The sequence below is a fragment of the Phodopus roborovskii genome, unplaced genomic scaffold, assembly GCF_943737965.1.
Source record: "Phodopus roborovskii unplaced genomic scaffold, PHOROB, whole genome shotgun sequence".
Classification (NCBI taxonomy): Eukaryota; Metazoa; Chordata; class Mammalia; order Rodentia; family Cricetidae; genus Phodopus; species Phodopus roborovskii.
This window is the reverse complement of record NW_026126578.1, coordinates 8,118,841-8,400,467: the sequence shown is the minus strand read 5'-3', so window position 1 is coordinate 8,400,467 and position 281,627 is coordinate 8,118,841. Positions and strand designations below refer to the sequence as shown.

Genomic DNA, 281,627 nt, shown 5'->3' with positions numbered 1-281,627 from the left:
GGCACCGTGCCCCTGCTTCAACCCTGTTTTCTACAGACCCGTGGATGTGGATAGAGCCAGGCAAGCTGGCAGGCCTGAAGTGAGGTCACATACAGGCCAGAAACTAGGGGCAACACTTGGTCCCCCCATCTCACCCAGGGTGAGCTGGCCCGGCCACTGGGCAGCCTCCTGGGCAAGCCTAGTGCTTTGCCAGAGAAAACCTCCCCAGCTGCAGCTTGAGTTTGTTTTTGTTTTTCCAGGAGGATCTGGGAGCAGAGACAATGGGATTAATGTTTTTTTTTTTTTTTTTTTTTTTTCCTTGCAAGCAGTTTCTCCTCATCTGGGAACTGCGGGGCTGGATTCCCACCTCGGCTTCCTTCCGGCCTGGGGAGGAGGTTAGGACAAGGCAGCAGGGAGCTCCAGGCAGTATGAGGTGAAGGAGTCTGGGGGCTCACACTGATCTCCCTCCCCTTGGCTCGTCATGTGCTGTTTGCTCCCCTGATCTCACCCCGGACAGTACCCGTATGCTTTGAGATGACCGCCTCTGCCAGGAAGCCCTCCCAAACTGACCTACAAAGGCCAAGCAGATGTCAGCATCTCCCCTCACTGTCCCAAAGCTCTCCCCTACCTTGCACTGTGGACTGGCTTTCTGACACCTGGCTCTGTCCTCAGTGTGAGCACCAGACCCAGCACTAGCCTAAAGATGGATCCGTGGAAAGCAAAGCGGGGAGACAGGGCCCAGTGGGGCTCCCTGGTCTTCAGTCTGCACATGCTTGCTACAGTGCACATGTGTGGAGGTCAGAGGGCAAGCTGTGGAAGCTGCCATATGGGTCCCAGAGATCAAATGCAGGTCTCCAGGTTTGGCAAGAAGTACCTTTTATGCTAGGAACCATCTTGTTGGTCCTGTGTGTGGAGGGGGGAGTTGTTTTGTGTTGTCTTGAGATAGGGTTTCTCTGTGTCGCTGTGACTGTCCTGGAACTCACACTGTAGATCAGGCTGGCCTGGAACTCACAGTGATCCACCTGCCTCTGCCTCCTGAGTGCCGGGACTAAAAGCATGTGCCACCACCACCTGGCTTATTTTTAACACAAATAATGCATATGATATGAAGAAAACAGGAAAATTCAGACACAACTTCCAAACTCCCTTTTGGGATGTCACATCACACTATAACATGTCTGGGAGCCATTGGAGAGCTATCCAGGACCCTCTGTCTAGAGTGCCCGCCTTTGGGGACTTAAACACAGCTGAAGCGGCACAGTTGTCCCTGCCCAAGTCCTGGGACCACTTCCTTTAGAGCAAGGGTTCCAGCTCACAGCCAGGGGGAACTGAGATTGGAGGGCCAGGGGTGGGGTGATCTGAGTCCTATGGAGAAGTGAAAGCACCCACGCCCTTCCTACCGCTCGCTGTCAGGCTGCCGCAGCTGGCCCACACTGCCCACCACCTAGGCTGTGAACTGCTGGCAGCCCCCTCCCTCCACACCCAGCCAAGCTGACACAGAAAGAAGACAGAGATGGTCTCCATAAGGGGGTAACTTGACAGCGGCAGCCTCTGACGTTGGTCCCAGACTGGCCAGCTAAGGCTCAGGAGGGAGGAAGGGGAAACTGAGACATTGAATTGGCTGTTTCCAGCTAGAAGCTGAGCTGGAACGGGAACAGCTTTTGCCTGGCCCCACGCTTTGTAGGGAAGGGTGAGGCCTGGAAGACGCAGCCACTCACTTGTCCACATGGCCTTGCAGGGACTTCCTTTCCGCTCTCTAAAGTGGGGCCAGTGACACACTCTGTGGTGACCCAAGCTCACAGCAGGTCCAGGACAGAGTAAATTGGGTTGAAGGTTGAGGCTAGTAACTACCCTTGTCCTCCCTGTGGACCCCAGGTGTGGGCAGATGGTGGACCTTGTGGCACATCTGGGCTGATGTCACCGGTTTCTGGGGGCTGCAAGCCTCCTGTTTTGCTGGGGAGAGGGTCTCCTCCTTTCCTCTTCCCCAAGGCCTCCTTCCTGTCTCCTGGGGAGGGGGGGGCTGCCTTTCCATCCAGGCGCATCCATTGCACCTGGAGTGCCTACTGGCCTGCTCTGACCATGACTCACTTCCTGCTTGTGGGAGCTGAAAATAACTCCACTGGATGGTCAAGTCCTGTGGGGGCTTCCATATGGGACAGATGCCCCATACTGTACTCTGCTCAGTGCCAGCCAGGGCAGGCGTGATGTGGCCACTGCCCACTTAGAGACCCAGGACTCCTTATAGCACACCAGGTCTTGGGTCTCTGCCCTCTGATCTCTGCAGACCAACTGCCACCTAATCACATGCAGAGTTAGTGTGAAGGGCAGCTCGCAGGCGTGTGGCAGAACCCATGTGAGGCCACCCTGCAGGCTGGGCCATGTGGAAGGTGAGGGTCCACAGCAAAGGCCACTCCTGTGACTGGAGGGGTACAGGGGCCACCAACAGAACTGCAGGCAGGAAACCTGGGACCTGGCTTTAACATAACTGCTTTTACAGGGGTTGAAGTTGGAGGAAAATAACAAGGACAGATCTGACGCCCCAGGAAGAGGGATTGGGTGGGGAGGGGAGGGGAGGGTTTGAACAGATGTAGTTGTTTCAGGGCAGGAGGTGGCTGACTGATGAGGGTGACAAGGAGACACTGGGAGAGTCCCTAGAAGTCACAGGACGACCTGCTTCCTCCCCAGTTCTGCAAGATAGGTGGGTGAGCTGGGGGGTCTGGGGGTGGACCCTGCTGTGGGAGATCCAAGTCTCAGGTCAGGCCACCAGAGTTTGAGCTTCTGGCCTGGCTATATTTGTAACTCCCCCAGGGAGACATAGAATACTATTCCTAGGCAGGAAGCAGTCAGGGGCCAGGCAGAGCCATGCGTGCCTGTAATCACAGCACCCAGGAGGTCCAGAACCTGATGCAAAAAGAAAACCAAGTGCTCAAGAAAGACAGATGCCCTAGCTCTGCAGGCAGCGCGGGGTCTCCAGAAGCCACTGCCGCCAAGGCACAGAGACTAGGCGCTGCCCTTTGCCTCCTCCAGCTTCCCCTGCCTTCTCCATGGCAGCAGAGGGGGGGTCTCCTTTGCTCACTGCCTCCCACAGCTCCTTCCTCACTGGCCCGGTGACCAGGAGGCTCGGCAGGATCTGTCTCTGCTGCGCTCAGGTCCCGCCACCCTCTCCCCACAGTTCAGGGTTTCACAGCATTAGCCTTGGCTGAACTCTTCCCAGGCTGAGCCGCTTGCTCGCTTGCTCGCTCTTGCTCTTCTGGCTCTTCCCTTCCTGTAGGTCTAGCTGGCTCCCCCTGCCTTCCATCTTTCACCTACAGCTAAGATTCCTCCCTCCCTCACACCTGCCCTCACACAGCCCTACCCCTCCAGGCTCCCAGCATAGTTCATCTTCTGAGTTCCAAATGTAATGTGAACCTGGGGCCGAGATGTCTGTTCACTGCTGTATCTGTGCTGAAGGAAGAGGGTCTGGGCTGCTCCCGATGTTGTCCTTCCTTGGGGTCCCAGCCACTGAGCCTGCAGAGAGCCCAGCTTCTTTCTAGTATAGGGAATGCAGATATCCCTTGAAAGACCTTGTCCTCCAAATGCCCCAAGGTGACATTAAGAGCCAGTAGCAGGCACAGGTACCTTAGGGGTCCCACCCAGTTTAGGGGTCTAAGTGCAGGGGACCCAAAGGACCAACAGAGACAATTGTGACAGTTCATGGCAAAGGGAAGTAACAGGCCTTTGGGACTGATATTCTGGAGGAGGGATGGGGAAGCCTTGAGAAGTACAAGCAAAATATATGTCTCATCCTGAGACAGCAAGCTGTGATCAGAGATTACTCTCAAGCGAGAAGGGATGGTGTCACCTAAAAGTCCCTAAAGGCCTTCCTGGAGTTCCTTAGTAGGGGTGACATTTAAGCCAGAAACATGTAGGTTGAACTGCTTAAGATTAAGTGCTGTGCCACTCAAGGTCTAAAGCTAGACCATCCAAGGCTAGTGGCTGGACTATATAAGATCAGAGACTAGGTCATCCAAGGTCAGAGGCTAGACCATTCAAGTCAGAGGCTGGACCATCCAAAGCCACACGGAACTCTGTAAATCTGAGTTCATAAAAAGGGACAAGTGAGGCCAGGCTGTACAGCCTCCATAGGCAAGGCCTTCATGGCCTTCATGGCCTCCAAGGCCTGAGAGCTTCTCAGCACCAGACTCTGGGCCCCTAGCAGCCAAAGGCCGCAGCCACATTCCCTCCCACTGCACTTTTCCTGTTCCCCTGGAGCTTCTGGGAAGTCCTTTTGTCCACCTCCCTAACTTTACAGATTTCAGTTTATGAGTTCCTGAAGATCAAACCAACTCATGAAAATCATCCAGAAGCATCCATCCCCTCCTCCTCCCCATGCAGTAATAAAAGAGTTCTGTGAGGCAAGGTGGGGCTGAGGAGTGGCCAGTGCTTGTGGTACCTGACAGCTTAGGGCCTGGTGCTCAAGCTCTGCTGAATTGGGGTGAGGTGGGGCCCTGGCTCTGTGATGGACTCTGCCTGCAGTTTTGCCTGGATGTGGAAGTTAGGACAGGGCCCTTAGAGCCCTCCAGAAATCAGCCATAGAGGCCAGGGTCCCAGGCTGAAACAGGAGGCCTACTGTGTCTTGACAGAGTGAAGATGGGTTATCTGGGTGGCCACACGAACAAAATGAGGTCAGGAGACATGCAGGCAGAGCTCATGCGTGTCCTAGAGAGGGTCTCCAGCTGGTAACAAGGCCATCCCTGTGTACAGGGCAGAAACCCTGGGGTAGCATCCATCTATGTCCATTTATTGGTAATGACCTGTGTCTGTCTCACTGAGGACATATGCCAGCCCACTGTGGAGTCACATCCTGCTGTAAGGTTAGCAATTTTATGACAGATGTTTGAAGAGGATGGAAGAGGCCCTAACATTGCTTTAGGACTCTAGAAAATCTCAGGCGGGTCATTTGATAAGGCCCTGAGGGAGATCTATGAATTCACAAGGACTTTGCAGAGGACGTAACATTTTGGCTGGCTCTTGAATGGTAAAGTTCACCAAGAAAGGAAACATCTTTTCCGGGAACTGGGGTCTCCTTAGGGACTCCTGCAAGCCACTAGGGTGGAGATCAAGGCACTCTCCTGAGTCCAGGTCTCTCCTCTATAGCTCAGGGTAAGGGGAGCACATGCCTCACGGCTCTCCTGACAAGGTGACTATTACCCCAGCTGGTGTATGAGCTCCGTGGGATCTTGGCATCTGGCTGTTGAGTCTGACACTGGGCCTTGCTGGCCCCCTCTGGAGAGCCCCTTGTGTGCACCCCACGGTGCCTCTCCCTGGCCGGCAGCCCTTCTCTTGGCAGACTCAGTAGTCCCTACAGATGTGTGGGCCAGCAGGTCCCCGGTGACTGAGAGCAGGTGGTGGAAGTGGAGGCAGCTGGAAGGTGAGGGCCTCAGGACCCACAGCTGCTCACCTGGGTTCCAGCCCTCAGCTACCTGGCCTATCCTCACAGACATGATGCTCCCAGGGGTGGGTGACAGTACCCACCCCTGCAGCCTCTTAGAGAGCAGCAGCATGGGAACATCTCTTTCAGCTCACCAGGGAACATTACTGGAGCACTAATGGACTTCAAGCCAGGTGAGCAGCTGAGGCTTGGTGAAGCCCCTGGGCCCATTGACATGGGCGCCTTAGAGATTCATGTTCATTAAGAACACAGTTCCCCAATGCCAGCTGCAGATGCACGCACACACCAGCTTCCCCACCCACAAATGGACATAATGTCACCTTCTTTGTAGGTTTTGGTAGGTTTAATGTAGTTGAGAAAAGGTGCCTAACACCAGGCCCATCTCAGAGTTTTGTTTCTTGTTTGTGTTTTTTGTTTTTTGAAACTGGGTCTCACTCTGTAGCCTAGGCCTGCCTCAAACTCACAGTAGTCCTTTTACCCCCTCCAAAATACTGAGATTGCAGGATGAGCCACCATGTCCAGCTTATTTCTTTAGGGTTTTGAGACCGTGGCTCACTGGCTATGTAGCCCAGGGTGGCCAGGGAGTTGCAGTGACCTCCATGCCTCAGTGCCTTCATTGCATGCGCCCCACTGTGAGGAGGCCAAGGGTCTGCCCTCACGAGGACACAGGACTCTGAGGTGTCAAAGGAATGCTTCCTGATGGTCAGATTCCAAGGTCAGAACTGGGTAGGCCCCACATGGACATAACTAGTGTCAATGAATGTGTTTGTTTCCTCCCTGGCCCAGAGGCTGCCTGTGCATCCTGTAAGTCATTCTGTACCCAAAGCCTGGGAATGAGGAGATTCTAATGCCTGGGGCCAAGAGAGGTGAGGAATTCTCCCAAGACAGACAGAAGCCCAGAGTGATGGCCCCATGGCCTGATGGGGATCCACTGTTCCCCACCATCACCTTGGAGGACTCACGCTGCCAGAGAATTTATGTGAGACCCCCAGCTCTACCTAGAGCAGCCACATGGTCCCATGCTGGCAACCTCCCCTCTGAACCTTGGTTCCCCCCCCCTCTGTAAACAGACTTCCTAACCCTGTGGAGGGTAAAGTTCTGGCTGGGGCTGTCCAGTGAACCAGGCCCAAAGCACCCTGCCGTGGGAAGCCTGTGTGTGTGGCATGAGCTGATCAGCCTGCCTCTCAGGGTGTGGTCATCAGTGTCCCTGGTGTCAATGCAGCACAGCACTCCTGGAACAGGCATATTCAGACAGGCCAGCCCTTGACCTGAGCCTCAGTTTACATACCCATCGGTGGGGACCTAACAGAGACTATGATGGTCTAGGACCCATCAGGCACACAGCGGGCATTTAACTTACAGTCTCAGCACTGCCTGCTTGCTAACCCAGCTAAGCAACTGACACTTGGTGGTGGCCAGCGAATGTGGGTGGGGACCCCTGGGGCAGCTCTGCCCTTACAGCTGCCACTGGACAGAGGCCTCAGTGTAAGCAGACCAGGGCCTTTCACAAGCCCAGACCCATGACAGGGTGTCTGAGAATGCTGTCCATTATCTGACCCGCAGAGCACAAAGAGGCCACGTGGGGACTCATATAGGCCAGGCGCCTGCCTTGAACCCACCCATAAGGGCTCAGGGCCTGCACTCTGCCTGGCAAGTCCCCTGACCACGGAGGTCAAGAGCGTGCCCAGAGTCAGCAAAGGGCTCTGACACACAGGAATGAGAACCATTTCCTCCAACCCCACAGGGCAACAAAGAAAGAACAACCCTGGGGCAGGGTGCCCAAGGGATAGGGTCCCCAGCTGGCAAGGGAAGGACCCTCCAGAGGAAGGGGCCTGAAACATGGCAAGCCCCTGTAGGACAGTAGCAGCAGCTGTTGGGCATGCCTCCTGACAGTGTCACTACTCTATCCCTTCTGGGCATACTAGGAGATGCTGTGAGGAGGCAGGAGTTGGGCTCTGTGGCATCAGGAGGCCATCTGAGCCTTGGCATCTATGGATGGTGACTGACATCCAGGCCCTTGGTGGCATCTGGCAAATATGTTTGCTGGGTCCTAGAGGCTCTCCTGAAGGACCCACAGGAGTAGGGAGAGGAAGACACCCTGCTCACAATAAACCAGCTGCTCCAACACATGGCTGTTTTCTTCTGGCCCAGCAGCCCTGTGGCTTGGATTCCATGGCCCTCTTCAGATCTGAATCTGAAGCCCATGTCCCTGTGGTCACCAGGAGGTTAGGGACAAAGCTGAGGCTGGGGCTCCAAGGTGAAAAGGGCAGGGCACAGTGGCTAAGAGCCTGAGTTGGGACTCTGAGCAGGCTGTGCAGCCGCTTGCATGTGGCCCCATCTCTGACCCTCAGTGTCCCCACTCAGAACTCACTGAGGAGCAGCTGGAAAGGCTGCAGTGCCACTCCTGACTGCCCTCCTACAGTCTGCTTCCTTTCCGTCCTTAGCTTGTGGTATGTCAGAAGCACTTCCTGCAGGGGACCTTCTCCAGTCCCCAGGCAGAGCCCCTCTTCTCAGCACAGCCAAAGCCCCCAATGTTATTGTTTCCAATTGAAGAAGAAAAACATTTCCTCCTCTCCCTCTTCCTTCCCCTCCCCCCAGCTCTGCCTTGCATCACCAGAGATTTGTAGGAGGGGGTAGGGAAGCCCTGGCCTAAGGGACATGCCACCCTCCACATCCTCAGCAGCAAGGGAAAGCTTCCCCACACTTCCCGAATTCCACACCTGGGCAATGGGCTTGGCCAGTGCCTAGGGATTACTTTTAAGGCCAGGGACAACTGTACATGCCATGTTGGAAGCCGGCTCCACTAGCTAGAAGCAGGCAGGAACTTAAATGCAAAGAGACATCGGGAGTAAATTCTAGAAAGCTCATGGTGCTGGCTGAGCTTGAAACCCTGTTTCTATTAGACAGGGACAGTGACAAATGCTAGATGCTAGCGAGTCATTAAAGATGCGTTAGCCCCAGACCGAGACTTCTCCTTGATCTAATCAGGAGCCAGGAGCAGGAGGGGAAGGGCCCAGTCATCAGTTGCTGGCAGCAGGGTAGCTGTCTGGGGGTGTAACTACTTCAGTCAGTGTGCTGGGTGCCATCTGTCTCCCAGTGGATCCCCAAACCTATCCTGGGAGGACCCCCATAGTCTCAGCAAGGACTTCCCTCCTCCCTCCCTCCCACATCTCTGCCCACTCAGGAGTGATCTTGCGGCTGCTGCCCAGTTTACCCATCTGTGAAATGGGCTCAGTGACCCCTGTTTTGTCTTCTGGTGCAAGGATGGTGTGGGGTGTTGGTGGTGGAACTAAGCACAGGGTTTACCTCCAAGTAACTCAGTGTGTACCATTGGAGTCAGGGTATAAAGTGGGCTGGGGCCCTGATCTACTGCAGCCCACCTGCCTGGGCTCCCAGCTGTAACAGGGACTGTGGGACCATGACCCAGCCTTGTGGTAGTGTGCTTTATAATGAGCCACATGAGGAAACAGGCTCAGGGAGGCCAAGGGGCTTGCTGGAGGCCACACAGCACTTCCTACTTCAGTTGATGTGAGGGTATTCAGACCCTAGAATCTGACCAGGCCCCGATGCTGGAGCTGGGGTGATTCCAGAGTTCCACCAGCTTGGCAGGAAGTTTGCCCACAGTACCCAAACAATCCATCGGGCCAGCTAAGCCATGATGTCAAAAAGCATTATCCTTTAGGCTCAGTGGGGGGAGCTGCAGGATGAGGCAAGAAAGCAAGAGGAGAGGGACAGGAAGGAAGCTTGGAGGGGGAGGGGAGAGCTTGAGGGACTGGGAGAGGGAGCCGGAGACCAGAGATAGCGGCAGTGGGGAGGGGGGGGGAGGGAGAGACACAAAGACGGGGAGAGGGGAAGACAACAGGTGGGCAGGAGGCTAGAGAAAGGTAAATAAGCCTGTGGCTGTGCCTGGCTGTCCGTGAGGGGAGGCCCTCCCTGTGTGGTCTGTTTGGCTCTCCAGTTGCTCACACTGACAGTATGGCATGGACCCCCTACAGAGGTGGAGGCAGGTCCCCTGAGTGCTCAGGTTGGAGGTTGCCAGGACAGAAGCCTCCAATTTCCTGTCAAGGAACACTCCAGACCATCAAAGCCAAGGATATGAATGGGCTGGGACATGGCAGGCAGGCAGAGTTAACAGGAAGGCTGGGGTGGGGACCGGGGAAATGGGGGTAGCTGTAGCTGGGCCCTTTCTGCTGACCCCTCAGGCACAGGGGAAACCCCCTCCCTACCCTTCCTTCCTATCAAGTGGGAGCAAGGCAGGAGAGGTCACCCTCTGTGTCAAGGGCCACCAGGCCTTAAGTGACAGCTAGCTGTAAGCTGATAGGAGATCCTGATTGAGAACCTGTAGCTGAGGGACTGTGCCTTCCAACAATGGAACTGTGCCCCACCTCCCCCCTTAGTTATGGATCTTGGGTTTCACTTCTGGGGCCTCAGTTTCCATGTATGTAAAATGGGTTGAGTTATTTCTGAGGGGGTTCACCCTTGGCATTGTCCTACGTGGGCACCACCATGCTGTGGAAGGCATCACATGGGGCTGTGACCTGCATCTATCCCAGGGACTACCTATTCCTTTGTGGGTCAAAGGAGACCCGTGCCAGTTCATATGTGGGACGATGTAAGGTCTTCTCAGAACCCTGGACTGAGGGCAGGGGCCTGGGGGTCCACGGAGTCTGGCTGCATACAGAGATGTCCTCCTGCTCAGCCCAGCCTGCCCCATGGTATAGCGAGAGGGACATACTTTCTCCTGATACAGTTTTCTACTTTTGCTGTGGGATTGATTGCTGCCAAGCTCGTGCCGCGGTGCCTGCAGCTTGCAAACTCCCTTTACAGGACAGTTTTGGGGGACAGATCATGGGGTCTCAGGGATTTGATGTCCCTTAGTCTGGCTGGCCTTTAGAGTGAGACTTGGGGAACATGTGAGGAGGGGCTGTAACCAGAAGCAGCAGGCGGTGGAGGAGAAATGGAGGGCTTTAGGGGACAAGGAAAAGAAGAGAGTGGGGAGGGAGAGCTGCGGGGACAGAAAAACGCAGATGAGGGAGAGGGAATGACGCGGGAGAGGCACGGGGCGGAGTTGACAGGAGCGAAGTAGGGGAGTCGGGAAGACTGAAAGAGAGAAACTCTGCGCGGCGGTGGAAGACAAACCAGCGATCAGAAACAGAAGGGTAAAGGACCAGGAAGAGGAGAAAGAGGAAAGATAACAAACAAATGTGAGCAAGACCTTCCAGGTGGCCAGGAACCAGGAAAAAGGCAGGGAACTTGCGACCGCTGGACCGCTGGGAGGGAGCATCGGCCGGCGGCGACCCTAGACCGCCAGCCGCGGATGGGGCGGGGCTCAGGGGCGTGGCCCGGGGCGAAAGGGTGTGGGCCTGGGGACTGGGGCGGGGAACTGGGCTGGGGGCGTGGTCTCCGCGGAGCCGCCCCCGGGTTGTGCGGCGCGCCAGAGTCGGGCCGGGGCGCCGGGGCCGGGGGCGGCAGGCGCGGGCAGGAAGCGCCTCGCGGTCCGGGCCCGCCCCCCGCCTCTCGCCGCCTCCGAGCTCCCGGCTCCCGGCTGCGCCGCGCCCCATGCACTCGCCGCTCCGCGCAGTCCGCGCTCGCCTGGATGGCTCGTCGCGCCGCGGGCGGCGCACCCCCTAGCGCCCGGGCCGCTGCGGCCGACCCCTTGCCTCCGCGCCCGCACTCGCGGGGCCCGGGTCTGCCGCCGCTGTCTCTGCTGCTGCTGCTCGGAGCGGCGCGGGCCGGCGCCTTGGAGATCCAGCGCCGCTTCCCTTCGCCCACGCCCACCAACAACTTCGCCCTGGACGGCGCGGCGGGCACGGTGTACCTGGCGGCTGTGAACCGCCTGTACCAGCTGTCGAGCTCCAACCTGAGCTTGGAAGCAGAGGCGACCGTGGGGCCGGTGCCGGACAGCCCGCTGTGTCACGCCCCGCAGCTCCCGCAGGCCTCGTGCGAGCACCCGCGGCGTCTCACCGACAACTACAACAAAATCCTGCAGCTGGATCCGGGCCAGGGTCTGGTGGTCGCGTGCGGCTCCATCTACCAGGGTTTGTGCCAGCTGCGGCGCCGGGGCAACATCTCCGCCCTGGCTGTGCGCTTCCCGCCTACCGCGCCGCCGGCCGAACCGGTCGCCGTGTTCCCCAGTATGCTCAACGTGGCCGCCAACCACCCCAATGCATCCACCGTGGGGCTGGTGCTGCCGCCGGCCACGGGCACGGGGGGCAGCCGTCTGCTCGTAGGCGCCACGTACACGGGCTACGGCAGCGCCTTCTTCCCGCGCAACCGTAGCCTGGAAGATCACCGCTTCGAGAACACGCCCGAGATCGCCATCCGCTCCCTGGACGCTCGTGGAAACTTGGCCAAGCTCTTCACCTTCGACCTCAACCCGTCCGACGACAACATCCTGAAGATCAAGCAGGGCGCCAAGGAGCAGTACAAGCTGGGCTTCGTGAGCGCCTTTTTGCACCCGGCTGCACCTCCGCCGGGCGCGCAGCCCTATGCGTACCTGGCGCTCAACAGCGAGGCGCGTGCGGGCGACAAGGACAGTCAGGCGCGCAGCCTGCTGGCGCGCATCTGCCTGCCCCGCGGCGCGGGCGGAGACGCCAAGAAGCTTACCGAGTCCTACATCCAGCTGGGCTTGCAGTGTGCGGGCGGCGCGGGCCGCGGCGACCTCTACAGCCGCCTCGTTTCTGTCTTCTCCGCGCGCGACCTGCTCTTTGCCGTCTTCGAGCGGCCCCAAGGCGCCCCAGGTGCCCGCAACGCCCCGGCAGCGCTCTGCGTCTTCCACTTCGCCGACGTGGAGGCTGCCATCCGCGCGGCGCGCACTGCCTGCTTCGTGGAGCCCGCGCCCGACGTGGTGGCTGTTCTGGATAGCATTGTGCAGGGCACCGGGCCGGCCTGCGAGAACAAACGTAACATACAGGTATGCCTAGGTCTGGGCAGCCTGTGTGGGGATCTGTTGTCTATGCAGGGATGTAGACGTCCCGGGGGGGGGTTGCTTGCTGGCAGAGGTGCTGGCGCTGGAGTGTGTGCTAGGTCACAGGTGTGCACACTTACGTGGGGGCGGGGAGGGGGAGTTCTGCGTCGTCAAGGTACCCAGGTGTTCCCACCTATAGCTGAGATCTGCAGGTGGGGGCCACAGGTGCATGCTGAGCCGAGAGAGGGAGTGTCACCAGGAGTGTGCTTAGGGAGACTGTGGGTGCCCTTAGGACATACCGCGGTACCCTGGCAGATGTGTGAATGGGTGTGGCAGCAGAGACCTGAAGATAGGGGAGGGTGGAATAGAAGGGCTAAGTATGTAACAGAGGCTCCAAGAACATCGACAAACAGGGATATAGATTACTGATAGGAAACTGTGTCAGGAGACACTGAAATTTGGGAAGTGATTGCTTCCCCAGAGAGGTCACCTGGGTGGCAAACAGGTGTGCGCTCAAGGCCAGCTTTCACTCCAGAGAGCAGCTGAGCACCTATTAGGTGGCATGGCAGACCTGGAGTGACCAGTGCTGTCTTCAGCAAATGTCTGCTCTTAATTCCATTGCGCATACAGACAAGAAGCAGGTATAAAAGTTTGAAGGGACACTCAGAGTCACACAGCTGAGAAGTAGCAGAGGTGGGGCTTGAACTCAAGCTGTCTGTCCCCCTCCCGCCCCCTGCCTGTGTTCATGGTGCTGGGGCTTTGCTGCCTAACAGACAGCCCAGCCGGACAGATGGGGCCACCAAAGATGGAGAGGAGTCTTTGGCAGGGGGGTCTCGGTTGGAACAGAGAAGTATGGGGCTAAGGATGAGGTGAGGCCTGCGGGCAGGCAGTGGCAAGAGGGCCAGGTCAGGGGTCAGTCACCATGTGGGTTGGATTTCACTGCGGAACTCTTTTTATTGGCTTTAGAAGTTAGGCATGTGGGTCCTCATTTTCCACTCACAAATGACACTGACTTTGCAAAGGGCTAAGCAGGGCCTTCTGTACTCACTGAGGCCCCCTGTCTTGTCCCTTTCTCTGTGGTGCCCTGTAGTCCCAAGGCTGTCATGGGCGTGCCCAGCACTGGGGCTTTGAGCAAGCCTAGAACCCTTCCTTCTCCTGGCCAAGATTCCCACAGCCGCCTACCACCCTGCCAGTCCACCCTTCACAAGAAAGGTCATAGAGGGCGAGAGGCAAATGGACTGTCTGAAGCTTACAGCCCTGCCACCCGGCAGTGTCAGGCCCCCGGTACAGTGCTGGAGTGAGGGCAGCCACAGCTTTGCCTGACTGCCTGGCTGGATCTGGAGGCTGGGAGAGAAGGAAGGGGGAAGCTCTGTGGGCAGGGAAGGGAGCCCTCTGTGGGCCCCTAGCTGATGAAGGGTTCTGTGGGATTCCTCAGGCTGCCCCTCCCCTCCCCCTCCAGTAAGATCTGCCCTGATTCCCACGGTCCCTGGTGCCCCCTGGGCCGGCACAGTGACTCACCAGGCTGAAGGCAGCTGGATTGTCCTCCTCCCTGTGGGGGCAGGGCCTTTGCAGGGAAAGTAGCCCCAGGGCAATACAGTGAGACTCTCACCTCATGGCCACATAGTGTCCCTGCTGGGGCCCTTTCAGATTAGTCTGTTGCTTTCTCCCTACCCAATGCCGAGCTGTGGACACAGGTTAGGGCCCCTGGCAGGGCCCCCAGATAGTCCCTTCCCCACACTCTGGGTCTGGACCTGCAGCAGGACACAGTGCTCATTATCCTTGCCAAGCCATTGCCAGCTCCCCTGTCTGTCATTGCCTAGATGGCTGTGTGACCTTGATCTGGCAACAGAGTCTTTCTAAGCCTCAGTTTCCTTCTTTCCTAAGTTGAGAAGGTAATGCTCACAGTCTTCCTATAGAGAGACCATTAGGGCCATGCACAGAAGCATTAGGACCAAATGAGCAAGTTAACCACAAAGTCAAGTGCTTGGTGCCTAGTGCACAGCCGCCATTGGTGGGTTTTGCTGTTCTCATCCCTGGGGAATGTCCTGGAAAACAGTGTCCTCATCAGGCCTGCTCTGGAGCTGTAAGACCCCCACCATCTGCACCTGAGCCCCAGGTGGGTCCCCTGAACATTTACTAAACCCCCAATGTTACAAGGCCACTGCTTTCTGGGAACTCCCATGTTACTTTCCGGGTTTCTGGCATCCTGGACAATACAGGGATCTAAGGATGGCCTGGGTCTCATGTAGCTCAGTTTTAGGCTCACTGAATGATAGGATTAGAGGCATGTGTCACCACTCCATTTATGTGCCCTTGAGTCTTAAACCTAGGATCTAGGTGCATGCTGGGCAAGTATTGTACCTACTGAACTACATCCCAGGCCCAAATGGGGTCATCTTAAGCGCACCCAGGATAGCTCTGGGGACCTGAGGAGATATACACACACTGCTTGCCCATCGCCAGGAACAGGAGTTAGCAAGCCCACGATGGCCAGCAAGGAGGGACCCAGAAGGAACAGCAGTCAAGATGCTGTGGGTGAGACACTCTCTGAACACCTGCCCTGTGCTGGGCCTGTACTCTGTGCTGAAGCCACTGGGTAGGTCTATGCCTTGGGTGTGGCCAGCTGGGACCCTCAAAGCCTGTCCTGTCCAGCACCAGGTGGAAGGGAAGAAGGCAGTTAGGTAGGATTCCCTTCCTCACACCACAGTGTGTTTGAAGGGAAAGCATGTTGGGCAGTTGTATGCTATTGGTGGTGAAACTGAGTCAGGGAGTGGCAAGGTGGGCTGCGACTCCTTTCTCTGAATATTTCTCCTCTAAATGACTATGACGTGTGTGTACTTGAGCTGCAGGACAGCACAGCAAATGCCAGGTCTGCTTTTTCAGGTCTTTTTATAGTAATGGCAGAAAAAAAAAAATCCCCAGGCGTTTTTAAAGCAGGCGTGTGGTGGGTGGCACACTGCTCAGGAAGGTATTCGCTATACCAGTTTCAGGGCTGAGATGGCAGGTGGTGGCGGAGGGAGAGGAGAGAGCTTCCAAGACAGTCTTTAGGTTTGGGAGGGGGTTTGAAGTCAATACCCTGTGTCAAGGAGGCAAGCAGAGACCCCTGTGGGATTTAGGGGAGGGCCTGGCTAGGGAGACTTCCCCTGGAAAGACAGGTGGGCTTGGACTGCAGGTACTCTAGCCTGGGACAATGCTGATGGTTTCTGTCTGCCACCCAGGGCCAGTCCATCACCCTCTCTGTGCTCCATGCTTTCTTGTTCTAAAGGAAAGTCTCTTTCAAAGATGTGAGTCAAAAACTCATGTGGAAATGGCAGGTACAGGTACTGTGTGTGTGTGTGTGTGTGTGTGTGTGTGTGTGTGTGCATCTGAGCACAGCATGCTGGTGTGTGGAGCAGAGAGCAGGTGCTCAGAGGAGGGTGGGCCCTTGCAGCTGATGAGCTCACACCAGGCTCTGAGGGAGCCAGGATGAGGCAGAGAAGTCTGGTGAGAGGGTAAGCAGGCTCTGTCCCCAGTGGACCTGGCAGATTAAAGCAAGCCAGGAGCCAGACCGATGCCTGCTGTGCATCAACTCAGGAGGTTGGGACAACTGAGGAAGCTGAGGGCCTCTTTGTTTGTTTGTTTGTTGGTTTATTTTGGGCGGGAGGTTGGGCAGAACAAAGACTGGGAAGTGCTTATCACTGCAACAGCCCTCAGACAGTGAGTATTACAGAGGGGAAACTGGGACCCAGAGGGGGCAAGGGACTTGCCCAGGGTCATACTACTCTGCAGTTCTGGATCACCAGACTATTGGCTGGCTTTGGACTCCTTGGGACCAGTCTTTACTAAGGGGTGGCTGGTCAGCTGAGAGCTCTGAGCTCCCAGCGCCTGGGTTCCCCTATGGTTGGAATGAGGTCATTTGGGCAATTCCCTGGGGGGGGGGGAGGCTGGGTGGCATAGCTCCTGGTAGATAGATAGGTGAGCATGTGCAGAAGGGCTGGGTACTGAAGCCTCCTGAGCACAGAGGCCACACTCTGAAAACACAAACATGGCCAAGTCCGGAGTTGCATAACTGCATCCCAGCACTTGGGAGGTTGAAACTGGAGGACTGTGAGTTCAAGGCCAGCCTGAACTGCAAAGTGAGACCTAAAACAAAACCACAACAAAAAAAAAAATAAAGGAATGTCTTATCCCTGGAAGGGGTGGGGGCCCCAGCCCTTGGGAGTGTGTAAATGTGTTTATCTGGACAATAGGAATGCAGACCATAGATTATTTTATTCTTGACAGTGGGGTCCTCAGTCATTTATGTTGGTAACAGACTGGAGAGATACCCAGGTAGGTGTGGATGCACACCATGGCCCAGGACACAGCAGAGGCCTTCTCTACTTAGCGGGCTGGGGAGCCTTGTTCATGAAGTTTAGGGAGCGAGTGTGTAGCTCAAGTTCTATGGTAGCTGCTGTGGGGTCTGAGCTGGACCACAGATTGACAGAGTCCCTCATTCAGCCACCAAAAATGCAAATGTCCCTTTGTAATTCGTGAAGATTCTTGAGAGTTTGTTTTGGGGCATGCATTTGCAAAGCACCTTGCTTTGCAACCCCCATCCCCGATCCAATGAAATGGCTTTATCTTTATCTGCATTGATACATGGGCTTGTAGAAGCTACAGGTCAACATCCTGTGTCCCTCTGCACCTTATTTTTAAGACAGAGTTTCTCATTGAACCCAGAGCTCATTTCCTAGTCTGGCCGGCTATGAACTTCCAAGGGTCCCCTTGGCAAATGCAGCCATATCTGGCTTTTCATGTGGGTGCTGGGGTTGTGCTTCTGTATCAAGCACTTCAAAAAATGAGCCCATTTTAAAGCTGGGAAAATGGAGCCTAAGAATGGCCTGAGGTGGTGGTGAATGCTCCCTGGAGGCCTGCAGAATTGCCCTAGCCGAGAGTCAGAACCCTTCAGCCATCCCCACATGTGGGGCTTCTGTCCCTCTATTGGCCTGCCATCTTTGATAGCTTGTCATGTCCTGTGTCTAATCCCCAGGGGCATCCCTTAGAGAGGGGACTAGGCTTGTTGCATGGTCCAAAGAGAGAAGGTAGATGCTGCCTCCATATCCCAGAGTTCTCTGTTCTGAGCCTCATCAGAGAATAGGAGGGCTTCCTGGAGGTGGTGGCTCTGGACAGCACTTGGAGGATGGCTGGGCAGGGTAGGAAGGAATCATGGCAGAAGCAAGATGTGTGTGGAGGCCAACTTAGACAATGGTTCTCAGCTGAGACTGAGAACACAGGGTCTTGTCTGTGGACCAGGTCTCAGACACCATCCTGCTGACTCTGGGTAGCCTGTGTGGTTTTAGAGGATGAGGACACATGCCCATTTGGCTCTGGAAAAGTTCTGGCTGCCACCAGGTGCTGGCCAAATTCCCCTGTGATGACTGCACCAGGTGATTCCCAAAGGCCTTTCCAGTTCTGACAATGGTGTGAGCATTGCCATGGAAACCAGCTGTCCCTGAGTGGGGACATCCCCAGGAGCATCTGTGAGCACCAGAACAGGATCCTGGCTACCCCTTATCACAGCTTCCTCTTGTCAAACCCATGTTGGGCCACCCAGGTGGGCATCCAGTGGTCCAGCTGAAGTGGCTTCCTCTGGTGCTGACACATGATGCCACCAGGCTCCTAGGCAGCCAGGCCCTTGCCCTCCCGATACACTGTCTTCAGCCCCAAACACCATAAATCACATACTATGGCGGAAGGAAGCCTGCGGCTCTGGTCCAAGGCCTGCACAGCCCCAGAGGGCCGATCGGCGCAGCACTTCAGGACCAATCAGTAAATAACGGAGCTGCAGCACTCAGTAGCTTTGAGTGGAGGCCTGGGGTTGGAGCCCAGCCCAACGCTGGCCAACTGCCTGAATGGGCCATCTCAGCCTCTGTTTGCCCGCTACGTAGTCATGCAGTGGGCCTCAGTTTCTCCAGCTAGCACCCAAGGACTTCCTAGCTCCCAGTAGCTATGATAGTGGTAGCCATTAGGAGCCACAGACTGCAAGACCAGCTGACCTGCCTGAGTCTAGGAGTGCCCCCCCCACACGCAGGGAACTATGGGAGGCCAGAGAGGAGTGAGACTGTGGCACAGGAGGTGTGAGTCTCCATCTGGTCCCCAGCCCAACAGGGACCAGCAGTGACCAGCCCTGTAGACACAACTGGTCCCCTGTGGTGAGGAAGCAGAAGAGGAGGCCTGCCTGCCGAGCTCCTGGAGGGGGCAGGGCCTCGGCCAGGGAGAGACAGTGCTGCTTAGCCCACACCACATTGTTCCTTGAGGACAAGTAGTGGGGCTGCTGGGGACAGGGCCAGGCCAGGGAATGAGAAACAGTCTGGAGAAGGGGATGCTGGGTGTCTGGCCAGCTAGCCAAACAGCCACCATCTGAGTCAGTCCCTCAGGTTCCAGGCAGCAGCAGATCAGGGACTGTGGAGGATGCTAACCCAACCAGTGTAGACACCTGACTGCTACAGGTGCCCAGAGGTCACCTGGCAGGACTTACCCATCCTTGGGCATCCTGACTGCCAATGTCCCCAAAGCTGCCTGTGGTGCTCAGGCTTCCAGGTGCCTCCGACAGTCCTGTGTGGCAGGTGCTGTTATTGTCAAAGCCAGCAAATGGCTGGGCTGTGTCTCAAATCTCTTGCCCGTCTCCGTGCTGGGCATCCCTAGCAGCTCCTGGAAGTATATCGGTGGCCCTGGGAGGTGTGTGGACTTTCTCAGAAGAGGCAGTTTCCTCTGAGAGAACCTTCTAGAGCTGAGGCTGTCATCCCCTCCCCCAGCCAGAGCTGGTACAGTGGTAGGCTTCAGGAATCTTCTTGTGCCACAGTTTGCCCTCAAGTGAGGCATTGCCTCTTTGGACACCCGTGTTCCAAAGGGTAGCGTGTGCTGAAGTTGGGAGTTAGAGGCTTAGGGCTGGATTTCTTAGAGGTGAAGCTATTTCTGTGCAAGCTCCAGAATGTTCCTTTTATTCCTGAGACAAATAGGAAGGCCAAGAGCAGAGGGTCCCAACAGGCTGGGCTCTGTAGGAAGCTCCTTCCTGCTGTGGTCGCCCTTGTTTTTGGGTCCCCAGGAGAACCCTGCCCCAACCAGCCTGGATCCCTTCCTTGTCCTTCTGGTGTGGTGGAGGTCAAGGCTTGAGAGTCCAGGAGGTGTGGTTCCATCTCTTAGGTGGAGAGCTGAAGGAGGAGTTGGCCGGGACAGGGATCTCGAACCAGCCACAGGTCAGGCCACTTTTAAAAGCCTTTGAAGGCTTATGTTTATTCTGATTGCAGTAGGGATGCACTGGAGGGTACTGAGCTGCAGAGGAGTCGTGACCTACTTTGTAGTTTTGCGTGTGTGTGTGTGTGTGTGTGTGTGTGTGTGTGTGTGTGTGTGTGTGTGTGTATGTGTGTGTACATGCGCCTGTATGTCTGTGTTTGGTTTTCGAAACAGTAATTTCTCTGTATAGTCATAGTCATGGCTGTCCTGGAACTTACTCTGTAGACCAGGCTGGCCTCAGACTCAGAGATCAGGCTGCCTCTGCCTCCCAAGGGCTGGGATTAAAGGTGTGCGCTGCCATTGCCCAGCTACTTTTCAACTTAATAGGAAAAGTTACAAAGGCAGGAAGGGGTAGCCCCGGTGTCCTTCCCTCAGTCCCCTTTGCTGGCATCCGGCACTACCCTGGTCCATTTGTCAGAGGGACCACCATTTGTATGGGACCACCCTCAGGAACTTCTTATGGGATGGGGTGTGGCTATCACGGAGCACCCCCCCCCCATCTGACAGGCTCCATCCCAGCACATCAGGGAAGAAGAAAACCTCCCCATTGGTTGCCATGGAGGTGGAGGTGAATGGGGCGTTCTGGGCAACCCAGTAGCTGTTGTCACCCCACAATCAGCTGTGTGACACCTCTGAGCAGTTATGAGCCTTCCATGCAGGAAGGTGTCCCCAGGCCAGAGCCAGCTGCACTGTAGGCACCTGGGGTGGAACCTGCTGTCTTTAAGGTGACCATGGTTGTCATGGCTCATCCTCCGCTGAGTGCCTACTCCGGTGGTATTGAGGTCTGGCGGAGTCTGTGGGCAGGATATGGCAGGCATACAGTAAGCCCCCCAGCAGCTGCCTTCCTGGGAGAGAAGAGCTGTATTCAGCTGCAATTACTGAGGGAGTGAAATCAATAGGGCAGCCCTTTAATGGAGAGTGGGCAGCACTGAGCTTGGCCCCAGGAGGCAGCCAGCTCTATTGGGAGGGGCTGTGTACTCTTCAGGAAGAGCTGCAATCAGTGGCCATTACCTTCCCCATTTCAGAGAGGGACAAACTGAGGCTCTTTCAGGAAACGGAGCTAGCTGCCAGGTTTTGCCTCTCTGTGCTCTTTTCCTTGCTTCTCTAGCACCCCATGGCTGCATTGCCTTCCATCACTCTGCTTGGAAAGGAAGCAGCTGAATATAATCACTTACACCTTAGTCAAAATTAATTTCCCCTCCTTTGTAAGCATCCACCCAAGAGTACTCCAAAGGAACCCATCAAACATACGATGTACCTGAATAAACAGAAGTGTTGGCCAGTACAGTATTGTCACACAGAAGCGTGTGTGTGTGGTTGTGTGCACATGCCTGCACACATACATGTGGAGGCCAGAGGACAACCTTAAATGTGTCCTCACAGATTTCTGAGAGTAGGCTAGGCTTGCTGGCCAGTGAGCTGCAAGGACCTGCATGTACTCCCACTGAGTTCTGGGAGTGCAAGCCTTTGCCACCAACCTTTTTTTTTTTTTTTTTTTTTTTCCCCTTAAATCACGGGTTCTGGGGATTGAACTCAGGTCCTCATGTTTACAAAGCAAGTTGTCCAACCGAGTCAGCTTCTCACCCCTGAACTTAGTTTTTCAGAGTCTCACCAAGAAGATTGACTAAAACCTTGCAGCCTGGTTACCTGGAGGGGAAGGAGGTGGGGCTAGCCTAGCCATGCCAGGGGCAGACACTGGCTGCTTCGGTGTGGGGCACCAGTAGGAGAGGACAGTGGGGCGTGTTTGAAGAACCGCAGAGAAACTGTGTGGTAGGCCTTAAATGCGGGCAGTGGGCAGAATGGAGGCCAAGAGGCCTGAGCAGTTGGCAGGATGAAATCCTGCAACCTCCGCACACCCTGGGGACAATAGGGTTTCACAGGGCATGACGGTGTCCCAGGAATGGTGGTGTGCTGTGCCACATAGATCTAGGGGTAGGCTGGGGTTATGAGGGCCTCCTCAGTGAGTGGGTGCTAGGGGAGAGACTCCAGTCTGTGGGGCCCACACCTCAGTCACCAAGTTCAGCACGGCCACTCTCAGCTTGAGTCATTTGCAGTCTGAGGATCCCTCCCCGCATAGATCATTCCAGCCCCTGATGTTCACTTCTCCTTTAAAAAAAAAAAAAAAAAAAAAAAAAAAAGAGAAAGAAAGAAAAAAGCTTTTTTTTTTTTTTTTAAGATTTTATTTTTAGGATAAGAGAAAAAAAGGTTGGGGGAAAGGCTTTTTCGAAATTCCTTCGGCACAGAATTAATGGCTTGTGAACGTCAGGGCGGGCTGCGGGAGTCAGTTCCCAGCCTTTCCACTGCCTCCCCTCTCACCGTGGCCCACAAATCACCCCCAGCCCAGAGCCTGCTCTGCCTTTCCCAAGACCCCCACCCTGGCTGGACAGCCCAGCAGGGCTCAGCAGAGAACCCCAGAGCTTCCCCCCCCCCCCCCCCCCGGGGTCTCCCAGAGCTCACATCCCACAGCAGGGGTTACAATTTTAATTTGAAAAGCAACTTATTTAATGACGCAAGTAACTAATCTGTATTCACTGGAGAAAGTTATGTAAGTAGTGGGAGACATGGTCTCAGTGGGATGGGACAGCCATAGCATTGTGGTGCAGGACATCTGGGGAGGAGCCCAGCCTGGGGGCAGTTCAGCACCCATGTCCAAGGTCAGCTCAGCTCAGATTTGTCCAGGACAAAGGCAAACGGGTTAGGGCCTGAAGCAGAGGTCAGGAGTCAGTGACAGTGTAAAGTGATTTTGTTTGCACGGTTTCACTTGCTCTCGGTCAGCTGAGGTCTAAGAATATTAAATGGAAAATTCCAGAAATAAATAATTCATAATCTTGAAATCACTTGCCGTTCTGCGCGTACCACAATGAAGTCTTGAGCTGTCCATCCCTACCCTCCATCTGAATCTGGGCTATGCCCAGCGTTTCCACCCTGCCTTAGCTACCCACCAGGCAGCTGCTCGGCAGTCACGGTTACTGATCTGTCCCCAGATGCCAGAGCTTCGATTTCATGAGCCTTATTTTTCTTAAAGTGCAAATATATGATGGTGGCAATTTGACACATCACGGAAAAGCTATGAAATGCTTACTCTAGGAAAAAGGGTCAAAAGTCTTGACATAAAGCTGCCGAGGTCTTCGGTGCAGTGAGATTGTGAGCCAAAGCCCCCTCTTCCCGCACTCCATTGCTGTATTCTGCTATTGTTCCTTTATCCCTGCTCTTACTGAGACGACTGATAAACTCTTATAGGGAGATATGTATGGGACCGAACTGTGCATAGTGGGGTTGGTCCTTGTGTTTTCTGACATTCCCAGAGGACATGGGGCATAGTCTCGTGGGAGCACTCCTATGTAGCAACCTGGCAGACAGCAGTGGGAAGGGAGAGAAGACAGCCGAAGGCAGGACCGGCTTGTGACACACAGACACAGTTAGGTGGCTGGAATGGAGAACGGAGGGCGCTGAAGGCTGGGGTCAGAGGAGCCCTGTTGAGGTGCATGAGGCCACAAGCTTGGGAATAGGTAGCTTCTCTGTGCTGGGCGAATGTTCTGCCACTGACCACCACAACAGAGAACCTTACCCTCAGATCTACCCATGTGGAGGCAAGTGTCTGGAGGTCAGAGGACAACTTTCTTGCCGCCCATGTCGAGGCAGTGACTCTTTCGTTGCCTATGTGAAGTTTGGAGGAATCTCCTGCTCTACTTACCATCTCTCCATAGAAGTCCTGGGATTACAGATGTTCACGCAACGGCTTCCACAGACAAACTTGGGTTAGGAGGCCTAACTGTGCCTGCTGAACTATCTCACCAGCCCCCATTCCCCTTCTTAAAATTCATTCTTTTATTTAAAATTTTCACACAATATATTTTAATCATATTCTTTTCCCTCCCCAGTCCTCCCCCTGTCTTCTCTACTCATCCAGATCTCTCCCCGACTAGCATAGAACTCACTAGCAGCCATGCCGGCTGCCTGTTGTTTCCCAGGGAACCCACCTATCTGCCTCTGCAGCGCTGTGCAGTGTGTGTCCGCGCGGCACTCAAGCCCTCATGCTTGTCTGGCAAACACTTTACCAACTAAGCCATCCCCAGCCCTCAAATCCTATTCTGTTATAGAATTAGCAGTCGGTGTGTCTGAGGGACCTGATGGTGTCTGCTAGCCCTGTCCCTGTGCCAGCTGAAGACCTTGCCCTCTGCAAGCTTGGTCCATCTTATCCAAACCCCCTAAGGGAAGTATGTGCACATGCCCATTTTGTAACTGAGTAAAGCAAGGCTCAGAGAAGCAAAGTGACGTGTTATGCATAGCCTCCCTCCGGGACACATTTTGCCCATGGGATTTAGCCCAGGGTATCTGAGCCCACCCCTTATCTGGTTTGGGGCTTGCAATCTCTCTCTCTCTCTCTCTCTCTCTCTCTCTCTCTCACACACACACACACACACACACACACACACAGAGAGAGAGAGAGAGAGAGAGAGAGAGAGAGAGAGAGAGAAACAATCCCAAGAAACTAAGGGGTGGGAACAGAAGCCAGAACTTTGAGAGAACGCAGTGGGATTGGAGGGGTTGCCTCTTGGGTGTCAGTAGGTAAGCTGAGTCAAAGATGACCTTCAGTGACTTTATTTGGGCCCTTCTGGCCTATGCTGTGACTGGCCAGGGGGACTGATGTGACAGGTATGTGGCTGTCACTCAGTTCCAATTTCTGTGTTTTTTATTCTGAATTGGGATTTCCCTGTATTGCTCAGGCTAGTTTGAAACTCCTAGGGTCAAGTGGCTCTTCTGCCTCAACTTCCCCACCCAGTGTCTGAAACTGCAAGTGTGCACCCTTGTACTGTACCTCTAGTCTCTTAAAAGCCAAACTGGCCAGCCTGTCTTCCCTCCCTCCCACCCTCCTTCCGTCCCCCTCCCTCCCTCCCTCCCTCCCTTCCTCCCTCACACCAGTCCAGTTCCCATACACTGTAAACACCAGTCATCTCCTAGGAGTAGCTGTGTCACCTGAGGTCAAGGCTAGATCTGGGTAGGGTCTGGGGGTCTGTTAAAGCTTGCCCTCTGCTTGGAGCGGGGTGGGGGGTTGGGGGTGGGGCTTTAAGCAGGGACTGAAAGCTGAGATCCAGCTGTGTGTGTAAGCAGGGAGCCAGAGAAGGTTCCAGGGTCTAACCTGCCTTGTCTCCATAGCTGCAGCCGGAGCAGCTGGATTGTGGGGCGGCCCACCTGCAGCACCCGCTGTCCATCCTGCAGCCGCTGAGTGCATCGCCTGTGTTCCGTGCTCCGGGGCTCACAGCTGTGGCTGTGGCCAGTGCCAACAACTACACTGCTGTCTTCCTGGGCACCGCCACAGGGAGACTCCTCAAGGTAAGTGCATGTGATAGGAGCCCCCCAGGGGTGGGCCACAGAAGGGCAGTGTCACTGTCCTGGTCAGGTTTCCTCCACAGCTCCACAGTGGCCTGACACGGAGGGAGGACCTGGCCTGAGAGCTGTCGGCATCTTGTGTCAGAAACCCTCCTGGCTTAGAGTCTGTCGCCCTGTAGTGGCTTCTTGACCTTTGCAGTGCACATGATGTCTCTGGGCCTCAGTTTCCCTACTAGCTGCAGTTGTTGCGGGACTTCAATGAAGGAGGCCACAGCCCTGCTGGCCACCAACTCAGGGGTCCAGTTTATGGATTAACTCTGCTGGCAACCACCCTGCAAATTCTAGAGCTAAAGGAGGGCAAGAAGTTGCTTTTCTTACCCCCGGGGTATGGTGGACACAGGGGACCACCCCTGTCTTTACCTCCCCACCTCTCTTCAGGGAGAGTAAGCCTCTGAGCCAGGCCCAGGCTAATTGACTCAGAGCCCATAATCTAATTCCCTTTGGCAGCTGCCTGGGTGGGATGGGGTGGGGCTTGAGCACTACAAGCCTGGCATGGAACCACCAGTTGTGGGCAGTGAAGACCCCAGGGCACCAATAGGCATTGCTCAGCTTCAGTCCCTTGCTGGGTGAAGGAGGTGGCTGCCAGGGCCCTGTGTCATGGTAAGATGGGTAGCATCTGCCTTTGACTGCTCTTCCATGCTGTGTGACCTGAGGGCATAGGCTGCCTCCTTTGGATTCAGACTCTATCCGCTGAGGAGAAATGAGGCAGAACAGGACTGTGGTCAGAGCCTGTCCTCTCCACCTTCTGCCCATAAAGCTGCCGTCATTGGGTACCTGCTGTTTCCACAGCACCTCAAAGGGTGCATCACAGGTACCATGTCCTTTTGCTCTCGTGCCAGGACATAGCTGAGTCTACCCCAGATTGACCACATAGCTAAATGTGGTCATTGCTTTTCATTTTTAGTTGATTTATCTGTGCAGTGCTTGGGGTGGAACCCAGGGCCTCAGTGGTGGAGCTAAACTCGGGCACGCCCCTGGCCACCCTACTCCTCAGCCTGTGGAAAAGTCACACACCAGTCTGCACAGGATGGTGTCTTTCCTGCCAACCCTTTCCCTGCTTGGAGCTTCTCTCTCAGTCATCAGCTAAGGCCCAGGGCTCAGTGCACACCCAGGGAGTGGAAATGAATTGGTGTCTGTATATGGGGGTGGGGGTGTATGTGGTGTGAGAGCAGTAACCATGCCCATGCCAGCATCCCAAGAGGCCTCCCGCAGCAGGGACAACTCAAAGGCCAAACTTAGGCCTGTGGGGAGAGCACGGTGTGGACCTGGGACACCCCAGGGTGAAAAGGATGGGGGTACTCTTAGGAAGGGGTGTGGCAAAGACGAGGCAGGCCTGGGTGGGGTGGTACGCGTAACCGGGGAAGCAAAGTGGAAAGAGGCGGTGTGGGTCATCAATGCATTGAATGCCACAGCCAGTTTCTCCTGCAGGGAACCTCTGCAGGTTTTAGAAACCCAGAGGAAGGTGAGTGGGCGGGAGCCCCAGAGGTCCAGACCACCAGCCCTCAGATGAATAGCGAGACGCTTGAGCACCCAGCACGCTGGCATGAGAGGGGGGGCCACAGACAGCAGGGTTTTGGCCGTCCTCAGAGGGACGTGCAGAGGGGCCTGGGACCTTGCCAGGACTCCACTTGTCTGTCCACTCTCGTACCCTCAGCCCTGCAGAACAGGCCACCATCCTCCATGACTCTTAATCGCTGGGTAAACTGAGGCTCAGGGAGGGAAAGCAGCTCATTGATTGTATGTGAGCGCAGCCTCCCAGAGAATGTTTTGGAAACTGCAGGGACTCGGGCAGGGAGTTCCTGGTGGGGATGCAACAGTCTGTGAGAGTAAGGGTGCTGCACCTAGATGCCTCTCTTTCCCTTTAACCCTGGGCAGGAGGGGAGAGGAGACCTCAACCCGGGGGAAGCCTGTGGGTGGCAGTCCTGGTTGGTGTCAGTACGTGGTGGTCTTTCCTCCACAGATCAGCCTGAATGAGAGCATGCAGGTAGTAAGCCGGCAGGTGCTGACAGTGGCCTATGGGGAGCCTGTGCACAATGTCATGCAGTTTGACCCCATGGATCCTGGTTTCCTGTACCTGATGACATCCCACCAGGTAAGGCAAGCTGTAGCCAGTGGCTTTGGTGCAGGCCTTTGTGTGTGCTGACCTCCCGATGGGGCCACCTCTGCTCTTCATATCTGGGACTCCATGCTTCAAGGGGGCCATGTCTTCCCCACATAAAGCCTCCAGCCTTAGCTACCCTAGCCTCACAAGAGAGGGTGGCCGCCTTGCTCAGCTGGGCCCCCTCTGCCCGCAGATGGCCCGAGTGAAGGTTGCAGCATGTGAGGTGCATTCCACCTGCGGGGACTGTGTGGGCGCAGCCGATGCCTACTGTGGTTGGTGCACTCTGGAGACTCGGTGAGGCCCCCCGCTGTGATGGTGGGGCGGGGGGGGGGTGTTGAGGGCAGTGGCTCTGACCTGAGACTTGACCTCATGGTGCCTGCAGGTGCACGCTCCAACAGGATTGCGCCAACTCCAGTCAGCCGCACTTCTGGACCAGTGCCAGTGAGGGCCCCGGCCGCTGCCCTGCCATGACGGTGTTGCCTTCTGAGATTGATGTGCGCCGGGACTACACGGTGAGTAGAGCCACACCAGCACAAAGCCTGGAGGCACACAAAGAACAATGACAGCCAGGCTCCGGGAAGCTCACTGCAAGGGCCAGGCATCACCTCCATGACCAGGCCACCTCATCAAGCCTCTATCATGGACTCTTAGAGGAGGACCTAGTCACAGCTAGGACCGTACATCCTGGGTGACAGAGCATGGCACAGGGCCACTGCTGGTATTTAAATTGTAGTTTCCGAATATGCTGAGTGGGGTACACTGATGGGGAGGTCAAGGTCCCTCTGTCCTTTTCTGGGTGTGCTAGCAGCCATCATCTAACCTGAAATGGTTAGGGCCAGGAAAGCTATGCCTGCAGCATGCTATGCCTGCAGCATGCTGGGTGGTCCAGCAGCCTGGGTCCTTCCCAGCTCCGTCCTATGTCACCCTGAGGGGTTTGGTTCAACCAGTCTACCCCACCAGATTGCATATCATCCCTGGCCTTATCCCTGGGCAGCCTGGGGTAGACACGTTTATTCATTCCCTTATCCATTCACATAGTTTTGAGCATCTATTGTGTGCCATGCATGTTCCTATTCTGGAGATAGAGCCCTGGCCTGGGAGGAGCCAGTGTGCTCTTGGAGGGAGAGAATGAGACAGGTAAAGTGTAGAGATGGTGCTGTATGGAGAATAGAGTGGGGTGGGGTACAAGGGTCAGCAGGATAACAGTGCAGACCAGCCTTGGGCTGGGAGAGGGGTGGAGTGAGTATGAGGAAGAATAACCTGATGGGAAACTACAGTTCGGAGGCCTTGTGTAGGCAGAATATTTTGTTCCCCAGCCAACTCCCAAATAACCCAGGTGTCTGGGGTATGGAGTGGGGTCCAGGTGTCTGGGGGTGGGGTCCAGGTGTCTGGGGGTAGAGGGTAGGGTCCAGGTATCTGGGGTATGGGGTGGGGTCCAGGTGTCTGGGGATGGGGGGATGGGGTCCAGGTGTCTGGGGTGGGGGGTGGGGTCCAGGTGTCTGGGGGTAGAGGGTTAGGGTCCAGGTGTCTGGGGGTAGAGGGTTAGGGTCCAGGTGTCTGGGGTATGGGGTGGGGTCATGGCAACCATGAGCTGCAGAGACCTTCCGGTTTTGAGACCACAGGCCAGTCTGGCCTTGAACTTGTGTCAGTCTCCTGCCTCAGACTCCCAAGTGCTGTGATTATAGGCTGTGTCACAACACCTGATTTTTCAGAGCTTTTGTTACCTCTGAGATAGGAGCCTCAGATGGGAAAACTGAAGCCCAAGGGTTATTTTCCTTAGAGAGCCTTAAACTCCCTAAAGGGAACCACTTTTGTGGAACACTGGGGCAGGGTCAGACAGAGGCCCTGTGATAGGATCTGTAAGGGGCGTGGCCTGGGCCTCACCTGAAGGCATCTCTCCCCCAGGGGATGATTTTGCAGATCTCAGGCAGCCTGCCCAGCCTCAGCGGTATGGAGATGGCTTGTGACTATGGGAATGATGTTCGGACAGTGGCCCGGGTACCTGGCCCTGCCTATGACCATCAGATTGCCTACTGCAACCTCCTGCCCAGGGCCCAGTTTCCATCCTTTCCTGCTGGCCAGGGTGAGTGCCTGGCTGTGATGCCAGCTCAAGGGTGGAGCCCTGACAACCCAGCTACAGATGTGGATGAAGACCTCTTGTATCCTTGATCTCTTTCCAGACCATGTGACCGTTGAGATGTCTGTAAGGATCAAAGGCCACAACATTGTCTCAGCCAATTTCACCATCTACGACTGCGGCCGAATTGGACAGGTCTACCCCCATACAGCGTGAGTGGGCAGTGGGAGGAGGAACAGCCCCCCCCTACCCCCCCGCTTGGAGAACAGCTGCAGACTCTGGTACACACAACAGACAGGACCCCCGCATCCTTCCCTTGCATAGAGCAAGCTCTGACCAGCCAGGCCCCTGCAAGCTGACACTAGGCTGGTAGAGGCAGAGGGGACAGAAGATTCCGTCTGTGTCTTCTTTGCATACCTCTCATAGTAGGGAGCTCACTACCTTACAAGATGGCCCATCCTTCCCCCAAGACACTGGGATCAGACTTCTGGGGCCCAGCTGAGGGTGGTTCCCTTGTCTTCCAGCTGTACTAGCTGCCTGTCGACGCAGTGGCCTTGCTTCTGGTGTACCCAGCAGCACTCTTGTGTCTCTAACCAGTCTCGGTGCGAGGGCTCGCCAGGCCCCACGGTAAGCCTTGTGGTTTTCTTGCTTCTCTTGTTAGCAGAGTTTCCATGTTAGTAGCTCCTCTGTCCTGGCTCCGTCTTTGGCATAGTGCTAACAGTGGTGAGGAGCTGGGCACAGCATGCTTAACTGACCCACCGTGGCCGGGTGAGCTGGTTGCTTTTTTCTTTTCCTCCCCTGCCTGTGACTCTCACTGGGTTACTCCAGAAAGGCCAGTTCTTAGAGGCAGCATCTCAGGGTTACAGTGTGGCCTTCTGGAAAGCCTGAGCCACGCTGTAGCCCTGCTCAGCGTGTGGCCACTTCCGTCCACAGCTGATACTAGGGGTGGGACATTGTTGTCCCGTGTTTTCTGTTTGTTAGGCACTCCAGGCCTTTGTCCTTGTGGCTCTGAGAGGAGGTGGCTTGTTCAAGGCCATCTGGGAGGCAGAAGGCTTGGGCTTTGAACCCAAATCCTTCTCCTCTTCCCTTCAAAGTCCAGAATTGGGCGCTAAGACCCTGCCTCCGTTCCTGTGGTGTTTCACCTCTGCCCCGGGAGGCTCCTCCCTCTTTCGAGGACCACACATGAAATTCCCTAGACCTTGGCAGGTGAATAGTGGTGTCCTAAGCTCAGCCATGCCCCCTTTGCACTACACTGGGGCTGTGCACCCTGAGGGGCTCATGTGGCCCCTGGTGCTCTACTAGATCAAGTCACCAGACTGCTGGTCATGTCTCAGAGAGGTGGCCCAACTTCAGGCGCTGGGATTAGAGAATGCCATCAAGCCCTGTTTGACACAACAGGGGGCCACAAAAACAAGCGCAAGGAGGAGCTAGCACAGCCTCAGCCTGACTGTCAGGCCAGCCTTCAGTAGCATGCAGCAACCACACCCGCCTCAGGGTGCCCACGGAACAGGGGCCCCCTCTGGCAGGCCCAGGAGTGACTTTGGCCGTACTGGGGAAGCACTGGGTGTTGGGATATAGTCCAGGTCCATCATCCCCGTGGCTCTGGGGTTTAGGGGTATCTGGGTTGTGGCACTTCCTTACCCACAATCCCAAACTGCATACACAGCAGGGACTTGGTGACAGCTGGAGACCAGAAGTGTCCACTGCACCTGCCTTTTACATGCTAACCCTGGAGGTCCAGGGACCTCCCGACAGTCTATCAGCACTTACTGAGTGCTTATTGTATACTCAAGTCTGTGCTAAGAACCGGGGGAAACCCAGTTAGATGTAGTTCTGTCTTTCCCATCATAGGCCAAAAGCCTTAGCTCTTACTGTAGCTGTGTGATCCCAGGTCAGCTACAGGCCCTTTCTGTTCTTTTTCCCTCTGTAAAGTGAAGCCCCCCCTTAAGGGCTGGAATAGAATTGCGCCAGGAGGCAACAACCCTATAGTTAGCACATAGATGATTTTAGAAGCTGGGAGCTCCTGAGCATGGTGACCAGGAAAGACTTCTCCTAAGAGGACTTTTGGGTGAGGTCTTGACATCTGCATAGGAGCTCACCCGCTGGGAGGTGTGTCTGGCGCTGGCAGTCAGCCTGCTCTCCCCAGGTCTGCCACTGTCCCTCAGGGCAGGAGTGGGCTGGCCCGGAGGGGCTGTCGTAGAGTATTACTGTAATCTGGCAGGAGAAGAGGCAGCTTCACCAAGGCCTGTGCAAGATCTGAACCAGTGCTCGACTTGGCATTTAATTAAGTGCCAGTTAGCTGTGGAGGCGCCAGGCCTCCTGGGCAGACGGCGGGCAGAGAGAGGGTCTGCATGTCCCCCCGGGAGCCCTGGCTCCTGGAAGGGAGGCACTGAAGGTTGTGCTTGCGGTCGTGTGTGTGTGTGGTCCCAGTGGCTCCCAGAGAGGCAGCTAGGGTTGGCTCCAGAGAAGAGGAAGCAAGGTGCCAGGTGTTCTGGGCTGATGCTGGCTCTCCGAGGGTGGTGTGACGTCAAGCTTTGGAAGCAGGATGGGAAGTGGTAGCTGGATCAGAGCCTGGCATGTTCCAAACCACAGGGTGGCACAGTGCTGGAGCCAGTGGCTGAGTGGTTTGATGGGAATTGACAGCCATCGGGGACCGTGGCCTAGGCCACAGCACGTGACTTGGTCAGTGGGTCCATCACTGCTGACAGGAATGGGACACCAGGACTTGTCCTCTCGTTCCGGGCACTCCTGCAGCTCCTTTTCTCCCAAGGCACATTTGGGGTCCTGGCCACGCAGCTCTTTTCCCCCAGCAGTTCCAGCCAGGCAAGGAGAGGCTCGGTGCCAACCTACATGAACTAGAGTAGGTTCTACACACACCTACATGATGGTAGTCCTCGACCCCTTCCCCTTCACTCACCCCTGCTCTAGGTGCGGGCAGTCACAGCTTCCCAAGTTTGCTAGGGCAGCCTGACAGCCTGGGTAGAAACAGGAAAGGGAAGCCTGTGCCTTCTTAAAGGAAAAACCCAGACCGGCTTCTGGTCCTTAATCAGCTAATGCCAATGAACAGAACATGGTTTACCTCAGGCACCACGGAGTTCAACTGTGGCAACAGGGGTACCCTAACCCTTTAGGGGATACTGGGTTCGGGCCCTTCATTCTTGGCGCTGGTGATCTCAGCAGCTGGGGCTGGTTGGGGACCCCTTCCTCCCAGTACAACGTCCTTCCTGGTTCCACAGGAGTTGTAGTGTTGAGACTGTCCAGTTACAGGACCCAGATCTGCTGCCTGGATGGTTCTCTTAGGGCAGGATGAGCTTAAGGATCCAGGTCAGTCTTCTCATCATGGGCCTGTTGAGGGCTAGTCCAGGCCAGGCCAGACTCAGGGTGATGGTGGGCTTGGGAGAGCGCTGACTGGGATGTGGGCTTTTGGAGGGAGGTCAGGACTCAGCCAGGTGGCTCTACACATCTTGGTGGACTAGGTAACAAGCAGGCAAAGGTAGTGAGTGACTCTTAAGTGACCTTATGTGTTCTCAGTAAGACCTCCAGAGTCAATTTCTTTGTCTTTAAAATGGGTATGGGGTTCTCAGGCTAGAAGGATCCCGCCTGGTACATGGTGAGGTCACTCAAGCATGGTGGCCTGCTACCGTTGTTCTTAACTTTTTGCTGGAACCCTGACAGCTTCTCAGGTTCTGGCTCGACTGGGGTTCCTCCAAGGGGAATGTCCCCTGTGTGATTAGGAACATTAGTAATGAGAAGTGTCCCATGACTGCCCACCCATCTGTAATCTCAGTACCGAGGAGGCTGAAGCTAGAAAAGGCAAATTTAATGCCAGCTTGGGTCACTTAGCAAACACATGCATGGTGGATGGGAGCTGGAGTTGCAGATGGGAATGGTGGCCCACATGTGTGACCCTAGTCCTTGAGGCCAGCCTGTCTGAACAACAGAGTGAGACCCTGTGTCAAAACAGAAACAGGGAGAGGAGAGGAAAGGACAGAGGAAAAACAGTGGCCCAGGAGAACGGGCCTTGTCCCAGACGGTGATTTCAGGTGTGCACACGGGCTTATAGTCCCACCCAACCCTGTCCTAACCCTAATCTTTGCCCTGCCAGATGTGACCAGGAGGTCCCTGGCTAGAGGGTCATGGTGGTCCCAGGGTTTGTGACTGCCCCCTGGGCCCTGTGACTTCTGGCCCCAGGAGGTCAGATGTTGAGGTATGACTACATAGAACATTGATGCTCCAACGCAGATATGGTCCCCGACATCCTGCACAAAGGGATGCGGAGAGGGTGTAGCCACAGCCCTTGCCTTCTCTGCCCAGTTGTGCTTTATTTTTGTTTTGTACAGTAGGGTATGGTCCCTGAGAGCCACGGGGACTATTTCTAGCTCAGTGGTGTGTGTCCTGGAAGGTTGAGTCCCAAAGACCCCAGTCACTGAGAGCTCACCCCCCAATGCCCAGGCACTCTGGATCTGAGGAACAAGTCCAGGAGGCAGACTCCAACTAACTGGAACGTTTTACCCCAGCTCCTGTTTCCTCATCTAGAAAGTGGGGCTGAGGCTGCTGCTATGGAGGCTGCTGGCACCTTGGGGGGCAGAACAATGTTGGGGTGGGGACTCTGGAGCATCATATTTGATCCCCTCCTGTGTTTGGTCTGCAGAATCCTCAGGACTGCCCCCAGATCCTGCCCTCACCCCTGGCACCTGTGCCCACTGGTGGCTCCCAGGACATCCTGGTGCCTTTGACCAGTGCTGGCTTCTTCCATGTAAGTAAGAGGCTGGGCAAGCTCTGTCCTGGCTTCCAGAATGGTGGCCCTACTTTTCTTTCTGAGCCCCGCTCCAGCTGTGTGAGACTTGGAGCAGGAAGACCAGGCTGATGGGGGACAGCAGGCAGCCAGCAGCTGCCAAGGGAACCCTGGCCCATGCCCCAGTACTCCTGCCCTGGAGGCTCCCTGACATCGTGGCCCAGCCCCCAGCCCTAGCACCACAGACTAGGGAAAGATGAGGTCCATGTGTGTTCTGCCTACCCTGCCCAGGCTGAGCAAGACCCTGGTTGCTCTAAGCTCTGTGGAACACGCTGTCTTTCCCAAGCATGGCCAGAAGAGGCCATGCCCCTGATTCCCACGGTGTAGAGGGGACACTGAGAGGAAGTGGTGGTGGGAGATGGGATGTGCCCATCTCACCCGCACCAGGAGGAGTGCAGAGGGGGGGGGGGTTGATGAGATTTGGAAAGATGCCAGCCTCCCTAATTCCTGGGACATGCCATCTGTCACTGCCACGCGGGAGTTAAGGCCCATGATGGTTGTCACACATGGGGGCCACGTGCCAGGCATCTGGAATGTGTCAGGAAGCCTTTTATAGGGGAAGAGCTCTTGGGGGCCAGGGTAGAGCTGCCCTCCACCCGAAGGCCTACCCTGCCAGGACCAGGTGGGTCACAGGAGCAGGGTGGGGAGACTCTAGCCCAATTTGGCCCTGGCTAATTCTCTCCAGCTGTGTGGCACCCTTGGGGCATTCTCTGCTTCTATCAGCCACAGGAACCCCCCCCCCCACCCCGACCACGTTTCTAGATCACTGGGAGGCCTAGACACAGGGCAGCTCTGCAACAGGCTGCTCAGCCATGTCCTTGGGAGTGGACCCACCTTCAACTCTGCACACTGAGAGCAGAGCCAGCATTTGGGCCCTGTCAGCAGCTTCTTTCCTGTGTTAGTTTCCGGCTAGGACCCCAGGAAGAGGAGGTTGTCTTGCTTTTTCCTCAGGGTGTCACATCTGCCACCAGCAGGGACATAAACAGGAAGTACTGGCACATGGCTGCTGGGGTCTTGGTCTGTTGTCACTCAGCAAATATTTGATATCACTCTTGAGGGGAGATGGAGTAATTGGGCCCAGTGTAATGTGTTAACATTTATTGAGCACTTCCTGCATACCATCCATAGCAAGACACACATTAGACACCTGTATATGTCAGCCACGAAAACATAGGGCCTGCACTTTGCCCAGCTGGCCTGTTCACGTAACACAGCTAAGAAAACCAAGGCTCAGAGAAGCAAAGCCATCTGCATGAGGCCACATAATGAACAAGTAAAGGTGGGGTGTAAAGCTAGGCCTGTAGGAGGCTGAACCTGAGCTTTCCACCAACTCCGCTGCTCTTAAGGGTGTAGAAAGGGCCCTGTGGTCAGCTAGGGCCTTCCCAGTGGGTGAGGCGACATGAGGAAGCAGGACACTTTCAGGACAGGGCAGGCTTGGGAGTAGAACAGGTCCCTCTGTGCACGCCCTTACTGCTGAGGGCAGGATTGGAGTGTGGGGGGTCCTGATCCAAGGGGGCCTTGGGGAGCCAGGGGCAACCACAGCTAGAGTTTAGACACTGATGATGGTAAAAGGAGACCAGCCCAAGCAGAAGCCCTGGCACATGTCGCATGAAGGTTGACGGGGTGTCTAGGGTTTAGCTTTGCGGGACAGAGACTCAGTCCAAAGGCAGGTGAAGTCTAGAGCTGAAGCGTCAGGAACTGCCTGGCCACTGGGGGTGACGGGGAGTCTGTTCATAGGCCAGAGTCCTCAGTGCCTGCAGTCCTTTACATGATGGCCAGGAAGGAGATTCTGGGGACAAGCCTGGTGGAGTCCCTAGTCCACCTAGCAGGGTGGCAGCTGCCATGACCTTATGGAGGTACGAGGGTGAGTGCTGCTGGTAAAGCCTCTGCCCTATGTCTGTAGGGGGCCTCCCTGGAGTGCAGCTTTGGGCTGGAAGAGAGCTTCGAGGCCGTGTGGGTAAATGACTCACTGCTACGCTGCAACCAGGTGGTGGTAAGTTGCATGACCCCAGCGGGGCACAGAAACGACCACCTCGCCCTCCTTTCCTCCTCGCCCCGCGTGCCTCTGCTCTTTGGTCCCCGCTTCCCCTGCTCTCATTCACCTTGGTGACACCCTTGCCTTTCACACCTCTCAATTTTGCAGTTGCACACGACTCAGAAGAGCCAGGTGTTTCCACTCAGCCTGAAGCTGAAGGGGCCACCAGACAGGTTCCTAGACAGCCCTAACCCCATGACAGGTAAGGGTCACACCTATCCCACCTATCCCACGTGGCCATTGGGAGGGGCCCAGCCTTGGGGGCTCCCCTAGGCAGCCACAAACATCATACCCCATAAGTGCCCAAACACTCCTTGAGACACATGGGCCAGCCCCTCTGCCGTGGCCAGCCCTGCACCAGTGGCCACGTCCCCTCCAGCACCTTACTTCCCTCTGAGCATCTGAGTCCTGTTGGCCCGGTATCAAGTGAGGCCACAAGCCTTTACTGCAAGATTGACTCAGTGAGCCAGGCCCTGTAAGTCTTGTCTGCAAAGTGTGGGAGTGAGTACTTCCTCTGCACAGGGTCTCCTGAGGAAGGAGTGTTGATGAAGCTGGGGGCTGGACACAGGGCTGCGCAGTTAGGAGCTGGCCAAGAACTTGAAGGGTGCTAACCCCAGAGTTGCCTGCTTCTGGCTGACCGTGCTGTCCTGTGTCCACAGTTGTGGTCTACAATTGTGCTATGGGCAGTCCTGACTGTTCCCAGTGCTTGGGCCGTGAGGACCTGGGTCACCTCTGTGTTTGGAATGATGGCTGTCGCCTGAGAGGGCCCTTGCAGCCACTCCCTGGCACCTGCCCAGCCCCTGAGATCCGAGTGGTAAGCACATGCCATGCCAGCCAGGCATCACCAGCACACACAGCTCTCTTGACTCATTGGTTGCTATCTTACTGGGGAAGGTGGGGGATTTGACCCGTTGAGTTTTGTCACAGCAACCCAGGAAATCACCATCCTGTTGACAGCCAAGGGTTCCAGGAACTCACCAGCCTGATTTAGTTAAGAAAAAAAACCTCAGGGAAGGATTCCAATTGGCTTAGCCTGAGTCAAGTGCCCACTCCTAGACCAATGAGCATCTGTCTTAGATGCTGAATTCTGTGGTCAGGCGTGGCCATGGGACCCATGCAGCCCAACCACCAGTTACCTCAGCCCTCTGGATGCTCTGAGACTCCATGCCCTCTGCTAAGTAGAGGGTCTGTGGGCCACCATCTCTTGTGGGTACATGTGACAGTCAGAGGGACACCCAGGCTTCAGACCCTCACTCGTTCCTGGTTCCCTGGCAGATTGAGCCTCTGAGTGGCCCCTTGGACGGCGGGACCTTGTTGACCATCCGCGGCAGGAACCTGGGCCGCCGGCTCAGTGATGTGGCACACGGTGTGTGGATTGGCAGTGTAGCCTGTGAACCCCTGGCTGACAGATACACAGTTTCAGAGGAGTGAGTGTCAGGCCCCGCCAACCTAATCCTCACCCCACCACCCCCACCCTACCCCCGCCCCCCCCCGCCCCCGCTACCTCCCCCACACACACAATGACACATTGCAGTGGCTAGGCTGCCTCTTCTGGGAAGCCCTCAGGGTTTTCCCTGCCACATCCTTCTTGCTCTGATGAGAACCACTTGATACTAGCGACATTTGGGAGAAGTCTGCTTTGGGGTATAAAGATCAGGGTGCAGCAGCTGGGCCCCAAGGCCTTTGGGGAATTCTGCAAACAGGAAATTAGCAGGACTTCCTGTTGGAAGGCTCTGAGCCGGGCTTGCAGATAATGGCATCAGGTGGTTAACCCAGCCTGGCTGGGCAAACTGCCTGGTGATCAGAGATCATCTGATCTTAACCCTTGTCTCAGAGCCACAGTTGTCAACCCTATGGAGACCATCTGCCCATGGAGAACGTTGTTGGTTGGGCATTCTGGAGCATGAGGCAGAGGCAGGGGCCGTGGGCAGACACAGGTACTGGCTCACTTTCTGCCTCTCCTCAGGATCGTGTGTGTCACGGGGCCTGCACCAGGGGCCTTCTCAGATGTGGTAACTGTGAATGCCTCCAAGGAGGGCAGGTCTCGGGAGCACTTCTCCTATGTGGTAAGTAGGCTACTACCACCACCCGCCACTCAGCTCCCGCCATTCAGCTCATTCCTCATAAGCCTGAAGCCAGAGCCTAACCCCCTTCTTCCCTGCAGCTGCCCGTGGTCCACTCCCTGGAGCCTGCCCTGGGTCCAAAGGCAGGGGGCACCAGGATCACGATTCGAGGCAGTGACCTCCACGTGGGCTCTATGCTCCAGGTCCTGGTGAATGACACAGACCCCTGCACGGACCTTATGTAAGCCATGCCTGCAGCTTGGCAGCTGGGAGGGGTGAGCCCCTCCATAGGTCTCATCAGGGCATCCCTTGCTCTGTCCCTCCTTGGCTTGGGGTGGATGTGGGAAGGAAGAAGGAACATGTCTGAGTTGAACACAACCCGAGCCAGCCTGTGGCAGTGCGAAGAAGAATCTGGGCAGAAGACAAGGCCAGGGCACCTGTAGTGGGTGAGCACCTGGAAAGGGCCAGTCATCTGCTCACCTGCTCATGACTCCCCATAGACGCACGGCTGCCAGCATCACCTGCACTATGCCTAGGGGCACCCTGCCAGCTCTAGTGCCTGTGTGTGTGCGCTTTGAGAGCCGAGGCTGCGTGCATGGAAACCTCACCTTCTGGTACATGCAGAACCCAGTCATCACAGCCATCCGCCCAGGCCGCAGCCCTGTCAGGTGAGGTCCAGACCCACCCATGCCCACTCTGTTCCACTGTCCAGGCTGTGGGGAGCCTGACAAGTCTTGTTGTCTCCTCAGCGGTGGCAGAACAATCACTGTGGCTGGTGAACGTTTCCACATGGTACAGAACGTGTCAATGGCAGTACACCACATTGGCCGGGAGCCCACGGTGAGGGGATGGGGTAGATGGGTGAAGGGATGGGGGGTAGGAGGTGAGGCGGTCATGTGTAGCCAGGTTCCTGCAGTTCCCACTTATGTATGTCTGCTCTGCTTGGCATCTCCATCCCCTCCCCCTTTTCCCACATCCTTCCATTTTCTACTCTCATGGGTTCATCCTACCCCCAACCTTACAGCTCTGCAAGGTTCTCAACTCCACGCTCATCACCTGCCCGTCTCCTGGAGCCCTGAGCAATGCTTCAGCACCTGTAGACTTCTTTATCAATGGCCGGGCATATACAGATGACGCAGCTGAGGAGCTGCTGGACCCTGCGGAGGCACAGCGGGGCAGCCGGTTCCGTCTGGACTACCTCCCCAACCCACAGTTCTCCACTGCCAAGAGGGAGAAGTGGATCAAGCATCACCCAGGGGAGCCACTCACCCTTGTCATCCATGTGAGCACCTGGCTGGGAGGGTGGGTAATGGGAGCAGGGGGCAGCTGACCTGGGGACCCCACCCCCATCCCAGCATCTCATCCTCACCCACAGAAGGAGCAAGACAGTCTCGGGCTCGAGAGCCATGAGTACCTCATCAAGATTGGCCAGGTATCCTGCGACATCCAGATTGTCTCTGACAGAGTCATCCACTGCTCAGTCAATGAGTCTCTGGGCACAGCCGAGGGACAGCTGCCCATCACAGTGAGTGGGTGGGGCTCAGGGGGGGGGCAGACCTGGCTTCTGGGTATGGAAGTCGCTAGGTGTTTTCTTTCTTTTTTAGCAATTTGTTTTTCACTTAGAAACAATCTTATTTTACATGTCAACCCCCCATTCCCGTTCCCTCTCCCTCCCATCCTCCCACGCCCCCCACCTCACAAGGTGTTTTCTTGTCCAGTAATTCAGGCCAGCAAAGCAGAGATTTACACATTGACTTGACAGATGGGGAAACTGAGACCCAAGTGATTAGCAGCAGAAGCTATTAAAAAGTAGCTCCTGCACGTTTGGGCGTCACACTCTATATAGAGTGTGGCCTGCCAGCCATTGGGTAGAATCACGGCACAGGGCAAAGACAGTCCGAGGTGGGGTGCGGGCTGCTTTCTGTTCTGCACCTACATACCTCCTGTCACCCCTCACCGGTTCCCAGGACAATAGCCAGACCCCATGAGCTTCCCTGTCACATCTCCTAGGCTGTCACATCACAGCCCTGTACTGAGTCGACCTCTCTGCCAAACCCTGGATCACAGTTTGTCAGATCAGGAGGTCGCTGTGGCTGTCTGTGAGGCTTAGAATGATCAGGTCACATGCCTGGGAGCTGAGGCCTAGCTCCAGCAAAGCCTGTTATGTCACCCCCTCCCCCATCCCACTGTGCACAGATCCAGGTGGGGAACTTCAACCAGACCATTGCCACACTGCAGCTGGGGGGCAGCGAGACGGCCATCGTAGTGTCCATTGTCATTTGCAGTGTCCTGTTGCTGCTTTCTGTGGTCGGTACGTACCCTTCACTTGAGAGAGTCTGAGGGTGGCAGTGGGTAAGCTGTGGGCATAATTAGGCATCCTGAGCTGGGGACAGGTGGCTGTGGCAGATACTGGTCGGAGCTTCTGTGCTCTGGCCTTTGGCTTTGGATGCAAGGCAGAGGAATTTGGGGGCTGCTGGAGATGTTGTTCGGGGGGGAGATGATCCTGTGTGTTTAAGCAATGTATGCAATGTGGCAGAGCGAGCAAAGCCCTACTCCACTGCTCAGAGGACAAAGGTATATTTCCTTGGGGAATGGCCTGTCGGTTCCTAAAAAGTTATTAGGCATAGATATCTACCCAAGAGAAAGGAAAACATAATTAAGAGGGCCCAACAGCCCAATGGCCATCAAATGATAAGTGGGTAATTAAAGTGAGGTATATCTATACAATAGCGTTTTCTGCCTTAAAAAGGAATTAAGTGGCAATACATTCCACAACATGGATGGGCCTTGAAAACATGGAAAATGAAAAAGATAGACACAAAAGGCTACATACTACCCTACTGTTTTCTATTTGAAGTATCCAGAAAGGACGATGATTAGTGATGATTAGTGTTTGTCTGTCTGGAGAGGAAGTGGAGAGCAACCACTTACTGGGTGAGGGTCTCCCTTGGACCGTAAGAACATTATAAAATTGGATAACGCTTATGGCCATGTGGTACGTGAGTAAGCTCCAACACCCTGGCCTGTAAACGGATGGGTTATATACGGTCTGTGTGTGCATTTGGAGGCCAGAGTGTGGCACCTCAGTGGCTGTCACCTATACTTTAAGACAGGATTTCTCACTGGGATCTGGAGCTGACTGACACTTCACCTGGCTCTCTGGGCAGCGAGCCCCAGGCAGGCAGCTACCTTTCTGTGCCTTCCCAGCCCTCAATTTCAGGCTCATGCCCTGCTTTTTGTTGAGTCCTGGAGATCAAGTCCAGGTCCTCCCATTTGTACAAGTAAGCCATCGCCCCAGCTCCCACGTTTCGTTTGTTAAGTTACTATGTCCAATATTAAACAAGCTATGAGGGAAAACAGGAGGAAGATGAACACCCTGGATGTTTTGTTCCTAAAAATACTATCCATAATATTTCTATAATTAATGGGTACTTCATCCCTCCCAGGAAAGACAGGTATTCTATACTGCCTGGAAAACTTTGGAGAAAGCCCCTGGTGACTGCTGTTTGACACATTTCTTCTTCTGAGAAAGGCCATCAAGGGTTTCCCTGCTGGCTGGACCCCAAGCCCTATGTTGTCAGAGAGGGACAAGGGGCAGAAGGGTTGAGGTCACCTGCTTGCCTCCTGCCCAGAGGCACTGAGGCCCATGGGTAGAACCTGCCCTTCCAGGCCCACAAGCTGCATACAGTAGGAACCCACCTTTCCTTGAATCCTGGAGACCTGAAGCCCCCTCTGCCGCCCACAGCTCTGTTCGTCTTCTGCACCAAGAGCCGCCGTGCCGAACGCTACTGGCAGAAGACACTGCTGCAGATGGAGGAGATGGAATCTCAGATCCGCGAGGAGATCCGCAAAGGTGGGTCCCAGGGTTGGGCGGCACTGCACGTGGCTGGGCAGGATCACTCACAGCTGCTGGTCTGTCCCACAGGCTTTGCAGAGCTGCAGACAGACATGACGGATCTCACCAAGGAGCTGAACCGCAGCCAGGGCATCCCCTTCTTGGAGTACAAGCACTTTGTGACTCGCACCTTCTTCCCCAAGGTACACACCCTCCAATATGCATTGGTCACCACAGGGAAACTGAATCAAGGCACCTTGTGGAGCCTGTACTCCTGTCCATGCCACCCTCCCTTCCTTTCTCTCCCTCCTTGAGGTTTGGCTTTCCTGGTGGAAGAAGCTGTCATGTCCCCTGTGCTGGCCTGCCTCTCCTCTCACTGAGGGAGCCAAGCATGGGAGCAATGACCCTCCCAGGTCCCTGCCAGACATCTGGGCCTCCACATGCCTGATTCCACATGCAATAGCCCAAGGAAGCACCTGACCCCACCATTTCAGGAGTCCGCCCCCCCCCCCACACACATTTACAGCTTTTCCCAACTTTAGAACCTCTCAGCCTTCCTGTCTGTCTCCCCTGTCGCACGGCTCAGTGGCTCTTGTTTGCCTCTGAACTGTGCTATACCATGATCTGTGCCCCTTTAGGGACCCTGGGTCCGTGACCACCAGGTGACCCTGCCAGTCTCCTTCCTGTGTGGGCGACCCAGGTGCCTGCCGGTCTGCAGTGCTAAAGTACTGGTTTCTGTCCTCAGTGTTCTTCCCTCTATGAAGAGAAGTATGTGCTGCCCTCGCAGACCCTCAACTCCCAAGGCGGCTCCCCGCCACAGGAAACCCACCCACTGCTGGGAGAGTGGAACGTGAGTACCTGGCTCCAAGGGCCTACACCCACTCTGTGATCCAAATCATTAGAGGGTAGATGGCTCTTCTTTCTGGAAGGCATTCAAACAGCCATTCAGGGTGCTGGCCCCTCAGGCTACACAGAGAGCACAGGCATATGACCTCATGCCTCCCGCTGCTTACACATAGAAAGTAGCATACAGCGTGGATGCTGGGTCCCCTACAGCCATCCTTGCCCCTCTGAGCGCCTCTTCGGCACTCTGCCTCCCTGTGCCCTAGTGGGCAGGTAGTGAACACCTGATTCCAGGAGGCATCTAAGCAACCAGTGTGGGCCCTGGGGCCTCCTGGGACACATAGCACCAGATGTTCCCTTCTGTGTCCACAGATCCCAGAACACTGTCGACCCAGCATGGAGGAGGGGATCGGCTTGTTCTCCTCGCTGCTCAACAACAAGCACTTCCTTATCATCTTTGTCCATGCTCTGGAGCAGCAGAAGGACTTTGCTGTGCGTGACAGGTGAGGCTGCAAGAGATTCAGGGACACAGGATTCTCCAGCCAGATCCATTGAAACATCAAACCACAGGCTCTGAGACCGCCAGGCATTCCTCATTGCCCCACACAGGCTCCTGGTGATCTGTAGAGCCGCCATGGAGGGCCACTGTGGTCCAGTAGGGAGGTGGCTCAGCCTTACTGGCGCTTCATGCTTGCAGGTGCAGCCTGGCGTCACTGCTGACCATTGCACTGCATGGCAAGCTGGAGTACTATACAAGCATCATGAAGGAGCTGCTGGTGGACCTCATCGACGCCTCAGCTGCCAAGAACCCCAAGCTCATGTTGCGGCGCACCGAGTCAGTGGTAGAGAAGATGCTTACCAACTGGATGTCCATCTGCATGTATGGCTGCCTGAGGGTGAGGCCCCTCTCTGCCCGGGAGCCCCGCCCCTACAGGCAAACCTAACTTCATTAAAGTCTGCACTTAGGGCAGGGTGGTATCTTTCCACTGGGACCCCTTTGGACAGCTTGGCAGTCTGGCCGATGACTGATTGGAGAAACCAACAGGGTTTTTCCTGGAGCAGGTGACTCTCCCTGGACCTTGAGGGCTCAGTGGGAAGGAGCCAAGGGGCAGGGCCAAGTGGGCAGCCCAGACAATAGGGTACAGTGTGGGTGAAGATGAGGGGAGAGGGGACACCACAGCTTTAGGCAGCTGGGGTCCAGCCACCCCATGGTGGCAGAGGCCCAAGGGTCACCTAGGCATTCTTCAAGAAAGACAAAGGCCTGAGCAGGACCCAAACCAGAACCTCAACTATTCTGGGCTATGACTGGTCAGTGGTATATAACCTGGCTGTGTGATTCTGGGCAAGTTGCTACCCTCTCTAAACTTTAGTTTCATTTTGTCAAATGAGACTCCAGCCTAGGAGCCCTATGGATTATCCTGGGGCAGAGAGTAGAAAAGAAATGGGAACAATAGGAGAGAGAAGCCACATTCTGAGCCATCAGGGCCCACTGTGGACTCTAGACCCAGGTTTCATAGCCACTGCAGGTGACCTCACGCTGGCCTTCCCCCTCCAGACAGTGGGGTGCTGGTGACTCCCAGGCCAGAGCTGGCAGCTGCCTTGATACTGCTGCCAAAGCAGCCTGATGTTATTACAAACGTAACTTTCCCTCCAGACCTATTCGCCACAGTTAGTTCAGTGTGCCCTCCACGGAACAGCTGGGCCCTAGCCTAGAGTGATGGGGAAGGTCAGCTTCAGGCTGTAGTGACGGTGGTGGTGGGATGTGAAGCCTGGCTGGGCTGACACTCCCAGAGGCATCCTTCTTGGTTTTCCTCAGCCCTACCTGGGCAGGCTCCAGCTTTGTAGAAAGGCTTCATCTCAGGAAAGGAGTCCACAGTTCAAGTTTACTTCTCCCTTCTGTGCAACGCAGGGCAGGGTGCTCGCCCTCTCTGAGCCTCAGTGACGATGGCTGGTCTCTGAATGTGTGGCTAGGATATACACCTGGAAAGGGTGTGGGTGTCAGCATCTGCAAGAGGTGACAGCCACCCGAGAAGGGAGGGGAGTATGAGGCACGCCAGCAGGCCAGAACTTAGGGGATGGAACACCCAAGGGACAGCGTGAGATAAGGTCCTGACCTCCGACCCTCGATGCTCACAGGAGACAGTAGGCGAGCCCTTCTTCCTGCTGTTATGCGCCATCAAGCAGCAGATCAACAAAGGTTCCATCGACGCCATCACAGGCAAAGCCCGCTACACGCTCAATGAGGAGTGGCTGCTGAGGGAGAACATTGAGGCCAAGCCCCGGGTGAGCCAGGGTCCTAGCCGGGCTGCCCTGGCCTCCAGCCGGGTCACCAGGCCTAATGATGACGATGGCCCTTTGCCGACACCCCCTCTCTTTTGCAGAACCTGAACGTGTCCTTCCAGGGCTGTGGTATGGATTCACTGAGCGTGCGGGCCATGGACACTGACACACTGACGCAGGTTAAGGAGAAGATCCTGGAAGCCTTCTGCAAGAATGTACCCTACTCACAGTGGCCGCGGGCGGAGGACGTGGACCTCGGTGGGCAGGGGCAGGCACCAGTCTGGCAGCTGGCCGCTGCGGCCTCTTTCCCTGTGTTAGTCGAGACCCTGGAGGTCCCCCATGAGGAAGAATTCCTTGTTCTGTAGCTGTGGGCAACAGCAAAAAACAGTCAAGACAAAGGCGGCTTGGGGGTTGGGTTTTGAAAGATATGTAGGAGTCACAGACCACTTACCAGAAGCTGTTCCTAAAGTTCACACTGTAGCAGGCCTGGCCCTGTATTCTGAACAGTTAGGGTGACCAGCTAGGCTCCCAAAGGGGTGTGACCAGATTTTGATTCCAGAAGGAGAACGGGAGGCGGCTTCTGCTGTGGCCCAGGCTAAAGGCTGCCCCTGGGGTCACCCACTTCCCTAGCCCTGAAGCCTCTTTTCTCCTCCAGAATGGTTTGCCTCAAGCACCCAGAGCTACGTCTTGCGGGACCTGGATGACACATCAGTGGTGGAGGATGGCCGTAAGAAACTGAACACGCTGGCCCACTACAAGGTACCCAATCTGACCTAGCCATCCCATCCCCTCTCCTCTAACCTCTGAACTCTGACCTCATCTTTCCTCTGTGTCAGATTCCTGAGGGTGCCTCCCTAGCCATGAGCCTCACAGACAAGAAGGACAACACTCTGGGCCGAGGTAGGACTTGGAGCTGGGGAAGGGATCCAGGCAGGGTGGGACAGAGCTGCCTTCCTGGGCTCCTTCTGAGCTGTGCTGCAGGGAACTGAGGCTCCATGCTGCTATATCAAAACTGATTGCTTCCAGCAGCTACAGCAAAGCCCCAGGAGGGTACATGCATTTCCAGGAGGCCAGGACCATGGCCAGTCTGAGCTGGCTGCTATGACCCTTTGCCTCCAGGCCACAACCCTGCTTCCAACTCCAGACCATGCCCTCACATGCCCCAAGTCTAGGTCCTTGGGGGTCGTCCCAGGGTCTCCCATAAGGTGGAAAGCCAGATCTTGGCTCTTTCCTTCTCTCCACAGCCTGTTCTCTGGGCATCTCTCTCCCTGACTTGGGTTACCCTCCCATCCCCCTCGTTTGTTTATTGTGTGTTTCCCTTTTGCAGTAAAAGACTTGGACACAGAAAAGTATTTCCATTTGGTGAGTGCCCGGCCTTGGGCCCTGGGGAGCAGGCTTTGCTGGGCGTGGCTTTGGCTTTGTGCCTCCCCAGCCTCCAGGAAAGTGCTCCTAGGCCCTGGGAAAAGCCAGAGTGGGTGAGGGGACAGGGGCGGGCCCAGGGGCTGGGCACAGAGGGTCAGCTTCCGTGGGAGGATTGAGGAGGGTGTCTGGGGAGGGTATCAACCCTGCCCACCTTGCAGGTGCTGCCCACAGATGAGCTGGTAGAGCCTAAGAAATCCCACCGGCAGAGCCACCGCAAGAAGGTGTTGCCAGAGATCTACTTGACCCGCCTGCTGTCTACAAAGGTGGGCCCCACCTCAGTCTCCACTCCTGTAGGGGCTCGAAGGGGGCCCTGTGCTCCAAGGAGAAGTCTGTGTATTCTTTCCACCACCCAGTGGGCAACAGAGGACCCAGGGGTTCTTCCATGTCCTCAGGTCAAAAGACTGAGACCAACACCCAGAGCCCACATCCTGACCCTGCTATGCCTTAGGGTGTTGATGCCTCCAAGGAAATATCATTGGTGAAACAGTCAAGAATCTTGAGGCTGGGGGTGGGGTGGGGAGGGGCCAGGGCTGGAGAGATGGCTCAGCAGTTAAGAGCATTGACTGCTCTTCCAGAGGTTCTGAGTTCGATTCCCAGCACCCACATGGCAGCTCACAACTGTCTGTAACTCAGTTCCAGGGGCTCAGACACCTTTATAGACAAGCATGTAAGCAAAACCAACTTGAGGGGCAGAGATGCTGAGGCTGGGCTGACGCCCCACATCTTCCCGCAGGGCACACTGCAGAAGTTCCTGGATGACTTGTTCAAGGCTATCCTGAGCATCCGAGAGGACAAGCCTCCACTGGCCGTCAAGTATTTCTTTGACTTCCTAGAGGAGCAGGCAGAGAAGAGAGGCATCTCTGACCCTGACACCCTGCACATCTGGAAGACCAACAGGTGCTGGCTGTGGGGTGGGGCACAAATGATGTGATTTCATCCACGTAGCTGAGGCACCAAGAGGCAGAGCCTGGCCTGGGTGAGAGACTTAGCTCTCCATGCTGCAGCCCCCCCCCCCCCCCGTAAACCCAGAAAGCACCATATAAGCTTGCCCTGGCTTCCCTCTCTGCATGCCCCATCGTATAGAGCTGCAGCCATCCAGGCCCAAGGCCTCACAGCCCTGGAGCGGCAGCTTTCTTTGAGGCCCGTCTTAGCTTTTTTGGGTCACATAGCCTACCAAGAAGGACCCACGACTCTGAGCCTGAGCCCCAGAGAAACGCCTGTGTAAATTCAGTGGCAGCTTTCTCCCTGCTCAGAGGAGCAGGCATCTCAAGTTTGCAGGGCTGAGAAGGGGGTTGTCCCCAACCCCCTCTGGCCTCCTGAGGACAGTCAGCCCTGCTTGTGCGTGCAAGGCGGAGTAGGGGAGGAGCCTGGACACAGGCTGCCGGGTGGGGGCTTCTAATGAGAACCAGGAGTCTCGCATGTGAGGGAGGGAGGCTCTCTGGGGTGAGGGTTGGCCTGTAGCTGGCAGGGGAAGGGCGAGGTGCCCAGAGGCTGCAGGGGCTGTAAGAATCTCCTCTGTGGACCTCCCAAGCCCCCTACTGAGCTCCTGTGCCCCCACTGTTTCTGCCTCACAGCCTTCCCCTCCGCTTCTGGGTGAACATCTTAAAAAACCCCCAGTTTGTCTTCGACATAGAGAAGACAGACCACATTGACGCCTGCCTGTCTGTCATCGCACAGGCCTTCATCGATGCCTGCTCCATCTCTGACCTGCAGCTGGGCAAGGTTAGCTACTCCAGCTACTCCTGAGTAGGGAGGAGGGGCTGTCTGAACTCTGAGTCATTCAAGGTAGGCAGAGAGCAGGTGGCGGGCCACAGGGAGCCCCCGGCACCGACCAAGAGCAGAGAAAATGCTGGTTCTGAGAGGAGAAGCCACAAAGGCCTTCTGGGAAGAGAAGTGACCTGACTAGGTAGCCCAGGACTCTGAGGCCATGAACACCCATGGGACCGCAGAGCTAGCTAGGCTGGCACTGTTGGATGAGGGCAGAGCCCTGTCTCTAGCCCAGGAGTCTGAGCCCACAAGGAAAAGGAAATGTCACCACTTCACACATGCATCCGTGACAACAAAGAACTGCCAGCATACTTAGCACATGGTGCTTTCAGGGTGTTGGAAGTACAGGGTGGGAAACGTTCCGCAGCCAGGAACCAGCTTCCAGCCATCTCAGCCACCAAATCCCCTCACCCTAATAAGGGTGTAAACAAGACAGGCTGCGAGCTGCGTGCAGCAGAGGGCTGTTGGCACACAGCCCGGGAGCTCTTCCCATTAAACCAGAGTCTCCCTATGGGGTCACCATCCTGACAGCCCCCCAGCATAGTGGACCGAGGCCTCCATGCAAGAGGGGGAGGGCCAGAAGAGCCCCTGGTCCAAAGTCTGAGTGACGTTGGGTTAGCCATGGTGGAGGACCTACTAAGACTCTAGGTGGCAGTAGGACAAGTCCCATCTTCCAGCCACTCAATTGCTGTGGTCTCCTGCCCAGGACTCACCCACCAACAAGCTTCTGTATGCGAAAGAGATCCCCGAGTATCGGAAGATCGTACAGCGCTATTACAAACAGATCCAGGACATGACTCCTCTCAGTGAACAGGAAATGAACGCACACCTAGCTGAGGAGTCTCGGGTAGGTGGCCTGTGGGGCCTAGGCAAGGAGATAGTGGCAATGTCGTTGGCCTCGAGGGGTGGCTAAAGCCAGCACACATCAGGCTGGGACAGGGACACAGTGAGAATTTTGGCGCAGCCTTAGCTTTCCTCCTTTGCCTACACCTTCATCAACATATTTTTTCCCCCACAGTCCAAGGATGGGGTGGAATGTACTCCAGAAAGATGGGAGAGGTTGGAATTCTGGGTCCAGGGGCCTGAATTAGTCTATTAACAGGCTGTAGGAAGTGAGTGGGCTGGGTCCTAACCTGGGGGGGTGGTTAAACCTCCCCTTCTTGCCCCGCCTTTACAGAAATACCAGAATGAGTTCAATACAAACGTGGCCATGGCTGAGATCTATAAATATGCGAAGAGGTATCGCCCACAGGTGCGCTCCCCCACCCAAGATTTGCCCGTTTCAGCCCGTAAAAACAAACTTCCCACTTTGGGTTCATCTAGCGGTGTTGGCACTTTGGTGGGGCCCCTCCCAAGATTTGAGGCATGGCACGGCTGACGCACTCCCTCCCCTCAGATCATGGCTGCCCTGGAGGCCAACCCCACTGCCCGCAGGACCCAGCTACAGCACAAGTTTGAGCAGGTGGTGGCCCTGATGGAGAACAACATCTATGAGTGTTACAGCGAGGCCTGAGGCAGAAGAGTGGCCAGGAGCTACTGCCAGGAAGGCGGCGGAGCACAGGCCACACTGGGGCCTCCATTTGGCCTCTTCCCCACACCTCTTAACTTGGGCAGGGAAAGAGGAGCCTGCTGCGGTAGCTAGCGGGGAGGACCCTGGCCTCTTACAGTCTCGTCCCGAGATCTGACTCTGGGACAAGGGCTTTGAACATCGCTGCAACCAGGGCAGCCTGGACCGTGCCCGCCTGCTCGCTCTGTTCCAGGCTGCTCAGCACACATGGGGAGAGGTGGCCATTTCCCAGAACACTACCTCATCCACCTGGCAGAGGGGAGCCTGCAATTGATTTCTGCTTCAGCCACCAAGAAGTCATCTGTGCCCCTCACCCAGAGGGGGCCCTGGCCACCAACAGTTCCAAGAAGGGTCAGATATTTTGTTCCGTCGGCCATTGGCAGTATGGGCAGTGCCCATTGCCCACAGAACGGTGGAGAGAAGGAGACAGGTTGGGGGTTCCTGGTCCCCCAGAAAGCGAGGAAGTCGAGGATGCGGGGATGTAGCTGGACTACCCAATCTTCCTGGAAGTGTTTAAGAGCACCACTTTTTTGTTTTTTAATTTTTAAAATCTTTTATATATTATTAAAAAAAAAAACTTATCACGCACCAACTGTGAATTGCTGCCGCTTGTGCAGAAGACCCATTGGTCCCCAGAGGGTCCTGCTGTGACACTGGAAATGACTGTCCCCAGCACAGGCCACCCTCCATAGCTGCTGGGACTGGCTCAGAGCCTGAGGAGGCTGGACTGCAGCGGGAGGCTGGGACTCTCTGGAACATTCTTTATAATAAAAGCCTGTCGGGAAAACCTATGGGCTTGAGCCTTTGTCCTAAGATGGTGGGGGGGGGGCTGTCTCCATCAATTTATGGCAGAGGAAGTGCAGAGCTTGGCCTCACATCCTGCCTTAGACATGGCCTAAGGGCAGGACTTTGCCTTTTGGGAATTTGAGGCTACACCCTCCATCCGCATGGACAGCCCTGCCACACAGGAAGATGTCACCGGCTCTCTACTACTACCTCACATTTGTGCTAAGCTGAACATGGAGTCCAGAGCACTGGGCTGGCTTAAGCATACATTCTCCACTGAGCCACACCCGGCCCCCAACTTGTCTTTATTCAAACCTAAGAGAAGCAGACATTTTGTCCTCATTGTGCTGATGTAGAAACAGCATCAAGGGGTCACATAGCCAAGAAGGCCAAAATGGGAACTTTTTCTCCTAGCCCAAGCTCCCTCCCTCCAAGCAAGTCTCTATCTCCAACCTGACCACACTCACGCCCCCAAATCTCTGGCCTTTGGCCGTATACCACTTGTTTCAGGCAAGGAAACTGGTTCCCTGAGGCTGCTGTGGCCTATACAGGCCCGTATGACCTGGAGTGACACACACTAAGGGTTGAGTCTGTGAGGTTCCCCCCCCAGAAGCAAGGCGTGGCAGAGACAGCCTGAGTAATGGTCATTGGCACAAGTGTCCCCTCAAGAAGGAAAAGTCCCCACTGAGCTTGCCAGGAGTTTCCAACAATCCAACACTCAACCTAGAATTCACCAGCTCAGTAAAGTGAATAACCTTTCACTCCAAAAATAGCTTTCTCCCGTGCCGGCTGTGGGTGGAGGGACCATCTTTCTCTTTCAGATCTCTGATGCTGGGAGTGCTTATTAAGGAACAGATTTGCTAATTTCAATTATTGGCAGATTTGATGGGTTTGGGTTGGTGCCCCCCCTTGATGAGGTGTGACTCCAGAATGGATTCGCATATTCTCAGAAAAATACAACTGCAAAAAAAAAAAAAAAAACAAAGCCCTGAGGATAAAAGCTTCAGCATGCTAACAGGGACACTGTCACACAAAGTGCTGGCCACATAAGGCCAGCACCCATGCCTGTGCTGGGCCAGGAGTGAAGAGGACTAGTCCACCCTCCATTCTGAAGCCCGACACTTGCCTTGTGCAACAATATGTCAGGGACATCTAAGTATTAAACATTCCACAGTCTGGCTAATGTACATTAATGTCTCATTAATGTACAGCTCCTCGCTGACATTCAGAAGGGAGTCTACACACAAATCTGGTTTCCGGAGTCACTAGCATTGCCAGGTGGGCAACCTCCATGAAGAGTCAGTCAGCCTGCAGTCCTTCCCTGGGGCCCCAAAGACACACCTGGCAGCCATGGGCACCCAGGCAATGACCTGCATCGAGGATGGGGCATCCTCGAGCTAAGATTGCACAGTGGGGAAAAGCACCACAGAGAAGGGCAGTCTCCCAAATCCCTAAGACAGTGCAAAGTCTCTTCCCACCTTGTCGGGGACAGGGTAGATGGGACCCTAGCCTGGAGGCAAGAGACCTTCCAACTTCAGGTCTCACCTTGCAGGAGCAGAGGCAAAAGCTGAGCCTCTGCTTGGGAAGTGCCAGCCTGCCATCTGCTGGGTGCCCCTTGGGGCCTGCTGACAGGCACATTACAGACACCCCAGGGAACCGACAGAACCAGACACAGCTTTCTGTGGGATCCAAGGGAGAAGCCACAGACAGCCCACACTAGGCCCTGTTCCCCTGGTGGTCTGCTCCCTCCCCAAGTATCCCCCTGAGTGCTTCTGAACCCTCACCCCACCCCACCCTCTTGGCCTCTGCACAGTCCCTGCTGCCTCAGCAGCTCACCGCATCACCTGCTCACCAACAGACCTACGACTCCAAGCACATCTTTGACGCCTTCCTCCATCCACCTCCTCTTCCCTCATCTGTGCTACAGCAGGGGCGCTCTGGCGGGCTACACGCGTCCTCCATGCGCCTAGGGCCACCCCCTCCTCCCCCATCTTCTGACCTTCCCATGCAGCTGACAGTAAACCCTGTGACCCTGGCTGAGTCCTGTCACATATTCCAATGTTCAGATGCCAAGAGCAGCAGCAAGCACTCTGCTTAGGCATTTGCCATGGGGACATTGTCCCTTTCTGCCAGATGTCAGCAGGGAGAGCTTGAAGGTGCTCCACTCCCATGACAGCAGTGCCCTGAAGCTCAGGGCTGAACTGGGTGCCTTGGCTCTCCATGCATGGTGTAGGCTTCCCTACAGCTTGAGGGTTTTCAGTGAAAATGCAGAAGCTCCAAAAGCCAAAACTACCAGTGTGTGTGTGTGTGTGTGCGTGTGTGCGTGTGTGTGTGCGTGCACATGCGCGTGTGTGTGTGTTTGTGTACACTCACCTATGTGTGCATGTGTAGAGTCCACAGGTTGGCATAGGGTCATTTCCTCAATCACTTCCCACCCACCATTCTGCTGTGTGTGTATGCGCATTTGATCGTGTGTAGGCTCATGTGTGTATGAGTAAGAATGTGGGGAAGTGTGTGCGAGCCCAGTAGCTTTCTGCTTATTCACTGAGGCAGACTCAATCAAACCCAGAGCTCACCAATATGACTAGTCTTGCTCTGTGGGTCCCATCTAAGTGAGGGCTTCTATTGCTGTGATGAAACACCATGATCAAAAGCAACTTGGGGAGGAAAGGGTGTGTTCAGTTTATAGCCTTAAAATCCATCACTGAAGGAAGTCCTAGTAGGAACCTGGAAACAGGAACTGAAGCAGAGGCCACGGAGGGGTCTGATCACTGGCTTGTTCCCCATGGCTTGCTCAGTCTTATAGAACCCAGGACCACCTGCCCAGTCAACTGAGCCACCCCCCATTAATCATGAAAATCCCCCACAGGCTGACCTGGTGGGGTCATTCTCTCAGCTGAGGCTCTTTCTCAGATGACTCTAAATTGTGTCAAAGTGATCAAAACAAAAAACAGAACCCTACCAAGACAGCACACTCCCCCCCCCCCGCCCCGCCACATGCTGAGGCTGTGCACAGGAAGTTACAGGGCCTGGCACAATGCCCACCTAGAATTTGTGTGGGTTCTGGGGGTCCAAACCCTGGTCTTTCACTCAGCAAGTGCGTTAACAACCGAGCTACCTCTCTGGCCCTCGCCCCTGCCTCATTTTAGAGACATTGAGTCTTTCACTCACTTGGAGCTTGCCATTTTAGCCTAGGCTGGTTGATAGTGAGCCCCTGGGACCCTCCTGTCTCCCCCACCTGGCACTGGGATTATAAACATGCATCGCCACGCCCAGATTTTTATGGGGGGATTTGAACTCTAGTCCTCATGATTAGGAAACAACACTTTACCCACTGAACCATCCTGCATCCTCTGATGCTGGAGCCTCAGATTTGCACTGTCATTGCCACCACCCTCTGGTCAAGCAGAGCTCAGACTAAGGGAGAGGAAGCCGACTCCCCCATTCACGGGAGTGTCTCAGATGGCTTTAAAGTGGTACAGACGTTTTCCCCATAACTTGTCCTCACCACCTTGGGCTGTGGCTACATAGGCCGTGTCAAGCGTATCCCTGCCACAGGGCCTTCCAGGCTTGATGCTGATCACTAACTGGACTGGAATTAGAATCACCTAGGAGACACCACTGGCCCTGTCTTTGAGGCCATTTCCTTCTAGAGATGTTTGAGAAGACCAACCCTGAATTATCGTGAGAGCCAGAGTCCCACATGGAGTAAAAGAAAGCAAACTGAGCCATGAACCTCACTCATCTGTTCCCTGACTAACGTAAGCCACAGCCTCACGCACTCCTGCTGCTGAGCCTTTGTCACAGTGGACCATGTCCCTTCAAGCCACAAGCTAAAATAAACCCTCCTTTAAGTCTCTGTTGTCAAGTATTTTGTCATAGCAACATGGAAAGTAACCAATATGGAGCCTTTGCGCCCTCCCTATCTCTAGCTGAATATGCCTCCACCCAGGCTTTCAGCCCTGCTCAGCAGCCCCCTCCCCTATCTAAAGCTGGCGAGATGGCTCATCAGGCAAATTTGCTTGCTGCCAAGCTTGATAACCCAAATTCCATCACTGGGACCCATCCATCATTGAAGGAAGTCATGGCAAAAACTCAAGGCAAGACTCCTCTCAAATTGTCTTCTGACCCCCCCCCCCCACACACACACACTAATCTACAGTTGCAGCCAGAACTGCACTCCCCTGGAGACAACAAACAATGCTGGACCAAGCCAGAGTCTGCCCCTCCTGGTAAAGGGAGGCTTGTCCAGTTAAGCTCAGAGCCTACAGTGGTCTCCAGCCCCTCAAGTCCCCCATCCCCCATTCTGCAGCCAGGAGGCTCTTTCTAAAGACACTAGCTGGATCACTACCTGGCTCCCCAAGTCCTCAAAGTCCACCTCTGCCCCTCCGGGCCTTCCTGACTTACAGTCCAATGTGCAATGTATCAGTGTATGTAGGAACAGAAAGAAGTCTTTATTTATAAATAAATAATAAACATTGTGATCGTAGGGAATAAAATCTTCAAGTTGCCATCTCCTCAAACCTGGCCCTAGTTACCAGCCTCGGCCTTCTTGCTGGGAGCCTTGGATGAGAGATTAGGGGATAACCCAGGCCTTTTGGGGTTTTTGGGTGTCTTTGTTTTCCTGACCCTGGGTGTGGGTTGTGCTTTGTGGCCCATGTCCTGGGGAGGGGCAGGTGCTTTGGTCTTGTGTACGGTCGTAGCCCCCTGAACAACTGTCTCAGTGTGGGCCATGGCTGCCATCTTCTTTTTGGCGAGGGAAGCAACACTATTCTGGACCTATAAGAAAACAAGCCCAGTGGTGGAAAGATGGCTCACTTCAGGAGCACAAAGACCTGAGTTCACCTCCCAGAATCCACAAACAAAGCCTGGCAGGACTTGAGACCCAGGAGGCAGCAGGCACCTACCTACCTTGCGGGTGGAGGGCTCTGATTTCTCACATACATCTTTGGTTTTCCCATGAGCCTCTGCTTCTGGAAGAGGGAGTGGTGAGGGGCAAAGGGGCTAGAGGCACTAGAGTTCCCAGCCTGCCTAGGTCCACAGGTCATTACTGGGACAACTGAAGGTCATGTGACCTAGGCCAGCTGTTTAATCAGGTCCCAATTTGGACAAGATGCTGTCCCTACACAACATGGGAGCATTGGAATCAGACCACCTCCCCCATGCAGGGAGCAGACAGACCCACACTATCAGCTTTGTTGCCTTCCTGCCAAAGGCAGGACTTCTTCCATATTTGTTTCTTTTGTAGAAGGGTATGTTTGGTTGAGATAGGTCTCATGCAGCCCAGACTGATTTCAGACTGGATATAAACCTAAAGACATAGCCTTGAACTTCTGATCCTCCTGCCTCTACACCTCAAGTGCTAGGATAAGGGTGTGGGCCAGCTTCCTTGCCTTTAGAACTCACAGCTTCCTGTCTGAACTCTCTCACGGCTGCTTGTTGTCCTCAGGTGATCCTAACTCCCTTCTGCAACTCAAAACTTCTTTGGACTTCTGTCTCCTCTGCAGCTTGAACAGGTGCCTCTGGGGTGCCTCCTCCAGGAAGCCTTCACTAACCCTGCCTGCCTCGGGCTGTGCTGAGCCCTGGCCTCTCTGAATCCCATCCTCCACCACCACCACCTCCTTCATCCAGGTCTAACTCAAGGCTCACTTTCTAGAGAGGGAAGTCCCTCCCATCCTCTCCAGTGGCTACTGCCAACCATTCACACACCTACCTTGCCTGCTACCATTATCTTTGACCTTCTGGCCCATCTTGTTGGCAGTGGGAGGGGGCAGTGTGGTTTTGTCTGGTTTTAGGGTGTCCTTTCTGACCTCTTCCAGTTTGGCCTTGCTGGCTTTCTTAGGTGCCTTCTCCAAAGTGGCTGCTGGGCGGGGACAAGCCTTCCTCCTCTGCCCTGGTTCTAGAGCCACCTTCTCCACCTTGGCCTTGCTGGAGTGGTCTGTCTTCAGCTCCCTAGGTTTCTTGGGGCCTGTCTCCTTGGCATCTGCAGCTCCCCTTCGGGCTATTGAGGAACAGGCTCTCTTTTTCTTGGGCTTGGGAACTAGCTGAAGACAAAGAGTGAGGTGGGGGTAAGAACAGAAGTTCTGGATACCCCAGTACCCCACATAAGCCAGCAACAGGGCTAAGAAAGTGGTGGGATGAGGGAGACACACCTTTATGGTCCTCAAAACATTTTACCTGGTGTTAATCTGTCATTTCCCTGGAGTGCCCCACCATTCACTTCCAAGGATTGGAGTCTGTCCTCTACCCCCTTAGCCCCAAGCCTCACTCTGCATCACCCTCTGCCCCGGCTCCTGAAGCCCCCTCTCTCCTTGATGTCTCCAAGAATACAGGCTGAGAGGGGAGATGGCCCCAGTTCCCAGCTTCCCGCAGGCCTCTGTGATTGAAGCTCTCTTGAGCCACCTGCCTCCCACACTCCAACCAGGCCCCAACGCAGCATCCCCCAGCCTCAGTAGTGGGACCTCCTGAGGTGCATCCCAGTAACCACAGGCACCATGTGTGCTTGCTAGAGACTGTACCATAGTCCCCTCTAGAAGCTATGGGTCAGTGGTTAAGAGGCAGACACAGGTAAGAAGCCATACTCAGACCCCAATACTATGCAGGCTTCCCAGACCACACAATAGGAGCCAGCAGAAGGGCTGTGGAGGTGTGGGCTGGGGGATGAGCAGCATGTGCTAAGGGTCTGGTATCAGTCTTTTGCCAAGGCCTCCCTTCCTTGTCTGTAGCTCACTTTGAAACTGCCAGTGGCTCCTTTGGCCTTGGAGTTGGCAGGCCTGGTGAGGAGGCCTCGGCGAATGCCAGTATCCAGGGCCTGCTTCAACAGGTACTTGAAGCGGTTGGCATCCACTGTCGGGTACTTATGTTGGATATAGACCTTGATGGCTACAACTGATGTTCCCTGGCGCCTCTCCCTGGCCTGCAGAGCCTCCAGCACCATGCGGAGCATCGTTGGGTTCCGTTGGCCTACTCGGACTCTGCTGGGATGTGGACCTGTGGGACAGACAGCAGGGTATCACCCAGACTGCCTCCACCCCAGTCAAGGCCCGACTGTGATGGGGCGAGACAAACACTAAGAACCAGCTGCCTGTGTCACTGGCTGCCTGTCTTTAAGCCTTACACTCGCTGGGCATTGGTGGCACATGCCTTTAATCCCAGCACTCAGAGGAGTCAGAGGCAGGTGGATCTCTGAGTTCAAGGCCAGCCTGGTCTACAGAGCTAATTCCAAGACAGGCTCCAAAGCAATTCGAGCCTCACCAAGTTCCTCTTCTTTTGAAAAATATTCTCTTCAAAGAGACAAAGCTGAGTAAGGTGAGCTGCCCACGAGCAGCTACAGCTGTACATGGGCTCAGAGAAGCAACGGGAAGCTCAGTAGGCCCACGCTGGCTGAGCTCACATACAAGTCAGCAACAGAAAATCACCAAGGAGCCTGGGGACAAAAGACTGGGAAAACAATGTCTGGGTCCAACACCACAGGGTCCTGCTCAAACGCAAACACAAAACCACCACCCTGTCAATCCAGGCACGGTGGAGACACACCTGTCACCCTAGGACTCCAAACACTCAGGTAAAAAGATTATTATTTCCAGACTAGCCTAGGGCTACTGAATGAGGAGGTATCTCAAAAATAAGATATAAACACAAGACCAAACTGAACAAGGAAATAAGGCAACCAAATATTCATAAATGCTGGGAGAAAAGCAGCATTAAAGAGGGCTCTGATTTGGGTGTGCTAACAGGATTATGATTTGATTGTACAGTGGTCATGATGCAACCCAAGGCTTTGTGCATGCATGCCAGGCAAGTGCTCCCTAGCTGCACCCTAGGCCTGACATCACATTCTTAAAAGTTCATATCCTTTGGAAATCAACCCTGGACTATTTCCAGCTTAAATGCTGGGCCTGGCATGCGTGAGATAGTCGGATGGATGGGCAAAAGCGTCACAGCTGAGGACGGCTGAGTTTGAGCACAGGGAGGGATCTGCTTTGCTGTCAGTCTAACCAGATTATTAGCATCATCTGTGGGTCCTAGACTCTGCAGATATACTCTCTTGTGTCCACAGAGGGAATGGAGGGGAACTGTCGGGGAACTAATGCAGTGGGGGATGGAAGAGAATGTAGGGGAATATGGTCACACTCAAAGTACATACTTGCTTGAAAATGGCCTCACTTATGGAATAATAAAAGTAAAAATAAAAGGAGCCAGCAAGCTGACTCAGCAGGTAAAGGAGCTTTCTGCCAGGCCTGAGGATCTTCGTCAGTCCCTGGAATGACAGTGGACAGAGAACACTAAGTCCACAAAGTTGTCCTCTGACCTCCATATTCGGATGTCTGTACACACAAGTAATTGGGGAAGGGGCTTGAGGCAGGATCTCACTACATAGCTCTCCCTGGTCTGGAACTCACCAAGCATCTCTCACTGGCCTGGAGGTCACTATGTAAGCCAGGTTGATTTTGAGCTCAGATACACCTGCCTCTGGCCTCCCAAGTGTGTGCCATCATGCCCAGCTCACACAAATAATTTTCAAATATTGAGAAGAAACATTTCGGGAAGAGAAAAAGTAAAAACAATCATATTCCTAGGAATGTGCCCCCCCAAAGTGAAGATGTAAGTAAGGACTGGCACATGAGGGTGAAGGGTCAGGGCCCCCAGGATCATCCTCTCCCATGACTGGGTCCCCCATCTGAGTGGCGAGAGCTGGCTTCTGCAACCTTCCCAGCACTTGTCAGTGGGCTTCCGGAGACCTTGGCTTAAACCCCGGTAGCTATATGCCGAGTGAGTTTGAGGTCCTGGGCTCCGTCCCTAGCCTGCCAGCAACCCAAATGCCTGTGACCATACACGCTATGTAGACACACGGGAATACTACATGCCATAAAGAGGACTGACATGCAAGCTGCTATAACAGGAAATGCTCCGAAATATAAGCAAATGAAAAATCCGGTCACGACGCTGTGTACAGGATGACGAGAGCCCACAGACACAGGAGGGGTGAGGCTGGAAAGTGCTTGCTAATGGCTACCGCTCAGCTTTTCTTCTTAGGAAACAACTGAATTCTAAAACAGGTTGTGGCACTGAACACAGGTGGTGACCAAGGGTCACTGCGCACGGAACGTGGGGGAGCCATGCAGTACAGGAACCTTTTGAGACGGGCTGTTTCTTTTGAAAAGCTGCAAGGGAGAGGAGAATTGGGGGAGAGGCGTGGGGGGGCCTACCAGCCACTGGTGCGTGATTTAAACTCAGAAACAACGCTATCAAAATGATTTGCAAAACTCAGACACAAAAGAGAAGTTTCTCAGTAGAGAGAAAAAGCCAGATGGAACTACAAGCCACCAGGACTCCTATAGCAGGGCCACTGGCAGTCCCCGCCTGGTAACTTCATTGAGAATGCAAACCAGGAGATGGGGCCATTCAGCTGTGCCCCCAGGATCATCCTCTCCCATGACTGGGGCCCCATCTATCTGAGTGGCGAGAGCTGGCTTCTGTAGCCTTCCCAGCGCTTGTCAGTGGGCTTCCGGAGACCTTGGCTTAAACACCACAGACTTCTGCTCCCCTGCTTACCTTGTTTGTCAGTCCTGGGGAGCTCAGAGTCCCCAGCAGGTGATGAGTCCCTGGAGGGAGGAGAGGAGGAGGAAGAAACACTGGAAACACTTCCTGGAGCCATGGCACAGGCAGCGGCAGGCCTGGTGCTCACTCAGGCGCTCACTCAGGTAGCCGCCCAAACCTCTCACCTTAAATACCTCTCCCTGTGGCATGAACCAATGGCCATCGGGCTCACCACCTGAGCCGTGGAAGCCAATCTGGCCTGGAGAGGAAGATTCACTCTCCTAACAGAGCACTCTGCTCTGTGGGACCTGAGGCCAAGGGAAAATTAGGAGAGGAGTCACTGTAGCCTACCTAGTGGGCAATACTGGCACAGAATGGGGATACCTGAGTAGTGCGGGTGCTCACCAGGGCTCCCTAATCCCACCAAGTGGGTATGGGACTGTCTGCCCTGCTCCCAAACAACTGCTGGCCTCAGTTTTTGTTGTTGTTGGTTGTCTTTTGGTTTTGTTTTCTTCACAAAGTGGCAATTGGGTCCACCAAAGGGTATCTCTTGGAGGCAGTGGCCTCCCCTGGACCAGGAAAGCTCTCAGCCTTTCTGTGCCATTCCAATGATTTAGATTATATTCCAGTTTGAGATGCAGGGGGAGTTTGCGACAGGACCTCATATGGCCTCAGTGTCCTTGGCATTCAAAGACACTCACATTGAGACAGGCATAAGTCTCACACTAGCAAATACTAGAACACCGGCCAAGAAGACAGAGCCGGCCAGCTGCCCTGCTGGGGCTGTGACTTGCCACTTCACCTCTCTCCTAGGAAGGGCTGTGTCATCTAGAAGAACGAAAAAGAGAAGTAACTTCTCAGTGAATCACACGGGCCTGAGTGACTTGTTCCCTTGCTGTAAAACATGCTACACACACATGACAAGGTCTTATAAAGACAGGAGTTTGAGGCAAACTCCCTAGCAAACCCCTGACTCAAAAGAGTCAAACCAAACAAACAAGACAGAGTGGATTGAAAGAAGCTCTCTCTCTCTCTCTCCTGGCTGAATGTCAATATTTCTCATATGAAATATGAAACAAGCATTTCTCACAGTGATTGTCAAGGACAATTGGAAACTACACAGGCTCTGGGAGAGGCTGATGGGCAGGCCATCTTAGATGCAGTTCAACATCTCATGGGGCAAAGATGAACTTGCCCCATGGAGCACTACTCCTCTCTGAGAAGAAACAGAGGAATATACAAACAGGAACTTTGCCCCAGTATCAGCAGAAATTGAAGGCAAACTAAAATATTTTCAGGTAGAAACAGGCTAAGTCAATTGAGGCCTGCTGATAACACGATGGTCCACAGCTGTGAAATCCAAGAGAGCATTCCTGAAGCACCCTGAGATCATCTCAGGACTCACACCAGTATGCTGTCAGCATTTACCCTGGGGGGGGGGAGGTTAGAGGGTGGGGTTAAGTGGACTTAATGCTTCTCCCTCTGTGTGTGATCTCTATTTTCTGGGATTTTCCCAGAGAGAGGAGAGAGAGAGAGAGAGAGAGAGAGAGAGAGAGAGAGAGAGAGAGAGAGAGAGAGAGAGAAATAGAGCTCACCATCATCACAGGTCTGGTTTGAGAGAGGCTGTGACCCTCAAAGTTCTTTGCAGTGAAAACAGATATCACTCCATTTTTAGAACCTTCATGGCTCCCTACTTCCTTTGGGGGAATAGTTGGAGTTCTTCTATCAGGTTTAAGGTGCCCTCCTCTCCCTGAAATTCCATAATTCAGGTGGGGCTGAGGTTGTGCTTAGTGGTCGAATGAGGGCTTAGCATCCCCGAGACTTTGGGTTCAACTTTTAGTTAAAAACGTTTTAAAATCCCCACAGTGTGGTTTTTGAGTGGGCTAGAGCTAATATGAGGACATCACCCTTTGTGCCTTCTTCCATACCATACACATGGTCTGGAGTTTGTCTCTGCCCTTATCTATCCTCACACGTAATAAGGATTTGTAGAGCTCAACCCTACATCAGTGTTAGCCTTGTGCTGGTGAGATACCGTGGGAATGGTGCTGTCGCCATCCCATTGCCATGGCAGCAAGCCCATGCTGAGACCCATGATCCAGTCACTTGCCACTCAGCCACCAACCAGTTATCAGCCAATCCCTTGCTTCACCATGGATGCTTGAAGGATCCCAGAAGACATGATTCAAGCTGGATCCCCATCAGCAGAATCACCCAGTTAGTCCCTGAAGCTAGAAGAAAAGATATATGATTCATGGTTTTAAGCTGTGAGTGCTGAGGGTGTTTGTCACACAGCACAAGGTTGGAATATGTCTTGCTTGCATAGGTAAGGAAGGCTTGCTCAGGAATGCTAGTCCTGACCCCTAGAAGATGGACCCTCCAGCGCTCTGAGTCACAGCTGTGACTTACGAGTCCCTGACTCTTGAGCTGTGAGGTGGAGGAGGGCTGTCTCTGACCCAGCCCAACAGTGGCACACAGTAGGCCCTCCAGACTTGCTGCTGTGCTTTTGTGGATCCGCAGAGCCAACAGAGACCTGCAAATCGCTGCTGGCCCAGCACTAGACAGGGAAAGGGCTACAGGGAGGCAAAGAGGCAAACGGAGCTGGCACAAATGGGGGCTGCAATTTCCATCCATTTGTGGGGCATTTCCAAGAGCTGAGAAATGCAGAGACTCTGTGGTGTAAACATTCCCACGAGCTTTGCTGAAACCCTGCTCCCAGGCTGTGCCAGGACCCAGTTTTGTGTTGGGAAGGAAGTTTGGGAAAAACTCAGATCTAAAAATTCTCTGAGGGGTTTGCCACTTGACAGGGAGATGATAGCAAGTTAGGGAGACTGTTGGCAGAAGCAGTGCCCTCTGCCAACCTCCTGACTCCTCTGTGGGGCCAGGGTGGGCTGCTGCCTTCCTTCTGGAACCTTCTCCTCCCACCCTGGGGTTGCTCCCATTTCAGAGACAAATGTTCTGATCTCTGAGATGAGCAGTGCCTGTGGTCTGTGCGGTGCCGGCTCCTGTGCTGGCAGGACATTTGGTCAATCGGTGCGTCGGGTTGGAGTGAAACTGCAGTCACTGCAGTCTGTATAAATTGGCATCTTCATCATTTTATTTACACACGAAGAGGCTGAAGTTCAGGGTGGGGAAGCTCTTGGATCTTTCCAAGCTCAGACCCTAGGCTGTAACCTGGAAACCCTCTTAGTACTTAAGATAGGTACGGCAAGTCCCAAATAACCATTCCCATTAGAAGCCCTCCCTGCAGAAGCTCGTTAAGTCACCCTGATTGCCGAGGATCCAACTGGTGAGGCAGCTGGGGGGGGGCGACCAGATCCTCTCTTCCTTCACTTGTTTGTATGTAGGGTCCATTTCATGGTTCAACATGACTGCTGCAGATCCAGCCAGCAAGAGGGAAAACAGGAAAGCAGAGTACACTTCCATTCTCCGTGATGCACAACTCAGTGGCTGCTCTCGAGCTGTTGCAGATGACAGGGAGGAGCAGCATGCTGTCAGGGGCCCAGCTACACCTTAAGAGGAGCTCACAGACAAAAGGGAAGAAAGATGAAGCTGGGACACCTAGCACTCCTTCCCTGGGGCCTTCATCAAGCTCATCTCTGCACACGACCCTCCACCAAGGCTGCTTCCTCTGAACCCTGACCTCACCCCTGGCAGGAAAGCCCTGTGCATTGAACAACTGCTGTATGAAGTGTTACTCACATTGATGTCTCCTTGATCCTTCTGACCCCCAATTCTCAGGCTATGGGTCTCAAGTCCACACAACTTCCTGCCCTTGAATGTGTGGGTGACAGAACTTTGAGAACAGTTAAAGTTTCTGAACACATGATGATCAAAAAAATAATTCAAGGGCTTAGCCGGCAAGGGCACTTGCTGGCAAACCTGACAACCTGAGTGATATTCCTGGGACCCGTGTGACAAAAGAAAACTGACTTCTAAAAGCTGTCCTCCGACATCCACATTCACATGTGACTGTATGTGTTCCCCCTCCCTCCCCTGACAGGTGCAATAAACAAAATGTGATAAAGTTTTTTGTACTAATTCAAAGCCGATGAATCTGAGGTGTTTCAGGCAGGGCCCACTGGTGTTGTATCATGTGACTTTGCAATACCTCGGTTCTGAACACACTTGAGCACATCGTACTTCACATGCTTTCCCAGCATGGAACACAGCTCAGATTCCAGACTATTTAATGTCATGAACCACAGGGTTTTGTTTGTTTGTTTTTGCTGTACACACAAAGTGTTCTCTGGTGTTGGAATGTAATAATTGAATTGAGGAAAACAAAGACTTTTTAATATTTTCCCACTGTCATCCTTCAGAATGTAAGGGTCAAATTAGCATATTTTTGGTTTGCATTGTGTTAGAATGTTTGATCTTTAAAAATTATGTTTGAATCACTGACTTGAGTTTCAGACATAAATCATTCGCTTGGGAGCTGGGGTGATGTGTTAATCAGTAACATACTTGCTATGCAAGGATGCGGACCTGAGTTTGAAGCCCCAGGACCCATGTAAGCGCGGGAATGACCCCCATCTGGAACTCCAACTCTCTACATTCAATCACGCAGGTGATAGCACCTCCACTTGTATACATGGGCACATGTGTGAGCATGACACTCACACACACACACATGCTATTCAGTAAATTTTGGATTGGGATAAGGAAACCATTTCCAACAATTCCTCAAACTGCCTAGACATACTTCTGTCGTGTTATACTATGTATTTATGCAAAGAGGCCTTCTTAGCACCAATGATTATAAAATCAAAATATCAATCAGCTCTGCAGAATATTGTAGATGCTGTGTCCTATATCACTAAATATTCAGCCAAGATCTCATTCCTTGTGGAAAAGTAGGCATATCCGTCTCATTAGTATGCAAATTTATTTTAATGTTTAATCAATTGTAAAATTGCATATATACCAAAGACATATTTTACAGTAAGTTTCTTCATGATTATCAGTAGGTATCTGACTTGTGCTCCTGATTCCCTATAAATCTGGGGTCTCACAGGCAAAGGGACCAGGGATGGACACAGTTACAGAGGCTCTCTAACTCTTCACCAGCTGAAATGTATCTCACTTTCAGCTCAGAGTCATGGTCTGCATAGTTTAGGGACTGGCACTGTGCTTCTCTGGGGCACCGCAGGCTATCTGAGGTTGTGTCTCTTTCCTGGGGTGACAACCCTGTCTGGCCTGTATTGAATGAGTGGATTTTATGTTCCACAAATGCTACTTGCCCAGAGCCTTGCAAGTGGCCCTGTGGGAACTCCAGATCCCAGCTCAAATTAGCCCTTAGCCCTATACCCACCATGACAAATGACCAGGGGAGGCTGAAGCTGCTATTCACCACGACAACAAGAGTATTCTGGTTCTAAAGGGGCATTTTTCCTCCTCAGGAGAAAGCAGGGGCACTCCACAGAACAAATGATCTGGGCGTGGAAGAGTGAGGTAGGACAAGGCCAGGCAACTAAAGTATCCCATCAACAGCCAACTCTGGCCCATAAAGCCTGGGAGACAACCAGAGTTGTGGTGACCATGGGAATACCCCTGATCCACCACACACAGGAGCTTTGTCTAGCACATCCCAGCCCCCACCCCTCTGTACTGGTCCTGATCCTATTTCCCTGTTTTTTTTTGGGGGGGGGACACATCCTACAGACTTCTTAACTATGTGAAGTCAACTTTATCTTGTGGTATAGGAACACATGACAATTGTGGGATCCCAAATCAGGCATAGTGATTGGCTTAGAGGTGATCAGGTAACACAGGTCTAGCTAATCAGAAGATGAATCTCCATCTTGGGCGTGGTGATTGGCTTAGAGGTAATCAGGTGACTTAGCCCCGGCCAATCAAGAAGAATCTCTGTTTCAGACATGCTGATTGGTTTAGGGATAATCAGGTGACCTAGATCTGTTTGTTCATAAGAACCTGATCTAATACCATGGTTATAATAAGGGGCAGGAAAGCCTCTCTCTAGAGGGAATAATGTCCCTGAGACTGCTGCAGACAATTCTGCCACCTCTGAGGATAGTCCTATAAATGAAGTCAACTCAGAAGAAGACAGACATAAAGGGTCACAGGTCTGAGCTTCTATATCCAGTTGGCCTAAAATGGAGAGGAGGTCTCATGTCTATAAACCAATGAGATCAGTTGTCTGTTTCAGCAGTTGGATTAGATTTCCTGTCACTTGTGATCAAATAAACCTTCACTGACATTACCCATTGAGATAGCATAGCAGATAACCCCTGCCCTTGACTGCCACAGCACTGAGGGGCTTCCGTCCCAGACCCCGGCACCCTTTCCTCCTTGAAAGATGGTGTTGCTCCACATCTGAGGCTCTGTCCCATTCCCTTGCTAGGCAGGGGTGTCCTGGTAAGGGCAGCTCTGAGCCAAGACCTAGAATTCCAGAATGTACCAATGTCTTCAGCATGCTAGGAAGTGAGCTTGCCACATAAGTCCCTTAACTAACATCTAATCCCCCTCAAGGACAGGTCTAAGCTCTTCTTTGAAGATACAGAGGCTTAAAGAGGCCACCCTGTTTCTATCCTGCTCAAGCTGGGTGTTTCAGATTGATGGGGCTGCTCCTTCACATTGCCCAAGGACCTGGACTGTTGTCTCCACACAGTCTAGCCCTCCCTGTATAGAGGTCACAAAAGCTTCTCAATTTCCATTCATTTTGTAAGTAAAGAGCTTGAGAGCAACAGACCACCACTTCCACCAAGTGTAGGAGCTGAGCTTTTAATGCCCCCCATTTGCCTCCCTCCCCAGCCAGAACTGGGCCTGTGGGGCCCAGATGTGGTTCTGTGGAGGAGGGATGCAGACTGAAGCTGCACAATTCTGGTGGCCCAGCATCCCTATTTACTTCAAACCCAAAACTCTCTGGGATGAAGAAAGATCAAATGCCAAGGAAAACAGTATATCCAGTAAGGGAGCTGGAAGCTGGGAGTTGGATCCATGAGCATCCTAGGGATGAAGCCTGGCCAGGTCTTACATTATGTTTCTGAGGTCTTCAGAACAAGGGTGGCATCAGGGACTCAGTCACTCCCTGAGGGTAGGCAGATTAGCATGGCTTCTAGAAATCCATACTGGCCTGGGACTGTGGCTACCTGGTTGCTGGTATGGAAGAGCAAGTGCGTCCAGAAGCCAAGAAGGAGGGCTGGATCTCAGGCAAGTAGGATTGGAAGACATGAACCAAGGATGCCACACTGAAGGCAGGACCCAGGCCTTGTCTGAGACCCCTGGTCACAATGCTTTCTCAGTCCCAATGGCTGCAGCCCACATTGCTGTCACTGTCATCCCTGTGATCCAGCTCCAGCCTTGCACAGGCCTAAAGGCCTGGGTCATTGGTAAAAGTCTACTGGGACTGGGAGAAACTGTCTGAGTGCTTGGGCCCAACCAATTCCAAAGCAGTCACTAACAAGCAGAGACAATCAGGATGGTTAATTAATTCTATTAATTGATATTATTTGTAACACAACTTCCAGCTATGCTCTTTATATATAAAGTATTTGCACACACTCACACGCAAACATAAACATTCTCTCTCTCTCTCTCTCTCTCCTTACCCTCTTCTCTCTGTCTTTGAAGCAGCCACATGCTGTCAGGACCTGGGATTTGGGATTTCCATCTGGGGGTGGGGGAGACAACCAGGGCAGGGATATAAAAACAATTGCTTATAGATTCCAGCCAAACATGATTGGATCTGCCAGGTTGGGCACCTGAGGACATACATGTTCCCCTCCATCAATTCCTCATTCACATCTCCACTCACTCAGTCACTCATTCCTCCCTTCATCCAGCTAGCATTTTATTATCCAACTACTCTGTGCTCCATTCTGTCCTAGACACTTAGCCCTAAGCCGGGACACTTGTCATGTTCTTGAGAGACAAGCTGGAGGGAAGGGGTACACATCCTGCTGGCCCCTGGGAATTGGGGACTCCAGGTCGGGGGTCTTGGTGGATGGATGTCCTTTCTTGGGCTGTCCCTGTTGAGTGTGGAGCCTCATTTTTCTTTCATGAATTAATTAAAAACAAAGAAAAGAACACTGAGGGAGTCTGCATGACCTCATTGCAACGGGTGCTCCTGGTGGGGGCTGTGGCTGGGGTGGGTGGGGACAGGAGACTCCTACAGTCAGCCACAGTCTCTGGCCAGGCTTAGGCTGGGGCCACCTGGCTGGTCTCCGTCTTGGAAGCAGTGGCAGAGGCCTCATCATCACCCAGGGGATTCTTGCCACAGCAGAGGGTCGTAAGCATGCAGTTCCGGAACTAGAAGACAGAGGGCTCCAGTCAGGACCAGCCCCCACCACCTTGCCCAGCCTCAGCCCCACCACCCACAGGAAGTCCCCTCACTAAGTCTGGCTTCCTGGGGGAGCTTGCTAAGTATATGTTGCCCCACCGTTAAAGATGCCAGGAACCCAGCACAAGGGTTTTCATCAAATTATATTTCACGGTGTCCTGTGAGTGCTTAGGACCTTCTGTGAAAGATCTCTTGTAATTTGAGTTTAGGATTTGGCCCTTCCTGTAAATAGAAAAACCAAAGCCCAGAGAGGGAGACATCTCACTCTCTCAAGGTCACACAGCCTGGACATGGCAGAGATAGGACATGAACCTAGAGTCTAAGTCCAGAGACCATATCTTTTCTGCAGAGAGAACATGACTTTTAACGGCAGCTTGTTCCCACTCCTCCTAGATTTAGCATTTTCAGCAACTTCTTCAGCTTTACAAATAGTGAGGTCATTCCATTCCTGACCTTGGAACTACTTGACACTTTCTGGTTGTAGCCCAGGTTGGCCGCTAGATCACTGTATGATCTAAAGTAGCTTTGAATTTCTTGCCTGCCTGCTTCAGCCTCCTGAATGCTGGGGTATAGAGGTGCATGACCACACCCTTCTTTGGAGGGGGGTACACATCACCATGTAGCCCAGGCTGACCTGGAGCTCAAGCTCTGCCTGCCTCAGTGTTTAGAGCATACACCTGCCACTGCACTTGTGTGCCTGGCTTCTAACTGACTTACAAAGCTGATTTCCTGAATGATTTGTCAGATGTATTTCATAGGAGCACGTGTCAGGTCACCTGGTCACCTGGAAGGTTTACTCCCAGGCTGCCCAGAGACTAGGAGGTTCAACTGGAGAGATCATGGCCTGCCAGCAGTCTGGGTGGAGCCTCTCCCCTGCCCCACTCTCTCCCCTTCCCCTTCTTTCCCTCCCTCCCCTAACCTGACCTCCTCCCAGGCACCTGTTTGTTCATCATGATGTAGATGACAGGGTTGTAGATGGAGGAGCTCTTGGCAAAGAAAGCTGGCAGGGTCATGAAGATGGGGCCAAAGTTGGAGCCTTGGTGGGTGAAGATGTAGAGGGCCACACCAGCGTAGGGGACCCAGCAGATCAGGAAGAAGACGACCATGAGGATGACCATGCGGGTGACTTCTTTTTCGGCCTTCTGTGTGGTGGCTGACTCCTGCTGCTGGGCAGCCGCCTACAGGGGTACAGACCTGTGTCCAGTCCATGGGGTCCATATGTACCCTGGCACCTAGCTCTGAACACCCAGCATGGGCCTGAGGACACACATTAGAGACCCCCCACTCATACCTCCTTGACTGTGAAAACCAGCTGCCCATAGCAGAAGAAAATGATGATCATAGGGATGGCGAAGTGGACCACGAACATGTAGATGACGAAGGACTCATTGTTGACCTCAGGCTTGAGTGTGTAGTAGTCAACCCCACATGAGCACTGCATGCCCTCGGGGATGTACCTGAGGATCGGTGCAAGAGACAATACAGATGCAGGGGAATACATGCTCGGCTAGGCATAAGTGTAGGGTCCATGGAGGCTGGAGTTCCTGTAGGCCTTGGGAAGCATGGTGTCATTACCTGCTGGCCCCATTACCAGGCGAGACTTAGCAGTCTCTGCCTTTAGGGCAATTCTCAAGCTTCCTACCACATGACCAACAGCTTTTTTTTTTTTTTCACCAACCCGCTGCCCTTTGGTGGTTTAAGTGAGTTGGTAGAGGGTGTTGGGGAGGAGGCCTGAGGCCTGTCCTGTAAATGCAGCAGTTTGGAGATGTGGGTCTCCTAGCAACAGCAATGTGTTCTACACTAAGGATGGGCTTGCAGCCATCTACGGGACTTTGTGCAGCTTTTAGAAACAAGGACGTTGTGATGATGTCTGAGGATGGTGACACTGGGCTGTACTCAGAAACCCCAGTGTCCTTTGAGTGTATCTGTAGAGAGGCCTGCCAAGCCAAGTGGATGAAGATGAGGAAAGAGGCCAGCATGGGGTGAGAGGCTCTGACTCAGCAAGGGTCACTAGGTGGGCTCCCAGATGGTGGGGAAGAGGTGATACGAGGAGGGAGATTCTGATGCTTCCGGGTACCAAACCACTGTCCCTACCCTCTCTCATCTTGCCTGTATTTGGAGATGGTAGTCTGGAGGCTGGATGGACCCAATTCCTGGGGCTACAATGATACCATGCAGATTGGGAAGGTTCAGCTTTCCCATGGGGCTGAGGTCCAAGGTCAGAGAGAGTTGCCCCATGCCCAGGAGAACTCAACCAAAGAGGATTGTAGTTTGGCCTTGGCTTAGCTGAGGATTAGGGACTCGGCCAAGGTGAAGGGTTGGGTGTCAGGGTTCCCCTTGCCATGGGGCTCAGCAATGGAATCACACTCAATGCACAATCACTGCCCCTCCCTCCTCCCCTGCCTTAGACCTTGGTCTGGGAAAGTCACCAGGATGATTTTAGGGGGCAAGACCATGTTATAGAATGCCTGGAACCAGCCCACAGGCTCTGTGTTCTGAATGGGAACCCCACAAAAGTCAGTGCCATTACCTGGACCAGCCGACGAGCGGGGGAGCAGCACAGGCCAATGCCATGACCCAGGTGAAGACCACACCCATAATGGCATGGTTCTCCCCAAAGCGGAAGTTGCTCATGGGCTTGCAGACCACTACATATCGCTCAATAGCCAGGACCACCAGGGACCACAGGGCGATTTCACCTGTAAGGCAGTTGGTAGCTATCAGTCCTCCAACTCTGACCTCAGACCAGAGAAAGCAAACACCCCAGGGAGGACTGGATTGCATGGGAGCCTCTGCGTTGAGACTTGAGCCGGGCCTTATGGATGCAGAGAGTTTGGACTGGCCAGGAGGAGGGGGGAGGATAAAGAACTCATGTGCCTGGGGGAATGAGCAAAAAGGAACTCCAAAGAACCAAGAGCCTCTCTGTTTGGTTAGAGCTTTCGGTTCAGGAGAGACATGGCCTGGGAATAGCTGTAGCTGTAGCTTCAGGCTAGTGCTTTGACAGGGGAAGAAGAGAGGTACAAAGAGGGGGCCCCAGACTCCAGTCCATGTGTCACCCATGGACACTCAATATGGAGAAGGAGGACCACAAAATAAAGCAGCCCTGGGGCATTAATGAGTAATGGGAGTACTGCCAACAAGAATTTCTAGATGACAAGTGTGGCCCGGGCCTGACCCTGCAGAAACAAGTTCAGTAGCATGGCACCCTAGCTTCTGACGGGGGGACTATGGTCACAAGAGGTAACAGAGATGCCCAACAGTGCCTCCAAGGCAGCAACCTGGGACTCATGCAAGCTAGACCCATTGCTCTGGCCTCGGGCTTTGTCATGCCCACTGTTCCCGTGTCCTCTTACAGCCACTGACAACACTGCTGGGTGTCAGCCAGGGGACCCGACTCTGGTTCCGGGGCGGCCACATCTCTAAATGAGTCTTTTGCCTGCTCCCTGCCTCAGCTAAGCAGGCTCCATTGTTCCTGCAGTAGCCTCATTCATCTTGCAGGCAAATGAGAGAAAATGTTTGGAAACCCTTGGTGTGGCAAGATGGTCCACTTGAGAAGCTGAGGCAGGAGGCCCAGGAGTTCAAGTGCATCCTCAGCCACATAGTTTAAGGCCAGTCTGCACTATATGAGACTGTTCTCCCCCAAAGATAGAAAGAAAAAGAAAAGAAACAAATGACTCCTCTAGATCCCCAGTGTATGGAGCATGCACTCATGATGGAGGCCGACAGGGCTGGGAAGGCAGTCAGATAGATGCCCCATACACCAACCTAACTGTTATCTGGACCTGTGGACCTTTTCTAGCTCATCCCGGTGCTCATCTGAATCCGCACCAGCTCAGCTGCCTCAGAGGGTTCCCTCACACACCATGACCCCCCTCCCCCCGTGAGCCCTTGACCTCCTTGAAGCCACAGTTCTCGCATTACTCATGAGATAGATGAGCATTCAATGCTTGCTCTAAACAACAGCCTAGCTCAGCATCATAGTTTTGTCAGTGAATAGGCAAGGCCTTTGGATGATACCGACTGAAGAGGAATGGAGAGAGACCCATTAAGCTGTTGCTCCCAAGCTGCAGACTCTCCCTAGGCACTCTCATACCCCCTGAGCCCCCATACTACAGTCCCTCTGCTCATACCGCCCAGTGTGGCGAAGAAGCCCTCAATGTTGCATCCCGTGGGCCCGAAGACGAAGTAGCCGTGCAGTGAGGTGTAGAGTGTGGTGGTGAACCCTCCGAAGACCATGAAGAGGTCAGCCACCGCCAAGTTGAGCAGGATGTAGTTGAGTGGTGTGCGTAGCTTCTTGTGCTGGACGGTGACGTAGAGAGTGAGGAAGTTGATGGGAAAGCCCAGCACGATGAGCAGGAACATGTAAGCTGCCAGCATGGAGAACTGCCATGGTTCAGCCAGGTAGTACTGTGGGTACTCAAAGGGGCTGCGCACCACACCCGTGGCGTTGGAGAAGGGCACATAAAAATCGGGGCCCTCTGTGCCATTCATGGCTGCGGCCCTTGAGGCTGCCCCAGGGGCTGTTCGTCAACAGAGATCGAGGCTGCCTGGTGAGCTCAGACACCTACAGCTCCCACAGCGCAACTCCGGGCATCAACCCCCCCAAGACCCTTATAAAGTGACCTTCTCTCCCTAAGCCAGAGGCTGATTCAGCATCTGGGAGATATCATACTAAGAATACTAATCCCGCTGCTGCCACTAGGGCGTAATTGGCTTGCAGAGGGGCCAAGGTGACACCGGGTGGAGGCCCTTGAGTAAAGGAAGGGTGTCTCATCTTGTCTTCCCCAGGGTCCCCCACGAGTTCTCTACCCATGTCAGTCTGTGGCCTCAGGCTGCAACCGGGGTCTTAGGACCCTAAGTCCATTTCTCCACAATGCTCCAAGTGACGATGTCTCTCCCTGAACTCACCTACCCAGCCCTCCCCAGTCCTCTGGCCCTGACATGAGCTCCTTTGCACAGATCTGAGCACAGTCAGCTCAGTCCATTACCACTCACCCCACCCCAGCCCAGCCCAGCAGCTCAATAACTATTTGTTGCATTCAATTGGAATTTGCTCACTCACTTGTTCATTAAACATTTATGAGCCAGCCACCTGGGAGACAAAGAAGGAGGCCATGGCCCTGCTCAGAGCGCTTCTGGCCTAAGCAAGACTCAGCCAGAGGAAGAAACACATTCCAGTCCAGGGAGGGATGACCATGGGTTACTGAGATGTGGGTGGCCTGCTCGGGTGGGGCAGGACATGGGCTCCCACATGAGGAAGCAGGCTGGCAGGTTATTCAGGTAAGTGTGTGGGGCCTGGAGGCCACAGTGAGGGCCTGAGAAGTTTTGCCTTATCTAGAAGGCAGCAGACATACAGCTGGGTGAATCTCAGGGGCAGAGAGGATGACCTGGGGCTTTGGGGCATCAGAACTCTATGTAGAATGAGAGATGCTGGCATTGGCCTGCTAGGGAGGCCAATCTGAGGGAGAGGCTAGTCCTGGACCAGCCTGGTGTCTGAGGATGTGAGGCCATGTAGCTGAGGTCCCCAGAGCCCCCCCATTTGTAGGTTGCTCAAGGACTACTGTCCAGCTGACACATGTCTGAAGCATCCCAAGCAAGGGATTTACTTCTGGAGGCCCATAGGAGACAAGAAAGCACCAGTTGCAAGAAGCCAGCACCCTATGAGGGAGATGGTAGTGAGTAGCAGTTACAAGGGCTAGTCAAAGGACAGAAGGGAAGGTCCCTCTACGCAGAAGCTACACCACCCAGCTTATGAAGACCTCTCTAAAGAGGTGAGGGTTGAGTTAAGAGCTGATGATTGGAGAAAATGCCATGCCACTTGCCACACACATACCAGGCCACGAAGCCTGGGCAGGAGCCTGGCCGGGGTAGTGTTTGCCACAGAGCCTCAGGGCCTTTAAACTCTCTCTTGCTCAGTCTCTTCACAGCTGAGATTCCTAGGTCTGTCTGTGGGGAAGAGCAACCCCTTCCCTGCAGGTTCCCTGAGTGAGCAAAGGGACACAGGACTGGCGTGGTGGAGCGGGAACACAGTAGGTGCTTAGTAAACACCTGCTGACGCAGTGAGTGAGTGGGCGGGCAAGCTCTCCTTCTCTAAGTTGCCCTCTCTAAGTTGGGGTAAGGGATGCTGCTTCACAGGTTGAAAGCTATCACTGAGATGAGGGGACACTTGCAGTCTGTAGTGTGTTGGTTCAGTGAGACAAGTTCAGAGTAAGTTGAGACAGTCATTAGCCATTAGCGCTGATTGGTTATGCTTTTTCACTTGCAAAGACTGACGCCTAGGGTCCTCGTGTGACTGGCCAGCCACTGCCAGGGCTATAACCACACAGGCTACAGAGTTCTGTGGGTTTCCATTGCCTTTCTCCTCCCCCCCCCCCAGAGGTTTTGCCTCTCTGCCTCACCAGAGGGAAGGAAGGGCCTGCACTGAGTCACAGGGACCCAGATGGAGCAATGGTTACCCAAGAGGAGGCACACATTCTACCCTGTGTCTCTGAGTCAGCAGGGTACCCTGGAAAATCCCACACCCCCCTTTTGGGCCTCTGTTTGCTGGGTCTGGGAAACCTGGGGCACAACAACCATGTCCAGACTGAGCCTGGCCTGCTGTCCCCACCAGCACAACTGGTGTGCTCTGGCTCCTCTGCACCCACTTGATGTCCCACTCAGGCCCTGAGCCAGCACAGTGGCACCCTTCCTCAACACCTGCCTCTGCAGGCCACTGGAACTTGTCACCTCAGCCCTTCTGCTCCTCCCTCAGATCCCCAAGGACAGCCAACACCACCACGCTCCACACCAGGGCCCGGCCCCACTGTGTGCCCTGTCTACTGTCTGCCCTGTCTACTGTCTGCCTGTCTACTGTCTGCCTGTCTACTGCCTGCCTGTCTACTGTCTGCCTGTCTGTCTACTGCCTGTCTGTCTGTCTACTGTCTGCCTGTCTGTCTACTGTCTGCCTGTCTGTCTACTGCCTGCCTGTCTGTCTACTGCCTGGCCTGTCTACTGCCTGGCCTGTCTACTGTCTGCCTGTCTGTCTACTGCCTGTCTGTCTACTGTCTGCCTGTCTGTCTACTGTCTGCCTGTCTGCCTGTCTGTCTACTGCCTGGCCTGTCTACTGTCTGTCTGCCTGTCTGTCTACTGTCTGCCTGTCTGTCTACTGTCTGCCTGTCTGTCTACTGTCTGCCTGTCTGCCTGTCTGTCTACTGCCTGCCTGTCTACTGTCTGCCTGTCTGCCTGTCTGTCTACTGTCTGCCTGTCTACTGTCTGCCTGTCTGTCTACTGTCTGCCTGTCTGTCTACTGTCTGCCTGTCTGTCTACTGTCTGCCTGTCTGTCTACTGCCTGCCTGTCTACTGTCTGCCTGTCTGCCTGTCTGTCTACTGTCTGCCTGTCTGTCTACTGTCTGCCTGTCTGTCTACTGTCTGCCTGTCTGTCTACTGCCTGCCTGTCTGTCTACTGTCTGCCTGTCTGTCTACTGTCTGCCTGTCTGTCTACTGCCTGCCTGTCTGTCTACTGCCTGCCCTGTCTACTGTCTGCCTGTCTGTCTACTGTCTGCCTGTCTGTCTACTGTCTGCCTAGCCTGTCTACTGTCTGCCTGTCTGCCTGTCTGTCTACTGTCTGCCTGTCTGTCTACTGTCTGCCTGTCTGTGTACTGTCTGCCTGTCTGTCTACTGTCTGCCTAGCCTGTCTACTGTCTGCCTGTCTGCCTGTCTGTCTACTGTCTGCCTGTCTGTCTACTGTCTGCCTGTCTGTCTACTGCCTGCCTGTCTGTCTACTGCCTGGCCTGTCTACTGCCTGCCCTGTCTACTGTCTGCCTGTCTGTCTACTGTCTGCCTATCTGTCTACTGTCTGCCTGGCCTGTCTACTGTCTGCCTGTCTGCCTGTCTGTCTACTGTCTGCCTGTCTGTCTACTGTCTGCCTGTCTGTCTACTGTCTGCCTAGCCTGTCTACTGTCTGCCTGTCTGCCTGTCTGTCTACTGTCTGCCTGTCTGTCTACTGTCTGCCTGGCCTGTCTACTGTCTGCCTGTCTGCCTGTCTGTCTACTGTCTGCCTGTCTGCCTGTCTGTCTACTGTCTGCCTGTCTGTCTACTGTCTGCCTAGCCTGTCTACCGTCTGCCCTGTCTGTCTACCATCTGCCTGTCTGTCTACCGTCTGCCCTGTCTGTCTACCGACTGGCCTGTCTGTCTACTGTCTGCCCTGTCTGTCTACCGTCTGCCTGTCTGTCTACTGTCTGCCCTGTCTGTCTACTGACTGGCCTGTCTGTCTACCGTCTGCCCTGTCTGTCTACCGTCTGCCTGTCTGTCTACTGACTGGCCTGTCTGTCTACTCTCTGCCCTGTCTGTCTACTGTCTGCCTGTCTGTCTACTGACTGGCCTGTCTGTCTACTCTCTGCCCTGTCTGTCTACCGTCTGCCTGTCTGTCTACTGTCTGCCCTGTCTGTCTACTGCCTGGCCTGTCTGTCTACTGTCTGCCCTGTCACCACCTAGACCAGCGGTTCCCAATCTGTGGTTCACTAACACTTTGGGGGTTGCATATCAGACATTTACATTACAATTTATAACAGTAACAAAATTACATTTATGAAGTAGAAACAAAATAATTTTATGGTTGGGGGTCACTGCACCATGAGGAACTGTATTAAAGGGTCGCAGGATTTGGAAGGTTGAGAACCACTGACCTAGACCATCTTGTTGTCCTACAGAACCAAACTCATTAGTGTATCTGGAACGCGAGTCAGCTGAGCCTGTTTCTGTGCGTTCAGCTCTTGGCCCACAGCAGTAGGTGTTTAAGACACACTGCACCTGTAGGCCAGGAAGCCTCAGCAGAGTGGAGTATGCAGTCTGGCTGACCTGCAGCCTGGGTTCTCACACTCTCAGGTGAGAGGTATTGAAAAGATCACTGCTACGCAGCAGTGTGGGATACTGGGGCGGGCTGTGAAGAACTGTGAGGCGCTTGGTTGCCAGGGCCCTGGGAAGCTATCTCTGAGGATAGCTACAGCCATGTTGGCTGCTCAGCAGTGTGGGCAGTTGCAGGGCACTGAATGGAGGATTAGGGACTTAGCCACCAGTGCTAATAGCTCTTAAGCCTCAGAGGGAAAAGTGCTGCTGGGTCAGCAGGCCCCTCCCTTTCTTCTCACCTGTGGCTTAGTTCTCCCGGCTGTGACTAAGGCCTTGCTGAGGGCATCAAGGGAACCTGGAAAGAGACAGGTGTTCACTCCTTCCTTTCCTTCCTCACACGCCTGATGGCTGCTATATGCTCTATTGTGTTGAGTGCTATGCCCTCTCAGGGCAGCAGGCAGATGAACTAACAGGGAGAAGCAGTCATTTGCTCCTAGCTCCCCCCCCCAAGATCTGCCCTTGCTGTGTAAACCTGAAGCCAGCCAAGAGGCATAGCAGAGGGACATCTAACTCTGAGGCAGAGCCATGGGGGGGGGGGGCAGGGGCTTCTGGCTTTAGCAGCATTTGACAGGATCTATAGACATGTAAGTCCCATAGGAGCGTAGGTGGCCAGCAGGGCCCTGCGGACCTCAGAGTAGCCCTCAGAGCCTTGGGGCAGGCCCACGAGCCTGGGGGCCCGACTGGCTGGCACTGAGAAGCCACTGTGGGTCACAGGCAGGAAAGGAGCACAACCGCTCTTGTGTTCTCAGAAGGTGTTTAGAGTCTGGGGTGAAGGATGGGGTGAGCAGTCCCAGGACGGGTGTTGTGGAATATTAAGATATGATACATTTGTTTATGCTGTGGAACATTTGTGAAATGATGCAAAGATGTGTTGCATTCTTTTATGTTGCATTTAACTCTGTGAAGCTGTGTTACTTTGTCTTTCTAAAACACCTGATTGGTCTAATAAAGAGATGAATGGCCAAAAGCGAGGCAGAAGAAAGGATAGGCTGGGCAGGCAGGTAGAGAGAATAAACAGGAGAGAAGACAGGAAAAGAGAGAGAGAGATCTAGGAGTGAGAGAAGGAGGACCCAGGGCCAGCCACAAGGAAGTAAAAGTGAATGTAAGATTACAAAAGAAAAGGAGAGAGCCCAGAGGCAGAAGGTAGATGGGATGATTTAAAGAAAGCTGGCCAGGCATTCGTAAGACTAAGTCTGTGTGTGTGTGTGTGTGTGTGTGTGTGTGTGTGTGTGTGTGTGTGTGTGATTTGAGAGCTGGGTGGCTGTGTGTGTGTGTGTGTGTGTGTGTGTGATTTGAGAGCTGGGTGGCTGTGTGTGTGTGTGTGTGTGAGATTTATTTGAGAGCTGGGTGGCTGTGTGTGTGTGTGTGTGTGTGTGATTTATTTGAGAGCTGGGTGGCTGTGTGTGTGTGTATGTGTGTGTGTGTGTGTGATTTATTTGAGAGCTGGGTGGCTGTGTGTGTGTGTGTGTGTGTGTGTGTGTGTGTGATTTATTTGAGAGCTGGGTGGCTGTGTGTGTGTGTGTGTGTGTGTGATTTATTTGAGAGCTGGGTGGCTGGCCCCCAAAAGGGTTAAGAGTGAAAAACAGCCAGCAACAGGTGGTAGCCTGGCTCAGTGCAGGGGCCTTGCCTGGTGGGGGCCTCAATGCCCCATCACATTCGCCATTGCTGTATAAACCCCAGGCCAGGGAAGAGTCACAGCAGAGGGATGTGAGGCGGAAGCAAGGGGAACTCCTCGCTTCAGCATCCATGGAGAGGGAGAGGTAAGGCATGAAGAGCCGCAGACACCCTGCTGGTTATGGCAGGGCGAGTCAGCTGCCATCTTCTCTCCTCACTGAGGACATGACACAGCATCAGGACACAAGCCCTGACAGTCTTATCGAGCTATGGGGCTCCAGCAGTCACCCTTCCCAGATCTCATCCTCTTCCTGACACCTGGCGCCTCCAGCTCCCTGTCCTAACTGCTGCCAGTCAGGGTGGCTGTGAGCTCCCATCACAGGTGCTGGCTACAGCTGAAAACCCCACACTCAAGCTGAAGAAGGGTGTTGTGTACAGAGGTGGAAATGGCCTCCAGGTAGGGAAGAGAGCAGAGCATGCGGTTCCGTGAACAGCTGCATATGAGAGTGGGCCCATTTGTTCAACCACAGCGAGCACCTCTAGGCCTCAGTCTCACCATCTGTGTGTGGGCACCCCTAGAGGCTGCTCAGACCAGACATGACCATGCATCGACAAGAACTAGAACTGTGGCCAGGCCCAGCCTCAGGGGCTTGGCTCCCAGCAGGGCTCTCCTGAATTTCTGTGTAATGGGCTGAGAGGATGCACGCTGGCGTCTCAGACAGCCCCTCCCCCTCCATCCTTAGACCATCTGATCTGTCACTGTGATTGACGCCTGTTTGGTAGCTGGCGCAGTTTCCTCTCTCACCCCACTTTTTTCCCAGCCATATGCAAATGATTTCAGTTCAAGGCACGCGCTAATGGAAATCCTAACACATTAATAAATGTTTAGTGTGAGAGAGAGCATGCATGATCATAAGCAATTAGACACTCGACGGAGGAGTTGTGTTGGCACAACTGTCTGGCTCCCTCCTTCTTTCCTTCCATCAACTCCACGGAGGCAGAGGGGGTGGGGAGGGCCTGGACCATGCCTGACCCCTGTCACACACGCTACTCCCATCTCTGTCCCAGCAGGGGCATGCTACCACCAGCCTCATAGAGGGTCTTCAGCATGGTTCCCACCTGCTCAATCTCCCTGCTCCCACCATTAAGATACTGTGTGTGCGCCATGGGGGATGTTGCTGCCTGTCCCTAGACAGGTGGCATGCAGGAGGACTTCAGAGACTACACTCTAGGTGTGCCCACTTATATCTGGAAGCCTGAGGGCCCAACAGCTGCTGCTCTTCTAGTCATAACCCGCACAGGCCGTGGCTGCAAAGAGGTGCCCAGTGTGTGGGAGGAGTTCTCCTTTCAGATTCTGCCTGATACCCTTCCCACAACAGTCTATGGATCCCAACTGGAACCCCACGCTTCATGCCCTGGAGGGAAAGGAAGGAGCCGCAAGGTTACCACCCTGTGGTGTACAGGGGGGCTCCAAGAACGAGACTATTCTTTGGAGCCAGATATCTTACTTTCTTGTCCAAATGGACCCTCATTAAAACAAAATAAATAAACAACAACAAAAACACCCACGCCCCTGCCCCTTCCCATGCTGCCATTTGATTAGATTTTGTTTTAAGAGCACGCAAAAGCAATGTTCCTTTCAGATCAAATTAGAAACAGGTGCACTTTTGCATAAGGAAATTAAGTTGCAGACAATATGAGGGTTTTCTAAAACGCAGACACTGATGAAAACGAGTGGCCCTTTTATTTGTCGTTATTGAGGCAATCTGTTGGCAAAGTGTGCACGGTAACGGTCTGACAAATCTGTGGACTCCAGCAGGCTGCCGTGAACACTTGAGCCCTTCTGAAAGTAACAGATTTTTTTTTTCTTAGAAAATATATGTACGTTCTCTTCTCCATCTCCTGGTGCTATTTACAAGGCACGAAATGCCATAAATAGGACATCTGTGGTTATGCAAGGCGAGGCCCCTCCCTAACATACAAACTTCATCCGGGCAGGAGACATGTTGTGAGGTTTAATTCTTTCTCCCCGACAGTCTGGGGACAGCAAGGAGGTCAGGGGAGCCAGTGGTCCCAGAGGCTGGTCAGTGCTCACGGGCCAGTATCGTCGATGCGTCTCCGGCAGTAGGGGCAGCAGGCGTGCTGGAGTACCAGCAGCTCATAGTCCTCCGAATGGAACATCTGAGGAGAGAGAGCCTGAGACACAGGGAAGCAGGGCCAGGTGCCCCTCAAGCCCTGAGCCTGGACTGGGACATGCTGCCCTGAGGGGAAGCGGCTAAGCAGTGAGCTGCTGCCAACAGCAGACCTGTAGTGTGCTGGCCTGAGGACTGGATGAAGTTCACAGGTACATCATCCCTCACTCAGGGCAGTGCTGAGCAGGAACTGGGCAAGGCCCACTGCAGCCAGCTGGGCAGATCCAAGTAAGGGGAAGGCTGTGGCCAGCTCATGATCCTTCCCCTACATGGCCAGCTTCCCAAGGGAGATACTGAGAATGGAAGAGTAGGAGAAACAAACAGCCAGTGGTAGGCTGGGTACCTGAAAGCAGGAGGGACACATGGTGATGGAGGCATCGGGCAGCAGCGAGCGGAAGTATTGCCATTGCAGCGGTGGAGGCCAGCGCTTGATGAGAACATCCCTTCGGCTCATGGAGCGCAGCACCGACCGGTTCACCACCACAGGCACAAACTCAGAGCCACCTTGCTGTGAGGAAGATGTTTGGGGTGCTATGCCTTTGGCCTGATCCTAGGATCCTTGGAGATCAAAGGGACACCGCCACATCTCGAGTCCAGGCAGCCCTGACAGTGACATGCTCCCCATGCCAGCACTGAAGTGGCCTCGGAGTGACCCAGTCTCTCTTTCCCACTGCCATGTCTGAAGTTGTAGCTGACCGTCACACTAACTGAGGGTCCCTGTGTGCCTGGGGAAAGGACCGACAGCTCTCCACCAGGTCTCTCAGCACCCTCCTACTCTTGAGGTGTCTCACCTCAAAGCTCAGCTTGGCTGTGAACGGGTCATCATCGCCTATGGCTTCCATGGCCTCATCCAGCCTCAGCGTCTGTGAATCTGGAGGGCTCTGGTCAAGGATGGAGCTGGGGGCCCAGTAAGGCACAGGCACCACCCTCCAGCCCACACATTCACTCCCAGGGGCTCAGCCAGGTCTTGCCTCTCTCACAGACTTGGGGAGAGTGGCACAGTGGCTGGGAGAGGGCCCCAGGTGAAGATGGGGAGGAGGGCACAGGCCAGAGAAGGGGCCCCGTGGGACCATTTGCTTTCCCTAGCCTCTAGTCACACCAGGGCTCACAGGGAAGTGGCCATCCAAGGGCCCTGAGTAGCTGGAGGCTCAGCTGCAGCTCCTCAAGAAACTCAGCAGGCACAGCCATGCAGTGAAGGGCAAAAACTCTCAGAGATCCCAGCCCTACCAGCCTTCCCTCTACCCAGTGGTGATGGAGCTGCTGTAAGGCACAGGCAGGGGTGCCTCACGCAGGGATTGGGTGTTCCAGTGAGGAGCACCAAGCGTACTGAAATACGTACAGGGGATCAGCTGTCCTAGGGTCCCAGCCATACTACCAGCGGCCATCTCTGTAACTGTCTAAGGATGAGGCACTTGGACAGCAGAACCAGGGGGACAGAGAGGATGGGGCGGGCGCCCAGGAGCTTCAGCCTGAGTCGTGATTGCTACTATTGCATGAAAAAGCCACCTGAGCCAAAAGCTGGGGGCCCCTCAAGCAAACACACTACGCCTTCTGCTTAGCTAGGACCGTGCCTTCAGCAACAGGGTAGGGAACCCTCACAGGGTGGTGAAGGCGCCGCTCCCCTTGTGCCTGCAGGCTCTGGCCCGCTCTCTTCCCATCCCTGATGTCAGTCCTCACTATGCGGGGATCTTCCCCGTCTCTCTGGATCTCATTCCTTCTGTCCCTGCCTGGCCCAGGCCTAGAGCACAGGATACTGTTGCTTGCAATCTCCTGCCATTTGCTCTCCCTCTTGTGTCTTGGTGCCTCCAGGTCGATGAGGGCGACAGCTTCTTCGTCAGAGATTCCCTCTTCTAGGTAGAACTCCACCAGGTGCAGCACCTCTGGAGGGACAGGGAGGGGCTGGGGGATGGCCAGAGCATGCCCCCTTCCCCAAGCAGCCTGTCACAGCTAAGTGGCACAGTGCATGTTGCGAGGAGGGGGCCGGGACAGCTCCTGCAGCCCCCCAGACTCAACAATGGACCCCGGCTTGGCTGGGGACACACTGGGCTCTGTCTCTGTGGATCCTGACAGCAATTGTGCACGTAAGGTATGGGGGTGTCACCCTATGCGGTGTGGCTCACCATAGGAAGAGGCAGAGAAGATAAAGGGCTGGCGGCAGTTGATACACACGTTGCCCAGGTTGTTCAGCAGCGGGTTGTTGGTGGAGCAGCGGTAGCACAAGGGTACCAATTCCTACAAAACAAGCACGTGTCTGCCCAGGCTGAACCAGAAGTATACACACATCCATTTCCTCCCAGGGCAAACGGACTGCATGCTGTGGGGAAGCTGGCCAAGGTCTACAGACACGACTGAGATTGCACCTGAGGCCACCAAGCCAGACACCTCCTCCAAGCCAGGCCTCACCCTGACACTGTCTTCACAGGAACAACTGTACCCACTGTCACTTCCTGCCACTCACCAGGCTCGAGGCACTGTGTCAGGTGGCCTCCTTCCACCTGTGGAGAAGGCTTATAGACACCCATCTGACAGAGCAGTAACTAAAGCACAGCTAGGAAGTGGTAGACCTAGGATTTGAACCCTGGCCTAGTGATGACAAGTCCCTGCTGAGCTTAAAATCAGGGCTATATAGACCTGGGTTGTTAACAGTTGCAGGAGACGTGTTGGGATGGGGCCTGGAGGAGCACAAGGAAAAGGGTCAGCCCTGAGCAAGGCTTGAGAGAAGAAACAATCTCTGGACACAGAGGGGCAGTGACAGGACTCCAGGTCAGGGTGGGTTGGAGCACAGCAAGCTGAGTGGAGAGCAGAGGACAGAGGGCAGCTAAACAGGAGGGGACAAGCCAGCACGCAGGCAGGAAGCCCCGAGAACACAATAGCCATCTTTCAAACAGACCCCAGACCAGGTTCAAAGGCATGCTCTCACCTCGCTGTCATGGAAAGGCTTGGAGCGGATGGTCAGGGTGCCCAGCTCAATGGACTTCTGGATCCTTGCTGGGATCTGCAGCCCCCGGAGCTTGTCATAGGCATGCCGGGCCAGCTTGTAGGCGCCCAGAGCCTTGCTCTGCTTGGCCAGTGTGAAGAGGGTATTCCTGCCATTGGCAAGGTTAAGGACAGCAGCGGTGTGACTAGGAGCCAACACTACCCACCCTGGGCTGGAAAGCATCCTGTGCTGGTGACAGACCGTGAGCAGAAACTGGGGATATTTGTTCATTTTGAGACCTGTGTCTCTAGGAATCTTTCCAGAGACAAGGGTGGGACAGGGTCTTTTGGGACCTCTTTCTTTCTTTTTTTTTTTTTGGGGGGGGCAGGCATCATGGTTTCATTATGTAGCCTAGGCCAGCCACAATGTTTTGGTGCTACAGCCATAACCTGACTTCAGACTCTTTGGGCCCCCTGAGGCTTTCCCTGCTTTGTCACACTTGCCAACCCAGATCCAGGACACCTGGCACCAACTGTTCTCCTGCCCAAGCCCTACCAGCTGGTGTAGACTGGCTCACAGAGGCCACATAGCACTGAAGGCTCCCCTGATCTCTGGGGCCCCTCTGAGCTCCGCATCTAAGGACAACAAACCTCTGTATGCCACACGACAAGCCCTTCCCTTCCTCCTTGCCTCCCTGGAAAGCTGCTTGTCCCTGGCCCTCACTCTCCTTCCTCAGTGTGACCTCTCTCACATTGTCCCAGCGACCTGTGTAGTGAGCCTCTAACTCCTCCATGTCATGGACCATGTCAGCAGTTACTTCTGTGTTTCCACTGGACAACACTAGGGAGGGTCCAGCGCTCAAGTCAGCCAAGATGCTCAAGCATCAGCACAGGGATGGCTGTGGCACTCCTTTGGTGAGCCTGACCTGCCAGGGAAAGGAGTTACCACAGTGAAGGCCGCTTGTGTGGGACATTTCCCCTGAAGAGGAAACGATGGGTCTGGACCCTCCAGGGAATGAGTTCTCAGGGTGAGCTTTCCTGGGAGGGGTTCTACAGGAGGCAGGCGGACAAGCCAGACGGGGACAGGGAAATGGCTTGTGAAAGGTTGGACCGTTTCCCCTCTGTGCTTCTGGCCCTTCTGTAGCTCCTTGGCAGGGGAAAAGAAGACTCACAGGGACTCGCGGCACCCCCCCCCCCCTGCTGGAGCTGGTCTTGTCCACACCCACCTCTCGGGGCCTCTCTTCATCACCCACCCTCTCAGCAGTCTTCCCCGCTGCCTTAGTCTGGAGCATGAGGGTCACCTCCTCTGGGCAGACCCAAACTTACGTCCATTTTACTCTCGGGCACAGCGTACATATTTCTGAAGCCCCTGCTAGATGGCAGCTTTGTTACCTGGGCTGATGTGACCCCCGTTTCCAGCAGAAGGCCTGCCCGGGCTTCTTAGTCTCAGTGTCAGCCTTCTTTGTGAGTTCTGGGAGGCCTGGGACAAGGTGCCATCCAGACCACAGGCCAGGGGCCACCAGGCAGTCCTGAAAACCAATTTCCCCTTGGCCCCGGCTGCTCAGCTGCCCAGCTGAGTCCCCGCTCCCCAGTGGTTGCTGAGAGAGGGCACTTCTGCCAGTAAAGTGCTCTGTGGAGAACCAGGGCCATTAGACAGAGGGCCAGGAGAGTGGCGGGGGAGGATACACTTTCGAGATGCCCAAGGGGGTAGCCTTGGTCAGGCTGTGCAGCAAAAACTTGGAGATGTTGAAGAGGGTTTCGGGGAGGTCAAAGCTGAACGGCTCCTCCTGCAGTAAAAGAAAGAGCATAACATTCCCCACTGGAAGGAAGGAGGGGGCACTCTGAGCACCTACTGTGTGCTGGTCATCGAGGCTGGCCCCACTAGCCTTTAACACAGACAGGCTTGTGGCTGTGTACTTTTGGTCACACAGGGACTGTCACACACAGCCACTGGTAGCGGAATAGCTCAAGAAAGCAGCTCTGGCCTGGAGGAAAGCCTGAGTGCCCAGGGTGGCCCTAGCACTGTGTGCATCAGAAACACAGCTTAGCTGTTAGGTGAGGCGACTCCTGCAGACACACAGAAGAGGGAGAAGCAGGCACCCAAGGAGCTTCGCACACCCAGGCCTGGCCTGCCTCCAACTCCAAGCTGGGGGCAAGCTCCTTTGTTATAGCTTTTCTGCTGCTGGCGAACCGGCATCAGGGCTATGGGCAGGCTCTGTGTGAGACCTAATGCTTCCCAGAGACTCAGACAGTACTGAGAGCAACACAGACAAAGGGGGGAGGGGTGGGGGAGGCGGGGCCTCTGAGAGGCCAGAGAGCCGATGCTGGACTAAGGTGAGTGGGCTGTGGAAGCTAGGAACCCTCCACCTGAGGTTCGACGGGAACCAGAGCCACGTTTCCACAGTGAACTCGTAGATATCCCATCCATCCATCATCTCCATTTCACATACATGGAAACTAAAATACAGAAAAGGTGCAGGTTGGGCCAAGGTCACATGTCACATTGGGACATGAGGCATCCAGAGTCATCTTCTGAGCCCACCTCCTAGAGGCTGAGGGCACAGGCTGCAGTCAGTAAGAACGCAAGCCCTGGCTCTGCCACTTACTAACTGTGGCTCTTCTCTGTGTGGAGCCTGGACTTCTTCATCTGCAGATGAGGGCGATGCACTCACCTCACAGTATGGGCAAAGGATGAAATGAATAATACAAGAAAGCCTACAGGGTCCAACAGATAGCAGGAACTCACTGATGGGGTCCACAGGATAAGCTCACATTGTGGGTTAATAAAGACTGTGGCATGCTGAGGAGACATGGGATGAGGTAGGTGGTGACTCATTTAATATGGCCTCATCACAAGAGTCAGGGAATGACTCAACCAATTGTGGGTCTCTGGAGATCAGGCCAACCCTCTCGCTTTATAGGGGAGACTGAGGGCCAGAGAGAGAACTTTGAGCCTTCACTTATTTAGAGGCATCAAAGACTAACTAGAAACTAGAAAGGCCTATCACAGCCCTGGACTGGGTTTGCTTCATGTCATAAAAGTGGCAGGTGAGGGAGAAGCCCCCTCTCGTCCCAGAGAGAGCAGGTTTCTGGACAATTCATCACACTTCCATGGGCACTTTTCTCCAGAGGCCCTTGCTGAGCATGCGAGGCCCAAAGGTGCCATCCTCCAGTCTCCTGGCCACCTTACCGTATAGCGATGAATGGTTTGGTAGCCATGGTACAGCTCAGCCAAGTGCTGGAAATGGTGGAATTTGTCAAGCATCACATCCTTCTGGGCAGGATCTGCTGTGAGGGAGGAGGGCGGGAGGGGAAGAGGGGAGAAAGGCAGAAGGGGAGGAGGGCAGGAGAGGAGGAGAGAGGAGGGAAGGAGGGGAGGAGAGGGGAATGTGTCAAATATTATCATTTCTTCCTATGCTGCTCAGAGGGGACAACAGGGCAGTGATGGACAGGTGCGCTGCTTAGGCGTGGTCTATCTAGGATGATAAGAGTCTCAGCTGGGCAAAGCTCCTGGCCAGGAAGCACCTGATAATAGATCTCTCCCAGACCACACACTGTACCCTCCCAGTTCTGTCCACTGGGCCAGCACCTGCTACGTCCAGCAGTAGAAGAACCCTACTGGCTCAGACACACCGGAGGAGCCTGGCAGGACAAGGGTGTGCAGATGGTGTCTTCACTGGCTGTCTGCGTTCACGATGCACCTCTGCTTATCAGCTATTTATCTCAAGTGCACATCAAGGGCCAGGACAGAAAACCCCACCTCACGCCTGGGCCTGACAGTTCTGACTGGGAGCTGACAGCTGTGACCCGGCAACTGGAAGGAAGCAGCACGGGCCAGAACAGTTGAGGAAGGCCCGGCAGCGCTGCAGACTCTGTCCAGTGCTCCTCTCACTACTGTACAGCCTTGGGCACAGCGCTCTCCCTTCCCTCCACTCAGAAGTCCTCAGGGCACCAGGGAAGCCATGGGAATGAAAGCAACTCTGAAACTGTCCTCCTGCCTGGGATGAAGGAGATTCTGGAGTGGGTTATTGTAAGGTGATCTCTTCATCTTTTCATTTAATTAAAATTTTTTTTTAAAGCCAGGGCTCACTCGGGCCCAGCTCCAGGCTCCCAGGTAGCAAGAGAGGGAGATGCTCTGAATTAGCAACACAGGGTGGGACCTCCCACCCAGAAAACAGACTGCCAGCCAGTCCTACTTATAGGCAAACTTGAAAGAGATGACAGGCCAGATTGTGCATTGCAAGGCATGCTCAGGGACAACACACTCAATAAACAAGCCCAGGGCTTTAATGAAATGGCCCTGCTCTTCTGATTTTATCTGGTGCCAGAGAAGGGCCAGGGAAGGGGCCAGCCGGCTGTCGCTCACTCACCTTGCGCCATGTCCAGGCACTGCATGGACAGCATCCAGTAATAGTAGGCAGCATCATTAAACCTGCTCTCCACCACGGCGTTGTGCGTGAGCTGCTCCAACACTCGGACTGCCTCCCCTTGCCTCCCGGCCTTGTGGAATGCTAGGGGTCATGAAAGCATGTGCATGTCATGGGGAGTCAGACACGAAGCAGGGGGATTATGCGGGGCTTACATGAGGCTGCTTGGGAGGCAGGCCACTCGTTGGAGCATCTGTGGTGCCTCGCTGCTGAGATGCGCCTCTCAGGCCGCAGGCTATAAATAACCAAGGCTACATCCTGAAATAAGCACAGGGAGATACACTCCTTTTGGCTGGGAAATGGCAACCTACTTTAGCAAGGCATGGCAGAGAGAAAACCTGAGGCGCCAAAGCTGCCACTGCCCACAGGGCACTTGCCTTCACTCCACTCCACTCCAGAATGAGACATTGCGATTCCTGGGTGGTTCTAGCAGGACCCACGCTACTCATGGAGCTCGGTAGGTAGGTCAAACACCTCCACTGTTAGTCACTGCATTAAATCCCCAGGACAAAATTCTAAAGAAGAAAACCAGCCCTTTCTAATGAGAATGATGGGCTTTGCCAGGTGGGGCAGAGCAGCATGCCAAGGTCAGGCACAGAAGCCACTCTAGTCCTGAATCCATCTTAGCTGTGTGCTTTTCAGATACCACCAACCTGGGAAGATCTGGCTCAGCTCACAAAACCAGACATTTGTGAAAATCAGTGAAGAATTTCTCAATCGTGCTTATGTCTGCTTAACAATTTCCTGGGCCCCTCTACCATGCAGCCAACTTCTGGGGACCCTGGGACTGCCAGAGAAAGACCAGGAGCTCTGACACCTGTGCATGTGTGGGCATTGTTATGACCCATATCCCCAGCCTGTGGAGAAGGAAAAGGTCTGGCCTTGGTTCATTCTCATCTCCCGTCTCTTGTCTGAGTACCAAGTTACTATGGCGATAGATTCTTGGAAGGGCGACGCAGACAGATGGATAGGTTGATGTGTTTTGCCCAAACATGCAGATACTTCAGCAACTGGGTGCTCTGGAAATGCTGAGGCGTTAGAGAACATGCTGTCCTTCACAGGGGCTTTTAACCAAGGAACTCCAACAGGGGACATTTGTTCTGTAGTGTGTCAGGAGGTGGCAACTGCTACCATATAGAAGTGTAAATGAGATGCTATGGAATACGACCCACCCACTTCAATTAGGAGACTTTAAACAGGCGTAAGAACTAGGCTCCCAGTTGGACAGATCTCGATCCAATTCCAGCTCTGCCGCTTGCTAGCTTCGCACAGCACATGTAGCCTCTGCATCACGGCAGGGCTGTTGGCAAGATTCAAGGTTATGCAGGTTAAGTGCCCAGCTAGCACCTGCCACAGTGAAGGCAGTCACATGGCTAACTGATGATGAACGTTATCAGTTAATGCGCCACACTTGCTTTGGCCTCTATTTCAGATGCCATCACACCACCCTGTGTACGGCTCATCTCACCAACAGAAACACCAAGGGGCAGAGAGGCTGCTTGGCTTGTCCGAGCCAGAATTGAAGTCCATTTCTATCTCAGTAGAGGAAAGCAGGAGGGTGAAACTATGCCCAACACTAAGGGCGGTTCTCTCCTTTGTCCTGACCATGTATGCTTTGGCTCATGACCTCTCTGCAACTTCCCAGCTAGTGGACTATAGGCAAATTCCTTTACCTCCTTCAACCTCAGTTTCCTTCCTGACCACAAAATGTAAATAACGTTAAAGGGAAGGCACAGTGTAATGCAGGTGTTGTGTAAGGTTAACAGGAAACTGCTAGGACCTGTCTGGGATCCTGAACAAGTAAGCAATGGGCTCAAGGGGTGACTTCATCGTCCATGTCCTTGTTCTGAAGTCTTCCACCAGCAAGCACATCATAAGCCAGGATGAAGGCACCTGTCCTGGGACCTGCTGAGGGAGGGGCCACGCAGTCTCTGTACTATGTCTCAGCAGCCTTCCCCACCCTTCTCCACAGTGCAGTCTGTGTGGCCTACCTTTCTGGGCTTCCTCAAATCGGTCGTTCTCTGCTAGCCACTGCGCATAGGGCACGTAGATGTCATCTTTGAACTCAGGGTGCTTCTCACCCAAAGCAAAGGCCTAGAGGGAGGAGTCAAGGCATTCTTAATGGGGCAACCCCCGCAGCCTCTGAAAATGTGGCACTTGGCTGAATCTGTTAGGGATGTCATATTTTGCCAGCCTGACAACTCGGAGGGGGAGAGTGTCTCTCCCTCCAACCATCCCCAGCAACACAAAAACAAAGCAGCTCTTTGAAAACAAAAGGCAATTAACGGCAATATGCAACCGACTGGATTCAATAACAACACAGTCTGTTTCTGGACCACAGAAGCAGCACAGAATCGGAAACATTTTATTTTGAGGGTTTTGCGTGGGCTCCTGTAGCGCTGCAAACAGATTTCTTTTAATTGCAGGCGACACCTAAGGAAACAGGATTGACATTATCTTCATCACTGCTTACTAGCTGTCACAGAGGATTGCGGACATGGTGCTGTACGGGACTCAGTGACTGCTTCATTAAAGCACTGAGCCACCTGCCAGGAGGCTTGGGAGGGTCTAAGATGAGGAGCTAACTGCTGGCTGCTGGATAACGTTTATCTTGAGGAGCCGTTCCTGCTTCCATCCCTAACCTGTTCTTCCTGTCTGTGGCCTGTCACCTCAGGAAGTGGAGCCAGTTGAGGGGTAGACAGGAGGAAGGCTGTCCTTACTCAGGTAGTGCCCTGCTATGACTCTGTAAGAGACTGCCACGGTGGATGGACACCACTAATCTCCAGGCCACAGGCACAGAGAGGCTCTGCCCTGGCTGCCTAGCTAGCCTTAGCTCCAGGACAGCTGTCGCTCTGATTTGTCTGGCTGATTCTCCTCCCTGGTCCTCTCACACCACAAGTGTCAAGACTAGGAAGAGGGATGAGGGCAGGGGACATATGCCCTGGAAACAGCTCTGGTAGCTTGTATCTGAAAAATATTGTTGGCATTTCCTGCCAAAATGCCACACAGGTTTTAAATGCCACCCTGGTGTGTGCCTACTTCAGAAGTGAGCCTGAGATTGTGGAACTGGTCAGAGGTGGCTCAGAGTAGCAGCAGTGCCTGTCACAGGGTTGGCCCAGAGCTGGCAGCCACTAACAGTTTTCTGAATGAATGAATGAGTGAATGAATGAACTAATGGAAAGTTATGGTGAAAAGGCCCTCCAAGATAATCTGACTGCCAAGCAATGGCCCTTGTATCATGAGGGCAGCTTCACTCCCCCATCTTAGTCCCCAGATGCTCAGTCCCCTGTGGCCAGGGGCTCAATTAGCATCCCAACCCAGTAAGTGCTGTCTCTCTCACCTCATCCCAGCGCTTGGTGTCCACATACAGCTGCACCAGAGACTTCAGGTCACCGACCTTTAGGTAGGTCTCGGCAGCATAGCCAGGACTGTCCAGCTTCTTAAAGTACCGAGCACACATGAGCAGGGGCTCCCGCTCAGCCTTGTCCAGCTTTCGAGCAATGTCAATCAACCTGGAGAGGAAGGGAGGGCACCTGTGAGGGTCTGAGAGCAGAGGAGGGGGAGGCCTCTGGTCCTCTCAAGGACAGGCTTTGTGTGGGTTCACTCTGCTACGCCCCATGCTAACAGTGGTGCTTCGCCCCATGCTAACAGTGGTGCTACGCCCCTGGTTGGGGGGGGGGGACTCCACAGGCAGTTATGAAAGAATGGATGCACACTCCAGAAGCAATGACAGGGGCCAAGAGTACCGCCACTAAAGACACTGCCCAAACCTCCTGTGCCTCTTACACCAGTGAGACCTGGGATCCTCTGCCAGATACTGAGAAGGGCCCATGAGATCTTCCAAGTGTGGTCTCACAGAACCATCTTTCCCGCCCTGAGAGGGAGGAATAAGTGCTCCCACTTTGCAGGTGAGACGGCTGGAGTTTGAACTACCCACAGTGAAGCACCCTGCCCAGGACTCTACAATAGGAAGTGGCAGGGTTTGTCCCGGTACTGTCAGGGATTCCCACAGGACCGGGTATGAGAACGCCTCAGCAACTGACACTCTGAAGGAAGTGACAAGTGTGAACCCTGTCCTGGGCCAGGAGGAAGGTTAGAAGCCCTGGCGGTGTCCTCCTGGCTAAGGTATTGATCACAGAGAGGCTCCCTGAGGCCATTACTCATATCTTCCCAGTAGTGATGGGTCCTCCTACTGCCCATCAGGATGCGGCTAGATTCAGTGTTTTGGGGTCTAGACAGCCCAATGTTTGCAGTAAAGCAGCTCTCGGAGTGAGGGCTCTATCCAGCCTGCTTTGTGCGAGAACAGAAGAGGCTCTAACAGACCGAATTTCAGACAGGCGGGCTCAGGGAGGCCTGTCAGTCTAAGCTCAGAATAATAATGGCGTCTAAAAATAACACTCCTCAGCAGCAAAGGGACATGTTTTTAGGGAAAGGTAGAACAGGCAGCCCCCAGAGCCCAAAAGCCCGCCCCCCTCAACCGACATTCCCAGGGGAAAGGTGCCTGTTACAGCCAGACCCAGAAGAGGGACAGAACACACTAATGTCTCTTCCTTGAACTAGTTAAGTGTCCCCAGGGGAACTTAATACATAGCACTTGCAAATCAAAGTGACATATGAGAAACTAGTGGGGGAAGTAGAGACCATGAGCCTGCTTGGCTCCCATCAGCACCACCCATTTTGTAGAGAGAATACTTGGAGCACAATTTAAGATCTAAGCCTGCATCTTTCAGATACCATTCCCAGACAAAGGAAGGCTGGGGGTAGATTACCCACAAAGGTCCCTTGGTGAAGGCTCCACACACTAACCTGTTCTCCCCAGGGCCTGACTATGCTAGTGGCATCTGTCTGTGGACCAACTGTTGCCTCCTGAGCAACCAGTAGCTTTTAGCATACAGTCTTCTGACCGAGAGGGCACCTGGAGGATGGGTGCCAAGTCCTAAGATGGAACCATCATGTGGCACACAACTACAGCCCCAGCCTGTTCCCCCTCCTCCATTCCCTTGTACCTAGGTTCTGTTCCTCTCTGTTCCAGCTCTTCTACTGTCCCTTGGGGGTCTCAAGCCACCAGAGTCCCTGCTGGCCTACTCTGTCTCCTGACTATATTCCTTCTCCTCTAATTGAAAATTCAACAAGGCCACTTCACAGGACGACTCAAGAAAATATGCCAGATTGTCCACTTCCCTGATAGGCGGCAGGCTCTTCTTGTGCATTGGGAACGCTCATGCTCAGTATTAGAGGTACTGAAACCACCCACGTCAGAGCCTAAAGCTTAGTCTTACCACTTCCTAGACACTTGGCCTTTGAGGACACGAGTCCCTTGAGCCATGATTTCATTTGCCAGATGAATGTAGACACCCGAAGCTGGTGCAGGGGAGAGTCAGGATGCCTGTAAGGTCAACACAGAGCCTGAGGGACATCTGTGTGAGTCCCTACCCACTTCTCATGCTTCTCCAAGCCAGTGCTACGTTGTTCAGGCTCTTCATCCTCAGAGGACCTATCGCTTTCATGTTTGGTTCAGATATTTAGAGAAAGAACTTTCCCTTGTCAGTCAAAACTCAGAGTCGACACAGTGCCCAGTGCTCCCAGGCAGGGGCTCAAACCTACATGTCGACCCAGCCATGGCTGCCACTGATCTCTATGGCCTTGATGTGCTCCCCTGCTGAGATGTACATCTCTACCGCAGCTTTGGGCTCATTGATGTTTCTAGCCCAGTCAGCCTGCTTGGTGATGAGCATCTTTGTTTCTTTAGGGTCTCCAGATCCAAGGAAATCCTGAGGAAGCACAACAAACAAAAACACTCCGGATTAGGACTTCCTGTGCCAGCATTACATCAGCTCCTGAAAGCTGAGCAGGAAGGGCTCACTTGGCTTTGCACAGGAGCGGGATGCACGAGAGCCCAGCCCTGTGAGACTGAGTGTGGGGCAGTCCCAGGTGTCCAGGAAGGGAGTGTGCATGGACCGCCCCAAAGTGCTGCTGGGGCCACAGGGACCCTCCATGTCTCCTTCCCTTCACACTTGTTCTAAACACCTTACAGACGCTGCAGGTTACTCTGTGACCTCCACACAGTTTGACAGAAACACGACTGGCTGCGAAATTACAAATATTAGTCCTACAATCACTGGTCACACACTGGGATGACACCAGATGCCCCGGACTAGTACTGAGCACATGGTCCTCTGAAACACAAGGATGCCCAAAGTCCTGGGTTCGGCCCCTTGTGTCCTCCTTCGGCTGCCACACTGACGTGCCCATCCTCACCTCTTTTCTCAGCTGTTCTGTGGCCTGCCTGCACTCAGATCTTTCTGTTGGCTTTGTTCCTGAGATATGTCTATGACAGACAACTGGCAAAACACTCTTTGGCTCATTCCTCCTCTCCTCCTCCTCTTTTTTTCCCCCCAAACAGGGTCTCACTATGTTTGTAGTTGTTATGTAGACTAGACTGGCCTTATAGAGATCTGCCTGCCCCTGTCTCCCAAGGCTGCCCAGTGGTTCATTAAGTGACACCAGATCTTGTTTTGAGGTCAAGTTTGCACAAAAAGGAATATGACCCATGGAGGGACAACAGAAGCCGAAGATGAAGGAATAGTCATTCCTTCCTGAAGGTTCAGAGACTGGGCAGGGCCTGAGTTCTTTTTCCCCCAACTGGGGCAGAGGGGATCCCTGAGGGCTTCTCTGGGTTATCCCCAAATGTAGCAGAAACAGCTTCAGAATGTCACCTCTTTTCAGGACAGAACTTCCACGGTTGAAGCTGCCTCAGTGCTGACATTTCTCAAGGTGGGGCTTTTCAAAACAGGGAACAGAGAGGCATACAGCCCAGATGTGCATTACTAGAGAGAAGTGGTTTGTCTTAAGAGAATGTACCCTGCAGAGTGCTCTGTGTCAGCCTCACAAAGTATAAAAAAGTACTCCTTCCCTCGTGATTAACACTCATTTGTCAGGAAAGTGCAGTCAATGTATGCTGAAACCCACTTGAACAATTAGCTCATTTCTTTTTCCATTTGCTTTCAGGGTAATTATGTAGCCCCTAAAACCATATATTAGGTTGGCCTAAAACAACCAAATAATTCAGGATGGGGAGGAAGGGCATCATTTTACCTGTTACAGACCAAATAAAGTCAGTGTTGCCTGGAGCTGGCCTCTGCCTCTGCTTGGGGTGCACAGAGAAAAGGGCTAGGGACCAGCCACTGAGGACACCTGGCTTGGGCCATTACAGACACACTGTGCTCACAGCTATGAAGACATCAACCCCTCATGTACACAAAGCTTTCCTGATCAGCTAGTTGCATGAGGTTAGCAGCAGAGACAGGCAGTATAAAAGTATAGAGGTGCCCTTCAGAGGGACTTTGGCAAGTGAGTGCTCCCTGAGATAACACAGGGAAAGGCCAAAAGCTAAGAGGGGCCACAGTGCAAGATGTCTCCCCCAAGACACACAGCTCACTGGCTTGCAGAAACCTCCCTGACAGGAGGCAACCGCCTCAATCCCAGCCGTCAGCTCAGACTTAATTCAAGCTGAGGCGAAACAGTTCCTTCAAGACTCAACCAAGTGGGTTTTCAAAGGCTTTTTGGTTCCATGCAGCCAATTTACATGTTATCTGGGGCCACAGCAAAGACTCTGACCTGGAGTGGACAGACAGAGGCCGTGCTGAGTGATGAATGAGATTGAACAGGGTTCTCATGCTTGGTGCTTCTGATAAGGACGTACTACACAAGAGTTAAGAGCACTATAATCCCTTTATCACCACATAAACATGTCACTTGTCCGGAAAGCATACAATTTATTTGTACGTGGGAATGTAATTTAAAAATTTTCCAAAAAACCAGATTGAATCTTGGGAAGCAATTTTCAAGTAAACAAAAACATGCCATGTTAATAAGCACTGTATCTCCCATCCCCAACATAATGTGTATGTGTGCACACATTTCCCAAATGCAGACTACCATGCCAGGGCGGTGTGTGTGTGTGTGTGTGAGAGAGAGAGAGAGAGAGAGAGAGAGAGAGAGAGAGAGAGAGAGGGAGAAAGAGGGAGGGAGAGAGAGGGAGAGAGAGGGGGGAGAGGAAGAGGGGGGGGAGAGGGAGACGGAACCACATACTCAGAATTGTGATAAAAAATTAAAGTCAAAACAAGCCCAGAGTATTTACCTTCATGGAGAACCACAGCAGATGGAGTCTATGAGTGACTGCACTGCTGGGTAGGAGCCATGAGTGCAGGCGAACCATGGGAAGGAGCTGAAGTGGGAGGAGGGTGGCCAGAGAGACACCTGCCATGGAGTCATCTCCTAATCTTTTTATGTCATGTGTGTGGTGAGATTGAACCAAGGTCTCTCTTGTGCTAAGTACCTGCTCTACCACCAAGGCACATTCTGGGGTGTGGACTTTTATTTCCATCTCAACACAACTCCCTCCCTCCCTCCCTCCCTCCCTCCCTCCCTCCCTCCCTCCCTCCCTCCCTCCCTTTCCTTCCTTCCTGTCTGTCATGTAGTCCTGGCTGTCCTGGAACTTGCTCTGTAGACCAGGCTGGCCTTGAACTCACAGAGATTTGCCTGTCTCTGTCTCTTAAGTCTGGTACTAAAGGCATGCACCACCATGCCTGACTACTCCTCCTCTTTCTACAGCTTAGCATGTTAGGGTTTTATGCATTGTTATGTACACTTCTCAGAATTACATTGAGCTGTAGCCCTGCTATACTCTGAGGAAGAAGCAAAGGCTGAGCTACAAGTCTTCACCCACTACTGAAGCGTGGGCTCCATAATCATACTGGATGCCAAGTGGGCATTTTCAGTTGTACCATAGTTGCCGGCCAGAAGCTCCAAGGAGGGCATCAATCCCAAAGAACCACCAGGGCTGGCTGGCTGTGGTGCCTAGGTTCTACCCCTAGGAGCTGACCCTTTTAAGTTTTCTCCCCAGTGGAAAGAGCATTCCATGTAACCTTGAATATGTATGGGTAGGAACACAGAGGCTAAGGAAGATGGAAAGGCAGAGGAAGCCTGAAGCTCAGGTCTGAGGTGTGAAGGAGGGAGCACAGAGTGGCCCAGGGGTCCAGCCCTGTATGAAGGAGTCACTGGGTCTAACAGATGGCTAGGAAGAGAACCCAACAGTGGCTAGGCATAGACACAGAGTCAAATAGGGAAGCCTGCTACCTGGGACTTGTGAGCTAGGTGATTAGCACTAACAGCCATTGAATGGCTGTGGCTAGGACTTGAGGACTGCACAGGCTTTTGAGAGCCTCTTCTGCCAGCACCCAGAACGGGGGGATACAAAAGCCCCTCGTGGAAGGGCCTTACTGTTTGTTCCATACCCAAGCTTTAAGTCTTGTTGGAGGCTGAGCTGCTGACTCCTGGAGGGCTCTGGTTCTTAGTGGGGCTCATTCTCACATAGGTTCATGTGCCTAAGAAGCTCCTTCAAAAGTGTAGAGTACCTCAGGACTGACCTTGAGGTAGGACCTTGTGGTAGGACACGGTGGCTCCTGACCCAAGCCTGAAGAAATCTGTACTGTCCTAAGCCCTCCCCCTTCTTACCTGGTCACAACACAGCTACTGCTGACAGGTGCCTTGAATGTGCTGTCCCTCTGACATCTACCTTCAGGGTCAGCTTTCAGTCAGTGGCCCTGAAGGGACACCCTCCTTTCACTAATTTACCCACCCTTTTTCTGAGGTGACCCCCTTTTTCTGTCTGCGTCATTGCTTGGACACATGGCCTAAGACACCACAGGTAAGAGCCTTGGGAACTCCTGGTGTCAGGCTGGGCACAGGATGTGGTGGGTTTACCTTGGCGTACTCGAACATGCAGAGGTCAGTATACATGTCAAGGGCGAGGCTGTCATGCCCGCTCCTCTTGTACAGTTTGGCAGCTTCGTGGAACTTCCCCTGGTAGGAAAACACATCTGCCAGAAACAGGTCATTGTTGGTCTCTCCCCGCTTCTTCCTCTCCTGAAAAAATTAGAAGCACGGGAAATGGCTTCCACAGCCATGGCAGGAAGCAGCCTGTAACAAAGGCTAGCTGCTGCTATTTTGGGCCAAGTCCCTGGGTCTTCCTACTGGAGCCCATGCTTGGCTCCTGGGCTGCGGTTGTCTCTCACCTACGTCTCTATTGGGAATGTTCAACAACAAAAGCAGACTCTTTTTTCAGACCACTGAAGATCAAACAAGAGGCAAACCTTTGTTTGCTAGGTGGAAATTCCACTGGACTGCTTTCCTGGATGCTTGCCCAAGGCAACCACAGGATAACTTGGACAGTGTGCACTGTCCAGTTGGGGATGGCCCTTGCATTCCCAAGACCTTGCATTCTCAAAGTCCCAGACACCTGGGTGGCAGAGCCGTGACCCAGAGTGATGACAGACAAGGACAAAGTTTGGGATTTTCAACCAAGATGGAGGCTATAACATAGGATCATAAATCTGGCTATGCTCCTGTTTCTAAGAGGAAAACTACGTGTGTTGGTTGGTTTTATGTCAACTTGACACATGCTCCTCAATTGAGAAAATGATCCCAGCCAGGTGTGATGGCCTATGCCTTTAATCCCAGCACTTGGGAGGCAGAGGCTGGCATCTCTGTGAGTTTGAGGCCAGCCTATTCTACAAAGCAAGTCTAGGATAGCCAGAGTTGTTACACAGAGAAAACTTGTCTCAAAAAACAAAAACCAAGAAGAAAAGAGAGAGAAAACGGCCCCACCAGATTGGCTTGTAGGCAAGCCTGGGGTGTGTTTTCTTGATTGATGTTTGTGTGTGCGTGTGTGCGTGCGTGCGTGCGTGCGTGCGTGCGTGCGTGTGTGTGTGTGTGTGTGTGTGTGTGTGTGCATGCGTGTGTACTGGGAGGAGATCCAGCTCACTGTGGGTGGTGCCACCCCAGGACTGGTACTCCTGGGTGCTATAATAAATCAGGCTAAGAGCCTAGCAGTGCGAGCACATGCCCTTAATCCCAGCACTCAGGAGGCAGAGACAGGTGGATCTGTGTAAGTTGGAGGCTAGCCTGGTATACAGAGCTAGTTCCGGGACAGCAAAGGCTGCACAGTGAGATCCTATCTTGAAAAAAAAAAAAAAAAAAAAAAGACCAAAAAAGAAAGAACGAAAGAGAAAGCAGGCTGAGCAAGCCATAAGAAGCAAGCTGGTTAATAGCACTCCTTCACAACTGTTGTTTCAGCTCCTATCACCAGGTTCCTGCCCTACTTCCCTTGGTGATAGGCTGTGATATGGAGCTGTAAGCTGAAATAAACCAGTTCCTTTCCAAGTTGCTTTTGTTTAGGATCTTACCAGAGCAACAAGGGCCCTAACTGAGACACACACGTGTGCTAATGTCCATGTCACACAGGAGAATCCTACTGTTCTCAGTGATCCCAGAACCACCAAGCACTGCACAGTCAAGATCACACAAAGCTCGCTCTTCATCCCACCTTCTGAAACAAGGGATGGTCCCTAACACATGGAAACATACATGTGTACATGCGAGAGCAACGCTGAAGCCAGAGAGAAGTGCCAGCACACACTTTCCCTGTGCTGGGAACACTCATTAGTTGACAGCTCCAGTATTTGTAAACACTCGCCAGCACTCAGTCCCAGCAGCTGCCTTTTGCTTGTTTTCTATCAAGAGGATCACACTGGAGGAAGATGAGACACGGAATCAAACTCCTAGACAAGCTGGTGGAAGTCTCAGCAGCTGGAGACAACATGCCTCACCAGTGACAGAAATCATTTTTAAATCTTCACATGGTGCAGGCTGATCAACCAAATAAACAGACATTTTTTCCTTTCTTCCTTTCTTTCTTTCTTGTTTTTTTTTTTTGGGGGGGGGGAGTTTGTTTGTTTGTTGAGATGGGATTTCTCTGTGTAGCTTTGTAGAACAGGCTGGCCTCATAAGCTGACATCTTAAACTTGTGAGTGAACTGAGCTCTTGCAGTGAGGTATGTGTCGGCTGGTGTGGAGTGTGGGCCACAGAAGAACGTGTTCACAGAGGACTGGCCACGAGCACATTATTCTGTCACCATGCTATCATCCAGTTCTTCAACAAGAACCCTCTGAGGCACACAGCTCCCTGGTTACTGCTGGCCACCTGGAAGCCAGAAGCCGAGGCCTCTGGACAGTCACAGAGATCAGTGGAGCACACTCTGCTTTTCCCCGAGACAGTGCCATTAGCACAATCCTCAGATCACTAGCAGAGGCAGACCTTTGGACCTGAGTAAGGCATGACAAGGGATAAGAATCAATGCTCACAGAGGCCAGCTACTTTTGTGCAAAGAAAAGTGAGGTTCCATAGCTTTGGATGAAGATTCATTCCAAGGGCCCAGTTAGCTAACACCAAGCACCAGCCCTAAGAAACAGCAGCAGGGAACAATGATGCCCACCTGTGTGGGAAGGACCCTGACAACAGATGACCAGCTGGGTAGAAGGAGGTGGGGAGAGCTCATAAAGCAAAAGTGGCAGAGCTTAGGGAAAAGTGGGGAATGAATCTGAGTTTCAACTGAGACTTTGAATATGGCCCCTCAAAGATATGCCGCATCCTCTCCTAACTTTACTCTCCTCACCCACTGAACAGGGCTGACCACAATAGCACCTGCTAGTGTGCTATTAACTACATAAGAACTAAGGTTCTTGTGCATTATCGGTCTACTTTGGTTGCACACGAACAGACTGGATGAACAACAGCTACCACATTTTAGCCTGGCTTGTGTCAACTCTACTTGCTAGTCCCCCCACACAAGGTGTGGCCCTGCACAAGGCTGGGTCCTACATTAAGGTGTGGTCCTGCACAAAGCTAGATCCTGCACAAGGCTGAGGCCCAGAACAGGCATTTACTCTGCTGAACTGAGTTAGTGGGGCAAGCTCCTAACTGCTTCCAACTGAGAGCTCAAATGTGTCCCACATTCCCTTAGCTTCACAATAAATCTGTTCAGGAGAAAAAAAAATATGTATGCCTTTTTACAGACAGTCAGACAGCACTGCGATACACAGAAATTAAAAATAGTGTCTCCATCACCCATAAATGGTACAGTCAGAACCAAATTCTTTAGCCCATCACAGGCCTTCTGGGCAAGAGGATGGCTTGGTAGGTCTCAGAGCAGCTTAGGAGCATTTGGGAAATGCTTAACTGCTGGCAGATTACTTGACTCCAAGAGAACGGGAACCGTCATCCCAGAGAAGCATATCACGTTCCAAGAGCCTGACTGTCTCACACTGCACCGGGGAAGAATAGATCTCATCTTGGTTTTTCAAGACAGGGTTTCTCTGTGTATCCATGGCTGTCCTGGAACTCACTCTGTAGACCAGGCTGGCCTCAAACTCACAGAGATCCACCTGCTTCTGCCTCCCGAGTGCTGGGATTAAAGGTGAGCCCCACTATTGCCAGCATATAGACCCCATTTTAGGAACAAGGAACCAAAGATTACAAGAGATCCAAGCCTTCTGCCTCATTCAACTACCAAGTGACTAACGGGGTGTTGTCTCTATGTGGCCACTCTATCCCCCAGAAGAGACTACAGGCCCTGTGTCCCCACATCCTCAGGACTGCTGGCCATTGCATCCTGAGAAGGAAGAGGTTTCATCGGTTACCTCAATACTGCTGATCAGCTCTAGGTATCGAAGGTCCTGGACTCTGGTGAAGGCCTATGAGAAGGGAAAAGAATAGAGTCAGCTGCCTACTTGTTCTCCACAGGCTGGTGGGGTGGGGGCACATCAAGCTCTAGAAAGAGAGCCAGCAAGCAGGGAAGGGAAGTCTGATTCATCATTGTGTGCTTGGGAGGTGTGCCACCCAGCGAGGCGCAGCCTGTCTTCATCTCAAGGATTAGTCCTTACAAAGAACTGTAAAGAAGTCCTGGGAGCATCAATCATTTTGGGATTAGGTAAAACAGAACTATGATCCTGTAGTCTGCAGTGGAAGCCCTTGCCTGACACTGCTCATAATAGAAAGGCAGGCTGGGCTGATTCCAGTCAATGGCATCTGCAGAGTAGGCAAGACACAGAGACAAGAGCCTGCTTGTCCCTGTGACTTGGATGGGAAGTAGCAGACGGCTCTGCTAACCCAATGGTGCTTCACACTCGGCACACAGGGTACCCAGGGAGAGGAGGAGAGGAAAAGCTCAGGGAAGAAGAATGGTTCTGAAGGAGGACAGCAGCACAATCTCACAGTCTCTAGAAAGCAAATTTGCGTGTTAACCCTGAACATGCATCATCTGCTTAGATTCATGACGTAGATGTCTAATGCACGGATTTCTGGAAGGTTGTGAGGGTCAGGCGGACTGGTGCCTATGAAGTGTCTTTTGCTGCTTTCGGGTACCACAAGGGGCTCAGGGGAACTGACCTTCACGTGCTCTGCTGGCAACATTTCTGCCCAGCTGTGCTTTCTGCGTTGCCCATGTGAAATGGACTGACACATGCCCTGAGCCCAGCTCCTGAGCCATTATGGTTTAGAATGCACAACAGCCCTTGGCCACTGCAAGGCACCCTCTGTGCTACAAGAAGGGGGGTGGGGGTGTGATCAAGTCATCCAGCTTCTGGCTGCCTCGCAGATGACCATAGGGTGATTTTGTCCTCCCACCCTACAGGGCCAGGGTCTAGTCAAAGGCTAGGGACACAGGAATTTCACTTGGCCTCTGTCCCCCTTCCTACTCAGGGGTTCACAGTGGAAAGGGGAAGCTGGGCAGATTAAACAGAGAGCTAAATCTCCCTGAGCCAAGAGCTACACAAACATGAGGCAGATAGATACCCTAGGGAGGACACTTCCTGTCTGAGCACGGCAGTGGCAGACTGCAGGATTAGGCAAAGCACTGCCCAGGAGGGACCTGGCAGGTGGATTTCTTTCTGAAACAGGGACTTACTATGTTGCCTAGGCTGGCCTTGAACTCCTGCACTCAGGGGATCTTCCTGTCTCGGCCTGCTGAGAAGCTGGGGTGACAGGTACATTCCACAGTGCCCAGCACTTGGCTTTTCTTGAAGAACTGGTAAAAGGTTATTACCAGTGTGAATAAAGATCCAACAGGACTATGCCAAAGGTTTTACAAGCTGCCTTCCTGAACAGGTTCAGAAATTAATCCCCGGTGCTGGGCAGAGTAGAAAAAGGAGACTCAGGTCTCAGCCAAACTCGGGGCCCAGGCAGGACCTTGAGTCTGTTCCCTTCTTGCCTTTTGGCTCCAGCCACCTTCTTTATGGTCAGGCAAATAAGGCCCTCTCCAAGAGTCTTTGTGGTTCTGGGCACTGGATTCTTGAATTTGGTAAACGGCCGTTGACATCCTTCAGCCCTGATACACCGCAGAGTCACGGTGCTATTCCGAGTGGTCAGTCACAAGACTGTGAACAACTTCCACCGAGGGAGGGAAGTGGGGAGCAGGGAATAGATGCAGCTGGTAGCACTAAGCAGCTCTCCGATGCCATCTAGTGGGGCCACCTCTCTAGGCCATCTGAGCACTGAGCGACTGGCGCCCAGGGAAGAGGTCAGCCAGGGATTCAGGACTGAGATAAAACACTGGTCAAGGGCTATGGTCAAAGCTGTACTCCTTTTCAAAATAGCAGGCTGCCCACAAGCAATGTACGCATAGTTTTCACTAGTCACCATCCAAACAAAGCACCCAGCCCAAAGCCCTAGTCTGATACTTTCCCAATGCTTATCTGACCTACAAATATGCAGGTCATTATTGGGTAGGTTTATTTTTCCTCATGTGCTGTGTATTGAACCAGGGCCTTATGCATGCTACCCAGTGCTCTACCTCTGAGCTGGGCCTTCAATACAGGGTTGGAGTTGCACAGCAACTCCAAACCGCCCTTTACCAGGCCTGGGGAGGCCTCGAGAGTGAGTCCAAAATGCAGGAGGAGCACTATGCGTTTTCACAACCCCATTTTAGAGCAGAGGTAGGGAAGTCAGGCTGAGAGGAAAGGAAGGGAAAAGGGCAGCTCTGAGATCTACTCTGCTACAGTGGTCCTGTGTTTAACAGGAGACAGGCACATATATGTCTGCAGGTCCTTCAACCCCAGAGGCCTGGGCAAAGGGAGACTCTGCTTGGCTATGGGAGAAAATACAGGGAGAGAGGAGGAGGGAATAGGCTGGAAGTCAGTCTGTCTCCCTCAGTCTAGCAGATGGAGACACATCTGGGACTCTTCATGTGCCTAGACAAAGGTTAACTGCTTTTGAGCATTTCTTTTAGCTTTAACCGACCAGACCGGAAGTGACAGTATGAATCACACCGTCAGGGTGTGGGGCAGCACACTGCTGTGGGAATGAGAGCCGGACCAGCTCTGCACTAAGCCAGTGCTAAGGACAAGGGTGGTGTGATAAGTGGCCACTGCTCATCCCCAGCCTAAGAGATACTTGATTACTGAATGTCTGTCATGACAGGCTTTATCTCGGTTCTTTACATAAATGATTGCTACCAAGACTGAAAGCCAGAGTCAACCAGGCGTTTCACAGGCATTACCTGCTTAAGATCTTCCCAGCTTTGTGAAGACAGGGCCTAGTCCTCCAGAACCCTCCAGAGAAAGCATCTTGGGAACGCTGTTACTGCCAGGCCCAAGGGGGAGGGTGACTGAGGAGAGAACTCAGGGCAGCCTGACTTCAGAGCCCAATACAGGCAGTTCCTGCCCCTCCGGTGTCACCTGGGTTCCTTCTGCCTCAAGAGACCCTCCAAGGACCAAATTCTGGCTCACACAGACTGAATGCGTACCTTCTTTGCAGTTTCAAACTCTAATCCTTCTAAAGCTTCCATGGCCAGTTCACGCCAGTCAGTGTCTGTCACTCCCAAGCAGGCGATCTGGTAGGCTTCTCTGAACATTTTCCTATCAAGGTACTGGTACATCGGAGCAGACTGTGGGGTTTTGGGAAAAGGGACAAAGTTAATAGTCTGTTCACAGCACTGGAAAGAGTCAGACTCCAAGCAGGTCCACTTCCAGATGTTCAGAGTATTATTACCGGAAACGCCTACCTCAGACTTCAGCCATCAACCTGCACCTTTGCAACCTGGGTGTCCTTTCTGCCACCCTCTCCTGCTAAGCCATACATAGCACTCACTCCCAACATACACTTCTGGCTGCCATCTGCCTTCTCCTTCCCTAAGTCTACCTGACCCTAAGATGTCCCCTTCTCTGGGAAGATCTACCCTCCCCCCATGGGAAATGCCTACTTGGCTTTGTAGAGCTCTGCTAGCAGGTCCCTCCAGAAAACTCTTCCCTGTTTTCTCTCCGAGCCCCAAGAGGAGGAGTCTGAGCTACCCCTGGCCTCTGTGTAGATAGACCTTGTGCTGTATCCTAATTCCACATGGGGCTCTGGGTGATGCCCTGCACACCCTGTGGCAGCAGTATGTCTGTATTCACTCCAGCAGTCCCTCCATCCTGGGCCAGAAGAGTGAGTCATGTGACCAGGAGGAAGACATCTGAGATGGCCTTTTCTCAGAGGGACTGAATCTGAAAAAGTCACGGGTATCTACAAGTATTCCCTGTTGACTTCTTTTTCTTTAAGGCTATAAAGAACTTTGCAGTTGTCCAAACAGCCCTGTGTAAGGAGGTGTTACCTCTGATAACACCCAGGAGAAGGAGACTCCTGGAGGAAACATGACTTGCCTGAGGTCACAGACCTTGTAAATTAAAAACCTAGAGCTAGAGCAAGAGGTGACCTGATATTCCAGGTCCTGTGTTCCTTCTTACTGTGTATGTCACGCAAATGTAAGCATGCATTTACACACATCAGAGTAAAGCTGAGCTGGGACCTAGCATCTCTGGCAATAAAAGACCCTGTCTTGATTTGAGACCAGTCAATATGCTTCAGGGGCCCACATCTCCCTTCTGGATTCCTGGGCAGTGGAATCAATCAACAGTACCTTTGTGCTAATGGCTTCCAAATGTGGACTTGGAAAAGCCGTTTTCTCCATTTGGGGCCTTTATCTTTGAAATTCCTGCTCCTTTGTTTTGTTTTTTAACTTTAAAATTAAAAGAAACCTTTTTCTTTTCAAGCCAGTCTACCCTCCGACACCAAGATACAACTGTTCCCAGGGAGTTGTTTTTCCTGTGAGGTCACACTATCCACTTCCCCTTACTGTAGGGAAGCAGCTGCCCACAGACTAGGAGCAGCTGAGCTAGCACCCAGGCCTGGCTCAGCCACATCCTAGCCAGGTGCCCCCTGGAAAAACATGCTACCTTCTATTTAGAGACTCTGCCCACTCAGGCTACCATGGACCAATGAGGCACCCATCTCCCTGGACACAGGTTTCATTTCCTCCTGGAAGCTTTCTCAGACTCCACCACTCTGCCCCCACAATGAGCTCATTTTCTAGACTCTTCAAACCCTCTGATCCACTTTAGCTCTGTTTTGTGGCTTTTGCTATTTCATGACTGTCTGTAATAAGAAGGAATAATAACAGGAATTGGGACAGGCAAAACCTGAAAATGGGTGTAATTAACCCTATTTCACAGTGGCAAAGCCCGCAGTCTCAGCTGCTCTGGAGGTAAAGATGGGAGGATTGCTTTAGCGCTGAGTTCAAGAATACCCTGGGCAACACGGCAAGTGCCTGTCTCAAGCAAAACAAGACAACACACACAAAAACAAAAACCGATACCCCCATTACACAGAGAAGAAATGAGGCCCCAAAGAGAGATAGATGGTGTTCAGGATGCAGCTGGATCAGGTTTCAGGACTCCTTTCCCCAAGCTGCAGAACGTCTGCTACGCTGACTTCCCCATGACGGGGCCATGAAAACGTAGCACAAGGTAAGCTGGTGGACTAGTAACACAGGCAGGAGGCACAACCTGAGTGGGGGTTTAAAAAAGACATTAATGAACCATCCCCTCTGAGCAAACCCTTATCTGGCTGCCGTATTCCAAGCATGACGTGATGGAGCACATCTGGGGCTTGCTGTCCTACTTGGCAGCTCGGACACACTAGTTCTTGCACAAGATGATACAAATTTCGAAAGGAAACCAAAAAAATCCCAAGGGCAAAAATGGGCCCAAACCACAAGACGACTGGAGGCAGAGGCGACAGATAAACAGCCTTTGTCTCCAGATCGCCTTTCCCAATGCTTGGCAGCTCTGGCCTGCTGCATCAGCAGGAAGGCTGGCTGCAACCAACAGAGACTTTGGCTACTGAGTCTTGAGGCCCTGGCAGAGGGAGCCCCAGCAGCCCCTCCGGCTCCTCTTGGCTGGCCAGAATCTAGGAGCAACAACTGCATTTATTTTTGAGGTTAGGATAAGTGAAGCCTGTTTGGCAGATGAGGAAGAGTGAGTGGGTCCTGAGCATCGGTGCTGGGGTTAAGGATGCTGACAGGAAGCAGGTGAGGATGGCAAGGCAAGAGTCCATCAGGCTGTGCTTGCCCCGCCTGCTCCCACATGTCACCCTGTTGCCATCTCTTATGCTTTTTCTTGTTCTGCTCATTACTCACATCAGAATTCACTGCCCTCGACTGAACACTCGCTGTGGGTCAGGAGCTGGTGTGGACACTGCCGCTGTAACCCTGCAGTGGCAAGTAACAAGGGCCTTCCTGGCTCCAGGGAAGACATAGGCAGAGGCTATAGGCTTAACAGAGCCCTGAGGAGAGGCGGTCTAGAACATTTGAATACCTTCAGTGTACTGGGCCTTGGCCAAGCAACTGCACTTCTTGGAATTTATACAAAGTCAGGACAGATACTAGGAAGACACCCATGATTCTTAAGAGCAGCAGCTTTGGGCAGCCAGGTGTGGTGGTGCACACCTTTAATCCCAGCCCTCGGAGGCAAAGACAGGTAGGTGGATGTATGTGGGTTTTGAGACCAGCCCGGCCTACATAGAGGATTCCAGGGCAGCCAGGGTCAATAACGAAACCCTGTCTCCAAAAGACAAAAAGAAAACAAAAGGCTGTGGATAGTTTAAATGCCCAACAGCAGGTGCTGGTGGAGTGAGCTGGACGTCCACACCACACTAGTGCTGTATCCATTACAAACAAAGCTGGGCACGCAGTATAAGGGGCATGGGGGCAGGGGGCAGGAAAGTGCTCCAGGCTGCAGTGGAGCACCAACAACTGCATTGCAGCCTCACACATCATCACCGAGCAACATACACAAGGAATCACTCGTCACTTCTCACAATGTACGTGAGTCTACGACTGTCTGTTTGATTGTCTGGTCAAGTGTGTTCACTGACATGGCACATTTCCAGTAGACTGCTGAGCAAAAAGCCAGATTAGTAAGTAGGGCCTTTGGTTTTGGCAACTGTTTTTACTGTTAGTGGTCTTTGTTTTGTTTTGAGTAAAAGTCTTATAATATACCCTAGGCTGCCCTTAAATTCAAAATCCTCTTGCCCTAGCCTCAAAGTGTTGAGATTATAGGCATGAGCTACTATGCTAGGGGATATTGCTAGTTTACAGCCAATACTTCATCAATAGTTAAATGTCATGTTAAAAGAAGATGGCATAAAGGCTGGCAAGATGGCTCAAAAGGTAAAAGTGCTGGCTGTACAAATGTGAGAATCTGAGTCCAATTTCCAGAACCAACAAAGAGAGAAACAATTCCCAAAAGTTCACAGGCACAGGCACTCACACACACATACACTAATAAACTTTTAAACATTTTAAAAAGATGGCATAGAGTGATTAAAAGCTCCATTATGTGTGGGGTCTGGAGAGATGGCTCAGTGGTTAAGAGAGGACCCAAATCACATTCTTGGCACCCATGTGAGGTGTCACACAACACCCCGGAACTCCACCTCCAGGGACTCCAATGCCCCTTCTGTCCTCCATGTGCACCAGAGCACAGGTGAGTACACACACACACCCTAAAAAAAATATTCTCTGAAGATGGAATGCTGTGGCCCAAGTTTCTCCTTAGCGTTTTTGTTTGTCTTGGTTTTGTGACAGTGGCATAGGGAGTGCCACTCACTCCAAGGACAAGCAAGACAGCATCTAGGGCAGCTGTAACTAGGTTAGCCACCAGGTGGGCTGTCTGGGTTCTTCTGTCTGTTTCTGTCCTCCTCCATTCCGTGGCTCCATACTCTCACCCCAGTTTCTAGCAGGCCCCCTCTGGACTCGGGCGACTATGCAGGGCCCCATGTGCCCTCCCTGGTTCACCGTGCTCAGTCACTTCTCTACCTATTCTCCTCTACTACACAGCATTTCCACTCATGCACTGATGCATCCACCCTGCTGGACTTGCCCCTAACATAGTACCCAATACTGCTAACACAATGCAGCAGGAAGGAGGTCAGAAAAAAAAGAGAGTCAATGGGTATGCTGGCTAGATTTATGCTAACTTGACACAAACTACAGGTGTCTGAGAGGACAAAAAAAAAAAAAAATCAATGAAATGATTCTTAATGATATTCTGCTCTATTCACAGGATCGGTGCCTAGCCCAATTGTCATGAGAGGCTTCCTCTAGCAGCTGATGGGAGCAGATACAGAGACTCACAGCCAAACATTAGGTGGAGCTCAGGGAACTCCAGAGAAGAGGGGGAGGAAGGACCATAGGAGCCAGAGGAGTTGAGGGCACCAAGAGAACACAAAATCAACTAAGCAGGGTCTCACAGAGACCGAAGCAGCAATCACAGAGTCTACATGGGTCTGCACTAGGCCCTCTGCATTCATGCTATGGTTCTTTAGCTTGGGGTTTTTGTTGGGACTCCTAACGATGGCATTGGGGTGTCTCTGACTCTTTTGACTACTCATGGGACCTTTTCTTCTCTCACTGGATTGTCTTATCCAGCTTTGATATGAGGGCATTTGTCTAGTCATATTGCATCTTGTTATCCTGAGTTTGGTTAATATCACTGGGAAGCCAGCTCTTTTCTGAAGGGAAATGGAGGAGCAGTGGATCTGAGGAGAGAGAGGATGCTGAGGGGACTGGGGAGAGGGGAGGGAGGGAAGGCTATTGTCAAGACCTTTTGTATGAGAGAAGAAAAAAAAAAAACCCCTCAACATAAGTCAAATACTGTCCTAGGAACATTCAGACATACTGAAAAAAAAAAAAAAAAAAAAAAAAAAAAAAAAAAAAAAAAAAGAAAAGAAAAGAAAAAACTGCCTCCATAAGATCTGCTGTAGGGGGCTGGAGGCATGGCTCAGAGGTTAAGAGCACTGGCTGCTCTTCCAGAGGACCTGAGTTCAATTCCCAGCAACCACATGGTGGCTAACAATCATCTGTAATGAGCTCTTCTGGCAATGCATACATGCAGGCAGAACACTACTGCACACTTAATAAATAAGTAAATAAATAAATCTTTAAAAAAGAAAAATCTGCTGTAGGAACCAGGCAGTGGTAGCGCCCAGCACTCAGGAGGCAGAGGGCAGAAGCAGACAGATCTCTGTGAGTTCGAGACCAGCCTGGTCTACAAGAGCTAGTTCTAGGACAGCCTCCAAAGCCACAGAGAAACCCTGTCATGAAAAAAAGATCTGCTGTAGGCCACCCTGTAAAGAGCATTTTCTTAATTAGTGATTAATGAGGGAGAGCCCAACCCATTGTGGGTGATGTCATCGCTGGGCTGGTGTCCTGGGTTCTATAAGAAAGCAGGCTGGGTAAGCTATGAGGAGCAAGCCAATAAGTAGCACCCTCCATGGCCTCTGCATCAGCTCCTGCCTCCAGGTTCTTGCCCTGTTGGAGTTCCTGTCCTGGCTTCTTCCTTCAGTGATGGACTACAATGCAGAAGTGTAAGCCAAATAAACCTTCTCCTCCCCAACCTGGTTTTTGGTCACGGTGTTACAGCAACAGAAACCCTGACTAAGACAATGGGGCTGAGTTCTTTGTCCAGAGAGGCAAGGCTACACAGTTAGGACACAACACATCCAAGACCATAACACCTTGCAAAATCACAGATTCCATACTTCCCTCCTCCCTCTCTTTGCTGCTCTTAGCACCAGTTTGAGGCCTGGCCATTTTGTTTTGTGTCCTACAGCTGGAGAGGAGTGATATGCACCCGGGTTACCTGTGGCACCTCCACGGCAGACATAGAGAAGACGTGAAGGCAGAAGATCTTGGAGCCATTGTAGCCAACCACGAAGCCCTGCAGCTTCTGCTGGTGCACCGGGAAGGTGCTGGCCTTGATGTTGAGATAGCCTCCTCCGGAGAAGCAAAGCATGTCCTCACACTGGGTGTTCCAGGCCACACTATTGGCATTTGGTTCCTGAGGGACAAAGGCCTGTAAGGCTCTGGCATCACTCCCGATTTCCACTCCCACCCCCATTTTAAAGCTTGAGTTGCACTAAGGTACTAACAGCAGGATGAAAGGAAAAGAGGAAAGGGGATCAGAAAAGAAGGGATGGTGTGACAGAATTTTGGATATGTGCTATTTTCAAAATTATTACTCCATAATTTAATTACTCCACAGTAAATGAAAATTCAACCAGGTAGGATTCCATTTCTATTAAAGGAAGATAATGGGGTGCCACTCTGTGGTAGTTGATTCCCCAGCACACACAGATACACACCACACACACACACACACACACACACACACACACATCTACCCAGGAAGGAGGCCAAAAATATTACCCCTGGAGATTAACATAGTGACTGCTTTTGGATGAGTGGAATTGTGAGGAATTTCTATTTTCTTTGCTTTTTTTTTTTTTTTTTTTTTTTTTTTTTTTTTTCTCCTTATGCTTACATGTCTGGTTTCTTTGGTCATGAACACCCACTGTTTTTTATAATAAGCAAAAGAATGGGGAGTTCTTTTGAAAATTAGAAAATAATGCATTGTCTCTGCATTTATAGTTTCACACTAAAAACTTAAGTCACCCTGGGAGGTGTCCTTTCCATCACAGTTCTGCTCAGCCCTGGAAGCCTGGGATAATCAGAGGCTCATCCCTCTCTGGCTAGAACAGTGGTTCCTGAGACCCCTTTGGAAAATCTCTTACCTCCAAAAAATATTTACATTATGATTCATAACTAACAAAATTACAGTTATGATGTAGCAAAGAGAATAATTCTATAGTTGGGGGATCACCACAACACGGGGAACTGTATTAAAGGGTCACAGCATTAGGAAGGTTGAGAGCCACTTGCCTAGAATCTTCTATCATGAGCATGGATTACTTTTTAATGAGAAAAGTTGATAGTTTTCATTTGAAGGGACAAATGCAATGGATAAGTGACTAGGAACGTTATGTCTCCAGGCAAGATCTGAGAGCCACCTTCCCTAGGCCCCCGGAAAGCCACAGCAAGGGCGAAGAGCCACACACCTCTCCACACAGTCTCCACAGGACACACTGAAAGGCCTGCTAACCACCTCCAGCCCCAGAGAGAAGAAGTAGTACTGAGTTTGGGGAGAAGGGCAACATGTAGGGCAAGTTATGCCCTGCACTGAGCACACAGTAGCATCTTGTTTGCTTCTGTGTTGCTTCTGCAGTAATTCTATGAGAAGGTAACTCCTAGCTTCATGTTAGCATGAGCAGGAAATGTGGCTTAATTAGCACACAAGAGGCCCTGGGTCTGATCTCACTACAGAATAAATCAGGTGTGGTGGTGCACATCTCTAGCCCTAGTACTTAAGAAGTGGAGGTAGAGCATCTCCCTCAAGTTTATCTTCAGCTATATAGAGAGCTGAAGGGCAGCCTTGAGAGACACTGTCTTTAAAAAAAAGTAAGTTTCTTGTTAGCCATAGGTAAAATTGAGACTCAAAGAGGTCCATGAACCCAGCTCAGCCCAAAGACAATGGGTATATATTCCTTCCCCTGAACCCTCTGCTTCCTCTGTGACATGAAGTGCTAATAACTAAAGTCATTTGGGGACTACTGGCAGCCAAGTATCCCTGTCCAACTGATCAAGGAAAGCCACACAATTCTACCCTGCTGGCTCTGTTGCCAAGGATAAGGATGGTCATGGAAGACCATCCATGTCTACCCATGACATCGGGAAACCCTGCAAGGAGAAACCAGAGAGTAGAGGTTCAAGCCTCAGGGGGTCCTCACTTCACATAAATTAGCTCTGGCCACTTATAAGGCCCCAAAGATGCCCAAGAACAGCCCTAGCCTGGCAGAAAGCCTGCTAGGTACTGGACACAGTCTTTGGACTACCCATCGACATGCTTCTTCTAACCACAGGACCAAAGGGTGTGGAAACAATGCCCATCCCCAATGATCCATGCAGCCACTGTGCTACAGCACCCTGTGGAGTAAGCTGAGGGTGAACCTCCACCTGCCCTTCCTGTGTGTGTGTGCACTAGGCACTGGTAGGAACTGGCAGTCCTAAGTATGGGAGTCACAGACTTCATCAAAAGAATCCCCATCACTCATTAACCTGGCCACCAGACTCATCACCATCACCTCAAGACTACTGTTTGCTGCTATGTGAACAATGTGTTACTGGCAAGGGAAGCAGTGTTCAAGAGGCTGGCCTGGCCACCTGCTCCCTGGAGCTTTTCAGAATCTACACCTGTGCTGGGTTCCAGCCCCTTGCTGTTCCTCCCTGACAGGGCTGGGTACCTTCTTGCACAACTGGGAAGCTCAGTCCTATTCCAAAGACTGTGTCTCCATCCAGGACTTCACCTGAAAAAGCAGCTCCTTCGTGTGGATGTCATACACCAAGCATGTGTCATTTTCATCCACCACCGCCAGCTTATTCCGGGAGGCACTCATATCCAAGCAGCGCACGGCTGTGGCCTGCTTCAGCAGGACAATGGCAAAGAGATTGTCCACAAAGATCTTCAGGATCTGGCGAAATTTCAGAGAAATAAGTGTGAGTCACCATGGCAACCAGACCCTGGACCACTGCCAGGCTGTTGGCGTCCCATGTGTTCTACAAGAACAACACCCACTAACTCCTCCAGAAGCTGTGTGCAGAGAAAAGACTCATTAAATAAAGCAGGGTGTGGGGGAGGGGGAGACCATCCTTAAGAGATCAGGAGAACAGTTCATCGGAGGTCACTGAAGCAACAACAGGCCTGAGACATGCCAAACTCACTCTAATGTCTGTGTGGACTGAGGACATTTTTAATGACACTGCTCAAACTGCAGGGTAGGGAATCATACACAAACACAGGAAGGGCTACTGTAAACACAGGCGAGACATCTGGTGTAAAGTAATAATGATGCTTGCTGATGGTGACAGCTGCCATTCACTGACATCCCTGGTTTTGACAGCCCTGTGAAGAATCATAGTATTGTCCTTATTTGGAAAACTTGATCCTGAGAGAGCTAACTGATCTGTCCAGGGCAATACAGCCAGAGAGAAGCTAAGAAAGAATGTGGTCCCAGGTTAACCTGACCCCAAAGATATGCTCAGTCTCACATGAGACCTGACAGCTGACTTGGGGGCAGGGGGCAGATTCTCCTCCACTTGGGTGCTCCTGCTTGACAGTTCCCACTGATCTCATGCTCTGCAACTTCCGTCCCCAGCAAAGACCTGACAAGCCTCAGCCACAAGCCATCTGCTACACAGCTTGGCTCTCAGGCTAATGCAGTTATATTTTCACTTTCAAATTTCTATGTAGCCCACATAGAACTTTTCTTATTTTGAGCAAAGAATGCAGATGAACACCACACATACACACTTATACACATACTCACACACACACACACAAATCTGTTTAACTTTCACATAGCCTAGATTTCCTAATCCACTTGTCCAAACAGCCCATTTTTCTTTTAGCTTCTAAGTAACAGCCTAAGGACCAGCACTATCTAGGGCCCAGACAGGGGTGCCAGTTAATCCAGGCACTGCCTAATAGGGCTCTGACCTCATGAACAATCTCTGTCTGTCTCTCTGGCAATCCACTAAAGCTGTGGCTCCAACAAATCCTACCTTTGGGGTGACCTCAAACCCTCTAATCCCTGCTACGTGCAGCCTGGGAGCCATGGCACCAACTGCCAGGTGTGAGCATTCTGGGAGTCTGAGGGCCACAGCCTGAAGCTATCTTTATGAAAGCAAGGTACAGGCTGTCCACAGTCCATCTCAGATCATCCTAGACAGGAAGCCTGTGCCTGCCTGCCTGCCTGCCTGCCTGCCTGGGTAACAAGCCCAGTGGTCACAGGGGAAGACTCACCTGGCCGTTTTTCAGGCCCACCAACAGACCTTCCCTTCCAGCGGGGCCACCGATCACCTTGATGTACCGGATGAGGGACTCCATCTGCCACTCCCTTTCCTTCACTCCGCTGAAGGACAGGCACTGCAGCCGCTTCTCCTAGGAAGCAACCCAGGCTCAGCATGGAGGTTCAGAGAACGGGTCCTCCAGCTCCCAGGACGGAGAAAGCACCCTACACCATCAGCAGCCATCTAGCCTTCACTCTTCCCCCATGTTCCAACTGCTAATCCACCACAGGCTGGGAGCCATCTTCAGCTCGAACCTCCAGAGTCAGAGGTAGCAGAACAGCGATGCCACAACTATTTTCTACAGGAGGCAGGAGGCACGAGACTCTCACACAGGTTTTGATACTAGTTTTACAATAACTCCTAAAGGATTTCTTTCTTTTTACAGTTCCCAACAGGCCTGGGCAAGATTAGTTCAACCCACAGTAGGCTTTTTCTTGACATAAGTGCCAAAACTCCTCTTGGCACTGACCTAGAGACTTTTAGAAATCTATGCTAAGAAAAAAAAAAAAAAATTTCTTTGAAAAAAAAAACAAAAAAACTCTTAGAGACTTTGGTGGGGAGCATGACACAAATCTGTAATTCCAAGTACTCCTGAGGCTGGGAAGGAACACTACAAGTTCAAGGCCAGCATGGTAGACTTAGCAAAACCCAGTCTCAAAATTAAAAGTAAAAAGAGGTGGGGGGGCGGTAGTGGCACACACCTTTGATCCCAGCACTCGGGAGGCAGAGACAGGTGGATCTCTGTGAACTGGAGGCCAGCCTGGTCTACAGAGTAAGTTCCAGGAAAGGCTCCAAAGCTACACAGAGAAACACTGTCTAAAAAAAAAAAAAAAAACCCAGACAGGTATGACACATTTTCAACTCAGCACTCGGAAGGTGGACATGGAGATCATGAATTTGAGATCAGCTGGAGCAACTTAGTAAAACACAATCTCAAAAACAAACAAACAAACCAACCAACCTTCATTGTGTAGAACACCTTACAATACATCTAATCCCACAGTATTCCACAGTACAATTCCACAGTACAAAATCATTGTGACTCTGGCCCTCAACTCTCTAAAAACTGATTCGTCTAGATGCCAACAGAGTAGAAGCCAATGGCCAGCCATCAGCTTTAAAACTCTGAGGTGGACACCTGCCCTGAGGGAGGAGGGACCAGCTGCCCACCTGACACAGGATGATGTGGTCGGCACACACCACCAGCAGGTTGCACTCGAACTTCTTGACAATTTTCTCCTTCACCCGGTAATGCATGTCTGCTGAGTCGTCTGAGTACAGCTCATAGATGAGGATCTTCTCCGGCAGTTGAATAGCTAATCGATTTTTGTAGATGGCAATTTTCTTGACAAGCTCTCTGCATTTAATCCGAACTGTCAAAGGGGGATGGGGGAGGAAAAGCTCTAGCAAAAGGTTGTTAAGTAAGGTGAAAGGCAGAGAAATTAAAAGCCAGCATTTATTTATTTAACGTTCCTGACAATTAAAGTGAGACAAAAAGTCCTTCCCAGGGCTGGAGCACTGCTGCTCTCCCAGAAGACTAGGGTTTGGTTCCCAGTTCCACATAGAGGCTCACAACCACCTGTAACTCCAGTTCCTGGGGATCTGGTGTCCTCTTCTGGCCTCCTCTGGCACTGCACAGACATATGCAGGCACTCCGACACACACATAAAGTCAAAGTAAATAAATCTTAAAAATTCTTCCCAGAGAGCCTGCCATGTGCAGGGAGCTGTGCTAGGTGGGGTCCAGAGCTGCATGTGCTACAACTGTGCAGCCTGAAGCCACACTGAGGGACGTCAAGCAGTCCATGCCGCCACCACTTGTCCTCTCTTTCTGAGCTCCTTCCTCTGCACAGCAAAGAAGACCCCAGTGATCCCGAGCCCAGCATAAAGACAAAGTCACAGCTGGCTACAGGGACATCTATGAGGTAGGCTCTGCCTCTACAGACCAAGTGGGGTAAACAACCCAAGGAGGACACTGCTGAGCTGTCCCAGTGGCTACCTTCCTAGATAGGATTTTCAGAACACAGATCTACCCAAGCAAGGACAAAAGAAGTCAGGCTGAATCTGCAAGATAGTCTCCTCAGTGGGACCTCTACACAAAGACATCTGGCCATCTCTAGTTAGCCATATCCAGATGGCATATGTGGTCAGCACATCTGGATATGAACACAGCTAAGTGGAAATATTAACCAGCAGAGCAGAGCTACTTAGATGAACACAAGGGGAACTGTCAGAGTTTAGACTATGTGAGGCTGGAACCCTGTGGTGCTCTGAATGAAAGTGGCCCCCAGAGACTCATGGGGCATGGCATTATTGGATGTGTAGCCTTGTTGGAGTAGATGTGGCCTTGTTGGAGGAAGTATAGAACAGCTCCTTCTCCAGCACCATGCCTGCTTACACACCACCATGCTTCCCACCATGATGACAATGAACTAATCCTCTGAACCTGTAAGCTAGCCCCTTCTTTATAAGACTTGTTGTGGTCATGGTAGGTATCTCTTCACAGCAACAGAAACCCTGACTAAGACAATCCCTGATCCTCTGTCCTGCTTGTCTAGTAGAAGGACCTACCAAGAGACCAACAGAAACCGAGGGAAAAGCATGCAGAAGTGGCTCTGACCAGAAAGGGTAAAGGCTCACAAAAGCCCATGCAGGTCAGTCATCACAGAACTGACTTGTCAGCCTCTGTGTGTCAAGGAGTCCGTTTGTCCATTAACACCTTGGAATTATTTGTAAAATGTAGTGAGTTGGTGCTTTTTTTTGTTTGTTTGTTTGTTTTGTTTTGTTTTGACAGGTTTTATTGCTTTTGCTAGATTATCAAAAAGATTTGCATCCTCCTTCTGCTGTCAAAAAGTTAAAGCAAGACCAGCGGAGATGCTGGGTGGTGATGGTGCATGTATTTAATCTCAACACTTAGGAGGCAAAGGCAGGCAGATCTCTGTGAGTTCAAGGCCAGCCTTGTCTGCAGAGTTGAGCTCCAGGACAGCCAGAACTGTTACACAGAGAAACTCTGTCTCAAAAACCAAAAAAAAAATAAAAAATAAAAAAATAAAACAAACAAACAAACAAAAGGACCAGAGGAGACATAGACATTTCCTATTATTTTGTGTGTCCTGTCACCAGCCCCATGCTAGTGTCCATAAGCAAAGGCAAGCCTGCCTCTTACCTTTCTGCTCTGTGATCAGGTGTTGTACAATGACATCTGTCATGCTATCCCTGTAGGCATACCGATCCTTATAGAGTCCGTGGACTGTGCTAAAGATAAGCTGGTAGAAGGAAATAGTGCCATCCTGGCAGCCTACCACCTGTTTAGAAGACAGCTGTCAATCTCAGGCTGGAAGGACAAGTAGCCCACCCCCATTATTAAAAGCGACGGCCAAGAATCTGCCTGGCTGACCTGATGCTCAGGGACTCCACTAGCAAGGCTCTGCAGGATGAACTTCCTCTACTCACCACATAATTAGAGTCAGGTTTCACTCTACAGGTCCACACCCAGGAGTTCTGCTCCCCAACGGTTCCCAGTCGAACTCCATCCTTGGTGAAAAGAGATACCTGCTTGTCTGAACCCCCCACCAAAATGTACTCTCCTTTGGTGAAGTAGCTGATGCAGCAGGGGTCAAAGTTCAGTGGCCGATCCTTTCCAATCTGAGGAAAGAGACCATACACCAAGTGAAAGACATTCCTGAACCCCAGTAAGGGCTACCCCACCAACATCAGTGGGGTAGGGGGAGTGCTGGGAAGGCAGGGGCTGCCTAGCCTCCCCTCCTACACTATCCCATTACCTACACAAGCCTCTCCACCTCTGGAACACCCACATCTCCCTCCTCAACCCATGCAAATCCTTGGCGCCTAAAATCACCAATGCCTGACCTAACTGTTGCAGACTGGACCCAACCTCCTCAGCCAACCTGGAGGCCACGGAATCTTTCCCTCCCTCGTTCACCCACCTCACACAAGGCCAGCAGCTCACCCCAACTTCTTTTCTGTTTTTTTTTTTTTTCCACTTGAAAAGACTGCCCTTTATTCTTTATTCAATTTAAGGAAAACAACTCTAAAAACCTGGATCTTGCTTTAAGGTTTAGGGTCAATTTACAAATGTTTTCCTATTTATAAATCTAGTAAAAGTGAACAATCAATTGATGCTGACAGTTTAATGAATGCAATTTTGAACATATAAAACCACTGAAATAGTCAGCTCCAATTTCAACTTAGTTAATTCCCTTCAACTAATTTAAACTACAATTATAAATTTAGTATGCTCACTTTTTCTTTCCTTTTTAGGAAATCCAAATGCCTAACAACTGAAAGCTTCCCTCCTACCTCCCAATGCTACAAAGTCTAACAAGAAAACTTCGGCACCTGTCATGACACTGAGGGCTGACAGCTGCGGGCTGGGGCTTAGGACTTCCTTTTGAAAACAATAACCATCAGCTCGGGACTAACTACAAGGACCAACTAAAGCAGGGGTGGGTGGCCAAAGCAGGCAGAAACTGGACAAGAGAGACAGCCTCAGGCAAGCTTCTCCAAACACTGCCCTGTAAGCTCCCGTCTGGGTGGGCACAGCATCAGAGCTGGACATTGAGGTGGGATGCTGCAGAAAGGAAGGTCAGAAGGGAGCCCCTTCTGCACACAAGCTCTGCTCACTCTCTGGAACCCTTCAGCTACCCACACACATGACTCGCAGGTGAAGCCAAAGAACTGTAGTGAGATCTCAGCTGCTGCCCACTGAAAATACAGAACAGAGCACAGCAAGGCCAGCAATCCCCCCCACCCCCACCCCTCACACATGCACACACTTGCAGAGGAACAGGAGAGAAATGAGTTTCTATGATTTACAATGCCCAGAATATAATTCAAATGTTCAAAAAGTAGTTAACAGTGGGGCTAGAAGGATGGCTCAGAGGTTAAGAGCACTGGCTGCTCTTGCAGAGGACCTGGATTTGGTTCCCAGCACCCATACAGTGGCTCACTGGAATCTGTTAACTCCTGTTCCAGGTGTCTGATGCCCTCTGCTGGTCGTTGTGGGCACTGCACACATGTGGTACACATACAAGAAGGCAAAACATAAAAATAAAAAAATGTTTAAAGTAGAAAAATGTGAATCATACTTGAGAAAAGACAATCAACAAAGCCAAACCCGGGATGACCCAGACATTATAATGGGTAGATGAAAATTTTAAAACACCTGTGGTAGCATGGTTCAAAATACCAAGGAAGGGGCTGGAGAGATGATGGCTCAGTGGTTGAGAGAATGTACTGCTCTTGCAGAGGGCTTGAACTGGGTCCCCAGAACTATGTGGAATTGAAGAATATAGTGACTAAAACAACTCACTGGACAAGCTTAACAGACATGGAAAAATTATGGAGACTCAAGAAGTGACTGGAATCTGAAGGAATAGAAAGAATGAAGAAAAAGTATGAAGAGAGACGATGGCCAGAGCATTATTGTCTTTTAATTTCTTTACCCTCCCTTCATCATGTTTTTTAAAAGAATACATACATACATACTGTTTGTTTGTTTGTTTTAGTTTGGTTTGGTTTTTAAGCAAAATACAATGAGTCTCTTTTAAGTCTAATATTGCTTAGGCACTTAACAAAAAAAATTATTGTCTTTCCATTGAAAAACAGTTGTATGAAAATCAGTTTTTAATTCAATTATACTTTTAAAATAGTCATCACTAGACTAATCTGGCAGATAAACAAACACAGATTTCTAGCATCCAGCCAGCCAGGTCCCAAACTGGGTGTGGTCACAGACTAAACTATGCTCTTGAGGCCAGCAGAAGCTCAAGGCTTCAATTTTCTTACATGTAGAATAATGATGGTAGCAGTTCCTCCAGAAGAGTGTGAGGACTCAAAGAGCTAGTCCTATAAACGCATAACAATGTCTGGACCAGGGAATACCAGCTGTGGCTACTAAGCCAGGGCCTCATCAAGCACTACAGATGCCTAAAAGACCAAAATTACAAAACGGTTACCAAGCCTGACAAAAAGTTTGACTTTGCTGTATCAATCATTGTCCTATATTTAATCCCAAATCACCCCAGAGTTGAAAAGATACTACAAAACCAAGAAAGTAACTTCACTGTCCCAAACAAGTTGGCATTACCACTGTATCATGGTTTGGACCTTAAACAACTCTCAGAAACTCTGTGTCAAAGGCTTGTTCCCCAGCCAATGGCTTTCTGGAGACAGGGGTAAAGTTTAGAGGGGGCACCTAGTTGAAAAGGGGGACCTAGCTGAAGGAAACATGTCACTGGGCATATCCTCTTAAATGCATATTGGAAATCCTCAAGGAACTAGTAAATTGCTCTGATCTGGGTCTCAATCCCAGGCTCCACCATTTCCCAACTGTGTGGTATCTACTGCTCTGGTCTTGGTCTCCCGTTTCTAAAAGTATGTAGTAATTAAAGTCTCTCCTCACTGGGTTGAAGAGTTGAAGAAGAAAGGGCAAGTACTGGGCCCAGGACCTGGAGCCACAGCAAATGGTCACCATGTAGATGCTAACAATGACCAAGTATGCACACTATCAGAGTGTGCTACAGCTGACATGGGTAATGGGTTTGCATTGTGCTGCATACCTGTTTTCCACTCAGCTGGTAGAAGGAAAGTTTCTGTCCCCAGTCAGCTACAGCCAGGATGTCATTATGTTCCTCTCTAATCAACAGAAGACAAAAGAGGTTATAAGGGGGCACAGCCTGCTGATGAGTGTGGCTAGGGGATTAACAAACAACAGGAAAAAGAAAAGTCCTGGCCAGGCTGTCAGGGAGCCAAATGCTACATACACAGCCACACTGGGGCCAGTGTTACAATCAGGCCAAGCATCAATCAGTCTCAAGACTAAAGCAGAGACAGGGTTGGCCTGCCTGGGATCTGGTACTGCTCCTAGTCATGAATGGCCTGGACTAGGACATGGCTACAGCAGCTAAGGTAAACCCCTCATATCAGAGTTCCTGGGGAGCAACTTAAAGGATGAGCATGGCCGCATATCCAAGTGTACCTTCTTCTCATGTGTAAAATGTAGGGAGTAGCCAGGATATATAGCTTATAGTGAGGAGGCTACACTGTTCTAGCAGACGGGAAACTGCTCAGTCTTCTTGCAGAGGGAGGATGACATCCACACCCAAGTTCTCATGCAGTTAGGTTCTCAAAAAGGTGAAATGGTGTCTGAATGAAGATGAGCAACTCTTTGAAGACCAACAACTGGCAACGGAACAGAGGCCTGTAGATCTGTGCCTTGGGACGGGACTTCAGGACCAGAACCCAGGAGAAAGGCCTCCAAGACTCAGTCGGGAAGCCAACCACTCAGAATGTAGACAGACTGGCTTCTCAGCATCAATGATGAAACCATAAGCCTCCCCAGGTGGCTGTCTTTATTAACCCCAGCTTCCCCAAGCCCAGGGTCTGATAGTCACCTGGCAGCACCACTAGCTATATAAACATGCGCCATAAAACCCAGCCAGGGGTAGCAGGGAGAAAAATGCCATAGACACTAATTCAGAATTTAGAAAAGGGGGGTGAAGTACAGAAGATGCTGGCAGAAGGCTTTGCAGATGAGCTGTGATGACTGATGTTGAAGTCCAAACTCTAGCTACCAGTGAAGCCCCAGGGGAGAGGGCACGTGTGGTGCTGGGTTTGGCTCAGCTGCTAGACACTAGACTAGGACTTTCCAACCCAGCCACCCACAATGAGGGCAGTGGGGCTCTACCCAAACACCCATGTTGAATAATAGAAAGGGGCTGAAAATGAGATGGGAACCTGAAAGCCACCCTTCCTACTTTCTCTGTCCCCACGTCCCACCTCACAAACCTAGATTCCTCTAATGAATCTTAGGTGTCAGGGCTGCAGTGAAGAGGGTCCCAAGCTGGGACATGATTGCCCAATCACAACATCCTGGCTGGCTCAGCTTTTCCCACTCTACCTGCAAGGATTTCCCTTACAGGCCATCTCAACTGAGAGGAGACTGCTCAGCAGCCAGGACAGCAGGTGTGGGAGGAGGTGAAAGCTAAGGGCTTGCCTCCCCTTTGCACACATCCTAGCCAATGCAAGGTTAAATAGTGTGGGAATAGGCCAAGAAAACACAGCCAGTAACAAAAAGTATCAGGTGAATGGTGGTCCCATACGGGCACTGTAAACCAGGCTTCAGACAATGTCTACTGCTGCTGCTGGAAAGGGCTCATTCGGAGCTTAAGAAGCAGGCATGGCCATGACAGTCAGTCTCACACGGAAGTCGGGGGGGGGGGGGGGGGGGACATACAGAGGTGCCGGGCGGAGCCTTTTTAGAAATGCTCTGCACGACCCCGTCTCCTCCCTGCTCAGAGGATTACACTATCTGCCACCCACACATGCTTCTCAGGGGGAGCTTCCCTTGTGAGTGTGGGGGCACACCAACAATCCCCCGGCCCCTGCTCTGCTGCCCTTGGCCAAGGAGCTTCTGGGCAGCATCTGCTTTGGCAGGTCTGTGCGGGGGCCTGGGCCCTCCCAAGGAGGGTCCTCACTCTGTGGGACACACTCACGAGTTGCCGTCCCTGGGACTGTCGTCCTCTTCCTCTTGCTCTTCCTCCTCTGCCTCACTACCCTGACTACTGTACACTGTTGACTTCAGAATGGAAGGGATTTCCTGAAAATATCTGTTGACAATGACATCCTCAGCATCCTCGTTCTCTCTGCTCATCCAGATATTCTCCCATCGGCTGTAGACAGTAAGGGGATGTTCACAATCACATTGCCTAGGACTACACTCTAGCTATAATTTCAAAGCCTGCCAAGGAGCCCCTGGACCCTGCCCGGAAGAGGACAGCCACCAGGTACACTGGGCATCCTGCTACTCATGAATTAAAAATGGTAGCCTGAAGCCACAAAGTCATCTGTGGCCACAAAATCAAACAGCAGGAACTCTGGGGTAGGCTAATGGCCTTTGAAGGCATTATATACACATGGAGGGCCTCCGCTGGACAGAACTATTCAGGAAGAATTATAATAACCTGTTGTAAGAAATGCAACGCAATTAAACAGCCTCCTAAATCAAACGGGCGCCCACCTGTAAAATAACACTGGGACAGTAAACAATTGAGTCCTTTAATTTACCCTCAGAGAACTCCGTGGGGATAGTTTAATAATATTATAGGATTACACAAAGAGACAGGAAAGCTTTTAGTCCACCCTCAAAGTCACATGGGCATGAAAGTTAAGTGTGTGTAAGGTTTGGGCAGGTAAATGCCAACTGTCTGCAGATCTTTAGGGGTATTTTTAGGCTTAATTTTAACTTTTTTGACAAGAAAAATTAAAAAAAAAAAAAAAGCACTCCAGAGAGCGCTGTTCTGTTAATAGTGTAACAGGTGGGTGGGCGCATATTCTGGGACATGGAGGAAGAGCGATGAAGCCAGAAAAGAAGCACGGGGAGATCACAACTATTAGTTGGTGAAGAAGCCTCTCCTGCCCTCTCTCTCTCTCTCTCTCTCTCTCGGTCTCTCTCTCACTCTCTCTCTCTCTCTCTCTCTCTCTCTCTGCTGGCCTAGATAGTTCATCTGCTTAGCTAAATCTCTGGGATTCATTCCAAAACTCAATATAGGCGCTTTTAAAACTTCATTTATAAAGAACAGGTTCCAAAAGACCAGGCATGTGGGGAGAGAGGACTTTAAAAACCACAAAGATGTCAAGAAGAGAAAGAGAGCTCAGAGGGCTGAGAAAGCCCTTCTTCTAACAGTGCCAGCCAGGAGAAAGACAGCGGTGGGTACCTTGAAGGATTCCAGCAGATGGACCATATTGGGGACAGGGAACCCCCTGGCCGCTCAATCTTCACTTTCTCTTCGCCATTTTTGTTCCGTATGCTGATGACCCCATTGGACATCCCCAGAGCCAGGTACTGACCATCGTTTGTCCAGCTGCACACACAATCAGTGAAGAGCATGGGACATGGAAAAGACAGAGACAGTAAAGCAGGAAAGCTCAGTGGAAGGTGGCGGTGGCAGCCAGGCTACGGTCTCATCACCCCTGCTCACTCCTGACATAGAATTAGACACCCACTTTGGACTGCCACTCACATCTGGACTCAGTGACACCTTAAGGCAGTGGTGCCTATTTCAGAAGGTATCTATCCCCTGGCTCTCTGCACACATCTCCATGACAGCCTGCCTCTGCAATCCAGACCAGCCCCCACCTTCTGCTTGACAGTCCCCCCAGAAGCTGCTCAGTTTTAGAGTGTCTAGTCCTGGTGTGCTGCTGTGGTACTTATGTGCATTCCCAGCAATGGTGGTGTTATCACCGTTGGCCCAAGGGCTCCAGCTCAGGTCTGTCAGTCACGAGGCCCAGATTCTGGTCTGGGTCTAGCACCAAAGTCAGAGGTTCCTGCCTGACTTCACTGGTGAAGAAGCCCATGCCAGCTCACCAAGTGAAGGTGACCAAAGGCACAAGTCATTCCCATCAAGGAGACAAGAGGAGAAAAGGGAAACACAGAAGCCTATACTAACTCAGTATGAAATCAGTGGCTGATTGGGGAGAGAAAGGACCACAGCCTGTCATCAGAGTACCCCTAGCTTACCTGCAGCAGGTGATTTTGCTGCTGGATTTGTGCTTGGAGACAGACTTCTGCTCAGGAGACCATAGCCCTTCAGAATCCGGCAAAAGAAAAGACAGCAAGACTATTCAGCAATAGAGATGAATCAACTATTCATGCATACAATCCTCGAATCTCTGGAGTCTTATGCTGAGTTAAGGGGGAAAAGCCAACTTCCAGAAGTTCAGGACAATCTCAGTCCATGTATACAACATGCTAAATGTCAATCACACAACTGGAGAACAGATGTACAGCTGCTGGGATTTCAGATTCCAGGCAGCAGGGGATGGGGGTGGCAGGTACCGGTGTGGGAATGGGCATCCTGTATGGCAGTGGCAGTACACTGCCACACATATGATGAAATGACAGAACCACACACACACTGTGACCTCCTTCCCTGGCTCCTGCACTGCCCAACAGCTACCCAAGGTGCATCTACTAGGAAACTGGGTGAAGGATGCATGAGGTTGCTCTGTGCTGTCTTTGCAATGTACTGGGAATTACTTTTTTTTTTTTTTTAAAGGTAGATGATGAAGTTCTAGCCAACTTCTCTAGGATTTAAATTTCAAAGAAAAGGACAGTTTGGCTGCTCAGAGCTAGGGCATGACAATCAGAGAACAATTCAGCATTAAAATAATGAGTTAAGCAGGGTGGTGGTGGCACACACCTTTGAGCTCAGTAAACAGGAGGCAGAGGCAAGCAGATCTCTGTGAATTCAAAGCCAGCCTGGTCCAGGACAGCCAGGGCTACACAGAGAAAGCTTGCCTCTAAAAACCAACATGTAGACAGACAGACAGACAGACAGACAGACAGACAGACAGACAGACAGACAGATGAAATAACAAGGAAATGGAATGTGCAGGAATGCAGCTGGGAAGTGTCCCATTAAGTGAGCTGACCCAGTCCTAGAAAGACAAACATCATGTGTTCTCATGCCTAACTTTTAATATTTGTAAATGGAGTGTGACAATGGGTACAGACAATGTAATTAGTGGGAAACTATGAGAGGGAACAAGAGGTTTGGGGGATGGGATGGTCATGACATGAGAGTGAAGAGAAGACTTCTGCCTCATCTATCCCCACCAGGGAGGGATTGGGAAGAACATGGGTGGGGGGGGGAGCAACAAAAGGAATTTTGTTTGAAAATGTCATGGTAAAATAAACTAAGTAATGATAAGCTTTTTGGAGAATCTGCTTTTTGGCCTCTGGCACCACACATGACTGTCTGAGCTGTGCACGGTGCATGCACACTGGCCAGTTTAGGCTTGTTCCCCCCAATCCCCAGACAACAGACAACAGAGGCAAACTCTCCTCTGACTGAGCGGTGAAGTATGGCCACATGAAACATGGTGCTGTGGAAACATAGGTTTCCACAGACAGGTGCAAGTGTATCGAGCAGAGGAAGTTCTGTGAGCCAAGTCCTGAGTAAATGTGTGCCGCTGACATAGGCACAGCCACGCCAAGGACTCTATAGCCTCAGACTCAGAGGAATGGCAAAGCCTTCTCTTCCTGGTCCACGTGTAGATGTTGACAATATATTTTAAAAAGGTTCAACATAGCTTTCTCCCAAGATACCTTTGGTCTGAAGACTGCTCCCTACAAAAACTTCTCTGACTGAGATGAGCTAAACCTGTCTCCTTGATCCAGCTGTATATAACCCTGCCTCCGTATTTATCTGCGATAACCCTGCCTCCTTGACTCAGATGCAAGCAATAACCCTGCCTCTCTGTTCAACTCTGTAAACCCACTGGGCCTCCAGGACGCTGTGGTCCACCTGAGCCCAGTTTTATATCTGTGTCTTGTCTTGCCTTCATTCCCTGCTGCCAGAGTCCCTAGAGTCCTTGGAGCAGAGCAAGGTTTTGGGAATGCATGTCAGATGACTGAATCTTCCCATCCCTTCTTTCATGTTCATGTTATCTGTGCTTAAATGCACAAAGTCTTCAGCTGCAGAAACTCCTCTTTTCTAGCCTCCCTCAAGCCCTGCACATAGTTGCCCAGCCTGGCCTCAACCCTACTCCTCCAGTGTTAGCTAAGTGACTGCCAGCAACCCCCTGTGTTCTCTCCTTCAGCAGGAGAGTGGGAATAAGTGAAACAATTGACCTCAGAGGTTGGCACAGAACGCAGAACGTTTTTTAAATGGCTCTCAAACCATAGGAATTCTCTTTCTAAAGAATTCATTGTAAACCATCAGCACAGAGGCCCCCCCCCACATACACACACACACACACACACACTAAACATTCTGTGGGTACTGCTGCATGTATATGTGTAGTGATGTTTGTGTACAGGGATGCTTGTCCTGGGAAGCAGAAGCTGACCTTGAGATGTCTTCCTCTATCACTTTCTGTTCAGACAAGGTCCCTCACTCAACCTCTAGTGCTCTCCATTTCGGCTAGACTGTCTGTCCAGCAAGGCCCTGGATCTGGCTGCCTTGCCCCCAGCACTGGGATACAGACAGAAGCCACCACAGCTGGCTTGTACATGGGTACCTGGGATCTGAACGCTGGTCCTCATGCTGAAAGCACCGAGCCATCTCCCCGGCCCAACTATTTTTACTAAGACATTTTTACAAATCTTGTCTTCCTTGTACCACAAGCTTGAGAGCAAGGATATTTTAACTCCCCCCCAAAACAAGCAGAGATCAGTGGCCCACAAGAAGATAAGCTAAATGTTTTTAAGCAAATGGTGGTGCTTCCACTAGTGATAAACAGTTGCTCTAAATTCTCTTTGAAAGCTAGAGCTGTATGAGTGGGCCAGACAAGGCAGCGAACATAGTTTTGGATAAGGACATTGAGGTACTGAGAAGGCTTAGGTCTCCCGATTCCTAACCCTGTGGCTGTCCTGTGGGTCCCCTGGCATCAATATGTCATGATCCAGAAGCCTGACACATCACTGCCACCTTCTGTCCCAGCACATGCCAGCCCTGTATGGCACCTGAGGGGGGGACAAAGGACAAAGGTCTGCTGTCCTCAGGAAGCAGAAACACTGCCACAGAGACAAGAATAAGGACATGCTGAGTGTCAGCAGCACAGCTGAGAGGGTCAATTCCACATATGTGGCTCTGGGTGAATACCAAGGTGGGGACAGAGACACAATCCCTGCTCAGGCAAGTCAGTGTCTTCTGTGCCCTCCTGCCCATCACCCCATTTTCTCCCTAGGTCCCTGCTGCTCATTTGTCCCAGATGTCATATCATCCTCAGGGTCATCATCTCTCAATGCCTCTCTTTCTGCAAATTTAAAGGATAACTATGAACCTCCCATCAGCGGCTGGAGATGGAGAAGAGGCCTCTCTCTCTCTCAGGACAGACCAGCAGGTTCTCTGTCTCAGCATTCTCCACTAGGGGTGCTGGGCATTGAAACTTACCAAAGTCACTGGAGGAACAGGATGCCAGCTGGTGGGTAACAGGATTGTAGGAGACACACTGTATAGAGTCATTGTGCCTGGAAGGTGAAGAACTGAAGATTATCCCATAGCAAACCACAAAGGTGTCTGTGGATACAACTGGAGACTGAAAGCAAGCTTAGAAGGGCTGGAGAGATAGCTCAGAGCACTTATTGCTCTTCCAGAGGACCAGGATTTGATTCCCAGCACCCACATGGCAGCTCACAGCTGTCTGTAACTCCATTTCCAAAGGATCTGATGCCCTCTTCTAGCCTCTGTAGGTAAAATACCCATATACATAAAATAAATTAAAAATAAATAAATTTAGCCAGGCTTTGGTGGCGAACACCTTTAATCCCAGCACTCAGGAGGCAGAGGCAGGTGGATCTCTACCAGTTCGAGACCAGCCTGGTCTATAGAGCTAGTTCCAGGACAGACTCCAAAGCTACACATAGAAACCCTGTCCTAAAAAACTAAAAACAAAAACAAACAAACAAACAAAAAACTAAATTTAAAAAGAAAAAACATAGGACTGAAGCCTCTGGTGACACATGGACAGCCCCTCTCTGAGGGACCAAAAGCCAGCTCAAGGGCTCCTTTACAGGGCTGCTCTCACCACCAGTTCATCCCACCCTGCATCCCACAACCGAAGCTCCTCCTCCTCCAGGGCTCTCCTATGCCTCCAGTGGGCAGCTGAGAAAGACACAGAGAACCAGCTTAGAGCCAGGTACAGACAACATGCTTTATTCTCGGCTCTAATTGACCGTTTCTGGTGACCCAGAAGTACAGGGTAGAGTTTGACGGAGACAGTGCAGGCCAGGTGCACCCCATGGCATCTCAGTTCCTGTTCCAGTCCTCCACTTTCTGGTGACACTGTATGCATGACCTGACTCACTGTCCAGCTAAAACACTGCCTGTTGTGTCACAGCAGCATCGTTCACAGTCGGTACCAGGTGGGAGCAACCCAAGTGTCCACCAGCTGTTGAGTTATATCCAAATGGGATATAGGCACACAATGGAGTCTTACTCAGCCTTAAAGAAGAAGGCTTGGGCCATGAGGCCACTATATGAGATAAGCCAATCACAAAACACCAATACTTCATGATCCCACTTATATGAGGCACCTAGAGGAGCTAGACTCCTAGAGTGAGCGAGGAGACAGACAGCTGCCAGGGCTGAGATGGGGCAGAGCAGAAGGTGTTAAGCACTGAGTTTAAGCTCAGCAAGATAAAGGGTTCTGAAGACTTTACTTGCCAAAGTTTGATTGCACAACAGTGTTAATGTACATAACACCTGGTAGCAATGACACAGTTTATGTTTGGGATACTTCTCTACAACTTAAAATAACAAAAGCTGTCTGACAAGTACTTATTGTGGACCAGGCTAGGTGCCAGAAATACAAGCATGCAAAAGCAGGGATAGCGTCTACCTTCCAGAGCCCACAGACCAATCAATGGGTGACATCAAACAATGATCAGAGTATGTAAGACCCCAACTGTAAGAAATGCTTAGGACAGGCCCTCCTGAGTCTGGAGAGGAAGGAGAGGGCTGGTAGCATGGATAGCTGCACCTGAGACCCCGTAGGATGTGTGTGTGTGGGGGGGGGGGGTGCTGGCTAGGAAAGGGAGAGATTTGGGCACAGCCCCTAAGCAGTAAGAAGCTTAGAGCACACTGGCTCTTCTAACTTTTGACACTGGGTAAATGCAAAGCCATTCCTGGGGGCAGAGACACTGAAGAGGACAGGCTGGGTGAGAGGGGAGTGGCAGGGATCTGTTGCTGTCCGATTAGCTGAAACACATCACATGAAACACAGCTCAGTGCTGGCTAAGCTAGTTAGTGATCATTCACTGCCCCCCCCCCCCAACCTCATGCTGAATTCAAGCTTATCTTGGGGAAGAGAGTTCTCTGTACACTGTTTCTACATGGCTGTGACCACAGTGATCAGCAGTCAGAGCAAGAGTCAGGTGTGGCTGGTGGGCACATCTGTAAATCCAGCAGCCTGAGGCTGGGGTAGGGAGGGTGTAAGGTTAAGGCTTTCCTCACAGAGGGAGATCCTGCCTCAAGCAAGCCAAGAAGTAAGGGCTAAACTGTGACAGTGTCCCCCACGGAGTCACTCACGTGTACTTCAGAATGCCTTCCAGTTTTGAGGTCCAGATAATGATGCTCTTGTCAGCAGATCCAGATGCAAAGCGCTTGCCTAAAAGGTTTTAAAAAAGAAAATCACCGCATGTATTTCAAACCAGCAATTTTCCAGACAGTATGTCCAAGGAAACTAATTCTTCAAGGCACCTAACTAGCTAGGCACATAGTTCAGTTGATAGAGTAGCTGTCTAGTATGCATGAGGTCCCAGGTTCAAATCCCCCATCACTACAGAAACTGGGAGTGGTAATTAGTGTACTGATATCACCCATCACTTGTGGGGGCAAGAAGATCAAAGCTTCAGAGTCGTCCTTGGCTACATAGTGAGTTTGAGGCCAGCCTGGACTACAAGAGACCCTACCTAAAAAATGCCTTTAAAGGGTAGTAAGTGTCCCTTTATTCTCTACTGTTTTTGGATGTGGTGTGCGGATAGGACCTAGGGCCTACACATACTGAGCATCCACCCCACAAAGAAGCTGTAACCCCAGCCCTTCTGCTGTGTCTCATCGTCCACAGAAGCAGCTGGACTTTTCCTGGCACCAGGTATACCCAGACTCACTGAGGCTCAGCTACATCTATGTACCATGTTCTGCAGTAATGGCTGGGAGTGATTTAAACATCAAAGCTTCATCCCCATGGTGTCTAGTCCAAGAAGCAGACATTAAGTTTAGCCAACACAAACACAATATGGAAGGAGAAGAGTCCTACACACAAAGAGAGTAACTGGGAAAACTAACATTAAACTTTTCCTTTTTTAAAAGATTTTACTTATTTTTATTTTATGTGTATGGGTGTTTACCTACATGTATGTCTGTGTACTGTGCACATACCAGGTGCCTGCATAAGGCAGAAGATGGCATCAGATTCCCTGAAACTGGAGTTACAGGCGGTTGGGAGCCGCTATGTGGTTGCTGGGAATTGAACCTGGGTCCTCTGGAAGAGCAGCCTGTGCTCTTGACTGCTCAGGCATCTCTCCAGCTTCCTCACTGTGGTTTTTTTTTTTTTTTTTTTTTAATTTTAGAGATTTACATGTTTATCTCTTCATGTGTTTGTGTGGTGTATGTGGGTATGTATGTGTTCACATGAGTGTGGGGTAAAAGCTATTTTTACCTCCACTTATCAGGTATCCTTCCCTATCACTCTCCACTTACCTCACTAAACTGCAGCTCACAGACTTTGCCCAACTAGCTGTTCAGTGAGCTCCTCTGTCCCCGCCTTCCCAATGCTGGGAGAGCAGGCATACAGCACTGTGCCCAAGTTTTTATGTGGCTGCTGGAGATGCAAACTCAGGTCATCATGCTTGTGCAGCAGGCACCTAACCCACTGCGCCATCCCCTCAACCCCAAAGTTGTATATATTTATGGAGTAGAGTATAGTCTTTTGATATATTTAGTCAAATAATTATATCAAGCCAATTAGCATATTTGTCACCTTAGATACTGACATTTTTAACGATGAGAACGTTGAAATGTGTTCTTTTAGCAGATTTAAAATTTACTTTATTGTTATTTATGTTTATCACACGTGCAACAGATCTCAAAAACCTACCCATCCTGCCTGACTGAAACTGTGCTCTTGGGTCAGTAGTTCCTAGAGCAGCAGTTATCAACCTGTGGGTCACAACCCCTTAGGGAGGACTGAATGTAGATGAGATCCTTCAATGGAGAGCCAAAGCAGAGCTGACCCAAGTACAAAGAAGGAGCAAGCTGAGCACATGGATAAAACATTCACAAAGGCCTTGAGGCAGCAAAAAGCTGGCATGGCTGAGAGGCCAAGAGGTACCCAGCTTAGAGCAGGAGGCAAGGAATGAAGCCAGTAACTGAGGGATCTCTAGGGCCTTCAGGGCCACAGCAGCGAGAAGCCAGGGGAAGACATGAATAGAAGAGTGACAGATGAGACCTGCATTCCCTCATTGCTTGGGCTTTAAGTAAGAACAGGCTAGAAAGCCGGGTGGTGGTGGTGCCTTTAGTCCCAGCATTCAGAAGGCAGAGGAAGGAGAACTCTGTGAGTTCGAGGCCAGCCTCGTGCACAAACAAAGCCATAGAGAAATCCTGTCTCAAAAAAAAAAAAAAGGCTAGAAAGAGGCAACATATACCAAGTAATTCCTAGTTACTCCACGGATACCAACTTACTAGCATGTGGGAGACTGGGTACCTGACAGCAAACCCCAGCAGTCTTCACTTGCTGTAGTAAAGGGATTGCAAGGCAAGCAGGGGCAGGGTTTGCACACCCACCTGCAGATTGTTATTACATTTTTATTGCTTATTTGTGTGTATGAGGGAGGTAGATAGACACCATGGTGCACACTGGGACAACTCTGTTCTCATGTGCCCCTCACTGATCAAACTCAGGCTTTCAGGCTCAGTGGCAAAGACAAGTGCCTTTACCTGCTGAGCCATCTCACCAGTCCAACCTGTTGCAGATTTTCAGACTTTAGTCTTAAGGCAAGTGGAAGGTGACCTTCAGGGGCCACTGCTCCCAGAGCCTCAGCGTCCCCATCTGAAACAGAAAGGGAGCAGAAGTCCTCCCTCAGAGGCTCTGTGTGAGTCAGTTCAGAGGCGTCTGCAAGTGCCTTCCACAGTTGCATATGGGAGACGGCAGGGGAGGCAGGAAGTGCTGATCAGAGAGATACCCTGCTATCAGGTGTTCCTTCCACCTCCCTGACCTGGTGAGCATCAGCGAATGACAAGTGTGGGCTTCGGGCCCAGAATTCTGCGTCAAGAATCCCTAGTGATGTCACCAAGCAGCTATGTGACCGGAACTAGCTACAGGATACCTCCAGGCTTTCAATTCCTCATGTGAAAACGGACAGTAATAGAATTTACCTCATAGTTGATGGGAAGAAAGGGCAAGCATGTACACACATGTGCACACACATACAGAATGTTAGGAACAGCTGGGCAGTGGTGGTGCACACTTTTAAACAACCCAACACTTGGGAGACAGAGGCAGGTGGATCTCAAGATCAGCCTGGTCTAGAGTGAGTTCCAGGACAGCCAGGGCTACACAGAGAAACACTCTCGGGGGGGGGGGGGAGTTCAGAACAATGCCCAGAATAGAACCTTTTGAGCTAAAAACATAGCCACTGTTATTCTTTCTTCACACTGATTTATTGTCTTCTTGAAAGTTCTTCTTGAAAAAGGAACTCTGTCTTACACACCTTTAATCATGGTGACTCATTAATTACTTAGGATCAGAAGGAACAAGCAGACTGAACGAGTAAAACCGTAATTTCTATGTTCCTACTTTCAAATCTAAGGGCGTAGACAAATTTGGAGGAACCAAGACTTCCTAATCATTATGTGTCACAGAAAGCATCAGACACCAGGAAAACCCAGGTACCATTGGCAGAGGACATCAGTCAGGCTCTATAACTGCTCCAGGCCTGTTTGTCCCTCTGTCAAGGGAAGTAAAAATGCCTTTGTTGCATGCTTCAGAGGGCTAAAAGAACATAGAACACATAGAACAATGTGTGACAGAGTTGTGCAGAGTGCTGACAGATAACTATTGCTCACAGAGCTACAGGCAACAGGCTGTCTCTCACACACCCAGGACACCCAGCAACCCTGAACCTTTGCTGCCTTCACTGGTCTCCTTAGAGCATCACTCTCAACTTGAACTCAGATTGCCACAGCACAGACACCTAACCACAAAGCCAGAAGTGTGTGCAGCCTCTCACTAACCTGCCCCAGGACCTAGCAAGTCAAAGTTCTCCCAAAGTGAAGCAACTAGGCGAAGGCAGGCTAGAGCTGAATACACTCATATACGTGAAGTGTGTGTGTTTACCTACAGAGCATACAGCCTGTAGCTTTCATCTAATTCTCAAAGAAGTCTGCCATCCAAAGAATTCCAAACCTGGATCTTAGGCTCATCTGAGCTCTCTAGCCTTTGATGTAGCGACTCCAACTGTGATCAGAGCATCATCTCCAGCCCTACATGTGACCCAGGGAGTGACAGAGACAATAACCAGCTCAAAGTCAGGGCTGGAGCCAGAAGTTGGCTCAGCAGATAAAGGCACTTGTTACACAAGTTTGGCAACCTGAGCGCAGTCCCCAGAACCCAAGGAGAAGTGGACGGAGAGAACAGTCTCTCTGAACTTACCCTCTGACTTCCACAAGTGTGCCATGCAAAACATGCCCACATGTGCGTACATACAATAATAAGACATAAAATTCTAATTTAGATCTATTTGCTTTCTGTGTGAGTGTGTACGTGTGTGGGCTTATTCATGCCACAGTACACATGTAGAGGTCAGAAAACAACTGCAGGAGTAGGCTCTCACCTTCCACCAAGTAGACTCCAGGGATCAAACTCAAATTGGGTTTGGTGCAAACTCCTTAATCTGTTGAGCCACCTGCTCAACAAATTAACAAATTAACAAAAGTCACATAGCTTTTGCTTGGGCTGAGGTTGGAAGTTCCATGGCACAGTACTCTACCTACCTATCTACCATCTATTTCTCTTCATTTTACTGTAATTTTTGCAGTGCTATGGAAGAAACTCAGGGTCTTGAGCTACATCCCTAGTCCACATGGATTTACTTTTAACTCACAATCTCAATTTCACACCAATTCGCTAACTACCTCCTCTCTGTCCCACCCTTCCAGGTGCCCCAGGAAAATTACCCCTCAAGCCTAGGCCTACCTCCTCCCCACTGCCCTTCTACCCTACCCCATCCCCACTCGTTTCAAGTCATTGCATGACCGTTCATCCTCTCCACTCTGTTCTCACTTCACCTTGCCTGTAACACTGCACTCCGACTAAACCACTCCTTCTCCTCCTGCTACTCTGCAGCTCAGAGTGGCTGGAGAAGGCAAACCACACCACACGAAGTGATGTCACCTGCAATTCATGACTACCAGCTTCAAGTGCATCCTTCCGGCCCCAGAGGTCTCACGCGCCTCCCAAGTCCATTCATTCTCTCACTTGCCAAAGCTGCAATTTTACTTTTTCCTTTCCCTTCAACTCTCTAACACCTCCTTCCAGTCCTCACTCTTCAGTTCCAGTGGCTTCCTGTTACACTAAAACCATGGAGGAACCAGAGAGAATGTCCCTAAGATAGCCACTATCACATCCCACGGCCACGTCTCTTTTGGAAGCCAAGTCCTGTCTGTATCCTAGGTCTCATATCCGCACCATGTGATGCTTGCATCCCAGCAACTTTCTCCCCTTTTCTCCATCAAGTACCCGCAGTACAAATGTGCACACCCGAACTCTGGATCTTCCACTGCAACTGCCCCTCGGCAGCACTCCCCAAACTGAGAGGGTAATTCCATCATTCCGTCATCATTTGGTCAAGGGCTGTGGCATTCACACTTGGACCCAACCTGACAGAAAATCCCATCTGCTCCATCCTCAAAGCTATCCAGAACCTGATCACTTCTCACCACTTCTTTGGCCCCCACCGAAGTCTGCCACTGTCACCCTGTCTTGGAAGATGCTTGTCACTCAGCTTCCTGTGCCCCCTCATCTTTGGTGAACTGTTTCTAAGGCAAATATAAACTAGAAATCAGATCAGACCCCTGCTCCACTGAGACCCCAATAATGGTGCTGCCTTCACTTCTTCAGCAAGGGCTCTGATGACATTGACACCATCCGACCACCCCACCCCACACCTGTTCTTTTCTATTCCCTCTCCATTTCTCTTCCATTCTTTCTGCCCTAGCTCCCAAGAGGGGCACTCCACCCAAGGGCTTCTGCAATGGCTCTTCCATCTTCAAGAAGCCCAAGTTCCTGAGACCAAAATCTCTCCATCTCGGGCCTGCAAGTCTTTGCTCAGCTGCCCTTTCTGAATGGGCCCTTCTCAGTCATATGGGATAATGCACCAGACCTCTGATCCACCAGCACTCCCAATCCTCATGTTCTGTCCACCTGCCAGCCTAGCACTAAGTTACCCTATTGACTATGCTCATGCTACTTGTGCCCTGACCCCTCCCCCTCCCTAGCTCCCAACAAGCCCTTCATCTCTTTTGTTCTCTGAAAGGAGCCAAGCACTTGAGACCTGACACCAGGCATGTGGATAGCTAACTAGACTAGAGTTGTATGTCAGTGGCAGAGCACTTACCTGGTGTGCACAAGGCCCTGGGTTTGGTCCTCAGCACCACAAAAGGCAAGCAAAAAAACCTGTTTCGGTGAATAGCTAAAGTCTAAGCTACTTCCTGTCCTCTGAGCATGCAGGTTGTATTTTAAAGATAATTACAGAGTCGCCAAGGAGAAAGATACGAAGCTACAAGGCCATGACAGAGGCCTCTTACCATCTTTTGCATACGCCACACAGTACACAGTATCTTTGTGTCCCTTGAGGGGCTGAAGTAAGGTGCCATCCGAGGTGTCATAAACCTGTCAAAAGGGGTAAAAATATCGATTATCTGTGTGACATCCATTATTTAAAATTCCTACAGGGTGTGACTGCTATTTTTGTTTTTATAACACAACAGTTGTTGATTTCCCAAATTAGTATCAAGTAGAGACAGCACTGCATAACAACAATGAATATGCCTTAATGCAGGGCGGGCAGGAAGTGGAGGTCCAGCTCCACGCTCTGTGTGCCAGGCACATACCATCAACGGTGGAGAAAGAGCAACAGTGATTTTCACTCCAGGGAAAGCTCTGCAAACCTCGCTCATTCCCCCCACCTGGTACTGCGGACTGAGCCTGGAGCACTACAATGCCAGACAAGCCCTCTGCCTCTGAGCCACATCCCCAGCTTCTCTTCTGGTTTTTATTTTGAAGCAGTGTTTGATTAAGTTACTCAGGCTGGCTCTGAACTTTCTCCACTGTACAGGCTGGCCTTGGAACCTTTAATCCTCCTGCCTCCACCTCTCAAGGAGCTGAGATTATAAACCTGCACAACTAGGCCTAGGTCGATTTCACTCATTCTTACGTGGGCCTGGATGAACGACCCTTGTTAACAAAGCCAGTACACGTAAAGAGCTGGTGGACAGCGTGGCTAACTGTCAGGGCCAACACCGCCACCGATGTCAGCATACACAGATGATCATACTTGCTACCACGTCTCAAAGTCACACATCTAACAAACGTGGGGTTTGCAAGTGGGAGGGAGTGTTATAAAACCCAGCTGCAATGTGCATTTAGGGTATTTTATAGTTGTGCAACATGGCTAAATATGTGGAGATGTAAAAAACAGAGCATCTGAGAAATGAGGACAGAGATCTCCCACACAGGCACACTGCAGAAGGGAGTCCATGAAGGGGAGCAAAAAGGATCTATGCTGTTTACCCTGGAAAGAAGTCTGCAGAACAACACAACAACGATTGTGAGACTACGCGGTTTGCACACTAGACACTGTCAGTCTGTGTATCGAGATACAGCACAGAGGATGGCGGCTTACAGGGAGAAGGTCTATAACAAAGGTTTTGAGTCAAACAGAAATAAGACTCTAAAGAGTACTCTTAGGAACGAGGATAGGTTCCAGAGGGAGCCTGTGTCCTTTGAAACTATGAACAATAGGACAGCATTCATATGGAATTGTTTAGAGGCACTGGAGCCCAGAAGTCAAGGTCAGCCTTCTGGCTTCCCATGGAAGAATAGCCTTTAGCTTTGTTATTTCATTTTGGTCCAACAAAATATGAACTGACACCCACCCAGTTTTAAAGGCATTTTGATTAATTGTCTGTAAGCATTATATGGGTGTCTCAAAGGGAAAGGACAAATGACTCCAAAGGAGGCATTGTTCACAAGTTCCTATCTGATAGACAGTTTACCTACCTGTTTTAAATACACCATTTCCTTCCTTATTAAAAAGGAATGGCTGGTTTTTCCGCCCTTGCCTTTTTTATCTCAAAAAAGGGGGTCAAATTTCAGAGTACTTACAAGAGGGAGGGAGAAAAAAGCACTCAATGGAAACTCAGACAAAAATCCTACCAGCAATCTGTTTCCTGCAGCCAGAATCAGTTGAGTTCCATCAGGCTTAAATGCGAGGTCGTAGATACTAACAGGAGACAAAAAAAAAAAAAAAAGAGAGAGAGAGAGAGACAATTAGGAACCGAAACGATGAGGTCTACTAATGGCCAGGAAAGCAAACGTTATTTCCATTATGAAACACTGTGTGTGTGCCGGGGAAAAAAATAATAGCATCTGGTTGCAAATTCCACTCAACCACCACACCTTGGCAGCCCATTCAATCATGATCTGCTCAGCAGTCAGATCCGTCCTGGTTTCCTCTCATGCAGAAGCCAGAAGCCAGAAATGACTCAAAGGATCAACAGCTGAGGACAAAGGCTCTTCCAACCATTCCATGGAAAGGTGGGACACCCCAGACAAAGTGTGAGGCAGGACAGCTACCCAGATATTTACCAAGTACCTTTTAGGTACAGGGCATGAACAGGTGGCTGATCACTCTCTACCCTCTAGGAACTTGAATGGGAACATATAAAGCAGACACACTGGCCAAGGACACTTGTGACACCAACTTCAAAGAATATACTTTTCTACGTGATGACTTGTCAGTGAAGTATGCATATTTTTTTGCTTTCATACTGATATGCATATAATAGTATTTTATAACCACAGCCCTCTTAGAGTGGGTGGAATAATGAAGAATACTATAAGACTGGTGAAGGAGCCGCACAGAAACTGCACTGCAGCCAGGTGTGGATGCATGGTGGCACACGTCTTTAATCTCAGCACTTGAGAGGCACAGGCAGGCAGATCTCTTTGAGTTCAAGAACAGCCGGGTCTACAAAGCAAGGTCCAGGATAGCAAGGGCTGTTACACAGAGAAATCCTGTCTCAAAAAACAAACAACAACAACAACAACAAAATAATGGGCTAGAGAGATGGCTCAGAAAAGCACTGGCTACTCTTCCAGAGGTCCTGAGTTCAATTCCCAGTAACCACATGGTGGCTCACAGCCATCTATACTGAGATCTGGTGTCTGGTGCCCTCTTCTGGCATGAAAGCATACATGCGAGGCAGAACACTTCATAATAAGTAAATAAATCTTTAAAAACAAAACAAAAAAAGAATGGTTCACACCTTTAATCCCTGCACTTGGGAGGCAGAAGCAGGAGGATTTTAGTGATTTCAAGGCCAGCCTGGTCTACAGAGCGAGTTCCAGGGCAGCCAGAGCTGTTACACAGAGAAACCCTGTCTTGAAACACACACACACACACACACACACACACACACACACACACACACACACACCAAACACACATACACACTCAGGGGAAACCCACCTCTGTAGTGAACAGTTGCATTTTTTCCCTTATCAGTATTCCCTGACAGCAGAGTATAAACGTGATTTCCACAGTATTCATTCCCATGTCATCTAGAGGTAATTTACTGCACAGCAGTGGGTCTAGGTTCTCTGCAAGTTCCCATGCAGACATTATGCTGTCTGAAACAGAGAACTTTGAGCATCTGTCTGTTTGGTACCTTTGGGGTTCCTGAAACATGGAAGAACAAACTGGACTCTGCTAATAGATAAAACCACACTTCAGGCTGGGTAGAAACCTCCCACAACCAACTAGTAAAGGGTCTCTGAAGCCTGGGCCCCTAACCACCATGCACACTGCCTCTACTCTCTTGGATAACTGCCAGGTAGGTCAAATGTTTCTCTGAATGCTCTCCCAGTGGCTGACATTTATTGAGCACATGTGTTACTGTGTACAGGATACAGTTTAAATGCTTAATTGTCTAAGTTCTCTCAACCTCACAACTCTAAGCCTATCTTGCAGATAAGAAAACTACAAAGTTAAACAATTTGCCTGAAAGTAAGCTTCTGCAGAGAAGTGAAGCTAGGATTCCAAGCCTAGCAGCCCCTCCTTAGACACCATGTGTCAACCCTCCCTCAGTCCTTGTAGCCTTCATTATTGTTGTTAGTATATATTATGGTTGGAGTAACTCACAATAATTTTCCTGCCTTCTCAGAAGCCCCCTCCACCCCCCTCCACAGGTAAAATTTAGAAAGTAACTTACAAATAATAATTGTGCATATAGTACAATATGCTTATATAATATATAATATGCATTGCAGAAAGCTAATAAATGTGTCTATTAACTCGACTTATCACTTCCTTCCAAGAGACATTAAAAATATATCCATTCAGTCATTCTGAAATATACACTATGTAACCGTGGCCTTCATGAAACTGCTGAAATGGATTCCTCCACCCCAGCTGAGACCCAAAGCCCTCTGACCACCACCTCCCTTTCCCCACGCTTGTCTTACTTCTTGAGTCTTTGTGTGAGAGTGGGGCATGTGAGAAGGGGCGCCTTTCACGATCAGTTCTCACCTTCTACCTTGCTGAAGCAGAGGCTCTCATTTCTGTTGTGTGGTGTATCACACCATGTGGTGCATTCCAGGTCCATGAGCTTCTGGTGATTTTCCCATCTCACCTCAGGAGCTCTGGGATTGCAGGTGTAAGTTACCACATTCTTTACATGGATTCCAGGGACCAAACTCAGGTCATCAGGCTTGTATAGGGAGCACTTTTATCTGTGAAGCATCTTACTAGTCCTTATTTGTTTTTCTGTTTGTTTTGGTTTTTTGTTTGTTTGCTTTTGTTTGTTTGTTTGTTTGTTTGAGACATAGGTCTACATATCCTTGTCTGACCTGGTGCTAGCTATTTAGCTCAAGCTGGCCTCAAACTCCAGGCAATCCTCCCATGTCAGACTCTGAATTATACGCAGACATGCAACAATGCACCTAGCTTTATACCCTTGGCCTCTGAACAGTTCCCTTGTATACATCGGGAGTGAGTACCCTTTCTATGTGTCTGTCTACTCAGATTCCACACATGGCATCATACATCACAAGCTACTGACTCCTGGAAGATTCCTTGAATAAAAACTCTTTACACTTACTAACAGTTGAGAGGTCCCCCAGGGAAAGCTTATGTTACCCCATAGGCGCATACCATAGCACAATGGAGCAGACAGGGCAGGCCCACTGAGGAAATGGAAGGATACACAGAGAGGCTGCCTTCTAATGCACAGCAGGTTGATGGAGGCTGAGCAAAGGTAAGCCTGACTGGCTTTCCAGCTTGGCATACTACATAGAATTAAATCCTGGCCCAAGTTCCACATTGTCCTTCTTCACTGCTACATGGTAACAGGCCTGGGTTTCCTTGTTTCAAAAGTCCTTGACATGTTTCACTTTCAAAGAAGCAAGTAGACTAAAAAGCAGAGGGGAGCTCAAAGCAGGGGAGCTGACCTATCTAAATTTCACTTTAAAAAAAAAATTTTTTTAACATGTTCTTCCAACATGTACACCTGCATGACAGAAGAGAAAATCCAGATCTCATTATAGATTATTGTGAGCCACCATGAGGTTGCTGGGAATTGAACTCAGGACTTTTGGAAGAATAGCCAGTGCTCTTAACCACTAAGCCATCTCTCCAGCCCCTGAATTTCACTCTTATCTATAAAACAAGGTAGAGAGCTACCCTCCTAACACCAGGGGTCATAAACCAGCCTTGTATAAAGTGTCTGACATCCATGTATCTTTATGAGAAAACATTAGCTTGGAATGGATTTGCACCTTTCATCTAGTCTTTGGTGTGGCTCCCTTCCCACTTGTATATATGCGAGCCAGTCATGATGATTCTTAGACTTCTCCAAGAGTTATTGTGGTTGAATTAGTTTTATTTATGTTTGTCTTGTTTGTTTGTGGGGGCAGGGTCCTCTTACTCTGCCCCAGGCTGACCTAGAACCTTTGTAGCCTAGACTAGCCTTGAACTTACAGTGATCCTCTTCCCAAATGCTGAACCCCCTCACCTGACATTTCTTGTTGCCGTTTTTGAAATAGTCTCATATAGCTCAGTCTGGTCCCAAATTTGATGTGCAGCAGATGTAGCTAAGGATGACCTTGAACTTCTTTTTCTTTTTTTAGATTTATTAATTTTATGTATATAAAGGCCTATATACATGTACAGCTTTATGCCAGAAGAGGACATCAGACCCCACTATAGATGACTGTGAGCCACCATGTGGTTCCTGGGAATTGAACTCAGGACCTCTGGAAGAGCAGCCAGCGCTTTTAATTACTGAGCCACCATTCTTGGCTTCAAATCACTTTTATTACATTTATTTACTCATTTAGGGAGGCATGAAAATGCTGTAGTTTATGTGCGGTCAGAGGACAAATATCAGGAGTTGGTTGTCTCCTATTATGATGGTCCCAGGGACCAAACTCAGATCATCTGACTCACCAGCAAGCACCTTTACCTACTAAGCCATCTCAAAGTTAAGGGTCTCATTTGGGCTAAGTCTAAACAATCCTCTCAGTTGTGAAGGTTCACTTCCTGGATGTCCTAAAATGCACTTTCTCAATTTATAGCATTAACATCTAATTTGTGATTACCCAACATGAGTTCTGGGAACCAAACTTGGGGCCACTGGAAGGAAAAGTAGCAACCCGTCTGCCTGACTTGCCCCAATTTCACTCCCACTGTATTGGAATCTAAACAATTCAGCTTCACTCTCAAGCAGAGTCTTCTGTACCTGACTGTTTCATACTATGCCTCCTTAATACAGCCGTCTTCAGCTCCAGGGGCAATGACTAAGTTTTACACTATATGTTATATCAGGAGCCTGACAAGTCCTAAATACTGACCATAATGGGCAACCTGCCAGGATTTTACATTTAGACCCACCCTCAGGCTTTAATGATTTTACAACATCATAGAAACCCCAAATTGGAAAATACTCAGACTTTGTCATGGAATGTAACACTGCCCAGGGCTAGAGGCTTCCTGTCCACTGACAGTCTGTGCTACAATGGCAGGCTCGCTCCCAACTTATCCTCTTTTATGAAAAAGATAAACTGTCAACCTACATGATCGGATTTCACTGCTAAGAGATGAGAGGTGAGTCCTGTCAATTGTCCTCTACATACTGAAGTCCCAAGGTGCTCTTCAAACCCATCACAAGCCACACATGCTACCCTGCTTACTGCTTTAGGTTTTGTTTTGGTTTGTTTTGGTTTGTTTGTTGTGCTTAGATGAAACTTAAGGCTTCCCTCCACTTTTTTTTTCCCCCCTTTGAGACAAGTGCTCTACTAGACTGGAGATCTTCTAGTCTTAGCCTTCTGAGTAGCAGCAATTTGCAATCTCAAACAAATTCTACATCACTTCATTAAATTTTTAATGTTGTGCTAAGAATGCTGGACCTCACACATTCTGGGCAAGCTCTCTACCACTGAACCCTACCCCCAGCTTCCTCAATCAATCTCACTACTAGCTAGCCTCCCTAGAATAAGATGGGCTAGCCAAAAAGGGCATTGTGGTTGAGATGAACCTAGAGCAACATATTTAAGGTAGAAAGAAAATTAGGAGTTCAGAAAAAAGTAAGAGGAAAATTTAAAGGTTGGGAGATAGCTCACTGGGTAAAGTGCTTGCTGTGCAAGCAAGCATGAGGACCGGAGTGTGGGTCCCCAGTATTCCATGTAAAACCTGGGCATGACAAGTCATACTTGTGACCCTAGCAATGGAGATGAGGAAACAGGCAGATCCTGGGGTTTGATGGCTAGCCAGTCTAGCTTAAATGGTTAACTTCAGAGTCAGTGATGAAACCTTATCTCAAAAAAAAAAAAAAAAAAAAAAAAAAAAGAAGAAGAAGAAAAGAAAAGAAACCAGTTGGGGGCTGGAGAGAGAGCTCAGCATAGAGAACTCCATGATCTTGTAGAAGACACGGGTGGCCAGCATGTGAACTCACAACTGTCTGTAAAACCAGTTCCAGGGAATCTGATGCCCTCTTCTGGCCTCTGCAGGTACCAGGCCAGAGCACAGATATTCATGCAGGCACAACAGCCATATACATAACATAGAAAATAAACAATGAATAATAAGGAGGACAGAAATAGACAAAGATACCCAATGTCAACCTCTAACCTCCTCATGTGCATGCATCTGCATACACATGTGTACACACATGAAGAAAGAAAGGGAGGGAGAGAGGGAGGGAGGGAAGTGGGATGGAGGGAGGGAGGGAGGGAGGGAGGGAGGGAGGGAGGGAGGGAGGGAAGGAGTCAGTTCAGGAGGATCTTCGGGTAGGAAAATGGAGCCTTTGGCTAAGCTCCAAAACACAAATCTAAATGTTAGCAAGCCTAGAGGGAAGGAGGCCAGGGGACCACCCAGCAAAATGTACAATTTGACACAAAAGAGGTCACCCTGGGTTTGTGAGGAGCAGAGTGACAGAATCACAGCAGCAGGTCCTGAGTGAGTTCTGCTGCTGGGTCAAAGACAGACCAGAAGCAAAAGCAGAGAGCAGGAGCCCATGGCTGGCTGGGGGTGAGTCAGGGGCATCTGGGATTGGTGGATCTACTATCTAGGTGTTAGCTTTGTTCTGTTTTGTTCCATTCCACCATTCCATTGCACATGTAGACATCATCAGGCCGCTGGTCTATAGAACCTCTGCACCTCCTATTCTAATAGATTGTTTCAAATCTGTGATAGCCAGATAAGCAGTCTTCATTGGTCGTTCATTCACTTGGTATGCATTCATACTCACACACATCTATTCACCAGATAGTTACAGGCTCCAGAAACATTTGGAAATAAGATATAGCCATTGGTTTTACAAGGTTTGTAGACTTCTGGGATAAACAGATTAAAACATAACTCTTACACCCAACAGACTCTAAGTACCACAAGAGCAGAATGAACCAAATTCTGTGCCAGGGGTTGAGAACAGAGCAGATCAGGCTGCATTTGACCAGCAAATGTTTTGCTTGGCCCACATGGTGTTTTACTTTGTTTTTTTCTAATTAGGTGCCAACATTTAAAAATTAGGACATTTCACATTTAAAACGCGGATTCCTAGCTTCTGGTAAAAATAGGAAGATCTGCACACACCAGGCCAAATTCCTACGCAGTGGTAATTGGCAGGAGCAGAGCAGCAGCTGCCCCTCTCATGCAGATTGTGAGCCTTCCAGTTTGCCATAGCTCTTGCCACTCCCTATTGCTCTCTGACACAGAAGCCAAATGTTTGGTTGCTAATTATCGCCAGCTTGTGCTGTGGGTGCTCTTTTTGTTTGTTTGTTTCTGCTTTCTGAGAAAGACACTATAGGGTCTCATTATATAGTCCTGGCTGTGCTAGTACTCACTCTATAGATCAGGATGGCCTTGAACTTACAGAGATCCACCTACCTCTGCCTCCTGAGTGCTAGATTAACAGCATGATTACAGGAGACCATCTCAAAAAAGGAAGACCAAAAACATTTTTTTAATGTTTAAACTTTTATTTATTGGGGGCATGTGTACTGTGGGGAGCTTCTGGAAGTCAGAGGGACAGCTAGCAAGAGTTGGTTCTCCCCTTTCACTGAGTGAGTTCTAGGGATGGAGCCAGGGTCATTAGGCTTGGCAGCAAGCACCTCCAGCTGCTGAGCATTCTACTGCTCACCTCCAAAGAGAATTTCATTACAATGAAAGATGCTGGCAAGGTGACATGGGTCAAGTAGGGTACAGGAGACTGTCCTGCAAACAACAGAAATTCCTTATATTTAAGTACAGCCTCTTCACATGACTTGCCTGACTGAAATTAAAGGTAGAGGCTGGAAGAATTGGCTTTGAAATGGGGCAATCTGAGCTGGCAGGCTGACTCCACCTCACACACTAATCTACCCTTGCTATATTTCAGTTTCCTTGCTGTAAATGGAGGTAATTACTGTACCTCCCTCGGAGCCGCTGTGAAGAGGCAATAGGTAAAGGACACAAAGTTCTTAGGCAATGTCTGGCCCAACTCAGCATTGGGTTGTTACTTGTACAAGTCCCTCCAAAGCAAGCCTTGAGGGGTATTTAGGATCTCAACGTCACACACAGAAAGGCCTCAGGACAGACAGAGTAGTGTGACGACCAACAGACCATCTAGGAAGATTCTGAGTTAGGCTGAGAACTATTCAATAAGCCCAAAATGGTTCTTGGCTGATGAATTTTGGTGACAAAATAGTAGACATCAGATAGCACTGAATTATTAAGATGGCAAAGTTGTTCTACTGTCATTTTCTTTTACAAAACGCTTTATACTACTCATTTATTTATTTTGGTTTTCAAGACAGGGTTTCTTGGTGTAGCCCTAGTGATCCTGGAACTTTCTCTATAGACCAGGCTGGCCTCAACTCACAGAGGTTCTCCTGCCTCTGCGTCCTTCTATGGCAGTCATTTTTTTACTATTTATGTGTAACAGTGTGTGTACATGATATGGGGACACAGGCCATGGCACTGGTGTGGTGGTGGAACAACTTTGTGGAGCTAGCTGACTCCTTCAACCTGATTCCATCACTGGGCAGCAAGTTCCTGTACCCGATCAGGCATTTCCCAATCCAGTTTCTTTTGTTTTTTTTGAGACACAGTCTCATAGAGCCCAGGTTGACTTTGAACTCCCAATACTCCTGCTTTCTCCTCTATAAGTGCTGGGATTACAGGCTTGGGCCTAGCTTTCTTTCCATCCTTTTTCAAACTATTTTTATATGCCTGTATGTAGTGTGTGTGTGTGTGTATGTGTATGTGTGTGCATTCTGCACAGGCCAGAGGGCATCAGGTGTCCTCTTTCTCCCTTAACGTCTCCCCCAGCTAAGCTGGTAGCTAGCAAACCCCAACAATCATCCTCTTGATTCCCCTCTGTAGCAGTATTACAGGCTTGGATAGGACTATACCTGTCTTTTATAGGAGATGCTAGGGTTAGAATCCTGGTCCTCATACTTGTGCAGAAAGTATACACTAAACCTTTTTTTTTTTTTTTTTTTTTTTTTTTTGGGTTTTTAGACAGGGTTTCTCTGTATTGCTCTGGAGTCTGTCCTGGAACTAACTCTGTAGATCAGGCTGGCCTCAAACTCACAAAGATCCACCTGCCTCTGCCTTCTGAGTACTGGGATAAAGGCGTGAGCCACCACCGCTGCCTGGCCTGGAACTAAACTTTTCTAAGCCGTTTTCAAGCTTTCTAATCAGGAGAATGTCTTTATCTGATGCTCATCTTACATGTCTCTCTGACCTTACATGGGAATGTCCCACTTGAGACACAGTAAAGCAGGTAGAAACAGTTCCCCTTAGGTGGAAACACTCCCTTTTAACTACCTAGATGCAAGTTATTCACACTGTCATGTTTGTTCTTGCTTAAATGTTTTAGTTATTGCACTTAGGGCAAATGATATTGATTTTTCATACATGGAATAATTTTCTGCATAAAAGCATGTTTAAATAAAAATAAGGTAGGCTGAACACGGTGGTGCACACCTTTAATCCCAGCGCTGGGGAGGCAGAAGCAGGCGGATTTCTGTGAGTTCAATGGCAGCTTGGTCAACGTAGTGAGTTGCAGGCCAGTAAGAGCTTTAAAGTGAGACCTTGTCTCAAAAAAAAAAAAAAAAAAAAAAAAAAAAAAAAGTAAAGAAACTGAAAAATGTCAGGGAACCAAACTCTGGGCACTTGGAAGATGTATCACAGGTTAGGAAGCTGAGGAAACATGTGGTGGGCGAGAAAAGTCCGCAGGGATTTTGAGAAAGGGAGCATGCCGTGTAAACCGCTCCAGGAGACCGCCACCCTCAGATGGTCCCCAAGTCCCCCCTCCAGGAATCTGGGTTTCTCTTTCCATTGAGGAGTTAGAGACGCAGCATCAGAGCGCTCGGCCCAGGCCGCAGGCCCGTTACCATGGCAACGCGCCGGTTCCCGCCACCTCCCCCGCCATCCCGGAGCGCCCCGCTTCTCACCATTGCTCCACTTTGTCTCTCCACGTCAACACGGCCCTCATCGCCCGCCGCTCCCCTCACGCTTCGGGCCCCTCCTCCCTGCCTCGACAGCAACAGGCTTCTCTCCGCAAACCACTTCGGCTGCCTGCGCTACCCTTGGCAACGCACATGCGCAATGAGCCGCGCGAGAGTGCGCAGAGCTCTAAGTGCGCATGTCCAAAAGGGAGCCTGGCTCCGCTGCTGAAGCGCCGAGCGCTCAGGGAGGCAGGAGGCGGAAGCGGAAGTATGACACTCGCGATTGGTCATGGAAGATAGGTGGGGCGGGCTTCTGGCCGACGGAGGGTTTGATTGGCGGGACCATGGCCAAGGCGGCTGTGGCTCACGTGGCGGCGGAAAAGCAGCTGGGGGCACTGACGAGTTTTGCTGGCAGTCTTTGAATCCCACCCAGTGTGTTGTGCTGTGTTCAACTTCGCCTCTCGGCCTGGAGCTGCAGCTGCGGCCCAGTGGACCACAGCAACAGGGATGGAGAGCCCAAACCTTGGGGACAGCTCAGTCCCCTCCATCACCCCCAGAGAGAGCCTAGTTCCAGACCTGCCTGGGGACCTCTGGCAAGTTGTTAACCCCTCTCGAGCCTCAGTTTCACCATCTGTAGAATGGGAGCAGGGGAATCGCTCCCATGTCGGTCATCTTTCTAACCTTCAACACAAGGTGACAGACACATGGAGCTGTCGTCCCTGTGGGACGATTCCTTGGCCGAATTGACTGGGGAGCTTGGTCAAGGGAGGTTTTGTGATGCAAGGATGTTAGCCTGGATCGGAAGAGCTTAGGAAGAAGTTGGGGCAAATGGTGCGTTCAACGCCCAGGGGCATCTCAGAAACGGTCATATGAAAAGTCACAGAGGAAGCTACTGTTGTATCGGGGCTAAAATGATGTACCTATTTGCATGTACCTATTTGACCGCTCAAAACAACTTTAAGGTCTGAGCATTTAACCGGTAGAGTGTTTACTAGTACAAACGAAGCTGTGGGTTCGATCGGCAGCACCGGGTTTGGTGGCACAGTCCTGTGGAGTAAGGAGGATCAGAAGTTGAAGATGAGTCTCTGGTACGTGGTGGGTTCAAGGCCAGCCTGGGGTACATAAGATCCTGTCTCAAAAGCAAACAATAGGAACAAAAACTTTTTTAAAAATTATTTCCCAGCCGGTAACTGTTGGTGGCCCACGCCTTTAATCCCAGCACTCGGGAGGAAGAGACAGGTAGATCTCTGTGAGTTCGAGGCCAGCCTGGTCTACAGAGCGAGTTCCAGGTTCTCTTGGACGCTCAGCTAATACTAAATAGCAGAGCTGGCTTTTCCACCCAGTGTGTTAACCTAAGAATTTGTGGTGATTTCCCCCAGGTTTCAGTTAACTTGTCTCTCTATAAGATTCTTCTAGCTGATATTAACCCCAAATTCCATCAGAGTGCATGGTTCTAACTGTAGTCAGTCACTAGCTCTTGCTTAGTTTCCCTATTTATAGGAAGCAAATGGGGGTAAATGATCTCTCTAGAGACTCACTTTCTTTTAAAGATTTATTTTTATTTATGTGTGCCTTTGTACCTTGTACACAGTGTTGGTGGAGGACCAGAGGACGGAGTCAGATTCCATGGAGCTAGAATTGCTCCATGGAATTGTTAGGAAGCTGCCTGATAAAGTCCTTTAAAGTTGGGAGGGATACACTGTACAGAAGGTTTTGTAGGGATCCCCATCGTCCCCACAGTGAGAAGTATTAGGCCTGGGTTCTGTTATCAGTTCTGAAAGTGATTGGATTTCATTATCACATAATGTGTCAGTAAGAATAACTTTTAACTTCACAGAGTAATGAAAATAAAGACCAAAAGATTTGGAAATTCTTACCTTTTGGAAGTCATGTACGGGGGCTGGGGCTGCTACACTGTTTTATGAAAGTGGTAGCTATTGTTCCTCCAAAAATGCACATGTATGTGAAATGTTCCCCTCACTTATTTGCAGGAGAGAGGGTTGATCCATCTAAGCAATTCTGCTGATCTCAGGTGAAAGCCAGCTGTTACCAAAACCTTTAGAGTAACCATGGAATGAATGGTTACAAAAATAAAAAATTAGCAGGTATCTTGAACTGTTACTGTGCAAAGATTCCTTTCTTTTCTTTTTATAAGACAGGGTTTCTCTGTGTAACAACCCTGACTGCCCTGGAACTCACTTTGTAGACCAGGCTGGTCTCCACCTCCCAGAGATCTGCCTGCCTCTGCCTCCCGAGTGCTGGGATCAAAGGCATGGGCCACCAATGTCCTGAGAGTCCTAGCATTTAAGAACCCATGTTGGAGGACAAGAAGCTGTCAGCAGAACACTAGCTCACTGACTTACCTACCATGGTCTGAGTTGTTTATGTAGTTCTGTACTGCCATGGGTTGAAATTGAATAAGCAGAGTAAAAGAAATTTTAAATGAGTTCATCACTTGGGCTTTGTCTTTTCAGCAAGGAGGATGTTGTCGTTGGACTGGGAAGAGTGGAAGATGAAAAGGAACTTGTGATAAGCAATGAGTGTAGCTCCCTTCTCCAGGAACCTGCTACCTCTAATCTGTGTAGTGGTACTGCAGTGACAGAATGCCATGAGCCTATCACACATGGATGGAAAAGAGTTGTGAAGCAAAGGCTGTCTGGGAAAACTGCAGGAAGATACGATGTGTACTTCATCAGGTAAGCACTCGGGGGAACAAAAGTACAGTCAAAACAGGAAAGGTTAGTAAGAATCTTAGGTTGATGGCCCGGGGAATGGCTCAGGGAGTAAGGCACATGCCAAGCAAGCATCAAGACCTGAGTTCGGATCCCCAGAACCCATCTGAAAAGCTGAGTAGGTGTGGCAGCTGCCAGTAATCCCAGCCCTCAGCACCAGAGGAGGGAATCCTCAGGGAAAGCTGGCTAGCTAGACTAGCCAGAATTGGTGAGCTCTGGGTTCACTGGAGAGTGAGCAAGGACACCTGATTTCTAACTTCAGGCTTCCATATGCACAGGTCCTATTAACTAGTACAAGTTTCCTTTAATTTCTTTTCTTTCTTTTTTTTTTAGCCCACAAGGACTGAAGTTCAGATCAAAACGTTCACTTGCTAATTATCTTCTCAAAAATGGAGAGACTTTCCTTAAGCCTGAAGATTTTGATTTTACTGTGCCGTCCAAGGGGGACATCAGGTTAGGTTATAAAGGCCAAAGTTTGGCAGCTGTGACTTCCCGGCAGCCAAAGGAAAGCGACATTTCAAACCGGAACCTCAGGACACGAAGCAAGTGGAAAACAGATGTATTGTCTCCACCCAGTGGTAATTCAGAGTCACCAGGTAGCAGCAGACTGTCTAACTCTGTTTTGCTATTGAAAGATGAACACATTCATGATGCTAACCCCAGAAAGACGAGAAAGCTCAAAAGAAAGGTGCCTGTTGGGAAAGGAATTGGAAGTGAGAAAACCAAGCAAAGGTGTAGGAAGAGCCTCTCAGATTCTGCTCAAAGTAACAGAAAAAGAGAACCTGTGATTCAGAAAGCAGGTTCACAGGAACGTCAGCCCAACAGGACCCCCTGCCCTGCCGATGTCTGCGCAAGCCAGGAGGCTGTCAGCATGGCCGGGGAAGAAAAGGGCCTGGGGAAGGAAAAGCCACCAAGTCCAGGACCAGATCTTCATTCCACACAAGGGACTTCTGGCATCACAAACAAATTACATGCAACTGAAGAAGCAGGTGACACGAAGCATGAGCAGACTTTTTTAGAATTAGAGGAAATCAGGTGGAAGGGAGACCCAGAGAGGGGGGCACATTTGCATACGGACGCTTCACAGGGCGGCTCTGAAATGCCCGGCTGCTCACAAGCCAAGAAACACGTCACTTCTGAGACTTTTCAAGGTATTGGCACGTGAAAGTGCTACTAACAGTGTGGTGATCAGGCTGCCCTGGGGAACCTGTATTCCCTGCTTGGATGTGTTTGAGATGGGGTGTAGTGAAGAAGAACCACGTGTCAAACACATTCTCCCAGCTGATCCCAGTACCTGGCACCTCTTCATGTATCCCAGGCTAGCCTGGCTCTCACTGTGTAGCTGAAGATAACTTTGAAATTGTATCCTCCTGCCTCTGCCTCATTGGTGCTGGGATTAAAGGCATGTGCCATGATGCTACTTTTTTAATGCAATGCTGGGCATGGGACCTGGGGCCTAATGCATGGTAGGCAAGCGCTCTTATCAACCCAGCCACACCCCCATCCCCTAACTGATCTTTGAGCTAGTTGGTCATCAAGCCCTTGATTATGGCAGAGAGGGAATCAGCTGGCTAAAGCCAGGAAGCCCAGCAAAGGAAGCCCAGTGTATCGTGGCTGCTCCCACCTCTCCTGGGCAGCAGCTGGGAGGCAGAGATTTCCCCACTTGCCATCCTCTTTCTAGACAGCAATCTTAAGATTGTAAGGAAAATTAAAAGGCTTCTCTGTGAAGAATGTAAATAAGACTACTTTTATACATAAACTGACCAACAGTAGCCAGCATATCCCCCGCCCCTCCTGTACTGCTGATGTGTGACTCCCAATTTAATTCCATCTATATCACAGTCTTTTATCGTCTATTACAGCCTGGCGCTTCTCTAAGAGACCTGGGAGCTCTCAATAATTCAAAAGTATAATTGCTTACTTCATGTATTATTTGTACTGTGCTCTTCACACAGAGTCCAGGGCTTGGCAGTCTTGCCTATACAGTGCCTCGGTGAATAATAGATAAAAGATCCAAGCAGCTCTGGTTATTCATTACGCTGTTATGACATAATGAATAACCCCCTTAGAGAAGAGTAGTGATTTTAATTTTACTGAGACTCCTTTAGGGAAACAGCTTGCACAGATTGGTGGAACCAGGGTAACACTTGATTTCTGCTTTCAGTCCATCCATAATGGTGAATCTTCTCTGTGTCTGGGATTGCTGTGTCTTTAACAGGAGATGGCCACATATACCTAGGGAATAGTTAAGAATTCCTCAGTGTATGTCCTTTGAGCTTCTTAAAGAAAGCATTGGGTCATATGGATTTACTGCTATTATAACAGGCAGGTTAAATATTAGAAGCATCCTCCCTTGACTAATATGGATGTATTCAACTCATCCTATATTGAAATGTAGTTCTCTGTGTAAGAGGGTGTACCGTTGGCTTACTAGGTACTCAGTAGAAAATTGCTTGGCTAGAAGTATCAAGCCAACAGGTAGTAAAGGAGGCTAGGTAGTTATGTATGGGAACCTATAATAAACATAAGTTTCCATAAAATCAGCTTCTTTTGTTCTGTTTCATAGTTTCTTCTGGGCTTTACCTGCCCAAACTAGAATAGAAAAAGGCATTGACATCATTATGTAGAGACCTGGAGATTTATTGCAGTATTTAGTCAACCCTAGTATCATTTTTTGGCAACTATTTAATTGTTAAGCCTTAGTTTCTGAGAATTTAAGCAGTAACCCTAACTAGTCCCATTTTTCACATCAAGACCAAAGAAACCAGCTAGAGAGATAGCTCAGCAGTTATCTTGTTCTTGCAGAGGGCAGTTCAGTTCCCAGCACCCATGTCATGCAGCTTCTGTCTGTAACTCCAGCTCCAAGGGATCTGATGCCCTTCACTGACCTCCACAGGTACCCACACATAAATTAAAAACAGATTATTATAAGGTAGCTGAGTATCGTGTTACATGTCTGTAGTCCTAGCACTTGGGAGTTAGGTATAGAACAATCAAGAGTTCAAGGCCATCCTCAGTAACATGGCAAGCTTGAGGCAAGCCTGGACTACATGAGACACTGTCTCAAAACAGTAACAAAATAGTAGTTGTGCAGTAAAAATAAGTGTAAAAAGGTGGTTCTACAATATACAAATGTAAGATATTAGTAACTGATATTCAGAGGGTGTGGCTAAAGGGAGTATGAAGTATGACCATTTAAATAGAGGACAGTTGTAGAAACTTGAAAGGTCTGATAACATTGGCTAAAATTTTTATTTTGTATTGATGTAGGTGGCTGAGTGGGTGTGAATGCCATACAGATGTGGCTTCCCACAGAGGCCAAAAGAAGATCTTAGATCCCCTAAAGCTGGAGTTACAGGCAGTTGTGAGCCATTCGACATTGGTACTAGGAGCTAAACTCTGGGCCTCTGAAGGAGCAGCAAGTGCTCCAAGCTGCTGAGCCATTTCTCTAGGCCCTTGTTTTGTTTTTTGAGACAGAATCTTGAGTTCACATCTCTTCCTCAGCCTCTCCTGTGTTCTACCCTTTTGGTGAACACAACTGCAAAACCTTTGAAAAGTGCATACAATTAGAGAAGAAAAGAACCACTATACCATCTGAATTCTATTCTCAGTGTCTCTATGTGAGTATGCATACAAACACATATGAATCTGTGTTTAAAATTGGGATCATATGTAGAATCTTGACTCTTCTTTTAGAAATAAATGTCAGTGGGAAAGTATTCATGAAAGAGTGTCAAACATTTTAATGACCACATCATACAAATACATTAGAATGTCATACTGTTGTAGTTTTTCCATACTGTGAGCTGGCCATGTAAATCGTAGCGCACTTATAAAGGGTGCAGGCTTTTGAACTAGACTGCCTGGACTTCCATTGCAGCTCTCACACTAGCTTGTGGCCTAGGGCTCATTCAGCTTCTCTGTGCCTCAGTTTTCTTATATACAAAGTGGAGATAAAATAATGCCCAGCTGATACTAGGGTATTAGTAGAATTAGAATAATTTTTGTAAGTGGTTGTGTTTCCCTGACTAACCTCAAACTCTATCCACCTTCCTTACCCTTTCATAAATCATAGATTCTCTAAATTTTCTTTTCAGAAGACAGCATCCCACGAACACAAGTAGAAAAAAGGAAAACAAGCCTGTATTTTTCCAGCAAGTACAACAAAGAAGGTACTCGCCCTTCCAGGGCAGCACAGGGTGGGGTGGGGTGTCCCAAATCTTTCATGAATATACGTTTCACATTCCTGTGTTTTTGTAGCTCTTAGCCCCCCAAGACGAAAAGCCTTTAAGAAATGGACTCCTCCTCGGTCACCTTTTAATCTTGTTCAAGAAACACTTTTCCACGATCCATGGAAACTCCTCATTGCAACTATATTTCTCAATCGGACCTCAGGTTTGTGGGTCATTGTCATCATGTCCTGGTGAGGAGGGAGAGAACCAAACTGGGTAAGAGGCCTAGGTTCATGGTCTGTTCTGAATTTGTGATACTGGACACACCCTTTCCTTTTCAGCCTGCAGAGCTCTTCACCTATAGGAAAGTTAGACTGGATGACAGCCAACATCCTTTTACATACTGAGGGCCAGGTGGTCTCTGATTTCCTTAGATTAGCTTCAGTCATCAGTGGAGGGACAGTTGATATTTTCCCATCCATCTATCCTGCTTGGAAGCTCTCTGTGTTCTCTGAATACATATAGTAATTATCTGGTGATCTAGTGGTTTGAAAAGTAGGCCAGTTGGACTAGGTCAGTGGAGCCCTTGCTCAGCATGCTCAGCACCCCGATTCCATTCCCAGCACCACAAACACAGTAACAAGAAAGCTTCTGCCTGAAGTTCCTAGATGAGAAACTACCTGGACACGAAGTCAACCCTTCCCAAGACATGTCTCCCATTGTTTGCTTCTCAGGCAAGATGGCCATCCCTGTGCTTTGGGAGTTTCTAGAGAAGTACCCTTCAGCTGAGGTGGCCCGAACTGCTGACTGGAGGGACGTGTCAGAACTTCTCAAGCCTCTTGGTCTCTATGATCTCCGTGCAAAAACCATTATCAAGTTTTCAGGTATGTTCCCCTAGTCCCAAAGGAAGAAGCAAATTGTGCCCACTGAAGGCAGCCACACCTTAAACTTTAATGCCCTTGGATGCTCTATTAATTGAGGTCATTTAGCTCAAGCACCAAAGACATTTAAAACAGCCTGCTTGTCCCACACCACAGACTCCTGCTGACCCAAACCATAAATCTTTGCCCAACACTGAAGTAACCCTATACATAGAAGCAGGAAGTTGCTTCCTCTGTCTAGTTAGCAAAGCACAAGAGTGGTTAGGAGGAGGCAGGTGATAAGGGTGCTACCCCATTACGAGTGTAGGGAAAGTGACTTCCTGGAGGCTGACCACATGTGTGGGGTGTGTGTCTTCAGATGAATATCTGACAAAGCAGTGGAGGTATCCGATTGAGCTTCATGGGATTGGTAAATACGGCAACGACTCCTACCGGATCTTTTGTGTCAATGAGTGGAAGCAGGTAAGTCCACTGCCAACCATAACATAACCAGCACATTTGCCTCCAGGACAAAGTAATTCAACCAGTATGCCTAGATATACAAGACATGAGCCCTGTTGCGGTCCCAAGCAGATTTGCCCACAGTTCAAGGAGCAGCAGGGACATGAGGTTATGAACTGTAGGAGAGACTCCTTGGGTGCTGCTCAAGTCCCTTTGCTCTGGCCTCTACTGACTTGAGCAGTCTATCACTCCAGACCCTATTGCTGTCTTTTCCCATCCTTGTTCTATCTCTAACACCAACAGGGCTTCTTCTTGTTAAAAGGGGCCCGTAGATCTGGGCTTAGCTGGTAAAGTGCTTGCCCTGAAGATTGAATTCAGATCCCAGAAATTACATAAAAGCCAGACAGGGCAGCGTGCAACCACAGTCCAGCTGTGTTGGGACAGAAACAGGAGGGTGCCTGGAAGCTTATGGGTAGACCTGTCTAAGCTTGTGGACCAGATAGCCTGGCCTGTGTGGTGAAGTTCCAGGCCAGTGAGAGACCCTTTCTCAAACAAAAAGTGGAAGGTGGACCAGGGACACGGCTTAGCGAGTAAGCATATTTGCTGCACGAGCCTGGCAGCCTGAGCTCCGTCCCTGGAAGTAAAGACCTGGCTCTGAAAGCTTGTGCTCTGACCTGCACAGACATGCCTGATAGGCACAACTAGTAAAATTTCACTTCTTTTCTGAAGGGAGAAGGTGCCTGAATCCTCTGACCTCACACATGCACTATTTGTGCCTGCGCACACATACCAAAAACAGTATCCTTCACAGGAGAGAAAATATTTGCACTTTGAGTGTCTAATTGTCAGGTTTCTCCTTGTATCTCAGACTAGAGTGTGGATCCGGGTCCTAGTCCACTACCCATTCTTTTCTTTTGGTTTTTTTAAGACTTCTCTGTGGCTTTGGAGCCTGTCCTGGTACTCGCTCTGTGGACCAGGCTGGTCTCAAACTCACAGAGATCCGCCTGCCTCTGCCTCCCGAATGCTGGGACTAAAGGCGTGTGCCACCAACGCCCAGCTTCCACTACCCATTCTGCTTGTGCATGGCACAGGAGCATTGTGATGGCAGCCTGGTGGCTGGAGAGTATCCTGGCATGCTGCCCTCTCACCCTAACATATTAAGTCACTGAGGTCTGGAGAAACCCAGGCTGAAGGGCCATAGTCCTCCTCCTTCACCAACAGAGCCATCCATTTGGCCTCACAAGGTCTGTAACCTTCCAAAAGCTGGTGTTAACACTTGACTCATGTTATCACTGCACTCTGCTCCAGGTCTGAGTTAGTCCTGAACTGGAAAGTACTTTGTAAACAATGCAGGATTTATGGGGCGGGAGAGATGGCTCAGGGCTTAAGAACACTGGCTGTTCTTCCAGACGTCCTGAGTTCAATTCCCAGCAACCACATGGTGACTCACAACCATCTGTAATGAGATCTGGTGCCCTGTTTTGGCCTTCAGCAGGCATATAAACAGAACACTGCACAATAAATAAATAAATAAAATGTAGGATTTCTGTCATATAAGGTATAATTGTAGACAGTCATGGTTGCTACTGGATTCAAGTTCCCTGTTTATTTCAGACACATTATCATGATAAACTCCCTCACCAAACCTTTAAACATGTTTATGACTGATATGTTGCTTTCTTCCAGGTGCACCCTGAAGACCACAAATTAAATAAATACCATGACTGGCTTTGGGAAAATCATAAAAAATTAAGTCTGTCTTAAAAGAGCCTGTTTGAAGTGTTCTGTGCATTGCTTTGTGCTTCTGTTTCTAAGAGCCTCTGATGTGCAGTGAGCCCCCTTCCCAGGCATGTAGACTTTTTCATTTTGTTAGAAGTCAGTGTGTGTCTTAAGCCTCTGCCACAAGTAGATCTTGTCAGTGAGTGTTGCAGACATGTTTTGAATTTGAAAAGGTAACTGGGGTAATGGTCCTAAAAGTGTGCCGAGTTTTTCCAGTGATGAACAATGCCTTGGTGCTCAAAGTCCGTCAGCAGCACTCCTGCTGAGGAAACATGTGTCCTCTTCCTGTACAAAGTGATATTGGAGTGTACAATTGTCATATGAAGAAAGAACCTGCCATTCTTATGGATATCACAGTGTTATGATTTAAATAATGAGGCATTTACCTTAGAAAGAAAACACTAAATAAAAACTAAATTGACCAACACATAGAGGTACACACCTGTAATCCCAACACTCAGGAGACTAAGGCAGGAGGATGGAAAGTTGACGCCTGCTTATACTTCATAGAGAGTATAAGAAAACAAACAGGACAGGGAAGTGGCTCAGTAAATAAAGTCAATTGTCACTTGTTGCTAAGCCTTAGGACCTGAATCCCATCCCCAGAACCAACTCCTGTGGATTGGCCTGTGACCTTCACTTGAACACACACCACACACACATTAATTTCATACATAAAAATTTTTTTAAGAAATGGCCTGGAATGCCAGGCAGTGGTGGTGCACACCTTTAGTCCCAGCACTCGGAAAGCAGAGGCAGGCGGATCTCTGAGTTTGAGACCAGCCTGGTCTACAAGAACTAGTTCCAGGACAGACTCCAAAGCCACAGAGAGACCTTGTCTCAAAAAAACCCAAAAAAAAAAAAAAAAAAAAAAAAAAAAAAAAAGGTCTGCAGAGAGATAGCTCAATGGTTTCTTATGCTTGGTGCTCTTCCAGAGTTCAGTTTTCAGCACCCTTAGCAGACAGCTTACAACGCCTTTAACAACAGCTCCTAAGGATCTGACACCCTCTTCTGGCATGTGTGGCTTCTGTGTACATAGGTATTAAAAAAAAAACAGAAAAATTAAGTCCTGATTACTAAACACTATTTTAAGATATAATTTGAAAATTAAATTATACCTCTCCCTCCTCAAGGCAAACATCTACTCAAAATGCATAATATTTCATCCCATTTTTTATTAACAAAATATTTTCTAATGTATCCAGTAACAAAGGCTCACCTATGCCAATCATGATAGTATACTACTATAATCCTAACACTTGGGAGTCTGGAGAGGATCATAATCAAGTTTAAGGCCAGCCTGGGCTACATTGTAGTTTCTAGGATAACTTGGGCTACATGGGGAGATCCACCAATGGCACACACAGTAAGAAATCAGATGGGCATTGTGAAGCATATACATAATCCGGGCACTTGGGATGCTGAGGCAGGAGGGCCACTGTGAATTCAAGGCACCCTGGCTTATGTGAGTGTGAAAGCAGTCTTGGCTATACATCAAAACTCTGTATCAAGACTTGCTAGACTAAATAAAACTATGTTTGGAGAAGTGACTGGTTGTCCTGTTAATGGAATTCTTTGTTTTTTGGAGAAAGGGCATCTCGGTAGCCTTGACTGTTCTGGAACTAGCTCTGTAGAACAGGTTGGCCTTGAACTCAGAGATTGCCTGCCTGTGCTTCCAGAGTGCTGGGATTGAAGGTGTGTGCCACCACTGTCCATCCGTGTTTAATGGAATTCTTTAGACCTGATGTACAAATAGGTTTCACAGTGTATTAGGTAATTAATAAAAATGTTTTTATTAAAAAGGAAGGTCCCTTTGGCATCATGTGTTCTTGGCCACTCACACTGGCTCTTAGGAACTTTGGATTTGACCTTAGCACCACTGTGAGGATGTGAACATCTGTCTGCCTGTGGCTCCTTTGCAACTCACTCCCTTAAGCCCAATCCTTTATGAAACCTCATCTCCTCTCCCAGTTAAGAGTGGGACCTTTTGCTGTTAATGCCATTTCCATGACAGGTGCTGTAGTGTCATGGTTCTAACCTCAAAGCATTTGCCTTAGAAATCACCAAATGAAGTCCTAAATTATTAAGTCTTAATTGCCAATTGCCATTCTAAGGTTTAGTCTGAAAATTAAATCGAATGAAGGCAGAGTAAACCAACTGTCAGGAGGCCATTTGTCGTGGGACAGCATGTTCACAGACAGATGTGCTATGATGCAGGCTAATTGATTTTCCCCTCTGGTGCACAAGTGGCAGCTGTTAAAGAGGGATGCTGGGGTTGGAGAGATGACTCAGCGGTAACAGTAGTCAGGTTCAGTTCCCAGCATCCCCATCAAGAATCGCAGCTCCTGGGGAGCTGTTGCCCTCCTCTGGCGCCAGGCACACGGGTAGTGTGCATGCATACATGGAAATAATAAGTATACATAAAGTAAAGAGAGGTGCAGTTTGACAGAAGAACGGGACAGCTGGCCACACCTCCCCTTCCACTTCACAGTAACCCATCACTTTTTCACAGGCATCACAGCAGCTCACACAAGTGCAGAGCCCTATGCTGGGGAGAGGCAAAAAGATGAAAAGGCCTGTAGAGACCTCCTAGGATGAGATAACGGTGCAAACAGTAATGGAAGAGAAAAAAAGGGGTAAGTGTGAGGGCAGACACCCCGGCACAAGCAGCTCAGAGTATAGAGATATCCAGGCCACAGCTAAGGTTGGATGGTAGAGCAAAATTCTCCATCATCAGCTACTGGTAAGGCTGCAGGACAAGGCCCCCTCCCCAGTCACCTAGGAGGGCACCTCTGTCTGGCTGGTTGCTGGAGTTCCAGGTCAGCCTCTTCCCTTTCAGCAGATAAAATCACTGGGCCTCCATGCCTTTCCTCATCTCAGTGGGACCCTGTGCCTTGTTCTCATGGTTTTGGGTTTAAGTGACACGAGTTTCTCAGGTTGTAGAGGGTTAGGAAGATGTTACATCTGGTGAAGGCAGTCCCCAGCATAGAGAACTTGTTCAAATGTAGATCTTTGTTTTTTGACATAAAGTTTAGTAATGACTATTTTAGGGTCAGAGATGTAGTTTAACAGTGGTGTTTGCCTGGCATGCACAAGGCCTAGGGCTCAGTGCCCAGCAGTACAAAATAACTGTTTGAGATGAGACAGGATCTCTATAGACCAGGCTGACCTCCAATTTAGAGATCTTCCTGTGTACCACCATACCTGGCCACTTAAAACAAAATTTCAAGTGTTCGATTAAGTCGTTTTTGTTTTTGTTTTTAGCACATATGCAGAGCTGTGCAGTCACTATTGCTAGCTAATTCCAGGACATTCCCATCACCCAACAGGAAACCCCATTCTAGTAACAGTTAATCATCATATCCCTCCCTCTCCCCCGTGGTCACCAGGAGCTGACTGTATGTCTGTAGACTTGCCTGTTCTGGTCATTTTATATAAACAGAACCCTACAGTGTGAGGTCTCTGAATCTGGCTCCTTTCATTAACTGGAGTCCTTATAGTATGTGTCAGTGTTTCATGTGTCTTTGCATGCACACTCCATATTTCACGCTTTGGTGGACATTTCAAAGGGTTATTATGAGGACTGGTTCTCGGGTCTGTTTCTGGTTTTGATATTTAAAGATAGGTTCTCACTGTGTATCTCTGGCTGGCCTGGGACTCATCATGTAACACAAGCTGGCCTCAAACTTATGCCTGTCCTCCTGCCTGTCTCTGGGCAGTGGGATATAAGTGTGTGCCACCTTAACTGTGATTCCAAACCTTTGCACCCAATTAAAGTCCCAAATATGTCTTTTATTTGACTTTGACCGCCTAGCGTTCTCACAGCCCAAGGGAATATAGCACACTTTTCGAATGAGAAAAGTGAAGATGGGGAGATCTGCCAGAAAACAACAAAATAGGGGGACTTTTCACTTCATATTCAGAAGTCACAAGAAGGTGTGGCTACCTTACAGGAGGGGCTATCACTTAGCCAGCCTGGGGCTAAGTGACACTCCCAGTTTCCGGGTTTTCGCCTGCCTTCGAGGGCTTCAAGCACGTGGAAGCTCTCAGCCAATCAGTTCAGAGCATCTGTAGTTATGGCAACGGGACTTACTCGCTCAGCAAGTTCTGTTACCTTTTGCAAAACTTGATTTGCAACAAACCTCTAAGCCTGGTGTCTGCTCCATAGCGCCGTCTACAGGAACCCGCTGGCTTCCAGCGGCAGAGCCATTGGGAGAGGGCAGTGTAGGCTAGAAGCCTCATTGTGCCGTCTCAGCTCTGTGAGAAGGGTTGCCAGGAGTTCCAGAAGATCACAAACTCTTCCAGGATTCCCATGCCCGGACTTAGCTCGAGGAGCAAGCAGGCTGAGTCTCCTAGCTTGGAATCAGAGCCGAAGCTCTTGCGCCTGGGACCCTGAATATTTCTGGGTTGGGCAACAATGCGTCCTATATTGAAGAAGAGATCTGGACAAGTCGGCTGTCTGTCCCCAGGAAAGTTCTCAACAAAGGGCTGCAATATGAAAGGTGGAGGACACAGACAAAGGAAAAGAGATATGGAACCGGCGGGCCTGCAGACCAAAGCCCCTGACGAGCCTCCTCCCTACCCATCTAATGTTTCACAGAGTAATGCCGATTCCCCCCACCACCCTTCCCAGGCATACAGTAAGAGTCTAGCAGAAACCCTGGCCAAATACATCGGGAAGTCAAAGAGAAGAGCCAGGCTGTGGGAGCTCCAGAAAGCCGATGCGAAAGGGATCAGTGGGGTGACATTCAGCTTGATACCCACATACTTTGGTAAGTGAGGGTACTTTCCATGGAGATGGTTAGGTGATACTGGAACCAGGGGACACATATCTTAGTTGGTGGACACCTAAGACCCTGTCAACTATTGGAGTGAGATGTTTGCAGAGTAGCGAGATGCATGGCAGTGCTGGGATGAGGGTCCTTAGCCCAGAGGTGGGTGGGGATAAAAACCAGCAGCCCTGTGTAAAGTGTTGATGCTTAGGAATGTGTTGATGCTTACTTAGGAATGAGCAGGACAACAGGAACCTAGGATGGTGGCAGAAAGGGAGGCAGCAGCTGAGAGGTATGAATCATTAAAGGAAAATGAGTGTTTTCTAAGACCAATTGGGACCCTCAGGCAGGTGATCCTGGGAAATACATTTGGGTCAGTGAATGGAGTCTTTTCTAGCACTCTGGGTTCACAATGAAGTTCTTTGTGTCCCTGGGAATGGACAAACAGAGCAAAGTGACAGCCATTGGTGTCAGAGAGCACCCTTGTCCTGGGCATGAGCTGGAACTCAGCACCTTCCCTTCCAATTCCACCATCTCTTCTGAAGCCAAGATGGCAGCCTCAGCCTGTCACAGCATGGGACCACCTCCTGTGGATGGTCACAGCCCTGAAGAGCACTAGAAAGAAGTGAGAATGGGTGGTGAGCAGGCCACTGATGGCTAGGATGATCCCTGTTGTCTTAGTTACTTACTGTTGTATTGCTGGGAAGCTCTTCAAGGCAGCTCTTAGAAAAATCAGTGTTTAATGGGGGCTGGCTTACAGTTTCAGAGGCTTAGTCCTTTATCATGGCAGGGAGCATGGTGGTAGGCTTTAGTGGTGCTGGAAAAATAGTTTAAAAGGCTACACCCTGATTCATAAGCAGGGAGACCAAATGTGGTGTGGGCTTTTAAAACCTCAATGCCACCCAGAAGTGGTAGTGTGTGACTTGAATCCCAGCCCTCCTTCCAGAATGAGGAGTCTCCCAGTTTCAGTGGGTACCCCCAAGAACTCAATGGCCTGTCCAGTTGATGCAATACACAAGAGGCTTTAATGAACAGGAAACGTTTGTGCAAACGGGCTCCCTCAGCATGCAGGCTAGAGAGAAGTGTCATTCTCCAGGCACAGCCGTTTTTAAAGGCAAAACCCACAAGCTTAGGGAGGGGGTATGACCCTCTGTCCATTGAGTACTGACCCTTTGAGGCCAGATGGTCTTGCTGTTAGGGTCAGCAGACCTTAGGGCCTCAGGGTGTGCTAATTAATCTTGTCTGGGCAAACTGGAGTTGCAGCTATCTCTTGTTTCTTAAGGACCCTATTTACCACCTGCTGACTCACTGAAAGAAGGGGCAATGTGATTTCTTGGTATCCTGCTATTTTAGGGCCAGTGGTTAGCAATTCCAATTATTTGGTCTTCATTTCATTTCTTTGCTAGTTTAAGTCTTTCACTATAAATTCGAGGTCAACCTGATCTACAGAGCTAGTTCCAGGATAGGTAGGGCCACACAAAGAAACCCTGTCTCAAAAGAAAACAAAAACCTCCAGTGACACATTTCCTCCAACAAGCTTGTAATCCTTTCAAACAGTTCTCAAATATGTGATCCTATGAGGGCCATTCTTATTCAAACCACCCTTACTGTGGATCACAGGAGGGGAAGCCTCAAGGAACACCATGCCCTTTGGAGCACACACCAACTGGGTACATGGAACCCAAGGGCCAGGCAAGGAGCAAGGAGACATGACTGAGCAGAAAGGAAAAGTGTAGACAAGGGGACAAGGTGGGTAAGAAATCACAAGGGAGGAAGAAGAGGGACAAAGAGCTTTAGGCCATGGCAGGAAGTGTGCTCACCCAACAAGCACTAAGAAACAGCCTTGATGATGAAAGCTTGTCATCCCAGAATTTGGGAAAGTGCATCCTGGCCAAACCATGCTGTGGTGAGACTAAATTTGGGATATGTAGGGAACCCAGGAGAGTGGGAAAGAAACTGGGAAGACGTCGAGGGATGATGATGCCTCAGCTAGTAAAAAGTAAGTTAGAGACACTTAGGTACAGGAGTGGGGGGGGACAGTATGTGTGTGAGCTGGGCTGCCTGTGTAGTGAGCCAGTTGGATCTGTTGGTACAAATACAGGTGAGGGGCCAGTGAGGTTGCGCTGTGTCCAGTCTCTGGCACAACCCATTTAGAAATGAAAGTCTTGAGATAGGAGGACCAAATGACAGCTGGATAATAGCAAATAGCTAAGAGCTTGGCTCTGAGGTCTTGAAAGATGTTTCTGTGGTTCTTGCAGGGGACCCAAGTTCAGTTTCCAGTTCCCAGCTCACAACCAGTTATAACTCCAGTCCTAGGAATTCCAACACCTTCTGGCCTCTGCTGGCCCTGCACACATGTGGTGCATATACATACATTCACATAAAACATTCATACACACAAGTTAAAAAGAAATCCTAAAACTGTTGTGCCCAAATTCTGAACCCCCAAATCACCAAGAGACCCATTCTGATGCAAAAGCAAAATGTCTTTTATTACTTAATGAGTTAACTGTGTTAACTTGGTTTCTCTGCCTGTCCAATACAGTGGATGATGGGGGATGTCATTCTGTATATTTCTCATACTGGTTAATGAATAAAGCACTGTTGGCCAATAGGAAAGCTAGACAGGAGGGACTAGGAGACAAGGAGGAAAGAGGAAGGAGGAAGGAGAGTCAAGATGGAGAGACCGGGGAGACCAGATGCCTGCCCCACTCCCCGGTAAGGAAACCACGTGGAAATACATAGAAATGGGTTAATAATTAAGACAGTGCTAGCCGATAAGAAACAAGTAACTGGCCAACAGAATTGTATCTAATACAGAGTCTCGGTGTGTTAATTGGGGCTGGCGCAGCGGCGGTGGGACAAGACCAGTGGTGGCAGCGGCGGTGGGACAAGACCAGTGGTGGCAGACGGAAAAACCGTACTCCCTACAGTGGTTGGCACCAAGATGGACACAGAGGGACAGAGAGGCAGGGGATTTATTGGGGTGAGCAAGGGGAATGTCTAGGGAGTCCACTACAGTCTCAGGATTAGTGCACTTCCAGGCTTGGATGACCTGCCTGTGTTGATTGGTCAACTGGTTGCTACGGCCTACATGCCCTCCCAGGGCGATTGCTATGATCTGCAAGCACATCCAGAGCATGCCAGCTAACTTCTGATTGGTTCCTTGCCACATGGGTATCTGACTTCCTAGTGACTGGTGTTGTTCTTTTGCTGCAGCTTATGCCTAAGAAACACAAACACGAGACTCCTCACCCACGTGGAGTTTATTGAGAGAGGAGAGAGAAAGAGGGGGTAGCTGGTGGCCAACCGAAAGCAGGAGAGAGAGAGAACAGAGAGAGAGCAAAGAAGCACAGAGAGGCAGAGAGAGGGAAGCACTTGGCGGGCTTGCTTGTGCATGCGTAACCGAGTCCTCTGGCTGCCAGGTAAAGCTGACATAGGGATGACATGGCCATGAGCGTCCCGCCCATCGTTGGGGCAGGGGGTCAGCTGGCTGCTAGTTCCTAACAACTGGGGCTAGTCTGGCAAGGTCAGAAGGCTGGAAACTCAGCAACTTTTGCTGAGTCAGAGGCCTACTACATCTTGCATCTTGCTGGATCTTTTTTTTTTTTTTTTTTTTTTTTTTTTCTGACAAGCTGTGACTGTTTATTAACTGACCAGATTACAAAAATACCATGGGCAACACCTTAATACCTTAGTTCATCTATCTAATAAGCCTGTTTATCTGGTCTTCTCTGTTGCCAGCATCTCCATCTTCTACAAAATGAGTTGTCTTTTTCTTCATTCCACCTCATGGAGAAGATAATTTGAAGGGCCACAGGAAGTTATTCACTTCCTTTAAGCATTTTCCAACTGTATAGATCTCATGGATTAGGTCCTCCATGCAGATAATGCTGTATTTACCAAGAGATCAAGCAATCAAGGAATTGTCTTAGTGATTTTGCCATAGCCATGCTTGTAGATGAGTTCGTTTACTGACTTCAGGTTGGGGTACCCCCATGCAATGTATGGTTCCACAATCAGCATGTTAATTGAAGCCCTGTTGAGCTTAACAAAGGTGCCATTGAAGATCTAACTAAGACAGAACAGCTGCAATACCTTGTGGACCTTTGGGCTTACACCATTGATACCTCGGATTCAGATGGCAAATGCTAGCTTGGGTTCTGCAGGCACGTAGAAGTTTCTAGCTTTCCTTGCCATCCTAGCCATCTGAATCTCCGTCCAGTACATCTGCCTGTATTCCTTGTGATAGTGCTTTGCCTTTTCATGTGTAAGCTTCCTCTGTGCCCACCTGCCATGTCATTACAAGTTGGGGACTGAGGAATGTAGCTAAGTGACACAGTACTTCTCTACCAAGCACCAGGCCCTGGGTTCACATCTTAGCATAATGAAGAAGAGAACTTATATGTAGTGAATGTAGATGTGTGTATGTATATAACAGTACACTTATGTACAAAGCAACTCTAATAAACTCCTCCATTGCCTGATAAATTAGGTATCCATTATCCCCATCTTACAGAAGAAAGGGAGATACAGAAGATTGAGCAGGAAGCAAGCCAGCACTCAGACCCAAGCTCTCTGGAGCAAAGCCTTTGCTCCCACCAGAGGGCGCTGTGGTGTCTAGTGTGGAGCACATGCAGAGTGCAGTAGGAGTTGGAGACTGTGGGAAGCTCTTGGCTTTGTGCCTTCTGTTGCCATACAGGTCACATTAGCTAACATCTTTTTCTTCACCATCATGATGCAGTGATGAGAGCCAGGCAGGGACCAGGCGCCCTGATATACAGCCAGCCCCGCAACGTTCCCCCTTCCCTGGCTCCTGTTATTACTCTTCCGAAAAGGAACTCACCTTGTAACCCTCTTCTCCCAAGGGGCCTTCCCGTCTTACACTTCCATAGATGATGACATGGATGAAGCCACCAGCAAGGGTCCTGTCTTCAATCCTGAGCGGGTCACTGCCCACTGCTTCAGGCACTTGAAAAAGAAAGACTTCCACCTGCCACAGAGCCGCAGGCGAATCATCATTGTATCTGGGACAAAGGACCAGGTGCCAGCCCACCCGGCGATGCCCGCTAAAGCTCCCCCTCCACCCATACCTAGCTTCAAAACTCTAGATATTGGAGACCTTCAAGAGCCACCAGTGGACAGGAAGGTCTGGCTGAGCCAGAGGGCAAAGCTCCGGAGGCAGCTGGAGTCATTTGGTGATGTCAAGACGTGGCTGGAGAATAAGCCCGACATCACACCATCAGAGGCCAAGGTTCTGCTCATGATTCGCCAGGAGAAAAAAGCCCCCAAAGATACCTTCACTTCAACCAGGACAACCAAGGTGAGAAGCCCTGATGAGCACAAGATGCTGAAGTCTTCAGGGGTATTTTGACATTCTGTTTCCTTGGATTAGACAGGACAAGATGGTTTGTCCCTTTTTTTCCAGAGGAGCAAAAGCAGTTTCCCCAAGGAAGATGTATGAGTTATCTATTGCTGCATAACAAATACCCCAGAGGGACTTAAAGGAAAAAAAAAATACTTAGTATTGCATACAGCTGTGTCTGTGACTCAGGAATCTGGGTGCCATCTAGCTGGGAGGCTTTGTCTCCATATCATGAGTCTAACTGGAGTCTAACCTCTGACTCGACCAGTGCAGGAAGACAAACTGTCTTCCAAGCCTGTACAAACAGCTATTGACCAGAGGTTTTATTGCCTCCCTCAGGGACCTCCCAGAGGCTGCAGACAAGTTCTCACAATAAGGTTAGCTGCCTTCCAGAACAGAGAGGGAGGAAGAAGTCATAGTACTGTTATGCCCAAGGCTCTGGTCTTGCTATTCCACAATGTCAGAATGAGCCACTGAGGACTGCCTGCACCATGGGGATGGAAAAGGAATTCCATCTTGGCAAGAGGACAGTCTGAGAACACAGAGGTGTGCTTTAAAAGCACCTCAGCTGGGGCACACTAATGGATGGTCTTAAACCTGTGCTTGTGAGCTAGTTTGGGGATCACAACTGTGAGGTAAGGGTGAGGAAGAGGAGCATATTGTGATGACATCACCTACCTTGAGTCATAGTTTGTACCTTGAGAATTAAATTCAGTCACCCATACTCAATAAGCCTATGAAAGCAGTCTAATTAATAATAATAAAGAACAGTTACAGGAGATTTATTCAATGTAAACAGGGACAAAGACATACAATTCACCCTCCTTCCAGTCCTTCTTTGGGTTCTGAAGTGAGATTAAAGTTTAACTAGAGGGCTAGGGATGTGCACATCTAAGCAGTCCATACTCTTTCCTCTTCCAGGCCAAAGCTCCCAGACCTATCCGTCAACCTCTACCCCAGCTGCGATTGCCCAAGCCCTCTATCTTGGCGGACTTGTACTCCTACCTGCGTAGCCGAAAGATCAAGATCCTGGACGTATTTAGCAAGGTAGAGCGGGGTGAGAACCAGCGCATCACCAGGGAGGAATTCATCATGGCTCTGAAGACAGTAAGTACAAGTACAAGCTTCTCCACGGGGCCTGGGGTGTGCCCTACCTCTGGAGGCTCTGAGGTTCTGAGGGGCAGACACAGGGGTTCACACTACCAGCCTTATATTTGCAGAGCCATGATGGGAAACATGGCACAACCCACAGTCAGATCATAGTCTTAAAAGCCACCTTTGCATCAGGCTAACTTGGAGAGATGGCTCTTGGGGAGGACCCAGGTTCAGTTTCAAGCACCCACATGGCAGCTAACAACTACCTGTAACTCCAGTCCCAGAGGATCCGATGCACTCTTCTGGCTTCCATGTGCCCTGCATGCACATGGTGTACAAATATACAAAAATGCAAGCGAAACATCCATATGCATACACAAGACAAACAACAAAACCCTCTACCATTCACTGGGGTGCAGCTCAGTGATAGAATCTGTGTTTAGCATGTACAAGGCCTATCATTACATCACTAGTGCCAAGCAAAAGCCAATGCCATACCTGATGCTAAAGAGAGATGGCTCAGTGGTTAAAGCATTTGTTCTTCCAGAGGACAGAGGTCAATTCCAAACACCCACATCAGGTGACCCACAACTACCTTTAACTCTAGGAACCTCTTCTGATGCTTTCTCCCTTCAGGGCGGGTCTTGCCACTTGAATTGAGCTAAATCAAGAGGTATGCCCAGAGGCTACCTTAGTCTAAATCACCCCTCCCAAGCGCTGGTATTAAAGGTGTTGTCCATCACTGGCCATCTCCCAGTTTTTGCTTTTGATTATGTGTATGTGTGTGTTTGTGCTGGTGCCTGCAGAAGCCAAAAGAGGACTTCAGATCCTTGGAGCTGAAGTTACAGATGATTGTGAGCAGCCAGATGCTGGCATCAGGAAGCAAACCCAAATCCTCTGCAAGAACAGCATACAGGGGCCAGAGAGATGGCTCACAGGCTATGAGCACTGGCTGCTCTTCCGGAGGTCTTGAGTTCAATTCCCAGCAACCACATGGTGGCTCACAACCATCTGTAATGAGATCTGGTCCCCTTTTCTGGCGTGCAGGCATACATGCAGGCAGAACACTATATACGTAATAATTGAATAATTTTTTTTTTAAAGAACAGCATACATTCTTAATTGCCTCGCTACTTCTCTAGCCCCCCCCCCCATCAGTCTCTCCAGCTGGGGCTTGAACTCAGCACCTTGCACATACTAGTAAACTTTTACAGTTTCAATTAACCAATTTTCAAACATTTTTATGAAATATATGAACAACATCCAAGACATTTTAAAAAAGTAAATGTCTTCAACTACCAAAAAAAAGTTTAAATATTAAATCTTGGGCCAGGAGAGATAGATTAGCAGTTAAGACCATTTGCTGCTCTTGCAGAAGACTGTGATTTGGTTCCCAGTCTCAACACTGCACAATCCTCTGTAACTCCAGTTCCAGGGTATCTGATCTGATACCCTTATTGGACCTCTTTGGACACTAGGCAGGCATATGGTGCACTTACATACAGGCAAAACACTTTATACATAAAATAATTTTTTCTGAGACAGGGCTCTTTGTAATAGCCCTGGCTGTACTGGAACTTACTCTGTAGCCTAGGCTGGCCTCAAACTGTCTCTGCCTCCCTAGTGCTAAAATTAAATGTGTGAACCACCACACTAGGCTAATCTTTTTTAAATGTTTAAATATGAAATCCTTTAGCACTAGGACAGTTCTGAGCTGGACCAAGGACAGTTCAACAATGACTATTGTCTAAAGGGAATGAAGAGACAATTATACTCACAATTGTTTCCTTTCTGAACACTGTTTCTAGGAAGCACTGTGTACCTCCAAAGTTGTCTGTTGTCCTTTGTGTTAGTCATGGTTCTCTAGAGAAACAAAACTGATAGAAGTATTTCTGCATGTATGGTGTCTATTAGAGCAGTTATAGGTTATGGCCAAACTATTCCAACAGTCTCCTGATGGAAGGTTCAAGAACCCATTGGTTGTTCAGTTAACAAGGCTGGGTGTCACAGCTGGACTTCAGTATGTGCCAGAATCCCAAAGGAAGAAGTAGGCTCTAATGCCAGTGGAGGAATGGGATTGCCAGAGAGAGTGAAGGAATGCAGGCAAAGAGAGCAAGCTTCCATCTTCCATGTCCTTTATATAGGCTGCCAGCAGGTGTGGTCCAAATTAAAGGTGGATCTCACTGCAAAAGGTCTGTGGTTATCTTTCCACTTCAAGTGATTTAATTAAGAAAAATTTCTCACAGGTGTATCCAGCCACTTGGGGTTTAATTAATTCCAGATGTAGTCAAGTTGACAACCAAGAATAGTCTTTGATCCCAGCACTCGGGAAGCAGAGGCAGGCGGATCTCTGTGAGTTCGAGGCCAGCCTGGTCTACAGAGCTAGTTCCAGGACAGGTTCCAAAGCTACAGAAAGAAGTCCTGTCTCAAAAAAATCAAAAAAAAAAAAAAAAAAAAAAAAAAAAAAAAAAAAAAAAAAAAAAAGAAAAAGGGGAAAGAAAGGAAGGAAGGAAGGAAAGAAGAAAGAAAGAAAGAAAGCAAAAAAGGTGTATAGATTTCTTCAGTTGGGGCCAGCATACTTGTTCCGCATGGAGAATATATGGCTTTCTTTCTATCCAATATGCTAATAAACTGAAAAAGACTTTGTAAAGATGTATCTGGCCTGGGTTTTAAAGGAGGGATAGGAGTTTTTCAGGCAGAAGTAGGAAACTGCCTGGGCAAAAGCAAGGTGTGATTAATTGCAGAGTACATTTGGGAACCTGGCAAGGGCTCTGCACTCCTGTGACAGCAAGGAGTTGGCGGGTTGAGCAGGTTGGCCAAGCCTATTGGTTAGGGTGAGGTAGACCTCAGGAAGTTCTTGTGCCTCCTCAGATTGGAGTTCCTCTGAAGAACCAGGAGCTGGAGGACATAATCATCTACCTTGGCTCTCTCGGGAAGCAGAACGCCATCACCACCGATGCCCTGGCCAGCACTTACAAGCAGTGGTCACTGGCCCAGCAGAGAAGCACCCTGCCCACTGCCAAAGAGTGTGCGTGCCCTCTCTGCTCTAAGTCAGGCTGGCTCTCCCAAGCATTTACATCCTCAAGTGGCACCTCCTTCTCTGGCTTGTAATAGGTTTGCCAAGCTCTGGAGTTTCCAGACACAGAGGTCAATGGGGAAGCAGATATTTTCTCAAGGGCCCAGTTGCCCTTTTGTCTATTCAAAGATGAAGTTCAGCTTCTGTCCTTAGATGGACATAAGTGATTGATTTAAAACAAAACTGAGGACTAGGAATGTGGAGCAGTTGGCAGAGTGCTTGTCTAGCATCTTCAAAGCCCTGGATTCTGTCCCGGCACTGCATACACCAGGCATGGTGGTGCACATCCACAGTTCTAACACTCAGGGTAGAGGTGGGAGGGTCAGAAGTTCAAGGTCATCATTGGCTATGCAGAGAGTTTGAGGTCAGTGTGGGATACAGGAGACTTTATCTGAAAAGGAAAAAAAAAAAAAAAAAGGAAAGGTTAACTAAAATAGCTTGCTCACAAACTGAATGGAGTTAGTTGGTTTGGGTGGTTTTCTGTCATCATGGATGTTGTAAGTAGGGATGCTGTACATTTCACATTTACCCTCGTGTGCTTGTGGGCTACATCTGCCCCAAAGCAGCAAGCGACAAACTAGGACTCTCTAATGTATAGGCTATGAATTTATAGCACACACCTGTATCTTCTGTCTGTTTTGAGACAAGGTCTCTCTACATAGCTCTGACTGGCCTGCGACTCACTTTGTAGACCAAGCTGGCCTCGAACTCACATCTGCCTGCCTCTGCCTCCTAAGCACCAGGATATGGGTATATGACACCATGCCTGATTTTTATAAGGTGCTGGTATTGAACTCAGGGCTCTGTGCACTAGGCAAGCACTCTACAAACAGGTCAATGCCCCTTAACTCCCCCCTTTTTAAATTTTTTTTTTGTGGGGAGAACCACAGACAACTGCAATGCTCCTTATCCCAGCATCCAGCTCCCTTTCAAAGAGATCAACATCATCATTTATTTAGGTGGAATGGGTCTCCCTCTGCCCCTCTCCACCAGACTGGTAGGAAATTAATCTCAGACACATTTTAGGGAGGGGTGGGGTTCTGTCCCTTTAAGATGAAATAAAGCCATGAGGGGGAGCAGTTGGAGGGTCTTCCTTGCAGGGGGTGCCAAGCTGAAGCAAGGTTTCTAGAGTTGGGGTGAATGGCCACACCAAGGGTATGCAGTGTCCTCTCTGCTGTGCCCTTCGGTGGCTCCTGCATAGTGCAAATGCCCCAGTTCTAGCTCTCAGGCTTCCTTTCTGAGGCTGTCCTGTGGACACACTGGCCTCCAACCCCACCCCCACTCCCAGGAAACCCACAGCTTCGATGACCCAGGACCAGCATCATCTCAGGGTTGCATTTCCCCACTCTGCTCTTCCCAAAGTCTTATGAATGCCCAGAGCTGCTGGGATCACACAGCTGGCTGGAGTCACTACAGCACAATGTTTAGGAATACTAGCTGTAGTCAAAGGATTTCAATACACCAGGCTGTGGTGGCACACGCCTTTAATCTCAGCACTCAGGAGGCAAAGACAGGCAGAGTTCTGTGAGCTCGAGGCCAGCCTCGTCTACAGAGCTAGTCCCAGGCCAGCCAAAACTGTCTTGAAAAAATTTTTTTTCAATACACATACATCCTTCCCACCCCACTTTAAAAAAAAAAAAAACACCGCCAACAACAAAAACAAACAAACAAAAAAGGAAACAAAACCCTATCTTGACTTGAAGACAGACATCATGTATTGACTGGTGCCATTTCAGCATTGTCAGAACTCCTTGCTCCTGGGAATTGGCAGTGGGTAAGACAGGTGGACTTGGGGGAGGGTCTCTCAGTTTGTCTAAAGGAACAAGTTTCTGGGCACCTGAACTCAGAAAAGGAAGAGCCTGCATCTCCAGGGCACCAGTTGGCTGGTTGGATTTGCACAGCACAGTTTATCCTGCCTATCTGGAGGTTAGGGTTGCTATGCCTGGTTTCCATGGAGGAAGCAGAAGTCCACAGAGGCTGAGCTTCTTGTCTGGAATGTCAGGAAGAAATGAGGCCAAGATTTCACCCAGCATGAGGCTGCCACCAGGACCATGGCAGGGTGTCAGAGTCCTTCCATTGGTCACCATTTTGGAAGTATCTCCAAAATGCTAGCCCACTTGTAGGAACTGGGAGACTGCAATGGATTAGTCCAAGCTCTGCACCATCAGCTCACACACGGTAAGGTGATGTCCACAGAAATGGATGCCTTGGAGACAACTGAGGGAGTACCAGCATGGCAGTCAGGCAAAGCCCCTGAGCTATAGCTGTCGCTCTGCCCCCGAGTGACTGGTGCACGGCCAGTTCTGTAAAGGGCATCTAAGGCAGGCGGAACTGCCAAGGGAAAACTTTTGGAGTACAGGAGGTGAGAAGGGCACCGGTAATGGTGCAGTATGAGGGACGGCAGCTGAAACAGATTCCCACAGGTCCTTGCAGTCCAGGAAAAGAAGTCTGTTTTTAGAGTGTGTTCCCTGGAAAGGCAGGATTTGGACTTGATTTTGTTTACATGTTTTTGGTTTTGGAGAGAGGTTTTTCCCTGTGTCACAGTCCTAGCTGTCCCAGAACTCACTTTGTAGACCAAGCTGGCCTTGAACTCACAGAGATCCACCTGCCTCTGCTTTCCAGAGTGCTGGGATTAAAGTCGTGTGCCACCATGCCTATTTGCCACTTGGGAGAACAAGGTGACAGAGAATGAGGAAGAGCAGGTTAGGGGTGTGGGGTATGCAGAAAGGAGACTTCATAGCAATGGAGGGGACAAATTCACAGTGCCCCTCAGACGGGCACTGGCTGGACATATGGGAAGGGGGCAGAAAACCATGTTGGCATCTGCTCAATGGCATCGGGTTGAGGTCCACAGCTGAATACCCTCCTAACCCTTCCATCTTTCCTTCCAATTTTAGATTACAGTTTGACCAGGAAGAAAGCTTCACTGAAGCATACCGCACAAAAGCAGCAGGCTGTCCCAGCCCCCAAGCCTCCCAAGATGGACCTGCTGACGGTGCCTGAGGTTGATACAAAGATGGAGGGGCGGCCCATGACAGAGGAAGACATGGAGGATGTGGGCAAGCGGTACCGAGAGAGGCGGAGGCAACACAAGGTACCTCTTCATTAGCATAGACTCGGGGCTGGGCAGGCCAGGGCTCAAGACTTCCCCTCAGCCCTTGTCTGTCATCTGTGCAGTAAGCAGCTGAGTGTGTGAAACACCTCTGTAATCCCAGTACCCAGGAGGAGACCAGCCTGGGCTACATAGAAAGATCCTATTGTTTAGAAAGAAAGAAAGAAAGACAGAGAGAGAGAGAGAGAGAGAGAGAGAGAGAGAGAGAGAGAGAGAGGGAGGAAGGAAGGAAGGGGAAAAAAGAAAAGAAATCTAAATGGGATACATGCCTTTAATCCCAATACTTGGGAGGCTGAGGTGGGCAAATCTTTGTGAGTCTGAGGTCAACCTGGTCTACACAGTGAATTCCAGGCCAGTTAGAGCTACATATTGAGATTCTGTCTCAAAAAAAAAAAAAAAAAAAAAAAAAAAAGGAAAAAGGAAAAAGGAAAAAGCAGCCAGTGACAGCGGTTGACACTTCTCTCTGCACTGGCCATGTAGCTTCTACCTCAGGACTACACACAAGCGGTTAACCCTGGTTTAGAGTCCCCTGCAGCCAAAGACTCACGCCATTTTTCAACAGGACACCTGTGAGGCACTTACTGCTACCGTGCCTTCTTACAGCCATTACAGCCACATGGGCGCATCCGTTACGAGGCTGTATTCTCAGGACTCAGGTGCCAAGTGCTCAGAGCCTCTGAGAGGTAACCTTGACCTCTCAGCTGCTGCCTTTGGAACCTGAACTGCAGTCTCACTATGCACTATTCTCCATGGGGCCCCCTCCAAGGAAGGAGGGAGGTGCTATTCTGCCTTCCAGCTAGACGAATGTCCCAAAGACAAGATGGAGCATCCTGTGTTCTCCCTACAGCTCTGTCTCCCCTCCATCCAATATGTGGAGAGCTGCCGGCTGGTTCGATCTGGGACAAAGGCCTTTGATGATCACTGCCTGCCATCCACCATTTCTGGGGAGATGGAGGAGCTGGTTAATGAGGCCCGCAAGAATAACTTCCTGGTCTACCTGCAGTGCTGGGAACTCTGCGAGTCCTATGGTCTCCCACTGACTGAGGACATCCTCATGAGAGGTAGGGGCTTGCTTCAAGGGGGAGCCTGGGGCCTCAGCCACAGCTAATGTGGAGTTGGCCTGGCACTGGCTTCCCCATACATGCGCCCAGCCAAGCCACTGTGGCCTTTGGTGGGAATCCTGGGAAGGAGGTGGGAAGGCAGATAGTCTGACTGCTAGGTGGGACTCCTAGGGCACAGGCTCTAAGATACATGGGCTCCTTAGGTGAGATGGGGGGAGGGGCCGGGTTCTAGAGCTCTGCCTCCACACACTTGTACCCACCTACCCACACACACACATATGAACACATGTACACACACACACACACACACACACACACACACACACACACACACGTAAGACAAATTCAAAACAAGGCTGGGCAGGTGGTAGTGGCACACGCCATTAATCCTAGCACTCAGGAGGCAGAGGCAGGTGAATCTCTGAGAGTATGAGGCCAGCCTGGTCTACAGAGCGAATTTCAGGATAGTCAAAATGACACACAAAAACCATATCTTTAAAGAAAAAAAATTAAGTAGTTTTTGTATCAAGTAATCAAGTACACACACGCTCAAACACACACACACACACACTCTCACACACTCAAACACATACATTCATGCAAGAACACACAGGCTCAATTAACCTATGAAGTCTGGATTCGTACTCTCCCTCTCCACCTCCCCACAGAGAATTAATAAATAAATAAATAGATGGAATTTTACAAAGTTGAGAGCCAGTGAGATGGCTCAGTGGATAAAGGCACTTGCAGCCAAGCCTCATGACCTAAGTTCAATACCCAGAACCCACATTAATGTGGAGGGAGCGGACTCCACAACGTTGTCTTCTAGACGCCACATATGCACTTTGCTACTCTACTTGCCAAGCCATCTGATAGCTCAGAAAAAAAAAAAATACTCTTTTAAATACAAGTGTGGATTTTTTAAATTGTTCCCATGTGACCCTAAAGTAGGCAACTTTGGCTAATGGACCTGCTGTCTTCTTTGCTGCCCACAGCACTACTGTACCCAGGAGACAAGATAATTACTCTGAAAGAAGAAGTCCGCCCGATCCGGCAGCCTGGAGGCTATTATGTAGACGAAAAGATTATCTATAGCCTGACTGGATTTGGGATCAATGGCTTCCACAAGCTTGGGATGATGACGAGAAACAAGCTGAGTTTCAGACTGTCCCTTCAGCTGCTGGAGCCAGGACACTGGCATGCATGTGGCATCATGTTGTACCAGTATCTGTGTCCCTACCTAGTCAGTTACTTCTGACTAGCCAGTCCCAAATGTCACCCTTAATGCATAATTTCGGGTCACACAGATACCCTCCTGACCTCAGGCTTATACAGTCATAAGGCCAGTGGAAAAGATCCAAAAGGGTATTATCTTACCCTGCAGCAAAAGCTGGGGGACTCTGCAAAGGACAGAGACTAACTCCTTCCCTGTACTGCCACTCCAACAAGCGACAGCTTCACATCCCCTGGGAAAACAAAATGCTGCCCTGACCCTTAGACTAGCCTGAGTCCTCTGAAAGTAGCCTCCTTTAAGTGACCCAAAGTCAAGTCCCCCTCCACTCCCACCAAGCAGGAGGCAATACTGTGACTAACATTAGTAGTGACTACAGAAGGGAAGATGAGATGGCATCCCTGCAGACAGATGGGGGGAAGGGGTGGCAGAATGCTTGGGGACAGGCTGTAGAGCCACAGGGTGGACATCAGACAGGTTGTCAATAGCCTCAGCGTCTTCGTGTACAAAGTGGATTCGGTACTCCTATCACACACCGAGAGGGTTAGACAAGGGCCACAGTGTGGCTGAGGCTTTATGCTAAACCTGTCCTGGTGTCTAGGCCCACAGCAGTGTGTCTTGCAAACTGCTGAGGCTGGTAGTAGTTAGAGAGCCCCTGAGATGAGCCTTGTAACCTGTGGCTCGCTGTCACCAGTTCCTGAGCCATGAATCGAGGAAGTGGGCGGCTGCCCCGAAAAGAGATTTTTGCTTGTGTTTGACCAGCCACAGGTGTAAAACATAAAGAGGGGGCTGGAAAGATGGCTCAGCTGTTAAGAGTCCTGGCTGCTCTTCCAGAACTCCTGAGTTCAAGTCCCAGAAACCACATGGTGGCTCACAACCCTCTGCAGTGGGATCTGATGCCCTCTTCTGGAATAAAGTTGTACATGCAGATAGAGCACTCATACATAAAATAAATAAATCTTTTTTTGTTTTGTTTTGTTTTTTTGAGACAGGGTTTCTCTCTGTAGATTTAGAGCCTGATCTGGAACTAACTGTGTAGACCAGGCTGGTCTCAAATTCACAGAGATCTGCCTGCCTCTTCCTCCGGAGTGCTGGGATTAAAGGTGTGAGCCACCACCACCAGGCAATAAATAAAATTTTAAAAGGGAGAGAGAAAGGCCCTCTAAATAAAGGAGGGACATTGGCTCTCTCTTACCACTAGGGACTAGATTGTAAAACTCCCGAGGCCAGGCTCTAGGGGTAGAGAGTATATAAGGCCCAGAGTTCAATCCTTTGTATTAAAAGAAAATAACCCAGAGATTCTGAGGCCAGATGTGGGCTTGCAAAGGCATCAGTGCTCAGTTAGTGATGCCTGCTGGACTAAGGTATGGAGGGTGATTCTGTACTATGCTTGTCCCACAAAGCTTGGCCTCTAGAAGACGGAGTGGGAGTTAGGCTTTGGCATCTACAGATTGCTGAACACATTAACTGACTATTTTGGAGGCCTCCCTCCCACAGACTAAGAAAGCCAAGGTTTTCCTCCCTCCACCAATCTGGCTAAGCGCCTTGGTGTATGGAGACATGGCTAGGGCCTCACCACAAAGAAAGATGTTCAGCACTCTGGTCTGAGACCCAGAAATGCACCCTTTAATGCCCCCCTCCCCAAAGCCTACTTTTTTTTTTTCAAGGCAGTTTTTCTCTGTGTAGCCTAGCTGTCCTGGAAATCACTCTGTAGATCAGGTTGGCCTAAAACTCACAGATCCGGCTGCCTCTGCCCCCCAAGTTCTGAGATTAAAGTATATGTGCCATCACTGCCCAGCTCCTGGAGTTTCTCCTAACAATGACTCTCTCTATTCCCTGCTAGGAAAACATCAAAGAAACTCAAGAAAATGCACTTCCAGGAGTTCGAGGAGTTTACTGGGTATGTAGTGGTCCTGTGTGTCTGCTGGAGGGCAGGGGTGAAGATGAGAGAGCTGCCCTCCCCTCCAACTAGAGGTAGCTCTGGGACCCATGCACACTGGACAAGATCCTAGGACTGCTGTGGGACTCCATGCCCAGAGCCTTAAGGGGCAGCAGAAGAGCATTCAGAGAGTGACAGGCATGGCTGCTCTGGGACCTCTTATTAGTGAACTCATCTATATTGTTACCAAAATGCCTGAGTTGCTCTGGACATTCCAATTATAGGAAGGGTTACTGACAGTCCCACATCTGAAGCCAAACCCAGTGAGGCTGGCTCATGAAGCCAGACTCCAGACATGATATCCAAAATGATTCCAGATGGGACTGTCCGTAGCTTAGCAGTTGGGTACTAGCCTAGAGCATGTGAGGCCCTAATTTCTATACCCAACACTGCACAGGCCAGGTGAGGTGAGGGGGTTGGGGGGAAGCAAGCACTCTAGAGCAACAGTTCTCATCTTGTGGGTTGTGACCCTTTAGAGAATCGAATGACTTTTGTTTTTGATTTTCGGAGACAGGGTTTTTCTGTATTGCTTTGGAGGTTGTCCTGGAACTCTCTCTGTAGGCCAGGCTGGCCTTCAACTCACAGAGATCCCTCTTACCTCTGCCTCCAGAGTACTAGGATTAAAGTCGTGAGCCACCAATGCCCAGCTATTCGAACGACTTTTTCACAGGTGTTTCCTAAGAGAAAACACATATTTACATTATGATTCTTTTTTTGTTTTTCTTTATATATATACATATTTATTTTATATAACCAAGTCCATTTAAATGAAAACAAGCATTTATAGACAATATTTGGGAATTTGGGCGTTGTTCTTTCCAAACTACTTTCTGCTGGTAAGGGGCTGTCATGGGGGATTCTAAGAAGATGCAGAAATCCTGGCTGTAGTCTGTAAGGCTGCTTTGTCCAGCTGTTTTGAATGTAGAATCAAAGGCGGTCGGGTTGATCAAACCACATTAGTCTGGAAGGAATCTACAGCTTTTCATTTTCTGTGGAAACAAAAATAGAATTCCTTTTCCCAAGTAACTTGTCCTTGAACTTAAATTTTGGAGTCAAAGCAATTTTTTTTTATTTAATTACATTATGATTCTTAAAGTGGCAAAATTTTAGTTACCAAGTAGCAACGAAAATCACTTTATGATTGGAGGTCACCACAACATGAGGAGGTATATAAAGGGTTGCAGCATTAGGAAGGTTGAGGACCAGTGTTCTAGAGCAAGGACAGTAGACATCTAAGCTTGGGTTTAAGAAGCAGTGACTGAGCCTGAATGTAGCCACTCATTCACTGCGTGATTTTGACCTCTAGACCTCTGGGTCCTCACTGGTGAGGGGACTTGAAGTGTGTAGAGCATGTGACAGCTCATGTGATCTGCTGAGAAGGAGCCCTGCCTGGTCTCTCTGCCACAGCAACCTTCCCTGTGTCCTCCCCTCTTGCAGAAAGCTGAAGGCCAAGAAAATCAGTGGACCCTCATATACCCACCCCAATCACTTCTGGCCTGGTCACCTTCTGGATAAGCTGCGGCTCTTTCTGCCCACTGTGGCCCCGGACAAGAGCCAGGCAATCTTCAGCTTTGTGGAACACAAGCGCCATGTTTACAGTGCTGCCTACCACTCTAAGGACTGGTGGCCCCTGAAAGACTGGGCATACATGATACATGCCTATTATGATGCAAACAAGGTGTACTCCATCACCTAGAGTGGCCTAGGGGCTTCTGGGCCAGAAGACAGTGCAGCCAGGGCCGCACAGCTGCAGGCATGAGATATCAAAGAGCCATACAAAAGAAACAGTCTCAAGTGCCTGGAGGTGTGGATGTGTCCAGGCACATATATGCTGTGTTTGCTACCCTGTCATGACCTATGCCCTTTTGAAATAAACCAGGTTAGAGCTGACCTATAGCCTAGCTGATGTGATTCCTGTTTAAGGACTGAGAAACCGGAAGGTGTGAGTGCATAAGACACTGGTTCCCCAGGACACCTCCCGCAACAGACAGTGTCCTCTGCAAAGCAAAATGAGGTAGCAGCAGTTCTTATCTCCCCATTAGATTGAGGCCCCCCCCCCAATACCTGTGGTCTTCAGAAATCAGAGCCATACTCTCTGGTTCATGGGCCTTCAAGTGATTCAAAGTTCAAATGAAATGTACTCTGTAAGCTGCCATTAGCTGCACTCCCATGGTCCACATACCAGTGGATAGCATTGGATTTCATGTAGCCTGTAGGATAAGCAGTCCTGGGGAAGAGTGGGCATCACAGGCACAGGAGAGCTCCAGTCCTACCCTGCAGCTTGCTAGCTAGCCATCTCAGGCAGGACACTTTACTTCTCTGGGTGTCTATTTCCCTTTACAGACAGTGCATCAAGGCGAGTTGTCAGCATTCCTGCCCTCATCCCATCTCACTTCCTGTTGAGGCAAAACATCCAGTTTAGCATCTGTCCCCATCTCTTGGAACTACTGTCAAGATCAGTGAATCTGCTGTGTTGGAGTAGACTTAAGGTTTTTAATTTTTTTTTTTTTTTAAGATTTATTCTTCCAGGCAGTGGTAACACTTTCCTTTAACCCCAGCATTTAGGAGGCAGAGATAGACAGATGTCTGAGCTCAAGGCCAGTCTGATCTAACAGAATAGAGTTCCAGGACAGCCAGGGCTACACAGAGAAACCCTGTCTCTAAACACAGAAACAACAACAAAAAAGGTTTATTCTATGTGCTTGAGTGTTTTGCCTGCATGTATGTGCCACATGCATGTAGTACCCACAGAAGAGGGCATTGGATCCCCTAGGACTGAAGTTACAAGTTTGTGAGGGAACATATGTGTGCTGGGAACTAAACCTGTGTGCTCTACAAGAGCAGCAAGTGCTCTTAACCACTTAACCAGACCTTAGTTTGAGTTTATATCCTCCTACAATTAGATTTTCACACTGATCTGAAAAACAAAAGCTAAAGAGACCAGGAACAATTTTAAAGTGTCGCAGATGAATGATTGGAGGCGTGGATCTAGGAGCCATGCCTTCCAAATTTACTTCCCATATATAACAAATGAAGGAAAGAACAGAATCATCGTGCACAACTATGACAAGGACATGAAACCCCACGGAGGGGTAGCTATTATAGCCTTGTTTTATTAGTAAGGTTGGCTCTCCATAGCCCTTGTTCCACAGATGCATTCACCGATTCAGCTAACTGAAAAATGAGTATATTTAAAATAAAACTGTATCTGTATTAAGTACACAGACTTTGTGTGTGTGTGCTGTCTCACTATGTACCTCTGGCTGGCCTGGAACTCCCTACAGCTTTGAATTAAATGAGATCCACTTATCTCTGCCTCTCAAATGCTGGGATTAAAAGGCGTGCACCACCACTTGTCATTATTTCTTAAGCAATATATCAATCTAGCATTTATTAATACACTGCCCTAAGTACGTACCATGAGTAGAGGTGATTTAAAACATACGGAAGATGCGGACAGGTTTCGTAGCACTTCATAGTTCAGGGGTTTGAGCAACTGTAGTATAGTCTGATGTTTTGGGACGGTTGCTCAACCAACCCTCTGGGGAACCTGTCAAAGAAGTATCCATTTTGCTACCTCCTAGCCACTAAGAGGCGCACTAGGGAGCGAACAAATATTAAAAACAGATTGGACTTCCACTTAGGGCGGAAGTAGATGCCCACCTTACAGGTCTTAGCTCAAAAAGAAATTCCAAATTTTCCAAATAGTCTCAAGAGAAAGATCCGTCTTTAGTTCGCTCCAAGATGTTAACGTATGCAACAGAACACTAGTACCTTTTTTTTTTTCCAGCATTACTTCTCAGACACGTCTTAGGTTCCTTTGGAGGACCCAGAGCCGGAAGTGCTTCACTTTTGCCTACCAGGACCTGAGGCTCCTTCCCATCATCCCTTGCGTGCTCCCGCCCCTCCCTTCTTCCTCGGCGCTACCTGCGAGGTGGCTGCCATCTCTTTTGCGGTGAGTCTGCATCGCCTGCCATCTGCCTGTCTGTGGGTTCGGCGCGGCCCAGTCGCCGGGTAGGGAGGCCTTAGCATCGCCAGGTGGGGAAGCCTCGGCGTCGAAGTCGCGCTGGCGCCGCAGTGGCGAGCGCGCACGGGCCGGGCCTACTGGCCGCTCGCATTGCTACGGCGTCGGCTCAGGGCCAGGCAGCGGCCAGGGCCGGTTTGCTGCCATGCCGCACGCCGTTTCCCATTCAGTCCCTGGCCTCCGGGCCGCTTGGTAGCGGGGAGGGCCTCCGTTGCTTGCCTTGGAGGTGCCAGGGAGCAGAGGTTCCCGCTAAACATTTGTCCGTTGGGCCTTTAGTGCGTGCCCGACAGAGCAGATTGTCTGTGGAGGCAACAGACATTTGCAGCCTTTCTGTGAGCGCCCCGAAGCGATCCTGGAGGCACACGCTGTCTGGTGTGTAAGGTGTAGGGGGTGATTTTCCCTCTTTGAGGGCGCAAAATTTATAACGTAACGGCCGCTTGGTGGTTGTGGGGCTTTAGTGGGGCGGGATTTGCACCCCCTTGCCCACTAGAATGCCTTGCTTCGGGTTATAGGTCAGCTGCCGCCATTCGTGAGGTGACCTCTGACCTCTTGAGATCGCGTCTGGAGAGTGGCTAGTATTCTTCCAGCTTCGGAAGCAGGAGGGAGAACAAGCCTAGCAGAGGTACCCATTCCATTCCCAGTTTGCTCAGTAGCTGGTGATTGGAAGACACTCTGCAACATCACTCAGGCCTTGGTCAAACAGCTCTCCCCTCTCCCTGGTCCTTCGTTGACGTGGGTCTGCCTCTTTTTATAGGCATCATGGCTGCCCTCCGCCCTCTGGTGAAGCCCAAGATCGTCAAAAAGAGGACCAAGAAGTTCATCCGGCACCAGTCAGATCGATATGTCAAAATTAAGGTGTGGTTATGGGTGGACGTGGGTGCTGGGGTGAAGGTCAGGAGTTGATTCTCCCCATCATGTGGGTCCAGGTGAACAGGCTTGGGTTAGGGTTAGGCTTAGCAGCAGGCACTTACCCTGAGCCATCTCTGCAGCCTAACTGTGGCTTTTAAAGGCGTATTTATTTATGTGCATGTTTTGTGTGTATGGGGGTTTGTCAGCACTTCAGAGTTGAGTGCTGGGAATTGAACGCAGGACCTCTGGAAGAGAAGCCAGTGTGCCACCTCCTCCCCTGTCCCCAAGCTTATGAGTATTGGTATTTTGCCTCCTATATTTGTCAGGCCCTCTGGAAGTGGAGTTGCAGACAGTTGTGAGCTGCCATGTGGGTGCTGGGAGTTGAACTTGGGACCTCTGGAAGTGCAGCAGTGCTCTTAACTGCTGTGCCCAGAGGCCACCAGTTGGCGGGATGGGCAAGTACAGCCAGCATGTGACTGATCCCTCCTCAGGCAGGACCCTGTGTCCCTGTTTTTTGAAAGTCAATCAGAAGTGGAAGGTTATGTTGAAATTCTGATCCAAGTGCTAGGGATGGAGCTCAGGGCTTTATGCATGCCAAGCAAACGTTCTACCACCTGTATTTGAACGGGCAGTAACCTTGTCTTGAGAGCAGCATGCAAACCAATTGTGCTCACAGTCTTGTTTTACTTAGAGCAGTGTGGATCTGAATTTGTTGGGAGAGTCTACACTGAGCCACAGCCTTGTCAGCATCAGCCTTTGGGTTTTGTTGTTGTTTTTATTTGTTTCCCCTGTCAAAAGTGTATAAAGCCGGGTAGTGGTGATAATGCATGCCTTTAATCTTAATCCCAGCACTTGAGAGGCAGGTCTGGTCTACAGAGTTAGTTCTATGACAGCCAGGGCTACATAAACCCCGTATCAAAAACCCAAAAGAAAAGTGTATAAGGAAGTGGGGAGGTATGTGGCCGAGGGCGCCTCCTATATGGCATGTCTCCTTTGAATTTAGCTCTCCTTCCTGCCAAGGAAGAGCTGGCAGTTTGCACAGAGACTAACTTACCTGTGTGTCTTCAGCGAAACTGGCGGAAACCCAGAGGTATTGACAACAGGGTTCGGAGAAGATTCAAGGGCCAGATCCTGATGCCCAACATTGGTTACGGGAGCAACAAAAAAACCAAGCACATGCTGCCTAGCGGCTTCCGGAAGTTTCTGGTTCACAATGTCAAGGAGCTGGAAGTGCTGCTGATGTGCAACAAGTGAGTTGGGTGCTGGCCCGCGGAGGCAGGGGCTAGAGTACACATCTTAGAGGGTGCCTGTGGGGACTGCTCAGTTCCCATGTGTGCTCAAAAGGTTTGAGACCCGAGGCTGGCTGGAGAAGAGGGAGGCCTCCTTTGGTACAGTGGGTATCCTTTGTGGACCTGTCTGGAATGATACTGTGGTGATGTGAGACTGGGAGGGAGTCTGACCTTGGACTCAAGCAATGCTTGGCTCTGTCGTGACTTGGGGACTTGCAGAGTGGTGCCAGTATGTAGGAGCTGAGGTAGAGAAAAGGCTGCAGGCAGAGGAGTTCTGGGGTTTTCTGAACAATTGGAGCAACTTAAACCCCTTGCATCAAAGCCAGGGCCTCTAGGAAATGCCCTTGACAATGGGTCTGGGTAGGTATGCAGATGGGGTAGCAACACAGTTTATTTTTTCTTCCTGGTAAACGGGTTGGGAAGCTGCATTTACTTTTTACCAAGTCAAACAGACTGCAGAGAGTGATTGGAGGTTGGGGGAGTTTATAAAGGTCTGTTCTCTGAGGTGGCTGTAATACAGATGGAGGGAGTCAGCATGGGGAGTTATTGTGTACAGAAGGCAAGCTTGGGGCAGTGTTCTGTCTTTGGGTGCAGTGTTGGTTGGTGCAGTTCTTAAGGATACTTCTCACTTGCCTGATGAGAGCAGCTTGGCATTGTTTATCAAAGCCTGCAAGTGCACCTGCTCACTGCATTGTCTGGGCATTTTCTCCTGTGTAACTGAGAGGCAGAGAATTGGGAAGGCAGTTACAGAAAAACACCAAAAGTAAGTTCCTGGGTGGTGGAGTCCTGGTGGGTGTACAGGTTGTTGATGGATGTGGGTAGCCAGAGACGTGGGCTTCAGGATTGACGGGATAACTCTATCCCCAGATACTTGAGTGTGTAAAGTAAGGGTCTGTCTGGACTTGGTGTTTGCTGTCTGGCTGCTTTCCTTTTGGGAAAAACTGCCTGCTGCTCACATCACTGTGTGACTGCTTCTCAAGTGGGTTTTCATCAGCTGGGGTCTGGGCCTTCATAGTCCCCTCCATTGCTGGGAATGTGCTCATTAGGACAGTCAGCACATGGATAACACAGGTGGTATCTGTTGTTCACTCTGCTTGAACTGTGTCCCTGACAGTGGTTGCACGGGAAGCTTTTAGGCTCCTGTGGAAGAATTCTGGATTAGTCACTCCGGTGTGGGGGGAGAGCCTGTGTCTGGTGTGGGCCTAGTCACTATCATAGACCACTGTGCGAGCATTGGTGCTTTCAGGGCTCATTAAGCCATTTGCCAGGAGTCACTGGCTCCCTGGTGTCCTTTCCTGGCTTGCCCCTCACTCACTGGCATGCTTCTCTTTCAGATCTTATTGTGCTGAGATTGCTCACAACGTTTCCTCCAAGAACCGAAAAGCCATCGTAGAAAGAGCAGCACAGCTGGCCATCAGAATCACCAATCCCAATGCCAGGCTTCGCAGTGAAGAAAATGAGTAGATGGCTGGTGTACGTGTTTTATTTGTGTTTAAATAAAACCACAAAAACTGATATCTTGGTATTTTCTGCCTTTTTGATCAGGAGATTGTTCTTTGCTTCTTAGTGCCCGGTGGGACCTCTTGGGAGGGTTTGTGCATAGGTGAGAGAGGCTCAATGCCATACTGGCCTCAGTTGTCCAGAGGTAGTATGAGGAAGAGAAGGCATTGGAACAGTGTGGGTTTGCAGCATGGAGTGAGGAGTCTGGGGAGAGGCCGGCCTCTGCTTTCATCCTGCCCCAGCTGTTAGCATGTCCTAAGATACAACTCAGGAAGCTTGTTTTGTGGGACAGGGCTCCTGCTTAGCCTTGCTCAGGCCAGTCAGTGTGGTTCTTTGGAGGATTGAAAACTGGCAGGTGTATTTCTGCCACATGAGATGCTACAGGGACAGTGCTGCGCTGCATATCCAAAAATACACTAGTCACCACTTAATCTGGGTTTTGTTTTAAGGCCATGTTCTGTAGCACTGGCTGGTCCTTCAGTCCTCCACTTTTGAGACAATAATAGTTGAATGGTATAGCAGTTGACACTTAGTGACTAGACAGAAATGCATCCCAGCTTCTTTTCTGCTGTTCTCTTTAGAGATGAGACTGTTCTAGATTAGTTAGATCCTATAGATTAAAAATATCTTACAGGTCTGGTCAAAATAGAACTGGGGGCATAACTCAGTTGAATGCCTAGTTTGCATGCAGGCCTCTCTAATCCCTGTAACAGGATGTAATACAAGGACCCAGAGACTGGTATTGGGGTACAAACTTCAAGCTGAAGATCAGAAAAGCAGAGCAGCCTGCCACTACCTCTCAGTGTGGCTGGAAAATGAATGCCCCTCTGAGACCGTTTCTTTCTGTCTTACATACTTCCCTAATGTTGGGATTAAAGGTGTGTGCCTGGCTTTTATGGCATTGTTTTCTGAATTCTCAGTCAAGCTTTAATCATAAATAATATATCACCACCCATCCCCACAAATTGGTGGCATGAACTGATTATTTTAAGGAACTTTTTTTGTTCCCCTTGCAGTAGTGCTGAGATTGAATGTAAGTGTGCATTTAATTTTGTTTTGCCTCCTGTTTAATCTGCCTTGAGAGGGCCTCAGATCCCTCTGGACAAGAGTTGTTGATGCCATGAGTATTGGCCTGCCCTGTTGCTTCTAGATATGGTCTTTTAAATTGCTCATGACCTTGAATTTGTAATCCTGCATCAGCCTCCTTAGCAGCTGGTGACAGGTCTGTGCCATTGGCCCTGGTATTTTCAAGACCAAATCAACCTGGGAACTGTATTGAGTAAACCAGCTCCTGGGGATAAAAATAATGAGGAATCTGGGCGTGGTGGTGCATATGTGAGGCGGGCAGATCTCTGAATGTGAGGCCATCCTCTACAAAGTGAGTTCCAGGACAGTTAGGACTGTTACACAGAGGTACCCTATCTTAAAAAAACAAAACATGAGAACCTTTACATCTGTTCTTTATTAATTCAGATCACAAAATTTGGGCCTCAGCTGGTGTCAACAGCATACGCCTTTAATCCCAGGCAGAGACAGGAGGATCTCTGTAGGGCAGCCTGGTCTACAGAGTTCCCCAACAGCCCAGGCTACACAGAAACTCTTCAGGGGGTGAGTGGTCAGGGGTGGGTATGGTTCTGGCCTGTGATCTAGACTTGAATTTCCAGTACTAACCACTACACACCTTGGGAAGTACACAAACTGTTAGACGCCTTGGTGGTGAAGTTAGAGGTGTTTCAAACAATGGGCCCAAGCCTGTCCAGTGAGCTATACCATCTACCCTGGAAACGAGTCTTACTCTATTAACTAGAAATGAGACGTTCTGAGTTTTAAGAAGTATAAACTGAGTCTCATGGGCCCAGGCCCAGAGTTTATCTAGGCTCTACACAGCTCTCCCCTTGGCCAGGGAGCTAATTTCTGACGTTTGGAAGTCAACCCTACAGTCCAATGCTGGCTTCTAATCAAGTGGAGGGCTGCAGTGTAAAGGTGGTAGAACATTACCCCAGCTGTGAATGCCCTGAGTTAAAAGGGCCCAGCTCTGGCACTGAGGTTGAGGGCCTGTGAGTAGGGGCCCTAAGAAGGCACTGAGGCTGACTGGGAAGGACAGGGGTGGCCAAGGCCCATGGGGGTGGGAGGGGAGGCTTGTGTTGGGGTCAGCTAGCTGAGTTCCATAGAATCCATGTTGGGACCAGAGGCCGAGTCTTTTTGGATGCTCTCAAAGAGGGCTGTGAGTTCTGGGTTGGATCGGATCTGAGCAGAGAAGTCAGCCACACTGGGGCTCTTCCGCACCTCAGGATTGGTGAGCAGGGCAGCCACTGCCCGCATTGCTGAGCGCTTCAACTCATCCTGCTTCTCCAGCTCCTGCTTCACAGAACCAGCCTTGACCTGCAGAGGGAGACAGCGCCCTCACTGAGCCCACGTTACCCATTTTAAACATACAGGTTTCAGATTCATGACGGCCTAATTTCAATCGATTAACAGCAGATTTCATCATTTGCTGCTAGTGTGTTGAAAAGAATCACAACTTTGGGGCTGGGTATGAGGGTTTCACCTGGCATATACAAAGCCCAGGGAAAAGGGAACCTACCAGCAGGGCAGTGGTGGCGCACGCCTTTAATCCCAGCACTCGGGAGGCAGAGGCAGAGGCAGGTGGATCTCTGTGAATTTGAGGCTCAGCCAGGTAAAAAGAGCAAGTTCCAGGACAGGCTTCAAAGCTACAGAAAAACCTTTTCCCAAAAAAAAAAAAAAAAAAAAAAAAAAAAAAAAAAAAGAAAGAAAGAAAGAAAGAAAGAAAGAAAAGGAAAAGAAAAAAAGTAGGGGGTAGGGGGGAACCTGACCCAGCACCATGTAAAATCTGGTGCAGTCATACATAGCTGGTAATCTAAAGACCTGGGGGCAGGGGCAGGAGGATCAGAAATTCAAGTCAACTTTGGCTATGTTGAGTTCAAAGCCAGCCTGGGCTACAGAAGTATCCGTGTCTTGTCTCTCTCTCCCCCACCCCCCCCCCACACACACACAAAAGAAAAGAAAATAACTTGAGCCTGGTGACACAGGACTGTTGTGGTCCCAGCAATATGGAAGGCAAGAGGGGAGGAAGGAATCACTTTGAGATTTACCTGAGAATCATAGTTATTTTTAAGAAAAACAAAACCACTATTCTCAGTTTCTCCTTAAGACTGAAATTCTTGGCCCTCTTTCTGGCCAAATCTTATCCATTCAAAACTCAAATGGGAGGTGGGGTGGAGGACTAGGGAGATGGCTCAGTTGTCAAAGTCTTTGCTATACAAGCTCGAGGACGTGAGTTCAGATCCCACATAAGAGCTGGGCATGGAGTGCAGACAAAAGCAGATTCCTATAGCTCATGGTCACCCAGCCAAACTGAACCAATGAACCCAGTTCAGACAGAGACCCTGTTTCAAAAAACAAAAACAAAATACTGGCTGTGGTGGCACACATCTTTAATCCCAGCATGTGGGAGGCAGAGGAAGGTGGATCTGAGTTCTAGGCTAGGCTAGTTGGCATAGTTCCAGAACAGCCAGGGATACAAAGTGAAACAGTATGAAAAAAAATATTATGAGATCATGGAAAACAACTGTTCAACCTCTGGCCTCCAGACACACAACACACATAAATATCACACACACACACGTCATTGGGACCCTGAGCATGCCAGACTGTTCCCAACATTACAACTTTCCATGACACTTTCACCCCAGATTCCCTTCAAGACCTTGAAACACTCCCTGTGACCAGTGGCTCTGCCCTGGAGCAGTCCATCCATCAATCAATCATCAACCAAGCATTCACAGGAATCAGGCCCAGCTCCCCAGCTGGGATCTGCATAGACAGAGTCAGGGGAACCCAGCATGTGGAGCATTGTACCCTGGGTCCCTCTCATAGCCCATCACCCAGGAGGCATTTAATGAAGGGATCTCTCAGCCTGTGAAGCTGTATAGCCCCAGGCAACAGGTGAACATTCTAGGGCAACAGGGATGATGGAAGCAGCTAGCCCACCACTGCAGTGCACATAGTATAGTGAGTAGTGCCTAGATCTGCCAGGCACTCCAGGGCCCAGGCAGGGAGGGAAGGGCAAGCCAGGGCAGGGCAGGGCATACCTTGGCAGTACAAGTGGCTTTGAGTGGCTCGATGAGCCTGTCCACCCTCTGCAGGACAGGCACAGGACAAAGGGTGGCCAGCCGGGCCAGCATGATGAAGGTCAGCATCTGCCCAGAGAAACAGATGGAACTCTTGGTAAATTAGCCCCCAGACAAAGCAGCAGACCCAAGGGAAGTACAGGCTTGCACCCTACAAATCCACAATCAAGTCCTTCCAGGCCCCTGCCCAAATCTCCCACCTCTCTGGGTCTCAGTTTCCTATTATAGAAGATATAACTGGTGATCCTGAATCTTGCCAGCCACTTTTAGCCGTGTGAGGATGGTTGGATAACTACAGACACAGGGAGGGGCAGTAGCCATGTCCACAAGCCTCTGGCACAGGTCAGAGAAGGAACGTTGCAGCTCCTCAGCTCCCACTGACACTAGCTTGAACATGCCTCATTTAGATCGGGCTTGAGCATGTATCACAAAAGCCCACGTAGTGGGAGCTTGATCCCCAGAATAGCAATGCTGAGGGGTGATGGCACCTTCAGCAGGAGGCGGCTAGGTGACTGGAGGTGGCACTGTTGGAAGGAGTTTATTTAGGCCTGAGAGGACCTGGGCTGGATTCTCACAAAAGTAAATGATAAAATGAACATGCCTCATGCCTGACATGTGAACACTTGTGCAGGTGCCTGCCCTTGTGACATCACAAGAGCCAAGCAGACACCAATATCAGGCTCTGAGCCAGGCACAGACACAGCTTTTTCTTTTTCTTTTTTTAAATAGCAACAGCAATCAGTCCAGGTGTGGTGGCTCATGCCTTTAATTCCAGCACTTCGGAGGCAGAGGTAGGAGGGATCTCTGAGAGAGGCCAGCCTGATCTACAGAGTTCTAAGACAGTCAGGGCTACAGAGAAACTATGTCTTGAAGAAACAAAATAAAACAAAACAACAATAACAACAACAAAAAAGTAATAATAAGAACCAGAAAACAGACTAGTACAATGGAAATTTGGGAATTTACCTAGCATTATAGATTGTTTTCAAAAGGAACAACTATTTTTTATGTAAAATCTCTTGATTTTTAAAATGTAGTTAGTTACATTTAAAACAAATTAATACAAAGCAAAAATGGCATAAGCCATTTCTGCACTGGTAGATTTGGATAGAGCGTGCCTGGAGCGCACACCTGAGAAACATCTAAAGATTGGTTCCTTATTCTTGACAGAAAGTGGCAGAGCTGCTTTCCTGGGGTGCCAGAAGGAGGGACAAACAGGCAGGGAGCTAATGTTGCCTGGCTCCCCTTGCTCTGAGCTGGACCAGGGCATATCTTACTCGGATGTCATAGTGGTCCTTCAGTCCATCCTCCACATGGTTCAGAAACTCGCAGATGTCCAGCTGGCCCAGGCAGCTCTCCAGCATCGAGTACATGCACTCGAAGGCTGCCTTCCTCACATCCAGCCCATCATCTACTGTATGCTTGAAGGGCCCCATCTCCACCTGCAGGAAGGACAGAGGTTTTAGGGGTGCAAAACCCCTCCCTTAATTTCTGCAACTCACCCTACCTGCTCAGCATGGAATCTCGGCCCCAAGTCATGCCTCATGCTCTCAAGCTTCAGGAATCAGCAGCACCCTTTCTTCCAACTGTCATACCTGCTGAGTAGGCAGAGTAAGATGTGGTGTGCGTGCATGTGTGCATGTGTGTGTGTGAAGGACCGACCTCATGCACACTGAGCATGTCTGCAACTGAGCTATAACCCGCGCCTGACAACACCTTACTCGAGTACTAAAGATACCTTAGGAAGGTCTGGGGATAAGGTTCAGAGAGTAGAGTGCTTGCCTGGCACATGAAGATCCAGGTTTGTTCTCCAGCACTGAATAAACAGAACGTGATGGCACATGCTTATAACCCTGGCACTTAGAAGGTGGAAGCAGGATCATTCTCAGCCTAGACTTCCACAAGATTCTCTCAAGAACGAAGTGAAAACCTCAGGAAGAAGGTGCTCTTGACAATCCCACTCAACAAACAAGGAAGCTAGGTTCAGAGTGATAACTGACATGCTCAGAGACACACAGGAGGTGGCAGAGCCAGGCACAAATAGCCAAGGCCTCTAAAGCTTTTTACCATGAGATCTGCTTTCTAACATTAAAGTTTGTGCCTCAAAACCAGCTGAAATGCCCTTCTTTTGGAAAACTTTTCCAAACCCTCTCAAGAGAACTCCTCAGCCCTTCATGAGGTGACGTGGCTATCAGTCATCTCAACCCCCTACCCCTTTAGTTCTCTCCACAAGTCTAACCCCTCTGCTCCCGGAGTGCCATGGTGGCGGAAGTCAAGTACGGTGCATCTGTCTGAGTCGTGGAGCTTGAGATTCTGGAGGAGTAGTAATAGCTGCTGACATTATAGTCCAATGATTCTACATGTTTAAAACCTGAGGTTCAGAGGTTCCAGTTTGTTTGGACTGTGGATTTTGAAACATTTGCACATTCAAAGAGATGTCTCAGAAAAGGGACCTGAGTCTAAACACAGACTTCATTTAGGTCTAATAAGCCCCTTCTTCATATGCCTAAAGACAGTTTCAGAAAGTATTTGTAGGATGCCTATGTTTTACCTAGAACCTGTCATAAGAGGTCACAGGTGGCAGCACATCTGGGGACTAGGTTACTCACGATGAACATGTGCCACCAAGCACCAAGTGCTCAGGGCACATTCCTGTGGTACAGGCATGGTGGTTGTCCTCATTAAGCTCCAGGGGAAGCTGGAGCTCAGGGGCCACTGGGTTGCCCTGTCTGGGTCACAGCTGGGGAGTAGGGGGGCATGGCATGACACGACTGGGGCCATGTGACCCTGGTGACCGTGTGGGCTTCACTCCTAGTCCTCAGTGAGCCTTGCCAGCAAGGCACAGGAGACTCAAGGGGACAGCTAACAAGGGACTAAGTCATGCCAGGTGCCCATGCTCCCTGTACCTCTCGGATGAGGTCCCGGCGGATCTTGGTCTCCTGGTAAAGGAAAGGTAGGATGTCATCCAACAGGTCCCGGACCAATGATGGTTTATTGTGCACAGCTGAGTTGAAGAAAGTGAGTGTGGCCCTGCGCACATTCAAGTCTGGGTCCTGCAGGCTTTCCATGAACTCTGCTGCAGAGAGAGAAAGAAAGACATAGAAGCAGGACACAACGCTACCTCCACGCTATACCTGGTGACCTAGGCATTGTGAGTTGTGCAAGCTGAAGGGCAGACACAAGCACCCTCACAGTCCACATAAGAATGCTTGGTTTTCCACTAACTGTGGGCTAGGGCAGTGGTGACCTCTTAGCAGGGCTTTAAGGAAGAAGACATGAGAGCAGCTTGGAAGCACAGGGCTGAGACTGTTTTGTTTTGAGGCAGGTCCTCACTGAATGGCTCCACGCCTGTGGTCTTCCTGCCTTGGCTTCTTGAGTGCAGGATGACAAATGAGCGGCACTTAGAGGACGGGGTCTGAAGTGCTAAGCTGACATGGCTACAGAGCTTACATGGACTCAATAGCTCCTCTGAGTAGGCCTTTTGGAGAGGTTTAATTTGGGAATTTGGAGCATGTTTTATTTATTTGGGACAGTGCCGAGGATGGAGCCCAGGGCCTTGCACATGCTGAGCCCATGTACTACCACCGAGCAGCAGTCTCTTCCAGCAAAATAAGAGTACAGAAACCCAACAGTCTCCACTGCTGCCATGAGACCCTAGTGAAAATCACCAGCCAATGGGCATGCTGCTGTCATGTGACCTCTGATGTACCCCACTGGGAGGAACTGCTGTCTGCCAGCAGAGCAGGACTCAACAACACTGGGACCAGGGGCCCTTCCCATGGTGCTATGCTGTCTTCTGGGGTCCTGCTTCTGTGAGGACACAGTCTAGGATATGACAAGTCTGAACCCTCTCTTGGGACCAATGTCCTTTACTAGGCTGGAGCTATGAGAATTAACTGATGAGTTTTTTATCCAAGGGCATCTCATGGTATCCAACTCAGGGAGCTCAAAAACTGAGGATCAAACACGCTAATAAGGCACCCGTCTGTAATCCAGCACTTGTGAGATAAAGGCAGGATCAGGAATTCAAGGTCATCCTAGCTATATACAGTGAGTTTAAGTCCAGCATGGACTATACGGACTCATTCCCTAAAACAGACTAGCCTTGGGGGCCGGAGAGACATGTCAGAGGTCAAGAGCACTGGCTGTTCTTTCAAAGGACCTGAGTTTGGTTCCCAGCACCTATGTGGTGACTCACAATCATCCATAACTTCAGTTCCAGGAGATCTAATGCCCTCTTCTGATCTCCACAGGCACCAGGCACACACATGGTATACAGACATTACAAGTGAAACACTAATACAAATCAATATTAAACACACACACACACACACAAACCAACTAATAGAAATCAAAACAAAACAAACCATAATAAGACAAAACAGAGATACCACTGGCAGGCCCCTAGACATGCAACACAACAGCTCATCAAGGCTGGAAATCTGCCTGGCCAACCAGGCTGGGCCATGAGATGACTGACACAGGATACATTCTCTATTCAAGTGGTCCTGCCACTGGCCCTTTGGTCTGCCACAGCACCATGGCATGTGGGTCAGCACCCCATTTTATAGTTCACATTGAAATGGCCTGCCCACACAAATCAGTATTCACAGCCAAGACTGGAGAACTGCCTGCTGGGTGAGGGGGGCTGGGATTCTGCTGTGGCCTTCTGAGAAGATGCAGGCACTTGGCTTTGAAGGCAAGAAGTCTGGTCCTGCACGAGGTTCCAAGGGAGGGCTTGGCTTACCCCACCAAGGCTCCTGCAGCACAGCTACCTTCAGATTTGGTCATGTGGGAGCTCATCCTCAGAGCATTCCTCACCCCAGTAAGTTGTTTCCAAGAAAACCTTTTCCAGAAACTTTATACCCACTGCCCCTGCTACCCATCAGAAAGTTGCTTTTGTGTCTTTGACACCCTTGGCTAATTTGTAAGGCGTCATACCCAGGGTGAGGGGAATAGGGGGCACATACCAATGTAGCTCTTCAGGAGGGGGTCAATGGAGTGTGGCTGGTCTGAAATGAGGAACTTGACTGCAGTGATGACTGTGCTCCGGGTGTATGGCTGACCTGCAAGAGGAGAGGCGACAGTGTGGGCAGGCGACAACCTGGAGGCCTGTGGTAGAAACACAGTTCACCCTCTCCCTACTTGAGAAACAACCTCCTCCCAGGAAGTCCATGCTATTAGTCCCTGTGGCAGCCTTGAATATGCCCAGCTCTTCCTCCTGTAGGTAGGAGAGTAAGCACTGGGTCTTGGCACCACCCTGCAACGTAAACAGAACACTAGGACCAGGGAAAAGTCCTGCCTCTGGCTGAGACTACACCATTCAAACTCAAATAATGTTTGAAATGTTAATAATGAAGTGTTGAAATGTTAATAATGAAATAATGAAATGTTAATTAAATCAACAAAACTAGTGTGGTAGCACTGGACTGTCATACCAATGACCCAGGAGTATCTTCAGGAGTTCGAGGTCAGTGTGGGATACAAAGTCAGCCCCCATCTCAAAAACAGAATTACGGAGGACCATTGGTCTGTGTTTCACATAGGAAGGAAGGACTCAGAGAAGCCAAGCTCACATTTAAAGTCACATAGCAGAGGCCAGGGGAGCTTTTGGCAAGCTGGACGCCAATGATATTCCTATAGAACCCAAGTCCCCTAAAGGACTCATTTTATTTTACTTTTGTGGCTGGTTTTCAAGTAGATGGAAAAATGAAGGGCTCACATAGATTCCCTAAGGATGGAGGGTGATGCTAGGACATGGCTCAAAGTCCAGCTTGGCCCCCAGCTGGCAGACGTATGCTGCTGATGGTTACATTTGCCTTTGAAACCAGCCTAACTGATTCCTGATCCATCAAGATGTGAACGAGCCACGCTGCAAGCTCCCACTGCCACGACTCCTCCCATCCATGGCTGGCTGCCCCCTCTAAATGGGGATCCTCTCTAAAGTCACTTCTATCAGGTATTTTGTCATAGTAGTAAGAAAAGTAACTACTACTGCTCATGTCCACAGTGGGGATTACGAAAATGACATCATTATTTTGATGATGTTTTTAAAGACAGGGTCTCTCTATATAACCCTGGAACTCAATATGTACACCAGGCTGATGTATATTTCAGAGATCCTCCTATCTCTGCCTCCTGAGTGCTGGGATTAAGATGTACACTTCCATGCCCAGCTCTATTTCACTTATTTGTGTGAGACGCTAGGAACAGAACCCAGGACCTCACTCTACCACCAAGTGACAGCCACAGCCCAAGTCCCTTATTTCTTTTCTTTTCTTGAGTTAAAGTCTTACTAAATTGCACAGGAAGGCCTTCAACTTCCTTAAGCAGGCCTTGAAGTCATAACCCTGCCTCAGCCTCCGAAGTAGCTAAGATATATTCCTTATTATAGAATTATATATTTATAATCCCATATGCCTAATGCCATCATGGAACTTTAAATTGTATTTTTACCCCTTAGTATCACAGAACAGGATCCAGGATCTCCTTGGATACTAAGCCCAAGAACGACAAGCCCCTTCCACAAAATAGCATGGTGTCTACAGAGAACCTAGGCGCACTCTTCCATATACTTCCCATCTTTTCTATGTTGTTTACATTAAACATATCAATAGTAGTTAATCTATACTGCTTAGGAAAAAGGAGCTTGTGAGATGTCACTTGCTATAAAGGCACTTGTTATCAGGCCTTGAGTTCAGTCCTTGGGATTCACATGGCAGAAGAAGAGAACTGACTCCCATAAGTTGTCCTGTGACCTCTACACGAATGCCACAGCAACAAGAGAGCATATGTGTGCATACACACATACACACACACACCAATGCCATTAAGAAAAAGAGAGATAAAAACAAGAAAGTCTGTCCATGTTAAGTACAGACACAATATTTTCTTGGGTTATTTTTTGATTCAATTGAGTTGAATCTATGAGTCAGACCCCTTGAGTGAGAGGTCTGTTTGAGGAAGGGGGACATCAAAAACCCTGTCTCCTTGGGCTGGAGAGGTGGCTCAGAAGGTAAAAGCACTGGCCACTCTTTCAGGGTACCTGGGTTTGTTTCTGAGCACCCACATGGCAGCTCACAGCTGTCTATCACCCCAGCTCAGGGCATCTGATGCCTTTTTCTGGCCTTTGAGGGTATTGCATGTATGCGCACATACATACATGCAGGCAAAACACCCATCCACACAAAATAAACGAATCTTGAAGAAAAAAGACTTTGTTTTTCTTTCGCAGGAGGAGACTGTACATTTGGGAAGCATGTTGCCATCTGGCTTCTTTTCCTTGAATAACAGACATGTGATTCTCATCTCCAGTGACTTACATGGGTTCTATAGATGCCTGGGGACCAAATGCCCACCCTGTGCTGGGCCAGCTTGGGCCATTATGCCCTTACCTGCAGCAAGCTGTTTCCGGAACCGAGGCAGGAGGAAGGGAGGGTTCACAAGCACTAGCTTCCCGATGCACTCAGCCACCACACACCGAGTGCCTTCCTCAGGGCTCTCACAGCGCTGGAAGAGCAGTGCCCAGACATCCTCAACATAGGGCTTCAGGTTGTCAGGCTGGGCGGACCCCAGCGCCTCCCTAAGTGCATGTAGCAGCAGGTACTGTCGCCGGGGCTGGGCCTCGATCTGTGCCAGCAGGAAGGGCAGGAAATCAGGCAGGTTGCCAGCACCCACACGGCCCAGGGCATATGCGGCCGCAGCCCTCACGTCCTCACTGGGAGATCCCAAGGCTTCCAGAAGCACAGTCTTCAGCTCTCTCTGGGGGCCTGGCCCAGCCACCTGGCCCACCTCAGCCAGTGATAAGAATGCCAAGACTTTGACTCCTGTGCTTGAGTGGGGCAACTTAGCATCACAGACCAGGCGGCTGGCAGTTCCTGCTGCCTCCTGCGGACAGGCGGCTGCGAGGGCAGCCACACACCGTGCCAGTGAGTGGAACACCTGCTTGTGCAGGCCGGGTCCTCCATCCTCAGCCTGGTTATAAACAGGTGCAGTGAGCAGGCTAATGAGCTCAGAGTACTCCACGCATGGAGGGCGAGTTCCCACCAGCGCCTGCAGGAAGCCTTCAGTGGCTGTCAGCACCCCAGCAGGCAGCAGGGGCGAGTGCAGCAACCGCATCAACTCCTCCAGAACAGGTCCGCTGACTTCCACCAGAGAGGTGGGCTGGGCCTGGGTCACAGTGGCAAGGAAGTCGACAGCCAGCTGGGCCACGTGCATATCGTTCTCGCTGACCAGAGCAGGCAGCTCAGCTAGCACAGCCCGCACAGCAGGTGGAGGGAGGCCGAGGCCCTGACTCTGAGCCAGAGCATCCAGGGCAGCCAGCGTGGCCAGCCTCAGTGCCCGCTGATTCTTTCGCAGAAACGAAGCCAGGATAGGCAATGCCTCAGCCAGGATGGGTTGCAGGTCAAGTCGCAATGGGGACACAGCCACCAGTGTTAGCGCCTTGACAGCAGGCAACCGGGTGATCTCATTCCGTAGGCGGTCCAAGAGAAGCATAAGCGTGGGCTCTAGGTCATCCCCAAGCCGGTCACCAAGGTGACCCACAAGGTGGCCCACACAAGAGATGGCCCGTTCCTTCACCTCCTGGTCTAGATCAGTAGCGCGGAGTCGTGCCAGGGTAGCTGTGGACATCTCTCCAACATATGGCTCAGGGTCTAGCATCCGAGGCCTATCCAGTGGCCACAGGGTGCGCACCAGCTCCTGGAGCGCCAGTAAAGCCTCAGCTGCCACCTTGTAGAAAGGGTCAGCCACACAGGCCATGACAGGTGGTAGGAGGGTAGGCAGGTGTGGGTGGAAGGCCTCTGCTGGTTCTGTACCCAGAAGCCCCTGCAGAAAGGCCAAGGCATCCATCCGAATGGTGGAGGAGCTGGAGTGGTCAGCCAATGAAAAGATAATGCCTGTGGGTGGGAACCAAGGTTAGGGGCCCTCCAGCCTGGTTCAGTCTAGGGATATATAGTAACCAAGGAAGATATCAGCACTGAATCAAAGCATCCAAAACTCCCAGAGGCCACCAGAGCTGAGGGAAGCAAGCCCAGAACTTACTTGAAGCCACAAAGTAGGTTTGGAAGCAGCCTTGCCCTCCCTGTGGTCAGAGGGGAACCCCATGGGCCATCATTGCAGAGCTCTGCCCAGAAGTAATGCCTGGGCTCTCAGGGATTGAGGGCTCAATATAGGGCAGGGGTCTGTGTTCTGGAACAGGCCCAAGAGTAGATAGCCCAGCCTACCTGATACCAACGCAGGCATGTGATCTGCCAGGCTGCCAGGGAGGACGCCCGCAAGCTCGGTAAGGAGGTTGAAGCAACCCTGGCGGGTCCGAACATTTCGATCCTTAAGTTGCCGCTGGAGGGCCTTCATCACAAGGGGCACCTGTGGGCAGGTGGGCAGCTCAGAAACCAGCCAGGAGGCCCCGTTCCAACACAGACAGGACACGTCAGTGTCCACCAGTCCCTACTAGCCACCTGACTCAGACTCTGCAGACAGAGCGATGGTTGCCTCCATCTTGTAAATGCAGGCAAGGAACTGGCTCAAGGTGACCCAGCAGCCTGGCTGTCACCTCTATCTCTATGAAGGAGGGGAAGCAGAGGCCTAGCTGTCTTCAACATATGGTCCCCTCTCTTCTTTACCTAGATACACTCCCAATATATTCCTGAGTCCAGAGGCTCTAGTACCACTCTGGCCTGTGTCTCCCATCCACCCTGCACATTTTCTGCCTACCTACTAGCTCAACCTAGGCATCTGCTACAGTCTGGATAAAGTGTATGGCCATAAGGACTCACAGATTAGGAGCTTGGTCCCCAGTATGGTGTGGTACTAGGAAAAGGTGGCAATATCACGAAGTCACTAAAAAGGATGAACTAGTTCTGCTGGACAGGGTTATTATAAAATAAGGGCTTACTCTCATCATTCCGGCTTCCTGTCTTACCATGGGATATTTTCCTTTTGTATATTCATGCTTTCTACAAAGATGTCACATGGCTAGGGCAATCCACACCAGGGCAGGGACCAAGCTCTTTGGACTGTTTCAAACCCGAGTTAAATAAGCCTCTTTTCTTAGTAGGAACCTAGCCTCTAGCATTTTATTATACTAACAGAAATTTCACTACTTATGCCAATGAGGACTTCAACATAAATATATAGAGATGCAGATGTCCCCTATCTCAGAGGCCAAGAGATCAACTGATTTCAACCTGCCAGTCTCAAACACAAGCAACCTATCATCAGCAAGGTTCAATGGTTCATTCTAAAACACACTTCTCAGGCCTGCACAGCCACTCAATCCCTCTGCTTCCCCTGTCCCTAAGGTACCATCTCTTGTCACCTGGACACAGTTGCAATGTCCTCCTGTTGGTCACCAGCCATGACTCTTATCCTGTCACAATCCATTCCCCACCCATCAGCCAGAAGAACTCTTTAAGTGAAGCAAACTCTGCTATTCCCTTCCGGTAGCTGCTTACTCTTGGAATGAAAGAAGCCCTTCTCGCTTCTGGGAGTCCTAGTTGCGTTGTTGCCCATTGGTCCCAAACCTGCCCCACACAGACCAAGGATGAGGCAGGACTCCATCTGAACACCCAGGCTGAGCACAGGTGCTCAGGCCACATCCCTCAGCCAGTGAAGAGATGGGGGTGGGGGAGGAAAGGAAGGGGGGAGAGTGGGTTAAGGACATAGCTCACCTGTGCCCGCAGCATACTGAGGTTGCTACCAGTCTGGGTGGGCTCCTCCACTGCCTCTAGCCAGCCCTTAGGGGGGTGTGTATGTCGCAGCAACATGATGTAAGCCCCAAAGATGTCTGCCTTGACATTCTCCTCCCGTTCCTTGAAGCGGCGGATGAGTGCTGGCGCCAGCGTGCAGTGGAAATCCGGCAAGAGGTCAGGACGAGAGCTGATCAGGGCTGCCATGCACTTGGCCGCTGCTCGGCGCACCTTCCAGCTCATGTCGTCATCGTCACTGTACTCGTCCTCACTCTCTGGGACAGGAGTAAGACACACAGAGCTGTCTCAGCTCAGGGAAGAAGACAATGGATGCCCTACCCTGGGCTTTACCTTCTGAAGATCAGTATCACAGTCTATTGGGAATGGCACCACCCTTAGACACTTGTAGTGTGCTAAGGATGGCACATCCTTCCATCCACAGTCTCTCCTGTGGGGCAAGGACCACTCCCCGTTGTAGATAACTGGAAGACCCAATGTACAAATGTCTACACTTCAGCCATAGCCTTTCCTGGCCCCAGATCTTTGACTACATCAAGGAAGAAATGTGCTGGTATTCTGAAACAGGCCTATAATCCCAGTACTTGAGAGGTGGGGTAAGAGGGTCATGAGTTCAAGGCCAGCCTGAAATACTTAATGAGACTCTGCCCTCTTCCAAAAAAGAATGACAGGGATTCTAAGTCTGCAGTGGAGACACGGAAAAGGTTTCTGGGGCTTAGGCCCATCCTCTGGCTTCTGGTCTGGCCGTTTCCAAAGAGAAAGGTGACCTCACTGTGGCCTTGGTGCTAACCCAGCCCCGGTCAATCAAAAGCCTTGATCCAAAAGGTGGTTCAAGTGAGACAAACACCAAAGAAAGAATGGGCATGTGTGGCCTTCTGTTCAATAATCCCAGAGTCAGCCGATCACAACTCTACTAAAAGAAAGGAGCTAATGGACCCATTATACAGATGTCAAGACCAAGGCTCAGAGAGGGTGAGACATCTCCTCAGGAAACATAGTCAGGAAACTGCAGAGCAGAAAGTCAGTCCCATCCACCTCTCTGGGGGAGAACAGAAGGCTCAGAGTTGACCAAGGGCACCTCTTTATCCTGGATCTGAGACCACATATTCCTACTGTGCCACACCATTGACAACTAAGACTCACAGAGCAAAGAGATCCATGCCCTCTATCGCTAGATTAGCATTCAAGGCTCCAGCATGCCATCTTTAACCTCCCTTTAGGAAATCTGAGTGATGTACAGGACCTCAGGCCCAAAGGGAAGAGGCCACATGTGGACTTGCCCCCTCCAAGTGCCCACCATTCAACCTCTAGCTTTGGCGCTGGGCTAAAAGCATCATCCTGAAAAGCACTTATAAAAATGGTAGCGTGGAGGTAGAGAGTCTGTCAGAGCTGGCCCACATCCTGGCTAGGTACTTTGTGGTTCCTGGATTTCCCTGTCTGAAATACGAGGACAGTCACATCTAGGTTTTTAGGGTCACGATGAGGAATATGAGGTAAGAGCTTGGAACACCAGTGGATGCTCAGGAAGCAAAGATTAGAGTTGTTGCTTGGGACCTGTGAGAGCCTGGACACCTGAGGTTGGTCACACGTTTCCTACACACTTCACTCGCAGCTTTAAGTCACCTCTAAATACTTATAACCCCTGCTACAACATAGACATCCTAATGCCAGCTGTCACATCACTATGTGTTGAGTACAGACAAATGTCTTTCCCAAGTATTCTGATCTCCTGTGCAGGCAAGAGGATGAGTACACGGCCCTCCTCTTGGCTAGAGAAAGAGCAGCATCCAGCCAGGCAGACCTAGTGTAGCCCCTGCTTTGGCTGCTGAGCCCTGCTCCTCCTCAACAGGCTGCCCACCTACCTTGCTCACTGAAATCGCTGTCCTCGGTCTCCATCTGCTCTTCATCCTCATCACTGTCATGATGGTAGTTGGGGTCATGCTTCATGTACCGGAGGCAGAGACTGGTCACATTGGGTACATGAGGGTCCATCTCCTTGGGGCACCTGAGGGACAAGGAGAGGTTTCACTGGAACCCAGAGAGGCAGAGCAAGGATGGAGCCCAAAAACAAGTGCTAAGAGCTGACTGTTTTGAGGTTGGCATCCTGTCTCCCTATCCCTACCAACTCCCCATGCAGCTCCCCAGCTTGGCTTCTAGTGCAGCTGCCACACTCACTTCCTTAGGAAGGCCTCGAAGGCCTGGAGGCAGGACTCTCTCAGCTCGTCGTCATCCAGGTTGCAGAACTCCTCCACCAAGGGTACCAGGCGAGCCAAATGGGCCCCTACAGAGCCAGAGTCACTAAAGTTAGCCACACCTGCCCTCAGTCACCAGCCCAGAGCTTCAGCCCAACTGCTCGCCCTTGCAGGGTAAATTCAACTTAGAGGCTTCGCAGGCGGGCTGACTGGGGTCTAGAGTGGGGCTGTGGGCCACTTGCAAGACTTCTCGACTAAGTCTATTAATCATCACAGCATGGACGCCGATGAATAATGAGGCAGGCAGAGCTTAGCTCCGGTCCCTGCACACAGCGGACATGCAGTAAGTAGCATGTGTGGTTGAGTCATGGTCAGGGCTGTGCCTTATTCCTAGAATGTAAGCTGCACACAGGAGACCAAGAGGGACCTCTGGCTGGTCCCCAAGCTTTAGCGCAATGGTTCTCAACATTCCTAATGCTTCGACCTCTATATTTATGATTGTGAGCCTAGCCTTTAATGGCTGAGCTATCCCTCCAGCCCTGCTTCAACCTTTAATAGTCAGTTCTTCATGTTGCAGTGACCCCCAGCCATAAAATTATTTTTGTTGGTACTTCATAACTGAATTTTGCTACTGTTGTGAATTGTAATGTAAATCGTGTCTTCCAATGATCTTGAACCACATAAGAACCACTGCTTTAGAGGTTATACTAAGCCCCCTTCCAGCCATAACCTTCCCACAGTGTAAGAAGGAACATGCTAAGCTGGAGATCCTTAGACATCTCTTCTAAATTTATCTTATTATTTATGTGTGCACACATATGTTGCCTTCAGAGGCCAAAAGAGGGCACCAGATCTGTTAGAGCTGGAATTACAGGCATTGTTGGCAGCCTGATGCCATTGTTGGAATATGAACCCAGTCCTCATGACTGAGCAGTAAACACACTTAACCGCTGAGCCATCTCTCCAGCTCCCTACATAGACCTTTTGGGGGTTCTTGGGACCTCAATTTCCTGCCCAACCAAACATGAGCCCTAGTCTAGGCCTATTCAGCCTATTTCCCAGATCAAAGCTCCTGAGGGTAGCCAAGGAGTAGCTGCTACAACCCTTCTGGTGAGAGCCAGGAGCTAGGAGAGGCTGAATGATGCTCGATCTACTCAATCTTATTCTAGTTTGCAACACCTGGCGAAGGTTCCTTGGCTAACATCAGACCTGATGAAGCCCGAGTTGGCTGCTTGAGGAAAGGCAGAGGCAGGGATGGAAATGGTGGGGGTGGAAATGCTGAGTGTTTTGACTGTGATGTGGGCTCACAAGTGTGTGCTGGCATACACTTTAAACAGTGTGGTTAACTGTAGATCTGTTATCCTCAATAAAAGCTTAAAGATTCCAAACCTGGCTCACAGGTTAAGGTATGCTTGTCAGAGCAGAAGGCTCAAACACATTCTATATGAGGGTTTGATATCATGACTCCTAAGAATTATCCCTGAGCCTCCACAGAAGCCACTTCCAGAAGACCACACAGAGGTATAAGGCCCTGAAAAAGAAAGCCAGCTTGTGTTCCTGCTAGGACTCTGTCCCCACCCACTGGGTCCCACTCAGAACTTTAGCACCACCCCCTCACCCAGGCGATGGCCGGCCTGGCGGCCCACGCTGCCCAAACACTGGATCAGGGTACGAATGGCTGCCGGGCTGGCCGGCGCACGTGGGCCTGGAAGCCGGTCCACCAGGTGGTCAGCGAGCTCCACGAAGAGGTCAGTGCTGCAGGAGGCTGCCAGGTGTCCCAGTGCCCCCACGGCCCGCTTGCGAACAGCCAGGCGTGGGCTGCTCAGCTGGGGCAGTAGGCAGTGCAACAGGCTTGCATGGAAGGTGCCCAGTGGGGCACCTAACCTGGAGACAGGATGGAGGGAATGTCAGGTCAGGCCAGGCACCACAAGCAGGCAACTTGGGTCTGCACCCCCATCCTCTCTGTACCTCCTTCTTCGGGTATTCAAAGACCCTGGGGAAGTGGCAGGGTGCCCCACCCCACCCCGTGAGGAGTGACTTAGCAGCTTACTACAGGAAAGAAAGCAGAAAGAGACTGCTTTGTGAAGAAGGCTCCTCAGTCACCAGTGCAAGTCCAAGACCTGAGCCCAGGTGTCCAATCTGTCAGCTTAGGGAGGAATGTGGTGGGCATGGGGGCTACAGTGAGGACACTCCAAATTCATGGGAGCCTGAGGTTTGCTTTAATACCTATCCCAGAAAGTCTATCCTCCTTACTGCGACTGCAGTGGTATAAAACCTAAAACTTGATCACTCCTCTGCTTAATTCTGCCATGGCTCCCCAGTGTCCTCTGGATAAGCTGAGCTCTGAACTCCAGGCAAGAGACAACCCTCCAATAGCTTCTCCATAGGCAGAACCTGGCTCTGCACGGTCCCAGTTCGCTCTCCGCAGTCAAAGCTCTGGGTGAGTTTGGCACTACAATGTCCTGAGGTCTTTTCTCTTCCTGCTCTTCTGCCCTTCATGACCTCATTGTCCTGTGTCCAGCCCAGATCACTCTGCTGCAGTCTTTACCTATTTATTCATCTGCTGTGTGATAGGGTCTACACCGGAGGTCGGACCCTAAGGACAGACTCTGGCCCTATGGAGCTCATGATTGAGGGGTGTCTTTCAAACATCACAAACTCAACATGTTCAGATGGAACCCATCACCTCCTACTGTACTGACCTGCACCCCCACTCCAATCCTCTATCTCCTTGTTTCTAAAACCTATAGGGCCAGCCTTTAGTCAGCCTACTCTGGATCCTGTGGAGTCTAGCTCTTTCAGAGAACCCACAGAAGCCAAGCCAGGCCTAGGGGCCCAAGCCTATAATCTCACCTGCTAGGAAGGTTGAAGCCGAAGGATTGCAGGGTTAAGGCCAGTCTGGGCTACATAGTGAGTTCAAAGCCTGCCTGAGCAACTCTGAGAGATACAATTTCAAACATAAAAAGTAATGGGCTAGAAATATATCTCAATGGTAGGGTTTTGTCCCCAGCATGGGTAAAGCCGTAGGTTCAGTCCCACCACAAACATAAGGACAAAGACACTCCTTCTCAGCCAGCCTGTCCACGTTCCAGAAGGTAAGAGTAAAGGAAGATGGAGGTCTGTCCTTGGAGCTCCTGTGCAGCCCTCCAGCCTCATCAATGCATACAGCTTCCACAATCAGCCCACCATACAGGAGCCCTGGGCTCACATCTGTTAGAACCCTGCTTAGGCCATGAGTATATGCAGCTGATACGGTGGAGAGGCCCCAGGCTAATGGGCACATATTAATCAATAGGTCCCACCCCTGGACTCCCTGAAGGTCACACACTCCTTTCTCCGTATTCAAGACTCCTTCCTCAATCCCTGAAGCAGAGGTAGCCAGATTGCAATTACTATGGACCATCGTGGAAACTCAACTCCTCTGAAACCTTTAAGGGACCCCTCTGCCACATGGGCCAGAACTCCGGGCAGAGCCCACCATGCTGTCTTTCCGTGCTATGAAAAACTCTTCTAATCCTTGTTTTTGCTGTTGTTTTAAGACAGGATTTCTCTGTGTAACAGGTCCTGGAACTCTCTTTGTAGATCAGGCTCACCTCTGCCTCTTGAAGGCTGTGTGCCACCATGCCCAACCTTTTTACTCTTTTAATTAAAAGTACAATCTGCATCAGTGTTCCCTTGAGCCCCAAACCCAAAACCTTTCACAGTCCTCTCCTGCCTCTGCCCTCTGTGATGCCCTGAGATCTGTTCGGCCCCCGAAGCCTCAACTCCAGTAAGAAGTCCCCAGAAGCTGAGCTAGGGCCTTTTGAGCTTGGGCCCTGCACCTGACCTCATACTCTACTGATATATTCAGTTGGCCACTTGCCTGTGAATCCAGGAGCAAGGCAGGCCCACCACTAGGTTAACACCTGGCTCTCCCTGCCTCCAGAGCAAATGCACAAGCCACAGGAGGATTACTGACTGTGTGACTTTGGAGCTAATGGCCTCCTAGAGCCTGTTCTGTAGCATGACATTATGCACAACAATCATCTCGGTCTTGCCTGTCCCCTTCTTTCTTGCCCAAAGTGGCCTGGCTCACCTGCTCAGCATGTCAGAGAGGATGTCCAGGGCTTCCAGCTGCACAGCTACATCCTCCTGCTGGGCGATGGCACTAGTGAGCTGGCCTGTGATCTTGCGGCACACATTGATAGCCAGCCCCGAGCCTGTGCAGGGCACAAGTGGACAGGGCAATGCCTTGGGCTGAAAGGGCCCACATCCTCCCAGAAGTCAGTGGTCCAGAAAAGCCTGGGCCTCAGTGGTCCATGGTTGACCTGAGTCTTAAGACTCAACTCCAGGAATCAGCGAGGGGAGCTGACAAACTGATCACTGAGCTGCTGGGTGGCTCACACACTTCTAGCAGTGAGGGGTCAAGGTAAACACTTCGTTTCCCAGTCCCTTTCAGCTAGCAGCAGCCAGTGGCCCAGCTCTGGACAGTGGGGTAGAATGGGTTGGGGAAAGTGTTTTTTTCTTACAAAGGAGAGAGAACGTGGATGAAGAGTGTGACCCTGTGGGTCTGAGCTACAGAACAACTGTTGGGGACTGGAGAGATTGCTCAAAGGTGAAGAGCACCGGTTGCTCTTCCAGAGGTCCTGAGTTCAATTCCCAGCCACTACATGGTGGCTCACACCATCTATAACAGGATCTGGTGCCCTCTTCTGGCAAACAGGCAGACATGCAGGCAGACCTCTACCTAGCACTACCACCAGGAAAAAGGAGGAAGAGGAAGAGAAGGAAGAGGGAGGACGGACGGTGAGAGGGAGGAGGAGAGGAACAGCAGCATCCCTCCAGAGAGATCAGGGCAAGTCTTTAAGCTACCATGAGTTTGTGTGGTTTACTTGTGGCAGGAAGCAATCCGAACAAATACGCAGCCATGAATTTAAATTGACCTGGGTCTGAATTCTTTACCACAGACGGACACCTTGTAGGCCCCTTTACTTCCCTGAGCCCTCCCTCTTTCTTTTTTATTTTGAGACAAGGTCTCACTACTTAGCCCTGGCTGCCCTAGAACTGTGTAGGTCAGGTTGACCTCCAACTCTACCTCCAGAGTGTTGGGACTAAAGGCGTGGGCCACTGCTGAATAAGGATGTTTAATATAGGTGTAAGCACTTGGTGAAGAGAAATAGAGGCATGCAGAAGGCACACTGTGGACACAGGTGTGGGCTTCCCACAGAAGAACCCCCTGGCCCCAGAACTGGAAACACAGCTGGGCTGATAGCAACACCGGGTACCTGTGGGAGTGGGAGGCAGCTCCGAGAGGATGGTCTTCAGGCCAATGCCAGCGATGTCCCGGAGCTGCTCCTTGTCTGACCGCATGTTGGCACAAAGGGTGTCCACAATGGTCTCCACTTGGTACTCCTTCACTTTGCCCACCAAGGGACCCAGGCTGAGACAGAGGGATGGAGGGAGAAGGGCCCAAAAGCCCAAGCATGCCTTAAGTCAGGCTTGTGGGGACATACACGCCGAGGAAGACCTCAGCTCAACAGAGGGTCCTGTTTTGCTAGGAAACCAGTGCACCCCAAGCCTACGACTTGCACCTCACCCTGTGGCTCCATAGTGCCCCAAAGGTTTTCACACCTGAGCTGGTGTCACATCCCCTACAGAATTACTAAACAAAGACCGCTCGGCAACCCCTGAAGGTCTAGGTGGTGTCTTCCAATGCATGCCTGTTCTCACTGGCTGACGCTGGTCATCAACCTGAGATCTGCAGCCTCGTTTCTCAAAGCCTGGTAGCAGACTGTCACCCGGAGGACCAGTCAGAGCTACAGAGCCCCGAGCGGGCTTTCTTTGCTCTACCACCTCCTCTTCCCTACTTCCCTTCCTATTTCCTGGATAACCTCTCACATAACTTAGATTTGAGCTCTTGGCACGGGGTCTACCTCTGAGGAATGCTGGCTAAGGGTCCAACACTAACGTTGCTCCCAAAGTGCCTGGTGATCCTCACAGGCTGCATCCTAGGGGTGGCGGCCTCCCCCAAGTCACCCATCCCTGCTCACCATTTGACAGCCAGGTTCTGCACCTCACCACTCCTGTCCTCCAGGAGCCGCAGCAGCGTTCTCACAACCCTGCGCTCGCTGTCCTCATCCAGCTGGATGGAGTCTTTCTGTAGCTCTGACATCAGGTCACTGGTGGCCATGAACCTGGTGAGGGGCAGGGAGAAGGAGCGTGGTCGGAAGCTCAGTGCAAGGGTTCAAAGGCTTGTGGGTAGCCAGGGCTGTGGGCAGGGCTGAACCACCTCAACTAGACCATCTGCCCCAGGGTGGGAAACTAAAAAAGAGGGCTGGCTTAATGCCCATGATCTGGGAGAGGGGGGCTCCTGTCACTGCCACTGCCAAAATGGGACTTGCCTCCTCTCGGCTTTAGTTTACCTATTCCAAAAAACGGGCATTAGGGGGCTGGAGATGGTTCAGTGTTTAAAAACACTTGCTGACAGGGCAGTGGTGGTGCACACCTTTAATCTAAGCACTTGGGAAACAGAGGCAGTCGGATCTCTGGGTTCAAGGCCAGCCTGGTCTATAGAGTGAGTTCCAGGACAGAGAAACCCTGTCTCAAAATAATAAATAGATAGATAGATAGACAGACAGACAGACTTGGGCTCTGATTATAGGGCTGGGGGTCCACCATACACACTCAGTGAATGGCATGTGCCATTCACATCTCACAGAAGAAAGTGGCTCACGAATACCTGAGTGTGAGATAGGCAACGTCATGGCAGAGTCAGGTGTGGAAGAGAAGCAGCTCTAGATGCACAGGTGAACCCTGTTCAGACATCCTGGCCTTAACAAGCATCTGAACCTAAGCCCCTCATCCAAGGGGCTTGTTCATCATAGCAAGCTGTACCCCAGTCTCTCAGCCTGTATTTCCAAGTTCCTAGGTGACATTCAGGGTCACAAACCTGCCTTTTGTTTGTTTGTTTGTTTGAGACCAGTTTCACAGGGTAACCCTGCCTAGCCTGGAACTCACTCTGTAAATCAGGATAGACTTAAACTCACAGAAATCCCCCTGCCTCTGCTTCCTAAGTGCTAGAATTAAAGTCATAGGCACTATGCCTGGCTAGTCATGAACACATTAAAAAGCCACATGGATGATCAATTGGCATATTTTGGTATTTTGGAGACCAGAGCCAACAGCTGACCAATACTTTCCTAGCTATGGGACCAGAGCCAATGACTCCACCCACCCCCAGGGCTCTTAAGATCTTAATAAAAAGGGGGGGCTGAAAGGGCTTCATAGGACATCATTCCCGCAAAAAATGAAGAGGGCAGAGTAGAAGACTGGACTGGCTGCCCTCAGCTGTGTCCAGGTTGCAGACATTTTCCCCAGCTTAAATGACTCATCACCATTAAAGTGACTTCTAATTCCTGGAAACAAAATCTCAACACCATTGGGTCTCTACCTAATGTGGTATAAGTATGCTAACTGACTGTGCCACGGGAGCACCCTCTACCCAGTGTAGCAACTGCAGATGGCAAGTGCCCATTCTCCAGTGCAGCCATTCCCACAGGCTGCCATGCTTGCTGGCTCCTGCTGGCACCTGCAGGGGTAAAATCTGTCACCACTGGAGTGGGCCCCCAGCCCAGACCTGCTGTTTGATGTCATGGCAACCCATAGCACCTGGAGAGACCCTGTCCATGCCACCATTCCTTAATTTTAACAGCCAGATCAGCCTGAAGCTGCTGAGAGAAGGCAGGAAGCTGAGCTGAAGCAGAGGAGGGGCCCACTGCTGTCCCATCCACCACCCAGGCACTTTAAGGAAAAGGATGTTTGTGCTTGGACCTTCCTGATTTTCTGCTGCATGGGGCCCAGATGGGCCTGGCAACCCTGAGGATGTACTCTAGGAGGGGCAAGATGGGCCCACCAACCAGGGAATGTGCCCTGTACACTCCTATTCGTCGTCGCCTCAGTTAAGAGTTTCTATTACTCAGATAAAGACCATGACCGAAAGCAACTTGGGGAGAAAAGGGTTTCAGCCTACACTCCATCACTGAAGGAAGTCAGGAACTCAAGCAGGAACCTGGAAGCAGGAACTGAGAGGCCATGGAGGTTTAAAGGTGCGCACCACCATGACTGGACAGGCATGAAGGAACGCTGTTTATTGGCTTGCAGCCCATGGCTCTTTTAGCTTACTTTCTTATATATCACAGAGTTGGCATCACTCACAATGATCTGGGTCCTTCCCATCAACTAATTAACAAAACTACCACAGTCTCATCTACAGGCAATCTTATGAAGGCTTTTCCTCAATTATGGTTCCCTCTTCTCAGACAACTTTAGCTTATGTCAACCTGAAAAAAACCCAGCTAGCATACTCATCAAAAGTTTAACTCAAATGTTTCTGTCTCCGGGATGATCATGACCATTGTGATGTGCACACGCTTAAGCCTTACAGTTTCCCAAAACAGGTCACTCCAGGACTCGGCACCCCTGAATCACAGCACTGTTCTCCTGTGCAGCAATGAATGTGTGAGAGCACTCATAGACCATGACCACACGTGCACACACACACACACACACACGTGCGCGCCATGCACATACATACACACACATGTATACAGACATACAATAGCCACACACACAGGCGGACGCACACATACACACACCATGCACATACATACACACACATGTATACAGACATACAATAGCCACACACACATGCGTGCGTGCACGCGCACACACACACACGTGCGTGCCATGCACATATATACACACACATGTATACAGACATACAATAGCCACACACACAGGCACGCACACACATGCACATACCATGCACATACACACACACGTATACAGACATATAATACCCTCATATACACATGAACAATCATACACATGTATACAGACAAACAATCACCTACATACACACACAATCGTCCTAGAAGCACACATACACATGTATACAAACATACAATACCCTCCACATACACATACAATTCTCCCACACAGAACACACTATGCACATACACATAGGCACACACACGAATACATGTACTTCCACACATGTACATCCATACATATACCTATACCTGTGCACACATATGTGTGCATACACATGCATGGTACCCAGCGGGTTCACCTCTGACACTCCAAGCTCAGCAAAAGACAGGCTTGACCAGGGAGCAGGGTGAAGGCAGTAGAGTCAGCGCTCAACAGCCTTGTGGAAACTCAAACTCAGAAATCTACATTCACTAATAAGCCTGAATTCTTACTAGTAGACACCTGAATTCTGCAAACACCACTCTCAGAGGAAACGCCAGTGCTGGGGTGGTGGTGACAACAATTTGGTTGGCTAGAGCTCCAAAACAGAGTGGGGCTTTGAGGAAACATACTCGTCTTGCCTCTATCAATGGGGTAAATTTTGGCCAGCTGCCTTCTTAACGCTGAGTCTCAGTTTTTCCATGAATAAAAACGGAAATTTTCTTTGCCCCTCTCCCACAGCATCCTGAGGGTTTTAATAGGACAACTTGAGACAAGTAAGCTCAAAGAGGTTACAGAGCGCCAGAGAATACCAGTGTGAGATGGGACTTCTGCCTCCTCAAACAGTATTGTGTCACCATGAGAAGATTAAAAAATTCTGGCCAGATCTCTGTCCCTGGTTTTCCCTGTCAGAAACAAGGCTTCCTGTCCCTTGCCTGGAAGCCCACTCCGTCACTCCCCTCCGGGAACCACAGGCCATGGTCTCCTGTCATTTGAGAGGCAACACCATTGGGACACTGGGCCACATGGTGCCTGGACAGCTGGCCAGGGGACTCAGCCTCCTGGTATTCAGACTTTTAAAAATAGACACTATTCTCATATGCTCAGGTTGGTTTTAAGTGTCCTTGAGGCTGCTGGCAGGGACAGGCTTAAAGGGCTTCTCTGGCCCTGACTGAAAGGGCCAACTCCCCAATTCAGAGGCCCAGGAGATGGCCCCTAGGCTGTGGCAGGGCATGCGACTTTGGATAAACCAAAGTCCCCTCTAGGTCTCTGGAGAACAGGAAGGGCCTGGAACCAAAGAACACTCTAGTAAGACCTACCCTGTCCCCTTGCACAGGCACCAACAGGAGAGTGAAGGTGACATGGTAGAAACACAGAAAGAGGTGCCTGGTCCTACACGGAGCACAGAGGCACCCTGGTAACAACTCAGTGAGAGCCAGCAGTGAGGATGAGATGCTTAGTCAACGTCCAGAGAAGTGAGACAGTATGCAGAATCATAGGGGCAGCCATTCGCGAAGCACTTACCTGGCACCTAAACCACAAACAGTAGCTAAGGTTCAGAGGGGTGCAGAAATTTGCCCATCACTTACACAGCCAGTAAGTTATGGCTGCCAAGATCTGAAGCCAGGGCTGAGTCCAAAGCCCTCTTACCACCATGGGGCTTGGGGCTGCAAAGATTTTGAGGAATGCATTTACAGGACATAGTAGGGTTCAAACCACACAAGCAGGCGTCAGTTCCCTTCAGGCTAGATTCAGGACATCACTAAGACCTCCACCTCTGCTTGGTCCTACCTTTGGCATTGTACCCAGCCCCTTCATTCCCCTGATCCTCAGTTTCCCTGTTTGTAAAAGTGACAGAAGACTCAGTGGATGCAGTATCCTTTCAACTTGAGGGTACAGAACTAACTAACTATAGGATCGTGAGCTAACCCCTTTTTGTCACTGAGCCTCAGTTTCCCCTGAAAGATGAGGGCTGCACCAGATGGTCCCATCCTTCTTGGTGACTCTGTTCCTGTGTTTCTGGAATGCTTGGAGAGAAGGACAGGACAAAGAGAATGGGGGAGACGTGGCCCTTACCCCAACCTTTGCTTCCTGCCTTTAAACCATGCTTAACCAAACATCTCAGGAGAGGCAAGGAATGAGGGTGGGATGGTAATGGACCGGGGAGAATAAGGAGGGAATGAAGAGAAAAAGATGAAAGAAAAGGAAGTTAGGATTAAGAGACCCAGCAGGGATACAGGCTGGGGGTGGGCGGGGGATGGGGTAACCTAGAGACTGGGTAGAAGATCAGGTATCAGAAAGGATGGAGATGGCACAGGGGATAGGCCTGTTTCAGTGCCGGTCAGAGGAGGTCTACACTGGGATCCCAAGGAGAGGGCGACGAAAACTTCATTGGAGGGCCTGGGGGCGCCCGATGTGGGGGGACCTGAGGGCCCAGCACAGCAAAGGCGGGAAGAGGCTGGGGGCGGGGCTGTTGCAGCAGTGCTGCAGGCCTAGCCAGGCCCAGGGAAGAGACCGTGGGCACGCGCGGGGGTCTGCAGGGGGGATGAGGGTGGGCAGCCGGAACGTGCTGAGGCCCCTGGAAAGGAGTCCCGGGCCGCCGCAGGGCGCACCTGAAGTCTTTGTCGCTGGACGTCATCTTCTCCAGCAGACTGGAGATGTGGAAAGCAGCGGTACTCATGCTGGCTGCGCCGCGGGCTGCGGGCGGGAGTGAATATGGCGCCGCGGCCTCCCCTCCCCCTCAACCACGCCTCCTCCCCCTCCACCACGCCCCTTCGGTCACCCTCACCCCTCCTGTCCCGGGAAAGGCTGGACTGCAGGACCTGGCTCCTTCTCCTGGGGAACCCTGCTCAGCATGGCTTGCATACTCCAGAGATGGGAGCTCACCATCGAGTACTGACTACACCTCCTGGTTCTGTCTTGTGCATCTTTGACCTTGCTCGGTGGCAAGCCTGCACGCATGGATGTGGGACGGCAGTCCCAGGTTCCAATAGGCTTCACTTCTCTGAGCTTCAACTTTCTCATCTACAATCATACAGGAAACAGGAGCTGTTAAGCAAAGCTAGTCAAGCAAGCCTAAGCACCCTGTGCTGAGCTTCTGAGTTCCGAGGGTGGTCTGTCTAGAGTCAGACTCGTGTGGAGGGTGCATTCAGTCATATCAGGCCCCAACCCTGCCAGGATGAGCTTTTTCATTTTACAATTTAATTGTGCCCTGGGAAACAAAGGAGCTTGGCAGGGTCACACAACCAATGAACCTGCGATGTAGTCAGGATTGACCTCAGGTTCCTAAAGACTTGGGCAACAGCCATTCCTGAAGTTGACCACAGTTTTCCCCAGTTAGGTAGGTGTGTGTGTGTGTGTGTGTGTGTGTGTGTGTGTGTGTGTGTGATCTTTAGGAGGACTCTTTATTTAAACTGGACAGGACAGCTTGACTTCAAATCTCTGTAGGCTGCTTCTTGGTTTGGTGGCCTTCAGAGAGTCATACAACCTCTCTTGGCTATTTTTAGTCACAGCCTCAAAAAAAAAAAAAAAAAAAAAAACATATCTTTTTTATTTTGTTTTGTTTTTCAAGACAGGGTTTCTCTGTCCTGAAACACTCAATTTGTAGTCCAGGCTGCCTCTGCCTCCAGAGTGCTGGGATTAGAGGTGTGCACCACCAACGCCTAGAGAGAAACCTTTATCTTAAATGTATTAAAATCTCTTTTTTTGGTACTGCTCTACCTCTGAGTACACACCTAGCCTGGTAAAAGGAAATTTCTGGAGTCAGGATGGATCATGCCTGTGAAGGTAGGAAGGCAGGAGAATCAAAAATTCTGCCTTGGCTACATAGTTCCTGTCATTAAAATCAAAAGCAAAAAGCCAAAAAACAAAAGCAAGAAAACAACATAAAAACAAAACAACAACAACAAAGCTGCTGGGGAGGTAGCAGACACCTTTAATCCCAGCACTCAAAAGGCAGACACAGGTGGATCTCTGTGAGTTCAAGGCCAGACTGATCTACAGAGCAAGTTCCAGGACAGCCAGGTCTACACAAAGAAACCTTGCCTCAAAAAGCAAAACTTCCTTTTAATGATAGCCGTTTTCCCGTCCCTAATGCAATCTTTCTTCCTTTAAGTGACTGAACAGGGGCTACAAAGTCCCTAACCCTGGGGACAGAAAGATGGGCTCTACAGTTCCTCTAGTCTCCCTGCTCCTGCCTTAATCACACCACCACCCATCTGGCCATCCCAGAAGGAGGTCACTTTTCATGAGTGAGAATGGGACACAGTGCTTGGGGAAACTGTGAATACTGTTAAGGAGGAATATGACAATCACCAGGCACCTTGGACAGTGACTCAGTAAATTACAGTGAAACCAAAATTGGGTCCTTTTTCAAAAACTTTTATTGTTATTATTTCTCTTTATGTGTATGAATGTTTTACCTGCACATATGTATGTGTACCATGTGTGTGCAGTACCCATAGCGGCCAGAAGAGGGCAATAAAACCTAAGGAACTGGAGTTGCCAGGTGTGAGCTGCCGTATGGGTGCTTGAAGCAGAGCCCAGGTCCTGTGAGAAAGGAAAAAATGCTCTTAACTACTGAGCCATCTCTCCAGCTCTCTTTTTTATTTCTTTCAACATTAGACTGATGCAAGCAAAAAGCTGCTACTTCATTCCTCTGGTAAACCCTGTTTACAGTTCAGAGCTTCAGAATCCTACCTAGTGCTTGCTGAACTCTGGTTATGATAGAGGGAATGACCAGTTCTTGTTAACATCCTGTTCATGTTGGATTAAAGCATGCAATTTCTAGCTATGGGGTGCAGCGTCTTGATGTATTCTATCAAGCTTCTTAAAGGAATTTAGATGTTCTTTTGTTTTATTTAAGTATATGAATGTTTTTCTTGCACGTATCTCTATGCACCATGTGCATGCAATGCCCAAAGAGGTCAGAAGGAGAGGATGTCAGGTTCCCTGGGATTGGAGATACAGATGGCTTTGAACCATCTGGGAACTGAAGCTAGTTCCTTTGCAAGAGTAACAAGTGCTCTAAACTACTGAGCCATTTTTCTTCCCCAGCCTCCTTAAAAAAAAAAAAAAAAAAAAAAAAAACCTTTAATCTCAGCACTTGAAAAAACAAAATAAAATCAAAATCAGGTCTATTTTTTAAATCCATTTTTTTTCTTCATTTGTTTGTTTTTCAAGACAGAGTTTCTCTGTGTAGCCCTGGTAGTCCTGGAACTCTCTCTGTTGTAGGCGGAGCTTTTCATTGAGACTGCCCTCCAGCTTCCAAATAAAAGCACAGAGACTTACTATTAATTATAAATGCTCAGACAATAGCTCAGGCTTGTTATTAACTAACTCTTATATTTTAAGTTAACCCATATTTCTGAGCTATGCTCTGCCACATGGCTTGGTACTTTTCTCAATACGGCAAGTTCATCTCCTCTCCACATCTCGTGATTCTGAAAGACTCCTCCTCTTCTTCATACTCTCTTTTTGTCTGTAAGTCCCGCCTAACATCTATTTGCCTAACTATTGGCCAGTCAGCTTCATCATTAATCCAACCACAATGGCATATATTCATGCAGTATAAGGGAATATTTCATACTCTGTAGGTCAGACTGGACTCAAACTCTCAGAGATCCACCTACCTCTGCCTCCCAAGTACTGGGATTAAAGGTGTGTGCCATCACTACCTGGCAGTAAAATCTATTAATTTGATCTGTGTTGCAAAATTTACATTTTCATCACTATTCCCTCTTCTAGACTATTTTTAAGGGTACGTCTAGGTGTTCAACAGCCATGTTTAAAGGCTAAAATCAATAGGAGGAAGAGGCAAAAGTCAGCCAATATTTGGCTCTTGCCCTCCAAAGTCAGGTCTTAGGGAACCAGAGAAGGGTGTGGCATCTAAAAAGGGGGCATTTGAACACTTGGTTCCTAGTTGATAATCTGTTTGGGGAAGCTGAGGAGGTGCAGCCTGATAGAGAAAGTGTGTCCATAGGGCAGGCTTTGACAGACAGTTCCTAGTCTTAGCCTACTTTCAGTTTGCTATCTCTGAAAGATGCAATCTCTGAACACCCTGCTCCTGTAACCATGTGTGCCACTTGCTTCCATGCTTTCCAACAATGATGAACTCTTGTCCCTCTGGAACGGTAAACCCAAATAAACTCTTACTTCTATTAGTTGCCTAAGTCATGGTGTTTTATGACAGTGACAGAAACCTAATTAAAATCAAGGTCACAGGGCCAAGCCCACAGCCAGGCTTAGACTCTGGGGAGCAAACTGTATCTAATAGCAGGTGACTGTGTTTGACCTGTGGGAAAGTCAGAAGCTCATCTTCCCGTATACTCTTCATTCTTTGATGCCTGTGTAGAGACACCATGTTGGATGGCCTAGGATTTGAAGGTGAACCCGTCTACTCCCATCCCTGGTGTCTCAACCCTGAGGGAGACACCAGTTTCAAGCTTCCTGTTGATGAAAGGCACATGTGGAGGCTGATGCTTTGAGGGGCAAGAAGGAGACATTGAGAGAGGTCTGCTAGGCCCAGGAAGGGGGGGGGGGACTCTGGAATCTGAACAGGGTGCTTGACTTATCTCCTGGCCCAGGCTGTACCTTAGGAAACTTGCTAGCCATTGGTAATGAATTCCAGAAGGGCTACAGTCCATCGTGCCAGCAGGAGCCTGGGGGCCAAACTAGCAGTCAACAAGAGATCACTTTTCACATGTGCACAGGAATCAGAGAGCTGTCCTCCGTTTCAATAATCGAGGTTCTAGGGTGGCTTCAGAGGTGCCCTGCGTGTAACTATAATCTGAAAAAGTAAGGCCAGGACACTAAGGTTCCACAAGGGACTCGGGACATGACTTTTACTGTAGATGGAGTTTCTTGTACAGTTCCTAGATAACTAGATTTATGAAAGGTCCCCAGTTAGGATCTAAGGGACAGACTAAGGTGAATTGTCCTTTTGGGTAATAAGTGCATTAGGAGAGTTATTAATGCCATGGACAGACAGACAGATAGCATGGCAGGAGCTCTTGTGAGAATTCTGGCCCTGGAGGCAGAGTGGCAGGGGGTGTGTATGTGTCTTACAAGACTCAGAGACAGAGCCCAGGTTTCACAGGCTCTCCCTGATTCCTGAGCAGCAAGGGAAGGAAGGAACGTGCTACTCTGAGGATGTGGGGGAGGAGGGGCACACCTGGCTAGTGTGTTTTCATTACATAGATGGTGATATGCCAGGCCAGGGATGTGCAGTTGCCCTCTGATACCTCTGAGTCTGGCAACCTGAGGTCTGTACACTTCCTTGAGGAAGTGCAGTTGGTACCTGTCATTCTCCTGGAATCTGGGTGCCTGAGGAGTCTGTTTACAGACTCATAAGTGGGCTCTGGGTATGGGCCTTGCCATTTCCTTTACACAACTACAGGAAAGAAGCAGCTTAGGGTGTGGTCTGCTAAGTCCCTAGCCACAGACCTAACAGTGTAGGGCTCACAGGATGGCTCAACTTGTCAAAGTACTTGCATAGCAAGCCTGGCAACCTGACTTCAGCCCTGGAATCTATGTGTCCTGGTTGGAATGAGAAATGTCCCCTGTAGGTTCATGTATTTAAACACGTTGTCTCCTACTGATAGTACTGTATGATGAGGTTTTGGAATTCCTTTAGAAGATTTTATTTCTCTGTGTAACAGCCCTAGCTATCCTGGAACTTACTTCGAGGCTGGCCTTGAACTCACAGAGATCTACCTCCTCTGCCTCCCAATGGATGGGAGCAAAGGCGTGAACCACCATGCCCAGTGTTTTAGTTACTTTCTGTTGCTGTGAAGAGACACCTCGACCAAGGCAACTTATAAAAGAAAACATTTACTGAGGCTCACAGTTCAAGAGGGTGAGAGTCCATCACGGTGGGGACATGGCAGCAGGCGGACATGGGCATGGGCCCACTCCCAGTGACATACATTGTCCAAAAGGCCATACTTCTGAATCCTTCCCAAAGAGTTCCACCAACAGGGACTGAGCATTCAAATACATGAGCCTATGGAGGCATTCTCATCCAACCCTCCATACCCAGCTTTATTTATTTATTAGGATTAAATCATTAAGATTAATTAAGGCTGTAGAGATGGCTCAGAAGTTAAGAACATTACTACTCTTGCAGAGGAGCAGGGTTCAGTTCCCAGCACCCACACAGAGGCTCACAACTCCAGCCCCAGAAGATCAAATGCTTTCTGGCTTTTGCAGTCTTCTGCAACACATATGAACAAGCAGGCACACCTCATGCAGACAAACTTGTAAAGCATTGTATTTCATTTATTTATTGTGTGTTGGGGGGAATGTGTGTGGGTGCATGGGTACAGGGACCCACCAGTGGAGATCGGAGGACCACCTCCAGGGGTCAGTTCCCCCTTTGCCATGGAGATCCTAATGATGGAATTATCAGGTTTGGTGGCAGGTCCTCTTACCTGCTGAGCCACCTGCTGAGACTTTCACTGAACTTGAAGTTCAATGATTGGCTAGACTAGCTGGCTAATGAGCCCCCAGGGACTTCCTATCATAGCATCCTAGTGCCGGGCTTACTCCAAAGCTTGTATGGCTGGATTTCATTTTCAGACAGTCTTCCTATATATCCTTGGTTGGCCTAGAACTCTCTATGAGAACCAGGCTGGCCTTGAACTCCCCTTCAATTCTCCTATCACTGAGGTGAACATTACACCTGGCTTTCGCTTGTTTTTAAGATAGACATTGGAGGTCCAAACTTAAGTCCTTACATTTGGACAGCAAGTGCTTTCTTTACCCCCATCTACCCACCCACCCAAGCCACCTCCCCAGCATACACCTCTTTCTGTGTATATTGTGGAATACTCCCTTTGGACTTGACATGGCCTCTGGCATCTTGAAATCAGAGAAGCTGCACCTACCCTCACAAGATCAGTCTGTGAAGACATAGAGTATCCGGCTCTCTTGAGTGTCACCCCCCACCCTCCCTACTCCATTTGCAGTGTGGTCTGGAGAAGCACCGAAGTGTTGAAGGTGGAAAGTCAGCAGGTTGAGGGGAGGCTCCATACATGCAGCTCTGGGAGGCAGTCAGCCCTGCTGGAGAGGGGTTGGTGGGAATGTGGCTGTCGGGGGCCACCCATGCTCCTTTAAATAAACCCGGTTCACTCATTGGTCCTCCCAAATGGACTTGGGTGGAATTGTTTCTTCAGTTTGTCATGAGTGTCCTATTGTGGGGTGAATTGATGTATGTTCCTGTCCTCCCAGGAGAAGCCACACAATCATAGGCCTGTATGACCTATTGGTTCTTTTCTGTGGAAGGAGTGACTCAAGCCAGGACAAGGCCGTGGGAGGAGAGCAAGAGGCAGGTTTGAGGGAGGGATTACACAGACTCACACCAAAAGCCCTCCTTGGTCTCACACCCATGGGAAGGTGTGGGATACCTGCCCTGGTTTGAGCTGTGCTGAGACACCACTCATAGGGCAGTCACGTCTAGTTACTGGAGGATTCCAGGGCTGGAAGCAAGGCCTGGCTATGGAGATTATCCCTGTCCAAATACCTGCTCACAAAGCACTCTTCAAGAACCTTTGCATGGCTGGTGGGATGGCCCAGTGGGTGCTTGCAGTCAAGCCTGAGTTTGATCTTTGGAAAACTGACTCCTGTAAGTTGTCCTCTGACCTCCACATGTGTACTGTGACTCTTCGTCAATAAATACATGTAATAAAACTTGTAAGAATGTTCTTTTGATCTTCCTCCCTCCCAGCTTCCTCCTCCCATTCTAACATTTTTTCTTCCTCCTCTAATTTGAAAATTAAAAAAGAAAAAAACATCCCAGTGGTGGTGGCACACTGGGGAGGCGCAGGCAGGTGGATCTCTGTGAGGTCCAGCACAGCCTGGGCTACAAGTTCAAGGACAGCCTGGGCTACACAGAGAAACCCTGTCTCAAAAAAAAAAAAAAAAAAAAAAAAAAAAAGGAATTATTTGCTCTTCCAGATCATTTAATTCCTGGCCCCCGGGTAAGGTGACTCACGAACACCTGTAACTCCACCTCCAGATGATGTGTACCTCACACACGTGTCTTCACCTGTTGAGCCACTGGTCCCCAGGAAAGAGGGTCTGTGCATGACTACCCCTATTGATTTGGCTTTAAGGAAAGTCTGTCCCCTTCCCTGAAATCCAGACCTTGGTCCCTCAGGACCCATTGGATACATTTGACATCTCTATGAAGTTGGTACCTCCAGGACCCATTGGATACATTTGACTGTTTTGTGAAGTTGATCCATTCAGGAACTATTTGGATACATTTGACTGCTGTTCTATGATGTTGGTTCCTCCATGTTCTATCAGCTGCTCTATTTTCTCCGCTATAGAAAGCCAGAGTTTGTCCCAAATGGAGGGAACCACGGTGAGCTTGGTCAGCTGAATCCTCAATATATTCCTTTGTTGTTGTTTGAATTAAGACAAGGTCTCATATATTATCCAAGCTGGTTTCAAATTCCCAATTCTCCTGCCTCAACCTCCTCGGTGCTAAATTTAGAGGCACGAGCCACCACATCTGTTTTGGAACCTCCAAATCTTACCAGGAATGACTGTGTGACCTCAAATAAGTTACTTACCTTTGGCTTCAGGGTCTCCCTGAAGTTTGTTCGCTCTAGGGAGGTTGGCCCATGCCCACCGCAGCGGCCTCTCTGCCTTGTGTGAGGCCCCTCTGCTTTTTCTCACTTTGGCAAGCTAGTCCAGGGAAAGAGGCTCTGTGCAGTACACTCCTGTCTGAGATGAGAAAGGAGAGCAGCAAAAGTGTTTCCTTCCACAGAGTACCCATGGGGAGTTGCCTGAAAGTCAGAGGATCTGGCTTGTGGTCCCACCTTTGCCCCCAAAGTCCTTGACATCCACAGGCAAGTCCCTTCAACCTGTAGGCCTAGAATTCCTCATCTGTAAAGTGAGCCTAAGAGTGACAGACATGGTGGCACAGGCCTTCAATCCCAGCACTTGGGAGGCAGAGACAGGGCAATCTCTGTGAGTTGAAGGCCAGCATGGTGTACAAAACACTTCTAAGTTGGCCATAACTACACAATGATACTTTTTTTTTTTTTTTTTTAAAGAATGACTATTCAGGAGCTAGAGACTTGGCTTACCCATAGAACTCTTGCCCAGCACCCACCAGTGAGGTGCTGAGCTCAGGGTGTGGCTCAGCATGCCCTGGTCTGGCACATAGGAGGCCTACATTCTATTCCCAGCACTGGGGGGGGGGGAGGGGCGGGAACCCAAGCTACTAAAAAACTGTTCATTCAGTCTGTTTCACTGCTGTGAATAGACAAGGAATGGCTATTCAGCACTTTCAGAGGGTGGCCTGTGGACACGGGAAATATCTGTCCACCATGAGCTGACAAAGGATTCAAATCTGTTAGCCCAGCAGCAAACTCTACAGAGAGCAAGCAGAAACAGGCAAGAGGTGTGGACTGACATCTCACCAAAAGAAAGGTAAATAAGCATGTGGACTGGTGTCCAGCATCGTTAGCTATTAGGGAAAGATTCAGGAGACCAATGGCTGGGATGTGGCTGTGTGTTGGGGGCTTGCTTCACTGCACAAGGCCCTCAGTTTAATCCCCAGTACCACAGAAGGGAGGAGGAAAAAGAGAAGGAGGAAGAGGAAGAGGAGGAGGGGAAAGCTCAGGTTTCAAATGTAAATTTGAATGGCACAAACTGGAGCTGTGTAAGCCTGTGGGTTAACTTGGAGTTTCTCCATGGAAAAGTGGAAAGGGTTGGGGTTTTAAGCCAGGGAGACCCTGGTATAAATTTCAATCCAGCCTTGTGACCTTGGGAAAAATCATTTCTTCTCACTTTCTATATCCATGAAATGAACACAATACTATATGATTTAGGGTTGTGTTTGTTTGTGCTAATTTTTTAAAAAGATTTATTTATTTATTTATTTAATACGCAGTCAGTGTTTCGCCTGCATGTATGTCTGCACACCAGAAGAGGGCACCAGATCTCATTATAGATGGTTGTGAACCACCATGTGGTTACTGGGAATTGAACTCAGGACCTCTGATAGAGCAGCCAGTGCTCTTAACCTCTGAGCCATCTCTCCAGCCCTTATTTGTGTTATACTTAATTAACTAATTGATTATTATTATTTTTTTTAGGTAAAGTCTCCTTTTGAAGACCAGGCTGACCTCAGATTCACAGAGATCTTCCTGCCTCAGCCCTTGAGTACAAGTACACTTGTACTGGGAGTACAAGTTTAAGCCACCACTCCTGGCCTTAGAGGATACATTTACTGGACAATTTCAGATGATAAAGATATGTTCTGCCCTCCCAGACATTCTTCTTGAAGGGTGTAAACAGCCAGAGGCCTGGTGCTCACAGAAGGTGAGGCTTCTTTTTTTTTCCTCTACACCTGTGGGCATATGTGTCAGGCCTAAGAAGACACTAGGGGCTTCTTCAGGGCTCCCCACGGCCTCATTCCAAGAACACTAAGGCATAGCAAAAGCTGGGTGTCACTGGGCAGTGTACATGAGCGCCCTTGTCATGTGTAGGGAGCTGCTGCCTCACCATTTTGACAAATGGGGAAACTGAGGCTGAGCTGTCTACAGCAGGCTCAGCTGCCTGCTGAGTCAGGAGCCTGGCTAGCAGTTGTGGAATGCAGGAAAGCTGTAAGTCATGCTCAGCTGTGGTGCTGACTCCCCGGGTCTGTCAGCTACGCTCCATCATGGTGGAAGGCTGTGCCATGATTCACCCACACTCTGGGCACTGAAGTTACCTGGGTGGAGCTAAGCTGGAGCAGAGGCTCCTTGACACCTCAGACAGGTCTGTCCTGACTGTGACATCTGCCCACGTGGGGTGCATCTGTCATACTCAGGAAAATACACAAGCAGGTGCTGCAGGAGAGACAGACAGGGAAACTGAGGCTCAGGGAGGGAGGTGCCTAATGACCCGATGAGAAGGCAAACCAAAGATAGAGGATGGCTTTTGAGGAGCACTTTCTGGATGCCAGGCATTTAAACCTGCAGATGGCGGAAGACCTCGGACATGGGCAGATGTCAGCATAGTCGGGCTAAGATAGCCTGGGGATCACACAACTTCTGTGGATTGAGATGTCTGGCAAGGAGCCTGGGGACTTAGCAGTGTTTAAGAGGTTTCTGGGTGATTCTGTCTCTTGCTCCTTTAAGGAAGTGAGACATTATAAGAATAACCAAGTTAGTTGTTTGTTTTGGAGACAGAAACTCCCCACGCAGCTCAGGCTAGCCTGGAACCCAAGATCATCTTGACTAACTTGCTGAGGGCCAGTATTATAAGTGTGAACTACTATGCCCAGTTTAAGAATACCTAATTTAGTTTCACCTCCTCATATTGGCTTAAAAGGGGTCTTGAACTAGGTGGTAATGGTGTAGGCCTTTAATCCCAGCAGAGGGAGGCAGAGCTCTGTAAATTTGAGGCCAGCCTGGTCTACAGAGGACAGCCAGGGCTATTACACAGAGAAAACCTGTCTCAAAAAGCAAACAAACAAAATAGGGGTCTCGAAGTTTCTTCTTATATACTGCTCTTGGGAGGAGGGCCCATTGCTTAGCCTATCAATGTATTTCATTTCTAGCAAGTTCTTATTTGGTATGCATTAGGTATGGAGCTGAAGTGGCTGCCCGGGTGGACAACAGTGGAGGGCATGGCAGAAGCTAGGCAACAGTGATGGTGGTGGTAGACCTACATGGTGGCTGTGGAAGTGAGAGGGGGCTGGATTTGGGACAAACCAGAGGCTATCCAGTAGAATTTGCCTCACAGGCCAAGTGTATACTGAGTCGAGGGCTGGGACTGAGCTCAGGATGTGGGTGGCTCCTTTTCCAGAAAGTTCCTGGCTTTGCCTTTTGTCCCTGCTGACTGGTACTCTCCTGGACAGTGGCAGCACAGGGTGACTGGTGAGTGAGCACAAGACAGACGCGGCAGTTGTATGACGTTTCCTGTCCCTTGAAGACTCCGTTCCTACCCATCCTAGACAGCTGCTGCTCTCCTCATCTGCCCTAGCTTTCCGCCCCTCTCCATGGTCCCTGAGCTCCCTGTTCCTCTGTATGTAGATACCACTGCCGCCTCGGCTTCCAGAAGCAGGGATCATGACAGTGTCTTCTAACTTGTAGGGCAGGTCAGGACACATGGCTGGGGCCTGAATCAACCTCCTGAGCAAAGAGGGGTTGGCCCAAGACAAACTTTCCTGGGAGCTTGCCACAACCTATGGCGGCCCAACATGGTTGCCACTGGGGGCTTGAGGTTACAGTGTGATCCTGGGATCTGCAGCAATGCATACACCACCATCTGTGCCTGCTAGCATGCTGGGGGAAGAGGCAAGTCAGACAGGAAGGCCTGGGGGCTGATAGCACCACAGGAAGGAATGCCACAGCACTCCAGTGAGCCAGTGAGGCCCAGGGGCAACGTCATGGTTGCCCCGCCCTCTGCTTGTCAGGATGCCATGGCCTGTCCTTCCCCAGCCTGGCCACATTCACAATCAGCACACCGATTGCTCGCCTTGCTACTCACACGAGCCCAGGGACTCCAGGTAATGGGACATGGGACTGGTCAGGCAGAGGGGTAGGTGGGTGGTTTTAGGAGGATTGGGAGAAATAGTTGATCCTTAGGCTTGGCTCTGTGTGCTTCCTTAGGGGACTTGGGATAGAAGCCCAGCTCTGTATCTTCTGGGCAGCTGAGGCCCCTGGTCTCCACTGTGGATGAAGTAGGGCAGGATGAACCATCTGCCCCGAGGAGTTGTCCTCCAGCTTAGGCTTGCCCACAGCCCACGACCAGCTGGCTTATGTGGACTTTTAGAAAACCCTTGACCTCACTGAACCTCAGTTTCCCCATTTGGGAATGAAGGGTTTAGCTAAGTATTTATAGGCTTTTCCCACCCTGCTGTGGTGGAACCCTCCAGCTTAGGGATGCAAAGGCTCTCCGCCTCTGGCTTAGAGCAGGTAAAGCCATCCCATCCCCCCACTGCATGAGGGCCCAGCCAGGCTGGGAGACATGGTGGGAGGAAGCCTATGCTGAAAAGCACCTGAAAATGCTGACCACAGTGGGAGGGGAGAGGGGACGAGGCAGACCCTGCTCCTAAGCAGAGCCTTTCAGGGATGACCCCCCCCGGGGGGGGGCAGGGAGAGGGTGCTGGCAGACCCCAGAGAGCCAGTCCCACTCACCCCTCGGGGTCACTTCCCCCCATGGCAGCCATCCTCATCCAGTGGTCTCTGCCCAGAGCACCCTGCTTCTCAAACCTCCAGCAGGCCTTTCAAGGGGGCAGTGAGGTTATCTGAGAGGTTACTGTTTTCTTTTGGTCTGTTAAAAATTGCCCCCAGAGACTCCAGAGTCTGACCTAGAGCTTGGGAGCTCGTGCTAGGATAGGCATGGTGAAAAGTAACATGTGTGTGTGTGTGGGGGGGGGTCTTGTTTAGAGTCAAGCAAGATCTGTAAGGAATAGGACTAGATTCAGGGTGATTGTGGCTCTCGGCAATGTCTCCTGGGCTCTGAAATTCCCCTGAAGCTGCTTCTTCAGTGACTATCCTTGCTCTTTGTCTTTGTCTCTTTCTCTCTCCCTCCCTCCCTTCCTCTCTTCCTCTCTCCTTCTCTCCCCCAACTCATTCCTGAGACAGGGTTTCTCATCCCTGGCTGTCCTGGAATTTACTCTGTATATGAGACTGGCCTCGAACTCACAGAGATTCACCTGCCTCTGCCTTCCAAGTGCTGGGGTTAAAGGCATGTGCCACCATGCCCAGCAATCTTTCCCTTTTACAAGTCCCAGTTCTGAGGTTTCTCATAGCTCACTGAGTTATAAAACCTTGACTATCAAATATAAAACACTTTTTAGATAGAGATGGTGCTCCACAATGGGCACTTCCCCCATGAGAACTGATTGCCTTGACCCAATGGATGTAGCTAGGCATTTCAGACTCTGTAAAAAAATGTGTTTATTTATTTGTGGGTATGTATGGGGTACATGTGTGTGCATGCTATGGCATGAATGTGGAGATCAGAGGGCAGCTTTTGGGAGACCGTGCTCTCCTTCCACAGTGTGAGTCATGGCAAATGGAACTCAGTTGTCAGGTTTGCTGTCAAGTATTTACCTGCTGAGCCATCTTGCTAGCCCGTGGCTGGGCAATTCCCGTGCATGGAGTATGTGGTCCCTTCTGATTTGATGCTCACCCACACAGTACCAGACCACCCTCCCTTCCTCTGCAAGGCCGGATAGTTCTGTTTATGCCTTGTTTTGTGTATCCACTTACCAGTTGGGGATTTGTGCTGTTACCACTTCCCGGCTATTTCAAATGACGCAGCACAAGCATTCATGTTGGTCTCTGTATAGATACGGGTTTTCACTTCTTTTAAAATTCTCTTTTTAAATTACACTTACTTATTTAGTGTGTGGATGTGTTTGCACACACATGCACATGCCACAGAGAATGTGTAGAGGTTGGAGTACAACTTACTGGAGTTGGTTCTCTCCTATTGTTAGGTCCTGGGGATTGAACTCAGGTTCCAGGTTTGGTGGCAATCACCTTAACACACTGGGCCATCTTACCAGCCCAGAAATCAGTTCTTTTGAGTATATACCTAGGAGTGGAATCCTGGATCAGCTGGTAACTATGGTAGCATTTTGAGGGGCTGCCTAACTATTCTCCAGGGCAAGTGATACAATCTTACCTTGCCACCACAACCCATGAGGCCTCTTTCTAGTGTCTGCTCATCCTTGCCAACACTTGTTACTGTCTGTCTAATTTTAACCATGCTAGTGGAAGTGAAGTGGAATCTCATTGTGGTTTTGATTTGTATTTCTTTAATGAATAATGGTCTGTTGACTATGTGTATAAGAAACATTTATTCATATCCTCTGCCCACTTTTAAACTGGGCTAGATGTCATTTTATTGCAACACACACACACACACACACCAGCAACAACACAAACCAGCAAAGAGGCATCTAGAGCAAATGCTAATCCACTTCTGAACATGGAGTAGCCATTTCCAGATCAGCTACTTGGTGAAAACCCAGCATTCAGTGCACTGTGGGGCTGAACTGGCAAGCTTTGGTTAGGTACAGCAACACATTCTCAACTTACCTCCAACTCACAGTGTGTAAGTTGGTAAGCAACTGGTCTACACGAAAGGTGTCCTGCAGTCACGTCCTGAGGCCTGGTGTCCACAGGGAGTGAAGATGGCCACTGAAAGGGGGAAGAGCCACTTTGTTTTTGTAAAGCACTTTCCTTGCTATTGACCCAATAAGCAATTTTGCACAGGTGAGAGTTGCATGTCCTCAGTGATAGCAAGGCTGGCAGAGGACTTAGTGCAGCTGCTGAGCCAGCTGAGCTTTTCCTGTGCTCCCTTGTATTTCCATGATTAGCTCTATCTCCACCCTCGATTTCTTTCTGGGGACTCTGAAGCCACTTGTTCACCCTTGGGGCTGATTCAATGACAACTGTGTTGTCTGGGTCTCACATCTACCCAGTGGGGCTCCTGCCCTCTGCTTGCACCTCAGGCTGCATTGTGGGGCGCCTCACTGATCTTGGAGACACTGTACAGGGACATGGACTAAGGATGTACATCAGGATTGTACTACATGCTGTTAGCTTTTTTTTTTTGTTTAAAATGCAGTAGAAAAGGGATCCTAAGGCTGAGAGATGGCTCAGCAGTTAAGAGCACTGGCTATTCTTCCAGAGGACCCATGTTCAATTCCCAGCACCCACATGGCAACTGGCAACTGTCTGTAACTCCAGTTTCAGGGAACATGATGTATTGACACTGATATACATGCAAGCAAAACACCAATTCACAGAAAGAAAGAGGGAGAGGGAAAGGGAGAGGGAGAGGAAGAGAGAGAGAATCCTGTGTGGCAGTACACACCTTTAATCCAAGTACCCTAGGAGTCAAATGTATCTCTGTAAGTTTGAGGCCAGCCTGCTCTATAAAATGAGTTCCAGGACAGCCAGGGATACACAGTATCTCTGTCTGAAAAAGCAATTAGTAGAAAGAGACAAACAGACTTGGTTACTGCTCTGGAGATGTTTGTCCCAGGGACTAACAGGTGCTGGGCTGAGGACATGGTCACTAACGGCTACTACTCACAAACTTGGTTCCACACTTGACTGTGCTGAGGATCTCCCCAAAGCAATTGTTCTGAGAAAATTACTTCATGTACTGAGCAGCCCAAATGTGAGTGACCCTACACTGACCCTGGGTAGCAGCCTGGGCTTGTTCAAATGGTATTCAACGCTGTCCCTGTTCCTCCAGCACTTTTATTAGATGGAGCCTGAGACCCCACATCCTCTGAGTTCTGTTGGCCTGTCCAGATCATGTTTTGTGCAGAGCATGAACCCAAGGAAGAAGGATGGAGAGGTGGGGGTCTTCTTCCTCATTGTGGACTCTGCTTCTGTCACAGGCTGTGCTAGCTTGGCTCTGTACTTCCTGCCTTGCTGGTCTATACTGCCACTTTAGCATGCAGTGTTTGTCCACCTACTATGTGTTGCAGGCCATGCTGGGTGCTTACCTTTCAAGTTATCTTTTAAAAATCTCAGATCTTCAGAAGTTCAAGCTACATGAAATCCTTTCTCAAATAAACATCTGAGATTTAAGCCTGGTGTAGTGGTGCACACCTCTAATTCTAGCACCTGGAAGGCTGAGGTAGGAAGATCATAAATTGGAGGCCAGCCACATCTCAGAAGAAAACAAAAACATCCCTAAATTGCTTAATCTGGATTATTACTTGACAGGATTTAGGCTCATCTTGGAAACACACCTCTGAGGATGTTTCCATAAAGGTTTAACTGATCAGAGAAGACCCAACCTCAATGTGGACATCCCAGCCTCTTGGGCTGGACTCCTAGATCAAACAAAAAAGAGAATTCAAGCCCCAACTATTTATCTCCCTGTGCTTCCTGACGCAGAGACAATGTGACCAGCTGTGTTGCGAGTTGTTTTCCTGCCAGTCTGGTCCTAGAACCACATCAGTCCCAAATAACACACAGAGATGCTGTATTAGATATAAAGCTGTTGGCCTGTTACTAGTGTTTCTTATTGGCTAGCTCTGTTTTAAATATTAACCCATTTTTATTAATCTAAGTATTTCCACATGGTCTTATCTTACTGGAGAGAGGGTCCAGAGTTCTGCTCTCTTGGTCCTACATTTTGAATCTCCATTTTCTCTCCCTGATTCCTCCTTGTCTCCTAGTCCCACCTATCTTGCTTTCCTATTGGCCAACAGTGCTTTATTCATTAACTAATAAGAGAAACATATTTACAGAATGACATCTCCCATCACAGCTGCCTCAGGCTCCTGCCTCCAACCTTCCCCATGGTGATGGAGTGTGTCAAACCATGAACAAAAAGAAAACCTTCCTCCCTCAGAAAATGAAACAAAACAAACAAAAAATAAATCTGCCTTAGGTCTAGCTGAGCAGTCTTCAAGCTGGCTCGCCATCCTTTCTCAGTAGCTACAGTCAGGGGTGTCACCTTCGATAGCCCCTTTCATCATTGGGTTCAGCCTAGGTGTCATTCTCAGACCCTCTGTAGTTCCCAGGTCCTAGCAGCATCCTTATTCTGCCATGGCCACAGGTCAATCTAGTTTGGGAAGTTGACTGGACAGAGTGGGTTGTTTTCCCACCATTAAATCCCCTAGCAGGACTTGGGGCAAAACAGTAGACAAAGTAGAAACTGTTCTGTCTTCCTTCTCTTCCTCTGAGTGGTTCTGTTTCAGCCAGCTTTCCATCACATCCATCCATAACAAAACACCTGAGATCATCTACTTACACAGAGATTTGCCAGACATGTGGTACATTCTTATAATCCCAACACTCAGGAGATCAAGGCAGAAGGTGCCAGCATGGGCAAGACCTTATCTCAAGAAAAAAAGAAAACAATAACAACAAAAACAGAATGGGATGAAGCGCAATTGGTAGAGTACTTGCTTAGAATTCATACATGAGGACCTAAGTTTTGGCTCCAGCCCTGGAAAAACCATGCATGGTGAGCTTGTGGTCCCAGCAAGGGAGAGGTGGAAACAGGCTGATCAGGAGTTCAAGGTCATTTTCAGACATATAAAAGAATCGAGGGCAACGCAAAGAAACAATGGGAAAAGATGAGAGTGATGTGGAGTGAGGGGAGGGGGGAGGTTTTAGCCCGTGATCCACTCACTTCGGGCCTGTGGTCCAGAGGTACAACATGGCAGGAGCATGTGGGAGAGTGAGGCCAGAGAGACCACAGTTCCACGGACACGCCTCCCAATTACCTAGATCCTTCCTGATAGGCCCCTCCTACCGGGAAGCTGCAGAATGTGGCAGGTGTGCTCTTTGAAACAAACAAACAGCAACAACAACCCCCCCCCAGTTTTAATTACATTTATTTGCTTATTTGTGTGTGTGCATGGTGTTCCAAGGCAGGCATGCGTGTGGAAGTCAACTTGTGGGAGCCAGTCTGGAGGATGGAACTCGAGTTGCACAGCTTTGCAGCAGGTGCCTTTACCCACTGAGCCGCCCGCCAGCTCAGGCTTGTTTCTTTCTGGTCTCTGTGTGTTTTCCCTTGTGCACATCGGCTCCTGTGCATGTGGAGACCAGAGGACAAGCTCACCTGTTATCCCTTGGGACCCATCCACCTTATTTGTTCTTTGTAATTCTTATTATTGTTTTATTATGTGTATGGGTGTTCTGCCTGCATGAGAGTACCTAGTGACCTCAGAGGTCAGAAGCTGGCATTGGATCCCTGGGACTGGAGTTTCAGATGGTTGTGAGCTGTTATGTAGGTACTGGGAATTGAACTCAGGTCCTCTGGAAGAATAACCAGTTTTCTTAACTGCTGAGCCACACCTCCAGCCACCCACCTTGTTTGAGACAGAATCTTTCACTGGTCCTGGGGCTCTGTCTCTTCCTCTCCAACATTGAGATTACAAGTGTGCACCATAGGCCTGCCTGTTTGTCTAGATTCTGGGCATTGAACTTGGATCCTTATGCTTTCAAGCTGACCATTTTGCTGACTCAGCCCCTAACCCTAACCCTAACCCTAACCTTAACCATCTCCTTAGCTCTTAAATTCAGAACTGTGTTTTATGAAGCACTTTCTGTCTTTCTTTCTTTGTTTGTTTGCTTCTTTCTTTTTTTCCTTTCTTTTTCTTTTGTTTTTTTTGAAACAGGGTTTCTCTGTGTAGCTTTGGAGCCTGTCCTGGAACTCACTCTGTAGACCAGGCTGGCCTCCAGTTCACAAAGATCCACCTGCCTCTGCCTCCCAAGTGCTGGGATTAAAGGCATGAACACTTTCTCTGTGTGGGAAACACATGGTTCCTGCTCACAGGAGCTCAGTGACCTTCTTAGCTCAACCCTTATAGAAGCCCTTGCGACATAATGGCACTAACCCTCTTACAAAGGGGGAAATGGACTTCAAAAGTGAAATGGCGAGGGGGGAGTAGAGTGGGGACACAGGCTTTGTATCCCCACCCCCATCTCTCCCCACTGCTAGAATGACCTAATCTGGACCCTGTCTGTGAAGAATAAGACAAAAGGTATCAGAGCCTGCACACTCTCTGGACTGCAGCCCCTATGAGCTCCAAAGACCAGTGGTGACATTTGTCCCTGTTTGTAATTGTGGAGAGGGATACAGAGGAGGCAAGTGACATGTCCACTGGCTCAGAGGAGATGGTGGGAGTCTCAGGGTACTCCAGTGCTAGGCTCTTGGGCTTGCTGACTCAGTTTCCTCTGCAGCTCTTGCAGCCCTGTAGGCTCCGAAGATACCTGCACTGGTCAGTCACACCACAGATCCTACTGCTGGTAAAAAGGCCTCTGTGGCCTGTGGCCTGGAGCCACAAGGGTTGTGTTTGATTCAGTGTATGCCAGCTGTTTTGATTGACAGGCACTGTCTACAGTGGGCAGTGACAGCACCCAGGCTGGATTCTAGAGGGAGAATTCAACACTTAGGTAATCAAGACTGTTTGGAAAGCACTGGACTGCATTCTGGGGACAAGGACTGGGCTCTTGAATAGTCTAGGAGAGAGACCACATCAAGGAGTGTTCTCTCCTGCAGACCTCAGAGCCTTTAATAATCATATTGCACAAGCCTAACAATGCACTAAAACGCAAACTCCCTGCTGTCAGAGCATGTTAAAGACCTGTTGCCCTCCCAAGATTGTTAAATGCTGTTCTAGTTTCTCTGACAGGTCCTATCATGCCTGAGCCCCAAGGTTCTTTGTGATTGGACAGGTTAACCTTAAAGGCTTTATCTAGAAGGGAATACTATTCTAGAATGTCAGCACTGGGAGGGCACCACAGAAATGGAGAAACAGGTCCCAAGCAATCCAGCAGCGTTTGGAGAGGGGAGGCTGGAAACAGGCCAGCCACATGGGAGAGGCTCTGGCAGGGCCACAGTCTATCTAGCTACAGGTGGAGAGCAGTTAGATAACCACCTTCTCACCTGATACTTCTCCTGATGTTGGAGCCTGACTTAGGGCCAGAGTCACAGAAATTCATGGTCACCATGCTCCCATGAAACCGGATCATAACTTCAATTTAGGAGACATTGTGTATCTAGAAAGGAGGGGGCTTATGTTTTACGTGCAATATTTTAGAGATTTTGGGGTTTTTTTGTTTGTTTGTTTGTTTGTTTTTGAAGGCAGGATTTCTCCATGTAACAGCCCTAGCTGTCCTGGAACTCATTTTGTAGACAGGGCTGGCCTCAAACTCACAGAGATCCACTTGCCTCTACCTCCTGAGTAATGGAATTAAAAGCATATAACACCATGCCCAGCTGATTTTAGGCTTTATAACTTAATTTCCATAGTGTTCTGAACAACAGAGATTATCACCCCATTATACAGATGGGGAAACTGAGTCTAGCAAGTCTGGCAGCTGAGACAAGAAAAAATGAACAGTTTTGATGTGTGATTCCCCCTCCAGGGCCTCACGGGAAGGTGCAGTGGGTCATGCTTTCTGGAGCCTTCTCAGGCTTTGGCTTGCTAGTGAGGAAGGAACACTTTTGACTTTTCTGATCTGGAACTTGGGGTTCCAGGAGCATGATGGGCTCAAAGAGGAAGCCTGGTGGTCAGGGAGGTGACTCAGTATTGATGTTTAATAAGGATCAGGAGAAACAAATAGGCCAAATAGATGCTTATTCAGGGAGAAATAACTTAGAACACAGACAGATGAACACCAGCAGGTTCCTGGTCCCAAGGATGCCTCTGGATGTCCTCCTGTCCCCAAGCTGCAAGCAAGAGAGCTCTCCAGTCCCCCTTCTCAGACTTAGTTCCCCCAGGTAATATCTGCCCCTGACTCCACTCCAATGGGCCTGGTCTGTGCCATAGGTGCGGACAAAGTGAATATCCCACTGCAACTCAGCGGGCAAAAGCTTGCTCTACAAGAGTGAATATCTGAGTTCAGAACCCCAGCACTCACATAAAAAAGCTAGACATGGTAGCATGTGCCAGTGCTGGGAGGGAGGAGGCCAACAGACCCTGGGGACTTGATGGCTAGCCAATATGGTCAAACTGGGGAGTGCCAGGTTCAGTGAAAACCCATCTCAACAAATAAATAAATAAAAATAGAGCAATGCAGGCAGATCTGATGTCAACCTCTGCATCTACACATCATGCCCAGGTGAGCACATCTTTACACACACAGGTACACATATACATGCATGTGCACATATACATGCACTTGTGCAATACACTCACACACACATGCACACATGAGCACACATACACATTTGCTTGTGCATGCATAGACACATACATACACATGCACACATGCACACACATTCACATCCATGTGTGCACACACAAATGCACACACATGCACATCCCCTCACACACATACACACGAGTGCACATATGCACTCATGCATGCACAGACACATATACACACAAGCACACACACAGGCACACATACACAAGCACACCCAGGCACACATACACAAGCACACGCACAGGCACACGCACACACGGTAGCTGATTTAGAAAGAAGGAAGCTCAGTGATTGCTGGGCTGCCTCTGTGCTAGACACTGAGTTACAGATGAGTAGGTCCTTGGGGCTGAAGAGATAGTTCAGTGGTTAAGAACTGAAGAGATAGTTCAGTGGTTAAGAACTATATGCAGTTCTTATAGAGGACCTGAATTCCTGTGCCTCCCAACAGCCAGTTCTAGGGGATGTGATACCTCTGGTCTGCATACTGTGCTCAAGAGTACACACCCACATAAATAGTTTAAAATAAATATTTTTAAAAACAAACAAACAAAAAACAGATCAAGAAGGTCCTCCACAGTGTTCACATTCAAATGACAGAATCTGTAAATTAGGTGAATGGCCATGGGGATTTAAAACTGCAGCTGGGCCAGGTGTGGTGGTGCATTTCTTTAATCCCAGCTATTCAGGAAGCAGAATGCAGGAGTGCTAGGCTGCAGTGTGCTATGCCGATTGGAGGTTTGCACTGTTTTACATCAATATGGTGACATCGTAGGAGTAGGGACCACCAGGTTACCAAAGAGTAGGAAGCCAGCCCAGGCTGGAAATGGAGCAGGTCAAACCCCAATGCCAGTAACAGGATCATACCTTAGAATAGCCACTGCACTCCAGCCAGGGCCTGGTGTGCCACAGGGGTTCTTAAAGATGGGCAGACAAGGGGGCAGCAGGTGGATGGCAGAACAACGCTGTATGAGAACTTGAGCTGATGCTGTACATCTTGAAGGAAAAGGCTGCTTTGGGGACCCTAAAGCAGGGTGGGGCATGAGACAGGGGATGGGGAACATTAATGTAGATAATATAAAAAACAAAACAAAACAAAAAGAAGCTGGGCATGGTGGTAGGCATGGTGATTCATGCTTGTAATATTAGTACTTGGGATATTGAGGCAGGAGGATCAGGAGCTCAAAGGTCAGCCTCGGCTAAATAGCAAGTTCAAGGCCAGTCTGACCTGCATAAGATCTGGTCTCAGTAAACGAAAGAAAAGAAAATAGTCCTCAGGAAAGCCTCCAAAGAGGAATTCTACATCTAGGTTTTAGCCCAGGAATATCTGTCTTCTATATGGCTTTTCCTCCCCCTTCTTCCTCTGTACATAAACATAAATAAATAAAGAAAAAAAATAGGATTTGAGGGTGCAAGGTCAGTAGATGCTGGCCCAGCATGCTGAGGCCCTGGTTCAAGAAAAGCCCATGATAGAGAGAGAGAGAGAGAGAGGGAGAGAGAGAGAGAGAGAGGAGCCCATGTTGACCTCTAATGTTGTGTGAACTACTAAGTGTGTTTTGTTTTGAGCCACTGTAAATGTGGACATTTCTTACAGCAGTCATAAAAAAAAAAAAAAAAAAAAAAAAAGGCTCAAGGGATAGAACCAACTCCTAGGTGGTATGGTCTTATAAAGTCTATCCCTCTAACTAGGGATCTTTTGCTCTGTGCCTCGCCCTATACGTGTAGTGAATGACTTTTCTAGGTTCATGATCTTGTGGGGATGTCAGACCTTCTGAGTAGCCCTACCTGAAACATGAAGTATAGGCATGTGAAAGTTAACTTGCTTTCATGTCAGTAACACTTATGTAACAGGTGTGTGTGTGTGTGTGTGTGTGTGTGTGTGTGTGTGTGTGAACAGATTAGTTTGCATTCCTCCTTCACTCACAACCACTAAGCATTTCCCAGCAGGCCACTGTATGTGCTCCTGTACATTAGCAAGGGAACACATGGCTATACCAAACTTCAAGGGATTCTGGGAAATGTAGTCTCCAACTGGTGTTTTCCTGATTATCCAAAATCAGGAGCTTGGGCCCAGCTACATGTGTTTCCACACACACACCCCATCTGCTCTTCTAGCCATTTGAACTTTTTTCGTCCCCACCTGCAGACACTCTTGTAGTGACCTCTAGTGACTTCTTAGAAGCTCAGCATAGCAGAGCATGCTGTCCCAAAGGGACTGTTCTCAACCCCTGGCTTAGTCTTCACCAGCTCCACCTGTAAATATTCTGACCTGCCTTCATGGTGACGTATGAGTTTGTGTCCCTAGTCCCTGTTTTCAGGTGTGATAGAATTTGAACTCTGAAGTCCCAGCTTGTGTGAGATCATGGTCTCTGTGAGCCAATACCTTGCATAGATGCCTAGCAAAGCTGACTGTTGTTTTAATCTATGTTGTTCTAAGTACAGGAGTCAGATATTGGGGTGTAAATCTACCAGATCAGAGAAGCTCTATCCATCTTCCCAGATCCTCCATACTCTCTATGGTTAATTCTTGTCAACTAGTTGTTGGCACCACCCCTTGATCCAAGGTTAATTTTATTAACACACTCTTGAGGTTTCACAGTGTGATCAAATATCCCACAACAGATGACCTTGCAGGATTATTGTAAGGGTCAAATGAGACCATCTTTTAAAAAGATCTTTTTTTTAATCTGGAAATTCACAGGTGAGGGCTGATTCCATTCCTACCTGACTGATTTGTTAGAAGTGCAGAGGGAATCATGGATATATGTCCTTTGTAACACGATTGAGAGAATATGAATACAGGGGTGGCATGTGTTTTTGTTTTTAATCTATTTATTGTATGTGTACAGGTGTTTTGCCTCCATGTATGTCTGTACATTATGTGCTGCACTGCCCCTCCAAGGCCAGAAGGGGGAGTAGGGATCCCATGGAACTGGAGTTATGAACCATTGTGAGCCACCTTGTAGGTGCTGGGACTGGAACCCAGGTTCTCTGCAAGAGGAACAAATGCTCTTTTTTATTGTTGTTGTTGTTACTTTGTTTGTTTGAGACAGGGCCTTACTCTCTAGCTCTGGCTGGCTTAGAACTCCCTACACAAACTAGGCCAGCCTCAGACTCAAAGATCCCCTGGCCTCTGCCTCCCATCTGCTGGGTGCCTCCATTCCCAGATGTAACAACTGCTAACCCATCTCCCCAACTCCTGTTTTTTTATCTATCTTTACATAAATAAAGGCTAAAAAAAAAAAAGAGAGAGAGAGAGATAAGAAGGCCAAAGGGATAAAGCAGGGCTAACCTCAGGTTGAGGTTAGCCTGCCTGAACTACTTAACAAATGAATAAATAAACAAACAGAGTCTGGGGAGATGACTCTGAGGGTAAAACACCTGAGGACAAGCCTGAAGACCTGAGTTCAATCCCCAGGATCCACATGATGGAAAAGTGAATCCATTCCTGAACGCTGTTCTCTGACCTCTACTCACACGAACCCACATACATTGACATAAGCAATAAATGTTAAAAATCAGACATTGAAAAACTGCTGGGTAGGTGGCACACACTTGAATCCAGCATTCAGGAGACAAAGGCTGGCAGATCTCTGTGAGTTGCAGGCCAACCTGTTCTACATAGCAAGTTCCAGACTGGCCAGGGCTATAAGTGAGACCCTGTCTGTAAGAAACAAAATAAAACAAAAACCCAACACTAACATAAATATCACACTTTAAAGGGTGTTTTGTTGTTATTCCTGATTTTGAGAGTCTTATTGTTTCATCGTCTGACACTAAACACCTAACCTCGAACAGTACTCCTGCCCTTAGTCTCCCAGAAAGTGAGAACTATGGGCATTTACCACTATGCCCAGCTCAAAAAGGTTCCGTGTCTGTTCACAGGCATACATGTGGAGTGGGAGGTCAGAAGACAGCCTTGCCTGCTGATCCTTGCCTTCTGTCTTGTTCCAGACGGGTGTCTCTGCTTTCACTGCCGGGATAGCGAGTCTGCAATCCTGCAGTTCTCCGTCTCCTCCACCCCCTGGCATAGAGGATCATTAGGATTACAGATTCAAATGGGTTTCTGTGGATTCTAGGGATCTGAGTTCAGGCTGGCAGGTTTATGGGGCAAGTGCTTTATACACTGAGCCATCTCTTCAGCCTCTAAAAGACTCTAGTATCATCAGAAGATGATCAATACTCAAATCTCCCTAATGCATATTTTTTCTTTTCTTTATTTTTTTTCCTTTTGCTTATTTGAGAAAATGTACCTCTGTGTACTGCTTTCTTCTTTTTCTTTCTTTCTTTCTTTCTTTCTTTCTTTTTTTTTTTTTCTAAATTGTATTTCTGGAGCTGGTGAGATGGCTTGGTGGGTAAAGACACTTGCTGCCAAGCCTGATGGCCAGAATGTAGTCCTTGGGATCCAAATGATGGAGGGAGAAAGCTGATTCCATAAGTTGTTGTTTGCCCTCCATAAGTGCTGTGCTCTTGAAGGCTAAGCAAACCAACACACAAACATGTTTTTTAAAAAAGATTATTTATTATGTATACAGTGTTCTATCCATAGGCCAGTAGAGGGCACCAGATATCATTACAGATAGTTGTAAACCACCATATGGTTACTGAAATTGAACTCAGGACCTCTGGAAGAGCAGCCAGTGCTCTTAACCTCTGAGCCATCTCTCCAGTCCCCAAACAAATATGTTTTAAAAATAAAAATGTTTCTGGGGATGGTGGCACATGCCTTTAGTACTTGTACTCAGAAGGCAGAGGAAGGTAAATCTCTGTGAGTTCAAGGCCAGCCTAGTCTCTATAGCAAATTCCAGGCCAGCCAGAGCTACATAGATAGACATTGACTAAAAAAAAACCAAAATGCTAATAACTTCAAATGTTGTGTGTTTCCCTCCCTTTCCTTATTCATTTGCCAAGTTTAGACAGGGGTTCTCTGTGGTTTTAGAGTCTGTCCTAGAACTAGCTCTTTGTAGACCAGGCTGTTCTTGAACTCACAGAGATCTGCCTGCCTCTGCCTCCCGAGTGCTGGGATTAAAGGCGTGTGCCACCACTGCCCGGCTCATTTGCCAAGTTCTTTATACATGAAGGATGTTAACTAAAATGAGGTTAATAACTTGCTGGTCTTCCTCTAGGGAAAGTGATGGAGCCTTCAGGATCTTCCCAGTCTCAAGCCGCCAGTGGAATTCACAGAGAAACAGAAAATCTAGACTGTAAGTTTGCCTTCTCAGACCCTCTACACACAGCCTCTGGGGGCATGGGTGCAGCATGGACTGGAGCATCAAAGACACCTGCTCAGGTCATGTGGCATGATGGTCACATCAAAGAAGTGATTTTCCAGTCACAGGCCTGTCCCAGCCCTTTCCCCACACTTCCTGGCTGAGCAGGTCCTCAGCTGCTCCCCAGATTTTGAGAAGTTTCTGGGCAGCTTGTTTTGGAAGTGGGAGCATCTCTAGAAGGCTGGAGGGTTTTCATGTGTCTGCCCTTGGAGAAAGGGAAGGTTTGGGGCTTGACCACAGGCTGCCCTCTGTGTGACTTAGAGAACCCTGAACCAGTACTGAGTCTGGAGATCTCCAGGTGCAGTAGCAGAGACCAAGGGGGAAGGGAGCTTAGGACCCTATTTTCTAGGGTCTCTATGCAGAAGAATGTTTGCTTTGGGCTGTCTTTGACACCCTACCCAGGGGTCTCTGAGAATCTTGATCTTGAACACCTTCCACTGGCCTTGGATATTTAGGGGAGTAGTTCCCCCATTGGCTTGCTGAGTGCTCCATGGAGAGGCTGCACTGTTACCAGGGATGGGGCAGGGAATAGAATAGCTCACCACCTTGCCTGTGTGCCTCCAGACCAAGAGACAGAGTTCCACAAGCAAGATGGGAAGGCTCGGGAACGATGTGAGAGAGACAAGTCTTCCTCTTCCTCCTCATCCTCCTCTTCCTCTTCCTCCTCATCATCTTCCTCCTCCTCCTCAGGTATAGCAAACATTCTTAGGAATGGGCTGTGGCTTGATGGTACAGTGTTTACCTCATATGTACAGAGCCCTGGGTTCTATCACCAGCAAACACACACACACACACACACACACACAGAGAGAGAGAGAGAGAAAGAGAGAGAGAGAGAGAGAGTAATAGAAATACATTTAGAAAACATACAGGGCTGAATTTATAACAACATTGGAGCTATCATTTATTGAGTGCTTACCTTCAGTACTCTTCCAAGTACTTTACACAAAAGAACTCAACCAATTGTCCCAGGACCCCATTAAGGAAGATATAACAAACACTATTGGAAGACTCCTTTTACAGGTGAAGCACAGGGAGACTATGTAACCCGCTTTAAGAAAGCTCAGTAACAAACTTGAAAGTCCTTGAAGGTCTTTCTGAGACCGGGGAATGCATGGGAGTGGATTCTCTACCTGTTCAATTGGAGCTTCAGCTCTCTGATCTATTTTATATGGTAGACCTGAGCTTACAATTCTTAGGCTTGGGCTGAGGGTATAGCTCTGCATGGTTGGGTACTTGCTTAGCACAAAGCGCTGGGTTCCATCCCCAGCATAACACAAACCTGGTATGCCGATACTCATTTATAATCCTACCATTCAGGGAGTGGAGGCAGGAGCATCAGAAGTGCACCATCATCCTTAGCTAGCCTGGGCTACATGATTGAGTAACCACTAAATAAAGCCAAGGTTGGTGATATACACTTGAATTCCCAGCTCTTGAGAGGTAAAGGCAGAAAGATGGGCAGGCCATCCCAGACTAGCCTGGGTCACACAGAGAAACTGCTCCAAGAAAACAGAAAATAAACCTAAATTTATATAATGAAGAAATCATAGGCAAAGCTAAAATAACTGTCAATCACGTGTTGATGGACGTTGTCCCTGGCTGATAGAATCTGGAGTAAGTTTTATTTCATTTATATTTTTCATATTGTTTGATATTTTGCAATGAAGATTCGTTTTTCCTTTCTCATTGATATATATACACACACACACGTGTGTGTGTGTGTAAATATATATGTTTTTCGAGACAGAATTTCTCTGTGTACCTTTGTAGATCAGGCTGGCCTCAAACTCACAGAGATCTGCCTGCCTCTGCCTCCCAACTGCCAGGATTAAAGGCGTGCGCCACCACCGCCTGCCTTCTCACTGATATATCTTTGTAAAATTTAGAAAAGAAGGAAATAGTTAGGCATGGTGGCACATACCTGTGATCCCAACACTCAGGAGTCAGAGGCAGGAAGATTACCACACATCTGAGGCCATTCTACTCTATATAGTGAGTTCCAGACCATCAAGAACTATATAATGAGACTCTGTTTGAAAGGGAAAGGGGTAGGAATAAAGTCACTCAATGTTTTACTCATTAAGATAAACACACAGGGGCTGGAGAGATGGCTCGGAGGTTAAGAACACTGGCTAGTCTTCCAGAGGTCATGAGTTCAATTTCTAGCAACTACATGGTGATTCACAACCATCTATAATGAGATCTGGTGCCCTCTTCTGGTGTGCAGGCAAACATGCAGGTAGAACACTGCATACATAATAAATAAATAAAAATCTTAAAAAAAAAAAAAAAAGGTAAACACACATCTGTTATTTTGATTTGCAATCAGTCCTTCATATCTATGGACTCTGCATGCTTGGATACAACTAACCAAAAGGTGAAAAACATACAAATAAACTGTGTCTATATTGAACACAGATGGCTATTTTATTGTCTTATTACATACAACACCAAGTATGAATTACATAGCATTTACACTGTAGTGAGTATTACAAGTAATCCAGAGGTGGTTTAAATAATGAAGAGGGGTCTGCAAGATGGTTCAACAGGTGAAGGTGCTTGCTGCCAAGCTAACCACCTGGGACCCACCTGACCCACAAGGTAAAAGGAGAAAAACAACTCTTGAAAGTTGTACTCTGAACTTCCATACATGGGCTGTGGCATGTGCTTCCCTGACCACACAAACATACATGTTTTTTAAATTAAGGAAAGCAACACGACAGAACACATAGTTTCTATGCAAATACTAAAAAGTCCTGTGTAAGGAACTGGTGTGTCTGTGGCTTTGATGTGTGTGTGGCAAGTCTTAGAACCTTCTTGCATGGCTACCAAGGGACAACTATATCGCCACCCAGCTCTTGCACTGTGTCAGATAAAAATACATGAATACTGACCTGGGAACACAACTGACTTGCTTCCTGGATTTTAATGACTCCATGATTGATCAGGAAGTCACTAAGCACACGTAGGGAACTCATCTGGGGCCATTTTGATGGTCTTGGGAGAAAGTCCTGTAGCCAGGAACTCCTGGCTCTGAATTCTTAGACCACTGTCGAGTCTAAGATGTATATAATTCAGCCATGCTTCATATCCCTTCAGCCTCCTGCTCCAGGCTAGGCAGCCTGAGACAATGAAGATACAGGCTGTGGCCTTCGGGAGCTCAGGTGCTTGGAGAAACAGACATCGTCTATCCCTCATGATGACTGGCTCAGGCATAAGACAGTGCCATAGAAACCCCAGGTAGGGAGGGTAAGGCCAGTGAGTGTCTGAACAACATGAATAGGGTTCCTATAGGACATGTGGCATCCGCTCAGCTTCACAATCAGGGAGGCAAGTGGGAAAGGGTGCCAGGCCAGCAGACAACTTGAGTCCTGTGACATCATGAGGTCAGAGATGATACAGCACTGTGTTTGGTGGACTCTCCATAACATGGCATGTCATGGAACTTGGTTGCCTCTTCAGGAAAGCCTCCTTGGGCAGCAGCAAAAGCAGGGATCAGCCACAAAATACGAACAGGAGAGTGACACAGAAAGTTAGGGGCCACTAAGTTTCTTACTCCACGAAGTAGGTCACTGAGACTGTCCTTCCAGCCTGAGGCCCTACAGCTTGTGTTTGCTCCTCACAGACAGCGGCGATGAGGACCAGCACTCCAGAGGTCCCAGGGAACACGGAAGGAAGCCCCGCAGGGACAGCTCTCCTGGTAGGCGGCAGGCTCCCCACCATCCCTTTGCTAGTGGGGCCACGGAAGAGGTTAATCACAGCATGCTGTTTGTAACCATCTGAATGGGAAATAGCCCACAACACACTCTGCGGGCCTCTGTCTTGGTGACAGTCATGGTTGTCGTTTTGTATGATTTAAGGCAGGGTTTCACTGTGTGGTCTGTCCTAGAACTCCCTCTGTAGACCAGGCTGACCTCAAACTCACATAGCTCCTCTGCCTCCTCCTGAGTGCTGGGGAAAGCATGTGCCATCACACCCAGCTTTGTTTGTTTTTGATGAGCACTTTCCTAACTCTGGCATGGTGGGTGGCAAGTTACAGAACTCACTTGACCTCAAATGTATTTGTTTAAAAAAAAAAAATCTTACACAAAACAGGAAGGAGGGGGCTGAGTTGGCTCAGCAAGCCAAAGGCACCTAACTCCAAGCTTGATGACCTGAGCTGCATGCCTGGGACCCACATAGGAGGAAACTGACTTCCAAAATGTTGTCCTCTGACCAACACATGGGCTCCGTGGCATGAGCACCACGCCCCCATGCAAGTAAATAATTATTAAAAAGAATAGTTTACAAAACAGGAAAACATAAATATATTAATAGTAATTGTGATGGTAAAGTTGTGAGGCGTATTTATTATGTATTTTATTTTTGCAGTGCTGGGATGTATTTATTTTTGCTGTGCTGGGATGGTACCCAGGGTTTGTGCAAGGGTTCTTCCACTGAACTACATTGAGCTACAACCTCACATCCCCCTTTTGAAAAATGTATTGCTTATGTGTATGAGTGTTTTGCCTGCACATATACATATGCATGCATAGTGCCCAGGGAAATCAGAAGAGAGTGTCTGATCCCCTGGAACTTGAGTCACAGATTGTTCTGGGCCAACTGGTGGTTGGGGACTGGGAGCTGAACCTGGGTCCTCTGCAAGAGCAGCCAGTGCTCTTAACCTCTTAACCTCTTAACCTGAGCCACCTTTCTAGTCCTAGGAAATCACTTTTGCCAAAATAAATGAACTTTGTGAAAAGAAAAGAGCATCAGGGAAAGAATGAGAATTAATGAATGAATGTCTATTATAGAGCCTGGTATACACAAAGTGCTTGATAAATGCTACTTAGGATGCTGGAGTTGAGCCTAAGTTCTATGTCTAGAGCTACAACTAGCTGGGGATCTAGGTATGGAGATCAATGTGAAGTCTGTGCTTAGCATACAGAAGACCTATGTCCAATCTCCAACGCCAGTAATGATGATGATGGTGAGGACGATGATAAATAAACAAAACAATAACAAATAAAAGATAAAAACCCAAACCAGGAATTCAGGTTTTATGGAAGACCTGTGGAGTCACTCCTTACTGTGTATGTCTGGTAGAATCGTTTTACCTTTTGTTTTCCTCTCCATCACCCCACATCCCTGTGCTGGGATCAGATCGGTGTCTCACACATGCTAGGAGAGTGCTCACCCACTAAACTCTTCCCTGAGCTGTAACTGAATCTTTGCACCTCAGGCGCCTTGTCTGCAGAATGTATAGGCATGCACTGGTGCCTTCTCCATGCTCTTTCGATGAGAACCAAAGAAAACATTCAATATAAATAACTTAGTATACCATTGGTACACCTTAGAGCTTAGTAAAGGATAAGTATTCATAGTATATAAAAATTTACAGGTTAACTTATTTATGTGGAATGTTTTGCCTGCCTATATGTATATGTATGTACCATGCACATGTGTATGCCCACAGAGGCCAGAAGAGGGTTCAGATGTCCTGAAACTAGAATTGCAGGCAATTTTGAGCTGCCATGTGGGTTCTGGGAACTAAACCCAGGCCCTCTGCAAGAGTGGCCAGTGCTCCTAACCTCTGAGCTGTCTCTCCCACTGCAGTAAATATTCTTGACTGAGCCTTGGGCCCAGCCAGACTTGCAGTTTCATATCAGTAACAGAACATAGTTGCCTCTAGGGGCACTGAGGGTAAGTAAGTACCTGTGACTCTGTTTACCTTTTGGGACCTGATGTGGCGATGTGGAGGTGGCCCTGGGACACTGGGGAGAAGTTGACCAAGGTTTGTCTCCACCCAGGTGCTGACCACGGGGAACTGGAGGTGCCGAAAGACGGGCTTCAGCTCTATGGAGGTAACTGCTGGCCTGGCTTTGAAGAAGAGAGTCATGAGGGCTGAGGGACCAGTGGGCAGAACAAGGGTGAAGTCTCATGATCAGAAGACTCCCAGGCAGACAGATGAGGTAGTGAGCCGCAGCAATCCGGGGGGACTGCGGTGCCCTCTACCGTGATTACAGTGGTTCTCAAGGACTGGAGCCCCTGCTTTCAGCACGGTTGACTGGTCACTCAACAGATCTGGGCCACAGTTTTGCCACAGCAAAATGGGTGTGATCCACTTCACTCTCTTGGAGTTCTGCACTGTTTGAGAATGGCTCAGATCCCCCGTCCCCATTTATGAACTGTTTCCAAGAGCCCTGTACAATGGTGAGGAGGTGTAGGAGCCACGGAGATGAAGTGTAAATAACAGGGCACTTTGGTCAGTAGACTACAATGAAGTAGGGAAATCTACAGATTGATTTAGTTCATCAAAGAGCCTGGCAGATGCGCACTACCCAGTGAGTCAGGATCCCCAATATCCACCTGGTCCCCCAGCTCCTAGTAATGACCTAGAGAAACAGCAAGAAACACGGGTCCGTTACACTCAGAGTGAGACGGTCCACATAGCACATATTGGACTATAACACAGAGCTGCCTTTGAGGACTGTCATTGTGGGGGAGCTTTATATTGTCTTATTTGCTTAGTTGAATTTATTTATTCATTTATTTTAGCACTAGAGACTGAATTCAAGGATGGCTTTGTAAAGATTTTTATTTTATTTTGTTTTAAAGATTTGTTTACTTTTTATTTTTAATTTCATTTGTTTATTTTATGAGTGTTTTGCTTACATGTATGTCTTGTACTATGTGCATGCCCATGACAGCTAAAAGAGGGAGTTGGATCTCTTAGAATTAGAATTACAAACATATTTGACCTGCCATGAAAGTGGGGACCAAACCCAGGTCCTCTGAGAGAGGAGCTATTTCTCCTGTACCATATGTATGTGCCTAAGTGTGGGTTTATGAATATGAGTGCAATGCCAGAAGAAGCCAAAAGAGGGCACCAGATTCCCCTGAGGCTGGTACTACAGGAAGTTGTGAGCATCTAGAACTCTTAACCACCCTGCCATCTCTCCAGTCCCTATTTTATTTTATTATACATGGCTTGAGATGGGGGGGGGTGACTGTCAATTAGGTGGAGCAGGAATCCTTCAGCCTTCTCTGGTCCCCACCCAGTCTACACCAGATCAGTGTAAGTTTCCAAGCAGGCCCTACCTTCCTTCATAGTACCCCTTCTTGGGAGAGCACCATCGTGTGTGTGTGTGTGTGTGTGTGTGTGTGTGTGTGTGTGTGTGTGTGTGTTCACTGATTCTCCTTCCATGCAGGTGATGCTGGGGAAATGGTGCTTGCTGGGGAGTCAGGTGAGTGAGTACCCAGGAAGGGGAGGGAGTCACGGATACTGGCATTGGGTGAAGTCTGAGCACTGTCCCTATGAGGCACTCTCAGGGCCATGGCTGTGAGACATGGGAACTCCAGGGCCTTAGACACCTGACTGCATGCAACAGGCAGGATACCAGTTGTGGGACATTGGAATGGGGGTCCAGGCACGAGGAAGCAGACATCAGCCAGCTAGGAAAGGTCCCTTGGATTCCATGGCTGAAGAATTATTAAGAGCCTTATCTTAGTCACCTCTGGGTGACTAGTTACAGGGCTGAAAGCCCTTGGCAAGGAGCCTGGGCACTAACATTGAGTTTCTCATTTCTAGGACTCCGAAGGAGAGGTTCCGGCTCTACCGGGGGTAAATATATAAGCTCCCAGGACAGCAAGAGGCTGTGTGGATTCCAGAGGGGACAGAAAGGAGCAAAATGGCCTGAGAGGGTGGGCCAGTTCTAGCAGGGATGTCAACATCCGCAGGACTCAGAAAGAGGTCCCCATCAGAGGGGGAATGGAAGGAAGATCAGGGCTAGGCCTAAAGAGGGTGAGGAAGTCAGCGAGGGGCCTGGGGACAGCCACCCTACCTTCAGGGTCCTGCCTGGTGTTCCTGCTGTGAACACCATCTGACCCAGAGATACGCAGCACTCAAGTCTCTAAGGCCAGAGCAGCAATCTACAGCACACATCTTTCTCTCTTTCATTCTGAAGGAGAAGTGGAGGCCTCTCAGTTAAGAAGGCTGAACATAAAGAAGGATGGTAAGTAAGTTGGTGTTCAGGAGCCATATTCACCTGGCCAGTGCAGATTTCTGTGTGTGTGTGATGGCTGCCAGCTAGAACCACAGTAACCCTAGTCACCTCTGTCAGGTACCCGACAGTTAGCAAAGCCTTGGCTCTAATCACTGGGGGTGTGGGGGCGGGGTACATGCCGTGATGCCTATCTCTTCATGTAGAAACCGGGGACCATGGTTGGTGGCAGCCTTACAGCTACTGAAGGGAATAACCTGGGCATGCTATGCATGCAAACGCAGGGAAATAAAAGTGTCACACTCTGTGATGGGACATAATTAGGCTGTGGGAATGATTCACTGAAGAAGTGATGAGAGCTCCAGGCCTTCCTCTGCTCCAAGCCTGGAATCTATGAAGGCTTCCTGGAGGACCATGAGGGTGGGAAAGGGAGACTTGGGCTTTTTATTTGTTTATAAGATCAAAAAACAATTTACATGAGTGCATGTGCCCAAGGAGGCCAGAAGAGGGTGTCAGAGCCCCTGGAGCTAGAGTTACAGGTGGCTGGCTGTACACTGGTAGAGATGGGCGGTGTGAATAGAACTTGGATTTCTGCAATAGCACTACTCACTGATGAACCATCTCTCCAGACCCTCACCATGTTTTTTGATTAAACAAATGGTAGCTGTTCTAGAAAAATCTGAGTTACTTCAAAAGGTCCCATACACTCCTGTTTTTTAGGGAAGGAGAGCCCCGGGCTTAAGCCCTTTATTAATCTTGGTCCCTGACAGCAGAGCTCGCTGTTTGGCTGGGATGGGGCTGGGCATAAAAAGTCTCATTGGACTGAAACACAGTCTCAAAATACAGACCATGTCCACCTTGTTTCAGGACATGTAGGGCACATTATGCTCCAAAGGAAGAAGGCAATTCCCTTCTGTCTGGAAGCACTAGCCTTTGACTTAGCCTTGGCCTTATGTATCGCCCTTGAGAAAGACCCTTCCCAGACAGCAGGGTTTGCTTGCTGGCTTTTGTTTTGATTGCTGTGTGGGAGGCAGTGTTCTGTTCTGACTTGTCTTGATCATTCTTCCTGGGTAACCCAGACTGACTTCAAACTTGGGGTTTGGCCTCAGCTTCCTTAGTACTGGGTTCACAGGCGTGCACCACCACTTCTGACTTCCCCTAAACTCTCTTACATATTCCCCTTTATGAGGAAGCAGGGACCGCTATTGACCCTGGTGACATACCTACCCTCAGTGCCTAGCACCCAAGGTCCAGCCTCTCTCATGCCTGTTAGCCTCACAACTTTACACTCACAGTTGCAGGTCTCACAGTTGTGGGGTTTTTTGGTTTGTTTGTTTGTTTTGTTTTTAATGCTCACTCAACAAATGAATCCTAAGCACACCATATAGCTGCTGTAGCTGCTGAATTTCTTTCTTTCTTTTTTTTTTAATATTTTTAAATATTGTATGCATTTTATTTCATGTGTATTGGTGTTTTGCCTGCATGTATGCCCGTGTGAAGGTATCAGGTCCCCTGGAACTTGAGTTACAGACAGCTATGAGCTACCATGTGAGTGCTGGGAATTGAACCCGGGATTCTCTGGAAAAGCAGTCAGTGCTGAGCCATCTCTCCAGCCCCTGCTGAATTTCTTTAGACAGGAGGTTCACTGGGATCCTTCTCCAAGACCTAGAGCCCAGGGAGGAGGGAACCAATAAAAACAGAAACCCAAGCTGCAAGGCTGTACATGTTCCAAAAATAATGAAGCAAGACGGGGCTGAAAAGGAGGCTCCTGGGGTGCTCTTTAACACTGGCTGGTCAGGAGCAGGAGCACTGTCATTTATAAAACAAGAAGAGGCTGGGTCAATGGTTCAGCATTTCCCCTGTGTCAGAGGACTGGAGTTTGGATCCCAGCACCTACATCGGGTCCCCCACTAATGCCTGTAACTCCAGCTCCAAGGGATCTGATGCCCCCTTCTGACCTCTGTGGGTACTTGATCCACACTCAAGTAGGATCATGCACTCACCTACACACAAATACAATAAAAAATAGAACAGTTGAGCATGGTGGTACACACCTTTAATCCCAGCACTAGGCTGGCAGAGGCAGTCGGATTTCTGTGAGTTCAAGGCCAGCCAGGGCGACATTGTGAAACACTATCTCAAATAAATAAATAAATAAATAAATAAATAAATAAATAACTGCACATACCTTGGCACATACCTTTAATCCCAGTACTTTGGAAGCAGGGGATCTTTGTGACTTCAAGGCCAGCTTGGTCTACACAGTTTCAAGTCATCCAAGGTTACAGGGTAAAACAAGCACACACATACAAATAAAAACAAGACACAGGCACGGTGTCGTGGCACGCGCCTGGACCCTTTATTCTGAAGGCAGAAGCAGAAGATTCCCAACTTGAAGGTAACCCTGGGCTGCATAGAGACCCTATCTCAGAAAACAAAGTAAAAAATAAAAATGAGGGGGTTGTGGTAATGGCCTTAATTGAGAGAGAGAGAGAGAGAGAGAGAGAGAGAGAGAGAGAGAGAGAGAGAGAGAGAGAGAGGAGAGCAGCCTCCACCCTTTCTTGCAGATGAGTTTTTCCATTTCGTCCTCCTGTGCTTTGCCATTGGAGCCTTGCTGGTGTGTTATCACTACTATGCAGGTGAGGCTCCCTGGGGACTGGAAGGGGCTGCATGGGAGGACAGGGCATCAACCTACAACCCAAATGCTTACTGTTCTTTCCTTGCTGCTCTTTAAGATTGGTTCATGTCTCTCGGGGTTGGCCTGCTCACCTTTGCCTCCCTGGAGACCATTGGCATCTACTTTGGGTTGGGTAAGTGATCCTGTCAAAAAGCTACACAGACCGGAAGGCTTCTGGGGGATGGAGTGGTAGCTGGCCACATACTTTCCAAGAGTCACGTTCTAAACATTTTTTTTAAAAAATAAATTCCTTATGTTTGTGTTTTCTTCCTGCCTGCATGTGAGGTCAGTGAGAGGTCCTTGGCAGAACCTTGTGGAAAAAGGGGGCTGTCCCACAAAAACAGTTTAAAGTAGCAAATACAAAAACAGTTTAAAGTAGCAAATACACGTAGCTCCTCAGATACTGAAAACAAGGCAGTGGAGCCAGGCAGGCATCGAGGCCGCTGGGTTTCCTGTCCCTGTTATTACTGCCTGTGACTCTTTTCCGTGTAATAACCGCAGCACTGTTATTGATGTTAGCCTAAAATTGCATGTTAGGCTTTGTTTGCATGGGGTGTGCCTTGGTCCTTGAGGCAGCAGGGAGTGATCCTGACCCCTGGGGCAGCAGGGAATGAGGCCAACCCTGGGGCCCTTGAGGGGCCACCATCCTGACCAACATTTCCCCTTGCTTCTGAGCAGTGTACCGGATCCACAGTGTACTTCAGGGCTTCATCCCCCTCCTTCAGAAGCTCAGGCTGCCAGGTAACATGCTACACATTTCCTCATCCAAACTCTCCTGGTTGGGGCTTTCATCCTGAAAAGAGATCTGCCATCTAGGGAAAGCCCCAGAGGCAAGAGGCTCAGGTTCCAGCTCTGCCTCCGTTCTGTGACCCCCCCCCCCCACAGCCTTTTTCTGTGTTGGCAATGGAGTCCAATACCTGCAGCATGCTAGATGAGTGCAATCCAGCTGCCCGTAGCCTTTTTTGAACTTTAGGTTTCTCAGCTGGAAAATTGGTATAATTCCTACTGTGTGGGGCAGCCCATCAGGTAAAGAAGGATGCAGAGGGCTGCAAGCAGACAGGTGAAGCAGGGGACCTGCACTCTCCAAACGCTGCTTGCTCCCTAGCTGTATTAAGTAACTTTGTAGCTGCCTTTAAAATAGCCTGGGCTAAAGTAGAGACTCTCTGAGTGAGTGTGTGTGGGGGGGCGGGAGAGGGGGAGGTTTGGCTAGAATGAGACCCAAGGCTTCACACAGGCTAAGAAATTGCTCTACTGCAGAGCGGCACTCCTACCCACTGTCTTTAACCAGCAGCCCAGCAGCTTTGTATTTGGTGGTATTGTGCCTCAGAGTCTGGAAGCCAGGCATGGGTGGTGTGTCTCTGCGCTGTGGGTGGGGGTAGTCCACAACTATAGACCACAGGGACCCACAGAACTTTCAGGAAGGGCCTCTTGCTACCCGCCCTGTGTTGTTTGGTCATGTGAGGTGGGGGTGGGGGCAGGACTTGACTGCCTGCCAAATCCTGTATCATCCTGCTGGCTTTGCCTTGCAGGGTTCAGGAGAACTGACTGAGAACACTGCCTGATGGCTTCTGAGCCAGTCCCCAATGTGACCACTGTAACCACTGCCACACCTGAGCCCAGAAGACAGATGACACGCTAGAAGACACCAGGAGGCCCTGCCTGGGCAATGAAGAGCTCTTTCCTTCCATGAAGTCTCAGTGTTGACACCAGTGGGCAGGTTCTCACTCTGCAGATTAACACAATAGTCTCCATGGGGACGAGAGAAGGGATGGCATCTAAGTCATCAAGAAGGACCCTGGGACACCATTGCTCTCAGGGGCAACATGAGTCCTAGGCCCCACAGCCTGGCATCTGTGGGCTCATGGTCCTCAGACCATGGCCATGAGTTCACAGTTCCTGCAGAGCCATCCTGGGACAAATGGTCTACTGCCCTGAGGCAGGGTGCTACCAGGTTGGGTCCCTGGGGGAACCTGTTCCAGGTAAGATGCCTGGGACTAAAGCTATGCTACCATCACCCAGTGACCACCCTGCTGCCCTCGGACTCCTTCAAAATCCAAATAAATATTCTCTTCTCTATGCTAAAAAGTGTAGGCTAAATATTCCTTAAGTTTCTTTTTTGTTTTTATTTTTTTTTATGTGGGCTTTCATGTTGCTCATGCTGGCTCAAACTCTCAATGTAGCTGTGGCAGTTGGAACGTAATTGGCCCCAAAAGTCATTAGGAGTGGCACCATTAGGAGGTGTGGCCTTTGAGTCAAGATGTAGGACTCTCATCCCCTTCTCCAGCACCATGTCTGCCTACATGCCACCATGTCACACCATGATGATGATGGACTAAACCTCTGAAAGTATAAGCTACCTCAATTAAATGTTTTTCCTTTATAAGAGTTGCCATGGTCATGGTGTGCTAAGTAAGACAGTAGCCAAGGCTAACGTTGAATTCCTGCTCCTCCTGCCTTCACCTCCTGAGAGCTGGGATCTTAGGTGTATTCCTCTGTACCCAGTGTAATGTGGTGGTAGGACTTGAACCCCATGCTTTGTGCTGGTAGGTGAGCACCAGCTGAGATATATGGCTGGTCGTCCTTAGGGTCTCTTGAGTATGAGAAAACATTTGGGAACTCCTTTGGACCCATCTAGATGAATGAGCACTTATTCAATTGCATAGAGTATAAACAAGAATGTACATATAGCATAAAATTCAGGACTTCGTTTGCATAGGTGAGGATGGTAGGAGGGGATTTGCAAACATTCCTGTGGGCAAAGTGTGTGTGTGTGTGTGTGTGTGTGTGTGTGTGCGCACGCGCACTGGAGATGGGCTCATCACTTACCTCGAGTTCACAAAGCTCTGAATTTAAGCCCAGCACCATACAAACTGCATGGTGTTACATGCTGGTAATCCCAGAACTGAGGAGGTGAAGGCAGGAGGGTCAGGAGTTTAGGACCAGCCTCAGCTACATAGGAAGTTCAAGGACAGACCGAGTTAACGGGATCCTATGTCAAAAAGTAACGGGGGTGAGGGATTTGGTATTTTCTTTTCTGGTTTTTCCAGACAGGATTTCTCTGTATTGCTTTGGAGGCTGTCCTAGAACTAGCTCTGTAGACCAGACTGGACTCAAGCTCACAGAGATCCACCTGCCTCTGGCTCCTGAATGCTGAGATTAAAGGCTGCGCCATTACTGCCCAGCTGGAATTTGGTATTTTTCACATCAACAAATACCAAAGGAGACTATAGCCCTGCCTTGTTAAGAACTTACTATGTAGACCAGGCTGCTCTGGAACTCACAGAGATCCACCTGCCTCTGTGTCTCAAGTGCTGGGATTAAAGGCGTGTGGGATAGAGGAGGTCTAACTCAGGTACCCAAGGCTGTCCCTACTGCTTTTGCCTGCTGAGCCATCTTGCTGACTCAGCTCTAGACTTTATATCAATGACAAGCTAGAGAACACACACAGAGACCATGATGTCATCACATGCCTGTAACCCCAGTGCTCAGGAGACAAAGGCAAGAGGGTCCCTGCAAGCTGGGGCTAGCCTGGTCTACATAGGAAATTCAAAACTGGAAATGGCTACTTAATGAGATTGGTTTTTAGGAGTTAAAAAAAAAAAAGAACGAGGAAACCGATTACTTTGTATTCTAAGTTGAAAAATGAGTTTAAAAACACACAGAAAGTAAGACTATAAAAGGCCTTGAGATTAAAGGCTGTGCCGTTACCGCCCAGCTGGAATTTGGTATTTTGGAGGTATTTTGGAGGAGGTGTGTCACTGTGGGGCAGCCTTGAGGTTTCAAAAGACTGGCGCCATTCCCTGTGTGCCTTTTCTTTCTGCTTCCTACTTGCAGTTCAGGATATGAGCTCTCCGCTCTTCTGCCACCATGCCTCGGCTCAGCCATCGTGGACTCTAACTCTGGAAGTGTAAGCTCAGATTAAGCACTTTCTTTCATCAGTGCTGTCTTGTTCGTGGTGTCGTATCACAGCAATAGGAAAGTAATTAAGGCAGTTCCCATCACTGACATGGCAGCTCACAACTGTCTGTGACTCCTCCAGGGGATCCAGTGTCCTCTTCTGGTTTTCATGGCCACTGCATGTACCTATAGACAAGCAGGTACACAAACACAAATTTTAAAAAATATCAGAATGTGGAAAAATCTTTTAAAAAGTGAAACAGGGTTGGAGGGATGGCTCGGCAGTTAGGAGCAACTTCTTTCACAGAACCCAGGTTCGGTTTCCAGCACCCACAAGATGGCTTCCAGCCATCCGTAACTGAAGTTTCCAGAAGATCTGATGCCTTCTAGCGTTCTCTCTGGACACTGTACCCATGTGACCTCCAAGGGTGCAAACAAAGGTTTGATGAGTGAATAAATGACAGATGGAGGGTGTACTGCTACAAGGGTTGGAGTAGCTCAAAATCGTCCAGTTTATCCCCCCTGCCCCATAAGTGGATTATAGCAGAAAAGCCTTCAGGCCAGTGCAGAGATCTGGGCTGCCCTGGGACACCCTTTCAGGATGAATTATTTGAGGAGTGTCTCTATTTTACATCTCAGTGTCCTCTTTCCATCCTCCATTCTCCCTTGTCTGTCTCCACCTGCGTTTTGTCCTCAGTGTGACCCAGAAGAAGCTTCACACCCTGACATCACATCCTTCCTGCTTGCTTGTGAGACAAGGTCTCTTTAACCCCAGGCTGGCCTCAAAGTCCATATATGCCTGAGGATAGCCTTGAACTTCTGATCCTCCTGCCTCCATTCTCTCCAGAGCTGGGATTACAGGCTTGTGCCACTTTGCCTAGTTAATGTAGTGCTGTATGGGACACGGTGCTTCCTGCACAATAGGCAAGTGCTCCCCCCATTACCCCAGAATCCCAGAGTCTTCCCTATTGTGAAGCCAGCAGAGCTGCAGAGGGAGATCACTGCCCAAGATGTCCTGACCTCCCATGTGAAGCAACCCAGCCCTGCACAGTGGATACTCAGATAGATGTCTTCAGACACTGGCTGTGAGTCGGTAGAGGGCGCTGGTCCCACAGACTGGAAAGGAATGGCCCCAGTTCAACAGCTGGTTCAGTTCTTCATCTCCAAGGCAGAGATGTGCTGTAGCCTGAGCTTAGATTCCTACTGACACCTTAACCCCAATTGGGCTGTATTTGGAGTCTGTGAGGATGTTATGAGGAAGAACTTGCAATGGCAGCGCCCAAAGCAGGAGCCATCAAAGTGTTCTCCTGCCATGTGTGGGTCAGCGGTTACATGTGCATATTGTTCTTCCAGGGGACCCAGGTTCTGTTCCCCACACCTACACTGGGCAGCTTACAACCATTTATAACTCCAGCTCCAGGGAGATCCAACACTTCTGGTCTCTGAGGCCACATGCATCCACAGGCACACAGATGTACACACATACACATAATTAAAAAGAAAATCTTTAAAAAATCATCAGGGCTGAGGATGTTGTCTAGCATACATGGAGTCCTGGGTTGGATTCCCAGCACAAAGCACAAAAATATTTAAACCATGCATTAAATTTTAAAAAGTGCCTAGAGGGTGGCGGGTGGGAGGGAGGGAGGAAGGGAAAGAGAGAGAGAGGGAGAGAGAGAGAGAGGAGAGCAAGGGGGAAGTAGGAAGTTTGCTTAATTGTAGAGTCTATTACTGTTTATGAACACAAGAGGGGGTGCTAACCAGTGAGCAGTGAAGGGAAGCAGGTTCCCTAGCAACGGAGAAAAACATTGAGCAGGAAGCTTCTGAGACTCAGATGTGGGATTTCAGCTCTGCACCTGCTTAGGGGCAGGCTCACTCCTGGCACCTGGAGCCTCCTGTTGAGTCTTGAGTGTCCTTGACCTTTTGTGAGAAAGTGGAGTTCTCCTGGATGTGAGGTCAGATATGCAGGGCTGAGGCGCGGAGCCCTTGTTCTGCAGTCTCCCTGACATTTTCTGTGAGACTCCAACCCCCTCCCCCTCCACACCCGATGTTTCCCTCAAAAGCGGAGGGAAATAAGGCATGGAGAGGAGGGAGTTTGCCACGAGCATGCTGAGACTTTCAGGTGTAAAAAATGGAAAGATTTGGGATGCGATGAACATTGTCAGGTTTGTTGATGAAGACTGTTTTAACAGGTAAGTATTAGGTAAATCCTGTGGAGTAGTAATAACAAACACTGGAAGAATCCCTGTGAAGAGGCTGGGGTGGGGCTCCAGGGCTCAGTGTTCTGGTATTGCATGCAGTTCAGACATTGCTACAGTTTGGATCTTGGCTGGTCCTGTGGCACTGTCAGGAGGTTTTGGAACCTTTAAGAGGCGGTGTCTTCTTGGAAAGATATTATGTCACGGGTGCATGTCCTTGAAGGGACTAGATGGACCAGTTGTCCTGTGACAGACTTTTCCTGGGGAAACACGAGACACAACACAACACACACACACACACTCCTACTCTCCCAGAAAGGAAACCTCATGACAGACCCAACTAACATTGTAACATCCAAGGTCCAACATGATAAACTAGTGAGTTTTTATTGGACTTACTAACGGGAGTATGGGTGAGGGGTTACTTACAGGAGCAGATGTGACTCAAAAACAGCTGCAGCACCAAAAAACCCAACAGGGTGATAATGACTCACAAAAGCTGCAACCCTGGAGCTCTCTGCACAGCATGCAGGCAGCTGACAGATCCGAGTTATCTCCTCTCTGCAGCTGGGCTGCTCCGAGTCTCCTCCAACAGCTGCCTGTTCCTTCTGGAAAGCTGGGGAGGGGCCTTACAGAATCTTGCAAGTTTCCACTTTCCCAGAACGAGGCCTTTTTGTTTACCTCTGTGGTCTACAGAGGGCCCCCCACCCTGAAGGGAGAGGTTGGATTCTGAGGAATCTGCTACCCAGCACTAACCATTTCCTGCCTCTCTTTTGCACCATTCTGCTCTGCTCAGCACTCACCGGGAGACTAGCGGCCTCCTTTGTCTGGCTCCAGCTTCAATGTATGTCCTCACCACAAACCCAAATGTCTGAAACCAGGAGCCAGAATGAAGCTTTCATCTTTTTAATTGGATTCTCTGCAGAATTTGTCAAAGAAGCAGAAATCTGGCTAACAAGTGAAGAAATAAATTGAGACTCTGGGCTGGAGAGACAGCTCATGGTTAGGTGATGGCTGCAAAGGGTTTGCCTAGCATTCATAAAGTTCTGGGTTCAACTTCCAGCACCATGTGACAGGTCACAACACCTAAAACTCTTCTATCCCAGGAGACTGACATTCTCTTCTGTCCTCTGTGGTGCATGTAAAACATCCATACACATAAAAAAATCTGAATTTTTTTTTTCTTTTTGGTTTTTCAAGACACAGTTCCTCTGTGTAGCCTTGGCTGTCCTAGAACTCACTCTGTAGATCGGGCTGGCCTTGAACTCAGAGATATGCCTGCCTTAAAATTAAAAATATGTATATTATAATATATAAATTTTTAAAAATCAACTTACTAGCTGCTGCTGGTGGGACAAGCTGATAGAGGTCAGTCTCGGCTACACCTTTTCAGGCCTGGTAAAGTGGCACAGGCCTTTGATCTCAGCACTCTGGAGGCAGGGCCAGGCAGGTATCTATGAATCCAAGGCTAGCAAGATTCCGGTTAGCCAGGGCTATATAGTGGTCTCAACCCCACCCCAAGTACTAATAAAAATTAGTAAATAAATAACTGTATCTGCTCATTTTGCTGAGAAAAGACCCAAAGTCAAGGGTTCAAGCATCTTTTTAAATAAAAAAAAAAGGTGGGGATTGATGGAGGTTGGAGACAGGGTTTCTCAGTGGCTTTGGAGACTGTCCTGGAACTAGCTCTTGTAGACCAGGCTGGTCTGAAACTCACAGAGAAAAAGTTTGTTTTTTACATGTAGTTTTTATTGGGGTGGTGGGTGCACATATCCTGGTTCATGTGTGGGAGTTGGAGGATGTGGTGGTGTGAATAAAAATAGCTTCCAATAGGAGTGAGTGGCACTATTAGGAGATGTGGCCTTGTTGGAGTAGGTGTGGCCTTGTTGGAAGAAGTGCATCTCTGGGGAGTGGGCTTTGAGGTCTCAGATGCTCAAACTACAACCAGTATGGAATTCTCTTCCTGCTGCCTGAGGATGTAGAACTCTCAGCTCCTTCTCCAGCACCATGCCTGCCTGCCTGCCACCTTGCTTCCTGCCATAATAATGGACTAAACCTCTGAACTGTAAGCCAGCTCCATTGAAATGTTTTTTTTCTTTATAGAAGTTGCCATGATCGTGATGTCTCTTCATAGCACTAGACGCCCTAGTGAAGACAGTGGACAACTTGAAGTTAGAGCTCTTCTTCTACCATGTATGTGGTCCTGGGGATTAAACAGGTCTTCAGGCTACTGTAATCTCCTTTACTCACTGAGCCATCAATCTTTCTATGGAGCCTAGACTGTCCTCAAATTTGCAACTATTCTGCCTTGGCCTTCTGAGTGCTGGGATTATAGACACCCACTATTACATCTAGTTTATCAAGCATTTTCTTTATCAGTTGGTAAGGCATGCTTATGTCAAGAAAGTCAAGAAGATTAAAAACATGAAAACAAGAATAGAATATTAAAAGTAGTCATACTCACCAGGCAATGGTGCTTTTAAGCCTGGGAGGCAGAGGCAGGCAGGTCTGTGAGTTTGAGGCCAGCCTGATCTATAGCGTTAGTTCCAAGAAAGCTACATGGAGAAACCCTGTCTCGAAACAAACAAACAACAACAACAACATACTGAGTGGTGGTGACACACTTTTAATCCCACTTGGGAGGCAGAGACAGGCAGATCTCTGTGAGTTCATTCAAGGTCAACCTGGTCTACAGAGGGAATTCCAGGTCAACCAGGGATACACAGAGAAATCCTGTCTTGAGAGAAAAAAAAAAAAAAAAAAAAAAAAAAAAAAAAACCCATGCTCCCTTAAAAACAAAACACTTAGGGCTTATGGTCCTCGAACTTGGGTATGCATCACAATCAACTTATTGAAGAAAGTCTATCTATCCATCTATCTATCTGTCTGTCTGTCTGTCTGTCTGTGTAGAGAGAGAGTGCATGTGCACTTGCCACAGCTCAGAGGTCAGAGGAAAATTTCCTTACCTTAAAAATGTCATAATTGAATGTGGAAGCTCATATCTATTATTTTAGGACTGTAGGGGCTGAGATAGGAGAAGTACTGAAAACTTGAGGCCAGCCTGAGCTACACAGTATGTGCCATTCCAGCCTGAGCTAAATAGTAAGGCCTTCTCTCAAAAGAAACAAAAGCAAATTGATGGAGAAGGGCGATGGGGCAATGGCTCAGTCAGTAATGTGCTTGCTATGCACACACAAAGGCAGCATCTCCACTCCCCGCACTCAGCCAGGCCAGGTGTGGTGCAGGACAGGAGGATGTTCACTGGCCACCCAGCCTAGAGGAATCAATGAGCTCCAGCTCAGTGAGAGACCCCCATCTCAAAGACGGAGGGGGTGATCAAGGGAAGATTCTAGACATTGGCTTCTGGCCTCCACACAGCTACACATTCATAAGCACGTATATGCACATCTACTAAATACCAACTTTGAGGATCATTACCATAATGTATCATCCATGGAGTCTCTCTGTGGGTTGAGGATGTAGGCCAGCACTGAATAGAGCTGATTGTTACATGTGCACCTGTAATCCCAGCACTCAGGAAGTGGAGGCCAAAGATTCAGAAGTTTAGGGTCATCCTCAGCTACATACAATTGGAGCTAGCCTGGGCTACATAAAACACCCCCACCCCCATGTACATTTGTGACTTTTAGTGTACTGCATGCATACTCTCCTCACCCCTCAAAAGATAGGTACCTGCCTTTCCAGTGGCTCCCTTACATCTAAATTTTTGGTGTGTCCTTAATTACCAATCACATGAATAAGATTATCATAATTGTTCATTTATTCCCTTAATTACCTAAATTATTAGTTTTGTTTCCAATTCTATAAGTGGGACTGTTGAGTCAGAAGACAGGTATGAGCTGGGTGTGGTAGCACACACCATGAGCCCAGCACTAGGGAGGCTGGGGCAGGAGGAATACTGCCAATTTGAGACCAGCTTGGGCTACACAGTGAGTTCCAGGCCAGCCTGAGTTTATAAGTATATAAATGAGACCTTGTAGGAGTGTGAGAGATAGGGACATGTTTCAGGCCCTAGAATATAATGACTGCCATGAACTGTGGGCTGTGTGTGTCATGTCATTTAATACTCAACAGCCACCAATTAATTAATGCAGTCTGTACTTGTCAAATGATACTTTGTGTCAAGTGCTCTGGGGATTCAATGTAGGGGTAGGTACTGCTATTATACCCATTGTACAGATGAGGAAACTGAGATCTGGAAGGTGACTTGCCAGAGAACACTGTCAGAGACTGCTCCCTCATTGTGTATGTCTGAGCTGAGGGTGGTGATGTTCACCTGTAATGCCAGCAGAGTATTACAGCCAGGAAAGGCCAAGTCAGGAGGATTTGGAGTTCAAGTCCAGCCTGAGCTACATAGTAAGTTCCAGGCTTGCCTGGGCTGTGTATACACAGAAGACCCTGACTGGAGTTGGAGGAGGAGTCTCCAGCATCCTCAGGATGCTCTGGATCTTGGGGGAGAGGTGTTTTAATTATGGGTATAACTTGTTTTTCTCTTCCTTTCTATTACAATCCTGTAAAGAAATCAAATGTATTGTCATATAGCTTCGGGAAGAGCCTGTCCAAACACTGCCAGGAGTAAAAGCTAACACTTCCTACATTGAGTTTGCTTTCCTACTTTTAAGGAGTATTTATTCATTTGTATTTATGTGTTTGCCTATGTGTGTGGTGGGGGTATCCATGGAGGCAAAAAGATAATGTCAGATCCCCTGCAGATGGACTACAGAAGCCGTAAGCTGCCACACAAAGTGAGAGCTGGGGACCAAACTTGGTCTTCTGGAAGAGTTCTATGTAGTCTTAACTGATGAGCCACCTCTCCAGCCCTGATTTACTGCTTTTAAGAAATTAGGCAGAGGTGGGCTGGAGAGATGGCTCAGCAGTTAAGAGTACTGGCTGCTCTTCCAGAGGATCCAAGTACAATTCCTAGCACCCGCATGGCAGCTCGCAGCCACCTGTAAGTCCAGCCCCAGGGGAATCTGATGCCTTCTTCTGTCCTCTATAGGCACTTCACACATGTGGTGTGTGCATGCACGCGCGCGCGCGCGCGCACACACACACACACACACACACACACACAGGTGAACACTCAGACATAAAAATAAAAAATAGATACATCTTAGGGGTTTTTATTTTATTTTGTTTAAGTACAAGTCAGTGGCTCACTCCTTTAATCCCAGCACTCAGGAGCCAGAAGTAGGTGGATCACTGTGAGTTCAAGGGCAGCCTGGTCTACATAGAGCATTCCAAGACAGTCATAGAGAAATCCTGTCTCAAAAGATATGAACAAATAATTAGACTAAAATACACAACAGATGTGTGTGGAGCTGGAGAAAACAGGGTGTTCTCTCTGAAGTAAAGGGCCAGTGACCATTCCTGTGCCTCCCTTGGAAGAAAGCACAATACCCAGGACCTCCTCAGGGTCCAGTGTCAGCACACGCTGTCCTCAGGAATGCAGCCAGCCGTATACATCCATGAGTTCCACATTCCTGAATTCAATGACCCACAGATGAAAACACTCGAAAGGGTATGAATTATACAATCATCTAAAGGTCTGAAGCATATGAGGATGTATGCCCAGGTGACATGCAAACACTTGCCTAAACGAGGCTTTGGATCTCCCGGAAGTAGTTGATGCACACTAAGGGCTGATTTATTCCTTTAATTAGTTTTCTAAATAACCAGGGCTTTGAGCAGACCCCAGAGCAAGCAAGAGCTCTGCAGCTGCTCCAGGCCTTGATATGAGCAGCTCTCCATCTCAGTCCACCAGATCTGGAAGACCCGGTATTATGAGAGCGTAGCAGTAAACCTGGAATGTCCCCCACAGCTCCTTTTTGTTTCTGAGGTGATGGCATTACTTTGGGAGATTGTGGAGCTGGTAGGGTGTGGGACCTCACTAGTGGAAGAAGGTCAGTCTGGGTGGGTCTTGCCTTTGAAGGTTATAGCCTCCCCTCTGGTTCTGGTGTAGCTTTTTGTTTTCTGGTCCACTGTGATGTGAGCAGCCTTAGACATATGCTCCCACTACCACAGTTGACTTATTTCTTATTCACTTTTCAGCTGTGATGGACTGAAACAGTGAGCTAAGATAAATATTTCTTCTCTTGAGTTGCCTTTGTCAGGGATTTTGTCACAGTGGGATCTACGATGTAAAAGACACTATCTGGACCCCTAGAATTCTGAGCAAGGCCATTCAGTCTGCAGCATAAATCATTGCCAGTTGGGAAACTTCTCAAGGCTGGGAAGATGGCTTAGCAGTTAAGAGTGCTTACTGCTCTTGCAGAGGACCCATGTTAAGTTCCCAGCACCCATGTGACAGTTCACAGTTGCATGTGACTCCAGCTCTAGGGGGTCTGATGCCTTCTCTTCTAGCCTCCAAGGACTCCTGTACACTTGCAGTGCACATGAACTCACACAGGCACACACATAAAAATAATGAATAAATAAGAATTTAAGAAAGAGAAGCAGAAGAGTAGGGTGGTAGAGACACACACATTTAATCCCAACACTTGGGAGGCAGAGATAGGCTAGTCTCTGTAAGTTTGAGGCCAACCTGGTCTACAGAGTGAGTTCCATGACAGGCTCCAAAAGCTATACCGAGAAACCCTGTCTTGGAAAAGAAAGAGAGAGAGACAGAGACAGAGAAATTTCTCCTAGAATGGGCCCTCATGCACATCTGACCACAGGTTTTAACTGACCCTGCAGCCTGTCACAGGTCCTAGGAAGCACTATATCATGTGACCTGACAGTATTCTATAGTAAGGTAACACAGATGAGTTCAGGCTCAAGCAGGGTCTCAGGGTACAAGAAGGCTTCCTGAGACCCTCACAGCAGCCCAGCTCCTCAGATCAGTAGCATTCCAGCTTGTCTCCTCCAGCCCACCATGGCTATAGTGGAGCTTCCTCAGCCTCACTGTCAAGGAGAGCTATGTTTGATTCACAGGTGAGCCTGTGTGGGATGTGGGTACAAACTGAGAATAGACTAGTGCTGAAGTAACCATTCAAGACAAAAATTAGCAGCAAGCCTACCAACAGGCACAGCTTCAGGGAAGTGTCCCAGAGCATCCACCCAGGGAAGAGAGCCAGCCAGTGGTGAAAATGGGAGGATTAGGCAGGTACTGCTGCCAAGCCCGAGAACCTGAATTCAGTCTCTGAGACCCACATGATGGGGAGAAAGAGTCAATTCTAGAGACTTATCCTCAGCCCTTCATATGTGTCCAGTGGTGTGTTCCCCCCACATACATAAATAAATGTAATAAAAGAGCTAAACAGAAACAAAGGAGAAACATAACAGAATCAGAGATGAGGAAATTTGAAAAGGTGGTGTGGGCAGACCTGGAAGTGGGTTTGCTCTAGTCTGGGCGTGTCCCCCAAACTGAAGGAGGAGACTCTTGGTGGAAGGTGATTGAATTGTGAAGATGGAATCTCATGAATCGGTTAATGTTGTCATCTGGGGTCTTGGTTATTTCCAGAGTAGGTTGTTGTAAAAATGCCCAGCTCTGGCTCCACCCTCTTCTTGGCTCACTTCCCTCCTTTTCCTGCTCAGTTGTGAGACTGGATGCTGGATGCCAGCAACATGCCCTTGGGCTTCCCAGCTTCCATCACTTTGAGCAGAACTCTTTTATAATTACCCAGTCCATGATATTCTATTCTAGCAATAGGAAGTGGACCAAGACAGGTAAAATGTGAAAGTGTTGGCATCCTATGTCTGTGTCACTAGAAAGCATCTGTCATTGGTTGGTGCCACCTAAGCAAGCTGATTCATGAGTCGGTTTGTACTCAAGTTGGCCTCTGTCATTGGCCACATCAGTGGGCTCATGGACAAGGGAATCAAAAGCATGGCATGGTCAGAGGTTCTGAATTCACTAGTAATGGTCTAGGTACTGCTACCAGGAACGTCTGATTTTACAGTGACACAGATATTGAGAAGGATCCCTCAGCATGACTACCATCCTTCAAGGAAGGCCACAGCACTTGGTGACAAAGTAATAACATGAGGTCTTTCTAATCCAGAAGAAGAGAGTCATCTAGACAGGGCCCAACATACATTTGAGATGTGGGTTTATCTTTCCAGGCAGCAGAGCCTCAGTCAGTCTGTGCTGGTTTATGTCAACTTGTTACAAACGACAATCACTTGGGAAGAAGGACCTCAACTGAGAAATTGCCTCTTTCGGACTGACCCATGGCATGTCTGTGGAGCATTTTCTTGATTAGTGACTGATGTGTGAGGCAGTGATAGTCCTGGGCAGGAGGTCCTGGGTTGTATCAGAAAGCTAGCTGAGCAAGCCATGGAGAAAAGTCAACAAGCACTGGTCCTCCATGGTTCCTGCCCTAACTTTTCCCTCAGAGACAGACTGTGATAGGAATTTGTAGGCTAAATGGAATCTTTACCACCCCAAGTTGCTTTGGTAATGTTCTTTATCACAGAAACAGAGCACCAAATTAGGATGCAATCTAAAGATTTGATCTCAGATAATATCCTAGCATACGTGAGGCAGCTGAGGTGGTCCAGTGGTTTGCATATGACTCATGAACTCATCCCAGGAGCCACTGGCCTAGAGGACTTTGGAACTGTAGCCTCTATCCAAACTACTCATGGACCTGCACGCACTTTTGCTTGCTTTCTTTTCCTTTTTTCCTTCCTTTCTTTTCTCTCCTTCTACCTTTCTTCCCTTCCTTCCTTTCTTTGTACTTTTCTTCCCCCCTTCCCTCCCTCCTTCCCTCCTCCTCCCTCGCTCCCTCCCTCCATTCCTGGCACTTCCCCAGCCCACCTGGAAGTCAGTCATCTTCCTCTGCTGCACAGGTACAGGTAGGGAGAGGGCGGAGGAAGTGTGGGTGATGCAGTTCTTTACTCTTCCTGTCGTGCCCCTTCTTTCTTCAGTGCGTGTGATCGGTTCAGCTGTGCTCCCTGGAGCACCACTGCTTCCCAAGGCCCCTTGCCTGCCTCGAGGCTTTCTCGATCAGTACCTGGAAGACTAACAGCCCACCTAAGCCAAAGGTTCTGTGGCTCCTTCACCTTCCCTGCAAATCCCCTTCAGGTCTCCAGGGCCATGGTGGGAAGTGTGGCAAGGGGAAGGAGACTCAGACTCCATTTATGTTCATCTCTGAGGTTTTTTTTTTTTTTTTTTAATTTCCTTTTTGGCCTAGAAATCCCTATTCTCTGTCCAAAAGACATGGCCAACAGAAAGCTGAGGAAGGGTATCTGCTACTCTGTACCCTTCATTTTCCACTTCTCATAGGATGTGTCATTTTCTAGAGGCGATGACATGCTGAAGGGGTGTGCTATCCTGGAGCCGCCTGGAGTGGTCACGCAGACCCTGTGCCTTTGCTTGTTCTCCTAAGACTGCTCTGTCTAGGCATGGCAGCACAGGCCTGCAGGAGATTGAGCTGGGAGGGTGGAGAGGCTAAGACCAGCAAACAAAAGCCAGTGAGCTGGCCCAGTGGGCAAAACGCACTGGCCATGGATGCTTTGAGACCTCAGTATGATCCCCAGAATCCATGGGGAAAGGAGAAAACTGACTCTTCTGTCTTCTACATGTGCACTATGACACACTGGTGTCCATACTCACACAACACATTCGATACACACATACTAAAAACAAATAAGTATCTAAAAGCTCATTCTGTGGGGCTGGAGAGGAACTCGATGGTTATGAGTGTCTACTGCTCTTCCAAGTGACATGAATTCAATTATTTGTACCCTTTAACTTCAAGTCCAGGAGGCCTGACACTCGCTTCTAGCCTCTACAGTCATCTGAGTATTGGCACACACTTATCCAACACATATGCACGTATGCAAGCACACACAAGCTTAGCTATGTAGCAAGACTCTGTCACCTTGTCACAAACAGATGAACATTGGCCTAGCAGGTTAATTGAACATTCTCATATGGAGGAAATTGGAAGTAGTGTCTCTTCACCCAAGGGCAGGGAAGAATACACGAGACTCACACTAGCTGACTGTTGGAGGAGCTCCTTGCTTCTTCCATGATTATTCTTGGAATTCTTGATGGTAAATCAACAAAATATAGCAGCTGTGGGGAGATCCAGGTAACACAGGCACAGTGTCCAGGAGCATAGACAGCTCAGGTCTGTCTCACCAGGTAAGGCGCCTAGAGAAGCCGACATGTTGGTGACCCAGAATGGCCAGTAGATGGGGAGACAATGACCATCATGGAAACCTGAGACCTGCTGTAACCTGACAGCTGTAGACATCCCACCTACCCTCCTAAGTTACCCCAGAGAATAAATCTAAGGTTAGGAGTGTGGACAGAAGATCTGTCCCAAATGTGGGCAGCAGCATCACACAGTTGGGGGTCCAGAGTGAATGAGAAAGTAGAAAGCAGGAAGGAAATAGCAGCTGGCCACAGCCCCCTGAAATATGGGCCAGCAGTCCTGCATTCCCACAATCATGGAGCTGCATGCTACGTTGCTTCCCCTGACAGGACAGACCGTGTCTCTTCGAACAGTAGCCATAATACATCTGTCTTAGCTTGCTTCTTGTCAGGTATTTGGTCACAGTGACAAGGGCAGTGATTAGTACACACTTTAAGGGCCATCTCAATAGCAGAAATCTTTGTAATAACTCTCTTGGAGTTCTTCATCTTCCTATGTGAGATGTCACACCCTCCACCCCTCACCTGTGTTCCTGAGTGTTCTGTGGTGGCTTGAGTGAGACTGTCCCACATAGGACCCCAGCTGGTAGTGCTGGTGTGGCCTTGCTGATGGAAAGCTGTCACTCAGGGGTGGGCTTTAAGCTTTCAAAGCTGCACACCATTCCCAGTTAACTCTCTCTGCTTCAGCTTGTGGTTTCAAGATGTGACCTTCCAGAATGCTGCTGCTCCAGCCACATCTGCTGCTTGCTGATGTGTCTCCCTCCCATAACGGACTCATCCTTGTGTAACCATGAGCCAAATAAACTTTTCCTTCTCTATGTTGGCTTGGTCATGGTGTTTTATCAAAGCATTTCAACCTCCCGTTCAGAGTCTGCTTCCCAGGGAACCCAACAAACCCAGTATGCATCTTCAGCCAGATCGATTGATGTCAGGCTGTTCCCTAGAGAGTGGTACCATGCATGCTACTACAATGGAAGAGAGTCCCATTGCTCAGCATCCTTAGGAAGTGCTGGAATAGCTCCTTTTCCTTTATAGCTGTGCAGTGGGTGTCAAGTGAAACATTTTGGGTAGTTTTGCCTGCTTGTTTTGCTTTTTAATTTAGTTCTGGGGATTGAACCCATAGCCTTGCATAGCCAGCCTGGTGGTAGTATTAACTTACGTTTCTGGGGTGACTAATGATGTTGAACACCTGCGTTTTCAGGCCTCTTGGGAAACCCCTGGCACTCTCATTTCCTGCTGGCTGACAGGAGGATGAGTGCCAGAGTGATCCCAAGGAAAATGGAAACGGGAGGCTGGAGATGGCTCAAGGCTTAGGAGCCCATACTGCTCTCTTGAGGATCTGAGTTTGGTTCCCCGAACTCTCACTGGGTGGTTCACAACTACCTGCAAGTACAGTTCCAGAAGATCTGAAACTCTCTTCGGACCTCAGTGGGCACTACAGGAATGTCTGTACATGCACACGTGCAGGTGTGTGCGAGTGTACATGCACACACACACACACAGAGTGAGTGACAGAGAGACAGAGACTGACATTTATTTTTTAAAATATTTTTTAAAAAGAAAGAAGGAATGGATTCCCAGAGGCCACAGTCCTCCTGTGACTGGACCTCTGAGCTTTGGGGAAGGGTTTGGTTGATCACATTTTCTGTAGCTTCTGTCTTGGTCTTCCTGCCTTGCACTGTCGGGTTAGTCCCACCTCTCCACTGCCCCTCTCTGTATGCTTTGCAGGACTGTTGGGTAGGCACTGGGAGTCCTGAGCCATCAGTCCTTGACTCTATCTCACTTGGAGAAGCTCGCCTTAGGCCCTAGCTGAAGTTATGGTCTTGCTTCATTTCTGAGGCACAGTTTCACTCTCTGGCTCACACTGGCCACAAGCTGACTGCAGGACACATTAGTGGATCTCTTTGTTCTAAGTGCTTAGAATTAATCTGGTCAGTGGTGTTGCAATTATTTATCATTGCATAGCAAATTTGTTCCACAACTTAATGGCTTAAAATGACCAGGACTGGGGCTGGAGAGATGGATCAGATTAAAGGCACAATGCTGGTCTTGCAGAGGACCCAGGTTCAGTTCCCATCACCCACACAGTGGTCCACAACCATTTGTGACTCCAGTTCCAGAGGATTCAATGCCCTCTTCTGACTTTCCTGGGAACCATGCATACATGTAGTACACAGACATGCAGGAAAAAACCCATACACATAAAATAAAAGTGAATCTTTTTTTAAAAAAAAATATGTGCATTGGTGTTTTGCCTGCATATATGTTTGTGTGAAGGTATCATATTCCCTGGAACTGGAGTTACAGACAGCTGTGAGCTGCCATATGGGTGCTGGGAATTGAATCCAGGTCCTCTGTAAGAGCAAACAGTGCTCTTAACTGCTGAGCCATCTCTCCAGCCCCATTAAAAAGAAATCTTATTTAAAAAGTTTAAAAATGAATTACCAGCATTGCTGGGCATGATGGCACAGGCCTTTTGTCACAGCACTTGTTGAGGTAGAAGTCAGCCTGTAGTAGGTTCTAAGTCATCCAGGGCAACAGAGTGAGACCTTGTCTCAAAAACAAAAACAAAGTTGGGCATGGTGAGTCATGCCTTTAATTCCAGTACTTGGGAGGCAGACACAGACAGATCTCTGAGTTTGAGGCCAACCTGGTCTATAGAGGAAGTTCCAGAACAGCCAGTACTGTTACACAAAAAAACCATGTCTTGAAAAAAACAAAGAAACACACAAAACAAACAAACAAACAAAAGAACCCAAAACCAAAACAGGTTTGCCACCAAAGCCTGATGACCTGAATTTAATACAGGAACCCACACGATAGAAAAAGAACCAAGTCCCCACAAGAAAGAAGAGAACCAGCTTTCAGAAGAGAACCAAGTACTATCAGTTGTCATCTAATCTCCACATGCATGCAGTGACACAATCCCTGGACCCACAAACACATATGCACAAGCAAAACAATATGTAAAACAATTTTTAAAATGGCATTTGAATTTGCTGGTATCAGATGCATGCCTATAATTTCAAAACTTAGGATAGATGTGGAGGCTGGAGGATCAGGAGTTCACGACCAGCCTGGGCTCAGGGGACCCTATCTCAAAGAGACAGAATGACAATAGTAAATGCCTTTGTTTTATTGTGTCTTGGGGCTCTTTAGGTTGACTAGGGCTAGCTGTGCTCTGCAACTGTCAAGCCTGACAGTTGTCTGTGAGGGGACATCCAAACGGCTGGCAGCTCAGGATGGTGGGATGCTGTCTTAGAGTTCTTATTGCTGTGAGGAGGCACCATGACCACAGCAGCTCTTACAAAGGAAACCTTTTAATTGGGGCTGGCTTACAGTTCAGAGGTTGTAGTCCATTATCATCATGGCAGGAAACATGGCGGCAAACAGGCAGACATGGTGCTGGAGAAGGAGCTGAGAGTTCTATATCTTGGTCTGTAGGCAGCAGTGTATCTCACTGGGCATAGCTTGAGCATATGAGACCTCAAAGCCCGCCTCCACAGTGACACACTTCCTCCAACAAGGCCACATCTGTTCTAACGAGGCCACACCTTCTAATAGTGCCTGCCACTCCCTACCAGGCAAGCTTTCAAAAACATGAGTCTGTGGGGTCATATCTATTCAAACCACAAAGTCTAAGACTCTGCTGGGTTTTCACTTCAGCATTCTCTCCTCCCTGCAGAGCTTTCTATGAGGTCCTTCTTGGTTCAGGATAGGTCATGGTTGCCTCGACTAACCCTGCTAGGCCTTCAATATCAATTCAGAGCTGGCCCAACATTACTTTCACCTCCTCCTATTGGCTAAAGCAAGCCATAGGACCAGCCCAGGTCCCACGTGGGAGAAATCTACACAAAGGCATGAGCACCGAGAAGCACAACTCAGAGTCTACTTTGGTGGCTCAGTGGTTAAAAGCATGTGATGCTCTTCAAACAGACCCATGATCAGTCCCCAGCACCCATATCAGGTGAAAAGACACAGCACCAAGGGCTCAGGCACCAGGAGCCAGTGAGTAGCAGAGTGTGCTGCAGACTCGTTTATTAAGGAAGGTAGGCCTGCCTTTATAACCCCTCCTGAGGTCCCACTGGCTCGGGCGCTGACTCTGCTGCTGTGCTGTCCTTTTCTCATTGGAGTCTCTGGTCAGCAGTCTCTAGGTGTGAGGCAGGCTTGGCTCAGGGAGGAAGTGCCTGTGCACGCTCATGCGGGCTGGTCTGGGCACCTGGGCAGGGTGACTGAGACTTGGGTAGGCTGGCTGGCAGTTTCTGCTACATTCTCCCACCTTCCATAGCCCCCCCCCCCAAATCTCAGCTGAGTTCAGCCTTAGGCCTAGTCTTAAAGTACAGTTGGTCATTTATTGTTGATGAGGCCCTGGGGTGAAAGGCCTGTGAGCCTAAGTGATAAATTCTCGGAGCCCACCTATCTGAGGCCAGACATAAGTCAGGAAAGTTATGGGACACAGGAAGGGAAAGGAACCCCTCACACAAGAATCTGACTAGAGCCTGCCTCCTTCAGAGAAGCAAGGATTCCAACACAATCCTTGTTTGCTGTAAAGGCTGTTCTCACATAGGAAAGTTCCTTTGGCATACAGATATTTTATGTAAAGTAGCAAGGACCCAGGCTTAATGTGTATTTGTGACCTTGGGTGGGGCTTCATTCCTTTCCCCACAGGGCCTGAGAATCTCAAACAAACCCTGTGTTTGCAATAAAGGTATCCAACCTTCCTGTATCCCTGGGAGCTGGACTTTACCTTATCAACTAGGACCTTCCCCTCTGGAACCATCTGGGACCTCATTTACCTTTCTTTGTTTTACTTGTTTGGGACAAGGATCTCTCTCTCTCTATGTACCCTTGGCTGGCCTGAAACTCACAGGGACCTACCTACCTGCCTCTATTTCTCAAGTTCTGGGGTTTAAAGGTGTGTACTGCAGTGTCCAGGTTCTTATTTAGGCTTCTTCCTTCCTTCCTTCCTTCCTTCCTTCCTTCCTTCCTTCCTTTTCTTTCTCTCTCTCCTTTTGTGGTTTCTCCGTGTAGCCTTGGCTATCCTGAAACTTGCTCTATAGACCCAGAACTCAGAGATCCACCTGACTCTGCCTCCTGAGTTCTGGGAGGTATGTGCCACCACCACCCAGCTAGTTTAGGTTTGTTAACAACTCTCTGAATACAGTAACTTCGAACCCATGAAATTCCTATATGTAACTATTGTAAAAACACTGAGCAGACTTTAGGAGTCAAACACCCACATTGGATACATCTTATATTCAGAGACTCATCTTTGTGAAGCCTAACTCCAAGCTTTTCTGCTCATTTTATGTTTCTTTCTGAGCACTGCTTTCTCTTAACCTTTATTCTTAAACCTATGTTAATTAATTTATCATTATATTTCTTTATTGTCTGTGTATGTGCACATGGGCAAATGCTCACATAGAAGGTCAGAGAACAACTTTCAGGAGTTCATCCTCCCCTTCCACCATAAACTCAGGTCATCAGGTTTGGCAACAAGAGCCTTTACTTGCTGAGTCATCTCTACAGCATCCTGTAATATCTGTGTTTAATCCCAACTCTCTTCATCAATTGTATAGTTCTGAAATTCTTCCTATGTTGTAGAAGCCACCAACATCTGTTTGCCCTGAGTCAAGGACCTAAAAGGTCCAGGGGATTCCCTGGGCTACTGAGGGTGTCCAGTGGAAAGTTATATCTCTTATGCCTGAACCCCAGATGTTGGCTGTTACAGTTAAGGCATTATGCTGGCCAGTCCCCTGTCACCTGGCAGGTTGCACTCAACCAGTGCCCTGGCCAGCCCAGGGTCCGATGGCTGCTATGTCATGTTGCAGGTGCAAAGGTCCCTTTAAGAGGCAAACTCCACCCACTTCTGCTCTCTCTTCCCCACTGTTCCTCTGAAGGGGCAGACAGGACTTTTCCTGTCTCTTTCTTGTCTTCTCTTTCTGTCTTTCTCTTCCTCTTCTCTCCCTCCTTCCTCCCCCCACTCCCTTCCCTTCCCAAATAAAACTTCCTTCCCATGTAATTTCTGCCTGATGGCATGTTTGTGCCCCACCATAGGGTCTGCCATGGTACCACCTTGGTATAACACTGATAATACCAGTGCATAGTGATCATGATGTTGCTACCTTCAAAATGGCAAGGTAGCTGAGGGTGTAGACCAGTGCTGGAACAGCCTAGCATGTGTGAGACTCTTTTATATTTTGAATGACTTATGGAGTGCTGGGATTGAACCTAGGGTTTTATGCATACCAAACAAGCACTCAACCAAGTGAGCTATGTCTTCAGTCTGTGTGCTGTGCATACCTGCACATATACACTAATTAATTAACTAAATAAAATAGGAGACAGAATTAAATGAAAGGGCATGAGGGTAGAGCCTTCCCATGTCCACATTAAGTCCATTAAATTCAGCTCCAGGCATGGAAATACACATTCAAGCTCCGGTCCCCTGTCCTTGATGGTTCTAGTTGATTCTTGGTTCTAGGCTCTGGATCTTTCTTTTTGCAGAGGACCTGGGTTCCATTCCCAGCACCCACATGGCAGCTTACAACTGACTGTAACTGCAGTTCCAGGAGATATGACCCCCTTTTTGGCCTCTGTGGGTACCAGCCATGCAAGTGCAGGCAAAACATTCATACATGTAAATTAAAATAAAATTGTAAGGGCTGGAGAGATGGTTCCAGAGCACTTGTTGTCTTACAGAGGATTTTCTGAGCTCTCTGAGCATCACATATATGTTGCATATACATGCATACATTCAAGCAAACCCTCATACACAGAAAATAATATAAGTATAAAAAAGCTTTAAACTGAAAAATAATAAATAAAATTAGATAAAAGATGAGTAAAAATGTAAACATAAAAAAGATCAAAAATCAAGATCCCACTCTTTACAGTCCAAGTTAATAGAGTTAGAAAAAAGATCTGTGTGTTTCTTATGTCTAGCACTGTGGTGGTTTGAAAGAAAATGGCCCCAAAGGGAGTGGCACTATTAGGAGGTGTGGCCTTGTTGGACCAGGTGTGGTTTGCTGGAGGAAGTGTGTCTCTGTGGAGGCAGGCTTTGAGGTCTCATATATGCTCAAGCCACATCCAGTGAGATAGTCCACTTCCTGTTGCCTTTGGGTCAAAGATGTGGAATTCTCCAGCACCATGTCTCCTTGCATGCCCCCACACTCTCAGCTGCCATGCTCCCTGCCATGATGATAATGGAGTGAACCTCTGAAACTGTAAGATGCCATCTCAACTTGTCGTGGTGTCTCTTCACAGCAATAGAAACCCCAACAAAGACAGTCACTAGGGCCAACTCCAACACAGCGGTACTTAGTCTGGAGTGACAGCTCACTTCTGTCATCCCAAGAAGTGAGATGCTAGAACAAGAGGGTTTCCATGAGTTCAAGGCTAACAAGGGCTCCATAGCAAACCCTGTCTCGTTAAAAAATAAAGCTATGTTTAGTATCACTTTCTAGGCTGGGCTTTTGTCTTTCCTGGGCTAATGGTGTACGTACATGGGCACTTAGGGAGCAGCCCAGCAAGTTTCAGTGGATATGATGATGATCATTGAAGTGTCTGCAGGTAGTCTGGGCTCAGCTCCATGCTGTGCTGGTGGGGACATAAAGCATTCATGCCTCAGCTGGTCCGGGGATGCCCAACATAGCTCATGTACATGGCTGATATGAAGAAGACATGGAAACCTGAGTTCAGCTAGGACAGTGGGACATCAGGTTTCTCTTTCTGCCTGGCTTTTCTGTGTGTTTTCTCCTGGTGAATTCTTTAATCATGTGGGAAGACTGAGGCCAGGTTTTGCAAATGCTCTGGCCTAGGTGTGGCCCATTCTCCAATTCTCCCTGAGAAAGTGCCAACTTCTTGTTTTTCTTGTTTGGAGCCATTTACCTAGGTTCTATGATGAGCCCCACAATGGGAACTTGACATATATTTTTTTCTCTGTACCTTTTTTTTTTTTTTTTTTTTTTTTTTTTTGGTGGTTCATGCAAATTTAATGTTCCCTGCCAACATTGGTTATTTAGGGAACTAAAGCAAACATTTCACAACACATTTCAATTAACTCAAGATGTTTTGTTTAGAATCATCTTCCCAAGGCTTTGCAGTATTAGAGATCACGAGGGTGTCAGTAAGCTTATACACAGCCAGGCTGAGTGATTTCCTTTGCTCGGAATAAGAGACACAAAGAAAAAGATTGTGATAAATAACAAAAGCTGGTCTTAGACTGTGGTGATATTCTGTTCATGATCTAACAAATAAAGCTTGTCTGAAGATCAGAGTGCAAAGCTAGCCACACTAGTGAGCCATAGAGGTCAAGCATTGGTGGCATACACCTTTAATCCCAGCATTTGGGAGACAGGGGCAGATAGATCTTTATTAGTTCAAGGCCATCCTGGGCTACACATCCAGTCTAAAAGAGAAACAGAGTTCACATAAAGGTGATCCCAGCACTTGGAGTGACATGCCTTTAATCCCAGCACTAAGGAGATGGAGACAGGAACTCAGGGCAGTCTGAGCAGCAGTGGAGTCTAAAGCAGTCTGGACAGTCAGTCTGTAGCAGTCTAGGCAGTCTAGGTAGTCAGTCTGAGAAGTCAGTCTGAGGAAAGGATTGCTACTTTGGTCTGAGCATTGGTAGAGGTAACAATTCTCTAGTAGCTCGCAGCTTTGCTTCTCTGATCTTTCAGCTTTCCCCCCTAATATCTGACTCTGGGTTTTTATTATTAAGACCTAAGAGAATTCATGCAGTACTAGACAAAGACCAGGAAATTATGGTTTGATTTAAATGAACCTAAGAAAAACTAATGATAGGTATTACTTTTAAAAAAATATTCATTTTGTTTTTAATTATGTCTATATGTGTGTATCTAGGTGTGGGTATGTACACACAAGTGCAATTCCCGTGAAGGCCTGAAGAGGGCATTGGAATCCCTGGAACTAGAGTTACAGGGAACTGTAAGTTGCCCCATGTGGGTGCTAGGAACTGAATTCAGATCCTCTAGAAGAGCAGTAGGCACTATTAGCCACTGAAATATTCTAACCTCTAGGGATTAAATTTTTATTTGTTTGGGTTTTGTTTTGATACAAGGTCTGAACATGTACTGGCTATTGATAATCTGGGCTGGAGTCAGCCTCCTGTCTCCAACCCTAGAGTGAGTTCATCTTCCTTGGTGTGTGAGGTTGCTGGAGATGTGTGACACCTGTACTCTTGGAGAGTTTGTCTTCAATTCAGTCAAGGAGATTTTCTTGCATTGTTCCTGAAGTCTAAAGAGGCATAGTGTGTGGTGTTTTTTTCTGAAAGTGTGCACACTCAGGCTGACCAACATTCAAATGCCAGAAGCTGTACTTCTGAGTTCTCTCAGAACCATCAGCTCACCTCTCCACAGTCGACATTCCTCTCTCTGCTCACCCAGCCACGGGTGCATGGAAGGGTCTAGATTTCACTGGGTTTGCAATATTCATTCCCCTCCTCAGGATGCCCAAGGTGTGTCATATACTTGCAAACCATTTTGCCCATTCATGGTTTTTCCCTTTCCATGGTTGGCTTCCTGTACGGACTCAGTTAATGAACCAGAGGAGGGTAGGGAGCATTTCCCCTCCTTTGCAGAAACATGGATCCTATAAGGATAGGCCCTTACCTTTTTCTTTTCTTTACCCTCCTACTCACATACCTACCTCCTCTCCTCCTTGCTGTCCTTCTTTATAGGATAGGAATTCACTATATAAACCTGGTTGGCCTGGAACTCATTATGTAGAGCTGGCTGGTCTCAGACTCATAGAGATCTGCTTGTCTCAGCCTCTTGACAGCCAATCTTTCACATTCCTGTACAGGAATGTGGTAACCGGTGCAAAAATAAATAAATCAAGATAGGTGAGATCACAGTCTGTCAACTGTAGCTTGCCCTAAGATCACATGAGAGAATGCTGGGAATGTATGTCAGTGGTAGAGCTCTTGCCTGGCATTCAGAAGGTCCTGGGTCTGATTTCCCCAGTTTGACTCCACGTCTCCTTAATGAATATAATGATACTATATGACCGTGAGGAAATCACTGCTCATCTCTGAGCTGCCTTGGTGTCCTCATCTGTAAAATGAAAACGCAGATTCCCACTGGCTTGGCTAGCACCTCCTCTCCTTAAAAGGTCAGTGCCTGGACACTCGCGTGACACCTGCCGTCAGCTAGTGGCTGTCAGGGAGCCTGAGATTCAGTTCACATGAACACTGAAGCTCAGGGGCTCTTTACTCCCTCTCAGTTTTCTCAGTCAATTTGAGCTACAAAGAAACCTTAAAAGGCTTCACAGCCCTGGCCTCTCCTCCCTGCACTAACAGCTGCTAGCCGAGGCCCCACCTGGATTTCTCCTGCCTTCCCTGGTCTGAGGGTTCAGTGAGGGCAGGTTCTTACAGAGCCCACTTCCATCACTCTGCATATAAGGCCTCATGCCTGTCTTGTGAGGTCAAAGCTATTGTTAGCCTGGAGTCCGGGAGTGAGGGAAGGGAGGCCTAGAGTCACTCAACACATGACTCAGGGCCACACAGATGGGAAGTGCCTGGGTTTACACTCAGGCAGCCCAGCTCCAGAATGTGTGGCTGTTGACTGCCACAACACAATACTTCCTCCAGGGGAATGCAAGCTTTCTCTTATTTATTTTTGTCAAAATAAACAAATCTTGATTTTTCTGATAGTTAAAAGAAATATGTGTAAGATGGGCATGTTGGTCCATGCTTGTGATTCCAGAATTCAGGGGGGTGAGGGAGGAGGGTTGCCAGGCATAGGTGCAGGAGTAGTGCCAGCGTACCTGTACGCTCAGCACTGACGGAGGCTGGAGAAACAGCAGCTTCAGTCCAGCCTGGACTACGTGAGACTCCTTCTGAAGAAACAAGACCAGGGTCGCTATTCATTTGGGGGCAAAGGCAACAGGAGCTGCAGGCTTGTGGCCTGTCCCTGAGAGGCAGAGGATACTCATGTGCTGATCCACAGGGCCCCACAGTCCCAGCCTGAAACCAACCGCAGTCTCCACCCTCCCAGTAAATAGGCGTAGCTATTCTAAGCCAGGCCCGGGATAAAAATACTCGCTGTTCTGCAGGTTTTTTTTTTTTTTTTTTTTTTTTTTTTTTTTTTTTTTAAGCCATGAAAATAACAGTGCAGTAAGCTGTCTATTTTTGGCTAGAGCCTGTTGGCACGCGTTCAAAGTCACGGCCCAAATAAGATGTATTTAGAAACAGGTCACTGCACACTTTGCGGGTATGCTGAGGGACCTCAGACCTATGCCCCAAGCAGAGTAATGCCCAACCTCCCGCAAGGCCTGAGCATCCATATGAGCCTGCCCTACTCCTGATCAGCCAAGTTCTTAGGAGTGAAGGCGCCACTCCGTCCTGAGAACTCCAGCCACGGGGTGGGACTGGGGTGCGGGAATGTTCCCCAACTTCTCTATAAATCAGATGATCACATGACTGCATAGCAACCTGGCAGGCATTCCAGTTGGGGCCCAGCATCCAGTACTAGGCTGGGTTTTTCCAGCCTCAGTGGACAAGAGGGTGCTCCCAGAAGCCGAAAAGACAATCTTTGTCCTGTGGTCTCATGCAGGTGGAAAGAACCTGCCCAGACCTGGCTCTCAGTTTTGGTCCTGGCCCCCCTACGCTATA

At 49.7% G+C, this 281,627-nt stretch overlaps 9 protein-coding genes and 1 non-coding gene across 19 annotated transcripts; 6 read left to right on the top strand and 4 right to left on the bottom strand.

Moving 5' to 3' along the window:
* The first annotated feature begins 10,855 nt into the window (after positions 1–10,855).
* On the top strand, positions 10,856–50,538 carry Plxnd1 (plexin D1). The gene is made up of 36 exons (XM_051203787.1): positions 10,856–12,323; positions 24,729–24,905; positions 26,923–27,054; positions 27,257–27,357; positions 27,446–27,575; positions 28,969–29,146; positions 29,244–29,352; positions 29,665–29,767; positions 33,792–33,896; positions 35,839–35,928; positions 36,079–36,172; positions 36,630–36,784; positions 37,246–37,397; positions 37,937–38,036; positions 38,135–38,274; positions 38,534–38,701; positions 38,783–38,873; positions 39,058–39,315; positions 39,409–39,558; positions 40,230–40,344; positions 41,779–41,886; positions 41,959–42,071; positions 42,614–42,718; positions 43,084–43,214; positions 43,409–43,607; positions 44,848–44,994; positions 45,093–45,249; positions 45,647–45,750; positions 45,828–45,891; positions 46,319–46,353; positions 46,572–46,676; positions 47,147–47,310; positions 47,988–48,135; positions 48,887–49,027; positions 49,358–49,432; positions 49,577–50,538. Exons 1-36 carry the CDS (start codon positions 11,007–11,009, stop codon positions 49,691–49,693), a joined length of 5,778 nt encoding a protein of 1,925 aa, XP_051059744.1. The 5' UTR covers positions 10,856–11,006; the 3' UTR covers positions 49,694–50,538.
* A 4,506-nt stretch (positions 50,539–55,044) lies between these two features.
* Positions 55,045–60,236, bottom strand: LOC127236136 (histone H1.8). Of its 2 annotated transcripts, XM_051203595.1 has the most exons (5): positions 60,089–60,236; positions 57,264–57,523; positions 56,247–56,577; positions 55,445–55,506; positions 55,045–55,312 (listed from the first exon to the last, which is right to left on the bottom strand). In XM_051203595.1, exons 1-5 carry the CDS (start codon positions 60,189–60,191, stop codon positions 55,064–55,066), a joined length of 1,005 nt encoding a protein of 334 aa, XP_051059552.1. In that variant the 5' UTR covers positions 60,192–60,236; the 3' UTR covers positions 55,045–55,063. The 2 variants fall into 2 exon arrangements, with proteins under 2 accessions (XP_051059552.1, XP_051059551.1); XM_051203594.1 differs by lacking the exon at positions 55,445–55,506 and having other exon boundaries at positions 56,344–56,577.
* A 7,388-nt stretch (positions 60,237–67,624) lies between these two features.
* Positions 67,625–73,183, bottom strand: Rho (rhodopsin). Its single transcript, XM_051203589.1, has 5 exons — positions 72,506–73,183; positions 70,906–71,074; positions 69,667–69,832; positions 69,314–69,553; positions 67,625–68,344 (listed from the first exon to the last, which is right to left on the bottom strand). Exons 1-5 carry the CDS (start codon positions 72,864–72,866, stop codon positions 68,234–68,236), a joined length of 1,047 nt encoding a protein of 348 aa, XP_051059546.1. The 5' UTR covers positions 72,867–73,183; the 3' UTR covers positions 67,625–68,233.
* Positions 73,184–80,597: 7,414 nt separating this feature from the next.
* Positions 80,598–149,266, bottom strand: Ift122 (intraflagellar transport 122). Of its 4 annotated transcripts, none has more exons than XM_051203869.1 (30): positions 149,101–149,266; positions 139,321–139,387; positions 137,691–137,775; positions 131,415–131,493; positions 129,279–129,355; positions 125,900–125,966; positions 125,097–125,243; positions 123,876–124,052; positions 121,941–122,016; positions 118,813–119,004; positions 118,526–118,664; positions 116,531–116,733; positions 115,314–115,451; positions 113,818–113,982; positions 111,258–111,455; positions 105,047–105,187; positions 101,946–101,999; positions 98,173–98,334; positions 94,012–94,178; positions 91,748–91,919; positions 90,399–90,501; positions 88,351–88,491; positions 87,171–87,268; positions 85,667–85,767; positions 83,985–84,150; positions 83,185–83,296; positions 82,819–82,944; positions 81,856–81,935; positions 81,408–81,572; positions 80,598–81,053 (listed from the first exon to the last, which is right to left on the bottom strand). In XM_051203869.1, exons 1-30 carry the CDS (start codon positions 149,139–149,141, stop codon positions 80,964–80,966), a joined length of 3,729 nt encoding a protein of 1,242 aa, XP_051059826.1. In that variant the 5' UTR covers positions 149,142–149,266; the 3' UTR covers positions 80,598–80,963. The 4 variants fall into 4 exon arrangements, with proteins under 4 accessions (XP_051059826.1, XP_051059827.1, XP_051059828.1 ...); XM_051203870.1 differs by having other exon boundaries at positions 87,171–87,265; XM_051203871.1 differs by lacking the exon at positions 123,876–124,052.
* A 220-nt stretch (positions 149,267–149,486) lies between these two features.
* Positions 149,487–159,267, top strand: Mbd4 (methyl-CpG binding domain 4, DNA glycosylase). Of its 3 annotated transcripts, none has more exons than XM_051203692.1 (8): positions 149,487–149,787; positions 151,569–151,790; positions 152,160–152,977; positions 155,924–155,998; positions 156,087–156,221; positions 156,733–156,882; positions 157,238–157,341; positions 159,007–159,266. In XM_051203692.1, the coding sequence occupies exons 1-8, from the start codon at positions 149,756–149,758 to the stop codon at positions 159,082–159,084; spliced, it is 1,614 nt and encodes a 537-aa protein (XP_051059649.1). In that variant the 5' UTR covers positions 149,487–149,755; the 3' UTR covers positions 159,085–159,266. The 3 variants fall into 3 exon arrangements, with proteins under 3 accessions (XP_051059649.1, XP_051059651.1, XP_051059650.1); XM_051203693.1 differs by lacking the exon at positions 149,487–149,787 and adding an exon at positions 150,068–150,182 and having other exon boundaries at positions 159,007–159,265; XM_051203694.1 differs by lacking the exon at positions 157,238–157,341 and having other exon boundaries at positions 159,007–159,267.
* Positions 159,268–163,228: 3,961 nt separating this feature from the next.
* Positions 163,229–182,640, top strand: Efcab12 (EF-hand calcium binding domain 12). Its single transcript, XM_051203745.1, has 9 exons — positions 163,229–163,871; positions 168,740–169,194; positions 170,158–170,343; positions 173,203–173,359; positions 176,305–176,501; positions 177,367–177,580; positions 178,576–178,732; positions 180,655–180,711; positions 182,188–182,640. The coding sequence occupies exons 1-9, from the start codon at positions 163,517–163,519 to the stop codon at positions 182,444–182,446; spliced, it is 2,037 nt and encodes a 678-aa protein (XP_051059702.1). The 5' UTR covers positions 163,229–163,516; the 3' UTR covers positions 182,447–182,640.
* A 1,959-nt stretch (positions 182,641–184,599) lies between these two features.
* Rpl32 (ribosomal protein L32) lies at positions 184,600–188,437 on the top strand. Of its 3 annotated transcripts, none has more exons than XM_051203722.1 (4): positions 184,600–184,705; positions 185,529–185,629; positions 186,692–186,873; positions 188,247–188,437. In XM_051203722.1, the coding sequence occupies exons 2-4, from the start codon at positions 185,534–185,536 to the stop codon at positions 188,374–188,376; spliced, it is 408 nt and encodes a 135-aa protein (XP_051059679.1). In that variant the 5' UTR covers positions 184,600–184,705; positions 185,529–185,533; the 3' UTR covers positions 188,377–188,437. The 3 variants fall into 3 exon arrangements, with proteins under 3 accessions (XP_051059679.1, XP_051059680.1, XP_051059681.1); XM_051203723.1 differs by having other exon boundaries at positions 184,666–184,788; XM_051203724.1 differs by lacking the exon at positions 184,600–184,705 and adding an exon at positions 185,378–185,396.
* LOC127236263 (small nucleolar RNA SNORA7) lies at positions 185,318–185,457 on the top strand. Its single transcript, XR_007835763.1, has one exon. It is a non-coding gene; the product is annotated as a small nucleolar RNA SNORA7 (small nucleolar RNA).
* Positions 188,438–189,900: 1,463 nt separating the features above from the next.
* Positions 189,901–216,917, bottom strand: Cand2 (cullin associated and neddylation dissociated 2 (putative)). The gene is made up of 15 exons (XM_051203585.1): positions 216,804–216,917; positions 211,491–211,634; positions 210,726–210,880; positions 209,537–209,660; positions 207,080–207,345; positions 205,445–205,550; positions 205,132–205,274; positions 203,234–203,526; positions 201,788–201,929; positions 199,958–201,460; positions 197,534–197,629; positions 195,470–195,639; positions 193,841–194,005; positions 192,525–192,632; positions 189,901–190,794 (listed from the first exon to the last, which is right to left on the bottom strand). Exons 1-15 carry the CDS (start codon positions 216,869–216,871, stop codon positions 190,567–190,569), a joined length of 3,711 nt encoding a protein of 1,236 aa, XP_051059542.1. The 5' UTR covers positions 216,872–216,917; the 3' UTR covers positions 189,901–190,566.
* Positions 216,918–228,640: 11,723 nt separating this feature from the next.
* Tmem40 (transmembrane protein 40) lies at positions 228,641–255,853 on the top strand. 2 transcript variants are annotated; one of them, XM_051203730.1, is made up of 12 exons: positions 228,641–228,700; positions 242,963–243,040; positions 243,671–243,796; positions 246,735–246,809; positions 248,899–248,952; positions 250,300–250,335; positions 250,680–250,712; positions 251,056–251,103; positions 253,659–253,730; positions 253,827–253,901; positions 254,447–254,509; positions 255,298–255,853. In XM_051203730.1, exons 2-12 carry the CDS (start codon positions 242,971–242,973, stop codon positions 255,315–255,317), a joined length of 672 nt encoding a protein of 223 aa, XP_051059687.1. In that variant the 5' UTR covers positions 228,641–228,700; positions 242,963–242,970; the 3' UTR covers positions 255,318–255,853. The 2 variants fall into 2 exon arrangements, with proteins under 2 accessions (XP_051059687.1, XP_051059686.1); XM_051203729.1 differs by lacking the exon at positions 246,735–246,809 and having other exon boundaries at positions 228,666–228,700.
* Positions 255,854–281,627: the final 25,774 nt, after the last annotated feature.

Coding starts and splice junctions, on each gene's coding strand:
- Efcab12 (XM_051203745.1), top strand. CDS start 163,517: ATGCGTCCTATATTGAAGAAGAGATCTGGACAAGTCGGCTGTCTGTCC. Junction 177,581..178,575: donor TGAGGACATCCTCATGAGAG/GTAGGGGCTTGC, acceptor TGCTGCCCACAG/CACTACTGTACCCAGGAGAC. Junction 180,712..182,187: donor GAGTTCGAGGAGTTTACTGG/GTATGTAGTGGT, acceptor CCCCTCTTGCAG/AAAGCTGAAGGCCAAGAAAA.
- Tmem40 (XM_051203730.1), top strand. CDS start 242,971: ATGGAGCCTTCAGGATCTTCCCAGTCTCAAGCCGCCAGTGGAATTCAC. Junction 243,797..246,734: donor ATCTTCCTCCTCCTCCTCAG/GTATAGCAAACA, acceptor TGCTCCTCACAG/ACAGCGGCGATGAGGACCAG. Junction 253,731..253,826: donor GTGTTATCACTACTATGCAG/GTGAGGCTCCCT, acceptor CTGCTCTTTAAG/ATTGGTTCATGTCTCTCGGG.
- LOC127236136 (XM_051203595.1), bottom strand. CDS start 60,191: ATGGCTCCAGGAAGTGTTTCCAGTGTTTCTTCCTCCTCCTCTCCTCCC. Junction 57,524..60,088: donor CCCCAGGACTGACAAACAAG/GTAAGCAGGGGA, acceptor TCTGTCCCACAG/GTCCACATCCCAGCAGAGTC. Junction 55,507..56,246: donor AGATAATGGTAGCAGGCAAG/GTAGGTGTGTGA, acceptor TCCCTCTTCCAG/AAGCAGAGGCTCATGGGAAA.
- Cand2 (XM_051203585.1), bottom strand. CDS start 216,871: ATGAGTACCGCTGCTTTCCACATCTCCAGTCTGCTGGAGAAGATGACG. Junction 205,551..207,079: donor CCAGGCCGGCCATCGCCTGG/GTGAGGGGGTGG, acceptor CTGGCTCTGTAG/GGGCCCATTTGGCTCGCCTG. Junction 197,630..199,957: donor CCGGAAACAGCTTGCTGCAG/GTAAGGGCATAA, acceptor CTCCTCTTGCAG/GTCAGCCATACACCCGGAGC.
- Ift122 (XM_051203869.1), bottom strand. CDS start 149,141: ATGAGGGCCGTGTTGACGTGGAGAGACAAAGTGGAGCAATG. Junction 87,269..88,350: donor GTGCCTGGACATGGCGCAAG/GTGAGTGAGCGA, acceptor CCTCCCTCACAG/CAGATCCTGCCCAGAAGGAT. Junction 84,151..85,666: donor CCCTTGGGCATCTCGAAAGT/GTATCCTCCCCC, acceptor TGCCAATGGCAG/GAATACCCTCTTCACACTGG.
- Plxnd1 (XM_051203787.1), top strand. CDS start 11,007: ATGGCTCGTCGCGCCGCGGGCGGCGCACCCCCTAGCGCCCGGGCCGCT. Junction 27,358..27,445: donor TGGTGCACTCTGGAGACTCG/GTGAGGCCCCCC, acceptor TGGTGCCTGCAG/GTGCACGCTCCAACAGGATT. Junction 29,147..29,243: donor ATCCTTTCCTGCTGGCCAGG/GTGAGTGCCTGG, acceptor ATCTCTTTCCAG/ACCATGTGACCGTTGAGATG.
- Mbd4 (XM_051203692.1), top strand. CDS start 149,756: ATGTCGGTCATCTTTCTAACCTTCAACACAAG. Junction 151,791..152,159: donor TACGATGTGTACTTCATCAG/GTAAGCACTCGG, acceptor TTTTTTTTTTAG/CCCACAAGGACTGAAGTTCA. Junction 156,883..157,237: donor AACCATTATCAAGTTTTCAG/GTATGTTCCCCT, acceptor GTGTGTCTTCAG/ATGAATATCTGACAAAGCAG.
- Rho (XM_051203589.1), bottom strand. CDS start 72,866: ATGAATGGCACAGAGGGCCCCGATTTTTATGTGCCCTTCTCCAACGCC. Junction 69,833..70,905: donor CCGCTCGTCGGCTGGTCCAG/GTAATGGCACTG, acceptor ACCGATCCTCAG/GTACATCCCCGAGGGCATGC. Junction 69,554..69,666: donor TGGTTTTCACAGTCAAGGAG/GTATGAGTGGGG, acceptor GTACCCCTGTAG/GCGGCTGCCCAGCAGCAGGA.
- Rpl32 (XM_051203722.1), top strand. CDS start 185,534: ATGGCTGCCCTCCGCCCTCTGGTGAAGCCCAAGATCGTCAAAAAGAGG. Junction 185,630..186,691: donor ATCGATATGTCAAAATTAAG/GTGTGGTTATGG, acceptor GTGTGTCTTCAG/CGAAACTGGCGGAAACCCAG. Junction 186,874..188,246: donor GTGCTGCTGATGTGCAACAA/GTGAGTTGGGTG, acceptor CTTCTCTTTCAG/ATCTTATTGTGCTGAGATTG.